We start from the raw sequence: 216,251 nt of genomic DNA, 5'->3' as shown, positions 1-216,251 counted from the left end.
ATCCCATCCCATTCCCTATCCCATTCCCTATCCCATTCCCTATCCCATTCCCTATCCCATTCCTATCCCATTCCCATCCCATTCCCATCCCATTCCCGCTATCCCATTCCCCCTATCCCATTCCCATCCCATTCCCCTATCCCATTCCCATCCCATTCCCGCCCGTACCGCAGCGAGTCGTTGTCGCGCACCAGGCGCGCGCTCTCGGCGGGCGGCAGCAGCGCCCCCTGCAGGAAGAGGCTGAGGCGGGCGCGGCGGCTGAAGCCGAAGCGGTGCCGGATGAGGCTGAGCAGGTCGGTGACGAGGCGCGCCTGGCCCGGCTCCAGCAGCAGCCAGCACAGCGCGCAGCCCGGGCTGGCCGGCGGAGGGTGGTCGAACTGCAGCCGCAGCCGCACGGGGCCGCCGCCGGCAGCCGCCATCATGGCCGGGGAGGGGCTGGGGGAGGAGGCGGGGCGGGCGCGGGGGGCGGGGCCGCCGGCGGGGCGGGGCCTCGCGCGCGTGACCCGCGGGAGCTGAGGGAGCGATGGGGCCGCGCCGGGCCGGGAGCGCGCTGTGTGTGCTGTGTGTGCTGTGCACGCTGCTGCTGCTGCTGCTGGCGGCGGGGACGGCAGGTACGGGGCGGGATGGGATGGGATGGGATGGGATGCCACAGGATAGGAACGACAGCCTCCGGGCACAGCGTGTCCAGCGGCCGCTGCCGCGCAGGCCCCGGGCTGAGCCCCGGGCGGTGCCGCTGCCCTGCCGGGGGTGGCGGCCGGGAGGGACGGGGAGAAGGAGGCAGCGGCAGCAGCAAAGCCCGGGCACTGCGGCGTGGGAGAGCCGTGTTGCTGCTTCTCCAGTGCGCTGCTGCCTTCTGCCCTGACCCAGGAGATAAGGGATGGAGTTTCAAAGGTCTGTGCTGGGAGAGTGCCTGTCCTTCGTGGGCAATAGAGTGATTGCTTAAGGTGACCAGACTATACTGATTTCATTAACTCTAGGATTAGATCTTGGAGTCATTTAAAAGCGGCCCTCTGTTTGTCCTGCACTGGCTGTCCTTGGGGACTGTAGAGTGACTTGGTCTCTCCCGACACTCAGATCAGAGTGTTGGAGATGGCTCAGCTGGTCAGAACACGGTGCTGATAACGCCAAGGTCTCACGGGCCACTCACTTCAGAGTCGGACTCGATGGTCCCTGTGGGTCCCTCCCAGCTCCGAATATTCTGTGAGCCCTGGGGACCCTGAAGCTGGTGTGAGTTATTCCATCCTGTCCAGTGGGGCTGTGCGTTCAGCTCAGGCCTTGGAAAGACTTTAAGTGTTTCCTGATAGTACAAATTATCCCAGTGATTGGGCTGTTGTTCCAGCGGCAGCTCTAAGGGCTCTGATAAGGAAGTGCTTAATTACACACTTAGCTTCATTCATTGATGATAACTCAGCCGTGGGTGGGGGTGTAAGTATAAGTAGGTTTCTTATAGTAATTTTTTTTTTTAATGGAAGCACTTCTAATTACCACACCCAAGACTGAAATGTAATGATTTGGAACAAGTGTAGTGGAAAGCCCAAAGCTGAGTCTTTTTACCTGGCTGATTTTCATTTTTATTTCCCCCCAAGGTGTAGTTCTGAGGCAGTCCCAAGAGCCCAAAGAGCTGTGGGGATATGTGCAGGTTCGGAGTAAGGCCCACATGTTCTGGTGGCTCTACTATGCAAATAACCCAACCAAAGACTTCACAGAACTACCTCTCGTCTTGTGGCTTCAGGTAAGGTTTGCTGAAAGACACCTCAGTGACAGTTCTTTCCATCTGTGGTTCAGTTTGATTGGTATCTTGCAGCCCTACAGAAATAGGGTTGAAAATTCTAAATGACTCACCTTGTGAATGAGGTGTTCAGGTTGGGAAGAAACAATGATGATGACATCCTGCAGTTGTGGGGTGTCCCCAGCTGCTCACCCTCCATCAAGTTCAATTACAGAAACAAAAGTTTTTCTTATCTTTCACCCAACAGTAGTGATTTTTGTGCATTGTAATGTCACAGCTCCTTTCCTGGAGAGCTTGCAGTCTAAACAATGTTCAGAGAGAGAGAGGAGATAAAATAATCAGAGATTTAAAATGGAAACAAGAGAGACTGTTTATAGATTGGTCCCATACTATCCCAGTTTGATAAAGGCAGTGGCATGTTCTCCACAGTCACCTCCAGCAGTACATTTCAGAAGTTAATGTTGAATATAATCACTTTGAGGATTTGGTCTTTTTCTTTCTGGGTTATTTCATCAGGGTGAAATGCACAGGCTGTACATGCTGGTTAAACTAATGACTTGCAAACCCCTGCAGATCACTGACTTCTGCATTGGTTATTCAGGGAACAAGGTTCTGAAACTGCCCACTTAGCATGCAGCTCATCAGATGATCTCCCAAGTGACTGCTTCTCTGTTTCATTCTTGCTTTCAGAAATGGGATGTGTGAACATAATGAAAGATGAGGAACAGAGCCTGCTCTGCAAATTAACGTGTAGTGCAAAAGCCATTTTTCAAAATTTACAATCTGTCGTTCTACTTACTGGCTCACTTTTACTTTTCTCCTATCTGTCGTGTGCCATGCTGCCTTTTAACTTCTTTGTCATTTGGTTTTTCCCCACAGGGAGGTCCAGGATCTTCAGGTTGTGGATTTGGGAACTTTGAAGAGATCGGTCCATTAGACAAAGAAATGAAACCAAGAAATACAACCTGGGTACAGTAGAGAGTTAAGCTTCTAATTATTGATTGCAAATGTTTGTTTGCTTGTGTAAGCAGATGATTGCTATGCAAAAACACACAGAACAGTTTTCATGTGAAGTTCAGTAGAACTATAATATTTCATCTTAAAATAGTGTGGTTAATAAATTGGCTCATAGGAGTAACCTTGTTTAGAGCTGAAGACTGCACCTATTAATTTAATTTGCTGGAATATGTCTGGGCTTCCATGAATTTGTAAAGTGCAGTTATCTGGGAAGCAGAGAGCAGGGAAATTGTAGAAAGTGTTATTTCAGATCACAGCTTCATTGTGTGCAGTCATAGAGCTTTTTCTGGATGGATGGCAGTGTAAAATGTATGGCTTGTAATTACAGGTCCAGTGTGGCCTTGAAGGGAAAACAAATTACAGCTGCCTATGAAGGTGGAAGTTCAATTAATGAAATGTATTTGTGCTCTGAGCTACAAACAGTCTGTAGTACTTTGGAGTTCCCCACATCATGTGGGTGACCTGCCCTGGATCAGTGGGGTTTTTTGGGTGCATTTCTTGTTGCAGATTGGGCAGTTTGAAAGACCTTATGTTGTACTTCTGTATTGGTGAGCTTTGCTGCTTTGAGCCATGAGAGCTCTCTGTGCTGATCTGATTTTATTTTTACAGTTGTAACTATCCAACAATAGCATTCACTACAGCAATCTCACAAAATCCCAGCAACCCAAAAACAACCCAAAAGAGAAGACTTTTCTGTAGAAGGAAACCTTTTTCTTTGTTTTACATTCTGACAGACAAGTGTCACCTGCACCATTTCTCTCTTTTGGTCTTTCACCTAATCTTTCTGCAAGTTCTTTCAGCTCCAGAGATTTGCTGCCTCAGTTAATCATTTGTGCCATCAAAACTTAAGTTTTTTGCTGGGGCTGAGCTGTGGTTTCATACAAACCTTCTTTCTGCTTGTACAGTTGCAGGCAGCCAGTATCTTGTTTGTGGACAATCCTGTGGGCACTGGATTCAGCTATGTGGATGATTGTAGCTTGTTTGCCAGAAACCTTTCCATGGTAGTTTCTGATATGATGGTTTTCCTTGAGGAATTCTTCTCATGTAGAACAGAATTCCAGGTAAGTGAATTGAATTCTCGTTTAGCATTTGCTTTTTCTTTGCTTTTAAATAGAACTGAAAAAGAATTAATGAACATATTTCCAGATGGGCAGTGTTTGCTGCTAGGTAGGGGTTGGTGGGACTCAGTGCAAGTATAATCACTGCCTCTTATTCCCCACAATTCAGAGTTGTATCTTGAATTTGGGGTTAGTTAGATAAGCATTGGGGTGGATTGTTGTCTGTTGAGTGATCTGAGAAGCATAAGAAAAATACTGAGTGTTTGGTAGTGAGAGGTGAACAGCCAGTGCCTGGCTTCTGTGAGCTGTGGTTGCAGGTATCTTCTGCCCTCTGCCCAACGAGTTCCTTGTGTGGCTTTTCTCTCCCCAGACCATCCCATTCTACATATTTTCTGAATCTTATGGAGGTAAAATGGCTGCTGGCATTGCTTTAGAGCTGCACAGGGTAAGTAGTTGGAGGATGTAGTTTGCTTCTCGCTTTAAAATGTAGTCTTCTACAAGTTCTTGTATTTTCTGGAATACACTGTCCCTGTTGCCCAATTCACAGGGGTACTTATCTTTTTCACTTAAAGAAAACTGATTCTGGAGTCATGAATCTATAACTAAAAGTCGTGGGTTTGTTTGGTTTTGTTTTTTGTGTTATTTACCCAGGCTGTTCAAAAAGGGACCATAAAGTGCAATTTTATGGGGACTGCTCTTGGAGACTCGTGGATTTCTCCCTTGGGTATGTTTAAAATCCTCAGACTGTGGGTGATTTGTTGTTGTTTTGTTGATTCCTTTAATCATTCCACAAGCACCTAAAGTCAAAAATGCCATCCCTGCCTTAAGTGAATAGATGTCACTGATGAATGCTTTAGGGGGTTAATGATGTTGCAGGATTTGTAAAGAACCTGCTCTGTGGTAATAACCTTAGGGCTAAACTGAGCTGACAGTACTTTTTTACTGATTAATTTACCTCCATAGATTTTTGTCACGGTCAGTGTTGCCACAATAAAAGGAAAGTAAGTTAAATAGTAAATCAGAAAGTTCCATGTTTGAAATCTGTTCTGTTTCTTTAGACTCTGTGCTGTCTTGGGGGCCCTACCTTTACAGCACTGTAAGTACCTTCTTAAACTCTTGGTCCTCACCTGATCACTTGTGCTGCCATACAGTGTAAATGAATGCAGAATTTGAAGGTTACCTCTTACCCAGAAGAGAACCTCGAAAGCGTGGAGGCTGTTGGCAGTAAATGAATGTGAAATCACAATTAAAGCTGTCCTCTTTTGTGTTTGCTTTCCAGTCTCTCCTTGATGATAACGGCCTAGCAGAGGTGACTGCTGTTGCCAAAGAAATAATGGATGCAATAAATAAAAATCAGTATGGGCTGGCCACTGAGCTCTGGGGCAAGGCTGAAGGTGTCATTGAAGAGGTGAGATCTTTGACCAACATGAGTAACTAACTGGTGCCTGGGGAGGCACATGATTTCGGGTTATCCTTTCTATGAGCTCTGGGTTGGCAGGAATTCTGCCCAGTCGTTTTTGCCAGTATTTATTTTATCTCGGTGCTGATGTAAAGGAGCTGTTTGTTTGCTGTGCACCACTGTGTGATTAAGAGAGGCAGTGGGTAGGGCAGCTCTCATGGGTTTGTATTGCATCAAGGTTTCAACCTGGCAGTCACTTAAATAGATGCTTAATATTTAGCATGCAAGTAGTCCTGTTGATTTCCAGAGAATCCAGTTTCAAATTAAATGAGCTATATCTCCTTGAAAACTTTGAGTATTGAAAGCTGCATCCAGCAAGACACAAATTTCAAGTTAAGCACAGATCTCTACTTGAAGAACTGCAATAGGTGCACAGGATGCAAAGGAACTTCAAGTTATGTCCTGTTACTGTGAGTCACATCTTGTTACTTAGCAAGTTCCAACTTAAAAGGTTGGTAAAGTTTTGCTCTTGTCTCTCCTGTTGAAAGGTTGCTCCAAAATCTCATTTTTTTTAACATCTCATTCTTTAGTACAGGTAGCACTCTGGCTGCCTCAAACAGAAAGGCTGATCTGGAGCCAATTCCTTTTCTTGCTCTTGTAGGACCTGAGTTTTTCCAAAGTATCTTCCTGAAGTGCTGGTAAAGTGGCAGGTCACAGGGTCCTTTATTTAGGATTCACTTATCTCTTTTTTTCAGAATAGTCTGTTCCTCATATCTGAGAAATGGTTATGTTACTGAAATTATCTTGTGTTTTCAGAACACAGACAATGTGAACTTCTATAACATCATGACTAAGGATGTTCCAGAAATGAAATCAGATGAACAAGAAAATCTCTATCTCAGTAAGTTGTATTTAAATACTTGAGCTTCTGAGGCCCTATGTTTGCATTCATACCTTCAGCTCTGATAGTGGAAAGAGCCTCAATTTAGCACATCCTTAAAATGGATGTTGATATTCTCCTGAGCAGAACTTGTTTGCTCTTGCATAAATAGAGACAGATAGGAATGTGGAACAACCCCGTGGATTACACCTCCACCTGTACATCCTGCACAAATTACAGCAAGGAAGCACTCAGTATAATTGCAACACATTTTATGACCTTTAAGTTACTTCCTCTTGTTGTCTTTCATTTCTGTCTTCAAGCTAGGACACAGAAATGTCTCATCAGTATAAATAGTCTGATTAGACTCTTTTGCTCCATGATGTTTGAGCATCAGTGTGAAAAACACACGCGTAGAGTAGTTTCTTTCAGGCTTTTTATCTCTTTCTCTTGGCTTCATCAGGGAAGGTGAAATTAACTCCCAAAAGTAAAACATTGCAGCTCAAAAATAACTGGTCATTTGAGAAGCCTTGTCTGTACCAAGTGGCTAAAGCAGAAGCCAAGCTCCTGAAAGAAAATGCTGTGTTAGCCAAAAGTAGACATGGATGGTTGGGTTCCTCCCACATCATCCCCTGACCTAAGTAAGGGTAGAGTTCAGTGGTTTCTAGTAAAAGGAAGCAAATCTCTCTCTGTGGTGTTGCATTTTCATTAGAGCAGAGTTTGTTGGCCGTGACTGTGGCACTGAAAATTATCTGTGCAGGGTGACTGTCTCAGTTGTGCCACTGATCAAAGGGTTCTCTCTTTTTCCAGCGCGACTTTACCAGCGCCATGTCAGAAACATGCACCAGGGCAGCCTGGATGAACTGATGAATGGCCCCGTCAGAAAGAAGCTGAAGATTATTCCTGACTGTGTGAAATGGGGAGGTACATTCCCGTGCACCTAATGAGTCCATCACTGCTGTTCAGAGCATTGCAGCCTGTAGGAAGATGCTCTGGCAATTGGTCACAATCTCATTATCCTAAGGGCTAAGAAGGGGACTTATTCTCAGAAATGAAGATGTCATAGGGCAGATGTGGTTCTGGTTCCAATTCTGCTGCTTGTATCTGTCTTTAGCCAAGTAATTAAAAGTACAAGGGGAGGGAGGCAGAAGATCCGCTGTATCTCAGCAGTTGGTTTTTGTCTTTCATGCAATCTTGCTGAAATTGCCATCACTTTTTCTCTGCCAGAAGTCTGGTATCATGCAATGATGCATTGTGTGGAGGAGAGGGTGTAAAACAGAAAGGAAGGCTGAAAGGACTGAGGGATGCCAGCACCTTGTGTGTGTAAATAGGAGCCAGGAGCTACAGGGCTGTCTGTGAGCTCCAGCGGGAGACTGGCTGCTTTCTGGTCCCCTTTGGTTCCTCAGACTGATAAATCACTGGCTGCCACTTGGGGCTAGGACTGGTTTTTATGCTGCTGTGAACTGCATTTCAGAACCTTTAACCTGTGCTTCTCTACCAGCTTGGGGATGACATCCTTTGAGGATCAGTTAAAATTTGTCTTTCCTGTTCCAACCAGGTCAGTCCAGACAGGTCTTTGAGAACATGGCTGAGGACTTCATGAAACCTGTCATTGATGTTGTTGATCAGCTTTTGGCAGCCAATGTTAATGTCACAGTCTATAATGGGCAGCTGGATCTCATTGTTGACACCATGGGTAAGGAACTTCTTGGCTGGGGTTGGGAACAGAAGTATGAGTGATGAGTAGAATGTGAAGTTGCCAGGATATTGGTACCTGGATTTCTCCAGTCTCCTATGCAAATCTTCTAACTGGCAACGTTTAAATACTGCAGTCATAAATGAGCAGCTTTTAGTATGTTTTGCTTATATCCCTCTGAGAGAGGCAAATCCTTTACCTCCATTATTCTGTTGAGAAGTGCATCTGAAACTTTAGTAATTGCTTGTTTCAGTGAAGTCAATAATTCACTTAACTCTTCTGATAGATGCATATATCTGTGTGTTTGTGTGTGTGCTTGTTCATAAATGAAGAATGTTGTAATTAATGAGGGAGGTGCAGTTGAAGAGTGATCACACCTGCCCTCAGTAACATGTAGGCTCCTGCACATCTTGGGCTTTGTTTGTCCCTCACTGCTTGCAAGATGCAGATTTGGTCCAGTGGCAGTTTGGGAGGGAGGCCAAGTACTCCTGCAGTGCTTCCTGCTACAAGACTGCCCTGCTCCTTTCCACTCACCTTTTCTTTTGAGTTAAATAATCTGCAATCACAGACCACCCAACACCTTCCTGTGTTGTGAAAGGCTTTACTCTTTGTCTGTCTCTGCCCACTTAGGTATTCAGATGGCCTTCATGAACAATACAGCAATCAATAAATCCAGGAAACAGTATTTAGGCCATCAAAACAGATTAACAGTTAGTGGTGCTCCAGTTTATCATATTTTGAGCTAAAATGGAGCTGCAGTTAAGATGTAAATTCTTCCAGTAGTTCAGAGGTGGGCTAAAGGTTTGGCACCCTTGGTGTCCTGGAATTGGTCTTTTTTCTGTCTTGTCACCTTCTCTAGCAGCACCTGAAAACAACCTTTCCAGGCTCTTCTCAGTGAGTGTCTAACAAACAGAGACACAGTGTTTCTTGATTTCTGAGATGGGGGCTTGGTGTGGCTGATCCTTCTCCACGGCAGGACATTCAGGTGTTTGAGGAGTAAAACAAAATAACATTGGAATTTCTAGGGCAGCAGAGCCTCCAAGAGGCAGATGTTTAACAGGTGCAATCATAAGTCCACTTCATACACACCTTCAGTGTTTGCTTTCCCCTTCTCCCTCCGCTGATTTGTTTCAGCCTGTCCTGAACCAGCCTGGATTATTTTCCTAGGCATAGCAAAATTGTTTTTAGAACCTGAGCTCACAGAGACTTTTTGCTCACTCTGCTGTATTGGTACCTCGTACAGTGGGCATCCAGCTGAACTAGACTCCCAAGTTGTTGTGTCAGCATCTGTAATCAAACATATCTCTCATCTCCTGCAGGCCAGGAAGCATGGATCCGGAAACTGAAATGGCCCTGTTTGGACCAGTTCAGCCAGAAAAGGTGGAAGGCACTGTATGTGTCTCCAGATTCCACCCAAACAGCTGCTTTCTACAAGGCCTATGAGAACTTTGCTTTCTTCTGGATTCTCAAGGCTGGGCACATGGTAAATAATGACCTTCTTGGGGCAGGGGGGCACCATTATCAGCAAGGAAACTGCAGAAGGTTTGTGCCTGCTCTCTGCTTCCTTAGAGCAGCTGCTTATTGTGTGCTTACCTCTGTGCCAGGTACCTTCTGACCAAGGGGAGATGGCACTGAAAATGCTCAGGATGGTGACCCAGCAGCAGCTGTAGGGAAGGGGAGCCCAGCTGGCCTGGCTTCCTGCCCAGCCCCAGGGCTCCTGAGGAGTGAGTCCAGAATCTGGAGCCGAAGAAGGAGCAATGGCTGTTTGGACACACAACCTCTCTGATCTCGTGATAAAGTGCACAAGCACTCATGGAAAGGCATTTTTTTCCTTGAATGAGTTGTTGCTTTTGAATTTTTAAGCTGTGATTTGCTGCCTTAATACTGTTCAAAAACGACTCTCTCAGAGGGAAGTCCACTGTCATAAAGAACTAACTCTGATCCTTTGACTTGGAAGGATTTTGTGCTCTTGCCCTTCCCTGAATGCTCCCTTCTCTGTTCACACACCAAGACTAAAACTGATTTGACCCCTGATTTGCTTTGTGTTCCTCTCTGAGAGCTGATCTGCTTCTTGAGGCCGTGGAATGTTCCTTCCTTTGTCCTGAGGCCTCTGCTTGAGTCACCTGGCTGGATTACAAGCTGAACACATGGAGACAACAGGATAGAGGACCTGCCCCAGAGGAATCACAGTCCATCTCATCTTGCTGGGGGGCCTGAATTAGGATCCAGGATTCTTCAGGTTTCCTGTGTTATGGAGATAGAAAAACACCCCCCAGAGGAGGATTTGACCTTTTTCATGTGGCCATTTGTTTCTTGTTTTCATTCTCTTTAATAACTATTACTCAAACTTTGCCTTTAGCCTTAACACCTAAAGCATATCCAGCAGGAATTCCTGCTTTCCTGGAAGCAGGAGCCCTGTTAATACCCTCTTCTTGTACAGGAAAGAGTCCTAATGGACAGAAGCCACTTAAACCTTCTGGCTTTAGCCTGGAGAGTGGAAAGGAGCATTATATGAACAATAATAGCATAGTTCTGAGAGATAATAGCAGTGTTTAAAAGAAGGGTATATAAAATCTTGATCTATATTTTTTAAAGATTTTTTTTTTTAAGTCTTGCAGAGACCTATTATTTTGAAACATTTTTTTTTTATATACTAGTTAAGAAGAGACTTGGTCAGACATCATTTGACTTCTGCTACGGAGCTCAAAGCCGCTGCTGTTTATTGGTGTCTGACAGGAGGCACAACAGCTCGTTCCAGCTCTCAGAATCCTAAATAAATAGCAGCCCTCCAATTACTTCAGCAACTGAAACTGTCATGAAATGCCTGAGAGCATTGGCTCAGCAAGGACTGAGGCATAATCCTGTGTAAACACATATGCAGTCACCCAGCAGCTGCAGTATTGGCACCTAATAAGTGCTTTCCTTTTTTGTGTTCTCTCCTTGAACTGTATTCTAGAGAACTTTAGCAATGCAAATCCAGATTTATTTTTTTAAACATTTGTTGGAATAAATAGGTCTAATTGATCTCTCTTCAGCATCACACTGATGTCACTGCTTGAGAATCACATCTTTTCTGTTTTGGCTTTTAGATGAACAAGAGGAGGGTGCTGGAAGTGTGTAAGTGTGAATATCTGCATTCTTGGAATATTTTTAAGTAACTTGCCAAGCAAATCAGCATGTTTGAGCCTGGGCAGTGTGCTGGTTTGGGCTGGGATAGAGTTTGTTTTCCTCATAGTAGATATTCTGGGCTGTGTTTGGATTTGTGCTGGGGACAGCGTTGATAACAGGGGTGTTTTAGTGTCACTGAGCAGTGTTGTCACAGCATCAAGGCCTCTTTGCTCCTCACCCAGCAGGAAGGCTGAGGGGCACAAAGAGCTGGGAGGGGGCACAGCCAGGACAGCTGACCCCAGCTGACCCAGGGGATATCCCAGACCATGTGGTGCCAGGCTCAGCAGGGAAAGCTGGGGGAAGAAGAAGGACGGGGGGACATTTGGAATGATGGTGTTTCTTCCCAAGTAACTGCCACATGTGATGGAGCCCTGCTTTCCTTGGATGGATGAACACCTGCCTGCCCATGGGAAGTGCTGAATGAATTCCTTGTTTTGATTGGCTTGTGTGTGCAGCATTTGCTTTCCTATTAAACTGCCTTTATCTCAACACATGTGTTTTCTCACTTTTACCCTTCAGATTTTCTCAGGAACAGCTTTGTGGTGCTTGTTTTCTGGCTGGGGTTAAACCATGGCAGCAATTTGGATTGGCTTGTAGTCCTCAATCCTGTTATATACAATATTTTGCATTATGCCTAAACAAGTAATACTGTAGGGCTTGCTAGAGGAAAAGAGTTGAGGTGGTCTCTCCAGAAAGCACAACTGAGTGTTGTTCTTACACTTCTTTATCAAGTGGGACATTGATTCACTTTGCCTAGAGCTTGTGCTCAGTCATAGGCCTGAGACATCTGTTTCTTGTCCTGCTTTGTTTCAGCTTCTGCAGGTTTTTCAGTCGGCAGAGAGATGGGTTATGAGGAGAAAGGATGGTTTCTCCAAGGCTGGTGTTAGCGATTTGTTGATTTTAGGGGCTATGCCAGATCTAAACTTGTTAGAATAAAATACTTGCCCATGGAGACAGGCCTTTAAATAGTGTCCATTCAAATGCAAACAGCAAAAAGCAGATATCCTTTAATATCAAGGAGGATTCCTTTTATCTCACCAGACACTTTGTCACTGGTGTGTCACAGCTCTAGATCATCACAAAGGTAGGTCACCTGTCCAGCAGATGCTGTAAGAAATGAGTTGCTTTGAAAGGAGTTCAAGTCCTGCTGTGTGTATCTGATTAGCAGTGACATACTTTGTCCATTTGGATTTCATGCAGTGTGTCATTTCCAGATAAGGGAAATGGCACTTGGCAAATCCATTAGAGTGAGTCGTTCTAAATATTAATAAGATTTTTTACAGATGCTGGGTCAGTCAAGAGAAAACAGCCCAACACTTGTATTTTATCCTCTGCAGCTGCAGGCTTTGACTGCATAGGTAGCCTGACAGCCACTGACTTATTTTGCTCACCATCAGTTGAAGATCATTTTCATAGAAACAAATCTGCGTTAAAAATCAATAATTTACCACTGCTGCTTCAACAAGAGCAGTTTTGGCTTCCTATAACAATCTGCCTTTTCTAAGCCAGAGAAAGAAATCTAGAAGTCTCTTTCAAAGCCACAACAGAAGGAGAATGTCTGTGTACAGAGGCAAGATGGAAATCTCAGAGCACTTCTTCACGGTCACGTTGTGTCTCTTATCCTGTAAATATTCTGATGTATGGCAGCACAATCTGTGTGTGTCAGTTCTGAAGTCTCGGATATATTAATGGTTTGTCCAGGAGGGATTCAGGAAAGGAATAATTTATCTGGCCCACAGCAATGAAGGAACAGTAAGAATTTGAATAGAGCAGAGTTCACCCTCACAAGCTTTCTCTGAACCTGGTTTTGGCATTTGCTGTATAATACATTTGGTAGTTAAAGAGCAGTTTCAGCTCTTATGGAGGAACAAATGTCATTTGGTCACTGCTTGGGGGGGATTTTTTTCTTTATGACTGGTGATTGAGGTAGGCAGAACTATGTTGGATATACCTGCAGGACTAGAGGTGTGTTAGTATGAATGGCCTAATGCAGTGGGTTTATAGGTAGATACTGTTCTGACTAGGGCTGTGGCAGTTTGAAAATGCTGTGACTCATCCAAGCCTAAGAGACAGCTGGAATAATTCCATCTGCAAGCTGCAGTCAGTAGATTTGATAATGCCTACCACAGTCATTTTCAAACGCAATTATAAAGGCTGCTAGAACCAGCCTGGTTAAGGTGCTTTTCTAATTGCTTCTCTGTTCCTAAAGTGTCCTTTTCAGGGCTGTTACTCTACAAGCTGGTTGCAGTGTGTCTTTGAAACAGCCTGTTCAGCACCATTAGCCCCACAGCCAACTTGGTCCATGGATGGTCACAGTGACAGTGATGCTGCATTTACATTCTCCTGTATAAATATTTTTGTTCTGTCCTTTATCTTCCACTACTCGGCCAGTTGGGACTCATCTCACACAGTCTGTTTGGAGACACAAGTGATCACTCTTTGGCATTAGCATCAGTGTGGTATATCATGTTCTAATTTGATTATTCTGTCCCACTTCTCCTTGCTAAATACAGCAGTATTTGGGAATTACATTCCTGTAGTCAGCTGTAGTAAAACTGCAGATGGAATGTGTTTATTCAGATGTTGTGTAGTCCATCTTGGATAGGACAAAATAAATGAAACTTGTAGAAACTTTATTTGAAGCAGTAAGAGAGAACTTTGAACAGTTCATATGCTGTGTTATGGGTGAGTTAGGCTAAAGAAAATACACTGGCTGGTGCATCCTCAGTCTGTTACAGCTGCTAGGTGATTTTCTAGATGAATCATTTATTTTTTAAAAAATGGAGGAAGGGAAAAAAGGCAAAAATGGTCTCCAAGAATTTGTGGCTTAGGTCTGTTAATGTGGTTTGCTTAGATCCAGAGAGGAATGTCTGTGTGTCACTCGACAGTTCTTTTGGAGGTAGAAGTTGAAAATAGCTTGGCTGTAGCTACTACACTGGCTTTTGGAGTTCTAAACATTCCATTGCTTTCAAGAGGTAGACAGATGCCCTTGCATGTTTTAATCTGAGGGCAATGTAATTCTGCCCAACTGCTCAGAGCTCGTCAAGACAAAAGTGGACAAGTGCTGTCCCTTCCCTAAGGCAGCAGGGAGGCTTCTGGGATGTGCCAAAGAGAGGTTTGGCCCCAGGGCATTCGGAGGACTGTGGGACTCGTTGGAAGAGGGAGAAAGCAGGCTTTATCCCATACTATTCATTCGCCTCTGTTTTGTGTATTGCTTTTCTTGCTTCACCTCGCCAGCCGTGGATTCCCTGGGCTGGGACAGGCGTGCAATGGGATGACCGGCCACTCGGTGGAGTAAGGAGACCTGCAAATGCCATGGGAACACGCTGGCCTTGGCATCCGAGCTCCTGGTGCCGTCCCTGGAAACACCAGGGCAGCACTTGGAAACACGCGTTCGATCCTGTGAATTCACAGTGAGTCGGTTCTATGTGAACCGGGGCAGGGGATTATTTAATTTTAGCGATAACTTCGGGAGAACAGATAGTTTGGTCTCTGTGAGCACAGTCCCGACTACAACAAGGCTTTATAGTTGCAAATAACAGCTGAATTTGGCTGCTTTCACCTGCACACACCATTTGGGGTTGTGATTTGTACCAAGGGGTACTGTTTTTTAAGTGGAGTATTCCTTGCCTGTCCTTAAAACTTCCTGACCAATGTCTCTGAGGGTAGTACGTGTGTTGTAAACGAAACAAATAAGGCATTAATGTGTTTGAGGTAAGTGCAGTTTGGTTCATCTGGCAGAGTTATGGCCATGCCTAATTGATAATCTGGTAGGAGTTCTGTTGAAGTAGAGCAAGAGCGTTCAGACTGTGTAAAATTAAACCACTGAAACTTTTATGAGGTGAGGTCCTTTAGCACCTAGAAAATTGCAAAGGAAGATCCTTGCTTATAGAAACATTTCCACAAAATTTCTGAGGTTTGTTTTGTTGTTTAACTTTTTATCATAGAAAAAAAAAAAGATTAGCGAAAAGGCACTAAAAAAAAAATCAGGTATCTTCTGTGCCACACCTAATTAAGCTAGTCTGAGAAAACTCCATTGCCTCTTAAGTAATATTTTTAAGTTCTCAGGGGCAAGAGTGTTAATAAGCTAATTCTTGCTGCCTGTTACCTGTTGTTTGTGACACTTAAAGAGAATACCCAGCTGATAAAGCACATCTGTTATGTTGTTAATCAATCAATGGGAAACAAGATTTGATTCAAAAACAGTAAGACTGTTAGAAGCCAAATATTCAACGAGGGCTGTATTGTGTATACTATAAAGAGAAATTGTTCTGAGAGGCTGGGTCTCAAAATGTTGCTGTGATATTCTGGCACACAACCAGAATTGTAGATAAGGTCATTAGCCCTGGGGAATGCACTCTTTAGGCATTGTTTCTGACACCAGATTACAATTTTCTCTGTAAATGGAAGTGACATTGATGGAAAAGCAGCTGATTGTAAAGAAATCATGCAAATGACAGCCATGGCCTGTGGTATTCAATGAAATATTTCCTCTTGAACTATTTATTCTTAACAGGCAAATATGGAATCACCTCCGCTAGTCATATTTCAAATTCAGGAAACTAGATTGGCAGGATGTAAAATATTTACTTCACATAGTGCATGAGTCAAATGGAGAAGTTGCCAAACATTTCTGATTAAACATTTTGATACACCAGTAGGGAAAAACAGCCCACTGGTACCACTAGACAGGTCCTACTTAGGCCTGGAGAAGCAGAGATCAGCAAGGAGTAATGCCAGCTCCATCCACTGGCAATAAAAACTGACCTCCTCGATCCAGCCTTACAGAAACTCTACCTTGGTAGTGCAGTTGCCCAGCAAGTGGGTGGCACATGTTTGTCTCCCTATCCTGACTTTAGCACCCATGGGGCACCCCCAGCTTTCAGATCCCAGACCTTTACTGACAACACCTCGCATCCCAATTCTCCTGTGTTCAGTGCTGTCATCTCCCAGCTGTCAGATATTTGCTCAAAATATTCAGCTGCCTACAATGACAGCTTCTACAGCCTCTTCAGCTCTCTTATCAGCTTGATTCCAGTGCTTGCTGGCACTCAGCCTGTCTGTGGCAGTTCTCAGACTTCAGTGCTAACTCCCCACACCGCAGTGTCTCAACCTGGAGCTTTTGTTCTTCCACCTCCCCACCAAATTAATGCAAGAATGACACAGATTTTAATGCTGACAGTTTGGGTCTAAATCTGTGTTGCTCCTTACTTGCATATCTAGACTAAGTTCCTTCTCCAGGAAGAGAGAGAATCAGTGGAAATTAACTGGATGTCATGAAACTGAGTGCAACCCCTCCAAGGTGTGGGAATTCCTCCCATGGTCAAGGCAAACAGGGATAAGTATTCCTTTCTTTTCCACCACAGCACTTAGTGTAACTCCACTTCCCAGTCCGGACTGCACAGCTGCCCACCTGCACACAGAGAAGTGAGTCAGATGGTGCAAGGAGTCACTCTGAGACATCTCAGCAAACAAAGTGGGACAGTGACACAGATGTGCTCTGAGGCTTTGAAGAGGGTGAACTCCACTTCAGAGCAGACAGACTGACAGTAACTGATTCCACAACTCCAAGGGGCACCAGCTCACAGATTTTTGAATAGGTGCCCCCAAGGGGTGTGCTGAGCTCAGTCCGCACGTAACCTGAAGATGAGTTCAAGGGTTCCTTTTTTCTGAGATAAAAGCTGAACATCCCCACATCTTAAGAATCCTGCTCTAACTAGACAACTTCAGAGAAGTTTGCTGATCAAATATTTTGCTTCCCTTTTCTCTTTCAGATCTCTTCACATCTCTCCATAAATTCTCATATCTGATCTCTGCACTTTGATTTTTTTTTTTTCCCCAGTCTGAGAAGACCCTTTAGCACATCAGTGAGGGAAAGGAGAACTCTTCAGTATTTTTTGTAAAACTAAAGGAAGGTAAAGGTGGCAGAGGCTCTGGAACCAGCTCTATATGTCTGTGCCAGAGGGTGAATACGTGGGGAGCTGTATTGCTACTGCAGTGTGTGCTGTCACTGTGTTGTGACTGACAGCTGACTTACAGTCAAGCCAGCCTCTTCCCTAACCCTGAATTTGTACATAAAAGGAATGAGAGACTCATGTTCAAAGAAATACAACTTCCTGAGAACACTCCTATTGGTTCTTAGAAAAGAGATTAATTTGACCAGCTTGCTGTAATCATGGGATTTTCAGGGTTGCTAAGGGCCATATGGACCTCTCTTACTGAAGGAAGCAAATGAATGGATACTGTCTGGATTCAAAACCTGCTGCACTTACATGGTCATTTTAGTTGGACAGCTTCATCAATCACCTCCAGAACGTCACTCAGTGATGGATGGTCACCTGTGCTCAGCAACCACAGCAGGAAAGAAGTGCTGGCAGAGGCAATAAGTACCTGAGTCTCACTGAGCCAGTGCTCCTTCCTACCCAGAGGCCAACCCATCATTCCTTGTCTGAGGCACAATGCAGAAACCAGAACCGTTCCTGGTCTCCCCTCTGGCAGCTCACAGCTGTGGGCTTAAAAAGCAGTCCAAAAATCTGCACGAGAGAAAAGGGACAGAGCAGAGAGATCAAATTAAAACGCAGCCATGGAGCACAGCAGTTGCAGGAGGCTTTAATGAGGACTCTTGTAAAGGCAGGGACATCCCTTTGTTAGCAGCTCTGTCTTGTTAAAGTGTGGGTGGACAGTGGCTGTTCCCAGCCATGCCCTGCCATGAGGAGTTCCTTTGCCTGGCTCTGCCTTCTCGCTTGAGTGCAGCAGAGCGTGGGAACCTCTGCCTGTCCTGCTTTTCCTTAATTGCCCCTTAACTCTCTACACTCAGCTTTTCTCCCCCTGGCCTGGGCCTGTTCAGAACAGGCTTTTCATCAGAAAAAGTATTGTAGTGTGACCGGTGTTTTATTTGGGATGTCAGACTGACGTGTGGAGCAGTGAAGGGGCTGTGGACAGGTCTGCCATAGAATCATAGAATGTAAACGGGTTGGAATGGACTTTAAATATCATCTACTCCCAACACCTGCTGCCACAGGGATCTCCCACTAGCCCAGGTTGCTCAAGGCCTTATCCAGCCTGGCTTCCAACACTGCCAGGGTTGGAGCATCCACAACCTCCCTGTGCAACCTGTGCCAGTGTCTCACCACCCTCACAGTAAAGAATTTCTTCCGTATAGCCAACCTAAATCTCCCTTCTTTTAATTTGTACCCATTCCCCCTTGTCCTGTCACTGGTGCACAGTCTGCGGCTTCCTTTGATACTGGCAGGGCTGCGTGGTCTCCACGGAACCTTCGCTTCTCCAGGCTGCACAGCCCCAACCTTCTCAGCCTGGGGAAGGGAAGGAGGCACGAAGCCTGCCGGGGAGCAGGCGGGTGCCGGGCCTGCCGGTGGTCCGTGCCCACCCTGCCCGCGGTCCGTGCCCATTCCGTGCCCCCTCTGTCCCTGCCCATTCCCAGGATTTCCCTTCCCCGCTCCCGCCGGCTCCTCTCCGCCCCCTGGCGGCGCGCGCCGAGCGCGGGCCCCCCTCCCTCCCTCTCTCTCCATCCTCCGGCTCTGCCCCATTGTTCTCCCGTCCCTCGCTCCCTCCCTCCCTCCGCCGGCTCTCGCGTCCTCCCTCCGCTCTCCTCCATCCCTCCCTCCCTCTCTCCATCCCTTCCTCCTCCTCCTCCTCGCCGTCCCTCCCGCCCCGCTCCCCGCCGCTGATGTCACGCACCCGCTGAAGGCGCGGGCGATCATGGCTGCTGCGGCCGCGGCCGCGCCGCCCGCCTCCCGCTGATGCCCGCGATGGAGCCGGCCAGCCTGCTGCGGTTCCTGCGGAAGCTCAAGGAGGTTTTCGACGTGTGCGACGAGGATGCGGACGGGTTCATCCGCGTGGAGCACTTCGTCGCCCTGGGGCTGCAGTTCGGCCAAGGGGATGAGGTGAGCGGGGCGACCCCCCCGAACCCCCCGCAACTTTCACCTGCTGTGCGCGGTCCGACCCCGCCCGGAGCGCCCCGTCACCCACCTGCCCGCACCGCCCCTCCCAGGGCAGCCCAGACCCGCTCCTTTCGGGGACCCGTCCCTCGGGGGGTCCCACAGCCCTCCCCATGGCAGCCTGGACCCCCTTTCTCCCCGGCCGCCCTCCGCCTTTCCTGCGGAGTCCTCCCTAAAGACATCGCGGTTCCCTCCATCCCTCAGGGGGTCCCGGAGCATTCCCGGTCCCTCGGGGCGGCCCAGACCCCCGGGCTGACTCGGTCGCGGTCCCCTGGGGTGGAGGGACCTGTCCGGGTGCTGGGAGGTCGCGGTGCCTTTCGGGGGGTGCGTTTGTTGTGTTTTTTCTCCGTCCTGGCTGAGCTGAGCCCGCACTGGGGTGCCCGGCTCCGTTGGGGTACTGGGAGCAGAGCCAGGTCTGGACAGGCGGGGAAGCACTGCCCGGGCACCCCAAAAGCTGCAGGTGATGGATTGGAAGCGAGGGCTCCAACCATCCCTCCCTCCAGTGACACAGCGTAAATCTGGAGTCGCGCCACTGGTCTCGGAGCGGTTGCGTCAGTGGGACCACTGTACATCGTGACATCAGTGTAAAATGGGAGTGGGATTCGGGCCAGAGTCAATGAGGGCAACGACGTGCGCTTGGTTTGAAACGGTTCCCGTCAGTGGTTCCATCCAGGGCTGCAGCTCCAGCGAAATTAAACAGCAAGAAATGCTTTCCCGTGGAGAACTCTCGGGATACTGCACTTAACTCTTCAATACACCCCAGCAATTTTGGGTGCCAGGAAGGAGGAGTGGAGTTGGGACTGGGATAGGGTTCAGAAAACCAGTATCAAACAACCTTTTAAACTGCAATAAAACAAATTAGTGTGAGGAGCCCATGAAACGGTGGTTTATAAAGGGATGCCAAAGAGGCAGCAAAACCAGAGTGAATTCATAGTAATTGTTGGAGCAAATTACTTATTTCTGGCTTACCACTCTTAATGAAACACAGCTTGTGAACTAAATCAGGAAACCAGGAGACAGAAGGCTTATTGCTTACAGATAGTCACAGGTCTGTTAAACATTTTCTTAATGAGAAGATGGAGTTTCTTGTTTTAACCAGCAAAATAAGGAGAAATGAGCAACAGTAACGAGTTCTTTGATTTCTGGTTTTATTTGTCTCTTGGTAAGTTGTGTAATTTTATATAAACTAATAGAAATATTTTTAAATCCTTACTACTGCCAGATACGCTGCATCCAAATTGCTTTTTGCACTGCTGTGTTTATCTGGAGGCAGACCAGTGGCTTTCTCATGCAGCACTGAGGAAGACTGATGAAATTCCACTGGCTGTTTTGCAGCAGGATGACACTGATGATCATAACAATCCTTTTTGGTCTTAGAAATCTTTAAGGTTGTGACAGGGGAGCGGGTTCTGTGAGATGCAAAGAAGGATTCAGGTGGTGATCTCGTAAGCTTTGAGTGATTTGGAGTATATTAGCTGGAAAATGTTTAAATGGAGAGAAAGAGGAAACTGGAAATGTCAGTACAGACAGCACTAGAGAAGTACCAGTTGTCAGTGGTTGTGTGTGGGTTTCAGGACAGGCTGACTTGCTGGGCAGGCACGGGAGAGATTGCCAGGGATGAGAAATGCATCCCTTGTATTTTGGTCAGTTGTAACTGGCAGTGTTTGATAAGATATTTGCAAATCTGGGACAGAGAAGTCTTATCTCTACATCGTATCTATTTATCTGTCAGGGTTGTTCTGGTTTACTTCCCTGTGTCTGGTGTAGTCAGGGGTGGGAGCACGTGTCAGTTGAGTAAATGGGATTTGTAAATCACCAAAAGAGGTTTGCTAAAGGAGTACAGAATCAATTTTGCAAGTGCAGATTTACTGTAGAACAGCCACTGCAGATGACCTAGTCTGGTTTTAAGGCTTATTAAAAATGGGCTTTCTGTGTGATGAATCACAGTTGATGTTTGGAGATGGCAAGAATCTACTCTTTAAACCTTGCATCTGCAGGAGCCTAATAAGTTCTGTGTGGGAATACATCTCGTGAAATTAAACTGAGGAGACACTGTTAGGGAGCAGTTCCCTTTAACACATTAGAACATATTTACTGTCAATGAAAATTAATTATATTTTTGAATATGCTACAATTCTTGGGCTTGATCTACCTCAGCTCCCTTTACATTCAAAAGAGATCTTTCCATTCTCATCAGTGAAAGATGGGTTTGCCCTCATGTGTCAGTTATTTGCTCCTTCTGTTGACATAGTTCATGTGGTGACAGGAAGGATCCTATTTGGTAGCACTGTGGACTGAGTAATTATGACTCTTACCAACAGTAGCCCTGGGTTATGTTTATGAACTGAAGAGAGTATTTGTCCCTTCAGTTGTGCCAGCTGGGCACAAGCAGCTTTCCAGCTCCTCTCTACTTCTCCAAGCCACTGCCATCCAAAGTTTGGAGTCTATAAATTCTTAATATTGACTTCAGTGGGGCTTGTGGCTTGGACTGTGTAGGGCATTTAGCCTTTTCTGGCTGTTTCTGTTTCTTTCTCCTTCCTTTTTCTTTCTTCTTTGCTTGTTTTTGTGTGGCATGTAGTAAACATGCCGAATGTTACCATTCCTGAAAGGTAACAACTCTCTGAAAATTGCCCCAAGGCAAGATGTTGCAGCAAGGCAGCAGCTTTCTGTTGAAGCAAAGCAATCCTTACCTGCACAGTGGAAATAATAAGCTCTAACCTTTCTGGTTAACTTTTTTACTGTTTTATTTTTAGCAGGCTTTTGAGGCCTCTGTTCTAATAGCTTGATGCTTTTCTTTTCCTAAGGCTGCACCATCACTACTGTACCTCATTCCATTCTGCCTTGCACATGCCCACCAAAATCCTCTTCTTGCCATGCAGTTTGATGCCCACTTGCAGCAATGCCAGTGGCCTCAGAGTGGCTGTTTAGGTGAGGTATATTGGCTGTGGAAACACTTTTAGCAAGTTTGCTTTCAAGCTTTTGCTTTGCCCTAGAAAACATGTGGTTTAACTAAAGGAAGAAATGATTTGGCCATGTCAATTTGACACAGCCAGGAGCAGAGTCATGTCTCTAAATTCCTGAATTTAGAGCAGATTAGCTGTCAAGTACTGCTTGCCCTTAAAATGGTTGTGGAACTTGTGCTTTTAGGCAGTTTGGTTTTCTGGCCTCTGTTCGTCCCATCTGGCTGTGGGCATTTAACTAAGTTGTTTAAATTAATCTTTCTCCATGGACATTGGTGAGCAATTGAATGCTCAGAGGCTGTAACAGGACCAGAGGACGAAATAAATCCTTCAGAGGTGCTTCTTTATCTCCAGGACAACAGAAACTCCGAGCTGAGACTTGTGGTTCAGTGCTGAAAGCCAGCAGGGTTGGGCCTGGCCTTTCCTCTTGAATGGGGTGTTTGCTGTTTGTGTGGAAATCTGAAGAAAGACATGAAGGGCTGTTTCCAAAGCGACTTGACGGGATGGCATGTGCTCACCAGCTACAGAAACACTTCACATTACCCTGAGAAATGCCAGGAGTCGCTCGCCATCTGGTTCCCTTTCACTGGGGAGGGAGCTTCACTACCAGCCAAGTGTCTGGGAGCACTGTGAGTGACATGTTCAGCAAGCCCCAGTTCTGGCAGGGAATTGTGTGAATGTGTGTTTCAGGATAGTGCCAGTTGATGTTTTATTATGCCAGATTCTACTTCAACTCCACATTCAGTTTTCAGCAACAAGTGAAACAGGCTGAGCACGTCTACGACTTCTTTCTGAGACAGTTAATCACATTTTGGAGGTGTGCAGACCATGCAGGTGCTTACACAGTGATCTGGCATGGTAAGATCAACTGCTGCTCATCAACCTGAAGCAGTGTCACACCTGAAAGGGAAATGGTAAAATATATGGGCCAGTATCAATTATTCCTGTGAGTGGCCAGTAATTCATTTGAAGTCAGTGGTTTTTTGCTGGTGTAGAACAGAAGTAGCTGAAAACAAGTTCACATATTTCACATGAACAAATGAAAGTTTCTGGCCAAGTGAAATTATTACAATAGTTTGTTGCTAATTTTACTTGCCTCATTTATCCCCATTCTGGGCTGAAGTTAAAGGCATCAACCTCAAGTGCTGCCCAGGCAGTAGATGCTCCATTTTGACTTGCTCTCAGATGTGTCCCAGGAGCTGATGTTGTCGTGCTCTCAATTCAGCCCCTTCTGTTGTAACCACTCCAGAAGCAGCTTCTCCTGTAAAGAGCAGGGCTGTAGTTTCACCACCTGACAACCCAGAGGCTTCCTGAGGGGTCTGGGTGAAGTTCAGGCTCCTGGCTGTGGTGTTGCAGTTCAGTTGCACCCAAAAAGTAATGAAATCACTGCAAATTTACATCAGTGTGCATGATGACAGAGCTCACACCTTGATAATGTGCACTATGCTCTGGACTTACCTGCAGCCATGAGAAAAAGAAACTTTGGCACTGAGACGTTGAAAGGAAAGTATCAGGGTGTTACCAAGTGATACTGCCATTCTCATAATGGAGGGAGAAAAGGGTTACGACTTCCTTCTTCTCTGCTTTTCCTGGAAATAATTAAAGAGAAAATAAAATATTTGCCTGGATGTAACAAGGATACAAAGAGCACTCCCATGTGACAGTGTTTTCTAGGTAGCAGCAAGGCTGCCACACATTCAGATTCCTTTAAACTGCATTTGCTAATGACCCAGATATTTCATATAATTTACAGTGGCTGGGAAAAAATACAGCTCTGAAATGGCACAGTGGGGTACTTATTTTATGGATTAGTCGAGGTAGAGCCACTGTAGCCTTCCTAATTCAATGTTTAAAATAGCCTTTTGGAATATCCTGAAAGTAAGCATGTATTTCCAAACAGCTGACATAAAGGGAGCTTAGTACTCACTGTTAATCAAACGTTTTCCAAGGCTGTGTGGTGAGGAGGGGAGCTGTAGGTTTGCTGTGCACTCATGAGTTTAATTCCTTATGTAACGTTTGCATTTCAGAGGTAAGAGCTCTGGGGGGGTTACAATACACAGTTAAGAATTGATTGTTTTGATTGTTGCTGTGTTTTGCAATACAAGTCAGTGATCTGAAACAGCAAATTCTTAATCCCTGAAGGAAAGGCCATCAACTTTGATAGCAATTCTTGGTATTTAAATGACTGTTTTTTATGGCTATTTCAGTGTTTGCATTTACTGCAGGTACAGTGATATTGTATGTTCTTATCACTAAATGCAAAAGTTAAAAAAGCACATAGATGAAGCATAGAAGACAGTACAGTATTGAAGGTGACATATGTAGCTGGTGAAGTAAAAACATTCAGCTGCCAGGCAAGACCAGCTATTTTCTATGCAAATTTTTCTCCCTCCATGCCTGATTCAGTCCATGCTGTTAAGTTGTAAAATTGGTGTTCTTTGTCTGTGACATGCCTGCATGTTGTGCAGAAATTTGCTCTTGCAAATCCTAGGGAGGATTTCAAATTTCTCTCACGTATTGATCTTATTCCTCTAACATGATTAAGCTTTGAAAAGTGACTTAAACAAAATTGCTGCAAGGGAGGGTAAGTCTTGGAGGGAGAACAAGCCACTGCCATCTAGTATTTGAGGGTGTGATCCCCAATACAGATTTTTCTTGGATTCTAAATTGCATTGTTACCTACAATTTAGCACAATTGACTCATACTCAGCAGCAGTGCTTTTCCAGCAGCAAAGTGGGAAAAATCAATTGCCTTCTAATGTTTAATGTTTTTTATTCTCTGTGTAGTGGACAACATAGTTTCCTATTAATTCTATTTGATTTTAATGCTGATATTCACAAACATTTTAAAATCCCTGATCTGATTTTTGCATCAACTGTCTGCTTAGGAGTTCTAACAGTTCTTAAAATATGCAATATTTGGGGACACATGTGATCTCAGACCTAGATATTCACATAGGCTGCTGAGTAAACCCCCATCCTGTGCAGTTAACTCAGTGCAGGGTGTGATTAAGCACATGAATGATAAAAGAGAGCGTCAGACACAGTCACTGGTAGTCTAACATATGGTTTTACAACAGCAGTGTGAGTGTAAACAAAGCACTGTGTTAATACCTCTCAGTTCCTTTTTACTCGAGATATAATTGAAGGGCCTCTCTTGGAGAGAATGCGAGTATTTCTGTAGGGCTGTGAACGCTGTTTTCACATTTTGTGTGCAGTTAAAACCCAAAATAGCAGGGCTCCTTCCTAAGCCTGGCATCCAGTTCAGTCCTGTGGGATGTTCAGCCCCAGAGTGAGTGACAGGAGTGACCTGCGGGGTCAAAATAGTGCAAGGGAGACAAGGCCAGTGCACGGGGATCTGGAAAAATTGCAGTGTACTCCTCAGATTTTAAAGCTGCTCTGACGGTTTAGTTTGGGTGTAGTGTTATGGTTTTAGGGGGTCAAGTGAAAAGCTTAGAAACAGTAGAGACTTCTGTCTGTTAGCATTCCTGAAATCAGAAGGAAAGGCACTGGAATGATCTGTTCTGGAGTGGAAGGGCTGTTGGCAGAATGAGAGGTGTCAGCCAAACCAATTTCTTCCTCCAGAGTGGTGTCAGTTTTAAAATTGCCTACATTTCGATGCTCACAGGTGGGTTTTCTCAAGTGTTCTAACCTCTCACATACACCTGCATTGTCAAACTGCGGGGTTTTTTCCACTTTTGGGGACATTCTGGTGGTGTTCCATCACCTCCAGGTGAACTGACCCTCCCCAGTGGGATCCAGATGGCTTTTGGAACATGGGATATTATTTTCCAGTGACACTTCTGTTGCTATGATAAAAAACCCAAACAAATGTGCAGATGCAAACAGCTTTGTCCATATGGTTGCAAGGTATAAATAGATTTGAGAAACTGTCCTAAAATATTGGCGATTTCACTGTTTTTGTAGCAAGTGACTATAGGATCAGTTTTAAACCTAACGTGTGATGTGTATGTTAGGGTACAGTAGGTAATAGCAATTCAGAAAGTGAAATGCCACAGAGATGTCAACGGGGAGAACATTTGTCATTGTTGGCCCTTACCCTTTTGTCCTGTGCAGTAGCATATTCTGTCACCCTAAAACAGGACAAAATCCTTTCTCAGTGTTGTTAACTACTGGGAACAGGAGAAAGCTGTAGGATTCTCATTAGGAGAATTTTATTGCAGGATTCTCTTGTGTGCTGGACTGGTGTGGTATTGTGTCAAAATACAATAGTCTGCTCAGGAGGGGTTTAAAGGCAACTATGGAACTCACAGGGATAGGGGTGCTAATGAAAGGGAAAGGAATGTAGTAAAGAGAGGGGTTCTGCTGTTCTTTCTCACTGGGATTACAAGCAGCATCCATGGAGCAGATTTGGCATTCTGACCCCAGGAATCCTGGTACTGTCTCATTCAGTGATGTGACCCTTGTGTGTTGTAAGAGAATAAGGTCTGCAAATAGGATTTGCAGCCTTGTGGTAAAGACTGGCTCTGGTTTTGGTTCTTTATTTAGTTTTGATGTTCATCATGCAGCAGCCCAAGCAGCAGCTTGTGGCCAGTGGGACAGACCCCCTTTGCATCCAGCCTGGAGAGGGTGGGACCTGGAGTCACCTTGTCTCAGTATTGTGGCTGCTTTAGTTCAGGTTTTAAGACCATTTTGCTCTTGAGGGCTCTGGTTGACTTGCTGTTAGCTGTTGTGTTCAGTGATGTCAGGCTGGGATGGCCCCACATTGGCTGCTGGGCCACTCTGGTAGAACTGTGAGGGTCATGAGGGCAGCTGTGTTGGAAGGGCAGCAAGACCATCTCGTGCCACAGAAACATATTTCATGGGAGTGTAGCTTTTGCAGCACTATTTCAGGCTTTATGCAGCCTCCATAGCAATTGTTATGTGAGTTTGGCATGTTATTTTTGCCTAAAAGAGGTGGGAGTGTAATTAACCTCACCTTTTGGGGTTTTTTTATAATTATGATATCTTGACTGATTTCATTTGAAGCTAGCTTTTTATTGACAAAACTTAAATTGAAATATTTGGCAAACAACAAGTGAAGATGCTCCAAAACATAAGATTTTGCTCAACATAGAGCATTTTTCCTGTTTCCTTCTGAGAAACGTGAAAAAGAAAACATGATTTTGATTTTCTCTACTTGACGAGAAAGCTGAAAAGTCAAGCTTTTGCAGGAAGCAGGAACAGCTTTAAAGAGTGGTACAAGAGAAGGTAGGATTTTGGCTCATGAATATTTGTATTTTTGGCTATTGGTTTTCACAGCTTGTGACCACAGTTACCTTACCAGGCCCTGCTCTTGAGCAAATGAAGCCTGACTTCATTTACTGCAGCCACACGTTGGTGAAACTTGGAAATTTCAGCCTCCAGCGTGAAGAGTGAATTGTGTGTTCCATTCCTCAGTTCTCTTTGCTCTTGCTTGAAAATAAAGAATTGAGGGGAGTGCTTTGGGACACATCTTCAAAGGAGCTTTGATAATGTCGGTTTTGCTTTTCTTGCCGGGCAATTACAAGCCATGGAAGTTTCCACTGAGGAAAAAGCTGCATCTTGCCTTCTCACCTGGGAATTCTGTGCCCTTTGCCAAATGCAAACTCCCCTGCACGGTCTGATGCGTTCACTGGAAAGTGCAGTGATATTTTGCTTCCAGTCAGACGGTCCAAGGTGTCTTGTTTAGAGAATGAAATTGGTCTGAACAGTCTGCTGTTGACGACTGTCACTTGGGAAGGTCTAAATTTGAAGGTCAGTCCGTCTCTGCGCCGGTGCGACTTTGGGGGTGGCAGGTCCTTACCAATAACCTGCCACCTCACCAGTGTCCTAGTAGTGACCTTGCCTGATGACTCTGCTGGTGCTCCAGAGGATTTCTGGGTATCTGTCAGCCAGATTGGAAGCTTTGGCTCTTACCAAGCTCATGATGTCTTTCCAGTGGGTGAAAAGATAATTTGCTATGTGCAGTGAATTTGGCACAGGTCAAGTTACTGTCCTGGTGCCAGTGCTGGCAGATGCAGGTCATTTGTTTCTTGATTTAGATAGTCACCCAGGTAACCTCAGGAAAAGGTAAAATATTCACAAGTTGCTTGCATTTTGCCAGAGGTCCATGGCACAGATTGCTTTTTCTATGTGCATAGCCCCGTGTGATTTCTCTTACTGTATTTTTCTTGTAAACCTGGTCTGACTGTTGTGAACTGCATTTCTTTTCCCAACAAATATTTTCTTTCCCCCGTGGCATTCTAAATAACATTTTTAGAAACCTGACAACCCTGGTGCGTGGAAGCATCATCTTGGCTCAGTGTGAATGAACCCTGCTGCTCCCTGAGGTGGTGGAGGCTGGTGGAGGCTGGTGATCCTCTGCATCAGCCATTTCTTCAGGGTGGGCACTGAATATTCTGCTCATTCAGGGCCAAATTACTGCTCTCATTCTGCTGCCTGGGGCCACAAGATGGTAGGAGGAAGAGGAGGGAACAGTGCAGGGATATTTAATGTGTGAGGATTGATGATGCCTCAAGGGTCTCATCCTGAACAGACTGTAATTCCTACTGTCATTCCACAGCTCTGCCTGGGTGCTGTTTTTTGCTGGAGACTATTTGAAGTAGTGCACGATGTTCTGGCTTCACTATGTTGTTCTCCCAGTTTATTCCTTCCTTCTTCAGGGGCAGCTTCAGTTTTGGACTCACCATTGCTGGTGTTTTTTGCTGGGTGGCTCCTGTTTAAATGGTGGTGGTCAGTCAGCTCTAGTTATGTTACAGCAGATTAGCACCTGTTGGGAAGGGAATGGAGCTTTGGAGGAGTTGGGCTAAGTGGTTATAAACACAAATGATTTACACAACATTTCAGGTGAAAAGCTTGCTTGATTGAGTTGGTGGAATAATGTGGCTATAAGTTACCTTTGGGTTTATTGCAGTTGGCTGCCTCAGCGGCTCTTTAGCAATATGTTCTGTTCAGTGGCACTTCTCCTAATTCAGTGCCTGACATTGCTTGCATTTTGTAGATGTTGCACTATTCTGCAGAGCTGATTCCCTGGATTTATGGTACAGGGTGAAGAGAGTAGGAGGGTAGACTCCTCTCATAGCAAAAAATTGCTGCTGTCTCTATTTTGGGGAAGAAGTGTGAAGAGGCACATTTCAAATACCTTTTTTACAGGAGGAAGTGTTGCCATGGATAACAGTTGTGAAACATTAGGTCTAATTTAACACACCCACACACCCCACTCCTTTTTACTTTGTTCTGTGATGAGGTCAGGTTCATCTTTCCAGACTTCTGGATGGCACAGGGTGGCTGAGGTGACACTGGTATTTACTGTTGTTGGCTTCCAGAGATGGTTCCTGAGCCCACAAGGACACCAGGCTGAGCACCCTCTGCAGAGCAAAGATGCAGAACTGGCCTTTTGTTTTGGGGATTTTGAATAGAGAAGGGTGTTCTTGGAGTCCTTTGAAGGTGCCTGTGTGATGGGACCTTATTGAGCTGGTACACTGGTACCTTCCTTTCCCTTTTCACACTGTATAACCACTTTACAGCTCACACTGTCTTTATTCACAGAATAACAGGTGTGCCAGTCACAGAGGGTATTTCTCTGATTAACCAAAAACTATTTGAACTTTAACTTCTCTTTTTTGTCCCCCTGTGTTTTCTCTCCCCCTCTTGCTGCTGATAGAACCTTACCCATTTTACAACCAGCCTGTTAGTCATTATGCCAGCTTAACTTAGGTGAACTGCTGCCAGTAACACTGACTGTGTGTCAGCAGCAGCACCAACCTGTGTTCTTTCTAAATGAGTTGGACAGAAGGATCCCAATGGGGAGGAGGAAGAAGGATGTTCTCTTCAAATGGGTTGGAAACAGATGGACAGCATTGAAGGAACACAAAGGAAATAGTGGTGAAGTGGTGAGTGTGTGGAACAGTATCAGTGTTGAGTATCTCTGAGTATCTTAATACCCACGTGCAATAACTGATTTCTAGGAGTAAACTACCAGCCTGGAATGGGAATTGATTTTAAGACCCATAGTATGTGCTGAGAGCACACTGTAATTAGACTGTGATTGCAATTTCAGCACAGGTCTGAACTTCAACCTTTTAAAAACTTAATCTTTCTTCAGGAGCTCACGGGGCTATTTATGATATCAGCAATGAACTCGGGGAATGTCACAGGCTATCAGATGGGGAGGAAAGGAGAAGCTATCAAAAGATTAAATTTTGATGGCATTTTAAATGTAAGCTTCCACACTGTATTTAATGATTCTCTAGTTCTGCTGAAAGTCAGTGGCTCTGAAATGCTCCAGTCATTATTGAAAATGTGATTTTATTTCCCCAAGTACAGCAGAGACTTAGTAAAATTTTACCTTGGCCCTAGGAAAAGACTCAGGAGGTGTTAGACCCAATATTGCATTGCTCTCCACAGAGCAATTTTCCCTGCTGTCAGAACTGGCTGTTGTACTTTCTGTTATTAATGAGGGAGTTATAGTTATCTTTAGGTGAGGTTTCCGTGAGATCTGCTGCTTGGCACTTCAGAGACTCTTGTTAAAGGGCTGATGTGATTCCCATGAAGATTCTGTGAAGCCTCTGTTAAATGGGTCAGCCCATGCCAGAGAACATGAGCAATGTCTGCAGCACTCCTTGGGACCAGCAAGGAAGGCAGGCTCAGAACAGCGCTGAGCTGTGTGTCAGCACTGCTGGAAAGAAACCAACACCCCACAGAATCTTAAAATATTCATCTTAGTTCAAATAATATTACCAAAATAATAAAATAAACTGTTGTGGGGGGTTTTTTTGGTGCCAGATTAATAGATTTAGGTCACAGACTGTAAATGAGTGTGTGACTCAGCTGTGCGAATAAATCAGTTCACTTGATTGTGGGATGAATTTACACTTTCAAAGCTTTTAATAGGTAATGAATATTCAGGGTCTACCACATGGTGGGAGATCTAAAATGAGGGCTTAGTTTCCTACAGCCTTGGCTCTCAGTCGGCATGTGTTGTTACAAAGGAGTGTCCTGGAGTGGTAGACAGCAGTGCTGCTCTCATCCCTCTTGTTCTCCCTCTTTGCTGTTCCTAGCAGGAATGCAACAATGCAATACACTAACTGGTGGCTTTAGAAGACAGGTTTTACCATGCTCAGAGCTTGTTGTCCTCTTAGCACTGTTTGCAGACATCAAGTGGGGTTGAATGGGTGTCAGAGAAGGGGGTTTGAAATCCCTCAGTGGCTTGCAGAAGAATCTGGGAGCAACACCCATCCTGAAACTCAGTTCTCTTAAATTTCTTGTTCAGCATATCCAGAATTGGAAAGGACTCCTGAGAAATTCAGGATTTTGTCTCCCCTTGGGTATGGTCTTTCTGTGTATGAATTGGGTTATTGGGTTCTTAAGGGTGAGGGGAGTTCTGTTCTGCCTTTGTACATCCTGGGGTGGACTGTCCTCTAGAACCTCTTGCTATAAACACAGGCAAATAATAAACAATAAGTCCACTTGGTTCCTGGGGAAACTGTCTCCCACACACATTTTTGTGCTGTCTTGCAAAAAGAGATGATCTTTGATTCCGATCATTTGCAAGGTGGTTCCCCAGTGCCAAAATCTGTGCAGTAACAAGAAGTATTCAGTGAAACAGGTATCAGCTAAGTTCATGCTGAAGAAGACAGCTCCCCTGGGTTTTTATGATGGGATACAAGCTTTGGGGTGGTAAAAAAACTGCTTCAGTGAGAGTCAGGACATCGATTTGAACAGTAGAGCCCTTGCTCTTGCAGGAAGCAGACAAGATACGCATCAGACTTCCCTGGGCCCTGTGGAGTGACTCAGCATCCTGTAGGAATTCCTAATTTGTTACCTTTCGAAATACTATTCACAAGAGTACTAGGGAAGGGAAATAAAGATGCTGGTGCAAAGTTTTGCAAGTTAAGAATAGCTTACAACATGACTATGAAGTGTTCTAAGTTTGATATTTTTGCTTGCAATAGAGATTTCTTGCCAAAGCTCTCTGTGGAATTAGTTTGAAAATCTTGAGTTCGAGGCAGCTGAATAAGAAAGAAGGATTTGGCAGTTCTGTGAAAATCTTTAATCAGAAAGGGTCTGTAGAGCACTTTAGCTGAGTTCTGGGTACAGCCTTTCACTGCCTTGCATGTGCCAAGAGTGAATCACAGCTGATGATGAAGTGGAGGAGGTGACAGGGCCCATCTGGAATGTGTCAGGTTTAGGTGTAGCTTGTACTAACCTGCCATGGCAACACTGTGTAGTCCCAGCAGCCCTGGGAATGCTGCTGATGGTCAGCACTTCCTCAAGTAGGGAAAAATGAGAAACACATTTGTTGAGAAAGCTGAGCTGATGATCCATGTGCAACCAGGAGCTTCAGGAGTTTCACTGATAATTCCAGTGTGCACTTGCAGAGTTCCTGATGCCAACGGGATTGATGAGCTCCATTACTTCTGCTGAAAATCCATCAGTTCCAACAAACAGAAATAAAGCAAAATAGAAGGTGTTAGGTTTCTGAAAGGCAGGGGGAGATCTCAACAACAGCACTGTTGCATAGAAGTCTGGTCCAGCCTGCACCACTGCTCCTCCTCTGCGTGAGGACAGCCAGGCACTGATGGATGGTCTGATATGCGGGGCAGAATTTATACCATTGATAAAGGCCATGGATGAGGGGCCTCAACTGCATATAGCAGTGATTTGTTGAACTTAAGCCTTATTTTTTTTTCCCTTCAGGAAGTCGTATATGATTTGGGGCATCCTTTTTAACAGGATTCTTTGGAAATTAATCTGAAAGCATGAGGGATGTAAAAACTGTCAGCTTTTTAAGGTTTTAACCATGCAGTAGAATTCTGCAGCAAAAGTACATTTCATTCTTAAATTCTACAAGCAGAGTAGAAATCTGTCATTTCCATTCACTGCTACAGGTTTTTTCAGTAAGGGGGTTAATTTATTGTTTGATTCTATTATCTGTAAGAGGAGCTAAGTGCTGAATTGGGGCTAAACTGTTCAGCATTCCTGCAAGGTGAGAGTTTGAATAGCAGAGCAGGGCTGGGGAGGAAATGAGTTTGCTGATCAAGATGTTCCAAAGTGTATCTTCAAGGCAGGTCTGAGTCAACACTTTGAGATAATGCTGTCAGACTGAATGATAACACAAAATATTCTGACAACCTACTTGGTCTGGAAACAAACACTGTCTGTTCCTTGGCAGGGATTTCGGATTGAACTGAGGGCTCTAGTTGCCAACAGCCCAGAGTTAGCCACTGTGACTCAAGCCATTGACTCCTCCTGTTTGGCGTAAAACATTCAAATATTAAAATTAATTCAAGTGAAAGACAGGAATCATCTTTTTATTTGGAAAACTAAAGTGCTTTGTAGCTTTATTAAGGATCTCTGAGCTCCACCTGAATCACAGGCAGCAGTAAGGAAGCTCACATACACATGCCATGAAATCAGATATGCAAGACAAGATTTTTGATGCAGGTACCCTCCATTTACACTTTGCAATTAGATCTGACCTTTTAAAATAACCCAGATGCAGAAAACGTGCTTGAACACATCACACCTGTGATGAGCTTCATATATACTTCAGGTTTCCTGAGAGCCCTGCTCTTGGCAGTGAAGAGCAATCAGGTGAGTCAAAATAACTGAGAAAAAGGAAATTATATGCAGGAAAATCTCTGCTGGCTCACCCAGCTATACAGATTTTGTATCCTACCTGGGTAGTAAAGTCTTGCTGTCTTTAGGGCAGAGTCCTGAGACACTGAGCAATCTTCCTGGTGTGTGTGCAGCTGTTCATACACAGAGTAAAAAAATATGCTAAACAGGTTGCTGATACTTTCCTTCATTTTTTGTTTCCTCTCCTGTCTGTTTTCTATTTCTGTGTCAGTCTCTTCTTTTTCTTTTGCTGCCTATAGCCCTGCTTTGAGGCCCATGGCAGGATTTGTGCTCTTTCCTGCAGGCACAGCAGCCTTTCCAGTGACTGTTGTCATACACCTTGCTGCCCTTAAATCTTCCCTAGCTAGTGTAGCTTCAGAACACTTAATGGAATTTCTGTCTTCTGTGGAATTTCGGATGGAGCTCACATGCTGGGGCTCCAAAGTATGAACAGCTTTGTTTCTCTGGACCTGAGAAAACACCTCCACCACCTAGACAGCATCCTTCAACTGGGGCCTGTCTGGGTGGTGGGTAATCTGTGCATTGGGAACAAAAGGCCACATGCAATTCCATGAAGCTGATTTACAGCGGGAAGATTAACAATAAAATAAACAGGTTCCTGTTCCCTGGCGAAGGTCTGTCACTGTGATGTGACAGTTTGTTGCAGTGATGCATCAAGTCAGCACAGCAGCATGTCATGGGAAAATGTTAGATCTGTATCTGGCAGGAAATTGGCCAAAGTACCTGTAACTCCCAGGACTCCTGCTGTCTTTAAATGGCTTTTTCTTATATCCATTTTCCCCATCCCATCTTCTTCCTAAATCAAAGATGGGGTGTTGTCAGAAGCTACATCCTGAAACGTGGCATCCTGTTCTGAAAGGACTGAGTGGACATTGCTGAAGTGAACATGAGTTGCTTTTCCATTTCACTCTTTGCCCTGAGTGTTCATGAACAGAGCTTGACCAACTGCCTGGAAACCAACCTGAGAAGTTAGAGAAAGATGGTGTGGTCATCTGCCACAGCCTTTGTGTGGCTTTAGGAGGGCTCCCTGTGTCCTCAGAGGATGCCAGAGCAGAGCATCACTTATTTGCTCCAAGTAAGAGGAGGGTAAGAGGATCAGCCATGTATTAGAAGAGCATCCCTTATTGAGGGCCATGGTGGTTAGAACAGAGCTGAAAATAGGTGCAGAGAAAATTAATAAGCCTCGGAATCATTGGGACAGAATAGAAGAGAACAAGGTACCTTTCCTGGTGCCTGTTCAGTGTGTTTAAATTGTACTTGGACTTTAAAATTATGAGACAGACTCAGCAAACAGTCAGACCTGACACTTTCAAATCAGCTAAAGGGCACTCAGCAGAAATGTTAATGGATGAGTTGAGGTGAACACAGAAGGGAGAAGGATGGAAATTGCCTCAAAGGCTATCAGCAGATTTCTCTGCAGCACTAAATGCAGAAGACTAATGAGCTGAACACTGTGACCACTGCAGCTATGGTACATGTCTTCCTGCAGTGTTCACTTTTTCCTACCAGTGACAGCTCTGATTTGTAACCTCTTCCAGCTGCTTAAACACAGATCTTCTTGTTCCTGATTTAATTTCTTGCTCAGGAAGAACAAAAACTTACCCCTAGCTCAAGTCTGCATTTTTACAGACAGGGTCTCTGTGGCAGTGAGGGAAGGGACAGGTCTGATTGTATGAAAGATTCACCGTTTTGCCTGAGCTGGGCTCAGCCAAACCTGGACCAAAATACCTGTGAGCTCTGAATTAAAACTTTTAAATGCAAACAGAATACTCATTTAAATCTTCTCCATCTCTGTCCTTGTGGTAAGATTGCAGTGATCTTTTCAAACAAAAGCAAAGATGTTTCATCTTAGACTGACTATCTTTGGTCTTTACTGCTGAAAATCCCAGAAGCCTCATATTCTGTTTTTCATTGGCATGAAAGAGATAACAAGAGGGAGAACCTGTCTGTCCTCTAGCACTCTGAAGAACACTGAAACATGAACAAAAGAAAACAGAGGCTTTAGTGACCTCTTGGAAAACCACCTGGAGAAAAATTAGGATTTCTCTTTGCATGTTAATATAGATGAGTGAGTTCTGTTTAGGATTTTTTATCCCCTTAGATTGAAGGACATTTCAAGGGTCTGACTCTGTGTTCCATTACTCTTGCATTGGTGTAATTGAGCGTTAATGAATTGCTGATTGATGGAATCAGAGCTGTAATGGTTCTGTTAGAGTAAAAGCAGCTGTACCAGTTTATGCTTAAAACTCAGGAGCCCTATTCCCAAAGCAGTTATGTAACATTTATACAGAAGAAACAAGGAAGTGATTAATAAATGCTGTTTTAAACACTTACATGTCTCTTTATCTTTCTTCTTAGGGATGCAGGTATGAACAGCTGTTGTGGAAAAACTGCCCCATCTCTCTGCCTGGCCAGGAATTTCCCTCTTTTTGTACACAGGGGACAGAGAAAGGGGTGGATGGCAGCCCAGCTGAGAGCTGCTGTGCTGTGCTGGAGTCCTTAAGCATCTTTCTGCAGCCCCCCAGCCCTGCACAGGAGAAAGCAGTGTGTGTGTGTCAGAAATGCTTCAGAAACCTTCAGTAATCACTGTTGTTTTGGTCACATCCTGGGCTGCCTCCTCCCTAACTGGGGGTCCTGAGCTTTGCTTTGTTCACACTCCTGCTTTCCTGGCTATGTATGAAAACAGCAGCTCCAGGAACGTTTTCCCAGGTGTGCTCAGAGTGCTTCCTCCCATTCTTTGTGATCTCTACTAAACATGGAATTTGGGCTCCAGTGCCAGGGGTGGAAGGAGGATGAACTGCCGTTCTAGCATCACTTCTGGGAGAGGTTTTCCGTGCATATTGCAGCTCCCTGGCTCTTCACAGACATCTAGACCCAATAATCATAACATGTTTCTCGGCACTGCAGTGGGGAGTGGGAGCACTGGTGGGATCAGCTCTGCTGGTGGGTGAGCAGAGCAGAGGGACAGGGACAGAGGTGTGCTCTGCCCTTGCTTCCCCAATATTCAGATTGCATCAGCTGTTCTGTGCTTTAGAAATATACACCACTTTTAAAGCTCTATTTGGCATTTTTTTTCCACTTCTAAGAGTAAATATTTTACGTTAGTTGCAGGATTTTGGTGTCACTGATCCCTGTTTGTGCTCGCCTTCAGCAGCTCATGCTTAAAGTCTTTTCCCTCATTCCAAATCTTCATTGGTGAGTTATTTGCACAGGATTTGCTGCTGTCTCTTTTCTGCTGTTGGAATTTGAGCTTGCTGGCTGTATACTCTGTGCTGGGTGGTGATTTCTTTGGCATATTTCCTTTCTCCTTTTGGCAGGTCCTGAAATTATTCCATTCTCTTTATGACGTGAAGTAAAAAATGCTAAGCAAAATTTTCTGTGGCTTTCACTTTTATTTAATTAGTGCTTTATCTTGACACTGTCTAGTGTGTAAATCTTGTCCTCTTGAAGACCAGGAGCAGGTGATGTGTGGTAACTCTGTCACTGGCTGTAGATACCTCTCTGCTCAGCACTTGGTATGTGACACAAGTTTATTTCTGAGGTGGGGAAGTGGAACCAGCATTACCAGTACCTGGTGAATTGTTCTGTTCAATAGTCATGCAGAATGTGATGTTTTATTGCTGCCACCTGACCCTCTGGATATTCCATTCTCCTTGGTTTCTTACACTTCACCCTTCATTACATGCCCTAAACAGTCCATGAGTTTGCAATATGCTGTGCCTCTGCTTCCCTGTCTCAATTCCAAAAGCTGTACAGGGCAGACTCCCCATCAGTGCTGAGCCCACATGCAGGGCTTGCGCTGGGCAGTCCAGGTGCTGGCTGTGGATGTTGGTCTGATGTCTTGGACAAGTATGGGGCATTAATCTGCCATGCAGTGGGATACTCTGGAGAGCCACTGTGGAGCACTCAGTGGCCTCTAAGCCCACAGGGACTTTTCAGGAGCCTGTGAAATGGCAGCACTGACAGATCAGCTGTAGGGGCAGTATGGTGTTTGCTACATCATATAAGTCAAATTATGTTCATTGTGTGCCATGGTGAGGTGGGATTGAACCAAATTATGTAATGCCAGCGTTTCTGACTGTATGATTTGAAGTTTCTGTGTGTGCTTGAACGTGTTTTCTTGTGAGTAGAGGACTGCAGAGACCTGTGAGTCCCGGTGGGGCATCCACACACTGGATATGGGGAGAAGCACAGCTCAGTTTACCCTGCACAGTGTGCCTCAGCTGAGGTTCAGGTGTGTGTAAATGCCATCCACAGAGCAGGACACAGAGCTGCAGCACTAACCAGAGCCTAAGGCTGTAGGATAACAACTGATTTTCCTTCCAAATCAGTGACAGTAACGCTGAAGGACTGAGATTAGGTAAAAACAGTTGGAGCTGTTCCCAGGTTTGAACTGAGAGCACAGTTTTGTCATGTGTTTGTTGGGAGAAAGAAAAGCCTCCAAACCCTCTCACTCATTCAGTGCCCTTGCTAGAGAAGAACAAGTTAATTGTACATCTGACACAGCAGGAGCCTTTCTGGATGTCTTTCAGATGAGTTGACAACTGATAATTATATGAGAGCTACAGGCTGTCCATACTTTATTACTCCAGCATAGCTCTGAATGCTTTCACTAGGGGAAAAACAACACAAGGAGCATGAAAAAATCTTTAATTACAGGGAAGGAAGTAAAATTTGTTGTTCTTGTTGTTGTTGCTTGCTGTCATCCTGTCTGGTCAATGTTAAATCTACATCTGGTATAATTGCACGGTGTTGGGAGTGTTGCTGTTGTGTTTCAGGGTGGCTGGAGAAGATCTGCACATCAAGCCAGACTTCTCTCTGTGGTTTTAGCTCCATCAGGATTCACTCAGTTAGCAAGGGCAGAATTTGGGATGCAGCACACCTTGTGCCAGCTTGGGTGGTATCTTGTGCCTGATCTCCTGCTCTCTCCGTATCTGCCCATCTCTCAGCAGTGACTTGAAGTCAATGTTAATGGTAGAACACAAGGCACTGGAAAATGTCAGATGAAATCTGGGTGCTGTGTCTGCTTGCAGATTCTTCCCAGGTGTTGTGATTTAGCTCTGTGATTCCATATGGACTGTGCTGTGTGTGTGGTGGGAACATTAATCTCCACAGACCAATTACATTGCTTTCATCATTGTCCCTAGGACTTTACAGGAAGCCTTTTTCACTTGTGCAGCACCAGTTGTGCAAGAATTGGAATATGCTGTAGTCAAAGTGAGAATGGGATTGGGAACTGGGGAAGAACAGTATTTTTCCCAGCATGCCATGAAGCTTGTGACCCAGACTCAGGTTGGAGCCCTGGAATAGCAGTCCAGGAGGAGAGGAAAGCTTGCACACAAGAATATATTTGATTGGGGTTTTTTTAAATCCAGTTTTACAGCTCATATAAGAGACCTCTAGCTAAACAGGCTGGGGACTAGATTGCTGTGACTGAATTAGCAGCTATGTATATTTGACTTAGCATCAGGGTGATGTCCTACATCAGTTCTCTGACAGCTTGATTTTGTCTTGTGTCAGAGCTCTCTTTTGTGACAGTTTCTGGCCTGTCCTCAGATTGAAAAAATCCCTTCTTGCATGTCTTATATATGTATTTAGGCCATGTTAAGTTTCCATAAATGGTCTGCCACCAAGACATTAGGGAGTGCAGGGTTTCTAATAGAGCAGGACTGGAACCAAGTGTTCCTTGGGCACTGTGACCTGCTGCCTGATCCACGGCCAGGCCAAAGAACCATTTTCTTCCTCGTGCTTCTCTCCCTTTCCCTGCAGTGGTTATTTTTAGAATCTCTCCACCTCTGCATGTCAGTTGTGTTGCAGAAGATGAGAGTAAAGGCCAAATAGGTTCAAACCAGCCAAGCTCAGTGTTTCTAATGGTTTTTATATAACCCTTCATGAGGCATTTGTTCCTTTTCACATGCCCATGGTATATGTCAGCTACCCACTGTGGTATTGTTGCAGTGCCTGAAGTGGAATAACATTTTATTTTTCAGTAATGAGATTCCTTCACACAGGACTTATTTTAAGAATAGATCTAGGGATAGAGAAGCATTTGCTTGACCTCTGAGAGTTCTTGGAGTGCTGTAATTGCCCCAAGTACTTACTGTAATATATACACAGTTATGTATGCTCACAGATTTGGGTTCACTGCTGTGGTGTCTGAGTGTCTCAGTTGGTGTGTGCTTATTATCACTGTTCTGGGGGTTTGGGGAGTGGACATGCAATGAAACTAATGACCTGTCCATGATGAGAACACCAAGTTTGTGGCAGAGTCATCATTTAACACTGGTCTGCTCAAAGCTGAGCTGCTCTTTCAAGAACTGAGACACATTTTGTATGGAAGGAGATGCTGGGGTGAGTGTGTGTGTCTGTGTGCCATCCAGACCATTTCAGCACAGAATTAGCCTTACTAATTACTTGCCCTCCTTCCTTAATTGAGTATTTACTTAACATTTGACCTTCTTGAATATATTCAAACAGTCTGAGTTGGCTTTCCTGAGGAGTTCAATCTTCAGCTCTTTATTCAGGCAGAATTCCCTTTATACCAGTTATGCTCACTCTGGAGCAGGGCCAGCAGCTCCTGCCCAGGCTAAACCATGGCCTTTCAGACAAGGCACAGACTTTTTCCATCCTTGCCATTAGAGGTTTTATAAGCACTTGGAGAGTTTTGCCTCAGTGAGGACAACAGCAGCATCCTGGAAAAAAAGAAGAAAAATTCTGTTTCTGTTAAAGGCAGAGGTTTGTTTTAAGTTCAGCAAGGACTAGAGAAAAACACATAAGGAGTTGTGTAGAAAAACTCTTATTCTCTGAAGGTATTTTTCCAGTGTCACAGGGTGCTTGGAGCACCCTGCTGAATGGGTGCAGAGTGAGCACAGATGAGATCTGACTGCATTTTGTGTCACTGTGTCTTTTAGAAAGAGAACTCCCTCTCCTCTTCCCACTTTTATTTCCCATCCCTTTGCTCTTAAAGCTTCAGAGTCTCACCCTCCCTCCAGGGGCAGCTTCCTGGCATTATGGACTTGAGTGATGTTTCTTGTCTCTTCTGTAAGAAGCTGTTGGTGTTAGAGTGGTTTTGAATGATAAAGGCAGACCCTGGGGCAGTAAATGCCTCAGCTGTGTTTGCAAACTTCCACAGATGAGCAGTCAGTGGATGCAGCTTAAAACTACCCTGAAAGGACAACAGGAAGGGAGAGTGATTTTTTGAGAATAGCATTGTATTATATTCTTCTTTGAGCAGATAATTTATTCAAGGAGTGACAGATTGTCTTGTCTGTCTGAGGCACTACCCTGCAACTTGGATTTAGCTGTGGTTGCCACAGGTTCCCTTTGCTGTCAATATGCAGGGTATCCAAGCATAAAATGAACCATCAGACCACGTCTCAGAGGTGCTGTCTTAGGTTTGAATGGCCAGGATGAGAAACTTTGAAAAGCTGTTGCCTGCATCTGATTCACAGGTGCTCTTAAGGCTTTAGTCTGCAAGGCTTTAATTCAGCACTCTGTATTAGCACTGAATTTATGTCTATATTGTATGCCCAGTAAGATATTACTAGCTCACAAAGCAAGTGTCTTCTGGAGCAAGTGTAGCCTTTCCTGTTGGACTTGGCCAAGTAATTGATCCTGGAATATGGGCACAGGAAAATGCTTGAAAACCAGATGAGAAAGGCTAGAGTTTAATCTGAAAGGTCAAGTATACAAGAATGCAAAATTTACTTAGAGATCCAGCGCAGGAAGGAAATGTCCAAGAAACAGAGTATCCCTTGTGCTAGGGAAAGTGCCAAGAGAAGCAACAGAAAATCATGAACAGAGAAGCAATTTTTCAGGAGTCTGACACTTGCAGTTTGCAGCTTCTTCCTGATACACTTCAGGCAGGGCTCCTTAGAGCTGCTGACCTCTGTCAGACCCCTTGGTAAGTCTCACTTCTGCTGAGTGCTGCTGCTTGAGAGGAGTTTGACCAAGGGTGGAAAGGACCTGCTGTTAATTGACTTATCCTGGTTCCCAGTTCTTCACCCTGAGCAGGAGGTGTTTGTGTCCATGGGAAGGCTCCTGTTCACTTCTCTGTGCAGGGTCCTGTGCAGGGTGACACCTGTGTCACTGTGCAGCTGGCCTGGCTGTTTCCTCCCAGGCTGTCCCTGCAGTGTGCCCTGTCTGTGTGATGCCCTCAGCAGGGCACTCAAGGCTTGGTGGGGATCTCTTGACCCAAAGGAGGTTTGCCCACCTTCCTCTGGTGCTGACACTGAAGGCACTGGTGACCTGGGCAGCACTTGCTTTGTTCCCAACCCATGTCGACCTCCCCAGTGAGCTTTTGGGTTTGTGCAGCTTCAGGCTGAGGTTGTTGGTGGAAGCCTGTCAGTAAAACTGCAGCTTCCCTGAGCTCAGCACTTGCCATTCATCTTCCCCAGTCCTTTGTTCACCTACATTCCATAAGATTGACAGTAACAAGGACACAAACATTACCTCCTAATATTTCTTCCCTTTTTATGAATGTTACCTGCTGTTTCTTTGGCACAGAGACTGAGCTCTGGCTGTTGGTGCTGCCATTCCAAGGTGCACCATTCAGTGGGTACTATGCTCTTCGATTCTTCTTTTGTTTAATTATTGTTATTTCTTCATTTTTATCCCAGCCTTTATAAGGCCTTGCCATCATTATCTGCAAGTGCAGCAGTAATTCAGTTATTGCAGCTTTCTGTAATTCTCACCAGTGCAGCAGTGTAAATAAACAGGGAGCAGTGAGACACATGATGGGAGCCAGAAGCAATTTAGCCACAAGAGTTTATCATCAAGATCCAAAGCACCCTGGAGCAGGGAAATTGCCTCCTTTGCCAGCTCATGGCTCTGACTGTTGGCCAGATAGATGGTGCCCTTTTTTTTTTTTTCACTGAGAAAATACTCCTTTTTGTCTAGCCTTGGTGCTTCCCCTGACCTCATTGCTGGCTGCAAACTACATGAAAGAGCTGTGCTGATGCTGTTCAAAGAGATGTGGAGCCTCCCTGTATGCAGGGAGGGTTCAGCAGGAGACCAGGGATATCTGCACAGAGTTGTATTGGACAGGCTCTGGTTTGGTTGCTCTGTTTTGAGAGGCATTTGCAAGGCTTTCCTGTGGTCCCTTTCCAGAGATAATTCCTATTATAGTGAAGAGAAAAAACATTTGTAAACTCTGGGAAAGAAGTAGTGTGTCCTGTTCTATGGCTTCTCATCCCATCTAAGTCTGCAAAGCAGTGGAGGTGATGAATTCCTGTTTCCTGAGATGTGTGGAAAGATACCCTTCACATGCAGCTTCAGAACAACAGTCTGGACCAGCATTTCTGAACTCTGGGATGACAGACAGTCCAAACCCAAGAGTGCCCTGGGCAGAAACACACAGCTGCTGAGACCAGCAGGGATGAAGGTTCAAATCAGGTTCCTATTTGTAATTCTCAACACTTCATACCTGTACTCGCCCTGCCTAATGAGGCTTTGACAGACCTGGCTATAAAGAGGTTTGTTCTGGACCAGTGAAGGTGGGGTATGTCCTGTGGTATAGGGAGTCCTGACTGCTGGATGATACCTGGAGGATGGTGGGCTAATGGAAAGTGGCATCCATCTGGAGAAGGTCAAAGTCCTGGTATGAGACAAGTCTGATTTAAGTCCCACATCATAATGATGCCTTCCAGCATCTCTCAAATAAGGGGACAAGTGTTTGCCAAGGTTTAGAAATTTATTGCAAAAGTACTTTTCAGAGTCAAAAAGCTCCCTGTGGTTTTGGTGATTTATAGATTTTATGGCCATTAAGTTCTCCTAGCATGACTTTCATTGTGTAATACAGTACAAGTGGTTCCTGCATCACATTCTTCTGGCTTTGTTCAAGGTCAGGTTCAGTATGATGCTCAGGGAGTTGTTTCCCCCTCCTGTCTACTTCCCTCCCCTTGTTAACCCTGTCCTGTGAGCATTTAGTGATGTGATGGTTCTATGGCTGCCTCACCACCTTTGTATCCTCCTTGCTGTTTCCCTGCCTGGGCAGCACTTGGTCATTTAATATAAATGCATCCATCTTTATTTATGAGAAACGTGAGCTCACACCTAGAAAAAGCAGCAAAACTGAGCTGTTGTCAGGTGCAGTGGTTCTCTGTGACTCAGTTTAGACGTTTGTACTTGAGTGGCAATCGCTTTGTTCTAGATCACCTTCATCCAGACTGCTCCCAGAGCACCACAAAGTGTCTCCAGGACCACTTCCACCTTTCCCACGTTTGGCAGGCCATGCAGCTCCAGCCCACCACAGACCTGCAGAGAGCTGAGGGGAGACACGGTGCAGTCTGTCCAGCATGTTGTGTTTGTCTCTGGTGCCTCCAAGAGCCAGCACTGGCGGGGTGCCCATCTCTGTAAGAGCTGTACAAGAGGTTGTTACTCCTAATCTTACGGGAAGTGCATGGATCCCATCCAAACCAGCACCATTAAGAGATATGGGAGCTCCTGGCTCTTCAGCAGGTCACTCTAGGATGAAGTTTGCAGTGGGGTAGAAGTGCCTCCCTGCTCTTACTGAGGCACCAACGCTGTGTTTTGGCCCCAGCTCATTTTTCCTTCAGCATTTCCCCTCATACACTGACAAAGCTGCAGCCCCGAGGTTGATCACCTCCTGCAGTCAGACTCTTCAGAGAGGGATTTTAAGAAAATATGTACAAAAAGGCACCCAGTCCCTGAACATGTTAGGCAGACTTAGCCCATCAGCCCTCTCTGTGGGGAGCCCTCCATGCTCACACAGTGCAGACAAACATGTGAAAATGTCTATGTTTAACTTAGGATGGTTACAAACCACAAAACTGCTCCACTCCATGCCCAGTACGGATTTGTTTATTGACCTGGTCCAGTGAAAGGTGTTCCAGAAGGTTCCTTTGGTTCTTTCAGGCTCTCAGCACCCCACCTCATGTTTCATACACAGTCTTTGCTTTGCTGAGCCTTATCACTGAAAGGTGAATTGCAGCCTTGTTGCTGTACCAGGTATCTCCTGAGCACCTGCAGATAAAGCACATCAGAGACTGGCAATGCACAACCTTTGCTTTCCTGGCCCTGGTACACATCCAGGAACTAGTGAATTGGCTTCTCACACCCAGCACTGCAGTGAAATGCAGCTGGGTGAGGGCCTTGCAGTATAAATCTATTGTGATTTCTGCATTCTCTCACCTCTTGGTCCTAACTCCTACAAGGCATCTTTATGTTGGAGGAAAATAGATGCAAGCACGGTTTTGGCAGGTTGAGAGAAGGCAGCAGCAGCAGAAGCTCTGGGTATTTGAGAGAAACTGCACTGTGGAAGGTCTGGCAAATACACAATAATCAGTTTTTAGCCATTAGGGATTTCACAGGGGATCAATAAATTTGTCAAGAGTGTTTAAAGTGGTAACTGTGAAGCAAAGAAGAGTCTGTGAACTGAAAGGCCAAGATGGGAGTGTGAGTTCCTTCTCTGATTTTTAAAGGGGCTCAGCTACTTTAGAAATAATGTTTCACTGTATGTGTTATGCCTGGAATTGGGGTGAGGTACAGGGAAAAGGATAAACTAGTCCACTCACCTCTTGTGTAGGTGCTCCAAAGCAGAACTGCACATAGACTGACTGGCAGTAGGGGATGTTCTACACCAGAGATAATATTTTGAGATCCAGTGACCAATTCTTACCTTATTTCTGGGGTTTCTTTTAGGAGAACCTCTCCTGATTCCCTTGAACAGGACCTGTTCTGTTTTGACAGTGAAAGGGTTGGTTGGTTTTGCTTTCCAAGCAATTAATTTTCACTGTCTGTGGCCCTGTGGTGACATGTTGTCATAATAACTACAGGGGACTTCTATTAGCTGGAAAAATCAAAATGACTACGTTTTTGGTCAGGCTGTTTGGTTTGATTCTAATGTGGGGAAAAGTGATTCACATAGTGATACACAAAGCATCAACAGATATCAAAAATAAATCAGCATAAACCACAGAGAGATGATAAATATACACAAGTTGACAGAAAAGGCGAGCTACAGTCCTACTAAAAGGCACTGAAAAAGGCAGCAGTAGAAATGAGCTAGATCAAAACAGTAACTTCTTAAAAAGGCTTTAGGAGGGAACACTCACACAACAGGAGCAGCCTTGTGGACTTCTGTGCCACACATACAGGCATGAACAGTCACACTCCCACATACAGCTGGACAGAAATGCCTCTCTGGTGACTATTATCTTGATTAACAGCTGGACTGGGAGCAGTGACCTGCTTACCTGAGCCTGTGAGAGGTGATTTTGCAGCTGATGGAAGTCATCACATCATTACCCAAATCTCTTTTCCAAAATCTGCCTTTCCTACTTAGTCCCTGGGCCCAGCACACCTTGCAGTCCATCTGTTTCTGGATAAAAAGAGAAGGTAAAATCACATGTCAGTAGAGAAAATTACCTTTGTGTACAGTGAGCTGAGAATAGTGGCTCCAGTCCCTCACTGAGATTCTTACAATGCCAACACTAATTGATAGCAGATGAATTGGGCACACTTTTTAAACACAAAAGTACAATCCCATTGTAGCTGTGCACCTTTATTTTGTTTCATTTTGTATTGGGCTTTGGATCTGTCTTCCATTCAGCCTTGTAACCATTAAGAAGTACTAATGTTGACCAGGCTAATAAGGATGCAGGCACAGTGCAGGCAGCCCTGTAACGGGGAGCACTCTTGTACAGCTTCTGAGGCTGTGAAGAACATTCATTTTCTGTGCACACGGGCTTTGTATTTCATCTGTCCCTTCCTACATAAAAATGCCAGCTAATTATCATTCCTTCTAAAGTCTTTCCCAGTGGAGATCAAAGAGCAATGTGGATTTCTACGTGTGGTTTTACACAGTGAAAATCTCCGCTGCGGTTTGAATGACACATTTCTCCAGGGGGATAATTGCTCATGACACAGGGAACGGGAGGTATGAGGGGGCTTCTGGGCTGCTGCATTGCCTGGAGCTGCCAGCTGAAGCAAGGCACAGGGGAATTACAAAAGATGAACACCGTGTGAGTGCTCTGGTCAGGAACAGCAAGGACTCCCTCCTTCCCTCAGCCCCTGGTAGCTCTTGGTCAGGGCTTCCTTGCTGCCCCCTCTTAGCATTAACAGTCCCAATTCATCCACTGCTGTCACATCCTTCTTATCTGAGCTTCCCTTGGCTTGACGTCAGAGGAGTCAGCTGCTGTTCAAACCTGTCAGCCTCATTCCAGACTTGGTAATTATCCCACCACAGTGAGTGGTACTTACTGCTCATTTCCTCCTCTGTTCTTTGGGGAAGGACGTTATCTCCCAGCCACACTTTTCTAAAGGTTAAGATCTTTCTCTTCAGCTAAAAGCAAGATTGTTCTTTTAATCATACCTTTCTGCCTGATGTTTGTCATCTTAACTAATGTGTGTCTCCCTGAGCTGGATTCATCCCATACTCATTCCTCCCAGGATTTGTGTCAAGGCATTAATTTGCCGTGAAATTTCTTTCATTCAGTTTAATTTCAGGACTGCTGCTCAGGCTTTTTCATTTGAGATCGGATCTCAAGACCTACATTTCACGCTCTGTATCTGTGAGAATGCCAAAAGCCACATTCCCTTTTAACAGCTGGGTTCAAAACTGCTTTCAGGAGACCAGGCTGAGAGAGCTGAGGATGCCCAAATCACGCTGCCCTGGGCAGGTCTCTGGCTGGCTCTCAGGCCACTAAATTGTTTTTGGATGTAGATGTTGTGTGCGAGACACAGCGCTGTGTGCTGGCTGCATATTGTTGGGTTGGTTTTATGCATTAAGGAGAGAATGTAACAATAAAGCACATAGTCAAGTGACTGTCTGAAGTGTAACACCTGCCTTGTATCTTTGAGGTTGGAAATCCAACCTGTTTGGATTTGCTGGCAAAGTTGGGTGATATGGTATCTGGTGAGTCTGCTGTTGCACTTAAAGGTGGTTTTGACCAGTGAATCAGAAATGAACAAGTGAAGTGCTGGCAGAAAATGCCTTGTTGTGGTTTTGTGTCAGCCCTGCAGTCTGCAGGCACTGCCTGGATTTCAGCACAAGCCTGGACCACGCTTGTAGCAGTGGCACTGGCTTTAGGCTCTGGTTTGGTGAATTTCCTGCAGGTTCCATTTGGCTCGGGGCACTGTGATTTCCCTGGTATATCCTTGGACATCCCCTGATGTCTGAGCTGCACGCTGTGACCTACCTACCACTCATGGTTCACAGTTGCTCTGTTCTCCCCACCCTCTTCATCTCCTTCCTGCTGGTCTTTGGAATTTTGCTTGTTCTTTGCATATGATAACACCTCAATTAAAATGTGACTGCAGATGTGTCAGCAGGGAAGATGACAAGAAAGTGTTTTCTGGCACCATGTGCCCCACCTCTCTCCCCAGTTTTACTTCAAAAAAAGATAATTATTCCAAGAGTAGATCCCATCTGGCTGATGTCTCACAACTGAAAGCCATGAAAAACATCATTCTGTGTCCCTTTATGCTTTGATGAGAACAATCACACACACCACAAACTGCAGAGAGGAAGAATATTTTCACTGGAAAGGAATCCTTGCTGCAGCACTTGTAGATAAGCCTGATGTTATCCAAACATTTTCCTCCTTGTTTAAAGGCAAACTGGCTGCACCCACATGACCACTTGCCTCATGTGCCTCTTGAGATCTGGCTATTTTGTGTTACATTTGACTTATGCTAATGGAGATGATGATGGGCTGTGCCTCATTTTGCTTGTCACAGTTTTTCCTAACAGCCTTGTTTTCCTGGAAGCCTTGGTTGCAGTTCTGGGAGCTGTGGAGGAGAAGGTGTTAATGCAGCCCTGCTTATTTTAGCAAGTGGGTAAATCAGTGGGTTTAGGAAAACAGTTCAACGTGTTAACCCTTTGTTTCCAGAGCGACACAAAAAAAATCACTGTAGAGTGAACAGATGGCCTGGCATATTTTTAGCCTTGCTCTCTGTTCCCATGGTATTCCAGACTGTGTGGGATTCCCCATAGACTGTTGTAAGATTGGTGGGCCCAGCCAAATGTCTTGTTTTGCAACACAGCATCAGAGGGAAGGAGGGAAACGGAATCCTGTTCAAATCAGCTCTGTTCAAGTAGCTAATTGAAAGGCTCTCACATAATCATAGATGATGGGGGAGACTGTAGAGAGATCCTGGTCTTGTGATTGTGGTGCTTGCTCATTGTCAGCTGCTATATTAAGTCAGGAAGGACAAAATAAATGTGAAATGCTGTTCTAATAGTATTGCCTGTATAAACAATTGATGCATCCAAAGGTTTAGATGGCAGAGGAAAAACTCACCAGGATTTTGGTGGTCTCTGGCTTGCAGATAGGATGGGGAAAAGTAGTTTCTGAGGCTGTGAGCTGTGTGCTCTGAGGAAGTTCTGAATACATAATTCCAGGCAATGATCCTTTCTTGAGTGAGGTCAGATTCAGAGCTGTTCACAGGCACTCTCTATAAGAGTTTACTGGTGATTCTCTGTGGTCATAAACCATTTTGTTCTGTAAGCAGAGGGGTATAACCAGTGAGGTATATGGTGTGAGAGAAGGGGTTCCTCAGGTGTAATGACTTTTGGATCTCAGCTGTGGTTAGAAATTCTAACTGTAAGATATGTAATATGGCAAGAATTGTATTTGTGGTTATCTCAAATTAGGTTTGTGTCATCGTGTGTATTAAACACTGCAAGTTATTTCTCAACAGGGAACAGAAATCATAGCATCAATTTTCCTAGCAATGCCTGGATTTCTGTTTTGCACAAACATTCATTGAAGTTCATGGAGTATTATGTTCTCCTAATAGCTCATTTAGCATATTAGAATGTTTTAAACAAATTCATCCCTCATGTGTTCTCTCTGTGCAGTACCATGAGGCTCAGTCTTTTTCCAGAAGATAATAAAATGATGATGAAATGGGTCTGCCCAGTGGGGCAAGTTTCACTGCAGCACAGCACAGGTTACTAATACACCATTCCTGATCCAACAGTTCAGCTGCACTCACCATCTGTTGCCCACCTGAGCCCAGGTGATGCTTACACAGAGCATTAATAACACATGAACAGCAGAAGCTTTCCTTTTTCCTCTGAATGCCCTCAGCCACCTGCAAAGCCTCTGGAACCACCTCTTTCCTTCTGTGCCTTTGTAATTCACTGATACACTTCACACACTCCTCAAAACGCCACATTGTGGATGTTTTCTCCATCTGGGTATCTGGTGGATATTTTTCTCCTGCTGGACCAAGGCCCCAAGGACACAGTTCATATTTGGAAGATGATGCAATTCCATGTGTTGATGCTAAACCCAGGAGAGACAGTGAATGGGCCCCCTTGAATTTGATGGGATTTTTGTTATTGCGGCCATTAGTAAATGATGAATTTGACAGATTTGGGAATTTGCTCAAAGTCAAGGCCAAGATTATTCAGCAAATTTGCTGATGTCATTTAGGATACAGCCCCAAAATCTGCCCTCTGGCTGGTGAATTGGGTGTGCACAGTTAAAGCAGAAAGCGAAGCAGTCGTTTCTGTTTACAGAAAGCTTACAGAGAAGCCAACTTTCAGGCTTGAAGGCTGCAGATAAAGGGGCAATGACTGATGCTTCAAATCAAAATTCAAAGCCATTGTTTCCAGCAATGATGTATGTCCCTGCATGCTTTGGGATCAGACAGCAGCTGATGGAAATTCATGACGCCGTTTGCCGGGGTGTGAATTATTCACGTACACAGTCTGCCAGATCCCAGTGGCAAGGGCAGGCAGTTTGTTGGACTCCTGATCCCTAAATGCTGCTCTTCCACTCCTTACACATGTGACTGGGAACACGGTCCTTTGTGTGCTTGAGGGTCAGGTTCAGGGAGAGCATCAGGTTATTTAGTGTGATGTCCTGAAATGGTGACAGCACAGCTTTTAACCCACTTACCCTGGGCTGGTAAATCTTCCAGGTGTATCTCACTGTCTTCTCAAAAAGCCTCAGATGAGGAACTCCATTTCCTTTTTATAGTCCCAGACCCCTCCTGTTTTATGGTTCTGATGGGTAAACAATCACGCTGATATAAAAATTGTGCTTTGCTTTTAATTGTAATTTGTTCAGTTTCATTTTGCAGATAATGATTCTTTATGGCTTTCCTCTGCTAGACTAGAGAGTCTTTTAGAACCTGCAATTCCCTGCTTTCAGAAGTCTTTATACCTAGTAACAAATCACCACTTGGTTTCCCTTTTGCCATATTAAACAGAAAAAACTCTCTTTGTTTGGTTGCATAAGGTGTTTCCACAGCATGTGAATTGTATGTCAGTTCTCTGTGACCTGTCTGGGTTTTCAGCATCTCTTATGACAGTGGGTACCACAGCTGTGGGAGTGTTAGTTTCTCCACTGCAACGTAAAATAATTTCCCTCATCTTGCACTGCTTCCCTGAAATGCCAGAATATCACAAAGAAGTCTTGTTCTTTTCCCCTCCCTCTGTAAATCCCAGCTCATCAAAAGATAGCTCTTGTGTCTGAAGAGCTCCAGCATCCAGGACCACATCGATGCTTAGGACACTCAGGGATGTTTAAAGAGCCAGGGGTGGCTCTTGGCACACGTGGTGGCTGCACTGCCTGGCCCTGCTCAGCTGGAACAGATCCTGCCTCTGCATTTTTGTTCCATGAAGATATAAAATGACACCCCTTCCTCAGATTTCTGTTAAAATCAGAGCAAGTGCAATTCCTGCTCCCTGTATAAATCATGTGGGAAGCTCACTTAATTCCACCCTGCAGCATTTACATGTTTAATCTCCTTTTCCTGTTTTTTGAGGTTTCTCACCAATGCTCCTGCCTCAGGAGATCCTGCCCAAATGTCGCTGCCGCAGCACAGCCTGACCTTTCCTGCAAGTGCTTGTCTTGCCATTGTCACAGCTCCCAGGTGCTCCCTGCTTGCACTTCAGGGTGAGACGTGCTCACAGGCTCCTGCAGCATGAAGGCAGACTGCTGAGACGAGGTGTTTATTTCAAATGGCATTTTCTGGCTGTGACTTGGATCCTGCTGCAGGATTTCAGTGGATAGAGTCAGCGTGGGGTCCCTCTGAACTCAGTTACATGTAAATCTTACAGATTTCTGTGTGTTAACAAAATCTCTTCTGTGCTGGTCGGTTTTGGAAGCAAATTAAGTGAGGTCAGTAGAGGTCTGAGTTTCTTCTTGCCTGGAAATGGAAGCAGGATTTAGTTCCAGTCAGAAAATCTTTGCTGGAAGAAGTGCCTGGCTGCTTTGTCAGCATCAGTACGAGAGCTGGCCAGGAGTCCTGGGAGGGTTCCTTGGCCATTCAATACCTGTATTGAACTCCCTTGCAGGAAGAGATCAGTTCCAGTAAATCTCTTCTGAGGTCTGTCACTGACTTCTCCTCTCTCCCCTTCCTCCACTCCCTCTGCTACAAACATCCCTTCTGTTCTTCTCTTTAAAGTGTTCCCAGCTTCCTTTGATGTGTCAGAAGGCAGCACGGGGCAAACACCCCTTCCCAGGGCAGTCAGGATAGCTGGGAAACCCAGCAGAGATGAGGAAAATGCTTTGGCTGAAGTGAGCTGTTATTACAATGGAGAAACATGTTTGCATTGAAAGGATAATCACCATTCATCCAGGCAAGTTAAACAATACAGACAGAGGTTTGGTTTTCTCCAATTGTTTCCCAAAGCAAAAATGATTTATGTCTTCTCTCTGAGACTATTGGATGTCTGCTGAGGGGTTCATTAGAGAGACCTTCGCAGCTGCCAAAAGAACCAGCTGGATTATTGAGCCTGCAGCTCATTTTTTCTGTCCTTGTCTGCTTCCTACAATGCAGAAGTAGTTTGCAATCCAGACCTTGTTTGTGGTGTGTGAACCACATGGTGGGGGACTGCTCTGTGCAGTGTCTGTCCCCAGCCCAAACCACTACCTCTAGCTCATCCTGATGGCTTATGATGTTAAGCTCTGGAGCACATGGTATGTTCCCTGTGCTGCCTGTAGATACCACAAGAATCACACAGTCATTTCAGCTCTGGATTTTGGCAGCAGTTGGTTTTGCAGTCCTGTGTCCCCTGCAATGACATCAGCAGTTTATTTGGCCACAGATTGAAACTTGAGATTAATTTTAAGTAACGCCTTCAGTCTGGAATTAACTAGGAGGAGCTTCTTGCCTTGTCCCAGAAAGCTGCTGGTAAAAAGGCATGATCAAGTGCACTGCAGGCTCAAAACTCAGATATGCAGGGATTTATACATGTGTGTATATTAATGCACAAACTCTCTGCAAGTATCCATCCAAATGTAGGCCCAGTTGATCAAAATCTTATAGCCCCTGACCTGTGCTGGGAGCTGTGGTGATCAGGCCTGGCTGAAGATCTGAGCACTGCTGGCATTAATTCCATCAGCCTGTTCTGTAAATTCTTCTTCATCTCCAGCACTGAGTTATTTGCATTATAAAATCTAATTGAAAACCTGCAAATTAGATTTAAGGGAAACTGGAGACTGAAGCACTTTGCTCAGGTGATAATTTCATTTACTGTTAAGACATTGCTTAGACCTAAACGTGAACGTGTTCTCTGTTCCTCCATAATACACACCCCCAGGCATATAACATCTTATTTAATTTGGTTTTAAAAGTGTAATTGTATATATCTGAGCAACAAGGTAGACTAACATCATTGGATCAACTTTGAGAAATAAACTTAATGTGCCAGATTCACTGGGAACACCCAGTGACACTACTGTGTTATAGCACAATATGAAATAGTGTAGAGGCTTCCCAGCTGGCTGCAGGAATCTGTACATTAAAACCTATGACACAATTTGTTGCCTCTTAGCAAAAGACCTACAGGAAATAAAAATCTCTAAAGCAACCCTGCAAGCATCTGAAATGGTATTTACTGACATTACAGTGAGGGGAGCTTGCCATGTGTCAGAGAGTTAGAGGCTGACCCTGTAACCCAGAAGGCTGGTGTCTGATGAGATGCTGTTGCTGGATCCGTGAGGGGACAGATGCTCAGCTGGTGGCCACACCAGGGTCTTCATCAAAGCCTGAGTTACACCAGGTGACACATCTGCCACGTATTTAAGCTGCCACAGCGATCAGGAAGATTTTCAGCTGCAAAATCATGCTGCTCCCAGCCTCAGCAGCCTGCTTGATCCTGCTGCTTTGAATGCACCCCCAAATTGCCTGCCACTGCTTCATCCTTCTACAGCATCAATGTTGTTGGTGTAGATGAGCAGGGATAACACTGACCCGGCTTTTCCATGTCAAGTGTGTCTCCACTGGTTTCAGTCAGGATTTCCAGCCAGCCTGGGGTGCATTAACCACACATTGCAGTTTCTGGTGAAGTGGCTGTGTTTTGGGAAAAGAGACATGTCTTCTCCTGCTATAAATTAATGAGGTTACAGTAATTTCTTGTGATACCAGGGATAGGAATTTGGTCGTGAGTCACACAAGAACATCTGGGCTCTGCTGCCTGGCTGGCAGGGCTGCAGTTCTTGGAGTCTTCTGCAATATGCAAGTTTTAAGAAGATTTCTAACTTGTCCTAGGCTCTGAGCTCATCACGTAGCTCCTTATTTGCCCTGCCTACATGAGCTGATTTTTTTATTTTCCCTAAGAAAAGGAGAGGCAAAAGGATTCATTGTAAAGGATCAGATCGTGCCTTTCTCATTCAACAGAGAATTTTGCATATGAGTAAAAACTTTGTCATTTTCTCATCTAGATTTGCTTGTTCTAAATGAGCCCTTTGGCTTATCATGGCATTTACTGGCACAGAGGGAATTTATAAGCAGAGAGAATCTGAGGGAAGAAGTGTCATGCGCACACATTAGTGCATTATCTGCAGGGCTTTGAGAAACTGCTGGGTTTTAGAGCATGTGGGGGAAAAAAAAAAACACCACACCAGAAAACTGAGAAACTGGGTCATCTGGATTCGTTTGCTGCATCTTTCCAGCTGGGCTTTTGTTGCTGCTCAGGCTGACATATCTGAGCTCACATGGATTGTGCTGCACCAGGATTGTACAGGGTCCTGCGTGCCTGCTCTTGCTGCTTCCTGCACTCATCCTGTTCCTTCTCCTGGGGGTCTGCAGGGCCCAGACCAAAGTCAGGGTTGTGCTGCAGCTGGTTGTGAGCTCTCAGAGCAGCCAGAGGGTCCCTGCTGGGTACTACAGGCAAAGCCACAGGCACACGAGGGGACTGGGTTATCACAGAGAGAAAGCCAGCTGGGGGGTCAGCACTGCCCCACCTCCCTGCACTGTTTTGCCTCTCACTTCTTCTTTTTCAGCTGCTTGTTTGCCCATTCCTTTTTTTCCAGACAGCACAGCACACAACAGCCTCTCCAGTCTAGGCTGCTTTTCTCCCTCTATCCCAAAACCCTCTTGAAAAGTCTTCCAGACAGACCTTTGCTGGGGCAAATGCCACTTTTGCGGCTGCATTTAAGTTCAGTATAATCTCATTTTATGGTGAGTAGTGATCAGAAAGGATAAACTGTGAAGCTGAGATTGTAAGCAATAAGTACATTGCTTATTTGCATAGTGTACTGAACACAACCCTTCTCTGTCTCATCACATGAATATATTTTTGGACTGCTAATTTTCCTATACAAAAATTGTATTCTCTGCTGCGTCAAGGAAGTTTTGTTTTATCCCAAATGCCCAATGAGTTTTCTCTCCTGTAATCTGGATTTTTCAGGGGATGAGACTGCTATGGGTTGTGCACATTTTTGTCTGTCCTTTCTCCCTCCCCAAGAACTTCTGATAAGAGGGATGGGAGTCACTGAGGTTTTAACTTCTTAGGAGCTCCATGCACAGCAAGAGCTTGCAGAGAAGGAGATTCTGTTGGCACCCTGCTTTGAGATGAGAGGGTAGGTCACAGATTCACCACTTATTAAGCTCTTGAGATCCACATAGGAGAGTACTGAGTCCCAGCTGAAGAAGGTTTGGTCAGAACTCACCTTACCCAAACAAAGACATTATTTCTCCTTGCTGAACAATTTGTTGGCTTATTCAAGTGAAAATTACTGATATTCTCCCAGTTGTGGTCTTCTGTAAAAGACACAGATTCTATCTGAGCAACAGATGATATACCAAGCTCAACACATATTTTCTGATCTTTTCTTCTAGGTGGAAAAACTGGCAAAGTACTTGGACCCAAATGATTTGGGAAGAATCAATTTTAAGGACTTCTGTCACGGAGTTTTTGCTATCAAAGGTATGTGCATATTTCTTAAAAATAATCCCCTTCAGTTCCACTAATGTTTCTGTGGTTGCAGAAAATGTAATGATCAAAGACATCCTCTCTTTTGACTGTGGTTATTTGTAGTGACAGTAGAGCAGCTCTGGGAACAGAGCCAGGATATTTTTCCTTTTTTTGTGTCTCATGTATTAATGGTGAGCAGTGCTGGAGTTCCTGCATCCACTGGTGCTTGTGCATTGGTTTACTGTTAATTTTTGTAAAAATAAATGTGTTGTGGTTTCAAGACAAGTACAGCAGAAGAAAGAGTACCTTTGTGGTTGGCAGGCAGTGCCCAGGTCTGATACTTCCAGGTTCTGCTGTTATTTACCTCAGGAAGTTAGAGACCCCTCGGGCTTTAGTTTCTCTTCCAGGAAATGTAAGACTATTATACTCTTCTTAAGGTGTCTATAGTTAATTAATGTTTTCAGAGTACTTGTGGTCATATATTGTGGAATGAAAAGGGTTAATTACAGGTTGGCCATGCAAACCCTGAGGATAGAGACCATGTGGACCAAATCACCACCTTTGCAAGTAGACACAGTCCTGGACAGAAGACACAGACATTGCTGTGCTTTATAGCTTGGCCAAAGGGCAGCAAAGAAACCAGTGAAGAGGCACTTTGGCTGCTGATTAGTTTTCTAACTTCCCATAGCGAAATAATCCACCCTGTCCTCTTCCAGGCACACGGGATGTCCTTTGTAAAGTGCTGGAGTGCTGTCACAGCCCAGAGGCTGCACTTCAGGGACAGGGTGAATGTCACAGTGATCGTGGTGTGATTCTGGGAGAGGCCTCTGGAGAGTCTGCTATGATGAGATTATTATGAAGCCATAACGATGCAAGACCATAACACCACAGCAATTTTAATTAAAGTTTATGGCAGCCAAAGACAGTGTGTAATTACGTAAAATTACAGTGGGAAGCTGCTCTCGTCCATGTTCTTGCAGACACCATCCAAGGTGACACTGATGTGTTTGAAGAGAAGGCAAGAGAAAGCCCAGAAGGAAAGTTAATACCTTAGTGCATAGACACTAAAATCTGTGCTGGAGGTTTTCCTTGAGCAGGAAATGCTGTGGCAAACTGAGTTCTAGGTTAAGGAAGACACAGGCTCTGTAAATCATCTGGTAGTCGTCTGTAATTCACAGTCTAAAGACATGCACAAATGCACAAAATATGATCAGGAAGGGATAGAAGTGACCCAGAACATCTGTTCTGTAATAACTGTGCCCTTGTCCATGGTGGGCAGTTCCCTCAGTGATGGAGTGGGCAGCTGTGTTTCCTTTACTGGGAGGGACAGTGTGTCATATTGGCAGGTACCAGAGAGTGATGGTGCCCTGGGAGTTTTCATCCTTGCTCATCTTGTGGGAACTGATTCCTGTATTCATATCCTAAGGTCTAGTCCTGCAAAGACTGAACCAAACTCTCTGGAGTACCTTGTACTCCAAGTTTATGAATAGCCTAAAGCTCTTACACTGAGCAAATTATCAGTATGGTCCAGATAATTTGTGTGATGGTTATTGGGGTGGGGGGAGTGTGTGTGAACAGATGCAGAGAAACCACCCAGTCCTGCAGCACCACCCAGAGCTCCCTTTGCACATCATTAACGTTTCAACACTCACCCAGTGTCAGTGATAAGTGAGTATCATCACAGCAGCAGCTCTATCTCTTTCTGATAAGACACTGTGCTCCGTGTTTTCACAGCATCTCTTTAGAACAGCTGGTTCTATTGCTCACCTCACAGCATGGAAATTTTATTGGTCTTTGGCTACCAGCCATATTTTCCTTAAAAATGAAATTGCTCATGTTAAAGTTCAGGAAGGGTACGTCAGCCTTTCAGAATGGAAAGCTTCCACTGTTGTTACCTCTCATTTTGCAGTGCAGCCACATCTCAGGGGTAGCATCAGGCTTGTTATCAAACAAAAGCAATTTGTCTTGGCAGCAACAGATTATAAATATGATTCTTTGACATCTCAGCCTATTACAATGGCTTGGGGCAATCAGATTAATAGACCAAAATGAGATGCTACTGTAAATCCAGTGGGTTTTTCAGTAATGGAGTATGAAGCTGTGCTATTCTTAGCACTGGAAGCCAAATATTGAAATTCAAGTTCTGCTATCCTAATGCCTTGCTGTATTTCTTATTTATGAGACTTCAAATTAATTTGTCTCATAGATGCTTTCCTTTATAGTGTGCTGAAGAAATTGTTTGCTGGCCAGAGGTGATACAGTGTCAAGGTTTTTGTGGTAGTTTGGTGCCTTGAATTTATTTAAATTGTGAGGGTTTAGGCATCTAGAACAAAAGATTCAGATCAGAGTTGACCTCTGATGATGTTGGTTTGAGCATTTCATATCCAGGGATGGATCTGAGCAAAAAGCTAAATGTTGGAACCTGAAAAAATCCCAAAGATCAGAGTGTTTAATGCCTGCTCTGTAACTGGTTGGTAGCAGCTCCTCCTGCAAGGAGAAACTCCCAGGCCTGGATCTAAAACCTGCAGCTTGGCCTCTCTCCTCCACAAACCAGAGCATTGTTCACTCTTGCATGGTGCAAACAAAAAGTGTTGTGTTCCTCTGCAAGTGGACATCAAGCCTTGCCCCCTCCTTAGTACTTCAGGGCTGGGTAAACCTCATGACATAGGAGTAGTGCACCTTCATAGCAGCTGATGGGACCATCAGGTGTAAAAGAGAGTTAATTTTCTTCAGCTGCTGAGTAGCAGGAACTATGGGGAAGGATGGGCTGAGAAGTCTCACTTGTGGTAGGGACCCTTGGAAGTGATGGAGAGGACTTTTTCAAGTGGAGGTAAATATGCTGGAGAGGAGAAGTGTGTTGGAGGAGTTCATTCCCACTGTGTCTCTGGGGGTGGAATACTGGACAGGCATGGTGCTTGCTATTTATGGAAAGCTTTGCTTCTTTTTGCTGGTCTTTTGTGGATTAAAGGACTTTGCCTCAGCATCTGTGCTGAGCCCCTGCTGTCTAGGCTGCTTTCCCCGAGCAATTAGGCTCTGCCAGAGCCAGGGACAGACTTGCCATCAAATTTAAAGCTTTGCAGCAATTTCATTGGAATGCCAGAATATGAAGGGTTTACTCCTGCTGAAGCTGCCCTCTTTATCTGCTCACTGCAGGGCTTTATTTCTAATAACTGTGTCTGTCTGGAGAGCAATTGCCATGAAATAACACCTGTAACCTCTTACCAGTGTGTGTCAAATCCAGGATGGCCTAAGGAGTGGGTCTGCTCACAGACACCAGAGCAGCCAGAACATCACTCAGAGGCTGAGTTCCCATTAATTCCAGCAGGGTCAGCATGGGATCCATTCCTGTTTGCTCAGCAGAGCCAATGGCTGGTTTTGCTGTGCTGAATTTATTGTCCTGATCCAGTAAATATTTTCTGCCACTTGTAATACTTAAAGCCTTGAGTGGAGCTGTTAATTCTAAAGTGCTGTGTGGGCTGTTGGGTCTGCACTCAAACGTTTGCAGGACCAGGCTCTTGCTATGATTTCTGTTGTCTTTCCAATAGTCTCTTTGCTTTGATATTCAGCTTAAAAACACCCAGACCTTGACAAATAAAGGGGGAGCTCCCCCTGCTGCCCTTGGTGTTGCAGCTCACAGAGATGAGAGGGTATGGAACAAGCACAAACTAAACCAGAATTAAAATTTAAAGGTAGATGTATTGTGACTCTATAGTTTATTTTAACCATGAAAACAGCACTGACTGTGTAGCAATTGGGGGGTCGTGGTTTTTGTAACAGGAGAGACTGAGCCATGGTAGCACAGAGCACTTCTGCAATAATGAGTTGTGCTTTAGCACAATCTCTGGTTTTTCAGATGAAACCGTACAGCCTGTTTTTCTCCTGGAGCAAGAGAGTCTTTCCTTCATCTTGTAGAAGTTTTAATGGCATTTAAGTTTTGCTCTGTCACGGTATTTGAAAATGGAGAGTTGTAGGAGCTCCTTCATATTCATGAACGGGGGGAAGAAGCACAGCTGTGAATTTATACACTTCCCCACCTGCAGCAATAGCAACCCTTGAATCTTCAAAATAGTAACACAGACCATTATGTGCCTGCAAAAATCCATCTCTGTGCCTCCCTAGATCCTTAGGCAGCTAATTACTGCAGCTGGCTGGAAAGCTTCTAGAAGCAGGCTTTGTGTGAGCAGATAAAAAGTAGATGTTTCTCTGTGAGTTCCTAGCAATTTTGATGAAAATTCCGAGGATACCGATTTGCCCAAAGTTTTAAAGAACTGTTCCAGAAGGGATGTTGGCTGTTCTGGCAGCTCAGACTGTCACAGGTTATTTGGACTGTAAAAGAAAATAGTAAATATGAAATTTGATGGGTTTTTTTCAAAACAAAGTTTTCCAGAGTATTTCTGCCCTTCTGTTTCATTGGAGATTTTTTTTTTTAAATATGCTTTTATAGTTTCCTTGAGATGCTCCAAACAAACATATTTCTCACAAAACCACTGCCAAGTTCTGACCATCTTTTTCAACTAAAATGAAAATGTAATTTGCAGTCCCATAGCTGAGAAAAGTATTGTACCAGCTTTACCCTGAAGATCCAGCATGGAGTAAGAGATGGATGTGTTGCAATTATATAAAAGGGAGTTTATTTGCCAGACAGAAGTATTTGTATTATGGACAGGGCAGCTGCACTGGGAATTTCAGTAAAGCACTGCAGAAACCCCCAGAGTCCTGATGAACCCATTTAGGCTCGTGCTGTAGATCTCAGACTTCACAGTAGGCCATCACTGGAGATGATCTGATGGTTCTATCCATTTTATTAAGAATAACTTACTGACAGGAGAGGTGCTTGGGGTGGCTCCAGGGAGGAGGACTGCCAGCAGATGTGAAGAGCTGAGCTCTCCCGTTGTAAATTAAGCCATAGCTGTTCAATGAACTGAAGTTGGTTACTCCTAAAAGTACTTGAGAGTTTTAAACTAAATTTTAGTAAGTACAGCCTGAAACCATAAATGAGTCTAATACACCGTTAAAGATCCAAGGGTAGATAAGGTAAAAAGCCATTGCTGTTAGGAAAAATGCCAGAAACCAACTACATTCAATTAGGTAACCAATTTGATTTCCTATAGTATTAAAATTGCCTAATTGCCTGTGAAAATTGCTTGATGTAGTATGGGTTAAATCTCCTTCTTGGAGCATTTGCAGGAAACAGCTTTGCTAAAATCAAGTTTATTTGTGGCCAGAATGTCTGTTTGCAAATTGACTGTTTGCTAGGCTGTGAAAACCATTTTTTTTAAAATAACAGCGAATGTAAATTTGAAAAATTATCTCATGAGATAATCATGTCTAGCAACCTGAGTGAACTGACAAAGTTAAAGGTTCATGCCTTCCCCTTCAGTGACTTGTAAAATGCTTTCATCATCTTTACTTAGGGCTAAAGATGACCCTGTTCTGGCTAAATGAATTGTGTTTGTTTGTGCATTTGTGGTATTAGGATAAATAGGGTTTAGCTCAGATAATTTTGACAGACCAAATGCTGCCCAAAAATGTTTGGGGGGGAATTTTCCCAAACATAGCAAAAGAGAGAGAACATCAAGCACATGAATATCTGTAGACACCCAAATGAACTGTCTCTAATCAGCCATGTAAGTGGCTTTCAGTTCTGCCTTTTCCTGGGAAATGAAGTTATAGAAATAATGGGGCATCTCAGTGCAGGATTCCTTTCCTCCTTTGCAGTGGGTTATTTTTGGACAGATTCTAGCCTTGGGTGCCCAGTGCTGCACAGCTTGACATACCCACCGTGGCAGCTCTGCAGCCTCAGCACCACGGCTCTGCTCGGGAGTGGCTCTGGTAGCAGAGAGCACTCCGTGTTCCAGACCAGGCTGCTCCCTCTACAAATCTCTGTCCAGTTTTTGTCCGTATTTCCACACTGGGATTTGTCAGAGTAAACCTGGATTCATTGTTGTTTTCTGTCTGGACTGTGACACACTAATTTAGCTCCCTGGCATTTCCCAGTAAGCCAAAATGTATTCTGGTGGTAAGAATATGCACAGTATTTGAGGCACTCCAGTGTTCCCTCTTTGTGTGATGCCCCTTTTGTAAACCTCTCAGAGTACCTGGAAAATTCAAATTGTATTTAGGTTAGGGAAGCAAAAGGTGAGGTGTATTGGCATTGTTGCAGAAAAACACAGAATAAGAAAGCTGATATATTGTCCAACTGTGCCCAAACCCACCTCCTTGGTGATAAGGAGTGGCCCAAGGAAAACACCAGTACCACAGTCCTGCAGAGGGAAGAGATTCCTATTTGTGTTTTCACAGGGAAGAAGAGCAACAGAGAAATTATTCTTTAAAGTCAGTTCTTAACAGGAGTAAAACCAGTGCACAGCCCTAAGATTCTTGAAGCCAGTGGCCATTTTTCCATTGATCTGATGGATGTTGGGACAGGTTCAGATGTCTGCAGGGTAGCAATGATGTGGTTTAGTAATCTCAGGGGAAAATGGCCTCAGTGTTTTCTTTTCTTCTTCCCTTTTTTATGGAGTATAATAACATGTAGACCTTCCCTGGAGGATGAGGAGATCCAAGCTGTCATGCCAGCTTCCATGCCAAGCAGTGCCCAGGGGACACTGCCTGCTGCACACTGAGGCATCTCCCCACCAAAAAGTCACCTTTGCAGGAGGAGATAGTCTCAGATGAACTTACATCCTGAGTCTGTCAGTGCCAAGAGAAACTTGGCCTGAGCAAGATTTGGCTTCTTTGGCCATTTTCAGCTGTGCAGCAAGGTAAACAAATTGGATTAAATACCTGTTGATGTTCTGGAAATGGGTCAAAGGCTTGATCATTATTGTGGTTCTGGATCAGGCTGTAAAAGCCTGTGCCAGGAGCTCTTGTGAAGAAGTGGTGAGGGCTTCCTCTGAGCTGGTTGGGTATAAAGGAGGCAATGCTTTTCTCCCCTGAATAAATGACAGGCTTGAATTTAAATGGCCAAGGGCTATCATGAAGTGATCCACCCTGATGGACAAGGAAAATGAAAGAATGTGATCAGGAGTAATGTTAGGTAAGAACTGAACAGGAAAGAGGGGACACAGGGGACCTTGCAGCTAAACTCTAGATTTGGGACCCTGGAGGTCTGGGATCTGTTTGTGACTGTCTCTAACAGACCAGTCTGGCTGGCCTTTTGAAAGGAGGCACAGGAGAAACATCTCACACCCCTTGTTTTGGGTAGTTAAATCCTTCTTTGAAGACCCACAGCCTTCATGACTTTTCTCCACCCAAAACCAAAAAGGTTGGGAAGGTGCTCACCTAACAGGCTCAAATGAAGATTGACTGCTTAGAGCTCTTTAACTAGAAGCACTGTTGTGAGCACAACTGCATGAGGAAAATAAAGCTTGGAATTATGGCTGAAGATACTGTTGTTGAGAAATTTTAGAACAGTGTAAACATATTTCCTTCATTACACTAATCTACACCCATTACTGTGCAGCACTTGGCATTTATTTTCTTTTTTTTGCTGGGGGTAGCTCACTTTAACGAGTAGCTGCTCCATATCATGCAGAGACCTTTTAGCAAAGCAGTTCATACATGTAATGACTCTCACAGTGGGTGCTGGCACAAGGCATTTTGATGAGTAATAAGCTTTGGTTATTAATGTCAAAAGGTACAAACCGTAAATTGAATTCTCCTCTGTGAGAGGACTAGAGAATAACCTCAGCCAGGCACAGGCTGAACACTTAATGCTAAAGCCAAGGGAAAGAAGGGTCGTGGCTGGGTGGGAAATGGAAGAGTCACAGCCAGGGCAGGTTATGTAGAAAGATGCCCTCTCTAGGCAAACCAGGTTAACATCTGGTGCCTGTCAGCCAGGAGGTTGTTAGTCCCAGATGAGCTCCTCTTTGGGAAGTGACCCTGACACACCATTTTTGTCCATGAACTTCTCCAGCAAAGTGTGCATTTAACAGCTTCATTTTTTTCTCTGTTCAGTACCTTGGCAGAATCTCACCTTGCTGCAGAAGCTGGAAAAGGGAAAAAGTCCTTCTGCCTCTTGTCCAAGTGTCACTCCTGAGATCTCAGTGGTGGCTTCGTTCACCAGGTGCTGCCTCCAACGTATGCCTGTGTGTGGGAGACAGGGACAACATAGTGGTCCCCCATTTTAGGCTTCCTGCATCTCTGCTCACCTTTTCTGGCTTTTCAAGTGCTTCTTTCCTTTGTAAAGGACTCTTCTCCTTAACCACAACATATCTTCATCCCTACAGATGTTACTGCTGTATTTAAAACCAAGAGAGAAGATCAGCTAACAGTATAAACCTGTGCAGTTCACACTTTCTTACACTACCCTGTTTCCTCTGGCTCACCTGCCTCCTGAGAGGGTATTGGTGTGTAACGTCCCAGCCAAATGTATTGCATTGGTGATGGGATGGAAGGGAGGGATAACTGCTGGATAATTGCAGCTTCCAAGTAGAGTAGTGTACAACACATGCTGAGAAGGTTTCACACAGTCTGAAATAACCTGGCCTGACATTCCTGCCTTGTGCTGCTCACCATGCCAAGTGCAGCCACTGGTAATTAATGGGGAACGAGGCGTTTGGTGATTTCAGTGTTTCTATATTTGTCTCTGGATGGCAGATGAGGGAAGGACTGAGGGAAACACAGACATTGATTTTTCCAGCTCTTAATGTGGTTGTTAACAAAAGCAAACACGGAAGCTGGAAATCTCCAGTTGCAGGGCATAGATACTTGCTTGCCAAACACTAAACTCTTGGTGACAGAGCTTTTTGTGAAGGGGAATTTGTGACACTTAGGTATTGCCCCATTGTCATTTTGACTAGAGAAAATTAGAAGCAGCTGCACTGACACTAATGTGCAACAGTCACTAGCTCATGCCAAGCCTGCAAATCCAGGGTTTGACTTCAGAGTTTGGGTTGGTCAGGGCTGGGTTTCTGTTCTGCAGGATGGTTCACCAAGCCAAGCAATGTCCAGCTCCCAGTTTCATTGCTGTGTAGTGTATCTGTGCTGAGAGTTGGCATTAATGGAATTGCACTTCTCTAAGTGCTACACACTGAGTATGTGCTGGACAGAACTCTAAAGGCAGAGCTTTGTTACAGCTGTTTAAATATTTTCCAGAGCTGGCTTCCAAGTGCATACAGACTGGCTACAAACCTGTGTTTCTTCCTCCGTTGTCCGTGCAATGTCTGGGAAGATGAACTCTCAGCCTTGACCATTTGCTCTCATTTCTCTTTGCCAGGCTGTGAAGACTTACTGAAAGATGTCCTGTCTCCTGAAAACTCTGAGCCTCAACACTATGAGCCACAGTATGTTGATTACTATTACCAGGTAAGAGAAGCACTAATTCTGTCTCATGTTAGTGGGCTGAGGAAGCCTCTGGAGTGATGTGTAGTTGTGTCCTTGTAAATGCTGTTTTACTTGGCCTATTAACTCTTCCTTCCCAGATTCACGACTGTTAGCAAACCATCCATTCTGATTTATCTGCATTTAACACGGGGTAGCTGTCAGCTGGTGTGAGAGTATTTAGCATTTGGATTGTGATACTCCTGCAGGCCTCTTGGCTGTGAAGGCAGATACCAGTACCAGCTCGCTGGCACCTCACAAGTGCAAAACACTGATCTGTGTCTAATTAGATCAGTCAAACTTTGTAGGTGAACAAGGCCTCAGGGACCTTCTGCAGATAATGAACAGGGACTCGAGCTGTTGGGAGGCACAAACAATACACCTTTGGAAATTTTGGTAGTATTTTGGCAGGTGGGTGTAGCATATTCTCAAACCATTAAATGTCTTCATTGCTATCCTTAGTTTAACAGTGTCTGTGCAGTCTAACAAGAAAAGCAGTCTGAAATTTTCCTTTAAGCATCTCTTTGTCTCTCCTTCACTTTACTTTGGTTTTAATCACCTCCACCCATGTATATCCTGAAGATTTAAAGTGCAGTTAGCATTGTATATTCAGACAAGGATTGTGTGTCAGTGGTGTAATGAGACTACAATTGATCCTGAAGTCAGTAGGGAAAGCATTTTACCTTCACAGGTGGTGAAGTGTGAGAACAATACTCATGTGTTGTGGAAGGACATGTGATGAGCATGCTGGTGTTTCACCACTCCATGGTGTTATACAGAATGGTTTCCAGTGTTCATACAAAAAGCACAGAGACATTTCCTTCCCCTCAGCGTCCATCACCACTCTCTGCTTGTTTGTAAACCCCTGGTTCTTTGTAACTGATGACATAGATACCCACTATGCTGTTGCTTGGTTACCTTAATAGATACCATAAACCAAACTCCCTGTTCTGCAGTAGCTGATAGAGGCTATAAAATTAAACTGGGCTCTCTGCACACTCCTGATGTTCCCCTGTTGCTGTGTAGACATTGCAGGCTGGATCTGACACTCGTTGAAGGCTGCTGATATGGGCACTGAGTCTTTATTCCTCAGGGATTTCACATCTGCTGTCACCCAAAGATGCACTGGGGAGAGACAGTTCTTGAAGACAAATTTGAGATTGGCTGTAAACTGTACCTCTCCTGCCAGCTGTCCTCCAGGAGAGCCTGAGGGTGGGAATTGAGGTTGTTAATCCTGATAGCAGCTGATGAGTTTGATGAGTGCTGGATATTTGATTCTAGGAGAGGCAGTGGGCAGAGGGTGACCCTCCCTGGTCAGAAAGAGCTGCTGTGGCAGTGCTGTGGTGGAAGCCTTGCTGATCCCTCCTCCTGATGTCCACCAGCCCCCTGTATGGTCCCTGCAGTGAGGGACACCACTGCAGTGGAGTCAATGCGGTGTTTGCCCACTTTAATTTGGGAAAAGCAGGATTTGTGCAGCCTGGGAGCGGAACCAGGTCCTTCCCCACCTTCCCACAGGGTGATCTGTCACGGAGGGGAGAGGACAGGGAACGGTGCACGTTGTTGTACAGCCCGTGTTTATCCCACAGCTCTGCACCGCCGCCCGCCAGAGGGGCTCGGTCCGTCTCCCATCTCCAGGTCCTCCAGGTGCAGTTTGGAAAATGTTCGCTAGATGTCAGCTAAAGACTGGGAAGAGGCTGTGAACAGGCTCGGTGCGTGCCTTTGAGGGTCCTCTGCTATGGCAGGAGGTTGGAGTGCTCAGTCTGATGAAACAGGAGAATCGAGGGGCAGGTGGATTTGAGATTATCACCATTCCTGGCAGTTGTTCCCCCTTCTGAAGGAAACACGGACCGAAAATATACGAGCTGCCCTTGCACCTCCCAGCCCTTATTGAGTGTGAATCCCTGGTGCTGTAGTCAAATTTATGGACAGCTCCCAATGGCACAAATGGTAGTTGCCTGTCTAATCTGATTTTCATCCCATTATACCCTTTGCATGTCTGTCTGATTCTCAGGTGAGGTCAAATTCTCAGGCAGCAGAAGGATACAACTGCTGCGATGGCACAAATAGATACTTTAAAAGGGAATGCATCCCTTTTTTATTCCTCTCAGGGGGTTGTGCTTACACAAAGGCAGGTACTGAGCTGGTTCATTGTTATGCTGTCTCTGTATTCACAGCGTGATTTGTGAGGAAGAAGGGGAGATTTATCCTTGTCCTGTATTACTCCCTCTGTCCCCTGCTTTCATTTTTCCTTCCCCTCCCAAATGCCCACTCCCTCTGTTGTAGCTTTCTGAAGCCCACAGGCAGCAAACTGAAGAGGTGAAGGTAATTCCAAGAAGTGGGATGAGGTGACAGGAGCCACAGTAAGGGGCTGCACCGATCCAGCTGTTTATATATGTATAGTCAAATGGGGAAGAAGAAACTGCCAAGTCTCCAGCCTTATTGCAACCAACTGGGTGCAATTTATTTAAATTGATATATAAAATCCCCTGATACCAGGAACTTGGGGCATTTCATTTGACTTTTTCGAAATTATCTGCTTTTACTGTTTGGGGTTTTTTCAGTGTAAATGAGAGCAAAAGCTGCCAAACTTTTAATGTCTGAAAACTTGGTCTAAAAAAGGAGAAAAAAAATTACTATTGTATCTGCACTTCAAAATGCAAAGACCATTCCATGGAAGGTTCCTAATGGTCTATGTTGAGAGGCTGTGTGAGTGACATCTCAGGTAAATGGAGAGCTCTTCCTTTGAGCTTAGGTCTCTTAGGGTGTGATATGCAAATGCAAAGAGCAGCACTTAGTTACTACATGACTACATTCAGTGAGACCTCTCCCACTGATTTCCATCAGCATTGATTCAGCCTACAAAGAGTGTGTTTTCCCTTTGGACCAGAGAAAGCTGGTCCACAGGAATTTAGGAGGCTGGGGTTGCAGTTAGGAGCCAGCAGTTGTAGAGCCCCTCAGCTACAGGACCTACAAATAAACCTGCCCTGTCTGCCTGTGAATTCAGAGTCTGTTGATTTGGTTAAGGTCTGGACTGTGCTCCATTTGAGGCACTGCTTCAGTTAAGTGTTGTTTATTAGTATAATTTCTGTCTCTCACAGCCTTTAGAGAGATAATAGAAATGCTCTGAATTTACCAGAAGCCAATTTATCACTCCTGAATTCCTTTCACAGTGTTTGCTGCTACAGCCCCAACTCTTGTTTTGGCTTCAGTTTGAAGGGAGACAAAAGTCTCCCTAGTCCAGTTTGCTTTGTGGCAAACATCTGGTAGCACTTCAGAGCCCTTGGATAGCCTTTTGGAGATGGTAACCCACACGAAGTCCAGAGCTGAAGTATGTGTGTGAAAGCCCAGACCCAGATTCAGCCAGCTCAAACAAAGCAGGGTGCCTGTGTCTAGGATTTCCAAATGGCTGGCTCCAGGCCTTCCCGGGCACCTGGCCAGCTGGGAGCACTAGCCACAGGACTCAGGGAATGAGGCTGGCTGCAGCTGCATCTCCCTGGCCAAGGTTTGCATGGCAGAGAAGCAGAGACCTGGGTCTAGGTGCTCATCTGTCTGAGCATCCCTTAGGGAAAAGGGAGTCAGCAACAGGAGCTCCTTGTTCAGCTCTTCACCTGATGTATCTTGTCTGTTCAGACTTAAAGGGAGCCTGACTCTAGAGCATCCCAAAGATGACAAAAGAGAGAATTAAGTGACAGGTCTTGGACCCTCTCACCGCCAGCTAGCAGGGTCCCTACCTGAGCAGCTGCTTGTGAAGGGACAGACCATATATTTTTACTTGTGAGTAGTTGCCTTTTCATCTGAAATCAATGCCCAAAAGCCACACATGCAAATCTAGTGGAAGAGCATGTTGTGAGGTACAATAACGGCAGGGTCCTTGTTTTAAACAAAGCTGTTTGTTCCTTTTTCATTGTTGCTGTATTGAGTTGCCACTTACCTTTTTTTTTTTTCCTACTCTCACCTGTAAATAAGAGAGTGAATCTGCCTCTTAACAAAGTAAAGGACAATTGCTGCATGTCAAAGAATGAGCTGCCTTTTCAGTCCTGTGTGTGTGTTCTCCTCCCCGCCAAGTGATTAATTACACTGTATGAGCAGCAGAAAAATTGTTGAAACATGACAAATGAGTTGTGTTTGCCTCTGGGATGGAGCTGGGGCTGCTAGCTGATCTGCTGCTTTGGAAATATTTCCAGTAGCAATTAGGAGGCCCCCACCAGCTTCTGAAAAAAGTTTTCCTTCCTCGCTGGCTGCACGAGGATCTCTGCTAGTACCTGTGTCAGAGCAGAGCTGGGGGAGCCCTTCTGCACTGGGAAAAGACTGATCTAAATGGGTTTTTCATTAGGCTGTGGAAAGAGGTGGGAGTCTGAGGCACAGCTGCACTGAGGAGAGGTTTGCACAGGTCTTCCTTGGCAGTCCGGGATTGCAGTTGTTATCTCTGATCGTACCATCTCTTGCTATTTATTGAAAAGCAAAGTACAGGAAAGCATTGACTGTTTTATTGAACTCAGACCTGCTGCTCTCTTCTTGTTTATCTCTTAAATAAAGCTGTCCCTTTTCTTCCCCACTGAGGAGGACATCCCTTTCGCCAGGCACACCAGCAGCTGCAGCAGTGCCGGTTTGCTGGTGAACAAACCCCTCTGGGTCACTTCAGTAGAGAGGAGCCAGCAAAGACATCAAATCTTACCTGAGCCCAAGAAAACCTGACTTATCACTTCTGGTTTCCCAGCAGCCTGTTCTACCCAGTTTGGGGTGGTGTCCACCATAGTACTAACCTGACACCACAAGCTAATGCAGCTCTTCAGTACAGGTAGCACCACTCATCCTTCAGAGCTGCTGATGTATTTTTATCTTTGGTGCAGGCTTGGCAGTGCTGAGCCCCTGACAAAGTGTCTTCCCACACAGTTTGCTCTGGGTCTGTGCACTCTTGCTGTACTGAGCCCACTCGTTCTTCTGGAAGCTGAGGCAAAGTTTGAGTGAAGAGTATCAGATCTAGTGGGGAAACCAGAATATTTTTAATTTTCACCTCATACATGCTGTGTTTTGAAGCAAAGACTCCACCTCGACCATTGAGTTGACAGTGTTCTCAGGCAGAATAATTGACCTCATTTGTCAGGAGGGTTTTCTTGATACTGTTTTTCCTAACATTAATCCCAGGTGTTGCCTATCTGTTAATGTGAAATACATCTTTCCTCCTGCCCTCTGTGGCAGCATTAGCTGAGACACTCCTGCCTTAGCAGAGTGACTAAGAAGTGGTTAAAGTGGAAATACCTTTTCAACCCATAGCCAAGAGAAAAAACAGCCTGTTTAGTTAGAAGCAGCAATATTAAACACAGCAAATTGAAGCTTTTTTTTTTCTTCTTCTTATCAGCCTCCAGTTTTCTTCACCACCCACATGCTCTCAGTCATTCTTGGCTCCCATTGTGTTTTCAGCCCTGCAGATGCTCCCTGTCTGTTGTGTGTGAAGGCACCCTCCCTGTGCTTGACACTCTCTGGGTGTTGATGCCACTGGGTGATCACAGGGTGCATGTTTGCAAATTGGAATGTTCTGCCTCTCTTGGATAGGCCAAGGCAAGCAGGAGGTTTTCCCTGGGTTTCCTGGTCTAATCTAGAAGTCTGTTTTATATTTGGTGCTCCTAAATCTGCCAGGTTCTCCTTCCCTTCAGCTTCTGCTGCATCCCCTGGGAAATAACTATGTTCAGTGTAAACCTTTTGGGAGGCCCAGCCTAAGGACTGATCCCAGCTCCTGCTGAAATCAGTAGAAAGACTTCTTAGACCCTGGCAGATGTTGGATGAACACCTTGGGTTGTTCCTGAGGTGATTGTTGCCTGAATCCCTCGCTGGAGGGGGAAGGTGGGAGAAAAGCTTGATAAAGCACAGTCATACAGTTATAGAGAGAAAAAAGTCCCTGTTCCTGGGTAGGACTAGGCAGATTTTACACAGGCAAGGCACTGTCCACAATGATGAGAAGTTTATTGTAACCTCTACAGGCAACACTCTCAGTAATTCACTTTTTCCTATTTTATTCTCATATATTTTTTCCTATTTTTATTCCTATATATGCTTGGAAGCATCAAAAAGCAACATTAACTACAACTGCTGAGAAACCCCCAGTGAGCAATTACCAAGAGCAATGAAGAGCACAGTGTGCCCCCATTTGGGACTCATTTACATGGAAATTGCCTGATTTCACCTGGCAAGATTCTGAATTGTATTTTTTATGTTTGTGCATACATGCAAAAATAAGTGTCCTTGGTACAAAACACCTGCATAAAAATAAACTGCCTCTCTGGCTGCTCAAGCTGATTCCAAAATACTGCCCTGAGAATGAGCAGTTCTGCACTCAGGGCCAGGTAGGCATCTTCCAACAAAATAAATGCCAACTCCTCCAAAAACAGCCATGAGAGAGATTGAGGATTATTTTCTTTTTTAAAACCAGGTTGAATTTTTGAGTTGGTGGAACATCACACACACTGGCATTTTTAAAGGGAAAATTACTTTTCCCTGACTTGTTTTCGCTCAGCTGTGGTATAAAACGTTAAAATAACACAAAAGAGTCAAAATTTACCATTTCTTAGGGCTGTATTTGGCTGGGTGGTTTGAAACGGGGAGGTTTGACTGCCTGGTTCAGCCATCCTTGCTGTGACTCAGCAGCAGAGATGAAGTTCCAAGAGGATTGTCCTTCCAGACATCCATAGGAAAGTAATTTTGTGCATTTATTGTTATCTGTGGCGCCTTTTTTTTTTTGAGTATTTCTTTCTTTTCTGTGGCCCAGGTGGGGTTTTGTGAAGCATTCAGAAGCTTTATTTTAAAGCCTGTCACCCATCTCTTTGGCAGAACTGCTGTTTAATAGACATTTTCTGTCTCATCCCAAGTTTTTATTTCCGAGGCGTTATCTTCAAGCTTCTAATCTGCTGATTTTCTTACAGAGCACAGTTTTGGGGGTGTTTTTTTCTGAAATTGTCAGTTGCCATGGCAAAATATTCCTCTCCCTGGATAAACCAATTTAGGCTGTGGCTCGGTGTTTAGATAGAAACTGTGAAAGGACTGAAAGCAAAAGTTGGGCTCTTTTATCAAGGAAGTCACATCCCTATTGCTTTAATCCTTCAGGTAAGTATGGCTTTGTGGTTTAGTGTTTTTTGCCTTTTGTTTGACCTACTGAAAACCTGTCCACGCTTATTTGTGGTGTTTTGAATGCAGCATTCTTAACAACATAAGCAAAAGGAATATTATGAAAGCACTCCCCTTGCACTGTGTTCCTGTGAAAGAAATGCAACTGCTCAGTCAGAGGGTGGTGAAGGAATCCTGACCCTGATATTCAGCCTTTGGGGAATACCAAAATATCTGTAATACATGTAGCTGCATAAGGGCAGGGCACACACAGCATTCAGTGGGTTTCTTGACACTTGTGTGACTGGGCAATCTGTGCCCTCCAGTTCATAAACTGACACTGGCTCTTTCTTTCTTGATTTTTATTTTTTTTTTTAATTCTTGTTCTGTTTCATATCTTTTCTCCATGCTGTTTGGGGAAATTTGTGCTGCATTTGTGGTAGACTGTGGGACACAGAGTATTGTTGGATTATTTTCAGGGGGAAGGCTGTGAAACTGAAATACAAGGAATTCTTTCTTTTTCAGTAATAGCACTGGTTTAAATAGGTTGCTTTCTTTTTATTTGTTTGTGGGTTTGCTTTGTTTTTTCAGAAGCAGAAAGTTCTGTGTAAATGTGTGAAAGTTGGTTTATAAAGCCAAGATTCCAGGTTGTTATGAAGCTGTAAAGAGAAAGCCAGCCACAAAGGGATGTTCTAGCTAATAAAACCGGTGAAATCCCTCATTGCACAAGCAAACAAAAAGGATCTGACTGCTTCTTTTCTGCCTTCTACCCTCTGACCAAACTGAGAGCAGTGTAGTTTTTTGGAGGCAGCTTCTCTCGTTTTTTTCAAAACAGAAGAGCTGCACATAAGGCTAAAAATTTTCCAGTTATGTAAAACCGTTCCTCCATAGGTGAAATCTTACAGGAGTCATTTCTGCCACACAGCTGCTGCTGTACTGGCACAGTATTTTAGTGTTAAATGCATTATTTCAGTAGCCTCAAGAGCTGCCACTCAAATGACCCGCTCAGCTCATGGCATTGCCTGAAGCTTTTCCTAGTTATGAAAGCTCTGGGACACCTCTCCCCTGTCCTTCATCTCTCAGGTCACACCCAGCTCTTGCCATGCCCAAAGTCCCACAAAACCACGTGGTCTTTGTCCTGTCTGCTCAGGTGTCTCCCCCCTGGTTCTCCTGGCCAGGATTCAGCCCCAGTCAGGTGTCACAGGGGAACCGTGGCACTGTCCTCTATCAGAGGCAACAGAACTGTTTAAAATTAAACCATCCTACTCAGCTGGGCCCACAGAGCTAAAAATGAGATCTCCATTATCTGGTCTATTTTTAGAAACTGGAGAAAAATCAAAATGTGACTTTTTTTTAATTTTTTTTTTTTACATGCTGCAGTGGAGAATTTATTTGTCTGGGAGGAGGCAGCTTTGCCAGCACTGCCACACATCTGGGCTATGAGAAGCAATTTGTAACTGAACAGAAAGAAAAAGTAGGCCAGCCTACAAGAGAGTATCTAGGAATTACTCCTGGGGGATTTGTGCTACACTGCCTCCAGCAGCTGAAATAACAGCATGAAATTGCGATTAAAAATTAAGAAGAGATATGGGCTATTTGACCTTCTTTCAGTCAGGGACACAGAGGCCCTGCCTGGAATGGGGATGCAGAGAAATGCAGCTTCTGTTGAGTGATTACGTGCCAGCAAGAGGCTGCTGAAGTTCATCCTGAGCTCAGTGGATCAGAGGAATCATTTCCTTGCATTTGACATGGTCCAGTCTGGTTTTGGTGCTGGTGGCACAGTGACACCGGGTACAGGGACAGGTTATAGTAGAGTCAAACCGTCCATGCTCCGACAGCTGCAGTCTAAACAGATGAGAAACAGGAAATAAACTGTCAATTGTCACCTTTCCTAGGTTTACAGAAATCCAGGAAAGATTAATTAGTCCCCTGAGAGGCCTTGTTAATTAGGAGTTAATTTGCCAGATTTGCTCTTTGGCTCACCTTTTTTCCCAGGCTGTTATTACTGTAATCACCCAGTTGACTCCAGCATCACTTGGGGAACGGGCCATGAGACAGAGCAGCCTGTTTGGGTGGATGTGAACGCTGGACCCCGGGCTTGTTTTGGTACTCAGTGTTATGATAGGCTCCTAGGAAGGTTCAGTTGGAACAATAATATAACCATGGCAGTGTTGATACAGGGCTGACGCAAATGCTGATGAGGGTTTTGGGCTGACAGTGTGAACCTGGCAGCCCAGGCTCCATCCACCACGCCTGGGAAGGCTTTGGAGAGGGAATGCATAAAGCAGAAAAAGGCATATCCAGAAGGGTGATTCCTTGGAGCTCGTGCCAGCCCGTGTAAATAGGGCTGTGATAACAAACTGTTTGACTTTGCAAGAGGCTTTGATTTGTCCTGAGCTGTGGAGCCCGAGAGTCTGCAGGAGACAGCCCTGGTGGGAATCCTGCTGGTTTGTTACCTTTGTACATAAGTCTCTGGTCATTCAGGATATTGTTTGGGGAAGAGGCTTTCTCAGTGTGTGTTTGTGCAGCACCACTTAGAGCCAAGCAGGTTGATGACTGGAGGAGAGAAAATTTGCAGGTTCTTCACACTTTTATAGATACATCAAATACATAAATATGGTGTAAATACAGTAGAGCTTTGGCCATCTTTTTTTATAGAATAGTGCAATACTCAGGTAAACTTTCTTGACCTTGGTATAGCACTGTATACAAAACCTGACCTAGTTTAAAATGGGAGGAATGTCTTAACTTACACATACTGAATCTGCTGCCACCTGCTTCCAGCAGCAGAGAGGATGTTTGGCTTGTTTTGGTAACAGACAGAACCTCGAGTATTTTTATATATTCTCCACAAGAAGTTTCCTATATCTGTAACAGTTCTGCCTTTATTACTGGCATGTGTATGTTGAAAAAATTATGGGTGTTTGTGGCTTCAATGAGTTTTTAATTTCTGTGTCCTTGAAGGTTAATGTCATTGAGGAACATTTGTGGGGGGAACTGGGCCATGTGCCTTCCATCAAGAGATGGACCATATGGTTACAATGCCCTAAGGCACACTCATGGAAAAGTCTAGAGCATGGAAGATGGGAGCCTGTCCAGAATGGGGAGGGGTGTTGAGCTAAGAACTCAACATGATGAAAATCAACTTAAGAACATGAGAAAAGCAAGCCTATGTTCCACCTGGGTTGGTTGGGGGTTTTTTCCCCACCTTGTAAGCTTTTGAGACTGTTACAGTAGGAGCTTTTCCCATATTTATCCCTCCTTCCAGCTCTTACAGCTTCACCTTTGCCAAGGTTCTCTTTTGTGTTTCAGAATTTCAGAATTTTAAATAGCCTATCATAGTTAGAACTCTAAAAGGTCTCTGCCATAAAACTGTACATTTTGGACTAATGTATTTCTTGGGATCTCTGCTCCACTGGATTCTTGTTACGCTCCTCAGAATATTTCATAGTCTAGTTATTGTGAAAAAGGGAGGAGGGGGACCTGAATAATGAATGAAGTCAGTATTTCACTGCACCTCTGAGATCTGATTTTTATGGAAATCAGTAATGCACAGTATTTTGTGAGACAAATGGATAAATATTGCCTTTCATACCTCTGAACTCTTCAGCACAAGGATCAACAACCATCCCATTATGAATCACACTTTGCAGGGTTGTGTAGCTGCGGGAGCTGACACAGGTTTCTCACCTGGGAACCTGTCAGTTAAGTGAAAGAGTAAATCACCAGCTTTCTCTTTCTGCTGTGTTTTGAAGCTGCACTTAAAATCTTTGTTTGTCTCATTGCCAAGCCAATGGTGAGATATTACAGGGGAATTATAAAAGGGAGTTTTGTACAGTAAATTCAGATTTCAACTGTTGTCAGGTACAATTCCTTGCCTGTTAAGAAACTCGAGTAAGACTTCTCAGATTACTGCACCATGACAAAACATTGCAATCATGAGACATCCCGTGTCGTGTCGTGGTTCTCGAATCAAAGGGAAAGAGTTTGTACTCGGATATCACTGAAGATGCCCTGCCAAGAGTCACTGATCTCCTGCTGGCCTACAAAGAAGAGTTTTAGCAGTGAAATGTGCTGGATAACACTGACCCACGTGCTTCACGAAGGAGAGTCCTGGGGCTGGGGAAGGTCCTGGAGCACTTTCTCTCCAGTTATTGGAGGTTACTAATTTTTCCCCGTAAACAAATTGTCAGATGTTTCCTGACTTAGGGCCAGGGCATTACTTGCTGTGCTGCTGAGGGACATGCTTTTCCTCTTTTCCTCTAGCTCGTGTGTAGTCTTACTAGATCAAAAACCTTTGCAGGAAGAGACAGTCTCTCTCAACTGTATTTTTATAGTGCCTGTCATGTAGGGCCCTTTCTTTGCCTCTCCCCTACGAGGACAGGGCCACTTCATTTTAGAAGGAAGAGACTGGAAAGTGAAGAAACCAGCACTAGTAGGAGTATATCAATATTTAGTGAACGAAATGGTAAGATTTAGTTTGACTTAGATACTTGCATTCTGTATGGACTCACCTTCACCTGCAGTGTCTTCTCTCTTATGAAGGAACCGATACTCAAGGGAGGAAGGACTCTCCTGAATAAGCTCCCAGGAGCTCAGACTGTGTTAGGATATCCCCTGTGACCTGCTGTGGGCTCACCTCTGTTAGCACAGCTCCCTGGGACTGGCATGTGCCACCTGGGGAGGCACAACATCCTTTCCCCAGCTCCCACTTTCCGGGAGGCCGGGGCTGCCTTCGCGCTCCTGCCGCTTCCACAAGAGCCAGTGGGTAACAAGAACCACATGGACCACACGGGTTTCTGCTTCCTGAGGTAATTCTCCATCTGTAACTGCTTCTGAGATGACGTGGGGTCTCAGAGCTTCTCCCCTGCTGACAACTCTGTGCCTCACAGGACCTCTTTTCTCATGGCATCTGAACAGTTCCATATTGAACGTGATTAATTAGACTGGAGAGGGGAGTGTCAAGGGCAGGAATCAGTGTTTAAGAGTAGTTCAGTGTTTTAATCTGAACAGATTATGGAAATAGAGTGTGAAAGGTAACTGGAGGTAGTTTGCTTCCTGCTGAAAGCCAGGTCGTGTTTATCACGGGGAGAGCCCCTCCCATGACCTGTTCTTTACAGGACATGGGGCACTGCAGGCCCCTGGGCTGTTTTGGTTTTCAGTGGATGTTTCCAGCCTGAGCTGCTGCTCTTGGTGCAGCTGCTGGGTGGGAATCTTCTCCATTGGCTCTAATATTGTATATTCAGAAGTATCTGTGCAGCACCAGAGTAATTGACAATGCTTCTGATTACTTCACATCACTATTTAATTAGGATGAAAGACCGGGAATGAGCAAGTGGAGATGTTACCCTTGGGAAGGGAATTGATTTGTGGAACAATCAGTCTCCCAGCTCCAGTGGGCTTTTCTTTACAAAGCAAGAAAAGTATTCTTGTTGCTTTTGGGTTGGTCTAAATCAAGGATTTTGTGCAAAATTATTCTTCTGAGTCTGTGATTGCAGAGATGTAACAATGGGGCAGAAATGGGTCCTCTTTTACATTCTGTGCTGTCCCTCAGGAGTGAGGAGGAGCTCCAGCCTCTACAACCTGCAGTTTGCAATGCCTTAGGAAGATTCCAGTGAGAGGCCTTGCCTGGGCTGCACCATTTCAGTCACAGTGCTCTGCCCTTGCCATAGCAAGGAATTTCTTTCCTTTCACCAGAGTAGGATTGCTTGGGAATTAAAACTGACCTTACTTTAAAGGCAACTGTGGGATGAATATACGTGCTGCCCTCCCCCATGACTTATGTAAATGTGAACATCACCCCAAAGCGGTAGGAAATCAGTGTGATGGTGTCTCAGAAAGGTCTGGATGGTGCTAATACTGCCACAGCTTTGCCCACACTGGCCAACTCTGTTTCTCCTGAAGACGGGAGTTCTCCCTGCGGCGTTCTGACAAAATGCCGGATCAGCTGAAGGTGTCTTGCCTCCTACAGCAGATCTGCACCTGCTGTTCCCTGCTCCGTGTCTAGGGCCCGGTATCACCCAGTCTGTCGTCATCACACCCGGCTTTTGCCAGGCTGCCAACAGCCCATATGCAAGGGCTGGTCCCTGCTGTCTGACACGAAGTGTCTTTCAGATCCTGCTCACAAGTGAAGCTGAACCAGAGGTTATGTTTTTCCTGGTATGTTTACATTTGTTATATTTATCGTCTTAGCCATGAAGGGACTGTGATAGAAACAAAAGGCTTTTTTTATGTGATTCTCTGAGGCTGCTGCAATACTTGTTGCCCCAGAGTTCCTCTATAGCTGTAGGTGAGTTGCCTTCTCTTCCAGTTTCTGTAGCTAGGAAGGGACACATTTCTGTGACCAGGATGGAGAGGCTGATGAACATTTGTCAGCTAAGAAAAATTAATTCCAGCTTCCCTGTTAATGAAAGGTGTACATGGAGGGACTATAATGCTAAATGCAGGACCAGGAGATAAAACAGCTGAATTCATTTTCTTAGTGCTACAAACCTGCAGTGATTTTTGGGAAGGGCAGCTGAACCATGACCTCCATCGTACCGTGTTGTCCTCCCTATCGGTAAAATAAGGATAAAACTATTAGTTCTGGCTGTCTGTATGGTAAACTGACTGGCAGGGCACATTCCCCTGACTGTATGTGCCAGCTGTACTGAGCAGAGCATCCCTCTCCTCTTATCTCTTGGCCAGTTCCAGAGAATTGTCATGGAATTAACATGTCCTGCCCCACAGTCTTGAGAACAGCAGCCACATCCCTCAGCAAACAACTCCAGAAGTCCTTGACAGTTCAATAATTGCCTCTGCTGTCTGGCTTTTAAGAAATGAAGTGAAACTTAAATGGGAGTTCTGCAAAGTTTGATAGCCCTTGCACTCTGCTGGAATCATTCATGGTGGGCGTTCAAGCTTCCAGCCTAATGGGGATTTGTGAGAAGGCATCAACTCAGAAAAAAGTGTCAACAGCACCACAGGTCAGACAAGGACATATTATTATGCACCTTTGAAAACACAGCCAGACTTCACATCTCAGCCCAGCATGCAGCAATCATTAGTCACCCTGCATAATCCTCTTGACCTGGTTTTTTTTTTCCTTTCACAGTGGTCACATTTGAAAATATTGTCTAGAGCTGGTTGGGCCCACACAAAGTTGTTAATTGGGAGCTGTCTAGTTAAGGGGTAACAGAGAGGCAAAGTTCAACACAGTGCTCAGCGCCCCAGGCTGCAATGCTGAGCATTCCCAGGGAGGTGGTGGCCAGGAGACCCAGGAGGCACCAATGTGCACAGAAACTTTATTCCTGTTGCTTCCAAAGGGGCTGGTCACCTGAGTGCTTTGGCTTATCTGGAATTAAGGGTCTGGCCCAGGGGAGGGTTGGAATGTGAGAAGCACTAATGACATTCACATACAGGAGTAGGAAGACACCAGTTGGAACAATGGGCCAGCCAAGGAAAGCCTGCCTGTACACCTCCATCCCAGAGAGCTGGGTGGGCATGGCCTTTGTCACTAGGGGATTTTTAAAGGGTTGCCACCCCCGAGGCTGGTCCCAAAGATGTGTGAAGCAGCACAGCTCCCACACTCTGTGCACTGGGGCTCTCACTCAGCGTCATCTCACAGCAGGCTGCTCTCCCCTGTCCTGGAGGGACAAGTGTAGGGTGGCCCCCTGCACGGGTGGGGAGATGTGGAAATGATCTGCAAACTTGGTACCTCAGAGGCTTGTAACTTCTGAGATTTATTCCATATATCTGTTAAATTCCTGGAGGCTGCGGCCACAGTTATGTAGATGAAGGAATTAGCATAAAAACTATTTACAATACTTATTCCATTATTATACTACCAAAGCGCTTCACAGGCTCTAATGAATTCCTGTTGCAGCTTCTCTGGGAGCTAGAAAATTGTTATTCATCCAAGTCTGAAGAAGATAAATTGAGCTGTTCAGTGATAAGGTCCAGGTTGGTGGCAGAGTCAGACTGGTTTCCAGAGGAGCCAGGTGACTGCATACCACTGAGGTCACAGATGTCCATCATCGAATGGGAACGGGTACCTGTGTCTCAGCTGGTGCCCTGTCTGCTGGCCCAGCTTTTATATCTGAGCATCTGTAACCTTCAGCAGTCCTTTTTTGCATGTAGGTGGAATTTGATACTAAATTTCACAGGCTGATAATTTTCCAGAGTGTTTTTCCTTGTTCCTCTGTCTGCAGAATCCACCCAAATGAAAGGCAGAGCAGAGCAGGGCTCCCTTGCCTCAGCCAGGGAAAGGATCAAAGCTCTGGTTGTGATGGTGCCTCTCTTGCTTACCTGCACTGGGTTATGAAGCTGCTGGACTGGCAAGGTTGGTAGGTGTCAAATCTACTTTATAAAAACAGGGTGGCATTATAAGTTTGCTGCACCCTTGTACAAAAGGCATGTTCTAACTGATTATGTCAAGCTGTGTTCTGCCAGAAGGAGCTGGTGGTGGAAGTCTTGCCTCTCCCTATCACATCGACCCTTCTCACTTTTCCTGGTGTCTCAGGGGCCAGAGGTGCACGTGCTGTTACCCTCCAGTCCCTGCAGGCATCTGTAAAATTGCAAGGCTTGATTTGGAGCTGATGGTCCCGAAGTGTGGTGCCTGCACTGCCAAACAGAGGGGTCAGAGAGTGCTTCTCTCTCACTGTAAGGCTGCTTGTCGTCAGGAGTGGTGCACTGAGTGTATTTGAGGGATTTGCAGGTAGGGTCTAACGTTTCTTGCTCTTTATAAAGCTGTTTCCTTGTCTGTTCTTGACCTGCTGTGACAGGACAGGGCTGTCAGTCTGTCCTGCATATTTCTACCTTCATTAAATCCCTGGGTACTGAGAGTGCTACTGTCTGTGCTCTTTTGCCATTCTTTCAGGGATTTAAGGCAGAAGTGCTTTATGCTGCCATCATCATCTTGTAAGAGGCAAAGAACAAATGCAATGTATTCCCTAGATCCAGGATAATCATATCTTGACAGGATACTAATTAATCATCTCCTAATCAGGTAATTCTTTCCCATGTAGCTGCCTAATTACTATTTAGTAGCTTAGACGTCAGTATGCAAATAACTAATATTCTCAAGCAATGGTTTTAAGGAGTGGAACACAGTGGGCCGTGACTCCTGGTGTAACTCCTTTGTCTTCCTTGAATTACTCCTGGGATTAATTTGGTCCCCCAGTTCCTTTAATCTACAGAGCCACATAGCAGCCCTAATTATTGCCATATTGGCAAGGAGGAAAGAGTGTGCCCAACTCCACTGCTCAGTGCCACAGGCTGAGCTGCTGCACTGCAGCTGATAATGTGCTCAGAAGCACATCCATATGTTGGCTCCCCATGAGCTCTTCCTAACCCAGCAGATTATAAGATAATGAGCTTGAGCCATTATTATTTGGGGACCAATATACAAGATGCTCTTGAAAGATGGGGTTGTGTATTAGAGTGTGCTGAATGTCTCTCTGGTAGAGATTTACTTGTAAACCAGGGAAGACAGCAAAGATAAAAAATTACAGTTGCTTAACATTCATACCTTGAGATTGTTTTCACCTCTGCCTCCAGCTGATTCCCTTCTGGATTAGTTAGGTTTCCCAATGTTTGTGGGGTGTCCTGACTGTATGTGTGTGCATGCATGTGTGAGTCCCAGTTCTATCCAGCCAAAAATTTACACTCTTTCAAAAACTTTAAATACATTTGGAAGAGCAGCAGGAACGTCTCCATATTAGTCTCCGATGTTTCATAAAAATAGGCTTTTGTATAGGAATAGTTAAAGCAAGACAGACCTTCATTTGTGTGGCTTTACCAGTGTAAAAATGATTTAGTACTTTGACTCTATTCTCATATGAGAAAGAAATGAGTGAAAGCTGATGTAAGGCACTTTCCCACTTGCAGAGCTGCCTCTTGGGCTGGAAACATTATTTAGGTGCATGTGTTTTGGGTTGTTGTTAGCTGTATCCCATAATATCTGTGTCAAAGCTATAAAACTAATCCTCAAGACATCAGTGTGCAGCTCAGACAGCACATGTACACCTACCATGATGCTGGCTGTGGACACACTGGTAATTTAATATCTCCCATTTTTTTAAAGCTGTGTGACCCTAACAAAGAGGTGACTTCATGTCTTGGTGTCAGGTTTACCTTCAACAAATTGCAGCAGTTCTCTCGTGCCTTTTACTGCTCACTTGTACCCAGCTGCCTCTGGATGTATTTGCTGCATGATTACACCTTCAGTGTCCAGATCACCAGACCTTTGCCCAAACCAGCCTGAGAGTGGCCTTACAAACACTGTGAGGAACTGGAGTGTGTTTGATTTTCCTTGGCTTGTTTGCTTTCCATTATCTGTCTTCATGGTGATAAAGAATGCTGCTGTTGACCTCAGAAATTCCCTGGCTTTGCTGTGTGGAAGACACAAAAGGAGGAACGATGCTCCCAGTAGATGCCTCGTGGAGCTTCTCCCCAGAGAAGCCAAGAGGAGGGAAGTGTGGACCCCATAAATAGCAGGGACTCTCCAAGAACATGTGCTGAAATAAAAGCAGCTAAAAATAGTCTCTGAGGCTAAATGTGAATCATCTGGAGAGCAACTAGCAAAAGTTTCTGCAAGAAAATTCTGAAAGGAGGAGGCCGAGCCCTCAGAAGCAATCATGGAAGCTGGAAGCAAATAGTCTTCCTATGAAAAACTGCCACTTCCAGCATGTGCTGTTGGGGGCTCCACACCCTTCCCTGGCTCTGCCTTCTCCGGTTATGCTGAGGCTCAGTCCCATTCTTACTGGTGCAGTTTTTGGCTAAGTCTCCCTCAGGATGGGATTTTTCTCCCAGATTTTGACCATGTTTCAAGACCTGGAACTCCAGCAAGTGGACTCAGGCTTTGTTAGAACAACCAGTCCACAGAATTTCTCCCTTTCTCCATGGTCAGGCAGTTCCCAGAATCACGGCAAGGCGGTAAAACTTTTCTAAAAATGGTGATTTGCCTTTGCACCCCTTCTTCCAGTGCAAATGCTTATCCCCTCCCATCTTCCCTCAGCCATTCATTCTTCCCTCCTTGCCAGCTATAATCTGCTCCCGGGGGTTATGAGCTCTTTCCAATGCAACATGTTTAATCCCAAATTGAAAAGTCTTTGTGAGCCGAGGCCTCAGTGTCATGCAGTGAATGTCTGAGATGCAGGGAGGGATCAAGGTGGCTTCTTAGTTACCAGTAGTTAACACAACCTATTGTGGTTGATTTAATTGCCATTTATACGTGTCTTTGTGCCTCCTACTCGGAAGAAGCCGAGCTGGAAATGAGATGGCGCATAAAGAGCTGCGGTTTTTGCCGTGGCACCAGGCGAGGCTTCAGCTATAGTGCAGCCATAGTGTGCTCTGACAGGCATTGAGGAGCAGCCGAAGCCTTTCTGCTGGACAATGCTGGGCCACAAAAGCAGCATTAGGGCCAGCAGCCCCGGCTAGGCGGGAGTAGCTGATCCCAGATGTATCCCGAGGCTCTCCAGAGCCGCAAGCACCAGCTGGGAACAGGACACGCCGTCCCAGGGCCCCACTGCTGTGCCAGGAGCAGGGACTGACCTGTCACAGGGCTGTGGAGCAACCCTGGAGCTCACCTCTGCTCTCCACCTGGGCATGTTTTCCCTCAGGGTGTCTTTCAGCTTCTCGTTTTGTGATGGCATTTCTAGCTGAGACACTCTTACAACAGAGTGCCAAATTCAGCGGTGAAGCTGTTTTCTGTCAAACTGGAAATGTCCATAAAAATGCTGATTTTTGACAACTTGGCTCAGGGAAAAGGAAATTATGTGTAAATTTCAGAGCATCTGGCTTTGATGCCTTTCAAGAGTAGAAAGCTTCAGTTTCGTTTTGACCGGATTTTTAACAGGTATATTTAATCACAACATAAACGTTTAAGAAACACTTAAAGAAACTGATCGGCCCCGGCTTTTAAAAAAATTCTTTTAGTGCTAACTTTCACATTTTCCTTTAATTGTTTTCGAGAGTATCAAAATTTCTCTTTCAGAATTCCCGTTTGCAGCCCGAGGCTGTTGAAAGACAGGGCAGGGCAGCTACCCAACAAAGCAGTCTAGGAATATATGGGAACTATATTTCATCAGAAATTGTTCTTTTCCATTCAGAAGAGGGATGACTAATGTGTGGTGCTTTTCCACTGGCTGTTAACAATGCATTTAGTTTTTCCTGACATGTTTAGAAGAATGCCACAGGAGCCCCGAGGCATCTTCTAACAAAAGAACGGATCACTTGGCGTTTTCACAGTGAACTGAGGCTTTTCTGGGTTACACACGTCAAAACGAAGCAGTGGGTGTAACCTCCATTACCCACCAGAAAGGAAACAGAAGGAAACAGTCTGATAAAACCGTGGTGTTTTATTAAGCACATGTTCCCATGTAAGGCCAAGAGATTGCTGCCTGCTGAATTTATTCCAGACTTCTGGCCTGCTTTTTAAAAAACTTCCAAGTGTGAGCAGATAAGGAGTTAATTTACCTTCTCGGATTTAGGCCTTCTGAAAGATTCATGGAAATTGTGAATGAGAGAGATACATTTTTAGTCGTGCTCAGCTTATTTAATTGTAATCTCTGCCAGTCTTTGCTGTGGAGTGTGGAGCCCTCCCCTCTGGGTTCACACCCAGGCACATCCCATCCTAACTCTGGGGGAGAACTGGCTTCACCCCTGCCCTGGCTTAGGGGACACTGTGCCAGCCTTGCTTTGGAGCTGAGCGGCCCCATGCTCTATCTCAGCCTCCTGAGGAATCAGAAATAACATTTCTTTGGGTTTGAATCTCTCCAGGCAGGCTCCAAATGCAGAGCCCCTGAATTAAGAAGCTGTACACGCTGCTGTATTCCTAAATTTTATGGAGAGACAGATGATCATCTTTTTGGCAGAACTCTTTGTGCTTAATCTCTCGTGGGCTGAGTGATGAAGCTGGTTGAAGGCTGCACACCCCAGGGCTCAATGCAAATGCACTGCCAGGGGCAGGCAGAGGAGCAGTTTATTCTCCTTTCAAACTGTGTTTCTGGGAGTACAAAGAAGTGTGAAAACTCAGATGCAAAACCAGAGTTGTCTTCCCTCGCTAATTCTGTGACCTCATTGTCTCCTCTTGCTTCCCAGTCTCCCTTACAACACTACTATTTGAAGTCAGGAACTGAGGCCCTACTGGGAAGTTGTATTTAATTGGTTTACTCCAGCCACTGTACACGTGGTCTTGGAGGAGGAGTTCATTTTAAGTTACTTCCACACCCATAATGGTGACTGTAGGAGGAAAGGAGAGGATTAAAAGTATATCCTCCCTGAAAACTCTAATCTTTTAAATGTTTAGCCCTTCCCACTTTGAGCAACCCTCATCAGCAAAACTAAGGGTTCATAAATTTCCATTGTTGCAGAAATCTGAATGTTAGGAGTTCGTGTAGTTTATGATTAACTAATAGAAAAGGGCAGGAAGTGTTGTTATTATACCATTAAAAATGGAAAGATACTGAAAAAAAATGTTGCCTACCCTAACTCAAGAAGTCATTTTCAGAACCGCTTGTGAGCTATAGGAAAAAAGGAAAAAAAAATCTGCCAGATGAGTCATACTGCGAATTTTAAAATGCTTTGATCTGACTTCCGTAATGTAAACATTTTTATTGAAAGCAACTTACCTGTAGAAGCAAAGATTAATGTTGAACAAGGAAGTTGGAGTGCATTTAGCTGTAACAGAGGAGCAATGGAAAATAGGATTCTTAAATGCCTGTTCATCTCTTCTGGTTTTGCACAGGCTTGTGTGAGCTCTGGGAACCTTTTCCATCTTAACACCTCTAAGAAATGGAATAGCTATTAGCACAATTAACACGTTATGAAAGGGACAACAAATGACACCGGTTGTACTGGTTTGAGAGGTAGCACAGGGGTGGTATGTTTTCAAATAGGCACTTTGGCTTCTGCTGCGCTTGAGACTTCTGTTTTCCTCCTGTTTCTTGCTCTCTGCAACTGCACAAATCTTGTATTTTGGACTGTGATAGGCCTTGGCATCACGAGACCTGACTGTCCAGGACCTGTTGCCGTAACGCAAAAGTTTAGTCACGTGTGTTGCTGCAGCAGCTGATTGTTTGAATTCCCTGTGTTTCCATCAACTACAGATGATAAAATTTTGGCATAGCAGATTGTTACAGTCGCTCAGAAATAACTGATTCCACTGCAGGCTTCAATCCTGGCACTGTTTCTGTGATATCTGAGCAGTTCAAAGCAGGGGGGTGAGACAGAAAACTCATTTATTTCAAAAAAATTAACATAGAGAGATGGTTACAATTCCAGAGAGAAAATGTTTTGTTAATAAGCAATATTCCAGACTGATGGGAGCACTTCGTGGAGGTTTACCTTTACCTGAACCAAAGAAACTGGTGCTGTTCACAGCTCTGTGTGATGCCCGTGGCCGTGCTGAAAGGAGCATTTGATTAGGAATGCCTTGGCCAGGGCGAGATCTGGAGGCTTTGGAGTCTGCCCCGGGTGTCTTGGCAACGATACACAGTTGAGAGCCCTCATCAGCACAGACACAGCGTGTCCCAGGTCTGGCTTCACATCCCACTCGTGCGCGGCAAGAGGGAAAACTTTGCTGCTACCGAGACGGGCTTTGGAGACACTGCAGCTCCCTCAGAGAACTCCACAGCCGTTCTCAGTAAGTACAATTTTAAATTAAGGGACGATAAGTTTTCCTCCCTCAGAAGTCATCCTTTGTTTAAGCGTGGCTGCAGGTCAGGGATGTAAATCAGGCTGAAAGTTAAAATATTCAGAAGTCTGCTTTCGGTTAGTGCGAAACTGCTCTAACCAGCCATTAGTTAAGTGATGTGGGATTGAAGGAGATGAGTTTTAGAAAACGTTATAGGCTGGGAAAGCAGAGGCTGAGCCTTCCCCCTTTGTCAGCATTGTGTGTGCAGTGCTACCTACAGCAGAGCGGGGCCAGCGCTGCGGGCTCGGCAGCAATCCCTGCACGGCTGATGCAACAGGGAGCCCTTCCCACTGCTTGTGCTCCGAAGGCAGAGCCTGTGATAAAGCAGGTTTGAAGATGAGAACTTGAGCTGTTCTGTTTTTTTCTAAGATGTCTGTTTTCTTATGCAGAAGTGGGGTATGCTGTGAGGTCTTGTTCCCTCTGAGGTTTTCCGCTTTCTGAAGTGTTTGTGTTTTGCTTTTAGTGGAGTAAAACGTGACTGTGGAATACCTGGAGAGGTATTGCAAGCCAGAGGAGAGGGTACATTGTGGTTGTATGGCTGGTTTAGGATAGGGGTGTCTGAGTCCATCTCCAGCCTCTGTCACAGCCTCTCGGTGTGGCCTCAGGGAAGGAGCTGATGTGGCTGTGCACTGCTAGAGGAGCCCACACAGAGCCTTCTCTCCCTGGCATGTGACGTCCTTGCGTGGGCTGGCCCGGCGTGGGTGGGCATGACTGGCTGGTCTGGTGCTCATGGCAACCTCTCCCCGTGCCTGTGATGCAAACAGCAGCCACTGCAGGTATTGCTGCACTCCTGGGGGAGGCGTTTCAGGGCACACACAGGGGCACAGCCTGCAGAGAAGCAGATTCCTGTGAAGGACGTGTTAGCACCCGGAACGTGTTTCCAGGCATGTTCAAACACCTGGAACATACCTGAAACACACCTGGAATGCCTTGAACATGCCTGGAACACCACTGGAACGTAACAGAAACACATCTACAACACACCTAGAACACACCTAAAACCTGCCTGGAATCCAGCTGGAACATAGGAACACATGTACCTGGAACACAGCTGAAACACACCTGGAACCTACCCAGACTGGAACGTGTTTCCAGGTGTGTTCAAGCACATGTGGACCTGGAACATGTGTGGAACACACCTGGAACACACCTGGAACCTACCTAGACCAGAACACATTTCACTGCCCAAGTATTTCACTGTGATACTTGTTTCCTACAAGGCTGCTTTAGGATTCCTAACCCAGGTTTTCACCTAAGAGAAAAATGGGATATTTTAGTAACAGAAAGCAGCATGGATATGACTTGTTCATTCCAGGTCCCTACAAATTGTGTTGTTGCCTGTCTGATTCCCTCATTTATCTCAGCAATTGTGCTCCATGAGGAGACTGTGCACAAGCAGGAAGCAAGTCCCCTTCCCTCTGCTCCTCCCTCATGGAACGTGCTTGTGTGTGTTAAATAAAGCCTCAGTGTTGGGCAGCTCCACCTTGGACTCATCTGATGAGTATTTGGGCCTCCCTGTCTCCTTCTCCTTTATCTTCCCCCTCTTTTCTTTCTATTCCTTCCTCTATTCTCCAGTAACAGTGGCACCTAATTAGGTCATGGATTGTTTCCTACTCAGAACCTTTCAGGAGGTTTTGCAGTAGCTGTGGGGTTTGTTACTCAAGGCACTTGTTCTGCTTGCCCAGCTTTCCTGCTTTGTGCCTCTATTAACTGCTCCAATACTGAAATATTTCTTACAGGGCTGTGGCAGTAAAAGCCATGTTAGTTCCATAACAAGCTGCTACTGACTGCTCGGGGAGCTCCCAAAGAAACATTTTACTCTGAGATGAATCTGCTTTTCTGCATTCCCTACTGTTTTATTAATAAGACTATTTTCATGAGAAGAAGATTCTCACATGAAGCCGCCTGCAGCTTCAGCTGCTGCTCCTCCCTGGGGCCCAAGCATGGCCTCCTACTTGCACAGGCTGTTGGGATCCACATCTGGGCAACAACACACATGGTGCTGCTTTCAGGGCAGGACTGGCAGAATTGGATTTTTTTTGTACCTCTAACTAAAATCTGGGAAACACCAGATACACCCAATTCAATCTGCAGCCAGGAGTCTGTGATGGGATGGGCTGGGACTAGATGCAGACCTTGCAGTGGGTATTTGTAGGAGATTCCTACCTCCTTCCCTCAAAAATACCAATTGTCTCCTGTTCTCTAATCCTACCTTTGAAACAAGCAGTTTATTATATGGTCCTAAATTACAGTTGTGAATATTCTTAATAGCTGTATAAATACCCAGACACTGGGAAAAAAAACATAGATGAAAGAAGGGCTGATAATTCAGAATGATTAAAAAGATTTCAACTTTTCTTCAGAGTTAATTGAGAGCAAAGGCTGTTGCCCCCTTACTGCACAAATTTCAATTAGGCTCACAGCAGAGCTGGTCACAGTGGCTGAATCTTTCCTGTAACAATTTGTTAAGGGAAATCTTTCCTGTTTCAATCATTGAACCTTGTTAAATGAATTTCATACAATGTTTTATAGTCATTGCCTTTCCTTCATGCCCAACTAAAGCTTTTTCGTAGCAATCAGTGGCAGCAGAATTTGCACTCTGGGAATGACAGGACTGGCTTTGCCTGGTTGTGTCCTGCGTAAGAGGCTGTCCAGAAATCTTCATTCTGTGCTCTGCTGTGTAAAAGGAGGGGCAGGTGGTACTTCCAGCTTCTTCATCAAGCAAGGTACCAGTCATCCAGGTGAGATGGTGGTGCCTGAGTCCTTAGCCTGAGTAAATGTTTCACCTGGAATGTTTTGTAACACTTTTCAAAGTGAAGGTCACACATGGCTGTGGAGGGACCACCTCGACTGGCTTTTTTGCTGTGACATTTTTTTGCCATTGCTTGCTAAATGTGGCTTAGCAAGAGTGGAGAGGTGCTGGAAGATGGGAAATGGGTGAGGGAGACAAGAAAGCTGCATAGAAAGTAAAAGGAGATAAATCTAAATTGAGAAGCAGTTTCTCAGGGCACTTAGGATGTCCCAGGTCTGAGCATCAATGCTGTCTCCAGAAATCTCACAAGGCAGGTTATTCAGTAAACTTCGTGGACTAGTAGATAACATCTCTTTTGTGGTGCATTTTTGCTCACATTTATATCCAAGGTTTGTTGAGTCACCTCTGATTTTTTTTGAGATTCACTTCTCCTTCCTTAATCAGCTCAAGCACTTAAAGCCAGTGGGTGTTTGGAGTAAGTCAAGAGTTTTGAGCTCAGCCTCTCCTTCTGTCTGAAGTTGAAATGGTCCAGCCTCGGGAACTTCTTGAGATACCCTTTTTGAGCAGGACATAGTCAGGTTTACATGGAAATAACAACTGTCTTGATAGTTTTAATTTCTTTTTGCCTTGTATCCTGTCCAATCTGCCAGCAGCACACGAGAAATCAGGGATGCAGGCTGACCTCCTGGAGGAAAAGGCATGCTGCCAGGGAAGTAGATCTCAGGTCTTTATAGAAGGAAGTGTCACATTACCAGCTGATTAAACAGATCTGACAGAGCCTAAAGCATAAAGCGTTGAGCCCAGAGCAGTAATCCAATAACTGTCCTGAGAGGAGCTGCATGGCCTTTGGGGTGTTCCCAGGTGAGTTCCTGCAGTGTCTGCAGCCTCAAAGGAGAGTCCCCTGGGTCTTGTGCATTCCTCTGGGTTTGGGGTGGAGAAACACAGTTGTTGCCTTTTCCAGAAGGGACCGAGGGGAGAACTGGCCACAGCTCAGAGCCTGCTCAGGTCACTAAAAGGCTCTGACTGGGGTACCTTTGGCTCCAGCAGCTCAGGCAGCCTGAGGAGCCCAGGAAACTGCAGCTGGGTGGTGAGCTGGTGTTCACAGCTCACACGGGGCAGTGGAGCCGAGTGCCAGGAGGGCCCCTGTGCTGCAGCCCCCATGAAGGATGTGTCTCTCCTCACCTGCAGCCCCTGGCTCCTGGGTGCCTGTTTCCATGTGGTGCTGTTGTGTGGAAATGCTCTCCTGGAGGGGCTGTGCCACATCCCTGTGATTGCCTCAAGCATGTTGGGTTTTTAGAGTGGCATTAAATGTCTGTGTTCAGGCAACTGAAGCCATTCAGCCCTGCTGGACACCAGGTGGGAGTGACTGATGACTGATCCATCCTTGGGCTGTCAGTGCTGCCTCTGCCTGCCTGGGGCTGTGCCACCGGGAAGGAAACAGGGAGCAGACACCCCACATCAGGGATGATTGACAGCGGGGGCCCTATACGGACACTGCAATTATTTCCTTCATTTTCCTTTTGTCTAATTGTAAGATGTGTGATTGCCGTGGGGGGGACCACCTACTGTTTTACTGTGATTTGAGAAAGCCTTTGAACTCGTTTCTTTTGTGCTCTGGTCACCCAAATGTAAAACAGAAGCAATTAAAACATGGGAGAATTGAAAAGGTCTGGAAGATGGACATGAAAGGCTGGTCTGAGCATCCTTGGGGCCAGCTCTGCAAGGGGAGTGGAGGAGAGGGAGGACAGGTTTATCTTTGGAGTGAAGGGCACTTTTCCCCTGAGACTTACATGAGGTCTTACACCAGACTTGCAGCTTCCATGCCGTTTCCAGGCAGAGCAGTTGTGTCTGCAGGACAGGTACAGATGCCAACTCTTCTGGCAGAGCTGACACTCAGCCACGGATCTGAAGCGTTTGCTCTGTGTCTGTGGCTACTCACCAGTGCATGAAAATGCCCAAATGCAGAAAGGGCATTTGTGAGCCTGGAGGACAGAAGTTATTCCTGGCAAGGAGGAGCTGCCAGCATTCAGAAAGTTGTAGGAGCAAAGTGGTCTGGTAGGACACACTTTCTGTTCCCCTTTAAGCTTGGTGGCCGAAGGGCACCAGAAGTTTCCAGCCTCATCTCCCAGCCTTGGAGGGACATTCTGCCTCCCTGGAGGAGCTCACATGGTCAGCACTGTCCCCAGGCAGGGCACAGATTGATTAAACCAACAGAGATGCTCAAGAAATGTAGTTGGGACTCAGCATGAGTGAATGAGGGGTTTGAGGGCTAAGGCAACAAGTGTCTTTAAGGAAAGGAAGGTTTGCTACTGATGTCAGTAGCTTTTAGACCAGGCTTGGACGGGAGTACTGGTGCTCACTGGGTCATTGTGGGTGTGTCTGGTGGCCAGCTTGTTTTAGCATATTTAAATATCAAAAAAGTCATCACTTTTCTCAGGAACAGCAGCTGAAATACTGGTTTCAACTGGGGAGCTCTGTGATGTACTTTGTTCAGGCCTTGGGGAGACTTCCAGCTTTGATGTTGACTGTGATTTAATGATAAAATGGTAATATCCCTTGGGAAGGAAAGACAATTGGTGCAGTCAGCCACCCTCACAAATAACTGCTGTGTTGGGATTCAGAGTGCTGCTCTCACTCCAGGTCACTGCCCAGGGCTTGGTCATTTGTCTGAGCACCAGTGAACAAAAGCACAGGTGTAGGAGGAAACACATCCTCTCTGCCACAGCAGAAAATGAATCATGTGAAATCCTCTCACCCCAGAGCTGCCCATTGCTCAGGGAGGAGGGAAAGAGTGAAGCCAAATTTTTGATGAGGATGAGGATAATTTTAGTCCTTTACAGCCTCCATCCCAGCAGGGTCCTGCATGAGAGCCCTGGGGGTAGCATTGCAAGAATGGGGGAAGAAGCATCCACGTCCTGACTTTGTCGTGCTTCTCTTGTCTGAGCTTGGAGAAGTCACTTGAAAGTAGTTTTAGGGCTGGAGACCACCTAGGCTGTGTTCCTGCTGTTCAGCAAAGCCTCTAAGTGATTCTTGGAGCTTTTATCGCACAAATATGGAACAGAAGCAATTAAAGGGTGGGAAGAAGGTGTCTGAACACCTTTAGAAGCACAACCTCTCTCTGTCAGATTTTTTTGCAGTCAAATAGCAGTAGCTACTCTTTCTTTTCATGCAAGTGCTACAAAATGACAAATGTCCAAGCTGTGTTGCCCTGAATCTTCCTCCCTTGTTCTCCCGTGTCTGCCCTGCAGCACCAGACAGCACCTCCCAAAGGCCAGTTACTAGCAAAGATTCTCCTGGGTGATTTTGGGAGATCAGTGCAGCTGTTTATCCACAGAACAGCAGCACTGCAGGTGAGCAGCACAGACCCACCTGTGCAGGCTCCCTCTGCAATAACCCCAAGTGTCCCCGTGTCCTTTCTGGTGCTCTCTGTATAAAAATGAGCTCCTGTTGGAGTAAACTCATGGTGTGTAGAAACTGTTGCATCGATTCCAGAAGAAACCACAAACCCCAGACGTGACACTGACTGCTTCCAGTTAGACACACACACAGTAGGTTCGTTTTACGTCAGCTGGCATTTGTCAAACCTGTCACAGTTTATGTTTGCCACAGTGTTCTTTTGGGAACCATTAAGTTTGGATGTGTAACCTGGGGAAAAGGCCACAGGACTCAGATTCAAAATATTTGTATTGCTTGCAGCCAAGTTTCACAGCACGGCAAGGGCGTTTCACTGCCTTGGGCTGTTGGAGGTGTTGGTGTAGGGAATTAGGTGTGGAAATTAAAGACGTGGCAAAGACAGAAGGTCACTGGGACCCCCTGCACGTGTTGATCTGTGCTCCTGAGGCTTAGATTGCTTACAGCCACCCCTTCCCTCCTCACTGCTGCCTGGTTTTTACTATGAAAAATAACAACGAAAGATTTGACTTTATTAAAGACATTTGCATTTGTGATGTTTACAGTACAGAGCCAGGTCCTCCTACTTAACTGTATCATGACTTAATGCAGTCATTTCAGTAGCAAAGCCTGATTCTGAGTTGATTTACACTGGAGTAATTCCAGGTTAACTAAGATATAACCATGGAGCAATCACAGTTATAAAAATATTGTTGAGTGCTGGGAGAGAAATAAGGGAAGGTGGAAGGACAGGCCCCCCTGGCAGGTAGTCAGACCAGCGTGAGTGTTTACAGACCTTACTCTGAAACAGGAACATGGGACTGAAAGAACTGGTGATTGTGTATCTGCACACTCAGCCTCTCAACTGGAGTATTGTGGGTTTGTGTCAAAGCGGGAAGTTTGACAGAAAGTGCTGATTAAGACCAGGCTACTATCCCAGAGCAGACTAAAAATACATTGCATTTGTCATTGTGAACATTTGCACTTATTAATAGACAATACTAAAAAAGCCCTCCAATTCCATCTGTTGCAGTTTCTGATTCAGGCACTGTATGTTCAGGGGATTTGGCAGGTTTTTAAAAATCTCTGCCTTGGGAAAGATTTTTTTGCTGATTTTAAAATGACGGCAGCGTTTTTCTGAAAGTTGTTAAAAACACTTCACTTGTTCAGGTCAATAAATCAGGACCAAATGCTCACTGTAACACCCCTGTATTGAGCAGTGGCTGAGGAGTACTGAGATCAGAACTGGACATGAGTGATGAATCCAGCCTCACATCAGCATGGTCAGGAATTTAGCCTCCCCTTATCAGTACATCAAGGACTTGAATAAAACAGAGAGATCATGCACGAGGTGAATGATTAATAAAGGTCATTTTGGATAAGACAGGGAATACAAGATTTATGTGCTGGGGAAATCTATAAGAAAAAAGGCCCTTAAATTTTTCAGCCTGATCACAGGACATGGCTGTTGTGAGATGTGAATCTAAAAGGCAGTGTGTGCATCTGGTTCTTAAATAATTATCTTCATAGGAGTGCTAGCTCGGTGTGGAATGGAAGGGGCTGCAAACTGCAGCCCTGCAGTGTGTCACAGAGCCAAAGGGAATCTCTGCATGTGACCCTCCCAACCCCTTGCAGGGGAGGGACAGGACACTGCCACCGTGGCTTTGAGGAGCCTGTGGTGGTATTAAAGCTGTGTTGTTCCAGGCAGGGAATGTGTTGGAGGGTGAGCATCTCCTGTCAGTAGTTCCCATGCTGGTGACTGGTTTGTGCTGGTGACTGACAGCTGTGATAATGAGGTTATTGTGAGGAGGCAATCAGTGCACAGAAATGTTTTTATGTCTTATGGTCTGGGATCTTGGGCTTTTTTGTGTCCCGAGAGGCTCTGTCTCTAGTTGGCTGGGCCGGAGCAAAGGGCAGAACATCAAATGACTGTACAAGAAAAATCCCTGTTGCTTTCTCATCTGCATTAGGTGGTTGGTTTGTCATAGCCCTTGTGGAGCTGTTTGCTGTAGTATCAAGACAAGAGTTTTGTAAGCGTTTTTATGTTCCTTTGAAGTGAAAACACCTGGGGAGCAAAGTGAGTCCATTAGTTCCTGTGGACAACTGGGGGTTCATAGATGCTCCATTTTTAGGTGAACCCCCTTTGCTGCCCACTCTCTCGATGTTCCCTGAACTCTGTGGACTGAACTCCAGGTTTTCATGCTGGTTAATCTCAGTACAGTGCTTTGCCCTCGGGAGCCTCGAATCTGGATCTTGGCTTATATCAGAACAGAATCCTGGGAGAGGGATCTGACAGCTGGGCAAGGGTGGCATGGGGGAAGCAGGCATAATTCTGGTTGCAAGGTTTGATAAAAAAGCTTTCTGCATGTATCTTTTCTCTCTGTTTTTGTCTCACTGGAGATTTTCCAAAGCACCACTTTCACCATGCAAAAAATCTTGTTTTCTTTCTCTCTTCCCACTGACCTTCTCCTTATTATGCATCTGTGAGTTGCAAAAAAAAAACCCAAACCAGAAATGGCTGTCAGCTCCTGTCTCTCAGGGACAAGATTAAAATCCACCAAAATGAAATGTCATGGAAAGCATTGAGTTGTCATTCTCTGATGCCACAGAAAATTGACTTGCTGTCTCTTCCTGCTGCAGTGCAGAGCTGATGGAAGTACCTGACTTGCTAGATTTCAGTAGGAATGGGGATGGGTGATGAATAGGAACCACAAATCACAAAGCTAAAAGAATGTGCTAGGGATGGTCCAGGTTGGAAATTGGATCGTTTTGATGTCTGTACTGAGTCGTTAAGGATAGAATTCATGTTTCAGATGATAAGACTGTCCATGTGTGACTTTTAAATTACAATCTGTATGTTTCTTACTGAGATTGGACTTCCCTCTGTAATATCCAACCATGGCTCTGAAATGCTTTGTAGGTATTACTTGTAGAAAGTAGTGAGGGTTTTCCATCCATATGTTAATATTTTAGTGGTTGCTATTTTTTTTTTAGCCATATCCCAGAATGAGAATCGTGTTTCTGGATAGAACTGACGATTGAGCCCATTCCTGACATTCTGCATGATCCAAGATCTTAAAAATAATCCTGAACCAGGCATATACAAATGTGCAGCAGCTGCAACTCGGACTGAAATGATTTTATTACTATTAGTTACTGAAAGGTGCTTACCCTGACAAGGCAGCTCCTCTGCTCACAACTGGAGCAGTGACTCTTGGTCAGAAGGAAGTGGAAACATCTGGTTCCTCATTTGGTGGAGCAAAGAGCCAGGAGTCTGCCCAAAAGTGAAAGATCAGGGATGCAGCAGCTGAGTGAACTGCAGAGTCACAGGAACCAGACCAGTTCACGTCTCTCTTGTATCCATGGAGACCCAGGGACTGCAGGGGCTGGGATGCTGGGGTCTGTCACACTGTGCTGTCACCAGGTGACAGGGGAGGATGGAGCTCAGCTGGCAGGGAGGGCCCTGCAGTGCTCAGTGCTGGCACTGCCAGATCCCTGTGAGAAATCAGAGCCCAGGCAGAGCTGCACCTTAACCTGGTGGAAATGGTCACACACTGCAAACAGTTCAGCTCCTGCACTTTGCAACCTGCTCATCCTTCTGTCAAACAGCTCCCCACTCAGCCTGCATGGAGAGACCACAGCTGGCAGTGCCAGGGGCTGAGTCAAGGCCACCTTGTTCCCCGGGGGTGTTTTCCCTGGTGACAGCCAGTTCCTGGTGTTGGTGGCACTGGGCTGGAGGACCAGCTCTGCTTAAGGAGTCCCACTAGGTATGTGCTACAGGAAGATGGCACTGGATTGATAAGACAGAAAAGGTGAATGGCCTCAGCTGCAATTTTCCAAGTAAATAAAACTTTGATCTGCAATGTAATTTAAATGATATAAATCATATACAGTCTGGGGCCTGAGATGTATCCAGGTTCTCAACTAAAAAGCATTTCCCATGGCATGGTTTGGTGTCTTTAAGGAATAGCAAATGAAAAAGGCTTTCTTTAAACTTCTGTATCACTCCTCTCCCCAGGTTTTGTTGTCTCTCCTTACTGTTCACACCTACCTCATCCATGTCTCAAAACTGGGGCTGGAGACAGGAGCTTGTGTTGGGCAGACCTGTGTGCTGAGCCAGGAGGGCACTTCTGAGGCCTTGTGTGAAAGAGATCATGAGATGAAGCAGAAAATAACATCTATATTGCACTAAAAGTCAACATTTTGACAGAGGAGTTTTCTTTTGAGGTAGAAAAGTGTCCATTTTAGGATAGAAGAGGGAGGATCAAACATATCCTGGAAGCTGTGATCCATGATCATATATTGCATGGTCATGTTATCAGTCTAAACACTGTCCTGGATTTGCACATCTCCCTAAGCACAGATGTGCTTTGGGCACAGTGGGCTCATTGTCCAAATAAAAACTGGAGGGAGGTCTGGAGTGATGTCTTGTCATATAGATGTGGCTGCTAAAAGCAAATTCTCCCAGCAAGGAAGTGCAGATTGTTTCTGTTATTGATTGCCACGGTCTCTGCTTCATTGGGACCACATGGCCCACGTTGTTTTTGTAGCTGTCCTTTATTAAAACTGACAAAGAAGTATCAGCGTTTGAAAAGATGAGTCTTGAGAGTCCCCTGGGCAGCGTTTCCATGCTGTAAAGTGATACTGGCACATTTGATCCACAGATGCTTTTAGTGATAAAACAAAAGCTTCCCTTCCCAGGGTGGTCTTCTACACTACAAAGCTTTCTGGGTTTTTTCTGTGCTTAATGGACCAGACCCCAAGAAGTGGAGAGAACCTGCAATTCTCCCTGCCTTAAACTGTGCTCTCAGGATTTGGTCCCGTGTTGTAAAGGCAGAGAAGGTCCCTATGTGTATAGTTTTTTAAGGTGTACTTTGCTGCTTCATCAAAGGCTCTAATAATGTGTTTTACATTCACATGTTGGTTTTCAGTATTCCAGAGACAGGTGGTTGGAAAGCTTTCATCCTTTCCGGTGACCAGCATTCACAGTCCCTAATCCTCCCCTGTTCTTGTGCCTGACTTTGTAAGAAGCCAGTCAGAGCTCTGTTTGAACACACAAACCAGAAGATTTTTGTTTTGGCGTTATATTTGAAGATACCTAAAAAAATTTAGATCTGAGACATTTCAGACTAGGACCTATCATGAGTGGAAATGTGTGACCTCAATCTGTCTGTGCAACAGCTCCTGATCTGTAAAATGGGAATACCATCTTCCCTCATTTTGCAGAGACTCTATGAAGATAAATTAATCGTTGCAGAGCACTCAGATGTCAGAGTGATGAACACCACAGAAAAGCTTGGGGGGAAATAAATAGTTCTGTCTGCAGAGCAGGCTGTTAGTAGTAGCCATAAATAAGACATGAAGCTGCACTTTGATCAAGAGACTAAAGCAGATATTGAATAGTAGCTGATAAACTGAGCACCATCCAGCCTGTGTCCTGGACACATCCAGACCAGTGGGAAGTAGTGTGTGATTGTGTGATTAAAGAGATATGTTGATGCAAACAAGCCATAGGACCAAAATGTTGCACCCATGAGCTCAGTACAGCCTTTCCCTGGCTTTAGGATGTTCTGTTCTGCAGCCTTGCTCTTAGCATGTGTCATGAGAGAAGTATTAGCCACTGGTCAGCATGAATTATTCTTGTCCTGGACAGCTGATTCTTTTTCTTTTCCGTTCCTCTGCTTACAAGGTGTGTTATATGGAGTAGAGGCTAAAAGCTTAAAAACGTCATGAAAGTGTGCTCAGAGCTGAAACTACCAAAAGGTGTGTTCTCCAGGCAGCAGCCTGTCTTCTGCACACCATGCAAAGCAGAATCCAGCAGAATCCAACACATCTGTCAGAACCCCCAGCTCCATCCACAGCTCCAGGCTCACCTGAGTCCTGGCCAGTTGCTTGCTCAGGTAGGGCAGTAACTCCTGGAGCCACGGAGGAGCAGAGTCAATTTGCCAGAGCAGACAGCTGAGTAAATGTGATCCCATCTTTCTGCTTGGCTCCCCCTTGGTTTAAGCTCTGGGGTGGCTCAGGGATGCTCACACTTTCCTTGCCATCTTCTGTGCTCTTACCTGCACAGTGAACGTGTCCGTGCCCTCAGTCTGCAGAGCCCTCCCAGCCCATTTTTGAAGGACAAGCTGCATATTTTTCGCTTGAAATTGCTCATGTAGCCTATTGTTTATTTTATTCCTTATTATTGGGCATTTTGACAAAGGCTAAACAGAGCAGATTTTGTGTCTGACATATTTTTGTAACGCTTTTGACAGAGGTGCTTTAATCGTGGAATAACAGCTACCATTATGAAGCACCTTCAGGGCTTGATACAGAAAATGCCAATGGTACAGTTGCGGTGATGAACAAAAAGTAAACTGCTTTTCAGAGGGAAAGGCATATCCTGTTCCATTATCTGGCCTTTGGACTCACAGTTCTTGACTACTTGTCCCTTGTGAGGGGTTTTGGAGAGGAACACAGAAAATCTCTCCAAACGCAGCCTCATTAAGCAACTAAAGTGTAACCTACGGATGGCAAAAAGGTTACAAGTAGCTCCTCTCTAGAGAGAACAGTGGGTAAGGCCCCCAAAATGTCTTTGTGCTGTAATTGGGTGTCACAGAGTCAGGTCCAGCTTCATTAGAGGCCCAAGGAATTGATGCTAATGGGCCCTCAGCCAGCCCCATCCTGCCTTTGGTGCTCTCGTCTTGCACAGAGACCTTCTCCTGTGAGCCCTGTTTGACCCGAGCTGTTTGATGTGCCTGGCTGCCTGCCCTGCTCCTGAGGGTAGGACACAAGCAGGAGCTCTGCTGTCACTGATGTTAAAGGTCGTGGGGAGAGCAGACCCCCCTGGTCTACCCCATGGTGTGGAGTCTGAAGAGCTGCTTCCTTACTTACTAAAATAAGCCTCTCTGCAGACACTTGGGGTCTTGTTTTTTTGGGAGTGGGAGCAGGGGTTGAGCTGAGCCTGCTTCACTCAGAGCAATGTTCCTGTGCAGCTGTAGTTTGGAGCTGACCTCCTCACCCCATCCAGGGGTGAAGGGATGAGGAGGGCAGGGAGGAAACTGCAGAAAGTTCTGGATAGGCTCTGTTGGCTATAAGTGCAGCCTGCTTCTTCCCCCTCTACAGTCTTCATCTCACCAGCTCCACACTTCTCCTGTGTTCATCCTATCTCAGCCTTCTCCCAACCTCCCCTTTAAGCAAGTCATGGGAACAAATTGTAGTCTGGAGTGAGCTCATTCTGCATTCCCTCTGTCCCCTTTTCCCTACCTCAAAGTCTGTCTTTGCCTATCCTAATTGTAAGGTCTTTGGGGCAGGGACTGTACTCTCCCTGTGTTTCTGCAGAAACTTCTTAGCTTAATTAGGGATCATTCTTGGTTTGTTCTGTCATAATAAAAGGGATTCATAATAATACTGCAGTAATTCACACCAGTCTTGCTGCATTTCCTTCAAAGGAAGCACTCCAAAATAAGATGAGAGTAGATGAGATGAAGATCAGGCCAGCTGTAATTACAAGTCTGCAATATCTCATTTTGAAGCAGAGCAGTTACACGCAGTAGTAACTTGGCTGGCTCTTATTGTAGGGGAAAAACCCTATACAAAAGGTATTTTTACATATGTCTCTGCGAAATAGCCACCAATATTCATCAGAGAGAGCACGATTAAAGGCTCTTGAAGCATGATTGGAGTTGCCAGTTTTCATGAGATAATTAAGATGCAGGTTTGGTATATACATTCCAGTGATCTCATTATCTTCATTATTAATTAGTCTCTGTTCTTCGCATTTCAGCTCCAGTTTCTTGTCATTAGGATGACTCGCCTGTGAGTGATGAGTTAGTGAGATTCAGAGGAAGCATTCTGCCCCTGGAACAGCAGAGGAGGTGCCAGCCTTTGTTCAGAATTGCTCCAGAGAAATTGCGGTGCTTTGCACCAGATCAGCAGGTTGTCCTGCCATAAACCCTTTCAGCAACACACCCTGCCCAGCGTTTCCTGGCCAGGAGCCTCTGGTTTCAGCAGGGACTCTGGGTGCTACTGGAAATCATCGGATCATGGGATCATAGTTTGGGTTGGAAGGGACCTTTAACATCATCTCATTCCAACCCCCTGCCATGCCTCTCCCCCTTCCCAGGGAAAGAGTCAGCAGTGATTGTGACTTAGGCAGTTGTGTATTTAGCAGTCTTCCTCTTAAGCACCCAAACAGGAATATTTTTCCCAAATTTCCTCTGGCATGCTTCTCCATAGCATTATCTGTGGGATCTGGCAGTACCAAGGGTCCTTTTGCCAGTGTAACCATCTCTTTTCTTTCCTGTGGTAATAAGGATAAAAGTTTACTCTCCAGTAACAGGTAGTTGTCAGTGAACCCCACCTCAAATCCTGGACAGGAGTCAAGAGTGCACAAAGAGTATTTCAAACACCTCTTTGTAGAAGTAGGCACGTGGCAGGTGGGATTTAGGGAAAAACAAGGTGAATTAAGATGGAAACCAGGTGTGAAGGAACGCCCTGCCGTTTTCAGGGGCCAGCTATTAAGGCACTGGATGAGCACATCTGGCACCATAGGGCTTTCCTTTGAAAAGCAGCAATTCTGCTGCTGATGGAGCCACAGAATACCCAAATAACCACGCTCAAGAGGGTCTCCATGTGCAGATCCTATTCACACAAACTACACGTGAAGCCTGGAGCGAATTTCAGTGTCTGTGGTCATCTGAGCAATTACGAACCTGCACAAATCCCTCAGCTGCCTGAAATCATGACAAGAGAACAGACTCCAGCCTCAGATGGGAAAAATGTTATCACGCAACATCTCCTCCTGTGGCGCTGACTCAGGGGAGTCGCAGCTGCCGGTGGTACCAGGCTGCTGCCCTGGGCAGACGTGCACCCCCTCTGCTCCTGGGCATGAAGCACTTGAAGGCCTGTGTCACTCCCAAAATTAGTCCTCGTCCCTCCAAGAGAAGCCAGTGATGGCCACCTGCCCTCCCTCAGCCGTGACAGCGTGCTCAGCGTTTCCCTTTGTAGGAAACGAATCGTAAGTCATATCAAACAGAAAATTGTCACTTCACCATGAAATATGTAAAAATAAGGTTTGTGTCTCAATGGAGATCAAAGACAGTTTATAACAATCTCCACTTCATCAGGCTTAGCTTTAATGAGGTGAGAAATGGACCTGTATTATAGCTAGGGTTATTACTAAATAAAGATTTTATACAGTCATTGTTTAATAAGCAGTGATTGTCTAAACCCTGTAGGTTTTCTAGGACCTTTATGAGAAACACTTCTCTCAGTGAGAGATTTGTGCCTTCTCAGTTACTACTGTGTAATAAATGGCAAAGCCCTGGGTAGCAAAGTGAGTAGTACATTCAGCTGGTGTACCACACAGTTGTGCTTATGTTCTTAACATCTCTATTATAATATTCATTTTAACTGTTGCTGCTTTATCTGTTTAATGATTATTTTATGTTTTGCTCATCACAAGCTATTGGAAGTAGGGCTGTGTTGGTTAATGGTTCTGTAAGTGTCAGGAACCATTTCACAATATCTGTAATGCTGCCTAATCCCTGTAACAATACAAACACTTCTGACTTGCATCTTTCAGGAAACCATTACAAAATGTACTGTGCAGGTAATTATTTCATTTAAGGTTGTTGTTTATTCTGCAGTGAACCCCTGACATACAACTGTCTCTTTCAAATTGAATACTGAAAGGAAAAGCGGATTTTAGGAGTGCCCTATTTAATAAGCAGTGCAGTTTTCTGTCCCTAGATCTGTCTTGTAGAAAAGTGCTTTCCCGTTCATTTAGATTAATGAATAGAAGGATGTCTGGGAGGTGTTTTTGATCGCTGTTACACCGTTCATTATCAGCTTATCAGCTTCCCAGGAGAGCTCCCAAACAGGAAGGGTCTGGAGCCCCACAGCTACCGCAGGGAGCTCGGGGTCTGCTGGGTCCTGTGTGTGCAGGGACCCGCCCCGAGCTGAGCCCTGCTGGCTCCCAGTGACCTCCCTGGACACGTGGGGACAGAACCTGTGCTGGCTGAAGCTGCACTTCGCTTTCATCTATTGCTGTTACACCAAACCTAAGGTATCCCCCACCCTTCCAACGCTTCCCTGCTCAGCAGAGAGGGAATTCTTTTCTTTTTCCTTCAGTGAACTGCATAAAGGGTCAAGTTCAGTGCTTGCTTTAAACGTTGCATGTGAGAATCGAGGCTAATGAATTTCTCTCTTCTTTCACTTTTTGAACGGCAATATTTCACACTTAGGAGTCACTGGCTGTGACGAAAGTGAGGGAAGGCTCAGGCAGTACCTGGGACGTGAGATGTTAAGCTGGTAGATGGGTTTGTCTGGTGAGCTGTGTCTGCCTGCTTTGGTCTGTTTGTGAGAATTTCCTTGTCCCCTGCTTCAAGTAACTCTTGGGCCTCTCTGGAAAATGCCCTGTCTTTGGACACAGCGAAGTCCGAAAGATTTGAGGACAGAAGTATAAAGCACTTCAATGATCTTTCAATGATTTACATTTACAGCATCTCTGTAACTCTGTACATGAGCACTGTTACTAAAGTACAACCTGAAGAGCTTTGCCTCTTTTGAAACACCTGTAGGTAACCTTAAAAACAGGTTTTGGAATATGGCCCGATCCAATGGCCAGGTAACGACTGGGAATTCTTTCCTTTTCCAAGTCTTTCAGTACCTTAAGGTTGGGAGGGAGGTGCTTGTCTGCACGTGTGATACAGCAGTGAAAACTGTCACAGTCAGTGAGGGCAGGGTTAGGTCCTTGGACAGGGGAAATAATTTCTATGGAAATAATGCCCCCTTCTTCCTCAGAGTCCTCTGCTGCAAAGCCACAGAAACAGATTTTCTTTATTTATTTTTTTCTTCATTGGCACAGACAGCACAGCAAACACAGTTCTTTCGAGGTGTTGCGAAAAAGGAAGTTACACAACTTCTAAGTGAAGTGAATGTAAAATAGCGAAGTCAGTGTGACTGTTCTCAGCCTTTCTGTTTTCCTTCTCTTTATCTTGTAACTAAAGGGATTAAAATCAAGGACAAAACAGACATCACTTCCTAACAGGATCTGTTTTGCTTTGCAGCACACTGAAGGTGCTTTAGCCTGGCACCACCATAACGGGAAGGCTGTAGATTTTTGTTTTATCATCACTCTGATGACTGAGGGAACACCAGGCAGGTGAGGTGATCCCCAGTGAACTCTGATGTTCCCAGAGACTGTCCCTGCCTGGGGACCTGACAGCCATGTCTGCCAGGGCAGGCCCCTCTCTTACTAGTCATCAGAAAACCCAAACTGGTTCTTAAAAATTCCTCTGTTGGTGTTTCAGACGTGTTCCTGCAGACTCACCACCTGCAGGAAAGTTGTCCATGACCCTGGAGTGGGGAGGCTGGTGGGTGCAGTGCCTGGAGTGAGGCAATGCTTTACCTGCCCTCACCCAGATCTGCTCTGGGACCTTCACACTGCAACCTCCTCCCCACAGAGAACAGGTCTCTGCCCACCATAGGCTTGAGCACTGATATAGATATATAAAGATATAGATATATACATATATATACACACATAGAATCATAGAATGGTTTGGGTTGGACAGGACCTTAAAGATATCTCCTTAAAATCCCCGTGCCATGGGCAGAGACACCTTCCACTAAACCAGGTTGCTCAGAGCCCTGTCCAACCTGGCCTGGAACACTTCCAGGGATGGGGCAGCCACAGCTTCTCTGGGCGACTTGTGTCATGTACACACACATAATTATATAAAACCTTAGAAATTTCATATAAATATATAATTAATATATATTTTATAAACACATTTGCATGTAAACATTATTATATATGTGTATATCTATTATATGTGTGTATATATGTAAATGTAAATTATATAATATAGAGAGAATTACTAAGGTTTTAAGCCGCACTTAATTTCTCAGGAACCCCAAGCAGCTTTCCCCTCTCACTAGCAATCACTGCTGATTTTAATTACGAATAATTCTGAGCGACATCGAATTATTTTTGAGCAAAACCGGAGTGCAGCTAAACCCACCAGCGAGGTCGGGCACGCACCGCTCCCACCCACCCACCCACCCACCCACCCGAGCACAGCACCCAACCGCGGGCGACCCGCGGGGGACGGGGACCGACGGACGGACCCCGCGCTCCGATGTCGCGGGTACCAAACGCCTCTGCCCGGACCCTGCGCGTCGCTTGGCAACGGCGGGGCGGGGATGCTCCAACTGTTGCCCGCCCCGCCGCCCCCCGCACTCCGCCCGCCCCCTCTGCGGGGCGGGGACGGGGCGTGGGCACCGCACCGACCTCCCGGCGCCGCGCCAGGTACGGGCAGCACAGAGACGGCGAGGAGGAGGAGGAAGGAGAAGCGGCGGTCGGTGTCTCCGTGCGGGGTGAGGAGGAAGTTCTCGGCGGTGTTTTTGGGGTGGGGTGGGGGTTTCCACGCCGCAGCCTCTGCCCGTCCGGAGCTGCGGCGTCAGGACGGGAGGATTCCTGATGGAAAGGGGGGATCCGTGAGGCCGCGCGGCGCCGGTGGGGATCGAGGAGCCGGGGGGGGGGAGAAGCGTCTCTGGGCTTTTTGCTGCGGTGCCCGCGTTTTCGTGAAATGCGGGGAATGCAGGTAGAGCGAAGCGGAACCCCGCTGGGGGTTTTTCTTCTTGTTTGCCAAAGGAGGGGTTTTTCGCTCCGGAGTTGTGTGTGCTGGAAGGTTGGGCTCGCTGTGGAAGTGAGCAGGTCCTGGGGATACTATTATATGGGAAAACGCCAAACCATACGTGGCTGTCAGCAGCCATGTGGGGTGAAATGGGGGTGTTGGGGAGGAAGGGGTGTCTTCCCGCGTAGCTGAGCCTCATACAGCACTCTGCTCTATCACCTGGAGATGCCCAAATATCTGGGATTTAACCCTTTACAAGGGGAAGAGGAGGAAAAAACTACTTTTTTAGGATGAACACAAGCAGGGGGGCTCGTTCTGTAATTATTTTCAGTGGCACTGGCAACGTGTTTGGATTGCCATTACTTATTGTTGAATGTTTTTAATACCCACTTGTGGTTCTGAATGCATTTGCTGGCTCTGGGATGCCGGTGACATAGGCAGGAAAAAATGATTTGCAGCTGGTGTGTGGCTGTCGCGACAGTCTGTGCTGGAACTACAGACGCTGCCTGTAGCCCTCGTGTGGGACCCGTGTTGCCGTGATGGGCCTGGGTTAGATGTGCCTGGCACCATAGGAAAGCAGCTCGCAGCAGAGATGTTCCTCTGAAGCTTTCAGTGGTGGGAGTGTAGACTTTGTGAACAGTTCCTGGCCTGCAGTTGTTTGTCGTGTCTCTGAAATGGAGAAGAGCGATTGTGCTTTCCTGTTATGCAGAAGTGATCTGGGGCAGTCCTTGCTCTGTGTATTGTGCTACTGCTGATTTTGGAGTGGCAGTTCAATGTTGTTGCTTTGGTTGGTAGCAATAGCTTCATTACTTGTGGCAGATCTGTGAGGTTATTTGTGGCTTTGGGGACACAAGTAACAATTTATCCTCGTGTTATTTGGCTGATTTATCAACTTACGTTGAGGAGGAGGCACAGAGGAGAGAAAACTTCTGAAATGGGTTCAGAATAGGCCCCCTGAAGGTGGACTCTGTGGTACCTGTATCCAGGCCTTTATACCCGTGATAATTTGTGATCATTTTGCTCCCTTTTGATACGCTGTCATAACTGCTTCTGTTGAAAACAGTCTTACTGCACTCAGATGACACACTGAATGTGGGGTTGCTCCACTGTTGGGATCAGATTGCCCTGTCCTAACTGTGATTTTTCTGCCTGTGGACCTTCTGATTTTCGGGGAGGTGGGGAATAACATGGAGTCACCAACACATATCTGCAGTACTGGGGAATATTATTCATGCAGCTGGGTACAGAAGGACAGACTGGAATTTCCACTGGCTGTTTGGCAGCATCTGCCCAAACTGAGAGGAGCTTGAGCTGTACCCAACACTAGATGTGGCAGTTTTAAATACTCTTTTAATGGGCTTCTTTTAAGTTTGTTATTTGAAGAATTACTGCAAACAGCAGCAGGTCTCCCAGAAGCCACCTGATGGGCAGATGTTTCTCAGCTGTGGTTGCCTTGTCAGGGGGCTCTTACCACCAGCATGGTTGGGGAATCTCTGCCATGTGCAAAGCCTGCAAAACAAAACACTTCCCATGCCAAAATAGCATGGGGAATGGAATCACTTTGCTCCAGTTATTGATTAACCAGTGCTGTTGCATGTGTTGAGCATGGCTTGATCTTAACTCTCGGTCTTTTGAATAGTGTCCTAGTGAAATGTTTTAAATGGTTATAAAACTAATGGTGAGTTTCTGTTGAATTAACCATTATCCAAACATTAATATTCTCAAATGCTCGCCATGTCTGGGTAGCTGACCCCTTAAATTCTGAATTGCAGCATAGTAGTGTGTCATTCCTTTTGTTCTTCCTTTAGTCATGTAGGTTGACTGCTACACTGAACATGACAGGCTCTGTGAGTCCTTCCTGACAACATAAAACAGTGCTTTGGGCACTGTGTTGCAGCAAATACTGCTGGTTAGTAGTAGGGGGTCTCTGCATATGGCTCTGCTTTGAATCGTGTTTTCAGTGTGCAAATTAATGTTCTTATAAATGATTTCTATTTGGTCCCCATCTGCTTTGTCTGTGCAGGTCCAAGGGTAGAAATATCTCCTGCCTTATGTGTATTTTACTGTATTAAAAAACACAGCTTGTTGACTGAGCCAGAGTTTATGATAAGTGGGTTCTTAATTCATGTTTGTCACGTGTGGAGCTCAGTGATGTGCTTGGCAGCCCTTCTGCAATTAATGCATTCACTTCACTGTAAGAAAGTAGAAGAGCAGGTATGTGAGAGATTGTCTAGATGGGGAGATGAAAATTTTTTTAAAAAATCAGTGCTTACAGTCTTTGCTGGATAAAGGCTGCAGTTATTCCTGCAGCAGAGACACTTTCACCTGTGGTTTGCCCAGCCACCAGCTGAAGAGCAGCCAAGGTCCTGCAGCTCCTTCCTCCTCCTAATGAGGAGCTCTTCAGAGCTACTTCAGTATTTCTTAAATGTGAAGTAAATTGCCTTTTAGGCTTGTCTGCATTCAGTGACCAATGAGCTCTGGGAAGTGTTTCTGTATAAACTAGAGCAAAGCCACATCCTTAATGCTTTCCCTCTGCTTGCCAACATAAACCACTCATTATCAGGCATGGCTGGATTTCTTACTGTGCTGAAGAAACTCGAGATGTTTCTCTACCTCTTGGGGTCTGAAATTGCTCCCATTCCCCAGCATCCCTCCCCTCTGGAGATTGCAGTGTAATCTAATCTGGGTGGGTGGCAAGACAGAAATATCATTTGTGAGGCAAACATCTCTTTTTCTTTGTTTTTCTTTAAATGGCTTTATTTCCCTGTGTTTGCTGGAGGCCAGACTTGCAGTGGTATAGAAAAGAAACGCGAATATTATAATTGCCAAGTTCTTTGGGGGGATGGGAATTTGACCAGCGTTCCTGTAAATAATTAGCTCAGACACAGGCAGAGCTGTTCCTGCCTGGGACGGCTTCTTCCTGTTCTTCACGCTGTTTGTGCCTAATGGTGCTCTGGAGGTGCCAGGAATACCCTCCTTCTCCTCACCCAGCCACTGGGCTGGGCAGCACTAAGTCAACTCAAGGAACTCTTTACCCATTGCCTGCAGCACCCCCGGGCAAAGATGATGCAAGTTTTTTTTGTTATTTACTGAGCACCCAATGGGTGACCTTGAGGCCTGTCAAGGAAAACATGTTGGCGTGTGAGCTGAGTTATCTCCTGAGCAGCAAACACCAGTTACAAAGAGCATCTTGTAACTACAGAGTTGCTTAATTAGGGAACTGAACTGAGAGGCGAGTGCTGGACTCTGCTTTAGGCTTAGAATAAAGACATTTCTTTGGAAGTAGCCTCCAGCTCTCCCTGTCATGGTATGGGTGTTCACTTGTAGCATTGCTTCAAAATAACGTAATCTGGCCATAGCTCTGACCCTTGGTCTTAAGACTGGTCTGTACTGGGGTCTTTGGGGTGCCTTGAACCTTCAGCTGCAGCTCTGTGTTTGCTGTGTGAGTGATGTTGTGACACCTGGCACCCAGGGCACAGCAGCCTCCCTAATTTTGCTGCCGAGTGTCCATGCCAAAGGAGTGGTAAATGCTGCTGCCCACAGTGTACCAGAGCTGCCTTCACTGGCCTTGAAAGGGGCAGGTTCAGCAGGGACAGGTTCAATAAGGTCAAGTCTGAGCATCAGTCCCAGGCAGCCAACCCTGGTGAGAGTTTGACGTTTTCCATCCCCCCTCCCTGTTACTGCTGTTCTGACTTTTTAAAAATAGAATGAGATTGTCTCATCTGAAGGCAAAGGCTTCTCAAGAGGGTTAATTATGTCACATTTATTATCTGCTGCGCAGATCTTTTTAAGCAAATATGAATAATTTTTTTAGTTACATACCAGCTTTTATAAGCCGAGGTCTGCAGCACCCCCACACATGCTGCAGAGGCAATGCTGAATTGCTCACAGCTCATTTCAACACAAGAGCTGCCAGACCAGGGTGTCCTGTCCCAGGGTGTCCTGTCCCAGGGCAGGGGGGTACCTGCTGTGGGCTGTCCCAGCAGTTCACTGTGTGGGAAGGACCCTGGGATCAGTCTGCAGCGGGCTGGCAGAGTGCACAGTCACAAGGATTTCACTCTAGAAGTGGTACCAGAGACTTCTTAGGTAATTAGGTCTTGTCTCTGCTCCTGCTGGACACCTTAGGAGTTTCCTGAGTGGTGTTTGTGACATGCTCATGGTGTACCAGCATGGTGACACTTTGCACCACTGGGGATGTCAAAGAGAAGGGAAACTGTCTTGCAGCTCAGAGCTAAATGTGCCCTAACCAACGTTGGAACAAGGTGCCAAACGATGTGGTGGGTTTCCTTCTGAACTCTGTGGTTGATGTGCTGGCCCTGTTCATGCTGAAGATAAGTACTCTTTTTCCTAATGCTGCAGATTAGGATGGTTTTTTCATCTGCAAAGGGATGCTCCTTGCTTTGATGAGCCTCCAGTGATGGCTGATGAGTGTATGATAGTCCAGCAGTGGGAAGCAGCCTGGGGAGTGATGGGACACAACTTCAAAGGAAAGGGAAGAGCTTTTTTTTTTTTTTAACTTTCTTTAGAGGATCAAATTAGCAGTCTGCTAAAGTCTTTTAATGTTAAAACTTTCAGAGCATAAACAATGACCTGTGAAAAGGAGTGCTTGGATCTGGACCCTGTGCATGATGAGGTCTGGCATCTCTATTACGGCCAATTAAAGTGACAGGTAGCAGAGTGTAACCACTCCTGACTCCTGCCGTTCCCTGGCTGGCTCCGGGCTGCACACGCCCTTTCTCCCTTGCCTTGGAAAAGGCACGTCAGTTTGAACTCCCAGCCAGAGCACAAAGCAGCCTTTCAGAACCCCTGTGCCCTCTGCTCGTGTGCTTCAGCAGGAACAGCCCAGAAGCTGAAGCTCGGTCTTTCAGTCAGAACCTGCTGTCCTTGAATTGCACAATTGTGTGAGATACAGATGTTATCCTGCAGAGGCTGGCAGTGCACTGCAGCACAGGCAGAGCTTGCCCTGTGTCTGGGGACTCTGCACTGGCTTTCCAGGATTCTGTCCAGCACTCGATCCTGGATTTGGATTTTAGGAATAAATTGCCCCTTCCAATACCCACAGCAGGAGTGTGTGAAGGTTTGCTATAAACTGAACTTCAAATATTAGATTTGAGTAACAAAACAGTCAGAGGAAGCTACTGCATTGAGCAAACTAACCCATGGCCCTAAAATAGCTTCTTATTTGAACAGCTTGGTAAAATAACCATGCTCTGCACACTGGTGCTGAACTCTGAGAGATTTTATCCTCCCAGCTATGTGGGGAGACTTGGTGTTCTTCTGTGCTGGAGGAGGAGATGGAAGCAGTTTCTGTGGCTTCCTGCCTCCCCAGCAGCCTACCTGCGAGAAGTCCCTGCTGTGCCCTGTGCACGGCCACAGCTGCGTGGGGGAGAGCGAGCCAGATGTGGGGGAGAGCGAGCCAGTCGTGGGCGAGAGCTCGCTCACATCACGGCTGCAGACGCCCACGTGTGGTCTCGCTCAGTGCTGCTACATTTTCCTCTTCCGCGGTTTCTCCTGTTCCCGTGAGATCAAAGGGTAGATCAGCACCTCCCCACCTCTGCCTGACGATTGAAAAGGGAAGGGAAATATGCCGGGGAGAACCTGGGCGTTAAAAAAAGTTCACGGGCCACTTGGTGTAAATATGCAAATGTTTGTAGAGGAGTGGCTGTTTCTAAAACACATTAGCGAGAAACGCTTCACACCCTTCTTTGTCACCCAGTAATTAAGAGAATATTTGCCTTCCAATGCAGTGGCTGCTTAAATAAAGATGAGAGAGCCTGGATTTTCTCTTATGATGGATGTGCAACAGTAAGTAACAAACATCTGAGACCACCAAGCCTGGCACACCTCCACGTGGCACCTCTTCCCTTCCAGTTGTGGTGAAGTGACTTTTCCTGCGTTTTTGCTGGGAAGAAAGTGAATGAGGAGGGTGCAGGGACTCAGACTGGCATCTGCCCCATACCCAGCAGGTTCAGGTTGTCAGAGTGCAGGCTGGGGGCACGATCCTGGCGAGGGAAGTGCCACGGCTGATGTGCATGTGGCATTGCTTGTTTCTGGTTGTGTGTGGTGGGTCCAGCTCTTACCAATCAAATTGCACAGTGGTGGGATACTTGGATGCTCTTTTCTTCCCTGTCTCCTCTGTCATACTGTGAAGCTGTCTAAATGTCAGGGGTGCTGGTGATTTGGCTGTGACAGGAGTGAATTTTAATGAGGCTTGCTCTTCAGTGTGAATGTATTGATGTAGGCATGTCATGTAGCCTGTCTGTCAGCCAAGTTACTAGCTTTCAGCTGTATTATATGCATAATTTAGGGACTGCTTCCAACCTGGGAAAGCCCAGTCAGGTCACTGCAGGGCAAGGCAGAGCTGTATTCCCATACCCACCTAGTGCTGACGCTGCTTTCGTGACCCACAAGGATCAGAAGGAATCCATGGGAATCGCTGTCTTCTGGCTCCTGCTTCTCTTTGGGGTTGCTGTTGCAAAGGCAGGCTGGGCTTACTCATCTGCCTTCAATGCAGCCACACAATCGCCTCTTTCGAGGAAGGGAATTCATTAGTTTCTGTGAAGTGGCCTTGGATCTCTGGGCAGCAGGTGCTTCTATAGAGCAAACTGTTGCTGAATATTCAACAGTTGCTATACAAGCAGTCGGGCCGGCTGCCTGTGAAGCACTTGGAGTTATCTTGAGCATCCCATTAGATAAAGTGCAAAGCACTTGCAGGTTTAAACCTACCCACAGCTACGTTGTGTTGGTGGTATTTTAGCGTTTGGGGCTGGGTTTTTGTTTGGGGTTTTTTTTAAAATGTGAATCTTCCAAGATCATAAGCAGCAACTTATCTCTTTTGACTCAGCCAACAAAGGGAACTGCCTAGCAGAATGACAACCACAGTGATTCATATTCAAGGCATCATTCTCATACTGGTTTGGGCTAATGACATGTGCACTGGAAACAAATGACTCAGGCTGGAAGTGTCTCTTCATAGTTAAACTTTTTAAACTCTCCTTAAACTCGAGTTAGCTCTTTCAAGCCTACCCGAATAACACTTGTTCTTGCCAGCCTCTAATTTGGTACCTGCAGTACTGTAGATATGTAAGCTATGAAGGAATAATTTGAGGGGTTAAGGTGTGCAATCAGCCTTTTCTTTTTCTTTTCTCTTTTTTTTTTTTTTAGCAGTTTAGGTGTGGTCTGTAAGCAGCTTGTGCTACATGGCATCATTGAAAGTAGGGTTCTGTGAGAAACCATGGTCACTGAACAACTGCAGCTTCAAATAACTTACAGCTTTAGTCAGGAAGGCGTGGATGCCTGTATATTGCTTGCTAGTGACATGCCCTGATCCTCTTGTCTTGTAGTGGCTTATTGAACCTGTATCAGTTGTTCTAAAGGTGCTTTGTCTGTGTTCTCCTGCTGGTTATTTAGGCCACAGAAGGAAAACCTGTAATTCAACGTGTAATTGTGACAGTTGCACTGAAGGCTGGTTTCACCGAGGAGCTGAAGAGACACCTCAGTGGTGTTATCCTTGTTCCGTGCTTTACGGGTATCCTTGTGCCTGGAACACTGCATTATTAGGGGTGTAGTGATTCCACACCCCTAAGCTCTTAAAACTTAATAGCAAAGCACGTAGTTCCTGCTCACAGAGAACAGGTTTCAGCACAGGAGCTGGTCCTGGTTGCTGTACATCTTGCTGAAATGGCGTTGGCACCGATTGGAGGTGGACCTCGAGCACTTAAAAGCATGGAAAAGCAGCTGATGCAGCTGCTGGAGCTGAGCCTTCCTGGCAGGGTTGTTTGTTGGTGCTGCTTGCTTTGAAAGGGCCGGGGGTCCTCAGGGTGTGATTTGGCTGCCGGGTGCTCAGAAAGCAGCTGAGCACTCTGTTTGTGCCGGGTGTGGGGTCGGTGCCAGGTTTGAGGAGGGCTGGCAGCCTGGGATGTGGGATCTGCTTCCCCCTCTTCGAGGAAGCAGCTGAGGGGGAGCTCCTCCAAGGAGCTTGGCTGGCCCATGTTCTTCATTTATCCAGTCCCCATCAGTCCCTGAGCTCCCCTCAGCTCAAGGGTGGGATCAGCAGAAGGGGAGGATCTCCTTCCAGAAGGGGTTCCAAGTCTTACAATGGGTCATCGCCTCCAAAAGCTCATTTCTTTTCTCCCTTTTTTTTTTTTTTTTTTCACGGGACTTAAAAGTGTAGGAACAGAACAATTGCACTTGGGAAGGAATCCCTGGTACTGAGCAGGCTGGGAACAGTGCAGCCTGTGCTGGAGCTGTGGATGAGCACTCTCAGACAAGTAAATGTGTAAAGGTTAAGTTGCCACAAAGTGACAGGGAAGAGAAATGAGCCCTCAGCCTGTACAGATGACACTGCACATTTAATTGCTAATGGACTCTTTAAAGAGCAGCTCGGCAGCTATTATTAGAAAAAGCAAATGTGTGGTGTTACCTACGGAGAGCAAAAAGGGAGTCTTTCCCGATCTTCTCGACCTTTACTTTCTTGTGTTAATTTGTTTAATACCAGTGAGATTTTCCTGCTATAAAAACTTGCTTAAGCAGAGACTTCTCCAAAACCTCTGAAAAAGACGTGCTAATTGGGAGCTTCAGGGATCCATTGTGTACTCCCTGCTACTCTCTTTCCCGCCTGGATCAGACTTTTACCAGCTGGTGCAATTCCATAACAGCAGTCAAGGGCTTTATTGCATTAAATTTGTTAGGAGAAATGGGACCTCTGTGCCTGTGGGGCTCAGCGTGTGGGAGGAAACTTCGGGGAAATGTTAGATAAACAAACACTCCCGGGTACTTCTGAAACATTTTAATTGCTCTTAACAATATTTGCTTTTTCAGCACCTACTAAAAAGGTCTTATTGCTTGTGCTGTTTGTAGATCCCAAGGTACTTTTCAAAGAGCAACAGTGGCATTGTCCCTGCTTGCTTGTGATGGTGCAAGGTGCAGGTGAGATGTGCTGGAGAACCTGGGGCTAAGGCAGGGCCAGGACAGGCTCTAGGGATGGGGTCTGACCTGCCAAACCACCCTGTGGATGAGGCGCTGTGACCGTGCTGAGGTGCTGTGGCTCAGAGCTATAAATCCGATTGCATGAGTCAGCATGGCTTCAGTAGAGACTACATGGCAGAAACCAAGGCTGAATATCCTTTTGGACATCTCTGAGTGATACCTAAGGAAAGTTTCAGGTGTAACAAGGTTGACACAGAGCAGTGGGAAAAGGCATCTACACGTGTGGTTATTATTGTATAAGTGTCTCACTGGCATTCCTTGTTCATCTGGAAGACCTGTTGAAAGCTCAGCTAGAAAAGCATCCAGTGTCTGCTCTCAGTGTACCTGGAGGTTCAAACACAGCAGGCAGTGCTGTGCTTTTCCCTGCTCGGGTATTCATTAGTTAATGAGGTTTGAGCAGGTGGGGTTGTTTTGAATTTTTTCAGCCTCCATATGCTGGGAGGTTTCACAGTTATATAAACTGGTGTTTCAGGGAAAAAATGGACGGCGAGACCTGCATTTCTAATAGGAGTTTTTGCAAATCTTCAGAAGCTGCAGCTTCTGCCTGACTCTTGTCATGATGAAGTGAAAAAGACGCTGAGAACAGTTTGTGTCATCAGCACAGAACATCTCTGGTTCTGCAGGAGGGGCTTTAAGCCTCCTTGGTTCCTGCAGAGGAGTGTCCAGAGGCTGAAGCAGAGCTGTGGCAAGTGGTGGCACTGTGGCAGTGTCCCAGTGAAGGTGCTCAGCAGAAGGGCAGGGGATGCTGGCAGTGGTGCCAGGCTGCCAGTGCCTTGGGATTCCTTGGGGAGGAGCTGGGCAGGATGACAGTTATGCCTAAACTATATCCTTGAATGAAATATTCCATTCCTTGTGCCAGTGAACTGAGCTTTAAATACCTGATTGTCTTCACTTCCTGACAGCAGCTCAATGGTCAGGCTGCCTGTGGAGCTCCCAGGTGAGCTTTGGAGTGAAGCTCTGAGTCAGAGCATTTGCAGGACTCGCTCTGGACCTTTGAGTTATTTGTGTCATGCTGGATGGGAATTGTCAAAGCAACCCTGTGTTGCTGCTTATCAAAGGACAGAGTGAAATCTTCGCCTTTATTTTTTCAATTAAGAATTTTTATTTGTCCCTCAGGGCCAAGCAAATAGAACCCAGCTTGTCTTGGCTGTTGTGAGTGTTCACGGGGCAAGAAGGGGAGGGAGAGGACAAACAGCAAGAGCAAAGAGTTGCATTAATGAGAATGATGTCTTATTTTAGTTGATACATGATCAAGACATGTGGTTCCAGGAAGCAGGAACAGATGATTTCAGTCTTTCTTTTTTTCCTGCTCTCTTAAATCTTTATCACCATGACTTACCATAAACATTTTAACACCTGCCAACTCTTTTTTCACCTTATATATTTTTGTGCATCCTCAAAGACAGAGTAAACTGTTAGGCTTATCTGGTTTGCTTTTGTTTAATCTATAATATTAATCACAGGACTAACTCTCAGTGACTCGTGTATTATCTTCTTTCAAAGGACGCCTCATTTTGTTATAAAACTTTGGGGCATATTTATTACTTTAAGTGCATTTTTTTAGTAAATTAGGGCAAAATTGATTGCATTTCACGCCTGAGTGTTGTGTCCTCTGACCCTTACTCCCATGTAAGAGTCAGAGACAGTATTTGAGCCCCTCTGGAAGGTACAAGCTACCTCAGGGGCCTGCAGGAACTGGCTTTGTAAAAGCAGGTCAGCTTGTTGTTTTATGGCTTTTATTCAGTATCACTGTTGCTTACCAGGGCAGCCAGAGAGTGGGTTATTGCTTCTCCTGTATCTCCTTGACTGCCTTAAGGGGCGATCTGAACTGACTCCCAACTCTTCTCTTTCCAGGGGGGTGAACTCCAGGACTGTGCCTACTTGGACAGCGAGAGCGCCTACAGCGAGTCGGAGCTGTTCCCTGATGAGGACGGGATGACTCTGGCCCAGCAGGAGGTTCACCATGAGTCTGACATGGACAGTGCCATCGAGAGTGCCCAGAGCTCGGAGGCCTCTGACGTCTGCCAGGACAAGGACGGTGTCCTGGGGGGCCTCTTCCTGCCCGGGGACAAGTGAGTGCTGGTTTTGCCCCGTGGCAGCAGCTCTGTTCTGTTCCAAGGCATGTGCCAGGGAGGAAGGAGCCTCTGTGTGACTAATCCCTGCTGTGGGAGGCTGAGGATGTCTGGTGGATTGAGAGACTAAACATCCATTTGCAGTGTGAGGGAGATGGATGTCCAGGTCTGCTTAGGTAGTCCCAGTCCTGGCTCCTGGCATGTTCTGTGAGCACTCACAGGACTTGTGTGTTGAAGTGAAAGCATTGTTGGGTCTCTCCAGGATGGATCACTGTGTTAGCATCCCTCAAAACTTAGGATCTTCTGTGTTCCCTTAAGCTTTACATGCTGGAATTAAATACTTCCTGCAAAGCAGTTCAGTATGAGGAATGCTGCTTTAGTCTTTTGTGCATCTAGTTACCTGGCAGTGTGGGCTCTGCAGATTTGCTTTGCAACTTCATGTACCAAGTTAATTCTTTGTGTTTCTAATTTCCATAACCTTTAGTGTTCAGTAGTAAATGGTGTTTAACACGGGGTGTGCTGGCATGTGTGTGTGTAACCATAGTTTGCTGTTAACACCAGTGTCTCTGTAATCCTAACTTGACTCTTCCCAGGTGTGTCCCTGGGAGCGTTGGTTAAAGATGACTGGGGTGGGAAAAGGACCCAACTTGATTTAATCCTGCTTTGAACTGAGTTAACACAGTACCACAGGACAGAGCTCAGCTGGGCTTGCTTTGTAAGCCTCTGCCTTGTCTTCCCTATTTTTGGCTTGCCGTCTTGACTTGTGTCTCCTGAGCTTTGTTCATTGCTAAGGTAGTCTTCCTTCACTCTCCTGGGCCTCCTCAGGTGCTCCCTGTGCAGCCTCATTCCTACCCTCCTCCTGAATTTCTCAGCTACCTGTTCTGACCTTTTCCCACTTGCCCAAGCAATCTCAGAGATTTATCAAGATAATTACAGTTTTCATCAGCTCTTTATCAAACTTGTCTCCTTTGCTTGCCATTCCCAGTTCTCCAAAGCCCCATCCTTGCAGTGACTTTCACCTGTACTGGGTTTGAAATGAGTCTTTCCTTCCAGCTGTGCCAGTCAGGCTCTTGTGAAGGGGGTGGGAAAGGCATTGTGCATCCTGTACCCTCCTTCTAGGGCAGGCAGGAACTACTAAGAGCTACTGTGCTACTACTGATAGACCTTGGTTTATCCTCTGAAGCCTCCTCAGCCTTGGTAAATCTGTGGGAAAACACTTGTGAAGCTTCATGCAGAGCAGGAGATAGCTTTAAAAGACAAACAAACAAAAAACACCAAACACACGAAAGTTTCCTTCAGAAAGCATTAGAATGAGGGAAATCATCTGCTTTTAGCAACTCTTTTCAAATGGCTTTGCAATTCCTAGGCCTCCAGTCCTGCTGGAGGTGTTACGAGGAGCTTCTTCCCAAGCTCACTCGGTGTAACTATGTTGAGATGCAAACAGCAGTTGCAGTTACACAGATCATGAGATCCCCCAAAAACGAATCAATACATGGCACAGCAGTTCTTCACGAATAGATGTTGAGCTTCTCACTAATGCCCCAGCCAAGGAGCCTTGTTAGATAAGTTTGATCTATTTCTAGTGTGAGTATTCCTATCTTCATCCTTTAATAGTGTGCCAGGCTTGACTTGCCCTAATTTCTGTTAATGTGAGTTAGATAAATGAGTTGCAGGTTATAAATGGATCTCATCAAAACGGGAGAAACAAAAGAGCATACATCTGAAATGTTGGCAGGCTTCCTCTTCTGCTAATTGCTTTTGGAGGGAAGGGATATGCAGATAGTGCTTGCCAAAGGAACACTGGTGCATCTCTTGTTTACAGCTCACCAGTGTAGTATTACAGGAAAAAGAATCTCCCTGTGGAGAGGTTGGGAGGTTCAAGGCAGACTCAAAAAAAACATAGGAGGAAATATTGCTGAGCTGCTGTAGAACCATCAGCTGGGAGTTACTGTCCCGTGGCTCAGCTGGTGGAGTTGAAGGTGCAGGCACTGTGCACTGAGGCAGAGGGAGTGGAAAACTTGAACCAATCTGCACAAAGTGCCAGCAGATTCCATCAGTGCCTGTCTGTATTCCAGAGGCCCTGGATTCTGCTCTGTAGTGGGAAGAGCAATGTGTTGGGCAAAGCCAGGGTTCCACAAGTGAATCATCTTACTTCAGGCCTTCTAGGTGGGTTTTCTGTAGGGAGAAGTTTGTTTGTAAGAACTTGTATGTGAATTCAGTGGCTTCTCTCTGAATGCCTGACTGAGGTGGGAGCTGAGCAAACCTGTGTGGAATCTCTGCCTCGGCAGGTGCACTCTGAGGCTGCAGGGCAGTCTGGACTCTGGGCAGGAGAACACTGTGCCCTCTCTGCAGCCAACTTGCTCTGTTTTATTAGATGTGATGTGCTCAAAACTGCTCTGCCAGCTGCTTTCCTGTGGTGCCTGGCTCTGCTGATCTATTTACCTCTGTGCCCTCTCTCTCTGAGGTCACAGGGTCCTGCCATTCCTGCCTGTTGGGCATTATTTGAAGTGCTTCTCTGGTAGCTAGGCAGCCTCTCCTTGTGGTCCTTATCTGCTCTGAAAGACACAATTTGTCATGATGGAAGGAAGGTCACATCAGTAGCTTTAGTGACTCTCAGGTGTTGTGGTGAGCTCAAGTTTGTTTCTGACCACACAGAAGAGAGTGGCTGGAACTCATGGGGTGTGGGAGAGGGTTTATTGGGATTACTGGAAAACTCTCTGATTATGGAATACAGCGACAGCCTCTGTGTTGCACGTGTTCTTCTCACTACCCCATGCATTTTGGAGTTGTCTGCATTCAGAGCAGAAGTCCCCACTAGGAAATGGTGACTGAGGATCATCAGGGTGTGCTCTTTAAAGTGAAGTGGTTTGTGTTGATCCAAACCTGTCTCACAAGCAGCTTGTTTGTAGATACCTGTGCTCGTGCCTTTCAGGGCACGATGTGTCCATTGCACATCAGATGCATTTAGCACTTCAGGGTTTTGGCACAAAGTAAGCGGGGTACAACTTCCAGTGAGGGGACAGGCTGTGAAGGTGGAAGATTCCATGTGAGGTGAGGTGCTATCAAAGTCGGCCTTCGAGATGTTTTGACCTCTTGTTTCAGGTCAAGTCCTCACAACCCTTCTGCAGCATCTGACCTCTCCACTTACTCTACCGCCTCTCTGATCAGTAATGAAGAACAGTTTGAAGATTATGGGGAAGGAGATGATGTGGATTTTACTCCCAGTAGCCCATGCCCTGATGATGAGACCAGAACCAACGCCTACTCTGACCTTGGCTCATCTGTATCTTCCAGGTTGCTCCTTATTCGTTAACAAACAATTTTTAATCTTTATTCTTCTCTGACCATACCAGAGTTTACACTGGTTACACAGACTCACCTTAAAATGTTATCACTTCATTTTCTGCCCTCCAGTTGACAGACTGCATTTAATAAGAGCTGAGCAAATATATTGTTTCTGATAACCTCCGTTGGGTTCTGTTGAAATAACTGGGCTGTTTTGCTTCTAGAGATTGCACTGTATTGCAGACAATATAATTCACAGTTCAGGGCTAGTACTGGAAGGGATCTGCTGCAATGGAAACCAGCTTAGCACTGTGCACCAGCCCTGATGCAGTGGAGAGAAGATTTACAGGAGAGCTGTTTCTCTTTGGTGTTCTGATACTGCAAATCCTCAGCACTGAGCTGTGAGGGGAAGTGCTGCCCACGGACAGGGGGTTATCATAAGCAAGTAGCTGCTCTCTGTTGGGAGCTAGAAATGCCACAGCACTGCACTGGTTTCCTGCCTGTGACCTCAGTCTCTGCAGCTCTTACGTCCTGTGACCAAGTCAGTTCCAGATTTTACAGTCCTTCCCCAGGCAGGGGAATGGGGGAGCAGGGTTGGGAAGAGCTGAGCATGGAGATTGTCTAGGATTTGCCTGCTTGGATCAACGGCACACGAAGGTCTTGTGCTTCATGGCTAACACAGGACAAGCTCACTGCATCCTTCTGTTCTGCATGCAGCCCCACGTGCTCCCCTCTGTTTCCAGCACTTCTGCAGTCCAGCCTTGCCACCTCTGTCCTGCATGCAGAGCCAGCACCCTTCTCCTCTGCCCTTTCACGAGGATGGCTTGTATCCTTCATCCCCTCCTTCCTTGGGTCTGTGCAGCCCTTTCCATTCTCATTCCTGGGGCTCAGTGCACTTCATGCCATGATTGCTCTTTTTTATTTGAATTTATTTTCTCTTTATCATGCCAAGAGCTACTGTTATCTCCTCTGTGTCCACTTCTCCCTTCCTCCTCATTCCAGGGTTCCTTTCATCCTACCATCTGAGGGGCTTTGTGTGACTTCTTACCCAGCCACTCTGTTTTTCATCTTCCTGTCTTTCTCTTGGAGAAGAGACTCTTTGGTTTGCATGCCAGGCTCTAATGGGAAGATGGGCAGGATGAGAGGAGGGCATTGCTGAGGTGGAACATAGTGATCTAGCTGCCTTTGCTACATGCATCCCAGTGGACTCTGTATGCCTTTTGCTATTCTTCTGGTCACCCAGACTGGTTCTTTGCACTGACACCCAGACCACGTCCTCTGGAAAGGCTCAGCTCAGACAGGTAGACTTGCCCTAAGGCCAGAATGCTCCATCATCAGCTCTGAATTAGATGACTGTGGTTAGAGGTGATTCTTCAAGTCCCTCATCTGTGATTCTGACACGCAGACACACAGTCAAGAGGAAAGCCAGTTGTGAGTTGGTCACTACAGCCAGTAACATCTCTCCTTTCCTGCAAACAGCGCTGGCCAAACCCCCCGAAAAATGAGGCATGTTTATAACAGCGAGTTACTGGATGTTTACTGCTCACAGTGCTGCAAAAAGATAAATCTCCTCAACGATTTGGAAGCCAGGCTGAAAAACTTGAAAGCAAACAGGTAAGCAGCCTATTGCACTGCTTTTGGCAATGCCCCCTGGAAATGGCACCAGTTAGAAGCAGGAGGAGAGGGAGAGAGAACCCTCTCCTTTCCTGTATCCCATTCTGTCTTACACGTGTGTTGTCCTTAGAAAACAGTAAGAAATTTAGAGTTTGACATCTAACCTGAACCAAAATGCTGTTCCTCATTAGCTAGTAGCTATTTTTCTGACTTAAGGTGCAGACAGCATTAGTAAACTCAAATATTTTAACCAATGAGCTCTTTGATTGCAGAGTGAGAGTGATATTTCCAGGAATTTTTCCCAGGAAGTGAGATCTGTTGTGCTGCTTAGTGCAGATCTACAGTTAACTACTGCTTTCTCCAGGTGGGAAGGAGGGATCTGCAGATCCTTAGCTAATGCATATAACCTTACATACACCTCTCCTAAAGCTACTAGTCAGCAGAGGTACTTTGTTCCTATGGGATTTTATTTTTTTTTTTAATCCTCAAGGGAACTTGGAAAAATGACAAATTCTTATGGCAGAAGTTACTTCTGGAGTTCTTGGAAATTTCAGCTCTTTCCTTACATTTCTGTAAGGAAATTTCCTTACATCTCTGCCACTCCATCCCCTTCTGAGCTGTGCTGAGCACTTGGAAAGTGCTTGCAACAATCACCCAGGGTTTTTTGAAGGCAATTGTTTGGTGGGATTCTGGCTCCCCCTAGAAACTGAACATGAGTCCTGCCTGTTGGCACAGTCCTTGGGACAGAGCACACTGCGCTGTCGGTGGCACAGCAGTGGAGCACTTGACATGAACAGTGTTCCTGCCCTAGCAAGGCTCTGCCAACACCCAGAGCGTGACCCACCAGGGCTCTGGGAATTTTGTGAGGGAGGCTGTGAATGCCTGGCTGGAAGAGAGCAATGCCCTGGCAGAGAGCTGTGCCTGTGCACGCTGAGATGTGACATCCTCTCATGGAGAGGTGCTGCAGGATATTTTGATCTGGTTCTGGTGCTGTTGTCTGCAGTGTGGCCCTTTGTCTGGATAATTCCAGTCCCTGGCTTGCAGAAGGGAGCTGTGAAAATGGGAAGCACCTCAGTTCCTGTGCTGAACTGGGAAGCATTATGGGGAAGAATAAACTAACTGTTTATAAAATCATCTAAAAACTGGGAATCCGGAATCACTAGTTCATCACTAACTTAGTGTCCCTTTGTGGTGTTTCTAATGTTAGTTTTGCTCTGATTTACACTGACAAATCTCTGCTAAACATAACAGTATTTGCAAATTGACTTATTAATGATCACAGTAATTTGTGGCTTCACTCATCTTTGCATTTGTTAGTAACTGCAGCTTTTGGTTAAGTTGTTAAAGAATATTGTTCACAGAATCATGTTTTGACTTTGCTAAAATAGTCAATATTCTGTTTCATTATGCAATTAAAATTGGATCAAATCAGTATTTAATTCCTATATCATTCCTTCTGTATCCATATAGCCCTAACAGGAAAATATCAAGCACAGCTTTTGGAAGGTAAGAGTCTTCAACTTTTCCATGAATACTTGTGGAATCAGTCATAACAATTCCATAAGTGGGAGTGGGAAAAGAGATTAAGAATAAGTTTGGAAAACAAAAATTTGCCAAGATAAGTTTTCAAGGAAAGGGGCCTGTGTTTGGGTAGGGATGTTAAAGAACATAGAAGCCAATACTTGGCTTGGAGCAGGCTCCTGAACTGGAAAGAGCTCTTAAAAACATAGATAGTTGCTTCCCTGTCTGCCAACTTTCTTCCTTTATACTGCTGTTCCATCAGTCCAGGTATTGCTTCTTTAACCCTCATAATGTGGGCCTTGTTGTTGTTGCCAAAATGCAAAGGAAAACAAGAGCACCCCTTTAAAGAAGACATACAGCATTGTCATCTTCCTTTGACTGAATGAACCAGCCCTGGGCTGGGGAGGCCTGGAAGGGTTGGGAACATTTTACATAATCTCCAGTGTTACGTATTTCTGACACTATTCTACAGTGGGAACTGCTTGGGATTTCTTTTTTTATATTTTTTAAAAATTCTTACTCTATGAAATTTTCTAGATTAACTGCACCAACCAGTGTGCAGTGGTGACCTTTTTAAAATTTCTAATAAGGCAAGTACAATTCAGTACATAGTGTGAATAAGACTTAAGTATTTTTTAAACTATGTTAATGCTGGTGGCAGATCCTATCAAAAGCAACAAAGAGCTCACTCCCTAGAACTAATGTCATTGACTGTGCTCAGTGTGACTTCATTTAGCTACCAGTCTCTTGTAAGACTTGTGTTTAAACAGTTGTAATTGTCACTGAAATGATTGCACAGATTTTAGCATCGGATGTTCAAAGTCTCAACCAGACTCTTTGTCCTCTCTCCTCATCAAGCAAAGTAATTATCCTTCTGATCTTTCAGACAACTCTTCCACAACAGTAACTTCAGCAGCAGCAATGGCAGCACAGAAGACTTGTTCAGAGACAGTATAGACTCCTGTGACAATGATATCACTGAAAAGGTGAGAAGCTGTGTGCCTTGGGATTAATGGACCCAACCAAATCCTGCTGCAGACCTGCACCAATGGATGGAACTCCTTGCTCACAGTGCCCCCTGATCTGAAGTACCTCATTCAGAATTTCCTTGATGTTCCATTGATATTACGACTTTGTTTCCCAGTATTGTAAGAGCTGTGCGAGCACAGATCCAGGCATTGTGTTAGTACTTCCTTGGGGTGTATTTGCATTGATCACCTTCAAGGAAGATGCTGGATCTGGGGAACCCAGAATTTCAGAGCTTAATTTCACTGCTGGCTTTGCAGGAAATATGCCACCTTTAAAAAAGAGTAGATAGCTAAATGCCAGTTAGGAGCAGTGAAGGAGCGTTTGAAGAGAGAGTCAAACTCTTCCATTTTTTCCACTTCCCGTTCCAGGTAACGTACCTAGAGAAGAAGGTGACAGAACTGGAGAATGACAGCCTGACAAATGGTGACCTGAAGAGCAAACTGAAACAAGAGAACACACAGCTAGTTCACAGGTAACAGGGCACAGAGCCAGGTCTCCTTACCATGTCAGAGCAAAGCCAGAACACAATTGTGGGGAAGGAACATCTCTACCTGCAGAGTATGACCAAGTCTCCTTCCTTAATGCTGACAGATGAAATAAGGCTTCATCTGAGAAGTCAAGTGCAATAGGGATGAATTCTGAGCAAGCAGAGGCCTTCCAAACTGGTGTCTTTAACAGAGATGTTACTGACTTGCACAGAGCAAGCTCTTCTGCTGTGAGAAAGGTTACTGTGGTGGTTGGATTTGGTTTTTTTTCTTGCATGTAGCAAGAGCATAAGGCTGGGTTGTAGTCCTAGCTTCTTGAGATTGAAAGAATAATAGATGAACCAGTACTACTTAATTCTGTGCTTATTGGGTAGATTAAATACAGGAGAGATACTGGGAGAGATTAAATGCCAAGAGAGAGGGTGAAGTAGAATGAAATAAAGGAATGGACCAGAAAGACGGAGGCGGTGAAGTTGCACACTTATTTTTTAAGTACTTGTGAAGCTCTTACTGAAGTGAGATCTGATTTCCTTAGAGTTCATGAACTAGAGGAACTATTGAAAGACCAAGAAACATCAGCAGAACAGACCCTGGAAGACGAGATAAAGAGACATAGAGAAGCTTACAGCAAGTATGAAAAAGAGAAAGGCACTGAAATCGAACTGCTGAATACAAGGTAACAAACACCTTGGTGCCACCCAGAACAGAGCACAAGGTTCTCTTGTCTTCATTTTTACTTTGCACGTAAATGTAGGCTGTTTACCACCAGACAGTGCACAGATGGTGGCAGGTTGGCAGGTCAGTAGAGTAGCTGTGCAGCTGTGTGTCTTAAAGCCCAAAAGCTGGGAGGATGCCTTACATTAATGCTTTAATCCACGTGGCCCATGTAGGCAGCTTAGCTGGATATTTGGCATGGATTCAAGGAGGGAATTGTGACCAGCTGTAGCAAACATTTGTTTCTTCCGACTTGATTTATTTTTTTAGGTACCTGTTTTTAGGAGCACAAGAATCTGGGGGTCAGTGTGGTGTTTTGGGCCCTAAAAACAAACTATCAAAAAGCTCACGTTAAAAAGTGCTAAGATTAGAAAGATTTTTGTGTTTGGTCTTTCTGTCAAGTGAAATGGCTTTTTAGAGCACGCTATTTTGCATGTCTGCAGTCTTGAAGAGATATCTGCTGTAAGGTTTTTGTTATTAACACAGGGTTCAGCAACTGGAAGAAGAAAACGGTGATTTGAAAAGCACTGTCACACGGCTGAAATCCCAAACGGAGAGATTAGATGAGGTAACAAACCCCCCCTGAGTGCTTGAGCAATTTAACAGCAATTTCATTTGTGTAAGAGCAAAACCCATACGGTGCTTGGCCCGGCTTCTTAAATTTTTCTTCCTTAAACTATTAATGGAATTGGAACATTTAGAGGCAGGAATGCCCCAGGACACAAGCCAGCTTATGACCCGCTGTGTCTGTAGGTTCATGTCGTAAAACTCAGGGTTTCTCCTGCACTTGCAAGCTGGTTATGGAGTTCCCCGTTTATTGTAGGAAAGGCAACGCATGTCAGACAGGTTGGAGGACACGAGTCTGCGACTGAAGGATGAGATGGATTTGTACAAGAGAATGATGGACAAGCTGCGGCAGAACAGGCTGGAGTTCAACAAGGAGAGGGAAGCCACACAGGAGGTAGGTGTGAAGAGGGATGTAAGGCCAGGCAGGCTCTTCTCACCTGCATGGAAACCCATCTGAAAAAGAATGGGCAGACAGGATGAGCACTGAGAATAGCACAGCCAGGGAATGTCCTGCTGGATTGTGTTTCTGTGGGAGGGTGATGAACAGGGTGATGAACACTGCAAGAATATAAATGGCAATCCCTGACCCAAAGGGTTTACAACTCTTTGAGTACTTGCAGCTTCAAATGTGTGCCCTAACACTTCCCATACTAGGGCAATTATGCTTAGGGACATGAAGGTTAGCAGTCAGAGCCCCTTCCATCTCTGCAGTGGTGTAAGTGAGCTGTGCTTCCACAGAAGAGCAGGTGGCTGTGCTGTAGGACTCTGGCCTCAGCCAGACTCACAGGGTGCTTGTCTGAGCACAGAGGTGGCTGTTTGCAGGGGGGATGGTTGTGCAGGGTTGTGCTGGAGATACACGACCTCCTTGCGTGCCCACAGCTCATCGAAGACCTGCGGAAGGAACTGGAGCACCTGCAGCTGTACAAGCTGGAATGTGAGCGCCCTGGGCGTGGGAGAAGCTCCTCATCCAGCGTGAGCGAGTTCAACGCCAAAACCAGGGAGGTGGAGATGGAGCATGAAATAAAGCGGCTGAAGCAGGTGAGCAGAAAAGGCCTCTTGACCCACATGAAATGTATGGGGCTGCCTTGGAAAATGCCTACAGCTGCAACCCCAGCACACTGCCTTTAGGTTTTGTCCCCCCTTTATCACAAGCATGAGACACACATTGCATCTGTGTAGGACTTCTTTGCATCAGTAATGTGAATTGTGCCCTGTGATCCAGGCAGGGAGGACTTGTCACTGGAGGTAAGAGAGTTGCTGTTAACTTGCCGCCTCACCACGTGTCACTCAGACTACCTATGATGTTAAAATATTACTTATTTTTAATGAAACCTTGTTGGAAGAACTTAAAAGCGATTTGTCTTTTCATCCTCCTGAAACAGGAGAATCAGAAACTTCGTGACCAAAATGATGACCTTAATGGACAGATCTTAAGCCTCAGTCTTTATGAAGCTAAAAATCTCTTTGCAACGCAAACAAAAGCCCAGTCACTGGCTGCTGAAATTGATTCTGCATCAAGAGATGAGGTAATGTGCTCTTTTAATCAGGTACTACATCCAAGAATAAGCGTTTTGCAGTGTAATTAACTGTCAAGGTTGAACTATCTGAAGTTGACAAATGAACAACAGAAATTCTGCTTTGATAGGAGTTCAGGAGTGTTGGAAGATTGCCCTAAGTCTAACAGTGTTTTGGGATGCTCCTTGTAATATAACTCTCCCATTTCTCTCTCTCAAAAAAAAGGAATTATGAGACTCTCAGTGAACTGGTTTACAGTTTTAGGGTATTGTGATAGTATGACATAAGTTTCGTTCAGAAATGACCATAAGTAGTTATTATCTAAATTTGAGCTATATATTGCCTATATTCCCTGTAGCAGAGCTGAATTCTTGAAGAAAGTAAGTAGTTTGCAATTAATAATCTGATAATGCTTTGGAAGATATTATGGGAAGCCCATTTGTCTGTGGGCTGAGTCCAGCTCATGTAGCTTCCTCTGAGCTCCAGGACAGATTGTGAGATCAGGCCCATGGATACATAAAAGCTCCCAGGGAAGAAGACAGGTTAGTGGTGAAGGAGATTAGAAGGAATTGTTTGCCTTTTATGCTCTGTTTCTTCCAGACAGAATTCCCCATTTCTTCATCAAAAGGAGTCCTGAGACAGGCCTTTTACCCAGTGTGTACTGGAATGACCTGCCAGCCTTTTATCTCCTGGGCAGGCCCTTGAAGTGAAGTGCATACTTGAGTTTCTTGCTGAACCAGAGCTCTGTGAAGGAAGGTGTTTAATTGTTGATCTCTAATTAGGTAAAAGCAAATTGGGCTTTTGCTATTGTCAAGAAAAATCTGACTTTCTCCCTGTGTATCTCATGACTCTGGCTCATGCAAGGGATGCCCAGCACTCCCCCTTCAAAGGAGGGAAGTGCCTGACAGCTGTGGCCCAGGCTCAGTAAAACCTCACAGACCTGCATAAACTGTTCCCATTTGTGCCATTTTTCCTGTCTAATAAAACAAAGGTAAGAAACTGCAGATTCGGGGTAGTACTTATGTGAAGGCAAATGAAAATGGATACCCAAATAACATGGGCTTTAGGAGGATCTGGGGTTCTGTCACTCCTTGGCAGCTCTGCCGGTTTGGCATTGAACGTGCGACGTAAAAAGCAAAGCAGTCTTCATCTTTGGAGAGGTTGAGGGGCCTTTCACAGCTCAAAAATCTAACTATTGGTAAACTAGTGAGCATATTTCAGGAGTAACTTGGAAATGTTGTGTTTCAGCTCATGGAAGCCCTCAAAGAGCAGGAAGAGATAAACTACAGATTGCGACAGTATATGGACAAGATCATTCTGGCAATCCTGGACCACAACCCGTCCATCTTGGAAATAAAGAATTGAAGAGAATAGGAGAAGGAAAAGCAGCAACTGCCTGATATTTCTGCACATGCCACTGGATCTAAACAACACTCTGATACTGTAAATTAATCTATAAATATATATATATACACTACGTGTGAGTGTGGGTGCGCGGGTGTGTTTATATGATGTTTGGTACACTGTTATTTGTCATTGAATTGGCTTGGTTAGACTTTTTCCATGCACTTTCAATACCTGTGATAAGATGGATACTGTATATTAATGTAATAACAATATAACTGGATCATGCTGTTTTAGATACTGGACAAAATGACTCTACCTCTAGTTGTAAAGGTAAAAAAGACAATGGAAACATATGGATGTGGCCCTAACTTTAGGAGCAAGAATTTTTTCTTCGTTCTTCCAGGAATTTGGGTACCACAAACCAATTGACATACCCAGGTTCAGTTCCTGACTGGTGCTGACTGTGTAATTTACTATTTGATTAAGTTTTAGTACTTCAACCATGCATCGGGTAAAAAAAAACAAAAACAAAAACAAAAAACCAAACACACGACAAAAAAAACAAACTTTGGGAAAAGACAAGACACAAAGTAAACGGGAAGAAGAGGAAGATACTGCAAAATTGTTTGCTATTTGTGAAAAAAAAAAAAAAATCACCATCCACTTGTTTGCCACTGTCAGCACAAAGTGCTTTTGATGTAAGATCACTTTGGAGCCTGCTTTGGGGTGCTCTGAGCCAGCTGCTCCTCGGCGTGTGCGTGTGTGTGTTTGTTGTGCCGGGAGGGGGGTCCCTGTAGCACTGAGGCAAAGAGCTCTTCTAATCTCTTCCCCTATTTTCAGGGGTATATCACGGGCCATTAAGATGAATTCTGGGATCCTGCCCCTTCCCCTCACCCTGAGTTTAAAGATTTCACTGAAGGAATGCATTCCAGTTCTTACCAAAAAAAAATATAAATTTTTGCATGACATATCTTCACTTCAGGGGAGGAGGAGGAGGAGCAACCCTTGACATCACGTGCTGAGTTGCTTTTCCAGCCCATATAGCTGCACTCCTTTGACCTTTTTTTGGGCAGGCTGTGGAGAGGATCCACTGGTTGCTGGCACAGCCATGGAGAGCAGTCTGGTGTGGAGTGGATTTTACCTATAGGGCAGGAAAAAGAAGGAGCTTGGTCTTGCAGGAGTTACCAGTCCAGACTGAGCACACACGTGCATATCTAAAGCTCTAAATAGGGAACACATCCTCGCTTAGATGAGCAGTTGTGCAGGTGCTTAACTTTTAAGTGTGTACTGAGACTGCTCAGAGAAGTCAGTGTGACAGAATATAAGCTTTAAAGTTGAGTTTATGCTTAAATGCTGCCTTAAATAGGGATGACTTCAACATGTGCCTGTGTTCTCCGGAGCTGGATCTGTGTACTGCAGGGCTAGGACCTTTTTAATTAATAATGTAGCTTATATAAGGAGCTTATGGAATCATTTGGGTAGTTGAATGCTAAAAAGGAATTTTATTCCATGCACTTTTTTTAAAGTAAAAGTTTCACACTTTTGATTCACACCAACTGGCACAGAAAAATAGGCCCGAGTATCTGGCTTTCCCCAGTGCATAGAGATGTTTCCTCTCTTGAATACACTCCCCAGAAGAACGTTACAGTAGCAATGACTGTGCTTTTCTGTGTATTTCTTGCTGTTGGCAGTGTCTTGCCCTTAGTATTCTCTCGATGTATCTTGGTGTGTATATGTGATGCATTTTTCCTGAATTTGAATACATAAAACTGTATTCAGTTATGGATGTAAATATATATATATTTTTCTGCAATCTCTGTGCTCTTGCCTTCAGTGATGTGTTACTGGAGCGATGGGAAGCAGGGGATGTGCTGGAATCAGGCTTTCTTGAAGGCAAGAAAATAAAAACAGTTTGTTTCTATGTATCTGCATTAGGCAGGTGTAAAGTAACTGGAAAGAGAGAAGGGACCGGAGGAATGACTGTGGGACACAACACCCCACACAAAGGTGTCTGCAGGAGAAATGGTGCAGTGTGGTTTGAACAGTTATGTCTCAGGGCTGGGTTCCTGGGACTCTAGGGTAATCTGGAGGAAAGGATTTTAAAACCACTCCTTTGCCACCTGGGAATGGTGTAAAATGTCCTGTGCTACATTGCAGCAGCTTCTGTTTGTGGAGAAGCTGGTGGAACACCATGGAAACCCCACACAGCCACCCTTCTGCTGCTGCTTCTGGATGTGCCACCGAGAAGGTAGGAGAGGAACAGTTAAGCCACTTGGTGCTACCTGCCCGCAGGACTCCTCACCTGCACTTTAGTGATGCCATTTCCCTCTGCCTGGTGCTATCTGTGGCTTGTGCCAGGGACTTTGCTCTCTGTATAGGCCACAGAGGACTCTTCCACATGGTCAGGTGGCTATTGCTCACCTGCTGTGACAAGCAGGGCTGGGTGACCAGCAGCCCTGCTTCTGGAGCTGGCTGTGTTTGGGAAGTTACACTGCTGGCCTGCTCTTGTGCGGTGGATTTAAATGTGAGTGAAGCTGTTGCAGCTTAGACTGGTGACTGAATGTTTTTCCCTAATTATTTTTTAAGTAAACTAGACTTGGCTTCAAAATTTTAATAATCTAAACCCCGTCCCCACTAGGGTGGAACATCAGCAAATGTTGAGGACTGTTTCACTGAAAGCAGAGCCTGGCTTACTTCACTGAGACCACAGAGCCCGTGGACGCCAACAGAAGACATGACTGTAGTGGTAGCCAAGTTCCTGTGAAGGTAATTATATGTAAGAGGTGAATAGTCACTACTAGTGACAAATAGTCACCGAATCTGGCCAAAATCCTGAAAGGGATATTCCCAGCAGTGGATTTTCTAAAATCTTGGAGGACTTCTTCCTCAACTCTGTACCCAAGTGTGTCAGCATTTAGAAACTCTTACTTGCTCCACTGTTTGCATTTGAAGAGTTGTCTTACCACCATGTTGGTGGTGTTTGTAGCTTTGTTTTATTGTGTAAAGGAGTTACCCTTCTGCTCCTGTGGGGCCCTTGGTGTGGTACTGCTGTCTGGTACTGTTGAAATACGTATCCAGATACTTGCTATGTTTGACAGATAATGTGAGTTGGAGGTGGGAGAGGCATTTCACTGGCAGATTTTCCTCTAAGGTATCCACTTCTAAAAATAATAATTAGCAATTGCATTCTTAGACTGAGTAACTGCAGATATTAGACCAATCTGTCTTGCAGTTCAAGCCCTGGAAAGCCCTTCTATCTCAGAAAAGAAGTCATCACATTTTATGACAAGCAGGTAACTTGGTAATAAGGGATCACTTGATGGGTCACTGGGGCAGGGAGGAATCTGATGCTGAAGGTGCAGAGAGTGCACACTTTGATCAGGTGCCAGACACTTTGGCGGAACAGACGGGAGACGTGGCGATAGGGAGGCACCAGTTTGGGTGTCTGTTCTCTGATAAGTTTTACTTCTTTGCTGTGCTGTCTCTGTGCTCTCAGGAGAGCTGGGGAAGTACAGCCTGCCTCTGTCAGTGTTACTCTTGCTGGAACAAGGGCCTCGCTTCCCTGGGTAAATAACTTCAAACACAGAAATGTAGTATCACCCTGTTGTAGCATTGCACAAACGCAGCAAACATTCCTGTGTCAGACCCCTGCTTCTCACTTAACCCCTGGGGACGCGAACACAATCCCAGGTTCTGTATCTTCATCTGTTCCTTAGTTCATTCAACCTTAGACTCTCAAAAGCAAAGTGATATTCTGGTCAAACCAGTTGCAAACCACTGCAGGTATTTCTGTACCAGTGGCTTTTGGCTGAAAGCTGCCCTTGGTCAGGGCAGTCCTACACACAGAAAAATTACCTCTTTCAAAACTTGCACTTGAGAGTACCTGAAATTAGTCTCTCAAGATTTTTCTGGTATTGGTTGCTTCCCTCCAGACTTCAGTCTTCAGCTGTTGCCTAGTATTGATTTCAGAGTGATGCTGATTCAAAACTGCTTTGACATCAAAAGAAGATTTTTCAGCTTTCTTAATAACTTCTGTTAAAGACTCAAACTCTTTAAGAATTTGTCTTATTTTGAAGTGCAACAGTGACAAACTGTAACTATCTCATCTATTTTTAAGGAATTTTTAATATGCAAATTTGTAGCAAGTCTCAAAAAAAACCCCAAACCATCCCATGCACTTTTGCTGCCAACTTTCCTTTCATGATCTTTGGGAGAAATTCAGATGTTTCTCAGCCAGCTCTGTAGGGAGTTGAACACAGCATTATTAATTCTCAAAGATATGTGTATCAACAAATATTTTGCTGTCTGAGTGCAGCAATGCTCCATTTACTTGGGTAGAACTGCCTTGCTCTCCAGAGAGGATCTAGAGCTACAGTGTTTAGGCTCCCTAATCTGGTTTGTAAATGAGGGCTTGGAAGCTGATACATAAACACACACTTTGGGCTGTTACACCAGGCTCAGCGGTCTCTGCATCATAGTGCTGGTGACATGTGATGAGTCTAAGAACTAGAATTTACAAATAAAAGATCAGTTTTTTTCCTTCTTTGATGACAGTGAATATACAGTGGTTTTCTCTTAAAACAAATACTGTATGGTGTGGTCTGAGGGATTTTTTCCAAGGAAGGAAGGAAGGAAGGAAGTAGCAGCTGATCAAACACTTGCCAAATCAGTGGCTTGGCTTATATTGATTTAAGTGAAAACTTGACTCAAACTTTAACTGAGCAGTTCCTGGTGTAAGTAGCAATGCTCATATTCTCGTCAAGTCATTTGTTTCTTGAGAAACATTGTCAAGAAGTCATGACAGGTGATGTAACACAGCTGCTTCGTTTTAAAGGATATAGTTCCACAGTTGCTGACATTTTTTTCCTTTGCATCATCCCCGGGGCTTTTTCTCAGTATTTTTGAATTCAAGGTATTGATTCTAGGAGCAGTTTGCTGTTGAAGCATGTGTGGGTTTCTGTTTAATGAAACTCTGCATGCACCTTTAGATACTGAGAAGGATTGCAGTAGGTGTTGGGTCTGAATCCTGTCATCCTGCATAATGCACTGGGAGTTGCTCCTATCCATGTGCAAGAGAGTTGTTTCTTTCTGGTATTCTTCCCCAGTATTTGTTCTGTTGACAGTTATACTCTCTGTCTTGTCCCCAGCCACTGTGCCCACTGTCAGACTGGCTGTGTGCCTTGGGGCAGCACTAGGAGCAGATGGAAGGGACAAATTCAACATTCTTGGCTTCAGTATGGCTTTAGCTACCGAGACAAGAATTTCAGCCTTGTCTTTATACCAGGCCAGTCCTGTCCTTGCCTTTTGTGTGGTCATGAAAGCTGGTTGTGTTCCATGTACAAAACGCTGAAGCTGATTCTCAGTATGCAAGCAGGTAGGGTAAGTTTGAAGGTGATCCAGGTGTGGGATCACTGGGATGTGCCACAAGTTTTGCCTGGATTCTGTACAGGTGTCCCACTGCACTCTGTACTCACAGCCTGTGAGAGGCACAGCCCTGCAGCTGAGCCTGGCAGGCACACCTCGAAGGGAACAGGGAACGGCAGCAGCCCATAAAGACACAAACATCTGCAGCCAGGGCCACGGTACCAGGGTTTGCCACAGTGTGGAGCCAGCTGACAGTGCTACGTGCTGTTCTGGATACGATGGGTTTTAGCTCACTGGCTTAAGTCTGGAGGTTTTGTTTCAACTCAAGAGTAGTACCTGTTCAAAGAGACACAGAGGGATTACTTTTGACTGAAACTTTAAACCTCATGAAAACATAACAGTAACAAACATGGGGCTTCTGTGGTGTAATTTGGACACCTACCCCTCGAATCCATATTTCTGGTTGGTGTAGGTGTTGTTAGTGGTGCAGCTGCGACATGTGAGCTGTAGCTTTCACACCCCTGTTGTCAGCAGTGACACTGGCCCTGGCAAACCCCTCAGAGCTGCTGTGCCCCATCGAGGGGCTGGGACTCTCCTGGGAGAGTGTGCAGAGGGTAAGGGGGGCAGGAGGGCTGCAGTTACTCCTCCACACAGGGATCTCACACTACCCAACACCAGCCCTATTTTATATAATACCTTATCTGTAGCTAAATTATTCTGGCTTTGGAGAAAGGACGCCAGAAGGGGAACTGAGAATTTCGTGTCTTGTGAACCTGCTACAGGGCAGTAAATGTTGCACTGATGTTATGTTTAAATACTGAAACATTTTGAGAATTACTGTAAAATCGGTTGTGAGAGCCATTTGTTTTTCTTTGTTGCACAGACTACCCACGTTTTTTGCATGGTTACGTATTTTAGTACTTGTGCCTTTTACTTCTCTGTTGTGAGGATACATTTTATTTTTGCATTTTATCATCTGTTTCGGGCACTTTTTATATACACTTCTTTCATTTGATCATCTGGTTTCTTGTACATGTGTATATATAAACTAGATCAGATTTGTATTCATGTGCCTCTGAGATGTAAAAAATACTCATTTTGTACAGGTTTTTTTAGAAGCACTAGATCATGGTCTAAATTACATAGCAAATGAAAATTAACATAATTAGCAGTTCTTTGTCTTCTTTTAGAAATGTTGTGTCAGATGGCTGGTCTCTTTTGTAAGGCAATGTTTCACACACACACTCGCAGATTTATTGTTCTAGTATCGTTATGAGACCAATTCTATCCACTTGTTGGCTTCAGTTAATTCAAAATAATAAAACACTTAACTAAATGTTATTGTCCTGACTTGGCAACTATAGTTTTTATTTCCATTAAAGCCAATTTGCCTCTTTTTATACTTGAAATGGACCCCAGACCAAAACCTCATTTGAACACATTGCCCATTTCAGGTTAACTACAGTTCTGGGATTATTTTTGTGGGATTGGGCAAGTGATTTACTTTGCCCATTGAAATGGAAAGAGAAATAGCATTACCAATTCATAGACTCACCATCTTAGAGCACCTCAGATGCTTTAAGTTATTCCTTCTCTTTCCTCCCTGGCTTCTGTGGCAGCGTTTCCCAAGGACAGACCCTGGATCTGCATGACTGGAGATCTTCCTCTTGCAGATGTGACAAACTGGGTGTCTTGCTTTTCACATTTTGGCAAATGCTGAATAAACTCCTTCCCATGGGGTTTGTAGCACAGCACTCTCCTGCAGCATTTGGGAAGCTGAATAGATGCGATGTGAGACTGGACATCTGTAACTGGCAACCAGGGATCTGGTCCTAGAAGTGTCCTTCCCTCCCACCAGCCTCTTCCTGAGCTGATGGTTTCATTTCTGGAGTGTTGACCCCCTCATCTGGTGAGATCCCTCCACTTACACCTTGTGGTTTATCAGTACCCCACTCACCAGCCGCCAGACACAGTGAGATAATAAACTCTGCTAAGTCACAAGGAAGAAATCATCAGTATCCCCTAAATCTTACAAAACAATATCCCCTAAATCTTACAAAAAAAAAAAGATTTATCTCCTAAATCTTACAAAAATCTATAAAATAGTATGTTCTGCTCTCACGGAGCAGAAATTTTTTGACTGAAATCAGCACCCATTTGACAGAATATAAAGCTGCCTTAGAAGCAATGAGGTGGTTTTACTTTTTTATTTTGAAGGCTGCTTAGTATGAAAGTGAGAAAAGTCCACTTGCACCATTGTTACTGAAAAAAAAAAGCAGCCAGCAAAAGTGGCATATGACTATTTTTAGTCTTGTTCTGTAATTTATACCACCCGTGAAGTGATGTCAGTACTGTTGCAATGTGCCATTTACACTATTTTCTTTGTATTTTCTTAAAATACTTTCTAGGGACAATAAAGCTGTCCTTGCTGATGTGGATCCTTCAGGTAGCTGTAATGTACAATCAGACATGTAAATAAATTGTTTGCTTTTCCTGCATGACTGAAACGTTGTCTGTAGTGGATGACTGATTTAATGTCCCTCCTTACCTTCCTTCCTGGTCCACCTCTATTTCTGTGCTTCATTTAAAGGAGGACTGCCCAGCTCTGCTCTGCCCTGCCCAAACACCGGCTTCCTTATCTTTGGCTGAGTTATGAGGGAACTCCAGGATGGCAGGGAAGGAGTTTGCTCAGCACGTGCCTTACCTGACAGCCACAACCATGTAAAACATCCAAGAGCTGTGTGGGATATGTAAGGCCAAAGCTTTGTATGGGACGACCCATTAATCTCTCCGCTTCTGTGTTGATGGGCACTCCAGCTGTGAGCTGTTTGCAGGATTTGGAGCCAGCTTTTTAATCTGGCCTGTATTTACTGACCCGTGGTGCTGATGAGCAGTGCTGTGACTCCTGCCCTGAGGGGCAGTGAGCTGCTGCGGGGAGGGCACAGCCCAGAGCCGTGTCCTGGGGGAATCTGGTCTGGCCTCACATGGCCAGCAGTGACCACCCCAGGGCGTGTGCCGGGGGAGATGTTCACTGTTAAACTGGAGGCGCCTGTGCCAGGAGAAGCCTGAGGGAAGACTCTGTTCCTGGGAGAGGCTGAGGCTCCTGGGAGTGCCTGGAGGGGCCGTCCTGGGAGCAGGACAGCAAGGATTGTCCATGAGGGGCCAGGGTGGTGCTAGGACGGCTTGGGCTATGCCTGGGAGCTGGGACCTGTCACTGGTGCCATGTGTGGAGGAGCCCCTCAGCCTGGTGAGGGCTCAGGCCAGGACTCACCACGTTCCCATTCCCGGCGGAACAGGCTCTGCGTGAGGCGGGATGCTGCAGGACACACCGGGGCCCACTCGACCAACACTCTGAGGTAATTTTTTTTTTTATCTTCTGTTTGAGCTGCCAGACCCACTGGCCTCTTCTCTGCACTGTATTTTAACTGCTAGAGTTAAAAAAATAAGTGAGGAGCAGTTTGGGTTTGAGGCTGCTTTTTGCAAACTCTGTGGAGTGAGGGGAGGGCACGGTCACCTCAGGGGCAGCCGAGGTGTCTGTGGGCACTGTTGCCCAAAAGAGTGGGGCCCATGGCTTTGTGAAAACACTGCTGACAGAGGGGCAGACACAGCCAGCCTAGGAAGGTGCTGGGTGCTTCTTATGTGGTAAAAATGGGGGGGATTGTTGTGTGTTGGAACAATCCAGGGGCGAAGCAGCTCCTCAAGCAGCCCTGTGCAGCTCCCTGCCTTCTCCTGCCTGCCAGGCATTGTGTTGGAGGAAACCATCAAGGCTGGCCTGGGAGCACCAGCAAAGCCCACACTGACATAGCCACAGGGTGCAGGTGGCTCAGGGATGTGTTTCCACAGCAGTTTTACTGGGTTTGAAGTTTGGCTCCTGAAAATCTGCTGCTTCGTCAGGTGTCATTCGTGCCCTTGATGTAAAAAAATGTGACCGTTTTTCAACTGTGTGGAAGATGGTGAAGGGTGTAGAGCCAGGGAACTGAGCCTGTGGTGTATTATTTAAAATATAAAGTGGAATCTAAAGTGGTAAGATCTCTGCCTCCAGCTGGGCTTGGAGCAAAGGAGAGGGGGAAAGGGAATTTTGAAAAGGCTTCACTAATCAGTTCAAGCCTTGCAGGGCAAAGTTTTTCCTTATAAAACATTTTGATGATCTTCAAGTGATCATAGCGTATCAAACAACTTTCATCTGGCTCTCAGAGGTCTCTAATCCTGGTATGTGTCTTTTACAGTATCACCCCATGTGGCTGTGGGGCAGCTTTTCTCACTGTGGGTACAGATATTTGGGGAATCAGGGCAAAGATAGTGTATAAATAATACATGGAGCAACGTACCTGAGTGTTATCTTCTCAGGCTTTTCCATTCCCAGATTCCTCCCAGCAATGAGATGTTGGATATTCAGATTTATAACTGCAGGCTCAAAGAAAACTCCCTACTGTGTATGCTAAATTACTTCACCAGAGAGACAGGGAGAAGTTTTGTTCCCAAATCTCAGCACCTCAGGCTAATGTGATGTACTACTGACCTACTTCCAGATCAGTTACACACTGCTACACAAGAAAAACACAGTGGGAAAGCAAATCACCTGTTACTCTGGGGATAGGAATCATCAACACTATTTACCACAAAGTCCATAATAGTTTCTAAAAAATTATGCTGTTTTTACATGTTTTTACTTGGCCGGGGAGAGCCACAACCCTTGGGTCATTTTACAAACAGGAATTTTACAAGCTCAGAACTCCTGGGAGGTGATTCTTATCTTGTTCCTATCTTTTGAGAGAAGGGAGGAGGGAAGGAGGGTTTGAGGGCAGACAGGAGAGTAGGAGAGTAGGAAGTAGATTGCAGGAGTTCAAACTGCTGAGAACTTGAACAGTGACAAGGAGAGCTGTTACAAAGAGGAAACACATCTCATGTGAGCATTGAGTGAGTACATTGTCCAACTCCTGTAGTCTGGCAGCAGGCTCTGATCTCCTCATGTTGTCTTGGCTGACACATGTTGTTCAGCAAAGCAGTCTCAAAGCCATGACTTCAGTGCTTTCCCTTGCTCTGTTCACTACTCTTGGATGGCCTGTTTCAATGCTTTCCTGAATCTCTGAGGTCAGACTGGGATGTGTGACTCCACTCTGAATGTCTTTTGACCCATGCAAAACAGCAAGGACTCTCCTGGCTTGCATAACTTGGGTGAAATTTGTCCTCGGAGCCAACTGCTTTTTGGATGCAAAAAAGAGGTTAGAGCATATGACTAGTAAATTGAAGACTGTCCCAGATGTATAATCATAACTGTTTGGGTTAATGGTGATTTTAAAGCAACTTTGCAATGATAATATGTCAGCAGTGTCCTCTGGCACGGTGCTTATTTCCCTCACACCGAGATCTTTGTGCCTGAGCTCAGTGACTGATGAGGCAGTTTGCATTTTGAGGCAATAGTGTGTAACGTGGGGTTTATGACTCAGAGTACAGACTGTTTCTGAAAAGACAGAGGAGCTGGGCTGTGGCACCAACTGAGGTAGATGGAACTCAGCTGCTGAAAGGCTGCGCTCGCTCTCTCCTTGTTGTACTGGAGCAAATTGCTGGCTCTGTTTTATGAAACACTGTCTCTATGGCTTTTCCTAATGTGCTCAGGCTTTCATTTAAAACCTGAACAGTCACCAGGCAGGGCTGCTCTCAGGCCCTCAGGAATCCTCTGGTCTGCCTGAGCACTTGTGCCATGTGACACAGAAACAACACCTGACCAAGGCTGTACTTGAGCCTCTTGGATCAAAGTGTGGACTGAGGAGCTGAGCTCTGGCTGTGCAGAGCAGTGAATTGGGGGGCAGCAGCAGAGGAGTTTGTTTTCATTCATGGAAATACTGTGTAAGTGTGGATTAAAGGTGAAGCCCTGAAGCCCCCCCCCTCAGTGGCCCCATGCTGGGGAGCAGCAGGACTGGGCAGTGGGTGCAGCAGAAAACAGGCAGGCTCTTCCCATCACTCTGCCAGAGCTAGGGAGGGAGCAGGAGCACTGCCAGGACTGTCCTGTGCCCACCACCTGAAATGCAAAGTCCAGGGCCATGGAGGGGGCAGGATGTGGCTGAAAAACAGCTGCGAGTTCTGCAACCCCAGCACCTCCTGCCGTACTGCTTTTTTGGGGCTCTGGGTATCGCTGGGATGCTGAGTTCCCAAGCAACTGTAGCCTCAAAAAAGTAAACCTTAGCAGCAGAGACAGGCTGGGATAGATTCGCTGCAATATTGTTATGAGCACCTTAAAATGGGACCCTGAGGAAAGCGACTTTTCCTCTTTGGAATGAGCTGCTCAGACCTCACGTGGTTGGTTTATTTGAGCAAGGAGAACACTGCAAACACAGGATGCATTCCTGTAATAAAGGTTGTGTAACTCAGATCTGATTTGACAGACAGTGGGGCCTGGTTACAAATTCATAGTATAAAGTAAAGATAGGGATTCTATTATGTGAGATTGGCTTTAGGTTCTAACTGTGCCTTTTCTTTCCTCTTTGGTTGGTTGGTTCGGTCTGTGTTTTTCAGGACAAATATGTAGGCTAAAAAATAGCAGATTACTTTCTGCTGCCCAGCATTGGTTGAAAACCAGAAGCCAGGATGAAAAATGTCAATGCAAAGCTAAATAATGGTTCAAAACCACAACCTTCAAATTCTTCCCTCAGCTAGTGGTGATAAAAATGAGAGCTGATTCATTTCTTGGGTTTTAACCAAGCGTTAGCCATAAGACTAAATATTTGGTAGCTGGAAACCCAAAGGAGGAAATATTAATAATGCAGTATTGTATTTAAGATTTATGCTATTATGATTTGACTGTGTAAACAGAAGATAATGGGATTGAAGTAAAACGTGAAAATTCAGTTTGAATATCAGGAAACACTTCCTGACACAAACCATATTAGATTGCCTGATGCTGTCCCAAGGGAAGGGTGGGGAAACGCTGCTGCTTGGCTCACAGGGAAGAGACAGTCCCCGCCAGCCTCCCGAGTGCCGGGACAGTCCCCACCATCCCGGTGTCCCGGGCCCTGCGAGGGGCTGTGTCCGATCCCACTCGGCTCCTGCTCTCGGGGGATCCTTTCCGGCCCCCCAAACCGGGAGCTGGCCAGCGACAGGGCCGGAGCGTGAGCTTGGCAGTGCTTTTCTCACACCGAACAGCCGCTGTTTGTTTCCCGAGGCAGCTCCGTGTTCCTGCAGGGACGCTCCGCGTTACTCCGCCGCGAGAAACACCGGGAGAAGGAAAGGAAAGCGAACCCTCCCCGGTAATTCCGTGGTGTGGGAGCAGCAGCGCTCGGGGACACCGCGGGAAGGGGTTTCGCAGGGGTCCCGCCGCGGGGGACGGGGCAGGGCGGGGCCGAGCCCCGCGGGCGGGACACGGTGCGGGCACACGGCGAGAGCCCCGCCCGCTCCCGGCGCCCCGCCCCGCACGTGCCCGCGGCAGCCCCCGCGGGGCGGCCCCGGGGGCTCCCCCCGCACGGCGCGGCCGCTCCGCCCCGTCCCGCCCCGTCCATCCCGCCCGCTCCCCGCCCCGTCCCGCCGCCGGCAGCGCCCCGGGACGCGCCGTCCGGTCCCGGCGGCGGCCGCGCCGCCCGCTGCCTTCCACTGGCGGCGCGCGGGTGCAGCCAGCCCGTCGGGCGCGGTGGCCAAGTGGTAAGGCGTCGGTCTCGTAAACCGAAGATCGCGGGTTCGAACCCCGTCCGTGCCTGCCGAGGCAGCGCGGTGCGCTGGCAGCCCCGCCGCGGGGAGGCCGCGGACGCCGCCTCGTTTGCGGCTCATTTTTGCTCTCGGTGCCGGAGATCCGCGGCCCCGCCGCCCTTCCCGGGGTGTCGGACATCCGGCCCCGGGGAAGCTGCGGATCGCGGGGCTGCCGGTGGCCGCAATGCTCCGCGGGTCCGCACCGTGGAGCTGCTGGGGTGGCCGCGGTCCCCACGCGTCGTGGGGTGGCATCAGCAGGGCGTGGGGGTGAGCAGGCTTCGGGCAACACCGGTGGTGCACCCCTGGGACCCCTATGTCCCCTCTGCACCACGGGACCCAGGAACCACGTCCTTGCAGGGGACAGTTCTCTGTGCTCTGTGTTTTGCCCCAGGACAGGTGTCCCGAATGCAGCGAGGCACAGTTAAAGTAAAGCTGTGCTGTGCGAGGGGAGTTGGGTCCGCTGGGATGTGAAGAATCCCTCTCGCTGGTACTTTCTCTGTAGGTGCTGGGTTTGATGTACTGCTCACATATAGAGTCCTTAAAGGGTAGAGAAGTCGAATCCTGGAATAAAAGCTTAGTGCAATTAGAATCAAAGAATTGTTAAGGTTGGCCCTCTGAGATCATCGAGTCCAGCTGTTAACTCAGCACTGCATGTTCGCCACTAAACAATGTCCTCAAGTGCCACAACCACAGGTTTTTAACTCTTTCAGTTTTAACCCCATCCCAGGGCAGCCTGTTCCAGTGCCTTACCATCCTTTCAGTGAAGCTGTACCATTTACCCAGAATTGACCTTCATTGTTTGGTTCTTAACGCACCAGTCTGAGCAAAGCTTTAGACATGTGCAAGGGCATTTCTGCTGGCTCTCTAGAACATCACTTTGGTCACTGCTGCTTCCAGACAGCTTAAAATATGTAAGGAATAATCATTGCACTGCAAAATCACAACAGCCAGATATCTGGGAAGAGTGGAGGAGCCTCTTTCAAAGAACTAGCTGCTTCCTTTGATGCTGAGGAAAAAGCTGGTTTTGCTGTTTCAGGTGCCACACTCAGCCTGGGCCTGACTGGGCAGGAGGCTGTTTGCCTTTCTTAATAGGGACTGCACTGTAAGGTGTTCGGGGAGGTCTGTACAAAATGGTTGGACAGTATGTTATTAACGAACCACAAAACAAGCTCTAGTATGTTTTGATATAAAAACAGGAAATGCAGTTTAAAACTTGTTTAGAAAAATGTAGACGCTATTTTACTTGGAAAATGCAGTGCTGTCAAAATCCTGTCACCTTTGTTAGATGAAAGTTCCAGCTTTGAAACACCTTATTTTGACTTTTTTTTTTTTATTCTGCAGTTTCTCACATCAGATTGTCAAACCGAAATGCTTCTAATTATTCAGAAGCCATCTTGCAGCTTCTGCAGAGCATTTCAGCATTCTGTGGGTTTGTTTCTGGTTGAAAGCAGTTGTGAAAGCGAGGTCCTCCCTGAAGGAGGCTTCCCATCCCGTAAACTTGAGCAGTTGAGTCTTGCCCAAACGTGTGCCACGAACCCAGGACTAAGAACCAGGTATTTCAATAAAGCTCTGGCTCTGCTCTTCTCTGTGACCAGAACACATCCAGGCAGCTTCCCAGTTGCCTAACTTCAGTCTCTGCAGAACTGGAATATTCACTTTTAGCGCCCACACGTCTGTGAGGAAGGTCCTTCCCAGGCTCCGTGCTCAGCTCCTGGGGAGGGGCAGGGGACAGCCCTGTCCCAGGACTGCTGTTGGAAGGTTGTTGTGCATTTTCCCTCCTGGAATAAGCTCACCTTCCCAGATCCTTTCTGTCCAGGAACACATAGTTCTGTCAGTGTGTTCCTGCTCATGTTGTTGTCTTCAAGGCAGGGTTGCGTTGAGGCAGATCACATGTTCCCTCACTTCCCAAATTCCTGCCCCCCTCTTATTACTCAGGCAATAAAATTGATTTTTGCCTTTAATTTAATAGCTTGTCCTGAAATGCCACTGAACTTTAATCAAGGTGCTTATGATCTGATCATAGCTTGTGCTGGAGATGGGTTTGGGTTGGGGTTTTTTGGTGGGTGGAGGAGAGCTGTTTGTTTTGGACACAAGTCCTGACTTAAAACATAAAAATTTTTACGTGGCCCTTTTGAGTTGCTTTAAGGTCTTTGACTTTATTCCAGAAAATACTGAGAACCTCCCTCTGAATATAACACCTCTGTGAAATGAGGATTAAAATGAGGCCCCTTTTAATTACCCAGTAAAAACACATTACAATTAATGTACTTAAAAGATGTGTTACTGCTGAAAATCTTGGCCATATTTAGATACAGAATTGTCTAATCTTTCTGGCTTGACAAACCAGTTATTCAGAATCCAGACTTCTTCATGACTGCTTTAAAAAAAGTGTAAAAATGAATTGATTATAACAGCAGTATTTCTGGGTTTGATGTATTTTTGAGAGGCTGACACAAAATGTGTGCTTTTGAAAGGTAAGATGTGAATGGGGACTAAAAGTATAATGTTATTTGTTTGGACTATTATAACATTTTCAGTGCTTTGCAACTCTCCTGAGTCGCATCTTCCCTGGGGTCAAACTTCAGCAACCACAAACCAGTGTGTTGGGAACACAGGAGGAGCTGTGTCTGGTCAGAAATAGCAGTGAGATCACTCCACAGCCTTGCTCGGACCTTGCTGTGTGGAGCCAGGCAGGGGGATTGTCCCACAGGCTGGGCAGACCCGCCTCTCCCATTAATAATGTTTTGTCTTGTTTTCCCACCTCTCTTGTCACCCTTCCATGGGATGGCTGACACCTTTAAAAAAAAAAAAAAAGAGGGAGAAAAAAGCTCAGCCATCCAAGCCCTGAAACCTTGACCTTGGAAAGAAAAGGGCTGTGCTGAGTTGTGCAAACGGAGTGTGGTGTGCCAGGGGTGACCAGGCTGAGCCAGCTGGGCCGTGAGCTGGGCAGAGCCCCCACTCTCAGCCTGGGGGGCTGTCCCGGGGGCCAGGACCCCCTTTGTACACAGTGAACAACTGGGCCAGGCTGGGAGGGTGCGCAGTGTCTGCAGTACAAAACTGAAATAATGTTTTCTGCAGGTTGGACAACTAAAAGTACAAATTTTTTTACGAAGCTGCAACCACTGGTGAGGAGTGGTGGAGGAGGCAGTGAGCTCAGATGAGGCAGGAGAACACTATTTGCAGTATTGTCCGGGTCCCAAATACATGGCAGGGTAAATTAACCCATGAGTAAATAAACCCCAAACTGTGGAAATCTTCACATGGCTACAGCAATGTGATTCCCATTTCCATTACGCCTGGAATTTAATGGACTGCTGAAGTTTGACCAAAAGGCATTTCTTGTGTCAAAATGAAAAATTACAGATCAAAAGGGTGACTTTGCAGACAAACATATCGATCTAAAGCCTGGGTGACACAGACTTCCTGGAAGAGAGCCCAGAAGCATGTCTGTGTTTAAAGTCAAATGGCTGTAGCCTTTTACCACTGATGAATAAAAAATGTTTTTGTCTGCATGCCGAGGGCTCGAGCAGAAACAGAAATTACTCGATTTGTTCTGCCGGAGGAGCAGGTACGTGTTTGTGAATATTTATCCACTGGATGCTGCAGAATCCAGTAATTTAAAAAATGACAGGGAGATAGGAAATAAGAATTATTTTTTCCCCTTGAAAACTCTGTTTATGGCACTGTAGGAAAGGCAAAGTGAGACTCCTCATTCTGTGTTCAAGGGGCAGAGTTGCTGCTGTCCTCTTCTCCAGAAACATGAAGAGGGGAGCAGTTGTGAAGTTCCTCTGTGAGGATCCCAGTTGTATTTTTGCTTTGGTACGGAGCAGCAACTCTTCAGAGGCCCCTGAGGTTGCTGCTGTCCTGTGTAATTCGGTATTAATGGAAAGGTCTAGGTGTGCCTAGCCTCCCTGACCAGGATGGATGGAGGGCCCAGCACAGGAACGCTGCTGCTGCTCCTCTGAGAACGAGGTGTAAGGCAGGAGTGGCAGCAGTGGGATTTTGTGAATGAGCTCTGTGGGCACCAGGATTGGAAGCTGGAGTCCTTCCTGCCGTGCTGGTGGAGTGGAGCAGCGCTCGGTTTCCCGAGGGAACCCGTGAGACAGATTTTAAATGAAAAAAGTGGTGCTGAATGGCAGCGACTGCTTCTGGGAAGCCCAGAAAATGCCAGCTGACACTCCAGGCAGTGTGTCTGAAAGGAACTGCAATTATGCAGGGAAGGAGGAGCAAGGGGGATGGATGGGAGATTTCTAATCTCTTCTCCTAGGCAGCCTGTTCAACCTCAGCAGCACTGGGCCTGCTGGGCACAGAAGCCCTACTCCTTTCCCTGACTCTCTCTCAGGTATTTATTCATGTCCCTGGCTGTAAACTGCATGAAAAAAAAAAAAAAAGAGGCTCAGAGCCAGGCCTGGAAGGTTTGTGTACAGGGTTCTCCTTATCTGTGTGAGTAAGCTCTCACATTTACCACAGAGTGAAGTTTGCTGCAGTGAGCAAGCTGTTGCAGGATGAAGAGCAGTAACATGAGTATAGCTTTTATTATTATGATCTTGCTGTAAATTGGAAAAAATTTCTATTGGAAAAAGTTCTCTTGATGAAATTATATGTTTGTAAATGCAGTGCCATGGGAGCAGAGTCAGGTGTTGGATTAATATAGAAATAGGACAAGAGGAAATGGCCTCAAGTTCTACCAGGGAGGGTTTAGATTGGGTATTTGGAAAAATTTCTTCACCAAAAGGATGCCAAGCCTTGGAGTGGGCTGCCCAGGGAGGTGGTTGAGTCACCCTCCCTGGAGGGATTTAAAGGATGTGTTGCATAGGGACATGGCTTAGCGGTGGACTTAGCAGTGCTGGGTTAACGGTTGGACTTAAAGGTCTTTTCCCACCTGAACAACTCTGTGGATTTCACATTAGGTGACCCTGCTTGAGAAGGGGTGGGTCCAGATGACTTCCAGAGGTCCAGCCTCAGCCATTCCATGAAACTCCTTTGCCTCTGAAGTTTGTACTGAAAGGCCTGGGGCCAAACCTGCCCCTGTACCACCAGCAGTGGCTGCCTCAGGGGGTGTTCCCTGGGACTGTGCCTTGACATCTCATTTGTGGCAGCGGTGATTCAAACTAGTGCTGAGTTGGTACAATCACCCAAGTTAAAGAATTTAAACTGTATATGAATTCAAGGCAAGGACAGCCTAATATAGAATGTAGTGTTTACTGTCTTCGAAGAAGCTGTAATAAACTTGGACAGGGAGCTTAAGCAAGAGATGGAGCAATCAATCAGCCTTGCAAGTGTGTCAGAGGGTCCTTGGGAGCCCCAGCCTGAGATTTCTCTATGTTATAGCTGGGCACTGTGGCCATCAATTGAACCCAGAGGGTCATAAGAATTTGATGGCATTGTACAGCTTGCACTGTCACAACCTTATTGGAATTGTGAGGATTGTGCATCTGGATCGATGGAATCCTTGTCACTAATTTCACAGGGATTGTAGCCAAGTTCAAACATGTATTTCATCATAGGAAAAGGAAAGCAGGAGTCATGTGAGGCTCTGCTGGTGTAGCTGGGTTTAATGCCTCATTTCATACTCCTGGTGTGTAGAGGGGAGGACTAACGCTGGGGCAGCATCTTTGATTTTAAGAAAGCATCTTGTACAGTCCTGTGGTCACTGTCCCCTCTCAGCAGTCACTGCAATGCCTTGGTGCCCGTGCACAGTGAGAAATGAGCTCCAAGCCCGAGCCTGCTCCCTGTGAGACTTGGCTTGAGCTGAATTCCTGACTCCTGTCCTTTCATCACTCCGGGCCCAACTGAAAGAGTACTTGTGAGCTACCAAATATAGAATGTGCACAGCCTATTTCACAACTGGAAGTTGCAAATGCTGGAGTGGATTTCATGGACTGAAGCCCCCCAGGGAGGGAACCTTACAGTGAATAATGTTAGTGCATTTGTTTAATCCCTGGGGATTGTGGAACATAGGATTAAAGTGGGCTAAGGGGATTTCCCCATTGACAGCTGCTCTGCACTGCACAAACACACACACATACACGCGCACAATTTTTTTATGTGCAACTTGTTCAGGCCCAAAGAATTTAAACTGCATATGGCACTGTGCATAACATGACCATTGTTTCCACATCTGGTTACACATATCTGTCTCCCCCAGTAATTGTCTTTAATAGACACAATTGGGGATGAGGTAGTTGTACTAAGAAGAGACATAGCTCTGTGTTTGAACAGGAAACCATTATTTCTGAGCTTAATCACAGCTCGTTAGTCCTGTGATTTTCTCCTCTCCCCCATATACACACAAGCACACATGCTTTAAGTACGAAGGCCCAATTTTTGGTAGGGCATTCCTCTTGTACTGACGGTTTGCCAGAGTTTCTTTGGACAGGCAGAGCCTTGGCCAGGGAGCAGAGAACCAGAGCATGTCTGAGCAGTGACAGGAGGCTGGAGCTCACTGGTGTTACGTGGGTGCTCCGAGGTGAACAACCATGTTCTAGTAAATGTTTCAGAGTGGGGACTGCAGTTCTATAAATCCTTAATGAACTTGGCTGTTCGGTGTTCCCGCAGAGATACATGGGGTCAGGCCAGCTCTTTGCAATACATCCTATTTGCACATTTCAGACCTTTTAATCACAAACTTGATATTCCTATTGTTCTGATTCAGATCTCGCTCCGGGTCTCTGGCATGGATTCATATTTTCAGGTGAAGACGAGGGAATTTCATCCTGTGCCATCAGTGGATTTCAGCTGTTTCTATCACTACACTGGGTTCCAGTTTAACTTCTCTGACAATCCAGTCGCTTTGTCAACAAGGTCTGATGCCGAAATACCAAGCTGCTGGCTACAAGCCACCCTTGCTTACATGGTGCCACACGCTGGAAAGTTAATAAATCAATGAATCTACTTGCAGAGAAAGGTATTGCATGAGCATAGGCAGGATTGAGAGAGAGAAGCTCAGAGTAATGCATGCCTTCAGCTAGACTAAACAGTGTCCACAGGCTCTGTGTCCCACTCAGCAGCAGGCCAGCCTCCCACCCACAGGAGGTCCCTCCTAACTTTGGAGGTTTCACACCAGGCTTCCCCTTTGTGAAACCTTTGTGGAGACCTGTAAAGAAGCTGGTTCATGGCTCTTGTAAAAATGTTTTCTTTTTTCCAAAGAGGGCTATTTTCAGAAGTGATAGAAGCTGTTGTTCCATAGTTGATGTTCCGGGCTATTGTTGGTCAAATGTTATTAATATATTAGACTTTTGGCTGCCAAACAGCTTGAAACAAACTGGTTATGTTTATTTTTAGAATTGTGTAAGTTGTGATGCTTTACAACTTGATACGCTTGTGATTACATCTGAACTGTATGCAGAGCTAATCCTCTTCCCAGCTCCCATCCAGACAGGGGCTGTAGTCATGCATTCCCAGCACATGGATTCTGCACACCATGGAGAGCAGCCAGCAGGTATTTGTGAGAGGAGATGAAGTCCTAAGACCTGACCTTCTCAGGTACGGAAGTGCCTCCTGCCAGGGGAAGACTTGCCTGAAATATGCCTTATCCAGTTACCACGAAAGGGCTGCCAGTGGAAGTGGGAGCGGGCTGCCAGCAGCTGAGCACATCCCATGGGATCAGGCTCCCTGCACAGGAGCTCCCGCTGGGCGAAAATGTTGTGTGAAAGTCTTGCTCTGCTCCCATGGAAATTACGAGGCGCTTCACATCACTGCCAGTGGGGGCAAGGTGAAGACGAGAGGCAACATGTTTGAGGCCGCTGAAAATAGCGAATTAAACGGTTGGTCGGGACATCAGTGAAGCCCTGTGCCATGAGCTTCATTAGGATGAAAATTCTCCGCTCCCTGGCTCGTTCTCTTCCTTCCGTGCACGTAGGTACATTATTTGCTGTGAGTTGTTCTGCTCAGAATTGATCTGTGGTGTTAGAAGCAGCTGTTTGATAGAACCAAAGAGCAAGAACAGGTTTTTTTAAAAAAAGGAAAAAGGGAGTAAGAGGTTGGCAGATGTAACTTGCAGTGTCTGTAAGAGCAACAGTCTCTTAATTTCTAAAATTTTAGGCCTTTTCTTGTTCAACTCAAATGATTTCAACAGCATCCCTTTCCTTCACCAGAGAAAAAGTTAGTCTTTTATACCTTTCTGGGAAGTCTTAATTTCTACCAGTACTCACTGGGCATCATCATTGCAGAACTGTTCCAGATGGTTCAAGGAATTCTTCATTTCTGTAACTTCTGCCAGTATGTCTTTATTTTCAAAAGGCTTATACAGCTTTGTCCCTCTTTCAAACCTTTTTGCCCATGGTGTATGATTCACTTTGCATTCTACTATCAGTTTTAAACAACATGTTCCTTGGCTCTAAATACTCATCAGGCTTCCAGCCAAGGAACACGTTCTTCTGTGTAGAGGATGGCTTCACAGTGTTGATCGAGAGCAGTTACATGACAGATCAGTTCAAGTTCCCTCTCTGGCATTCCATCCACCCAAGGCAGGTGGAGTCACTTGCCACATCTGTGACAATGCTGAGCACACAGTGGACCCCCATACACGGGGCTGCCTTGTGTGGCTTCGGCATAGACAGGCAAAAAATTTGGTGTAGATGGCAGAGATGTGCATTTGTGTCCTGCTGAACCCAAAGGTTTAAAAGATAAGGCCTCTGGCTGCTAGCTTTGATTTTTTTCACACATGAGCACACAATTACATCATGCATGAGCTCACAATTGCGTAATGCATGAACACACAATTATACCGTGCATGGGTGCACAGCTACCTCATGCATGAGTGTGCTGTTATATCATGCATGAGCACACAGTTACCTCCTGCATCAGTGAAGAAGTCTTCCCAAAACAAGCAAAAAACTTTTTAGGGCCTCATAGCATCTTCCTAAAACACGTTTATAACTGAGTGTGTGTTAAAAAACTATGTATAACTGTGCTTTGTGTCCAGGTGTTCATGGTCATACAGGTGTGCTCACACAGCCTTACTGGAGATGCAGGACACAGGAGGTAGAACAGGAGGTCCTGTGACACCCCTGTGGTATGGACAAGGTGTCTTTGTAGCCGCTTCGAGGTGTGCAGTGGAAGGGTGGATGGATGGAGAGCAGTGCAGGGAGACGTGTGGGGAGCAGTGCAGAGAGACATGCAGGGAGATGTGCAAGGAGCAGTGCAGGAGCAGTGGAGAGAGATATGCAGGTGCAGTGCAGGGATCAGAGAAGGGATGAGTGCAGGGAGCAGCGCAGGAGCAGCGCAGGGAGCTGCCGGCGGTGAGCACGCTCGGTGCATGCAGGGAGGGGTGCGTAGCGGGGGGGTCCCCCCGGCTGACCCCGGGCTGGTCCCCAGGGTTCGTTCCCCCGGTGCCGTCCCGGTGCCGCTCCGCGGCCGGCAGGGGGCGCGCCCTGCCCTCGGTGTGAGCCGGGGCTGCCCCGGCGGGAGGAGGCGGCGCAGGGAAGGGCGGGCGCGGCCGGGGCGGCGGGGCCGCGGCTCCGCTCGGGACACAGCGCCGGGCCGGGCCGGCGGGCAGGGCGGCGGGCGGGCAGGGCAGCCCGGCTCAGCCGCCGGAGCCGCCGGGCCGGGCTGCGGCGGGAGCTGCCCGGCGCAGGGGTGGGGACTGGCCGCTTCCTTAAACGGCGCGGGAGCGGCGGGGCGAGCCCGCACCGCCCCGGTGCGCGGGGCCGCGCCGACCCTCCCGGGACGCGGCCGCAACACGTGGAGCGAACTTTTGAGGGACGCGTGTCCGCGCCGGACGGGAGCCCCGCCGCCCGGGACCGCAACGCTGCGCGGAGCAGCTCGTCTCTCCGGTTTGATGGCTTTGGGTGTTGGATTTTGGCTTTTTTTTTTAATTATTATTTTTTTCCTTCTGCTTTTGGGTGGTTTTGATTTTTTCCCCCCCTCTTTCCCCTACTTCTCCTGTGCTGCTCTTGTGTCGGGACACTTCAATCTCGCCGGGGCAAACGCAGCGTTTGAAAAGCCGAGAGAAATGTTGCAACGTCCCTTGTGGCAACGCATTTTATTTTTATTTTTTTTTTTAATTTTGCCTTTTGCGAGGGCAAAGAGGAAGGGTAGAAAAAATCCCACCGTGATCAATATCGGTTTAAATACCCATCTGCGAGCCGCTGGGCTGCGGGAGGCAGGCGAGGGGAGCGCGGCCGCCCGCCCGCTGCCGCTCCCCGCTCGGCTGTGGCTCAGCCCGAGCCCTTCCCGTGCGGAATCCCGAGGACCTGCGGCTCTGGGCGGGGAAGCGGCCGCGGGGCCCTCCGAGCCCCTTTCCCGTGTCCCCCCCTCACTCAGAGCAGGTAACGGAGGGGGCTCGGGATTTTCTGTCCGTTCGGTGTATTCGCTCCGCTCTCCCCGCGCACGAAGTTCCCGCAGCAGCGGGGTCGGGATCGGCGGTGCCGAGTCACGATGGGCGTCGGAGCCCGGCCCGAGGTGCGGGGCTGGGTCCGGGGCGGCTGCGGGAGCGGGGCCGGGCCGGCTCGCAAGTTCGGGGAGGGGGTGGCGCGGGTCGTGCCTGCCCCGGCCGGGGGGGACGGCCCCGCTCCGGCGGGGTCCCCGGTGGCCCCGGGGCGGGGGCTCTACGCTGGCGGCGGGCACCGGCCAGAGAAAGGGGCTCAGTTAAAGATAGCGATGTGCAGTGGCCGCCTGCGCCTGATGGGCGAGCTGAGGGCTGGGTCTTTGCGGGCGAGATGAGAGGTTCGTGTCTTCAACTGGCCTACAAAGTCCCAGTTCTCGGCTCCCGGGACCTGCCGGGCGCGCAGAGGGCGAAGACGGAGCGCGGCGGCGGCGCTGTCGCTGCGCGGGGCCGCCCGGGGGGAGCGGGTCCGGCCCGGGGGCTCGGCAGGAGCGGGTCCGACCCGGCCCGGGGGGGCTGTGCGGGAGCGGGTCCGGTCCGGCCCGGCCCGGGGGCTGTGCGGGAACGGGTCCGGCCCGGCCCGGGGGCTCTGCGGGAGCGGGTCCGGCCCGGCCCGGGGGCTCGGCGGGCGCTGCTCGGGGCGCTGCTCGGGCGGCTTTCGGGGACCGCGGCTCCCCCGGCGCTGGGGCCGGCGGGTGCCCCTGCTCGCCGCGGGCAGAGGACGGAGCTGGTTCTCCGCGAACCGTATTTTGTTTCCTTCCACCTCCGAAAGGGCCTGGAACGTGCGCGTCCCGCCGGTGCTGGCGGCCCGTCCCCACGGCGGCCCGGCCCCGGCTCGCAGGACGCTGTGCCCGGCCCTGCCTCGGCGGGGAGCGAGCGCCGGGTTTCGCTCCCGCAAGACCATGTGCATCCTTCCCTCCGCTTTCACTTTCAGAAAACACATCTGTTTTCTTTTTCCTTTTTTTTTTTTTTTTTTTTTTAATAAATCTAGTCACATCCATTCGGAGTGCCCGGGCTCCCGGGAATTCTCCTCTTACTCACCTAAGCGTTTTCACCCCCCACCCTTCCGATGTTCCCTTTTTTTTGTCGGATTTGGATTCGGCACACCACGCGTCTGCAGACACCGGTTTGTGCTCCTTCTTTGGGCACGGTGTATATACAACTCCGGGTGTGTATATTACTCTTGGCTTGTATAGCGTCGTATTTATAACTTCTGTGCCCTTCTGTGTTATGTTACATTGCATTTTAACTTCTTAGAATTATTTTGAGAGTCCTCATAATTTTTTTGATTTACGTAACGATGTTTTTACTCCTCTCTTGTAAAGTCAATGATATTGACCTCCAGTAAGGAAAAAGGCCAAGTGGCAACGCTATTCTCATGGCTAAGGTCTATAAAAGCAAATGGAAAATTAAAATCTTCCTGTGTGTTTTTTTTGAGCCACTTAGAATTTCACTTTCCCTCTGATGTTTGAGTCTACATTCTGTAGGTGTGTATGCAGACTGCATATCAGAGAATCACAACTTTTATACTCTGCTCCCATTAAATTTTTGCAAACAAGCCCCATTCTCAGTGCAATTTTCTGTTGCAATTGCCCATAAAAATAACAATATTTACTGTTTTACAATTAGGAAAAAACCACAAATACTATTATAGACCTCTGCCTACTTTTTTCTTCTCCATCCCCCTGTATCCCAACACTTGTGTGCAGCATGCTAACGTGTATTAATAGCTGTTGCTCTGACACACATCAGGACATACAGACCTTAACAGATCAGAATTGTTTCCCGTGTTCAGTCCCTCAGGTGTCTGTTTGATTTGAAGGACAGTGGGCGCAGTCAGGGCTTACTTGGGCCTGTTCTCTTCATAAACCTGTTCATAAAGTACTGGTTGGGAGCTTTCTTTGAAATCAAAATGTCAAGGAAAACTTTTTGCACATTTCTTTTCCCCATATGCCCATTTTCCCAAAGAACTCGGTCTAGTGGCCAGAAAAAGGAAAAGTATGTGAAAGTTAAGGAGTAAAGGCAAAGATACTGTTACTCTTTTAGGAGAGAACCCGCTAAAACCCGCTCTGCTGGCCTGTTTGCAGCCCTCTTCTCCCTGCAGATCTGTAGCTCTCAACGAAATTAATCTGCAGTGAAATCACAGAAATCTGATTCTAATCATCGGCCCTGGAACGAGTCGGAGCTACAAGAAGACGAGCATAGTGTAAAAATACTTCAGGCACGCGGGGCCGTATCATTAACATTAAACCCCGATGGTGTGAACGGGGGGGCCGGGGAGCAGATTCCTCTGCCTCCTTAGCGTGCTCCTTCCAGCTTCTTGTGCAACTTCTTAGGTATCACTGGCAAGCAGCGATTTGTGGAGGTCGGTTGTGTTGCTGGTCAGGCTCCTGGATTAGCTGGTGGGCTAAACCCAAGTTTTCATTTTCATAGGAGAGTTCCCTAACTGTGCTGTGCTTTAGCTTTTGTCAGGTTTAACATAATCTGGATTTTTTATTTTTTTTTTTCCTCAGAAACAATTTCATTTCTTCCTGCCTTTAAGTAACTCTGGCAAGTTTTGTTCCCCTGAAACCTATTCTGGAGCACTGTGTAGCATAGCATGAGTCTGTTCATTTGAGTGCATCAGTCAAGAGTCAGTGGAAGCCTGGCTTCTGGAGGGAGTGAGTGCTCAGCATTTTATGGTCAGCAGGACTTGTTAAATGTGTACTTTTGAGCTTCCAACTCCCTAGTCACTTTTAGATTTTTTTTTTAGATGGCATTTGCCAAGGTGAAAGGACACATTTTTTAAGCAACATTCATCTGTTTGCACTAGTGTGGATGTAGTTGTCTGTAGCTGCTAGAACTCTGTTGACAGACTGGCTGATATGAGGAATGTGGGGTTTTTTCTCCATTCAACTACATTATTAGGATTATTTAGATCATAGCTGCACACACTGCATTGACAGGCACTTTCCAACTTCTGTCTGTGCCCCAAAGAACATACAGTACAATGCAGACGCATTTCTCAGCATCTGTTTTACACTGTGGAGTTTAAACATTCTCTCTGAATTAGAGTTCAGGCTTGAAGGGAACATTCCCTCATACCCCAAATGGCTTTTTGTGGGTCAAATTACAAAGTAAAAATATTTTATTTTTAAATAATATTGCTCTGAAGGCTGGGCTGGGGGTAGCCCATGGTTTAGCACTTTCCAAATGCTAAAGAAGATGGTTCAAGCTTCTGCTGCAAGTTGTGGACAAGCTCTTAAATTATTGTTTTAGCTCTGAGGCTTTCACAATGTCCTGTGCTCTCTGGGATGCAGATTCAATTATTCCCCCCCTCCCCGGTTAATAATGGGGCTTTGTTTTATTTTCACTTCTAAACTTTATGCCTCTCTTGCTAATCTTTCTGTGTGTACAAATATGCTTTCTTTGTCATTCAGACTTGGCAATACTTGGGCCACACTAAACTAGTTCTGGGCAGTACAGCAAGGCTTTCTATTTATCAGGGCCTTTCCGGGGAAGTTTATTACACTGTAGGAGTGACATTTTCAGCCTTCTGAAAGAGCTGGTAAATATTTGGCAGGTTCTACTCCTTCAACAACAAAAAAAAAGGGCCATATTTTATCTGTGATAAGGCCTGAAAGAAAACTATCTAGGCAGAAGGGTGGGGTTCGTGCAGTTTATTCTTTGAATTGCCCTGAGTGAAGTCAAATGTTTGCCTGCAATTTAAGAACCGCTGTTCCTCTATGTTTGCAAATAGAGACCTTCGAGCCAGGGCTGTATTTTAAGTTGCAGTAGGGCACAGAGCAGAGCAAGTCTGCGGTGTCTGGGTTACAAATACACGTAAACAGGGGCAGGTTAGAGTCAGACTAGGCCTGGTATTGGCTCTGTTGTCCAGTACAGACCTTTCACAGCAGCCTGGACATGCTTGTGTTAGAGCCTTGCACCCTTAGTAAGGACAAACTCTCAGAGGAGCGAGGCAGTGAGTGAACACCCAGCTGCAGACACTTTCCCCTCTGCTCTTGGCTCCATCTGCAGATGGCAAACCCCAAGCCCGGGCTGTGCTCTGTGCCAGCTCTCCAGCACACAGAAGCAAACCAGACGTGGAAGGGAATGTGCTTCTCCCTTCCTACTGCTGGCCCACTTGAGAAAATCTTTCCAGCTTGTGCTGATTTCATCACTTCCCTTCCTGAGGACCCAAAAGGGACAGGTCCCAGAGGGGACAGGAGGAGGGTAGGAGAGCCTAGAAGAGGCTGCAGGGTGGCTGGTGCTGGTCCACAGGCAGGGACGTACCTCTGAGGCTTTGGCTCCTTCCCGCAGTCCGAGTGACATCCCTGTCAAACAAAGACTGGTGGATCTGTGTGGCTTCCCCAAGGCACAGCACTGTCCCCTTTGCTGGTGTGATCTTTGCTTGGGAGAGAGGTTTCTGCTTGGGTTTGGCTGCTCTGGAGTGAGCAGGGAGAGGGTGCACGTGGTGATCCTACCAGGAGGATCTCAACTGCTCCGATCCCAAAGAGGGGAGTGTCTGACACTGGTGCTGGGAAACCCTTCCTTGCTGAGGGCAGAATGGGCCTTTCAGATCCCACCACCAGCCTGTGCATTCCCATGGGCCTTGGTGTGAGCCAGCAGTGGTGTGGAAAAGAAATCATGTGGCTGCAGACTGAAGGAAATGAGCCAGGGTGATGCTGGTCCAGGGACAGCTTCCTCTTCCCTGCATAACTGGTGGGCTATGGATTCATGGCATATTTCTTTAGCACTGAATAATCAAAATATTTCCAAGCATTGCTTGGTAGATTTGATTTGGGATAGACTTCTTGAATTTTATTTGGATCTCGGTTTAGCCTATCAGTTCAGGGGGCTTAGGCTGTTGGTTTTTCCCTTCTATGGCAGCAGGCAACAGGCCTTTGTTCTTCCTGTCCTTTGGCAGAAAGTGCTTCCCGGTGTCCTGGACACCCACGTGGGTGGATGACGTGCCCACACTCCATGGCAGCATGCAGGATTTCGGGATTTTCCCACTACAGGTTTGTTAGTGACACCACTTATAGGTCCAGGACTGTAGTCTTGACTCCTAGATCGTGCCTGCTAATGTTGTCAGTCATTATTATTATTATTTTAATTACAAAATGTCCCATCTGACCAAGGCTTTGGAGTCTTGCTCAGGCAGTTACTGGACAGTCGTGGTGTGGATGACAGACCATGGAGGAATGAGGAATGCACACTGGTTTTGAGGAGGAAATGTTACCCTGAACTGTCCAGCCTGGTGAAGGGGTCAGTCCCGGATGGCTGGAGGCAGGACAGGGGCTCTTCCCATCCTTTTCCTGCTGAAATCTGATGAAATGAAATAGTGACATTCCAGTTCTTACAGCTGTTTTGAATCTCTATAAATGCACTTTACTTTTTCTCTTTTTTTTTTTTCCCTGTTCCAAGTATGGAATTTCCTCAAACTATAAACTTTGAAAGCAGATTTCATTCAGCAAAATCTCTTTTAAAATATGGCGAGGAACACAATTTAAACCACTTTAATTCAATCAGCAGCCTGTAAGAACTGATCTACAGTGGCCCAAAGGCCTGCTAAAATTAGTCATGGTTTTATGTTTTTGGAAAAACCCTCTTTAGGAGTGGCTCTGTCGTTAGGAAGAACGGGGCTTTTGGTTGCAGGACTGTCAGTAGGGTTAAATTCAAAAATGCAAGTGCAGTAGTTTAAGGAATAAATTCCAGAAGCTGTTCAAGGCTCAGCTGCGTTACAGAGCCATGATCAGGTTGGGTTAGACTGAACTGCCATATACCAAAACATCTGGAATAATATCACGTTTCCCCAAAGTGGAATTTTCTTTAAGAGCAGCAGCAGTTGCTGATATTTGAGAGGGTGGAGCCAGCAGGAACCTGCGAATGCTGGAAAATGAATTAGGAATTTATAGGGTGAAATATTGAGACTTTGTCAGGAATCATGATTTTGATTATGATCTCTCGTTTAAAGCATCAGCTCATTCTGAGAACTGGGACTTTCCAGGCGGTGGGGATTGGTCGCACAGTTTGCACCGTGGCCGGGAACTCGGCTCCTTGGCACTTGGATTTTCAGTCTTTTGATGAATTCCAGGGAAACAAGTTGTGGCAAACTGATTTTGAGCTTTGGAGCCAGAATATGCATGAAAAATCCTGTATGAAAAGAGAGATTGTTTCATAAAGAAGAATTTAAATGTAGTTCAGTTAAAATATGCTTGATTTAAAACTGTAAATGCAGTTTTGATTTTTTATGAAAGATAAAAGTTTCCTCAATTCTGGTGTTCTGAGTGTATTTTACACCTGAAGGATACCATAAAAGCAGACTTGAAGTCTTAGTTGCATTTAAACTATTTTTTATTACAAAATCTGCTTTGACTACAGAGATATTTTGTATAATTGTGACTTTATCTGTTAATTTTGAAGGAAATATTTCTAGAGGAGGAAAACATTCCCATGCAAATATAACAGTTGTACAGAACAAGGAAGAGAAAGGTGCTCAATCACAAATGAGCTTGCCCATTTTAATTTTCCTTGGACCATAAAACCAAACAAATAGGTAATTTGTGAAAAAACATAATCAGATATTTACAGTACCCATGTTGTGGATTATTCAGCAGTACATTTAACAGTGTTTTACATAAAGCTTTCACTATACTAAGAATGTCTGCTGTTTTACACACGCCAGAACCAGTTTGAATCCACATTTTAAAAACTACTTAAATTAAGGGGGTTTTTTTTCTAAACTATTTCACTGAACAATGAAATTTAACTGAGTAACCTAAGCTGAATTTCTTAAATCTGAGTCTGCAGAGAGCTCCCAAAATGTCATCCACAATGTTGTAACAAAGGAGCAGCACTTCACTGAATCATTGCACAGTGTTTGTAGCTGCACCTCCGAGTGCTACTCTGAGATCAGAATTACTCCAAGTCCCAGCCTAAATTTAGCTCCGGGATTCACATACTGCACTCTCTTCACTGGAAGAGTCTGGTTCTCTTGCAGGTATTTGAGCTGGTTTTGCATCTCTTTGGGGAATAAATTACAGCCTGAATGAGAACATTCACACATATTTATGGCATTAATGCTATAGGCAGTTGGAGGGGCTGCAGCACTCAGCCTTTAAAACTAAAACTATCTCTAGCCCCCTTCCAGGACTTAATTTAATTGCTGTATCAATGGCCATCAAGGGCAGTGAGACACAATGAACCAACATTTTTTCTGACAGTGTTTCTTTGCAAACATAGCAATAAGTTTCTCTCCTTCAAGTTCCCACCAGAATGAACTCTTCCCCCCCAGCCCAGCCCCATGTGAATAAATGCACTTGTACTGCAAGTTGTTTCACATGCCCCAAATAAAAATGTAATAAATCCAGAGTAAGGAAAATGCTTATGAGCCAGTCTAAGGCTCATAAGGTGTTATGTAATACTAGTTACATAAAGTTTTGGATGTCTTTATACTTTTAAGGTACTATTGCCTACAAAAAGAACAGAAACTGTAGTTTAATTTCGAAACATTTGATAGGAGTTTAATCTTAAAATACATAATTTGGGCTTGTAGATTGCCTACATCACAGAATGAATTTAGAGCTCTCCAAAGAAACAGCAGCTGTGCCCAGTGCTAAATAAAACATCTCCTGCAAGCCAGTGGAGATCTCTTGATCTGCACCAGCCCAGGATTTGTCCTGTGCTCTAATTTTGGTGACTAGTAATGTTTTCAGACAAACAGCCACGAGCACCCTATCATTTCATAGCAGTATGTTCATAACTGTTTGGAAATTGTCGCTTTCAAACCCTTCATAACTTTTTTTAATTAGCCAGCTATCAGTGTTACAGTAATGCCAAATTATGGTTAGTTGTTTGCAGGCAGCTAGCAGGGTTTAGGTGCTTAAAAATACATATAAAGCAGGATTTCTGTAGAGACCCAGCTCTGTGGCCAGGATCTCATCCTCCCTCTCATCTCTCCCTGGGCCTCTCTTGCCTGTGGCCTGAGCAGTGCACAGGAGATGATGGGATCGATGTGGTGACTGAGCTCTTCCTCTCTTCTCTCCTTTCCCCCTTGAGTCAATCCACACCCTGAAGGAAACACTCCAGTGCAGGTGAAAGAAATGCAGTACACCCCCATACAGCCTCCAGACATAATCTCCCACCAGAATGATTTCCACAGCAACTAAAGATTTTCTTTTAATGAAATTTGCTACAACCTGACTATTCCAGGCATGGCTTTGAATGTAAGCAGCACTGCTGAGCTATTACCTGACAGCCAGAAACCTCGTTTGTTAATAGTATTTTCAGAGGGACAGAATTTCCCCTTTTCCCAAGCATTTCTTGTGCACCCCTTGCAGTATTGAACAGCAGTCATAAATCTGGGCACTGGTAGAGCGTTAACTGATAACATCTCATTCTCATTGAAGTGTCTCATTAGAAGTATCTGGCAAAATGATTCCTAATTCTCCTAAGATGGAGTTTGGTTAAACTTCATCAGCCTAAAAAGCGGGTCCTTGGTCTGGACTTACTTTCAAGGCAGAAGGAAAGGGGAGGTGGCTCCAGGGTCAGGGTGTCTCACTGGGCGAGTTTACACCTGAGGATGGGAGACAGCACCCTCCACGTACAGCTCTTATGCCACTAACCAGGAAGCTTGTACAATCAGCTTTGAGTCACAGATGCTTAATATTTCACTTAACCCTTTCAGTTAACTGTCAAGATTTCACTTAACTCTTAGATTTGCTCGATGGCTTTGGTGTGAGAGGTGTAAAACTTGCAGGTGAGAAGCTGCTCCTGTAACAGGTCACTGGTGGTCGGGCCCTGAGCACCCACAGTCACCAGCACCAGGGTGTTCCTGCAGCATTCAGCATTTCTGAACGTTGCTGTGCCTTTCTTTCAATCTCCATGGCAAGTGAATTGGGTTTACTGGGTTTCTCTAATCTGTTCTTATGGCTCTAAACTATCAGCAATTTTAAGGGCATTAGTTCAGCGTCATGTTACCAAATCCTGCTTAGTTCAATTAATTACATTCAGCAAATGAGCTGTAAAGAGCTTCTGGATATATAGAGTTGGACCCAAACCCAGTGGGCATTTCCAGTGGTTATTGAACTTGTACCTGGCAATCTGGTCCCTTTAGAAAAACATTTCAGAGTTACCAGTGAGAAGTAATGCTGAAATGAGAGAAAAAGTCATGTAAATTCTCCCACACCTGCAGCACTAAGCTGGGTTCCCTAGTAATGTAAACTTCATTTTCTGTGGAGGATTTTACTGCGTTTTCTATCAAAAAAAGCTGTAAACTTCCAACAAAAGACCAACATCTTAAGCAGAGAGCAATATAGTTTAAAAGCTTGAGGTCTAGTGCTGCGAGAAGAGTGAGTGTACATCTCAGGGAACTGTGGGGTTCTGTCTCTTCTCTGTTGTGCCCCAGTATCCAAAATAGGCACTTTTCATGAATGTACTGGCAAGGAAGAGCATGTGACGGGATTATTTAGGAGGAGCAGCCAAAACGTTTATCAATTATTGTATCTGTTTTCTTCCTCCAAGAAGGCTCCTCCAGAGGCACGTGCCTCCTCTCTTGTAACCAAACCCTCTGTGCTCTCCCTGGGTTGTTGAAAATCGATTTGCTCACGCTTTGCTCCGGTTTGAAGCCTCTTGGCTCGTTGATGTTACATGTCAGTGTTACTGGGGCACTCGGGGTGGGTGCTGGTGCCGTGGGGATGCTGGCACTGCACGGGGGTCACACGCCTGCCTCGAGAAGCCGCCCTGTCCACTCCATCCCGGCTCCCCGAGCGGGGATTTCCTGAGGCATAAAAGGGGCAGTTGTTCCTTAAAAAAAAAAAAATTTTAAAAAAAGTGAAGCTTTCAGGTCCCAGTCTCCTCTGCTTGCTCCTCCCAGGGGAATGGATGCAATTTGACCTTCCTAAATTTTTATGAACCACCTTTGCTGGAAAGGTGGAAAAGCACAGTGACAAAAATGCCCAGGATCGTGTATGCTGGGGGTAATGAAATGTGAATTTACGTGACCATCCATAGCTGATGCACATTTCATGCTTGAGGTCTTCCATGCGATGAGTCCACTGCTAGCAGGGGCAATAGTTTTAATTATATGCTTCATAATTGTTTTAGGACTTTGTACACTGCTCAGACATAAGGGGACGAATCTAAAAAGTGTGCAAATGAAATGAATCTGAGTTCTTACCTGAAGTAAAACCTAAGCCTGATGCTTTTTATAAGCTTGTAAATGACAATAATTAGCTCCTGGTTTAATGCCAATACATTCTGAGCATATACTTATTACTGTAATGCCCATAATCAATATTGGTGTAAACATGGGCAGAATAAGTCCAAAGTTTCTGACTTTAAAAAGTCAGAAACTGGACTTGGGGTGAATTCTTTAGAGTGTGTGACCATAAGAATATTCTTATATTCTTTCCACTTATTGGGCCTCAAAGAACTGAAAAATGGAGAGCACCAGAACACCCGACAGATCCACTTAAAGCTCTGGGTCAGTAGCATGCTTAAGCACATGCTTAACTTAAAGCAAACGATTAATCACATCCCTGGTCCACGGAGTAATTAAACTTGTGCTTATGTACTTTGTACGGCGCAGTACCAGCCTGCAGGCAGTCTCTGAGTACTGGTGTGCCTGAGAAAGTGGTGAATCAGAAAGTGATTTTTGGCTGGAGTTCGAAAATGAGTTTAAAAGAGTGAGTTAGGCACCCAGAACTCATTAGATTTGAATAACTACGGAAAAGCTGGTCTTGTCAGCAGAGCTGTGTAAGTAGCAAGGTGTGGCCCTTTACCTCATGGTAATGCCTCAGTTTTGTTTGAAGAGAAATGATTTAAAAAACCCTTTCGCTCAGTAATTTCCTGCTGCTCTCCTATAACTTTTTGCTTCCCTTAATGCTGTCCAGACCAGACTCTGTTCCAGCAGAGCCCAAGCCAGGCAGCCCCTTTGCTCTGGCAGCTTCTCTCTTACCTTGCTGGTCAGAGCCTAGGCAGGCTCAGAACTAACGGCAGGTCGGGGTCAGCAGCGTGGCTGTTTTCCTGTCGGTGATCAGTCCAGGCACAGCTCTGTGGTAACACACTCCTCTGGGAGCCAGCAGGGATCTGTGCACTGCTGCTTGCCATCCCTCCACCTTCCAGCCTGCGTGGGCTTCTCCAGCACTGCTGTGCCCTGTGCCAGAGCCTTGGCTCACAGCTGCACCAGCCAGCCCAGCACTGAGGGCCGTGTGCTGAGCATGGTCCTGGGTACAACCATGGCCTGGGACTCCTGCAGCCAGTCCTGGACATGGTCTGACAGCATGAACCAGGGACCAGTATGAACAGGCTGTTTGGATGTGCCCTCCCCCTTCTTTTGGTGGCTGAGACCTTAATAGGACAGTGGTGGCCAAGCTGGTTGGCCATGCCCTGGTTAATTTTCTAGGAGCCACAAAGCCTCTTCCAGCCACAGCTCCTCCCCTGGCATGTTCTCCCCTTCCTGTACCCGTCCTGGTGCCAGCCAGTTTAGTATGTTAGTCATCACACCAGCAAGATCCCTTCTGAGTTGCTCTGGGTGTGTTTTGCCCACATGCAGGCGATCTGACCAGGCAGCACTGCCACCCTCTTCTTTGCCAGTCTGAGCCAGGTTATGGTCTCTTGCCACTCAAGACCAGCGTAATGTGGCAGCCCCTAGCAGACTTGTTGATGACTAAGTGTTTTATTTTATATACTTAAAGTCAGCTGCTTTAATTTGCTTGTTCTCCAAGGCTCTGTGTATAAATGCTGGTGAGGTCACCACAGTGAGCCAAACCAGGGCAGCATCAAACAGCTCCTCTTGGAATTATTGACTCCTGGGTATCTGAACAGTGGGAGGCTGGTTTGCAGAGCAGCTCCATGGAAAGTCTGTGTAATGTGTTTGATTATCCAACCTTGCCATTTTCAAAGGGACCCAGTCAAGATTAACAGGGCCTAAATGTACCATCTCCTAAAAATAACTCTGGCTTCCCAGCTCCTCTGCTGATGTTGGGAGTGGAAGAAAAAAGTGATGCTCCAAACTGAGGATTGCAAAGAAAGAGGAAATGTCAAACGCACGTGGCCAACCCCACCCCTTGACAGCCCTGGAGAATGGGTGCTCTTCCATCAGTGCTCAGGTTCCTTCACTTTGGGGTCCCAGGCAGGGCACCCCCTGTGCACTGGCTCTCCCAGGGGACTGTGCTGGATCCATGTGGATGGGAATCTCAGCCAGGCAGCTCTCGCTGCTGGAGACAGCGACAATGGGGATGTTGGCTGTTCCTTGGCAAAGGGAGACACTTCCCGAATTTTCCTAATGTGTGTATTTTTGTTTTCTTCTGGGTGAGGGAGACGAATGAACCCAGCTCTCATCAGCACCTCTGGAGCTGCTTGGGCCTGCACAGGGACAGCCCAGCGAGGGTCACCGTTCGTGCTGGCACGACCCAAAGCCAGGAGCTGCTGCTCTGGGTAACTGGCTCACGGCTGACAGCATTCCCCAAGCACAGGGTGCAGTTGGGCTGAGCCACAGTGTCTCCTGGGAGCAGGACTGGCTGGGAAGGCTCCCAGTTCACTGTGCATTTGTTCTGTGCTGCACAGTTAATATTTTCTTAGGGACTGTCCATGTAATTTTCAAGATGGTGATCAGCCTTGGTTTTGAGAGAAAAACCTGGGCCGGCCACGCTGCTATGGTTGTTTTCTCGCTGTTGTGTCCGCCGGCTCATGCACCTGGAGTCAGCTCCAGGTTTGGGAAGTGTACAGTCCCGGAGTCCTTGGAGGCCTGCTGTGTTTTTAGCTGCTCTGAAGGCAGCCCTTCATCTTTTCCAAGCTACATGGAGTCAGCACTGCTGCCATGTAACCCAGGGGCTGAAGCTCTTGTCCGGGCAGAGCAGGATCAGCAGCTGCTGTTAAAAGGCCCAGAATCTCTCCTGTGAGTGGGTGTTATTCACTTGGTTATACCAGTCCATTCCAGCTGAGGATCTGTCCCTTTGTTTTGTGCATGGGACAATTTGTTTTCAATTTTTGTTTCTGAAAGGAAACTGTCAAGACAAAATTCACACTTAAAAAAATTAAGGGAAACAGCCCTTTGTCCGTTTCTAACAATCCCCTTCGATGACTAAAGCTGGAAGAATTCTAGAAACTGCAGTAATTTTCTACCTTTGCTTTGGTTTTGTGTTGCTCTCGCATTTTCTGAGTTTCAGATCCAACACACCAAAAATACTAGAGGCCCAAATCACCATGTTAGGACGAGTGTAACCCAGAGATGTGTGCTCTAAAGATCAGAATCTGGTTGTGCTTTATCTAGAAGTGGAACTGGGACAGCAGGGAGCCGAGAGCAGCTTGGGCAGGATTCCCTCTCCTTGTAGCACACAGCCTCGTGCTGCCTTTGCAATCCAAGAGGGAACATGTAAAGCCTCCACGAAGGCTGTTCCCTAGAGCAGCACACACCCATCCTCGCCGGGTTCTGCCAATGACCCAATGCAAGTAAAATAAAATCGTGGGGGAGCCAGCCTGCCCAGGCACCAATCTGCAACAACCCCAGCTTTTCCGTGCCCTGGCTGTGCTCAGCCTGCTCCTGGTGGGGTCCTGGCTGCCAGGGAGGTTGTGGTCTCCCTAGGGCAGGGGCTCCTCAGATTTTCTTCCATGATGGTACAGCAGCCAGTGCTGCAGGGACCTGGTCCTTGCCTGGGGCTCCTTCCAACTACAAAGACTTGTTTATTGTCAATCCAAGAAAAAAAAAAAAAGAACTTTTGAAAATAATAATAACAGCATGCATCTCATTTTCATTTTAGTCCTAAAAACTACTTGATGCTCATTACAAAGGAATTGATTCCTTAAATGAATGAAGCAGCCGTGAGTGCTGCTTTCAGTGTGGGACTGCTGACGCTCTGACTCATGCTCTGCTTCTCACAGGCTCTGGCTTTTATGCTTCATTTAGGACACCAACGTCATTAGCATTCAGAGGGCTGCTGCTTTTTTTAAAATTATTATTATACTGCTGTTGTAACTTTGATTCAAAGATGCAAATAATATTTGGATCCGAATCACGGCTCATGTTTTATTACCAGATCAGGGCATGGGGTTTGTTTTCCCTTGACTTGCAAGCCCTAGAAGAAATTCTAGATGAAAATAAGGTGTGGCTTTGTACAGTTCTGAGAAGGTTTCCGGGGTTTTTGGATGCCAGGTTGACTGCTACCGTGGAAAACCATCCCCTGTGGGATGGGTGAGGATACTGGTATGGTGTTGTACTGTATTGTGTGACTCCCCAAGCCTCAGAGTGGCCATACCAGCTGTGTGTGTGTCCCTGGAGATGGCACATGTGAACAGCTCCAAACATGATGCTTTGCTCCAGAGATCCCTGTGCTGCCACTCACATCTCACCTCACAGCATTTCAGAGACACTCAACCACTTTGTTCTTCACAGCTTGTAACCAGGAACTGGGGAAAGGATCCCTTGCTGAGGGATATGATGTGATGTTTTTACTGCAAAGGGGGGGGGGGGAAGAAGAAAAACCCTGAGAGCTTTTCTGAACTCCTGAACACTCTGAAACTCCTGAAAGCCCTCAGGCATGTCACAAAGTCCCTCTCAAGGGCAGCAGCTTGCAGGGATCCTTGCAAGCCCACCAAGGGATGGGGCCCACACCAGCTCTCTACAAAGAGAGTTTATGGGGAAACAACAGAGCAGAATTGTGGGAATCTGCCTGTACTTTCTGTTGGGTCCCCTGCCATGAAATTCGAAGTACTGATCCAATAAAAGGGAAATGTTACTCCTTGCCGGAAGGACATGCTGGGCTGGGCTGGGCTTTCCAGGAGGACTTGTGAATGATGGTTGAAAATTCCCAGCCAAATACCTGGCACCTTTTGAGCTGTAAATGTATAGATCTTTTTCAGATATTACTTAAGCTGAAAGTTGTTGAAAAATCAGTAGTAATTCCCTCATTAAAATCCCAGCTTTATTAATTAATTAAAAGCAACTGCTTCTGCAGATGGATGTGAGCTCTTCCAGAGGGACTTGGGTGCTGTGGCTGAGCAGCTCTGAGTGCCCTGGGGAGTTCTGAGTGCCCCAAGGATCATGGGTTATGACACAGGAGTGTGGGACGTGCAGAGTTCGTCAGCCCTGGGGGCTCCACTTCTCCTGGACGAAGCAGCAGTGCTCACCTGAGAGCCAGTACCACGAGTATCTGCAGGACAAGGCATTCCTGCCTTTTGCCCTGGTGGCTGGGTATTCCAGGGCTGCCTGCAGATAGCTGTGCCAGGCTCTGTTTGGTGGCATTCCTCTGTTTGGTGGCATTCCCAGTGAGTGACAGACGAGCCATCTGGCATGATGCTGAAACTCAGCCCAGCCTTCGCTGAGGAGGAGCCCACAGGGATGACAAAGCACTTCCACACCTTCTGCTGCCGTGTGGGCTGGGCACTGGGACCGGGGTGTTCCTGGGCACTGGGACTGGGGTATTCCTGGGTATTCCCGGGCACAGCAGCGTGAGACAGCACAGTCGTGCTGGAGAGAAAAGACCCTGCCAGACCCTGCCCTCGTAGGGATGGACTGAGCGGCAGCAAGAAAAATGAGGGACTTTCAGGGGCAGCTGTGTTTTACTAACCCAGTCATAATGCCCCTAAAAATCCTTATTGTTCTTGCAATGGTCAACTGTGACCTCCGGCACGGGGAGGCCTGGAAGGGAAGCACGAGCACTCAGGGCTGGGCAAGCACGGAAGGGCAGGCGGCCATCGGGAAGGATGGCTGGGAAGTGGGAGCAGGGTTTCAGACTGGGGAAGGTGTTTCTGTTGGAGGGGAACTAAAAGGACGTGGTGTTGTGACCTGTGGTGTGGAGTGTGTGTGCTCTGTATGGCGCTCAGGGCACAAGAACTGGAACACAAAGATGGGGAAACGAAACAATCCCGAGTGCTTTCCTCCCCACCCCCCCACCAGAGCGAAATGCAGAGAGATGCACAACCCAACCCCAGAGAAACAGCCCGTACCCAAACCATTCCCCACTCCTAATTCCCTGTTTTACTCCTCCTTCAGCAAACTGTCCTTGCAGGTCTCTGCTCATGCTCCTTTCTCTGAGCTTTATTCCTGTTCTCCTTTCTCAGACCAGCCCAGGATGCAGTAATTGCATGCAAAGAAGCAGTTTGTTAAACAGAACCATAATATTTAATTATTTGCCATCTTTATGCATTCTAACACTTCATTTGCATTTCTGAGAGCTTCTATATGTTGAGTAAAAGTTTTTATTTTCATTGAACTCTGCAACAATGTTCAAAGCTTTTATCCTTTAATAACTCTACCCTAGGGTATGGATAGTCAAATTAGTCTGGCCCCACAGCAGCAATGGGCCTTTCACACTGTCTGCTTGGATTACTCATTCATTACCTTTTGAAAAGGCTTTGTTTATGGCTTTTATGATTTTTATCAATTAATTATATGTTTATCAATTAATTCTGCTTTATATGCCTATGCCAGTAGATTAGATTAGAAGTGCATGCCTTTTTTTTTTTTTTAAATTGGGTTTTATGGTTTTGGAGCAGGATTTACTCATGTGTTATTTGTCATTCTCAGGAGCATTTCAAGTGCTTTTCCTAAAGCTGAATTCTCTATAAAGGAGAAGTGACTAGAAACCCTGAACTGAGTCCCAGGTCTCACTTAACTTTGTAAGGCACAGTGACACACTGAGGCTGCTCCACTTAAGGTATGGTATGAACCAGGAGCTGTGGAATGAGTGTTCACATGGATCATCCTGCCTGTGGAATGAGTGTTCACATGGATCATCCTGCTGCAGCTATTCCCGAGCCAGCAGCTGCTGTGTAAGCAGAGCCCAAAAGACAATCCTTGCCCCAGTGACTGTGTGGCAGATAAGACAGACAATGGGCACCAGGAAGGCCCCTGGCTATCAGGGAAGGATGGATACTGTTCAGCCAGCTGGGAACAAAGAAACCTGGGCTGCTCCAGGCCCCACAGGACTGTCCCAGAGTGTCCTTCCCTGCCTGCTGGTGCCAGGAACGTGACACTTTGGGAACTGTTTGTGTCAGGACTCCCTGCTTTGACACCTTTGATTTCTGAGACTGCCTCATTTCAGGAAACCCCAAAGCTCCTCTCCACAAGGATTTCCCCATCCAGCAGCTCTTCACTGGATACTGAAATGAGATGGAAGGGCTTGAATGTTTCCTTGGCAAGATGGGTGGATGGCATTAGTTTAATCTGTTCTGATTCTGGTTCTACCAAGTCAACTGGATCCAATCACCTCCTCTGCTAAAGGCTGCAGAGCAACAGTCTACTGGAATATTCTTTGTGCTGAAAACAGGAAGACATGGAATGAGGGTTTGTAACTTTTTTGGATGACTTTCTATGTTACAATTTTTACCTTTAATATCACCACTTTAAATAAGAATATTTATTTGTTGAAATAAACACATTTTTTGCCCTGAAATACTGGAATATGCCTCCACAGCTTCTTCCCACCTCAGCTCTGCCACTGTGAAGAGAACCCACTTGTGGATTTCAAAGTCAGAAGGATGAGCTGGAACCTCTAACAGAGGATGTGCACAGAGCAATTCCTGCAGTTCCTCCTGCAGCCAGGGCCCTGATGAGTGGATCTTCTCCTTACCTGCTCTAGGAAATCCTGTATAAATGTCTGACAAGCTCTTCCAGGGCTTTATAACTTTGTGTCTTGTTCCTTAAGGCAAGCTGCAAGTTGCCTGCTTATCCCATTCCATCTTGTACGGCCTCTGTGGATGGGACCCTTCCTGTGTGTGACTGCACGTGGTGGAGAGGAGAGCACGGGGGTTTGGGGCTATTTTTATCTGATGTGTTCCCAAAGCAGCTCTCCCAGTTGCCACACTGCCTGTCAGAGTGGAGGGCTGGTGCAGCAGAGGTCTGTAGGGACACTTGGTACGTGGCCAGGAGATCACATGCAGGATCCCTTGTGCACATCCTGCAGTGGGATCCAGCCCTGCTAGTCTCTCTTTAACACTTCAGGACATTCTCAGCAGACCCATGAATCCATTTCTCAGTGCCCAGGCTAGGCCACCAAGACTTCAAGAGCAAATCTGACTGGTTTTAGTTTTCTTTCTTTTTAAGATTCAGCATCACTGAGCACCTCCAATTTGGCTTGAAAAATAAAATACCTAGAATAAAGGTATTTGAAAAGCACATGCAGGTCATCATAGGGTTTTTGCAAACTCAGCCTCAGGTGATGCCATCAGCTTCTACTGCAGTTAAGCACTGCCCCAGACTTCCTTGAAGTTGCCATCTCCAGTCTGTGCTAAGCAGTATGAACATTAAAATAGGCCCTGCTGAAATAAAACACCCTGGTACTTGCATGAACACACTGTTTCCTCAAAAAACAGGTAACTGAACTACACCTGAGCCACCATTTGAGCTGCTTTTCACATCTTTGGAAGGTGCAGGGCATCCAGATCAGTACTGGTGTTACCACAGCCCACAGAGAACAGACCCGAGGCAGCAGAGAGCAAAGAGTGCAGGGTGAGATCCCAACAGGGAAAAGAAAAAAAAAAAAAGAAGTTAAATTTCTCTTCAGGTACGAGCACTTCTGTTAATGCCTTGCAGGCTGCAAGGAGGCTCTCACTGCAGGGGACACTTGCCGAACTGCCCTGCACCATTACCAGCTGCTGTCAGGGCACAGCTCCTGTCCAGAGCAGTTTAATGTGGTACATTCAATCAAACAGAAATTGTATGCCAGCCACATACATGGAATAAAACAAGTGCAGGAAATACATTTTTCAGGCAAATTTGTTGATTTCTTTTTCTGAAGCCCCGTGGTACTTTGCTGTAGTTTCAGATAAATAGCTGCTTCAGTGAGGAAATATAGTTATTTAGGCAAACTTTTATCATAATTTATACCTTTGATTTTCAGCAAGACTGAAGAAATCCAAGCTCTCAAGGAACCTGTAGCTTTAACAGGTCCTTATTAGGCTTTGTCTTTTTAATTAGCTACTAAGAGAACATTTGCAGGCGTTGGTGGAAAAAAACCTGCACCTTCTGCAGTGGGATGGCTGGGCCAGCCTGCACACGAGCTGGACCCTGTTCTGGTGCCCAGTTTGTATTTCCTGGGCTTCAAAGGTTGATATTTGGTACTTTTTAAAGAGGAAAAACCAAAACAACCCCCCAGCAAAGTGAGCAGGCTTCCCTGGGCCACAAACTCATCAGCTGATCTAGGGCAGTGTGACTGTGCCTTTCTCTGCAACATCGAGCTCAAAAACTTTATGTCATTGGAGCAGGATTTCTCTCTTAACCTGGAAGGCTGGCAGTGAGAAAGTCCTCTCTTTACTGAGGCTGATGCTGCTTTAGATGCACCTTAAGGGAAAAAAGAAAAAAAAAATAAGAAAAAAACCCCCAAGCTGTTTCCTGACTATTAAAGAGAGAAGGAAAAAAATTCATGGTATTCTAGGTAAATAACACAGTTGGGTGTAATGAGTCAAATCCCACATTATCATTGTCAGTTGTCCTCTTGGCTTTTTGTCATGGTGCCCATGACCTGACTCACTGTGACAAAACCTGAAGGGGTCCCTGATGACTCATGTACCTGCAAAACCTCCCCTGTACTTTTAAGTTCATATTCCTGTAAACTTCACTTATTCTGCCTGTAAACTCAGATTGGTTCTTTAAGCTCAACAGCAGAACGTTCACAGACAAAGCATGCAGAGAAATTCAGAGATGCAGCATCCAGTTTGTAAATCAGGGTACCAGTAGGCCCATGGAGCTGGGCATGATGCCTTTATTTATTAGTCTGCAATTAAGGGAAGGCGATGAAGTTTCCTCTGAACACCCCCCAGGCCCCTCAGGCTGCTCACCTGCCTCCTGAGAGAAGCTGAGTGGTACAAGGATTCACTGTGCTCCTGAATCTGTGGAGGAGCAATTTGTTTTCTCCTTAAACTTCCTGTGACTTTTGCCCAGCATTCTTAAAGGAAAAATTAAAGACTTAGTGGTTCCTACAGCCTACCTGCAAATATACTCCTACTTCCACTTCTGCTGATTCATTCACTTCTCCCACAGCAGACTGACATCCTAATTAGTGCCAGCATATCCAAGAGGCATTTTCAGTCATCACATAATGAAGTGGAACAGAAAAGGACCAGTGACCCAGTGGGGCCCAGTGCCATTGCACAGGACGGGTTTGGCCCACCAGTCTGTTGGCACAACAGAGGTTCCACAGTCCCCACATCCAGTTACAGAATATTCTGATATTTATGCCTGGTGCCACGGATCTTGTGCTGTGTGTAGTACCGAGGCTTTTGCTCCATGATGGATGAGAAGCAAATCTGTGGATCCCGGCGTGTGGACTTCAAAGTACTTACAGCTCGCGCTTAATTGGGGAAAGGAAGCCAAGGGAAATCATGTGCATTGGAGTCAAATACCATTTTTAGGAGTGGGAACTGCCTGTGTATTTCACCAGTGATTAAAATAGCCAGGGATGAAGGCACACTCTTGATTAATGGTCTCTCTGTGAGCTGAGGACACGTCCTCCAGAGTCTGGCCCTCCTGAGAGACACCCCTGACGTGCCGCTGGGCCGAGCTCAGTTTAAAGGCACGAGCAGGAACTGGTTGGTTGGCTTTTATCATCCTTGCTGTGGATCAGTTATGTCTGGTGGCTTGAATGATTATCTCCTACGTCCAAAGCGTGTGCTGTGTGTAAGTAGCTCTAACCCAACCTGGACCAGGAGCAGTGCTGCATCCCTGCAGCCATGTTCCCATGGAAGGAGGTTCCTTGAGCTCTCCCTGGCATGCTGGGCTGGTGCTGCAGTTGGAACAAGACCAACCAAATGATTATTTTAAAGACACTCATTTTTTCTCTATTCTTGTTCACATTTTGTGACTCTGCTGCTTCTTAAACCCCTGCACGTCCCTCTGGGCAGTGGCAGCTAAACCACTGAGTAGTGGCTTTCTCCTGATAGAGAATCCTGTGGGACACATGGAGGTGAGGGGGAGACCCTGACTATCCTGTCCCCATTACAGGACACAACTGGGCAGCTCAGGACCAGCTCAGCCCCTTTAGCAATCCCTCCCAGCCAGTCTCAGTGGGGTACGGCAGCAGGGCTGGCACTATCCAGCTCCCTGATTATTTGATGCCAGAGGGGATGCTCCCCAGAGCTCCAGAAGCAGCTGTGAGCGGGCTCTGAGGGTTCTGGGGAGGGCTGAACCCCACACAGAAGGTGAGCTGGGGGCTGCTCCACACTCCACCCTCTCTCCCTGTGTGGCAAAAAGCACAGGCTTAACCTCTGCGTGCCTCCCACCCCGGCTGAACCAGAGATAGGAAACTCTGTCTGTCTCAGTGGGTTTCTGCAGCACTTAATTGATTTGTGCTGCTAAACACCCCACAGTAAATGAGTCCAAGGTGTTAAAGGAGGATGCGTTAGTGGGAAAGATCCAGCTGAAGCACAGCTTAGATAGGAACCATGTGTGTGCTGGGACAGAGTGCACCCTCGCCCCGTTCCCACCCCTGGCCCTGCACAGGGGGATTAATGCTTCACGGAAATGCTGGCTTGTTTTCAGGCCTCTGGCTTGTCCTGGAGCATCCCCATGGTCCGAATGTCTGGTGGGATTTGCTGCTGCAGGAAGGAGCCCCAAGTGGCACCAAGGAATGCCCCGTTCCAGCCCCGTGCTGACACCACTGGTTTGCACATTAAGGGTCTCTTTTCCTGCACAGAGACAACAATACAAGGCATTGCTGTAAGAACAACTTGAAAAAGACACAAACGAGGAGCTTCTGGGAATTCCTCAGGTTTTTCCAGCTGCAGAGGAGGGTGAAAACTGTCAGCTACAAAAATATTATAGTTTATGCTGTTAAACAAATCATCATATGTCAACAGGTAGCTGAATTATGTCCAATTCCGCTGGCAGAGGCAGAACTGATTTTGTTCCCAATGCTATTGTATAGTTAACAGCTGGCAGCAAACTGGCAGTGAAGGCTGTGCTGGGCTGATAAATAACCCAACAAGCCTCACAGCAGAAGTATCTCATGGAGGGACTGCAGCTCACGCTGGAATGCGTTGAACAAACGCTTGTTAACAATCTATGCACAGGCGGGGAACTGCTTGATGAAAAGGTACTAGAAAAATGTTATTTAAGACACAGATTTCCTAGGGGTATCAAAAGAACAAACCAGGTTTTAGGCCTAAGAACACCAAACACAGCAGCAAAGCAGCAAATGTTAGCATTTCTCGCTCGCTGAAACCGAGAGTCTGGTAATAATGAGTGAAACGTCCCAACCAGTCTGAAGATATCAAAGGCAAGCCAGGAAACCAACGGAGAGAAATATTTCTGTATTTGTTTCACAGCCCCCAAATTCTGCTGGACAATTTTCCACTCTTCCAGATGTTTTCTGAGGGAGACATGCTCTGATTTCAAATGCTGTGCTGCTTCTAAGGTGTCTCACCTGGGACAAGGCAAGGCGACAAGTGGAAATGCCCCATCATGAGATGCTGATCAGGCTGGAGCCCCTCTTTCTGTACTTAACACTGCTCTGGTTTTGTCTCTGCTCTGGTTTTGTCTCTGGTTTGCAGACATTTTATTTTTACCATGGGTAAGAGCAGGAATGTGTGTGTCTCTGTGAGAGAACGAGCATGGGGCTGCAAGCTTCATCTCAGTGCAAATAATATTTTGGCAGGAAACCTGCAGGAGATTAAATTAGGGGCCTAACGACTGAATATTAAACATTTCAAACTTCGAGTTCCTTTAAATAAGCAGCTACAAAACAAGGAAGAGTCTGACAAAATTAGCAGGTCCAAAGCACTAAAGGAATCCACTAAGGATCACTTGTTTACTAATGCAAATTTAAAAGGACCTTTTTCATTATTTTTATTAGTAGCTGTGTATGTCAACATGCTATTTCCTCAATGCATTTTGAGTCCAGATTAGCTAAAGTTTTAGGTGTTGGCAGACTTGCTACAATAGAAGGGAAATGCCAATGGAATAACTTTAAACATGATCCAATCCCCGATGATTCACTGGATGTGTTAAAATTTCCTTTGAGACCATGTAAGTAATGCAGGGACTGGAGTGCAGAGTGCCTGTGACTCAGCTCTCTGCGAGGCAGCGGGAGGATGTCAGAATTACTCACTGGGACAGGAGGAATCTCATTTATCTATTTATAGGCAAGGCTGAGATGAGCTTGTACCATTAAAGAGCTGAGTTTGCCAGTTCCCATAGGGGATAAGGAAGGAAGGACCTCACTTTAGCTGTTGAAGTAAAAGCCTCCTTTTTTTTCCCCGTTTCCAGAGCTGATGACTGGCCAGTTATGGTTTCCCTGCTTGCACAGGCAGTGCAGGGCTCCTCCTCCTTGTTAGAGGCCAGTGCCCACTTTGCCAAAATCCTGTCTGCTGCACGTTTCTAGGAACACAGGGCTCTGGATTACTGATGCAGTCTCCCACTATCACAACCAATTACATCACATCATGCTTTTTGGCAGGCTATTCCAACACTTCATTTTAAATTTTCAGCCTTAATATCATTTGTTCTTGTGCCAGCATCGTAATTTGGTTTAAACAATTCTCTTTTTCCTCTGATCTTCACCTATCAGATGTATTTACTGAAAACAATCCTATCTGCTCTAGTCTTTGTTTTGAGAAGCTAAACAAATGAAGCTCTTCTAGTCTCCTCTTGTTCTAAACCCTCTGATCATCCTCAGTGCCCTTCTCTGTACCTGCTAATCTTCCTTGAACATGAGTGAACCTGTATCTTCTAGGACTGTGTTTGCCTTTCCATATCAGATCGGTGGCTCACAGTTATCCCTCAGAGCAAGTAATTCTCTGTATGTTTTTTTTTCCACCACCCTGCTTTTGTCATTCTCAAGTGAGTAACGTGATATTCTAGTTATTCATTTTTAACTGCAGGTCTTTATGCTTTGTCTAATCTATCTCAAATTCTGTCATTCAGTTGATGTTCTGATCCCTCTCTGTATCAGCAAAGCCTGTGTCGTCAGCAAATTTCTTTTTGACATTCCTACAGCTGTGCCAGAGTCATTAACAGAACAAGTAAGACCTGCTCAAGACTGACCCTTGAAGAATTCCACTTTCTAACTGCCTCTGTCCTGCCTTTCTCCTTCCCACAGAGCTCCCTGTCCTTTGCCCCAGCAGTTCTGCATTTGCCATCCACACTAATCCCCATCTTCTCAACTTCAACTAGTAATTTCCCATGTGGTGTAATATCAGATTCTTGACTCAAGTCTGGATAGAGTAAAATCACCTGTATTTCATTTGTCTAGGAAAAAAAAATCAGTCATCAAAGAGAAATATGAGGTTAAGCTGAGCTCCTTTAATGTGCCAGTTCTTTCCAAATCCTGGGGTGGAAATCTGCCAGTGCACCTTCATCTGAGCACATGGAATTCTTTAAGCTTTTCCTTCCATCCTACATGTGATAATTTTCATTCCCTTAAGTATGTGCCTACTAGAAATCCTGTCTTTGCCCCACTGTTCAATATGATCATCTCTACTGAAAATGCAGGCAAAGTGGTTTTAGTTCATTTTGGACCATGTGTAGCCTGGTCTAATCTCAACCCTGTTCTCACTACATAATGACCACATTTCTCCTCTTTTCCTCTTCTGTATTTATCGAGCTGAAACCTTCTGCCATCTGTTTCATTTCCTCTTCAAAGTCTGATTCACAACTTCACTACTGACATTTCTCATTCTACCCCTACGTTTTCTGACCTCAGCAAATTAAAATGGGATGACTGAGGCAAACAGTGCCTCCAGTCTCGCCCCACCGCTCTGCTCCAGTGCCACCCTTGTGGCAAAGATGACAGAGCAGCTCCTAAAGCAGGTGGGGAACTGCAGGGCTGAGCATATCACTGGCACAGCGGCTCTTCAGGACCTGCTGCACGAGCAGTTCTGTCAGCCCTGTGGGAGGTGATGGGCTCCAGCAAGGAGCGAGGCAGGGGGGCCTCCCCTGCAGTGCTCCCCTCCAGATATCTGGTCTCGTCCCTGGCTGCACGTGAACTGAACAGCCCATTGCTGCCCACACCTTCTGCCCAGCCCTTGCCTGACTCCGCATGTGTTTGGGGCTGCTTATTTATCCCACTGGTTTCGGAGTGTTTCCCTTCAGGGTTCATCCTCCTGCATGTTCCAACGAGTTTTGGAATCCAGTTTCCATCACATTCAACTCCTCAGCTCCTCAGTGCCGTTGGTTCCACTCATTAGTTCCCTTAATTTCCCAACATTTGTCCTTTTTGAGATGAATGTTTGGTGTGTGACTACAGACAGTGCTGGAGATTCAGCCCTAATGAGGTACCTTTAAAAGCTCCTCTTTCTTAACCAGGGTCTTCAGAGGCTCTGGATGACTCAGAGCTCAGCACTTTAGAGACTGAAAGAACTTCACTTGCCTTTCTTGTGTGTGTGAGGCACTGTAACCCTTCTCAGGATTAACTAGATTTTCATTTAAGGACAACTGAGACATAAAGAGCCTAAAGATAACACTTCAGAAGATACTCCACTGTATGAGTTAAGTGCATGGAGGTGAAGTACAAAGCTTCCTAACCCCACTGAAATCACTGCAGCAGTCAAACCTTGCTCACCTGAATGCCAGGTGCCTGTGCCAAGCTATTTGCTTTGAATTTTGTCTAGTTTCTTGAAGAAAGCAAAGCACAATCCAAGCTGTGGATTGACCTGTCCCAGACACGCTTAGGATGGGCTTAGCTGAGACTGGCCATGCAGGCCAGTGTTAGAAAAGAGGAGCCAAGCCCTCAGAACACTTCACAAAAACGTACTTGTCACCTGAGCACCTTTAAAAATCCCTGTCAGGTAGGTTACCTGTACTCAGAGTGGGATTTGAAGCTCAGCAATCAGTCACCTACCCACTGACTTTCCCTGCTCCCCTGAGACTCGCTCTGGGATCCTGCCCATGGACACATCCTTGTTTCACCTGCTTTCTGAGCTGCAGGACAGCAGCAGCACAGCGTGAGTGACACCACCACAGCACTGAGGCCATGCTGCCATCCTGCACAGATGGAAGCTCTTCCACTGGCAAACTGGTGCATGTTCAAGCCCCGTAGAAAGAGATGAAATGACAAAGAAAAGCAAATTTTTCTCCCTTCCACAAATATACTTGAAAATACTCTGCAGTTGAAGAAAGATATGCCCCTCACCCAGAGCATGTCTGATTTGACTGCCCATTGCTCTGCTGGGCACCTACTGACCTTGGCAGGGTCACAGGACTCGTGTTTGTCTAAAAAAGTAACCTCCTTGTGAACAGGCTCTTTGCTTTGGGAAACACAAAGCAGTCTTGTCTTCCAAGTGTCCAAGCCTTCTTTTCACGTCTGTTTAGTCCTTCAGTAGCATTTATTTTTGGCCTTGAGAGAAAAACACAACTCCACATTAAAGGGGTGGTGTCCAGTTAAACCCACAGGCTGCACCAACCCTTTGCTCCCCCTTTGCAGGGGAAGGCAGTGGAGGAGCCCAACAAAGAACAGGAGAAAACTCTATTGCCTGTTGGGCACAAAGCTGCTTTTGCTTTCGAGTGAAAAGGAGCAGAGCATCCTCAGAAGCACAGAAAAACTGGCCAAACAGGCCAGAGCCTGGATGCCTGAGGCTTTTTAGTAATAGTAATAACAAGTCCAGGGGCCACATTTCCATTTGTCCTGGAAAGCCTTTCCAGCTAGGATCGCTCAGGGCAGGGAGACACCGATGTTCCACAATGTTGTTCTCAGTTTGTGGTGGGTCTGACTCTGGCAATCCCAGACTTTAGCACATCACCTATGGGGGACACCAAATCAGAAACACAGCCTGTCCCACAGTGAGCACAGCCCTGCCAGCACTGCAGGATAAGGCTGTTGGTGCTGTGTGCAGGAGCTGAGGAGGGGCTGCAGGTCACCTCTGCCTCCTGTGACCAGGCCAGCTGCACACACACACCCTGCTCAAGGCCAGTGCTGAGCCACAGTGCTCAGTGGGTTGTGCTCACCTGTTTGACTCTGCAGAGCAGGGGAGTTCACACAGCCTGTGCCAGCTCTGTCCCCTCAGCTCCAGCAGAGACCTGTGACTGTGTGTGGCCCAAGGCAGCTGCACAAGGGCCGTCTAAAGGCTCACAAAGCTGAATCCTGAGGCACGAAGTTCAAGGCAGAGGTCCTGTACGGGCAGTGTGTGTGGTCAAGACCTGCATTCCTTTGGGGAGAGGCAGAGGAGGAGCAGGACTGCATCAGGAGCTCTTTGGGCTGGATCTGCAAGAGGAAATAAGCTCAGTTTGGCCACAACTATGTTTCGGGCTACCCATCAGCATCCAGCATCCCAGGTCAGGGAGCTGTGCCCCCTCCTATAGGACTGACTGAGCTGGGCCCCTGAGAACAGTGTCATGAGAGCACCCTGCTCTCCAGACCTACAGGACAGGGACCACAGCCCTGCCCACTGAAACCGGGGGGACTCTGCCACAGGCCTGCCTCACCCCCCTCCTGCAGCAATCCCTGATCTTGTAGGTCCACTGAATTCAGTGAAATTAGAGCTGTCAGGCCCTGGATGTCCATGAAGGCATGTCTGGGCCCAAGGAAATGGAGGCAGCAACTCCTGGACACGATGGAAGCTGAAATCCCAGGAAAGCCTGTGTCTGCCTGACGCTGAGCGAGTTAGCGGAATATTAACAGCGCCTCACTCAGAGTAAGTGCTTCTGGATGCCTGGTTGACTTTGGCAAGGGGCACTTTGAGAAGGATAAAACTGCATTTTCATTGCTGAGAACCCTCCTCCAGTAATAAGATGTGCCCCGTGGGATGCTGGTAACATATTGGTATTGTCTGCAGAGTAGCTGGGGGCGAAGGGCTGACAGTGCTCAACCCTACACACGGAACACCCCTCAATGTCACCATCCAGACCCAGGATTTACAAGCACACAGGCAGCCACAGGTAGGCTGTCCAGCTGTCCTCCAATTACTCTGGAAATTTAGAAAAAAAAAACCAACCCAAAGCCCTAAGTAATTTTGTATTCTTTCCTTTGCATTTAAAATGTCATTAAAATAATTAGAAAAACAGATGCATTGTATCAGTAACTGACAAATTAAGAATTCAGTCATGGTTGTTCAGGAACCCACTGCCTCCTTGCAATACCAATAATGATTATTTATAGCCTGCTCTGCAAGGAAAGTAGTCCAGAAAAACAGAACTATTATAATGTGAAGCAGTCATCCCCAGAGAGGATTCTAGTGCAAGACGTAGCCGAGATCTCACACCATTTTCTTGTCTCGAATTATAAACTTTATTGTAAGCACTGTTTGTGTATTTTGTACAGAACGTCCTGGTTCCTCTATAACAAGTATCCATTTTATTCCTGCTGAATTTCATTGAACTTGCCCCTGATTTATAAGAGGCAGATCCATATTAGTGCTTTATAGAGTGATCTCTTAGCTGCCTATTCACAAGGCTGTGCAGCCTGGCAGAAGAATGAGCGGAGGGAATGAGCTGGGTGGCAGACAAGCTATTAGTCTGATGATATCACCATAGCATCTGGAGCAGTTACACACAGCACTAACACAGGGGATGAGAAATTCTCTGCTCTTGAAAAGAGCTAACAAAGAAAACACACAGAGGGTGGGAGCTGTGGAAGAGCCACAGAACACAGAAGGAGCTGTACAATGTCACATCGCAGGAACTGAGAGAGGCAGGAGCAGAATCCTCGTCTCAGCCCTCTCCAGCTTCATGCTGCCTTTGCTTCTGGTTCTGCATGTGGATGTGACAGATCTTTAACTGGATGTTCAATCCAGAAAAAGGAAATAAATTTTTTTTCTCATTTGTCAAGAGAACCAGCTTTCTGCTAATTTTGCAAACAAATCCTTTCCCATGATTAATACCTGTCTCCTGTGCTCAAGACATCACTCTCTGCTAATAAAGCAAAGTTCTCTTCTCAGAAAACGTTTCCCATTTTTTCTGCTAACATTCCTCCTCACAATTGCCCTTGTTTAGCCCTATGATAATTTTATGATGCACTCCCAACATAACTCACAGTGCTTCCTATTATTGTGTGCCACAAGTGTTTACAGAGCCATTTTTGTGGCAGATACCAGCCCTTAGACATTCCACATTTCCTGTTTCACTGGAGCCAATCACTCACTGTTCAGTGCTGGGATGCAAGTCCCTAATTAATTTACACACAACGAAGCACTTCAGTCACTGCAATGAAAGTGTGGTGGAGAGCAGCCCATTAGTAAAAATTGGCTATCAAGCATGGACAAATTATTTCCTTTTCATGTTTCCATCAATATTAAGATTGATTAATCATCTTTCAAAAAACCCTTCCCCCAGCTGTGCCAAACTGCCTTTACACTTTTCCACTAGTGCTCTATGGGACACCTGGGCCAGTCTGGCTTCCTCTCACAGCAAGGAAACCTCTCTGATGTGCTGAGAAGAACTGGGTTTTCACCACCACAGGGGACTTCACAACTGGTCCAACCCCACTCATATTCTCTTTATAGACTCAGAATATAATAGCCTGGTTTTAACAAAAAGAAATCAAGATTAAACTCAATATATTCTGAAGGAGTGAAAATTCCTAGCAACAGCTGAAAGGGAAGTGGAATCTATAAATGCCTCTTTCATCTTTATCAAATTACTATTCAGTGCAGTTACATTTATTAATAACAACATTCCTTAAACCACATTGTAAAAATCCATTAGCAAGAAATGCTTTAAAATGTTCAACAGGCTGTAACAGATGATTTATCAAAAGCTGAAACAAATACTGTGAGCAGAGTGGGCATTTTCATGGGCCATAGAGCTTGGCAGAGGGATGTTATGGTATGTTCAGAGATGGACAGTTTGCATGGCATAACTTAACTTTTTAATTCCATCACCTCCATTAGGAAGGGGTAACACCAGCTCATAGTGATCTTTGAGGTTTTTTCATTTCACTTCTGTGTGTACCCACCCCTGAAAACGCTGGTGGGCATCTCAAAGTCATCACCTGTGGCCTCTGAGGTACCAGAGTGCTCTGAATCAGGGTGGGAGAGAGGGAACCTGTGAGAGCAGATCTCTGCTCCCAGAGGAAACACCTTCTGACTGTCCCAAACCCTGACAAGGGGAGCCCTCTAAGTAGTTGTTTAACTGTCCCCAGGAGGGTCTGACCAAGGGGCAATCACCACATTGTTTTCCCTTTCAGCACACTCTGCATTGGCCCTGCAAGGTTACTTATTCCCTTCCTTCATTTCTTTACTTGTTTTTTCAAACAGTCGGGATGTCGATCACTGTGAGTAATCACTGTGGAAGGGCTGGATACTGACCCTGGATCCAGGTGATTCTGTCGGCATCGTCACGCATCAAACTGCCAGGCCCGACTATTGTGCACACCCCACAACACTGAAGGTTTGCCCAGGTCCTGGGGGGATCATTCCAGAAGGACTGTGAGTTCTCTCAGTTGCTTCCAGCTTGCAGCAGAGAACAATAATGGCACAGACAGTCGGCACTGCTCCGCTCATTCCCCAGCCGTGACTGTGGCTATCGCAGCCTCCCGCTGCAGCAGTGTAAGGAGGGTTTTGATGACATTTTCTTTGTTGCTGCAGAAGGCAAAGCCTGAGTCAGGGATTACAGGGAGAGGGGGAAGGGGCAGGAGATGCAGTCACAGCCAGGGAGGGAGTGAAACGGCAGCTCTGGGGTCTCAGTCCTTCTGGCTGCACACGGGTGGCCGTGGGTGCATTCGGTTTTCACTCACCTGCTGACAGATCAGGTTCCCTCTCCAGATTCGATAATTCCCTACATCCATAAAGAGATGCCTGAGGCAGGTCAGATGGTTTCTGAGGCAGATAACACAGTGCAGCCCAACTCCCTCTAGAGTGAGAAGCTCTCTGCACTGGAAGCTGTGTTTAATTCCCCCAGGCCGACAGACAGACCTGTGCCACAGACCAGCCTCCCCCTCTCGTGTTCGTCCATTCCCTCAGGGCCTTCCACTTAGGAGCACAAAACGGTGGCAGAACAAATTCGTGGCAGAATGTATCTTCTGTAATCACACACGAGCCAACTTGTTAGATCATTTTCTGTCCCAGCTGAGATTGCAGCTCTGTGATTACTTGTGACTGAGCAGAACTAGAGAACACACAATTACATGGGCCAGAGCACAGACAGCAGCAGCTACAGGTGCTGGTGCTTAGCTGGGAAAGTGCAGCACACGGTGGGAGGGAGGGAGGGAGGGAGAGGAAGTTGGAAATGAAGTGTACATTCCACCTCATCCCCACTGCAGAGCTTTGGGTTTTCAAGCTGGAATTTCTCAGGTGTAATGACAGATTGTGTGGCCTGAAACACCATAAGCTGTGTCAGTGCTCGAGCCTGGTGGGTTCAGCTTGCCCAGCCAGATGAAAGCAGCCTGGACTAACCCTGGTGAGACAATACTTGGCATCTCGCAGGCAAAATCAATCTTGGCTGTAACATCCCCCTCCTGGTTCATTTTCTGTTTTCTGTTGTTGACCTCCAGTGATGGAGGAAAGGGGCTGGACAGGGAAAGGAAAAAGAGAAGGCAGTGGATGGTGCTGTGAGCAGGAGAGGGGCCTGAAGGAATGGGAAAGAGAGGGAACAGCTGTGGGGCTGGGAGGGAAACAGAGATGGGGGAATGAAAGAGATATGCTTCCCCCTGGGGAGGATGGGCTGAGCCAGTGTGAACAAAAAAGGGCTAAAATGAAAGGGAGGAAACTAGAGAAGAGAAGAAAGATGGAACAAGGGAGATCACAGAAAACAACAGGAAGCAGCGCTAAGAGGACAGAGATGAAGGCTGGGGCGTGTTGGGGAAGAGCAAACAGAGAAAAAAACCTTCAGGAATATTGTGCAAAAGACAGAGGGAATTAGAAAAAAAGTCCAATGAAAATGCCAGCTACCCAGCTGGTGTAAGTGAAACTCCACTTACGTCAACACCACACCACTGATCAGCACCAGGGGAGGAGCTTTGGGGTTGTCTTTTAATTGCATGGAAAGGCTTCAGCAATGCAGAACATGAACTTCAGCTCCCACTGAAGTCAGAGGGGTTTGGAGGTGCTTACAGCCACAGGAAAACAAGACCCAGCTTGATAAAGCCCATGAGACCAAGATGCCACGTTACGACCTTGAGAACAACCAGCCTTTACCTTGTCCGACTTCCACCCCGAGACCCAGGGTGATAACAGCAGCACGTATGGGAAGGGAGCCCAGGGCAGCCTCAGACCCGCTCCAGGGACACTGCCCAGCTCTGCCCAGCTCTGCCCTGCACCACAGCAGCTTCTGCTTTGTTCTTCCCGATGAGCAGTGAGGTCCTTCATCCACATGTCTAAGCTTGAGTAGGGGTAAGAGGCATCCTCTTTGCTGGTTGGAGTGAAATGTTTGGCTTATTGGCACGGCTTGTTTAATTTGGCTCTTAGTGCTCAGTCAGTGTTATTAGAGAAAGCAATAAAAACACATTAAATATAAGGAACTACATTAAAACAACATGGAGTTTGCAATGCAAACCAAAAAAAGCCAGGGGGCTGAGTATGGAGACTGCCATTCCCTCCTTCAATCATCCTCTTCTCCGTGAATATGGAGAGTGTTTGAAGGGGTGGAGGGCCCAGTGGTCACCACACATCAGATCTGGGAAGTGTCAGATCTGTGTCCGAGGTTGGCTCCTTCCCCAGTGCCAGGGTGGCTGCTGAGGGCAGAAGTGGGGGCAGATATGTCACTCTGGTGCAAGGTGACAATTCAGAAGTACTGAGCTCCCAAAACCGAAGCTCCTGTCAGAGTTTTGCTTCAGTGAAATCTCCCCAGAGGCAACAAGTGTTCAGCTTCATATCCCTCTCCCATCTATATAAACCATCATTAAAGAGAACTCTGTATACCACTGCATTTTCCCTTTCCAGGTTTGCAGATCATGTGCCATCTGTCCCCAACCCCCTGGATCGCAGCAGGCGCAGAGAGTGATACACAGGGAGCAAACACTGGCAATGGAGATGTCACCACTCCAGTGGCAGCAGCTGGGACCCGAGTCAGCCTCCCAGGCTGCCAACACTGACTGGATTGTCACAGATGCTGACATTAACTGGTCATCTTCCAATCCTAATTTACCTCACAGCACACCTTCCTATGCTGCTGTGGCTCATTCAACGCATTTCAGCTCTTCCACTGCTTGTTCACGGCTGCTTCTCTTCCACCTCAGCAGTCCTTTTTGCAAACCTCAAGGCCTGTTTCACACCAGCACCTCTCCTCAAGGTTTAGCCTCAGGTTAGTCTCAGCCTAACCCCTGGTGTGCCACAGCAGCCCAGCTGGCACCACACAGCCCCTGGGCTCTGCAGTGGCTCTGCCTCACTGCCAGCTCTGCTGGGGAGCAAGACTAGGGATGCCATCCCTAGGGATCACTCCCCACGTCAGTCAGACAACAGTTAAAGCACAGTTCTGACTGTCTTTGCCCACCACATGCAGCCTGGCTGTGCTTTTAGTGGCGTCGACCAAGAGTTGCTGCCTGCAGCAACATGGAAGATGTCGTCTCCTCTTTCCCTCCAGCAAGTGGCTCTTGAAAGACTTTGAAATGCTGCAAACAGCCCCTACACATCCCTGCTGAGCCCCTTTCAGACTGAGTTCTTACACTTGTCATGTTTTTCCATCATTTTCTTTTGACCATATAATAAAGGTCAGATCCCACCAACACCACAGGGAGGGACTGAGAGACGTCAGAGATGACACGTCTGTCACCTCCCCAGGCTGGTGCTCGCTGCTCTAGCCCAGCTTTTGCAGCTCAGTCAGATTTCTTGGTTTCTGTTTGGCCTTAATACAGGACTCCTGAGGCCCTGGGATCTTTAATCTGCCCATTTTATTAACTGATCTGAGGCACAGCTGCATCCTCACATTTCTTGTGCACCATGAAAACCACAACTGCACGTTCTGTTTGGGCAAATGCAGAGGTGACTGTTCTAAAGCCTGGAATTCCTAAGGAAACAAAGTTTTACGTGTGATCACTCTCTGTGTGTTTGTGAGTGTGTGAGTAGTTCTTGAATGTGTCAGACAATTTCAACATGGCAGAGGAGAGGATCTCTCAGAGCTCTGAAGCTCCCAGAGGTGCTCTGGAGGTGACAGATGAGGGTACAGACACCATTAGTATTCCCCGAGGAAAAGGCTCCCTGCACACCAGACAGAGGAGACGCCACACGGGTGAACACTGCTCATTAGACCTGCTGCTCATGAAAATGTTCCTTAACAACCTCAGTGTGCCTGAACGTCTCCTGCCAATCCTGCTGGAGCTGGGCCCTGCACAGCTGTCACATTCACAGCTTTCCTCACTCACCTTGCCCGTCACCCCAAACTCCAGGTGAGGAGGGTGCCACTGCAAAATGGGCAATGGAGGAAACAGCAGGAGGATCCAGGCACAAGAGGAGGTGCAGCAGGGCGAGCGCTGTCCCTCGGCACATCCATTGTTCCCTGGTGGAGCAGCTTGGAGAAAGGGGTGTAAATGACAGGAACTGGATCACTGGCTTGGGCAATGTCAGCACGTCCCTTCGAGGGCATTCACTCCCCCTACACCATGAAACGAGCAGTTATTATTTAACAGCAGACCTCACAGGGAGGAATGTTTGTCTGTATTCATGACCTCTAACAAGTGTGGCAATTGTTTACTATACTCTGAGCTACCCAGCAGTAGCTATAATGTAATAATTATAGAGAAACCTTCCTAAAAATATATTTCTGACACATCAGCAAAACTCCAGCTGGCACTGAACATACGAGTTCAGCCCAATCTGAGAATGAGATCGTGCACTACATTTTGTGCAGCTGTGTAAAGCCTCCAGTGAGGAGCTCTGGAGTGATGGAGGGAAGGACAAGAAGCAGCACAGAAGAGCCACAGGTTCCTTTCTCCATGGTCAGTGACAACAGAAAACACCAGGTCCATCTTCAAGCTAAATAAACTGATATTTTGAAAATCAGAACATCAGCATTTTCTAATCTGGGTACTGACTTGTTGGTGTCTGGTTTCAGAGGTTCAGCCTGAGTCCAGGCTTTGCTGGCATTTTTCATGGAGATGATTAATTATTATCATATTATTTCATCCACACACACTAGAATAGCATCCTGAGCATCCTGCAAGGATCAGCTCTTCCTTGTGCTCAGTGTTAGTGAACTCCAGCTCCTGTTCTTTGAAGAAGGATCTACAAGGGCTTCAGATGCTGCTGCCTTGTAGCAGAACCCCCAAAATGTCACCCTCTTGGCTCTGGCAGTTGGACCAAGGCTGACCCAACCCCATCACTGCTGTTTCAGCTGAGCAGAGTGTGAAGGGGAATGCCAGGGCACAGGTGGTTGTTTTCTTCTTCCAGCCCTGCTGCAGTGCAGCACATGCCTGGAGACAAGCTGGATTCTTCAGAGATACTGTGGGACCCTGGTAGCCCCTAAATGCTTCTGTGTCTCAATTTCCTCATCTGGAAAAAAGGCCAAGATGAAAAACCCTCAACTGAGAGCTTTGTTCAGGTTTGGAAAACAATTTTAGCACCTTGAAAGAAGGTTTCTCTGGAAGCCCAAACTGCAATTTATTGCTTCAATTAAAAAAGCGTGTGTTTTACAATCCATAATCTGTTTACACTTCTTATAGCTGTCTCTCTAAAAAGAACTCAGCTCTGGTAGCTCATGGATTTGGCACAGCTTGTTGGATAAGCAGGCTCACCAACCCTTCCAGGACACACAGTGCTTCTGTGTAACTTTGCAGGCTGTGTTTGACTTGTCTGAACTTGAACAGTCACCACTGATTGATTGGCTTCTAAAAATACCCTCCCGCCATGGTTCGAAGTCTGGAGAGCTCTTGTTGATTTAGATGGAGACCTTCTCGCTGGTCAGAGGCTCAGACAGACATCTGACACCGGGCTGTGCTCCCTGCTCCCGCCCCGGGAGACCCGGGAGCACCTCCTCATTCCAATCTTGTGTGGGGCATGGCAGTTCATAATCATTTTGTCAACCAAAGATTTCCTTTTATTTCTACAACATCCTTCCTTCTGCGGCATCTACAGAAAGCAGCGCCCTCGCTCCAGCTCTCCTGCGCCGAACGACCCACTCTCCTCTGGTCACTCCTTGTGAGCATCACCCATTGTCCCCATCCCCTTCTGAGTTCCACTTTGGATTTATCCTCCCCAAGGACGGATGATGAGAACTGACCATGACTTCTGAGGTGAAAGTTCAGCTGTTCCTTGTGCAGTGGCAGGAGAGCTTCCTCATCTTTCTTGGAAACAGCTTGCCCGATAAACCCGATGATCTCATTTGGCTTTTGTGTTCAGTTTTAAAAGGGGTATAAAGCAGGCTCTCCAGTATTTCACTTCATTTTATTTTAGTGTTTGTTATCTGGAAAGAAGAGGGTAGTTAAACTGCCTTTTTAATTAAATTCCTTTAAATCTTCGAAAACAATAAAGAAAGAAAGATAGCAAACAAAGTCAGACAGAAGAATTACCATGTGTATTACCAGGGATGTTTTTTCCCGTAACACATTTATATATAAATCTCTTTTCCAAAAACTTGCAACATTTCTCAGTTGCTCAGTCTGTCTCCTGGGTAACTTGACACCTCACAAGAGGAGCCTTGTGCCTCTGCTCTTTAGTGGGACATGAGTCTTAGGAACTCTATTGAAATTCTCCTCTAAAGAGAGAGTATTCCTGGTTTCTTGAAGGTGAGAAGAGCTTGTGGTACTGGATCCTTCTCCCTTTGCTTCTCTCCATCTTCACACAGCTTATGAAAATCAAAGGCTCTGAGCAGCAATCGCTTCATTAACCAGTGGTCCCTTTGGGCACACAGACTCTTTCTATAGGTCTGGGAAAAGCTTCTAAGGATTTACACGAGCAAAGAGAGAGTCAATGGGCTTGGGTTTGCTGTAAAAAGGTTCAAACCTGCAGTGCCAAATGTTTAGAGCTCCATAAATTAAAAATAAGGTTGGGAAACAGTGGCTTAGCTAAAATAACCAGACGAGGGTCCTGTGCTGTCAGCACAGCATCTACTGGATGGGATCCCACTGCATGTGGGAGAAAGAGGGTCTGTCAGGCTCAGACCCACCATCCAATCAAGTCCACGGTGCAATAGTTCTGACCATGATGAAGACATCTGAGCACAGATCCCATGTCTCAGTGTGGCAGGAGCGTTATCCCAAGGGATCAGGGCAGCTGGAAGCACCAGTTTGACCAAGCTTGTTGTCTGCCACTGCTCTGCTGGTGACAAGTAGCACAGAGTGGATGTAAAACACAGTAGATTATTGGCACTTGAACTCTAAAATCTTTAACTCTTAAAGTCTAAAAATTCATGACATTAGGACTGGAATGTGTTTGCTGTTTTCTCTGGAACTGGGGAATTGGGAAGATGCTGGTGTGCAGGCTGCTCTGAGGGAACCTGTGCAGCCCCAGGCACTGCATTGCTCAGTTAGTACTGCAACAACACCTCACAGCTCTCTCCAAAACCAGACCTTTGTCTCCAAAACCAGACCTTTGTGGTAGCCAGTGCTACTTTAATGCCCATTCGGCCTTTTTAAAGTACAGATATCAGAAATGTGACCACTGGGTATTGAGAGCCACTCCACTGGCTACCAAATGGCTCTAAAGCATTGCTTGCTGCTTGCCCTTTAGTAATATCTACTTTATTTTCTCTACAACTTGCTTGATTTCTTTTTTTTTTCTTAAATAAGGAGACAATGCTTTCTGTGTCTCCTTCCTCAGACACCACTGCTCTCCCAGGGACCTCTCTAACACCAAGACCAGAAACCAAGTCCAGGAATTGTAGGTTGCAGTTAATCTAAAATTGGTGACTTGTCAATTTTAATAGTTTTAATTTCCCAACTGTCTGCTTGGGTTACACACATGAAACTTTTAAATAATATGCCTTCTCTGTCTCCCCACATAGAAAACCACTGTGTTCCCCTGTTCTCCATAGACTATGTGACCTTTAGCTGCTCTCCCTTGCTTATCAAGTCAAGGAATTCATTCAGCTCCTCAGCAACCCCAACCACTGACTCTCCATTCACATCCCTCTGAAGGCCCCACCAGCTCCTCCATCGGTTCAGAAAGATTTATACTTGTGTGCCCCTTCATATCCTTCCTCCTCAGGCTTTGATTTACCCTCGTGGCTTCCTTATCACTCGATAGCACTTCCTACATGCTTGTCTTTACAGCTTCTTGTTTTCTCTCTTTGAAATCACCAATGAGTTGTGTTTCCTTAACGGCACTGGGAAGAATTCTCCTGGCAGAGAGGCCTTTGCAAGGAGCTGTGCAAACCTGAGCTCCCATGGAACAGAAATGGCATTTTGCTCCTGACATTGGCCCTGAGGACAGGAAGGACTTTCAGGCCCTACCAAACCTCCTTACGCAGTTCTCAGCCCCTTGCCTGCTTTTACATTTCCTGTGCATTCACTGAGGGAAAGCTCTGTGCCTTCCACGAGCCAGGAGGAAATATGACCCTTTTCTTCTGTTTTCTCAGTGCCCCCTCCACAAAGAGCCACCCCAGCCCAGCACCCCTTTCCCTAGCACAGACAGTGCAGCCACAGCTGCAAAATTCTGCTCTTCAGTTTTTCCCCTCCTGGGTTTTGTTTGATTTGTTACACAGTTTGTGTTACCCTGTTAAAGAAAGGGGACTAATGGGAAAACACAGGGTCATGCTGGGGAGGACAGTGGCTGTGGTGACCACCACCCTAAGGATCCCCACTGGGGACTCCTGGAATCACAGGTGCACCAACCTGGAGCAGAATGATGGACCAAAGAGAGCCACAGCCCCCTCAGTGCTCAGCTGCTCGTTGGCCGGACCCGAGGTTCGTGTTCCTCACCTTTGAACTCAGCCTTTGAAGTCACTTCCACATTCGTTCTCCTACTCCTGAATACTCCCCTCTGCAGGGATTAAAGCTGGCAGTAAAACATCTCACAAATGTTTATGATCCCAATTACACCTGTTCCTACAAGGATTTCACAGTCGATTGAGTCGCATTATTCTTCTCATATTTGCCTTTCCTGCCCTGGTATCCAGATTTCCCAAGCACACAAACCCAGCGAGAGTCCTGGCACGTTACGAGTTCAGAGTATTCCTTAAATTGTTTTAAACTCAAATCCTCACCAAGTGCAGATATGCCAGTCAGGCAGATAATGAGATATCTTCAATCAGCTGCAAAAAAAGCGGGAATGTTTCCTGCAAGCACTGCCTCTGTGAAGGACTGGGATGTGTATGGCCAGGAACTCCACCAACTGCTGTAATTTTTAGATCAATTTTACCCAAATAAAGGCATTCCTGCTTTACACCGCACAGCTTTGATCCTTTAAGGGGGAATCTCAGCTACCAGTGTGAGTTCATACTGATCTAGACACCAATACTCAAACATGCAAGAGGCTGGGCAGAAAAGCAGGGGGAAATTTTAAGCTTTCTTTGGCATTTACTCAGCCTGAATTTCCCAACAGGAAAACAAAAGCTCGGCACTTATGGGTGAAATTCCCCCCTGACACACTAAGACCTTTTAAAGGGGAGCTAAGGCAGGCACAGGCCATTTGCAGTTAGACCCTACAAAGTCTAATAGGAAAGGAATAGGAAATAGAGCCTTTGAGAGCCCCCTACTCCCATCAAAATCACCTGGAAATGCCAGGTGCTGTAAGGAGAGGAGAGTCTCGACTTGTCAAATATTCCTGGCCAGAGCTCAATTTTAGGTACAATCACTCACTGCCAATCAACTTTCAGCCCCTTTTCTCCTGTAACCTATTTCAGCTGTTAGCACCAGCAGCAATAAAACCATATCCAAGCTCACTCAGAAATCATATTGAAATGCCTGTGCAAACAGTTCCACATCCTGCACATCAGATTGCACGTGGGAACATCTTTCAGATTTCCAGTGTAAAAACATTTTTCCAGTAGGAAAAATCAAGTAAAGGCTAATCTAATAATTATGTTCACAAGGATCACTCCCCACCTTTGAATGTCCACGAAGTTGCCACAGAGGTACCACAGTTACATCCTCCTCTAGTTCTAAGGAAAATACAGCTTATCTCTTCCACTGGGATTCCCGATGTTCAGTAGTTATAGCTCTGTCCTAAAAGTCTAATTACACAACGCAGTAAAAATAGATGCAACACGAGCACTTACAAAAATGTACTGCAATGTCAAACAGCACTGCCAAAAAAACACAATGGCAGGCCTTGGTCCTGCAAAGCCCCACATGCAGTCACGCTGTTTTTTCACACATTTGGAATAGCTTTTCTAAAATCCATGAGCTATCCATAACAGGCAAGGCCTTTTGCAGGACCAGAGGACTCCTTTCCTTGTTCTACTGGTGGAAAATTAGACCTGCTCACTCCTATATAACCTCTTTCAAATAATATTGAATTACCTGCAAGTCGCTAAAATTAGACTAACAAATATATTACTCTGTAGCCAAGCTGATAAAATGTGACTGTTTACATATGATTTAATCCTAGAACTAAGATTAAAGACTACTTCAAACAGAGCCTTTACCCACTACAGTACGTCACATAAAATTCTGCTCGGTTTCAGCAGAGCTGAGAATGACTTTAACAACCTTGTTAATCACAGATTAAGAATGGAAAGGATCCTTCTTGGCACCAGGTGTGCCATTAATAACGAGTGGGGGTGCAGGGGAGCCGCAGGGTGACCTCGCCGAGCGCCAAGGAGAAGCTCGGAGGGCTGGAGCTGAGCCATGGCCCGAGCACAGGCACGGCCAGGCCCCGCAGCTCCCGTGCCTCCCCCGGCAGAGCAGCCCCGGGGACAGGGGACAGGAGCTCCCGGGCCCTGCCCCACCCTCCCTTCTCCCCTCGTGTCTGTCTGAATTTCTGCAAGCCTACCCTGGAGCCATTTGAAAGCTCTGCACCTGTCCCTGGGAATCTGAAATTTCCTAAATCAGTGTTTTCTAGCCCTAATGAAGTCCCCTCCCCTTTTGGTGGTTTGTGCCCTGGATGAAACATGGCATGAGACTGGTGTTCCTCAGAACACCTTTCCCTCAGCAAGGGCACTGCAGGCAAGTCTTTAAATCCTTGTCCAGCCCAGCACTGCAGAGGTGCTGGGGGAGGCTGAGCACAGGGAGCTTCCCGTGCTGGCACAGCCCGTGGAGCTCCTGCCACCCTCCTCTCCTGATCCCACAGGTAACTGCCCCGTGCTCCCCAAGGCTGGGCTCGGGGCCAGGCACAAGGCTGGGCTGGGCCCTTACCACAGCAGCACCTCCACCTCCCCTGGCCATTCCCTCCAGGATCTCCTCTGCAGTGCTCCACGGGGCTGGAACAGCCACCCTGTGCCCCCCAGCTCTCCTCCTGAAAGTACTTTTCTGCTGGGATGGGAAATCAGCCCCTGTGTTTGGGCAGTGTCTGGTCCACGAGCAGGCCCTGTCACCGAACCAGATGTGAGGGACAGGTGGCTGGAGTGGGGAGAAGGTCCAGACCTGCAGGACCCCGAGCCCTGAGTGAAGCCCTGCGAGGTCCTTTCCACTCACCCCAGGCACAGTGCCAGCCCCACAGGCTGTCCCGACCCCACCAAACCACACAGGGAGAAGGGAAAATCTGTTCTCCATTAAACATATCTAATGATCATTTTTAAGTACAACCACAAAGGCTTTGCCTGAGCAGCCCTTCTCATCTGTACCTCCCATGTAGTCCCAAGGTCCCCCAAAATGTATCAGAGAGACTCTGCACTCCAGAACACTCTGGTTGCAAGAGCTGTCCCGTGCACAAGCACTGGGCAATGACAAGTTTTTCCACCAGCAATCCACTACAGAAACTTTGCAAGCCTATCTTTTGGGTTTTAGCTCTTGCTCTGCAAAATCCAGGTCTGTATGGGCAGCACAGAGCACACTGGGGTGGTGCCCAGGGATCTGGGTGGCATTGCCAGCTACAGCACAGCCAGCCTGACTAACCACCTACAGGTGAATTATCTCCCAGATGTTGCAGGCAAGACAGAAAATACAGAGAGGACGGACATTTCTTTCCCTGGGATCTTCTTAGAAGATGTTTGCCATAAATCTCTTGAAGGTAAGAAGCAGAAGAAAAGATCTGGAATCCTCCCTTGTGCTGTGCAGAGAAGATAAGCTGTGATTCAGCACGAAAGCCCTTCTGAGTTTTTCCCAGTTCCCATTACCACAGTGCCCAAATATCCCATTGTGAAACAAAGTCTCCCCCAGCGAGGTGCAGTGCCAGCACACAAGAAACATCAGGGGGTTTACAAAAGAGAAGAGCAATCCTGGCGCCTGATCCTCTGAAAACGCTGTGCAGCCGACCTTTGAAAGGCAATTCCAAAATCCCTCTCATCAAAACAGAGGCTCCTAAAATCACTTCTCACATTTTATAATGTTGGTCAGATCACTGCCCTGACAGTTTTGCAGAGAAATTCAAGTTTATGATCCGTATTCCACAGCCTTTACTCGGCAATTTACTCCATCTTAGGGCCCAGGCGATTGCAGAGAGCATGCACACAATTCTCTTCCCACTTAAATTGCATGTGGTTTGCATTGTTTAGCTTTTTATTGTATATTCTGTGCTATTAATGCCTTGTGTTTTTATAGCATCTCCCAGGTGAAGGACTCAACACACTTAGAAAGGTAAATGCAGCTGAAGAATCCCACCAAGTCTGGCAGAACCCCCCACTCTGTAGCTGCTTTGACAACTTTGTCTTGTAGCTGCTGAGTGGTGCCTTTCTGCTCCTGCAGGAAGCTTGTGTTCCTCTGCAAACGGCTGCCAAGCTGGTGCAGGACCAGACTAGTTTGTCCCTGCAGTTCCCCTGGCAGGCGCTGGGATAGTGACTGAGCTCTCCACCCTTTCCACAGAGCCAGTGCCTGCATGTACTGACTTCCTTGGGAAGCTCTGGGAAAGAGCAGAGCTGAAAAATCCACTGCTGTGCAGCCAGCCCTGATCCAGCTCTTCCTCCCCTGCAAGTCCCGAGGGCTTCACCAGAATGCTGCTGTCAGTACCAGGAAAAAAGGGAATTCTGCTGAAGGTGCCAGGACTAAGTGTGCTGACAGTGGTATTTTCTTTGCCCAGAGCTGCCATGTGTTCAGGTTTTCCTGGATACTTCTTTTTTTTTCTCATACAAATGGTGCACAGCAGAAGTAGAGGACTTCATACATCTGCTGAAAAGTCGGAGTTTTCAAAGGGAAGCAGAGATAAGCACCTGCTTGTCTAGGGTTCCTGGATATCCAGCAGCCAAGTTGGGAGTAGCAATTGCTGGGCTTTTGTCACACACACAGGGATCAACTCTACAACACACATGTGACCCTGGAGATCTGAGCCTGCTCTGTGCTTCTACAACAACCCCAGTGCCTGAGATTCCCTGTTCAGTGGATCAGCTGAACACGCACACTCGGATGCTTCCTGCAAATGCTGCACTCCCTGTACCAACAGACAGATTTCTGCAGGGAAATATTTACCTCAGCTTGGCTTTTAGCAAGTCTTCTTGTACCTCAGCATATCAGTGGGATGCTGTCACCAATCTACAACGTTCTGCAAACGCCCAGGACAGATATCATTTCAGTTGAATTAAAAAGGTCACCCAAGAGCAGCACAACAACACAACCAACTCAATCACACGAGGTATTTGTCAGATCTTGTTCCTGTGTGTCGTTCTCAAATATGACTCTCTTTATATTCTGACTGAGCCATCACACTTCTGACTGTGCCCCTGGTACTCAGACATATGTTCAGCTTTGGTTAAATTTGACTTCTTGTTGTGTTATGCAACTGAGCTTTACTCAGTGTTATCTTCTGATTGACTCCTCCACTATTCCCCTCCCAACGGATTTATCTGAGGCCAATGACAGCCAGCAAATACTCACTAGAACTCTTGTCTTTGGCAGCACACGCTGGCAGTAAGTGTTTTCAGAGGCAGTTTGAGAAGTGGGTGTCACTTGCATTAGCTCACTCTAAAATCTTGACTCACCCTTCACGCACATAATCCCTCCTGCAAATTCTAGGCCACGGATTTTAATAGAGTCTCCAAAGGAGGTGTGAGGGCCGCTGGCTGTGCTAATTTAGTTCTTATTGATTTATCTCGTCTCCTTTCATGGCAGCAAATTGTAAATGCTTCCTTCGCTTCCCTCGGTGTTTGCTCCCTGCGTGACAAGTCTCTAGCACTGATGGAATGTGTTGGTGAAAAGCGCCTTGACGGCTGTTTGCAGAGTCACAGAGACAGAGCCATCACCCAGTGACAGCCCCACTTTGGAGGAGCTGTCTCGCTCAACCTCTACCTGTTTACTCAGAGAGGAAAGCTCGCCCTGGGACGGGAGGGCTCCATAACACACAAACAAAACTCTGTAAGGCATTAAATAAACTCCTCTTTAGGACTGGGAGTCAGACTCACTTGCTGTCAGTACCATGGAACAGCAAAGCAATGGAGGGACATTGATGCTTCATTAGTGTGAGCAAAAGCACCTCAATCTTGCCTTTCTTAAGTGTGTTTAATTAGGGCTTGATCCAGTCCTGATCCAGTCCTTGAAAAAGGGCTGTGTTCCAGTTGCTTTTAGTTCTCACTCATGATTTGGGCACTAATCACATATTTTTTTGCAAATATAGCACGAAGAGTTTCCTCTAGGGAAGGGGACGTTTAGATGGAGCCTACAAAGACCACACATTTTCTCTTTGGTTATAATTATGTATTACATTAGTGTTGTTTGTTTTTTTTTTTAATGAACAAGTGACTTAATCTTTATAATTACACATTTGGAAAAAAAAATAAAAAAGAAAGAAAAGGTTCCAGCTGCCTTTTGCAGCATGCTTCCCCTGCCCCCTCCACTGGGAATCCCAGCCTGTGCCTCTGAAACAGATACTGGGACTGGCATTTGCCAGACTCAAATCCACAAACTTCTGGTTGTGCCAGTTTGGGAATTACAGACCTGCTGTCTGCAAATGACTGGTTTTCAAAGCACAGGCAGCCATCATTTCAAAGGCTGAGAAAGAAATATATCATAAATCAGCATATGTGGATTTTATTTATAAAGATCTAATTAAATTTTGTTCTGTAATTTCAATATGCAGTTTACACACACAGGGTATATTTTTTTCCTTCCTCTTTCTGGCCATGAACACAAACAATATACCTTATAATTCTCTCCCTCCGTAATGTGCCTGTTTTGTGTGCTGGTAAAGTAACATCTCAGCCTATTGTAGCTTGTTACAGTGCACTATAGAATTTTTATTGTATGTTACAGTCTGGTTTGGAGATCATCCAACCAAGCAATCTGCTTCCTTTTAAAAAATAACATAAAATACTGTATTTTTCATAACGTGTATAAATCCATGCAGAAATCCAAGCCCGGAAAATAAACACAGCATTGCCAACACCAAGCACTTAACAGTCCTGTCCTGGGCCACAAAATCATGAGTTTGCCTTACAAATCTGGAGATCTCAAAGGAACATAATTTTGCGTTTCCTCTCTTCGCCCTTCTTCCTTTTAATACTTTTTGGTTGTTTTTAAGCTATTCTGCACAATCACAAAAGTTGTCAATTTACCTTCAGCTTTAAAGAATTCTGAAACTCTCACATAATTACAGGATATGAGGAACCAGAGCTTTGAAAAACAACTGCAACAAAATGTATGGTAAAATCACAAAAGTGGGTGCCCTTGCAGGCTCAAATCCACTACCTGGCATAGGGCTGACACCTCCTGATCCCTGTTAACCCTCCCCACTGAGATGCTCGGAGAACTAAGCAGGAACTAAGACTGCCCTGAACACGTGCAGCAGTTGCTCGTCTCTACCTCCCTTTGAAAATTCCCAAATTTCCAGCTTACTATTTGACAGGCTTTCTGCAACCAAACCAAACAGGATCCCAGATTGGAAAGACTATTTCAAAAAAATATTAAATGTTTGGTTCAACCGAAAATATAATTCCCTTTAGCAGAGTTTTGGATACTTTTTTTTTTCCCAGGAAACACTGAAAAAAAAGGCAGCAGTCTGGTGTGAGTGCTTGACTAAAGCCACCAAGGGATTGGAGCTGCACAAGGGGGTTTGTGCTGTCCTGATTTTATACACGAGAGTTACACAGAGTTACCACATCTCTACAGGAGACTTCTGAGTTACTGTGTTTGTTACAGGGTAGAAAGAGGCAATACCTCCGGGGGCAGCAGCACAGCAGTGGCTCCTGCAGGGACCACAGCTGGGGAAGGGCTGGGCTGCCTTCCCGTCCTCCACCTGCACCCAGATCCCTAAAGTTCACGGGATGGGCCTGCTCAGGCTTCCCTGGTAAGACAAAAGCATTTCACTGTAGTCAGCAGGGCCAGACAAACAAGCATTAAATGACAGATGATCTGTCTTCTCCAGCCCAGCCTCAGGCAGGACTCAAGGCCTGGCACAAACACCCCCGGGGCCAAGGACCCCTCCTGGGCTCTGCCCCGCGTGGGCACTGAAACCAAACCCTGTGCAGAGCAGGCTCACTGCTCCCTGCTCCAGCCCAGGCTGCTCCCAGTGCTCTGAGACACTGGGTAATCCCTGCTCAGAGTGGCCTTGGTGAGCCAACACAGATTGGGCATCTGGAAACCAATTCTAACAAATGCTGAAGGGCCATGCAAGTGCCCGAGGAGCCCTTCCTCACAGAGCAGCCCTACAGCTCATGCAGGAGTGCCTGGCTCCAAGCACAGATCCATTTTCAGATGATTTGTTAGGAAGTACATTAATTAAAGATCATCTTTCACTGCAGCATTAGTTGCCAGCAGAAGGATTGCATACAGCAGATATGCTCTCAGTGTTGACATGTAAGGGGAGCATCACTTCAGCAGTGATAGGAAGGTGCTGAAGGGATAAAGCCCACCCTCCCAGGAACTCCATCTCTGCACTCACAGCAGGCCATGAGCCAGCCAGGAGCTGGTTTTCTCTGTTCCACATCCCCAGTATCAACACTGAGCCAGTCCCACAGACCCCCGTGGGATTGCAAAGACCTCACTCTGTGCTGGATGTGTTCATAAGGTAAAAGGCAAAGCTCATGTGCAAGTTAACCAGCAAAAGGCAGTTTGGAAAAGAGATGCAGACTCAGATCCATTTTAGATGCTCAATTCCTACTGACAAATCACCTGGAGTTTGGAGGATACACGTTCAGCTGCAAACTCAGGGCCTCGTTGCTGCTGTGGAGTGGTTTGCACTGACCTCCCTGAGATCACACCGTGGGGTGCAGCAAAGGGAAAATCAGGCCTGCTCTGTCACCCTCTGCCTCAAACTACACAGGGGTGAGCTGGACACGTTCCCCTGGGCGAGACAGAGGTGGGGGTAGCATCAGCCTCACAGCTCCCATGTCCATGGCCATCACCAGGGACCCCTCGGTCCCACAGGGCACTGTGCCCTGTTCCCATCAGCTGACAAAGGCCTTTTACTCCAGCAGGAAAAAAAAAAAAGAGAAATAAAAACATAGCATGGCTCTCTGTGAAATTCAGTTGTTCCTTAAATATCCCCTCACGTCTGCCTCAGGTCACACTGTGAGTCAGTTTGACACATAAAAGGGCTGTTTCGCAAGGCAGTTTCAGATGTGATCAATCACACAGAGCAAACAACCAGCTCCAAAACCACCCAGCTCCAGCAAGGATAAATGTCACTCTTGTGCCAGCAGTGAGCCCATGAGCCCTCACACCCACGCAGGGCAGAGTCTTCAGAGGAGATCACAGGATCCTGTGAGAAAAGGGCCTTGTGAACGTGATACTAATGCCACACCCCTCAACAGCAAGGGTCCTATGCAAGAATGATTCCTGTCCTGAAAAATTAATCAAATTCTGCCCAACTTTTACGCCAAAGCAGCTCCCATGTCCATGGTGAGCTGCGAGCATCCAGGAGCTGTCCTAATATCTACCTGTGCTCAGAGGGCACTCACAAAGTCATGACATTAATTCGTATGTGGTGCCTGAATAGCTTGAGGAGGCTGTGGGTCTGCTGGCACAGCCTGAGCTCTCATGCTGGAAAATGGAGAGTGGATAAGGGAACAGGCTGGGGTCAGGACAAAAGGAAGAACTGTTCAGGAATGTCTTGCTGAAATAGCCCCTGAACTCTATGAAGACTTTGTAAGCACTGTAAACAGCTTTCTAGTAGGCTTTGGCCCTCAGCTTGTAAGGGCAAACCCACAATTAGAACAGGCTGCAAAACCAGGGAAAATAGCAACACAGAGTGCCACAAAACCCCCAAGAGGAGAAATTCTTCACCCAGTGTCCAGGCAAACACTCCCTGCAGATGTAATGGCAGAGGTTTCTGTAGCCTCTGTTGCAAGGTTTCCCCCACAGCAGGAGGGCAGGAGACCCTCAGTGGGACCCTGTCCTGCAGCAGCCAGGGCTGGAGATGGTCACAGGGCAGGCTGGGGACAGCATCCAGATCTGCCCTGGGGATAGACAGGAAGGCCCTGGGGACAGGCAGGGAAGTCCCTTCCAGATCAGTGCTTGTTTCCACAAACTCCTCCTGTGCTGTCTGGGCCGTGTCCAGGTCCCTGCCGAGGGTGGGTGATTCAGGCCAGGGCTCAGATCAAGGTGGGTGAGACACAAACCTCCAGAGGCATTTCCAGCTTTACACCAGCCAGAACTCACCCTTCTCTCCCAGCATGAGAGAGGTTCGACTTGTACCCTCGTAACCTCTGCTCTGAACAAAGCGGCAAAACCATTAAGTAAGACAAAAGCAACTGAAAAAATCCGGATGGTGAAAGAGCCCATGTGTGTGGAAAACATGGTATTGACCCAATAGGGCAGGGAGCAAAAATTGCAGCTAAAATCGTAGCTTAGGACAGCATGGATTGGCCTGAACCATGGCAACACATTTAGACTCCTGTGTCACAAAATGTCCTTTTCTCATGGCACCACCCAGCAATCCGGGCAGTAGGATGTCCAGCAGGACCTGTGTGAGGATGGCAGGAGTAAATCCTCCCTGTGGAGGAGCCAAATGCTCCAGAAGCACTTAGGCATGGCAGAAAGCGAGCTACAGCTCCCTCCACACAGAGCTCTCTTGCTAATTGAGCAAGCGAAGGCTTTTCTGGAAGAAAAACAAATACATTTGCAGACAGGGTAAAACAATAAAGGAAAGTTTAACAGGCTGAACAAAGGCACTGGAAAGGCAGTGACAGAAGTTAAAGTCTCAGTAGCAGCTGCCTGCAAGGGCAGTGGGGGCTGTGCACCAGCAAGGACTCGCTGCCTCCATCCTCACCTGAGGAAGAGGAGGTGTCCTCACCTGAGGAAGAGGAGGTGTGGCACAAGGCTGCAGAAATCAAAAGGACATCCAAAACAGCAATTAATTATGAAAGCCCGAATCCACATCTAGGATTCGAGAAAAGAGAAGTGCTGGAGCCAGGCACTCTCCTTGGGGAGGAGCCAAACGCCAGGGAAAGCCGGAGCTGTCGGGGCCAGAGCCAAGAGCAGAAGTACGAGGGGGACCTGGGACAGGAAGCGGATGCAAAGGTGCCCACGAGCACAGCAGGGAGCTCAGCCCCTGCCTGTCCCTGCCTTTGGGAGCAGGAAAGGTGACATGGCTTCACCACAGACCTTTTCCAAAGAGAGGGATGCAGACTTCATTCCTCCTGTGGTTCAACTATCCAAATCAGCTTTAAGGCTGCAAAGGCACAGGGTGGGGATGTAAAATCCTGAACGCCCTGAGATGATGTTGTGTCACCGTGAGGTGACGGCTGGCGATGGGAACACTGCAGGGAAAATCCCAGTTCTCCTCTGTGCATGATACCCAAACCTGTGGAACGCAGCAATTAGTCGCCAGGAACACAGCACAGCAAGTCCCATTTCTCCAGAAGAGACCTGTCTACAAGTGGCCATTTTCTCCAACACACACCACAAGCCTTTGGCAGATTTTTAAGGATGCTTACACTGAGATCCTCAGCTTCAAGGAGAACGAAGATGTGCCTAAAGCCATTTATACTGCTTAGGTTTAAGCACGATGCCTGAGTATAAGGGTGTGATTATATCCCTGCATTTCCTTTGATGCCACGAGACAGGGGCTCCTCACAGCACCCACAACCCTGAAAAGCACCATGACTGGAGCTGCTTTCCCTGGCCAGAGAGGAGCTGGAGGGAGGTGGAACAGAGCAGAGTGAGCAGCCCCAGCATTGCTCATCTCTGGAAGCAATTACTTAATGCAGGAACCCGCCTAGATCCCGGTCTAACTGCTGAATTAGATGTTAATTACTGCGTTGATATCCTGCTCTCCCTGACGTCGCAGCTGGAATTGCTGCCTGTTCCTTTGGGAAGTGCTGCCGAAGACGCTCCTGCCGAGGGAGGGGGTTGGTGTGATTAACCCGGGCTGTTTCTTTTCACACACTGTGGGCCAGATCTGTGAGGTAAAATCCAGAATCACTCCTCTGAAATTACATGTTTCATAGGTATGACTGAAAACTACTGGCTTATTTCAACGGGGTTATTCTGGATTTACAGCAAGAAAACTAAAAGGAGAGTTAGAATTTGCCTGTCCTTGACAATTATTTGGGAGGAGTACTGGGTGTGAATTTAAAGCACAGTAGTTATTACCGAATTGTTCCTCAGAATGCAAGTGAATTAGAACAAAGATACTCTTCATTCTGGAATAAAGCAGTAGGATTTAGGAATAGGTGCTCCAGAGTAGTATTGTAGTATTTTGCAACTCTGGAATAACAAGTCTGGCAGCGAAGATTTAGCAAGATGACCATTTTATGCTTCACTTTCTGGGCATCAGAGAAACTCCCTTCCACCCTATTTTTTTCAAATCCAGTTGACTTTCCTGAAAAGAGTTTCTGTTCATAAATACAGTGGGAAATTCTACAAGGCTCACCTGCACCACTTCCTTTCAGCATTAGCTTTTTATTGCTAAACTCCTGATTTATTTAAAGTGGAAAAAAAAAATCACACGGCAAAGGAAACCAAGCATTTGTAGGAGTATGGCAACGTTTTCCATACATGCTTTCCCCATGAGTCAGGGTCCATCCTGTGCACTGACACATCCTGCAGACTTGCTCCAACTCGTGGGGCAAAGCCGTGGGTGCACAAAGCCCAGTCATGGGGAGACACCCGGAGAAACCGGAGGGAAAACTCCACAACCCAGGAGCCACCAGGGAGGACACGCTCATTTTTTATTGGAAAAAAATGTACCCCAGTCCTTTTTCCCAGGATATCAGCATGCTGCTCGCTTTGCCCCACACTGTGAGGGCTGTGGATGTTCTGGGAAGCAGCTCCTTGGTGTCAGGCTCAGGACATTCTGGAGGAGCTCTGAGGGCCCTGCAGTTACAACAACCCTGTGCATCCCACAGCTTCTGCTGGGACTGGGAAACTCAGCCTTGTCTGAGCCCGAGGAGTGACTCCAGCTAAGGTTGTGCATTCAAAGCACATGGCTCTTCCCACAGAACACCACACCTGGACACATTTATCCTGGAATAAAATGTGACTCGATACCATCCACTTCATCCCTTCGGAGAGTTCGGTTGCACTGGCTTTAAAAGCCGATTAGGCTCACACAGAACAACGCTCTGTTTATTCTACAATGAGTTGTGCAGGAATATAGATGATGGAATGAGTCCATCCCTAAAATTAAACCCAGGAAAGCACACACTGAATTGCATGCATTAATAACCAGTATATATCATTTCAGTGCTCGGAGGACCAAACGGCCTCCTGAGCAGGACAACTCGGGTGCCTATCTGTCAGCAAGATTTCCACCCCCAAAATATCGGTATCTAATCTGAAAGCTAGGCAGATATTTCAGTGGCTTGGACTGTGATTTATAGCGTGGTGTATCAGTCCAAACCTCCTGAATGATCTTAATTAAACTCTGAGGGTGAAAAATTAATCACCACAGTTATTTTATTATGCATGACCAGTAAAAAAATTACTTCAAATTTACATAATGTCTAACTGAAAATTATTTCATAGTCACATTGAGACTCAGATTATTATTAATTATTTAACTTGTCCTTTTATCATTGGGGAGGAACAGGCAGCATTTTGGCACCAACTTTCTGGACAATGAAAGGGAAGGGGCTGCTGTGGTATTTTTGCCTTCTCCCACAGGTGCCCAGACTCCACACCTGCTCCAGTCTACTGCAATAATGCCAAATGCCTGCTCCTCTCCCCAGAAATTGGTCTTTATCAGCACTCTGTCTCCAAAAATACTTTTACCAGCGACACAGAACACACACTGTACACCACGAATTCATCTCCAAGCCAGCCCTGTGTGGAACGGCCTGTTCTCAATGCTGGGCAGGATTATAAGCAAGTTTCTCAAACAGGCAAGAGAACCTGACAGGACAGGAGCTCCCCTGCAGGTTCCCACCCTGCAGGTGCCCCCAGACCAGCCCCTCTTTGGGGCACCACCACGTGCCCAGGACCCAGAATTACCATTGCCATCTGCTTCCTTTGGGATGCCTCTGACACCTGCCTTGTCCTGGTAGGGGACAGGGCCCTGCTGGGTAAAGCTCTTCTCACCCCTTGTGTCCCTTCAAGGCACCTGAGTGACAAACTGAGCCTCGAAGCAGCAGGTTGGTGCCAGCCAAGCCCCTGCCCTGCTGCTGGGGTGAAGTAACCCCTCACCATTTGCTGTGTGTTGTCTTAACTTCTCCCAGCAGAAAACTGATCTGGAACATCCTCACGGATCTCTGTGACCTTCTCAACCCATTGCAGCACCTGAGTTACTGAAGAAATAGGCTGTCCCTCCAAGGAGCTGAACAAACTCCTCCCTGAGGTCCTGTCAGCACCTGAGAGGAGTCAGGAAGGGGCACAGCCACGGAGGGTCTCCTCAGAAGCCTCCCCCAGTCCTTCCCCCACGCCCCATCCGCAGGTTTTTCCCAAGGCAGTCCCTGGACAGCTCTGCCAGGCACAGGCAGTGTGCTGGGCTGGCAGCCTGCACACGGTGGGGCCATAAATCACGGTGTGGGACGTGCCGTGGCACTGGCTGAGAACAGGGGAGCATATTGACAGGGCTGCCCACAGCATCAATGCACCAACCCAGCAGAGAGCCCCCAAGGTAAAGACAACAACCTGCTTTATCAACTTATCACCCTAATGAGCCAAGACTGCAAATAATAGACAATCGTGTGGGCTAATGGCTTGGGACGAAACCAGGTAAAACAGAATATGGACTGGCATGAACTCTGCAAAACACAGTGGACTATTTATGCTGGTTTTCCTCAAGAATACCAATAAGTAATGTTGAAATTGAGAAAGTATCCCAAAACCCAGCCCCACAAGGAAGCCAAGAAGCGCCTGGTAAACTATCACATGCTGCATTGCATTCGCAAGCTCATATGGAAAATTATTACACCATGAGATTCCTTACTACCGGTTTCATCATCTGCAAGAAATAGTTGGCCCATGATAATATCAGCCAGAGATCAGCCTGGACGCTCCTTTCCAGCCCTACTGAAATGGCTCCCAGCCCTACAGCATGTGCTGTAACACTGCTCTTCTGACACCACACCAAGAAGCCACAGAGGGGGGCTCGGAGCTGCTGTGCTTGTCTAAGCAGAAGGAGAAGTGGGAATGTAACATCACAGAGTAACACAGACACAATGAAACCCCCCTGTTTGGTAGCCCCAAAAGACAAGCCCCACCTCACAGCATGGTATATGCCTGTGCCAAAGGGCCACTGGACCAAGGCTCCAAGCAAAATGAAGACCTGGAGGCTCAGGCTGCACTGGAGCTGTCCCAGAGGGGGGATGTTGTCAGTCAGTCCTGTATATATTTATACATCAGCCTTCAGAGACCAGCAATGCTCAGTTGTCCTCAGATGTTTGTATGCCTGGGGAGAGGTTTCCAGTTACACAAATTTATTGCAGGGTGACACTTACAGATCTGATTTCTTGAGAGAGATAATGAAGTCCAGGAGTTTCTGGCAAGGAGCAGAAATGTCAGTATGACAAGCTGATCCCTTACTATACCATAACTTAATACATCCTGTGCGTGTTTGGGAGGATGTTTTTGATGAACTAGCAACCCAAATTAGCAAGGAATTTTTAGCATGTGCCTGGTCTTCTCATCCGTCAGGTATCAAGATTCACCTTGAATGGGAAGATCATTCCCTAAGCATGACTCCATTGGCTCTAGCATTGCAAGTTATGACTCCAAGGTGCTCAGAGGGATGAGTGGAGAGGTGAGAATGTCCACAATTATTCAGGGAAAGCAGATGCTATCAGACAAGCCTGCACCATGGGTTTCTAGCTCACACAGCTCTCCTGTGAGCAGGGCAGCAGTGACAGCTCCCAGCACTGCCTCTTGGTGACCAGGACACAAATGGACAGCAATGTCCTATTCTCCAAACTACAGAGGACACTGCTGCCCAATCCCAGACAGTTAACTAAGTCCTTCTTTTGTAAATCCCTGCACAAGGAGGAAGCCAGGTTGGTGATTTTTTGCTTCCAGCAAAGCAAAGGACGCTGCAGGGGCAGTGAAACATTGCAATGACGGAATCAAATACTGCAATTGTGGACTTAAATATTGCAGTGGTGGATCACAGGGGGATGAGGCAGAGCGGCTGACAGGAGTGTGGGCAGTATATAACTCCAACTGCAGAGGAGGAGGACAGGTTTGGGCCTACAGCTTTGTTATCTCACTGTATCAGATCCTGTTTACTAGACTGACAAACACAACAGCTCGAGAAGTGAAACTGTTTACTTGTAGCAAACTGCTGATGCTCACAGCTTTTGCTCCATGTGCCTCTCGTGTTGCTTTCCCATCCTTCCAAATATAGTCTTCTGTGACAGGCAGGATGTGGAAGGCTTTTAAGCAGGAGTCTCTTCCCAAAGGGCACCACGCAGTGTAGTTTGGCCTTTGCATATCACTGGCACTCAGGATACAGAAGGAAATTATCATTCTGGAGATTAGACAGGAATCCATACAAACTCAGAAACAGGGAGATTAATTGCTAGGAGTAATATTACCAAACCTGTGTACCGTGTGCCTGTGCAGGGTGTTTGTGTGTGTCTTTACAAAGTAGGCTGAGTGGGTGGATGTACACACAGCCTGCCCAGAATTTCACAATTCAAGTTAACTGGGTGGGGGGCAAAGGAGGCTGTGGGGAGGGAGCAGAAGGATGCATCCATTTCTTCTATGAACTGGATGAATTGTTAGTGTAGGGGATTCTCACTGACATCTCTACCCAACCTGAGTGCTGCCCTACTGACCCAACCCAGGAATTCAGCTCCTGATCCTCTGGGCCACGGGAAATCCATCAACATCCTTTCCACCTTCTCCTCCCTGTGTTACATGGATTCAGATCTAGAGGTACTATAGAAAAGGAAGCAAAATAATTTCTAACATCCAGACAGGAAGAGCAGGGACCTGAAGACAGAAAAGGATGGATGTGACAGGAAAAACCAACCTGCAATTTCCCAGCACAGAAAAGGTCCCTCGGGTACTGCCAGGGCCCACGAGGCTGCCCAGGGACTGAACATGCTCTGAGAAAAGCAGCTGAACGAGCAGACATCGAGGCCACAATAAAATATGTGCTCCTCACATGCAGTGCTAAGTGAAATGCTGGTCCTCTGGAGTCCATGGGAATTTTGTCATTGATTTTACTGGGGCCATAGTTCCACCCAGGTCCTTTATTTCTTCAGCTGACAACACTGTAAACAACCTCACCAAGTTATAAAGTGGAAACATGCCCAAGGCACTGCTGGTGATGAGCTACATTGCTGTAGGTGGTACCTAAACTGTAAATAAAGCTGTAACTCTTTGGACTTTGCCCACAACAATGTTTTTTCCTGACTAGAAATTCAGGGTTGATACAGAGCAGCGAGAACACACTGAACTTTAAAACCTCCCAGGGCAGACTGACATGGAAGACCAAGCTGATGCCAGGAACACAAGTAACTGAATTCTCCATCTTAGAAAAGGTTATTTGTGCTCTGAAAAGCTCCAGTGTATAAAATGTATATAATCAAGTCTGGAAAATAAACCCCCAACAATAAAAAAACACCCCCGCACCAACAAAACCCCAAATAAAGTCTCTGACATCAGCTGAAAAAAAGAATATGCCAGAAAAGAGTCCTCTGGCTTTTCAGTGCTCTCCACAGAAATCTTGCCGGAGATGAGTTGACTTGGTTTAGGAGTTGGCTCCTGAGCCCCCACTTCCCAAATTGCTGGATTCTCCAGGAACCTTCCAAACACCCAAAACTTGTACAAATCTCTTACTTTGCAATGGAGAGGTGAGGATAATCAGAGGGATATAAAGTTGCATCTGCCTTCCTGCTCTCAGTGACAATCTGGGCTCTTCTGTGACAAATCCTTGTCTTGTTCTCTTTCCCAAAGCAGCACTGCCAGAGCAGCCCCTCAGCTGGTGAAGCCAAGCCTGGGTGCTCACCTGGGGAAGGGACAGTGCAAGTCACAGCTGCACTCCAAAGTCAGGCACCAGAAAGAGGAGAGGAACAGGTCCTGAGTACCCGCTGAGGAAAGAATTTGGTTTGGAGTTTCAAAAAATAGCAATGTAAGCAAGATCATCATTTTGACACTTCTAAAAGCCAGCAGAAACCCCTGCAGAATGATGAAGTTTGAAATGGTGGTTCCTTCTCTGGTCCATACTGCAAATTCATGCTTTTCTGGCCTGTGTCACCCAGCAGAGCAGGACAGTTCCATGGGACAAGTTACCAGATGTCCTGCTGACCACGAGCACTCCTTGAGCTATGTGAGCAAAGCCCTCAGCATAACACCAGCAGCACACAAACCTCCCCCTGAGAGACACACAGCTGTTAAATCTCCTAATCTGAGCTCCAAATCTCACTCAGAGCCATCTTTGGTTCCCAGTACATCTTTTGATCTAATCCTTGTCCTGACTTGTGTTGGTGATATTGCCACTGGCAACAGGCAAAGTCAGGAATGTGAGAACAAAGGAACGTAGAACAGACAGAGACCATCCAGGCCAGAAAGCCCAACGTCATGAAAAGCTCATGAGCCTGGAAACTTGGATGATTCTTCTATCCATTTCCCCTACCCTGTCAAATAAAAGTTTTTACATCACCCTGTAAACAAACTGGTACATTTTCAATTTGTTCAATGAAACTCCATTTAAGATTTTTTTTCAGTGAAAAAAAAAAATAATTCATATCAATGAGACCAAAATTATTTTGATTATTTTCATCTTTCAGATTAACAGAAAACTAGGCAGAAGACTTAAAGAATTGAAGAATTAAAGAACTAGTTGGCTAGATTGATGTCAATTCAAGTTGCTGAGTTCCAGAGTAGCTGACATCTCAAACCCAAACTTGGGATGATCTATTCTGCACGTAAGAGCTCCACTGGTTGCCCAGCCCTGATCCTGTGGATCAGTCACACTCTGGACATTACAAGTGGAGAGACAGCACTTCACTACCCTGCACGTGTCTGCTCACCAGGGCAGCAAACCACAGAAATACTGACACTGCCTGTCCGAAGGCAGATGAAATAAGAAAGGACACACTCTTTCAACACTACAAGACTCAAGATGTTGTAGAGACAGATGCCAGTAAAGCAGATAGAAAAAGCAACATCTATTACTGTTTACTGGGAACCCTGTTTTTTCAGTAGCATCACACATAAAATGCCTGCTTCCCATTCCCATCAAAGTTAAGAGCAGAATTCCCACTGTCTAGCCTAAGGATCAGGCCCACTATATATTTTAAAAAGTTAGATCAGCAGCTTTCAAAGCCTCTAAAGAGTTTTTATGATGCTGCCTAATTAATTCAGAAGCAAATAGATTATTTCTCAGGAGGTGAAAAGCAGGAATTATTTAAAAGCTGCCTTTAGGCAAACTACCAGGGAATAACAAAAATGTAACTACTGGTTATGTCAGATTTCATTTTCCAGATCAAAATTCATTGTGTCAGCTCCTTTTCTTTGTTGTGATTCTTAAAAGATGTAACGAGAGCCCTGTGTGTGTGGGGAAAGAAGATGCTTTGCAGAGCATTTTCCTGTACTTTTCCCCACCTAATAAATATCTTCCAAACGGGAGTCTGTGGGGGAGGGCAAGGCAGTCAAGGAAACAAAAGATGGAGGTGCCTTCCCCTTCTCCAGGTTTCCTTTGCACGGGACAGGAGAGCTTTTCACACATGGAATTGTGCAATTCAAGTGATATTATGGGTCAATTGTTTAAGCACCATGTGACTGTAACCCCTTATATTAATTTCTGCTTAAAAGAGCAATAAATATCCAGAGGTCTTGTCTTTTGAGTATGTAAATGTAGGGTTCAGGGGATAGCAGAGCTGCAGATACAGGCCTACACAGGTCAGTGACAGGGCTGGAATTAGCCAAGGTTTTCTCAGCTTTCCCCTGCCAGCACAGGCTGCCCCCAGGTTTGCAGTGGCTGTAGCTCGGCACAGATCTGCTGAGGCAACTGAGACTGCAAGAGCTGCCCACACCAGCCCTGCCTTTGGCCTGGGAAGGTGGAAAATGTCTTCAGAAATTATGGCTGGAACATCAGAAGACCAAAAAGGCACCAAACACCCAAGTCCACGGGGAAGTCAATAAACTCAGCTTCCATTCCACCCCCTGAACCAACCCAGCTGAGATGGAGAGTGATAGCAGAGCTCTCCCCTTAATGCATCACACACTGGTAACTTAGGAAAGCTTACTTAGTGTAAGCTCTGTGTGTAAGAGGTTTGTGCTGCCTAATCCCATCTAAGCCTTCTAAGACACTGCTTTTTAATTCAAGGTTTTACAGAGGAGAGTGTTAAGCCCTGCACAAAGAAGCAAACGGTGTAGGGACCCTGTGAAAAGCAGAGTCCAGCATGTGGCCAAACTCAGCTTTGTGGCAATCCCAGGGTCATGGATGGGCAGGAGGGAGGATTGACAGGCACAGCACAGCCTGGACAGATCCTTCTGGAGTCACTGGAGATGCTGCACTGACGGGAAGGCGGTGGGTGCCCAGGGTACCTTCAGAAAGTGCAGCATGTTAACTCCAGCAGCTGCCAGAGCTAAACACAATTCCAGCCAAGCAGTAGCCAGAGGACCAACCAGAACAAAAAGCACCTGACCAAAAGCTTTGGTGCTGTGCAACACTTCTCTTAATTTGCTGCAGTTCTGCTGCAGAGGCTCTTCCCAACTGATTCACTCGGTGTTGCCTGGAGGACGTGGGAATCGTTCCTGTGCAACAGGACGAGCAAAGGCCTCTGCATTATTCACTCCCACGGCACCGTCAGCCCCGCTGGTTCTCTCCATACACAGTACAAATTTCACCCACAGCAATAAAAGCCCACCTCCTGGAAACCACCAGGTTGGAATAATGGTGTGTCTTCCCAGCAGCTCCCGGCTCCCAGCACGCCAAGGTCTGGCTTTACAGGGAGTGGTGCTGCTGAGCTGGTTTTCCTTTTGGGATGGGGGGGCATTACATGGCAATTTCAAAGACCCTTAAATATTCAAACTTGGGTTTAGCCAGTCAGATCCAGAGAACACCAGAGTTTGAGAGGGCTGGCTCACCCTCCTGTTTTTCTGGGATGCCCTCCAGGTACCTGAGGACTATAAAGCAGAGAAAAGAGGAGAGTCAATAATTCACGCTTTTACAGGACAAAATTCAGATAAGCCTGAGCAAACCAAGCCAGCCATGCACTCTGCTGGGGCTTAGCTGCTCCAATCCTGAAATATTTTGGCTGATGGTTCCTTTGAATTCTAAAGGAAAATTAAGGAGCTTGCTGTTTTAAGAGGTTTTGCAAATCTCCTGCCTTTAATTCTCCCCATGTACTCTGTCTGGGTGTGTTCTCATTACAACTAGGAAAGACCTGAAGATCTTGTTTCCAGGCTCTTCGGTGTGGGGCAGATTTGAATTCAAGGTGCAAATGTTGAAGGATTTCCTTACTCACCAGCCTTCCCTAGCCTTGACTTAGATCTTGGTGACTCTACTAGTAATTTCTGTATTTTTTCACAACTACAGAGCCCAAACTGTATTTGATGTGAATGTGCTGAAGACAAGGTATTTATAACCTTTCTTCAAAGAGTTGTCTATATTTGAATACAGTTGCTGCTTTAGCTTCCAGTTCTCCTCTTTTCAAACAAGGACAGAGGAAAAAAAAAAGAACAAAAAAGAAGGGGAAAAAAAAGGAAAAACCCTTGCCTGCTGAGAGGAGACCCTCATTTACTCATTATTGTGGAAGCCTTGGAGGAGTCTAAAGGAGATTCACACAAGGACATCTACTTACAATTATTTTATAGCCTTTGTAACGTTCACAGTAAACTAATGCAAGCAAGGACTCATTTCTATTACAGTCAAGAAGGTGTTTATGTTGGCAGAAAATGTATCTTTAAACCTATCAATGCAGCATTACAAAAGACAACAGTAAGTTACTCAAACCGGAGAGCAAACCTGTTTAGTTTGATGAAAGAAATAGTTAGGGGCACCAAAGGGTGCAGCAACAGCTGACAGGCCAACACACTGAGTCCAATCCTGCAAATGCTTCCTCCTCTGAGGCCAAAAATCTAAGTAACACAAATGATGGGAATATGCACAGCAGCTCTATTATTTCTAGCTGTAGTTAGGAATAAAACCAATCAGGGCATTTGTCAAGGTGCAGCCATGCAAAACACAGCGGCTTTATCTTAAATGGCACATAAATAAGTAACATTTCCATTGAAGGTTTTTGGTTGCTTTAGCCACATACTGGCAGTCACACTTGCTAAGCAGAAAATGGTTGGTTTTTAATAGGCTCTCCTGAGAGTGCTGGGCAGCAGGGACACTTCAAGACAGTTTATTACTATTTTCTCACTCTCAGTCTCCCTTGGGTGACTTCTGGATTATCCATGCCAGGACAGAGACACTTGGGCTGCCTCCAGGCAGGCCAGCTCGCTTCAGCAGAGCCTCTTGGTTTGTGTGAATGTGACTGTGCTGCTCTCAGCAGGCAGCCAGAGCGTCTCTGTCCCACATTCCTGACGCTGGGACACCACTCCCATGCCGGGATGTGCCCGGCCCAGACATCCAGGCACGTTGCAGGGAGCCAGCTTGAATAGGAATCGCCGGCGCTGAGCCAGAGCTAATAAGGCTGGCGAGACCTGAGCTGACTCCTGCAGTCAGGAGTGCAGGGAGCCAGGTCAGGACCAGCGCTGTACCCTCGCCTGGAGCCAGGAGTGCTGGGAACAGGGCACCGAGAGCAGCTCAGATCCAGCCCAGTTTAGTTGCACCAGCTAGACTTGGCCTGCCTGGGTGTTCTATATTACTCTTCCCAGTACTCACATCATCCAGTTTCTCTCCTCACCTGAACTATCCTGGCCTCTCACAGGCAATGCTGAGATGACTGTTCAAAATTAATTTATAGCAAAATTAAACACTCCAGTGAGCTACAGCCAACCTGCAGTGCAACAGCCTTCAGCCAGATGGTGAGGCTACCACAGCCATCTAGTCCGAGCTCCTGACTAACGAGGGGCACAGAAGTTCCTGCAGGCTGGCAGGATTAGCTCTGAGCACTATCAGTCCACACGTGGTTCTCCATCACCCACGTGGGGGCTTGGGCAGGGCAGTCAAGCAGGATGGGTGTTTTTACCAGTAGACAGAATCACTGTCTGAAAGACTCAGTTTGGTGCAGAGGGCTTTGCTGCACTGGCAGGTGCTGGGAGCTGTGGAAGGGCATCAGCTCCAGGGGCTGGCACCAGGCTCTTGCAGCCAGCTCCCATTGGCAGGGGTCAAAATCCCAGAGTCCTGCCCCCAGCTGTAATGAAATCAAGTGGAGTTTTGCTTAAGTAAGGGCTGAGTCAGTCATGAGTCAGGATTCGTGGACTTGGCCCAAAACACACTTACATTTAAAAATAATTGCCTTGAGTGCTTGGATAAGTTTTCAGCAACACTGGGGAGATGTGAATAATTTTGGTCCAGTAGGAAGATCAAAGAATGCTGCAAACATCCCTGTTACCCAGCCTCATGGGCACTGTCCAGCCCAACCACAGGAGCTGTTTGCTTCCCAGGGTGAGAACCTCAACCCATGGGTGTCAGAGAGTGAAATCATAGCTACTCTTTGATGTATTTATATGGGTGGAGATTCCAGGTCATGCAATGAAATGGAATTACTCACGCCCTTTTGTTCCCAAGGATTAAAGCCTTTATCTTCATATTCTCAGCAGGAATATCATAATGTTTCAGGAAAGAAACCCTAAGATCTATACCAGTGGTGTGCTACTGTTCTTTTAAATATATATGATGTGCTGTTAGCCTTCAGGACAGAACACAGCAGTGTAAGAGCAAACAAATGAACTAACAGTGAAAGTGGTGCCTGACTGTGAACAACCGAGCTCAGCCTATCGGTACGGGCCTGATCTTCCCTTCCCTCACTCCCACGGAGCACTCATCACTTGTAATCATATGGGAAAACTGCACCAGCAAAATAATGTATTGTTAATATTCCTGTGTTGATTCTTTTCTGCCTGTGATATCTTGCCCTAGCTTGAACAGCCCCAGGCACATCTGTTACACTCACCAAACAGAGACAGTTCCTTCTGGTTGGAAGGTAACGAGGAGATCCATGGAAGTGTTTGCCTGCCTGGTATGGAGTTCATATCCTAAATGATGAGTGTGACCACAACACATGAAGTGACTTCAGGGACAGGGATAATAATGCAAGTTAACAGGTATCAGCTACTCTGTAATAACTGCCTTTGTGCTTTCTCTACCCCCTTGGCAAATGCAAAGTAAGACAAAGGAGTTTCCCCTTCCACAGAAAAGGGGAATAGCTGCTCTGCTGTTACTGGGGCAGGAGCACGAGCAGGGCAATTGTGGGGAAGAACCTGACATGCAGGAGCCTGTTACGCTGCAGGAACTCACCTGTACATCAGAGCCCTGAGCACGAGCAGGACTCAGAACCAGTGCAGGTCATAAACTGGGAACAGATAATACAGAGCTACAGAACCTCAGCACTTCTGGGTCATGCAGGCAAACCCTCGTGCTGTGTGCTGAAATTGTGCTAGGCCATTTGGCACTGAGGAGATTATTTGCTTTGGTGACATCTCCTTGTGATTTGCCTTGGCTGGCTAGAAGAGGTGTGAAACAGAACAGCTATTAGAACTAATTATCATTTTTTGCCTTCAGCAGGTGCTGAGAATTTCACAGCAGAGTGCAGGGTGCTGTACAGAACACAGCAAGGAACGGGCATGACACAAAGAATACACAACTGATGTGAGCAGAGTGTCAACTCAGTTTTAAACATGTCTTATGGTACCTACGTGCCTCTCAGTCATTTAGCAAATAAGATCTTAATCACAGTTTCTGTAATAATTTACTACATAGAAGTAATAAAGTACATAATTCCCTTTTCATTCCCCAAGTCAAGCCATTAGGTGAGCATCCAGTATCCACTGAAAAAGAACGTGATGCCCAGAGCTCGTGGTTTCAAGGCAAAGTGTAAATATCTCAAGCACACCCTGAAGCAGAGACAGCAAATCCCAATTAAAGACTAAAATTTAAAAAACTTGTCTCATAACTTTATGATGCTATCTTTGGTTTGGGGTATTTTTTTGGGGTTTTGTTTTTTGTTTTTTTTTTTGTTTTTTTTTTTTAATTTATTAACATTTGAGCAAGATGGACACTTGGTAAGACCCAAGTTTCTCTTGGTAGAGAAACAGCCAAGGAGGGACTGACGAGTAACTGAGTGATGAGAACAGCACAACACGCAGCAGTCGTGCCACGGGCACTTCACTTGTACTCAGCATTTTACAGGCATTTCTAAGAGGACTTCAATAGGGGATTTCATGCTCTGTTCCTTCCCTGGACAATAAAATTGCACTCATCTGCCATCAGAGCAGACACAGACCAGGGGCTCAGAAAAACACTGTCACAGAGATCCCAACAAGAGCCTTTTCCTCATCCTGCCATTACTCAGGTAATCAGTGTGACCCAGTGGTGGCTGTGAGAGGGCCAAGGACTTGCAAAAGACTAAAGCACATGCTTAAGACTGAACACAAGAACAGTTCTAGCGAAGTTAAGCACATTTATAAGTGATTTCACAGAGTTGGACTGAACTCTGGGACTGCTCGGCATTTTGGCTGATTGCATCTGCATCAAGAAAGGGTGGTTTCAAGAACAAGTATCAGCTGTGAGTTACATAGAAGGGAAAGGTGAAGAGAAGAGAAATCAAGGAGGAAAGTTGGTTGCTAAGGAAAAATCAAGGTCTGAAGAAAGACCTTCTGGCTTCCAGCAATTACAAAACCTTCCCAGCTCCCAGAAGGGAGAGCTCAAGTGAGCTGCCTGTCATAGTTGTGACTCCAGTGTTCACAAAGGTCAGCCTGGCCACAGGAAAACACAGGCACAGCCAAATGCCAGGCATTAGTTTGGCTCTAACAGTCACTTGCTGCTTTAAAACAGCAAATGAAATGCAGCACAAAGTCGGAGCTCACCAGGACTTGAGCTTTTTCCAGCAGCACAGAGCGTGTGGGAGGCTGCCTGGTGCCAGCAGTGCTTGTGGCTGGCAGAGGTGAGGCCAGGCGTGGCTCTGGGCTCCTCACCTCCTCCCAAGCCACAGCCCAGCCTGCACCCTGCAGGAGCCTTGGGAACATCAGGGAAGACTCAGGGACTCGACAGCGGCTCTTCTGTGGTGGAGGACAGAAGGCAGGACAAGTTACTGACCTGAGA

At 46.3% G+C, this 216,251-nt stretch overlaps 3 protein-coding genes, 1 long non-coding RNA gene and 1 other non-coding gene across 12 annotated transcripts in view; 4 read left to right on the top strand and 1 right to left on the bottom strand.

Annotated features, from left to right (window-relative positions):
- COIL (coilin) overlaps positions 1 to 419 on the bottom strand; it is a 4,898-nt gene extending 4,479 nt beyond the window's left edge. Inside the window, exon 1 of the mRNA XM_017812089.1 lies at positions 169 to 419. Within this exon, the coding sequence (XP_017667578.1) occupies positions 169 to 419 (251 nt within the window). The remainder of the gene's footprint in view (positions 1 to 168) is intronic.
- SCPEP1 (serine carboxypeptidase 1) overlaps positions 1 to 11,438 on the top strand; it is an 18,607-nt gene extending 7,169 nt beyond the window's left edge. The window contains exons 1-13 of one of the 2 annotated variants that reach the window (XM_017812090.1): positions 506 to 611; positions 1,587 to 1,732; positions 2,609 to 2,698; positions 3,652 to 3,807; positions 4,175 to 4,249; positions 4,456 to 4,528; positions 4,863 to 4,900; positions 5,084 to 5,212; positions 6,020 to 6,104; positions 6,894 to 7,007; positions 7,642 to 7,779; positions 9,099 to 9,262; positions 9,384 to 11,438. In XM_017812090.1, coding sequence (XP_017667579.1) covers positions 524 to 611; positions 1,587 to 1,732; positions 2,609 to 2,698; positions 3,652 to 3,807; positions 4,175 to 4,249; positions 4,456 to 4,528; positions 4,863 to 4,900; positions 5,084 to 5,212; positions 6,020 to 6,104; positions 6,894 to 7,007; positions 7,642 to 7,779; positions 9,099 to 9,262; positions 9,384 to 9,449 — 1,362 coding nt within the window. In that variant the 5' untranslated portion in view covers positions 506 to 523 and the 3' untranslated portion in view covers positions 9,450 to 11,438. Of the gene's footprint in view, positions 1 to 505; positions 612 to 1,586; positions 1,733 to 2,608; positions 2,699 to 3,651; positions 3,808 to 4,174; positions 4,250 to 4,455; positions 4,529 to 4,862; positions 4,901 to 5,083; positions 5,213 to 6,019; positions 6,105 to 6,893; positions 7,008 to 7,641; positions 7,780 to 9,098; positions 9,263 to 9,383 lie in introns of those variants that run through there. The other variant, XM_017812091.1, reaches the window with a different exon arrangement.
- A 7,245-nt stretch (positions 11,439 to 18,683) lies between these two features.
- RAB11FIP4 (RAB11 family interacting protein 4) lies at positions 18,684 to 131,936 on the top strand. 5 transcript variants are annotated; one of them, XR_001874266.1, is made up of 16 exons: positions 18,708 to 18,851; positions 55,532 to 55,619; positions 64,825 to 64,913; positions 116,311 to 116,528; positions 119,631 to 119,822; positions 121,293 to 121,427; positions 122,898 to 122,933; positions 123,835 to 123,934; positions 124,346 to 124,449; positions 124,998 to 125,138; positions 125,663 to 125,744; positions 126,000 to 126,137; positions 126,623 to 126,781; positions 127,126 to 127,269; positions 128,507 to 130,853; positions 131,244 to 131,936. XR_001874266.1 is itself a non-coding variant. In XM_017812111.1 (15 exons), the coding sequence occupies exons 1-15, from the start codon at positions 18,708 to 18,710 to the stop codon at positions 128,621 to 128,623; spliced, it is 1,887 nt and encodes a 628-aa protein (XP_017667600.1). In that variant the 3' UTR covers positions 128,624 to 131,936. The 5 variants fall into 5 exon arrangements, 4 of the variants coding, with proteins under 4 accessions (XP_017667601.1, XP_017667600.1, XP_017667603.1 ...); XM_017812111.1 differs by having other exon boundaries at positions 128,507 to 131,936; XM_017812112.1 differs by lacking the exons at positions 119,631 to 119,822; positions 131,244 to 131,936 and having other exon boundaries at positions 18,684 to 18,851; positions 128,507 to 128,769.
- A 4,978-nt stretch (positions 131,937 to 136,914) lies between these two features.
- Positions 136,915 to 174,606, top strand: LOC108495892. 3 transcript variants are annotated; one of them, XR_001874260.1, is made up of 2 exons: positions 136,915 to 137,325; positions 168,481 to 174,606. It is a non-coding gene; the product is annotated as an uncharacterized LOC108495892 (long non-coding RNA). The 3 variants fall into 3 exon arrangements; XR_001874262.1 differs by lacking the exon at positions 136,915 to 137,325 and adding an exon at positions 138,811 to 138,886; XR_001874261.1 differs by lacking the exon at positions 136,915 to 137,325 and adding an exon at positions 152,685 to 152,717.
- Positions 141,585 to 141,656, top strand: TRNAT-CGU. The gene has a single exon. It is a non-coding gene; the product is annotated as a tRNA-Thr (tRNA).
- Positions 174,607 to 216,251: the final 41,645 nt, after the last annotated feature.

Source organism: Lepidothrix coronata, unplaced genomic scaffold, assembly GCF_001604755.1.
Source record: "Lepidothrix coronata isolate B3197 unplaced genomic scaffold, Lepidothrix_coronata-1.0 Scaffold34, whole genome shotgun sequence".
NCBI lineage: Eukaryota > Metazoa > Chordata > Aves > Passeriformes > Pipridae > Lepidothrix > Lepidothrix coronata.
This window is presented reverse-complemented; position numbering and strand designations above follow the sequence as displayed.

Coding starts and splice junctions, on each gene's coding strand:
- RAB11FIP4 (XM_017812111.1), top strand. CDS start 18,708: ATGCCCGCGATGGAGCCGGCCAGCCTGCTGCGGTTCCTGCGGAAGCTC. Junction 55,620..64,824: donor CGGAGTTTTTGCTATCAAAG/GTATGTGCATAT, acceptor TCTCTTTGCCAG/GCTGTGAAGACTTACTGAAA. Junction 116,529..119,630: donor CTCTTCCTGCCCGGGGACAA/GTGAGTGCTGGT, acceptor CTCTTGTTTCAG/GTCAAGTCCTCACAACCCTT.